Genomic DNA, 288,358 nt, shown 5'->3' with positions numbered 1-288,358 from the left:
ATAGTCAGACTCTGCTCTTGTAAGATTCCCACCAAATAAAACATTCTTTCGATTTCCGCTAGTAACTTTCCATCCGCAGCCATTGTAATGTCACAGAATTCCCCCTAGAGGGAATCTGGTTACTTAGTAATCTTTTCCCAACAAACCTCTGACTCGTTGTTGTTTCTTTGTTTCCAACAATTTTAGTTCAATTGTAACTCATTTTAGTCCAGAGAGATCTCAAATAAAAATTTTCCAACTTTAAACTGCCCGTTTGACAGCTTTGACAGCTGTCAAACTCCGTATTGCTCTTCCACAGACTCAAACACGGGACGCTCCTGGGCCCGGGAGGGGGGGTTGTACAGAACAAAGAAAGCTTCTAAAACTCCACTCTTACACTCCAGCTCAAAATTTCTTTTTGCCAAATCGAGGAAGTTAATATCTTTTTTCACTCACCCCGCAAAGGGTAGGCTCTCCAGCTTAGTTCTTCTATTGTTGCTTTAGATCGTCTGCAAAAGGGGGGGTGCGGATTTCCCTTTAACACACCTCCCGATCGTACCGAATTCCCAAATAGATATTTTAAAGTCCAAATTCCGCTTACTCACGGGTTGTTTCTTTTCAAGCCGAATTCAGGGGAAAAAGTCAGCGCTCTTCAGCCATGGCACGCGGCTTCGCTCCACTGGGGTAGCGGTCTACTCCCAGCACCACGCCACCCTCCGTACCCTCTCCGTAGCCTTTAAAAAGGCTCTTCGTGAGTCAGAGGGGGCGTTTAAGGTGCCCACCGAGTCACCAGGTCCGCAGGTATCCGCACCTGCGGTTTTTGAGGGTCTCCGCGTCGCCGTCGCGGCAAGACCCGTCTCCAGCGGAGCCGATTCCCTCCGGAGCTCGGAGGGAATCCGCCATTAGCTGTTCGCGCTAACCCGGAAGTCTCGGAATGCAGCAAGTCTAGGAAAGCCGAGAGGAGACTGGATGAGGTTCAGTGGGCTGAAGCTGAATTTATTAGTGTGTTGCTGTGTGCAGTTCTGCTATCTGTGCGGAAAAGTTAAAAGGCAACAGAGATGTGTCACTGCTTATTGACTTAATTTACCTTTCCGTCCCACCTTTCTTCTACCAGGGAACTCAAAGTAGTATCCAAGGTGGTCTCTTATCCCAGCACTGACTGCAACTTAGCTTTAGCAAGATAGTGGCCCCATGTGCCTTCAGACCATACCGTGGGAATGAGATTTTGTTGGTTTTCATCGGCTTCCTTTATTGGGTTCTGTGTTTATAGTTTTGTTTTATAGTGTAGTTTTGCTCTGCATGCAAATCTGAAGCAGATGATTACATGTTGAAACTCAGAACACACGGAAAAATCTCAAAATCTATCCCAAGATAGAGGATAATTATGAGAAGGAGTTTGTGCAACCTTGTAGGCCTATGCATGCAGAAGGTCCCCCCAGGTTCAGTCTCTGGAATATCCAGTCAACAAGCAGCAGGCGACGAAAGACCAAGACCATAGAGAGGCACAAGCAGAGGACACTGAGCTAAACAGACAAATAGACTGAGGCAGCTTCTTCTTATGTTTCTGAAATGTTCCAGAGCAGAGAAGATTCCTAAGCTGAGTGCATAGCCTGGCTGATTTTACAGAGTGTAGGGTATATATTATGGTCTGCTCTGACCTATACAGCATTGGATGGCTCCTGTAGGTCTGGCTTCCTGTAATTCTCTCCTTTGGCCAGAGTTCAGGGCCAATTTGCATACTATCTCAGCCATGCCAGCCTACTATGAAGTGCTTCCCTGTGGCTGCCACTCTCTATGATTGGAAGAGCTGTAATCAGGGCTTTTTTCAGCCAGAACTCACTGGAACTCAGTTCTGTCACCTCTCAGGTGACCGCCATTGCCATTTTAGCAGAATGAGGGAGGTGTTCATGGCGAGCTCCAGCACCTCTTTTTCTAGAAAAACAGCACTGGCTGTAATATATAGAAACACTTTGCATGAGATGACTCAAATTACATGGAGACTGCATGTTGACACTGACCCTTCCCAGCTGGAGTTAGTGGCATTCCATTTCATTCAGGGCAACAAAATGGTGCACATTTATTGCCCCTCGTGTGGAGCCAACTCCATTTTATGATGGCTTCCATATGGTTGAGCTAATGTGTTGATTGGATTAGTCTGAATGTATGTGTTTTGCCCATCAGAATCAGGAGAACCCACAGATACTAAATTACACAATCTCACACGCTATGCTCCACGGTATTTTTCTTTGTGTGTAAATCATATATATATATATATATATATATATATATATAGCCTTGAGTAACTCTGATTTCTGGCTTATGTAGCCATAAAAGTCTAGACAAGGCATGTCACAAATTAATTTGCAGTGATGCTCTGCTTTTTACGACATCAGCATGGAGATGACTTTGTTCACTTGTCCAAATAATTGGTTGTGAGGGAGAACACACACGTTCCATATAGCTGTCGCTAACAAGGACTGGCATTACGTGCTGCCCAACTTTGTGAAGGTTTTGTACAGAGAGTTCCACACTGCACAAAAAAGAAGAAAAGCTTCTTCCACCTCTCCATGCACGATTTTTCACTTGCAACTCTCATAGATACCACTTCCCAGCCCCCTCCTTTTAGCAGAAGCAAACTCTGAATATAACAGTTTCTCCAAAACATATATTCCTCTTCCATCACAGCCAAGAGTGGTGCTGTGAATTCAAGGTTTCAGCATAAAAATTAATTCTGGGCCAAACTTTGGACACAAGAAGAGCCTGTTGGAACAGCAAAGGGGAGGCCGGCCTGCCAAAAACCCAAGGCGACGCTGCGCTGTTCCTCCCTCTCAGAGGAGGATTGGGGCCCGAAGAGGGCACACAGGACAGGCAGCATCTTTGGCCTCGGCTTCAGCAGGCTGCTACAGCAGCCCGGGAAGAAGAAGAAGAAGAGGAGGAGTTTGGATTTCATATCCTGCTTTATCACTACCCTAGGGAGTCTCAAAGCGGCTCACATTCTCCTTTCCCTTCCTCCCCCACAACAAACACTCTGTGAGATGAGTGAGGCTGAGAGACTTCAGAGAAGTGTGACTAGCCCAAGGTCACCCAGCAGCGGCATGTGGAGGAGCGGGGAAGCGAACCCGGTTCACCAGATTACGAGTCTACCGCTTTTAACCACTGGCTCTTAACCACACTGGCTCACCACACAGGAAGTCGGCCTGGAGGGGAACAAAATGAGACTGGGCCAAGTAGCACCAGCCATTTCCTGGCCTTCGCCCTGCCCCAGCCCGCAGCTGATTGGCCAGCTGGGTTGGGGGTGGGGCGAAGGCACCAAGGCAAGGAGGGTGGCATCTGGAATCCAGGCCGCAAACCCCGCCCACCTCTCGGAGGGGAGGGTGGTAATTGTTGATAGTTTTGTCACCCCCCTCAGGGTTGACACCCGGGGTGGCTCGCACCCACCACACACCCATTCCTATGCCTCTGTGGATTTCCAGCAACTGGTATTCAGAAGCGTTCCTGCCTCCAGTTAGTAGCCATGTCCATTAATTTCAAGGGTCTCCTTTGAGTTTGACTTAGTTGGATATACCTAGAGAAACATCAGGGAGAGCAGACAGGGGCCTTGAAGTTGTCCATCAACACAGGTCAGCAGACTAAGCTCACCAGGCCACAGCCTTCCCTCTTACAGTGAGCTTAATGCATTTTTATTTAGATTATAGTAATTATTCTACATGTGCATCTAGACATATCAATTAGACTATGCAGATTGGAGGCAAATAGGTGCCCTCTTTGGTTGGTAATGCCTAATGCCTAGCTAGGGCAGACACAGAGCTGATCCACATGTATTTTTCTTCTGTTTTTACTCTAAGAAATCTCCCTGCTTCCAAAGGGGTTTCCAGGGTGTGATGAATCACAGCCTAGACACACACCGGAGCAGACACAAAACCGCTTTCGAAAGACCAGCCTGTATGACTTGATACTGAGTAGCTGTCTTCGCTGTGGATTTTCTGTGCAGCAAAAAATAAATAAACCAACAAGCAGGCAGGCAGGTCACTGTTTTGCTGGGTTTTGGCTGATTTGCGAGGGCCAATTTGAAACAGCTGTTTGTTACAAGTCATATTTTATGTCAGCCACATTCCCCTTCCAGCTGGTGGTTTGTCAGACACTCCTCCAGATTTCCATGGACAAATTCGTTATTCATAAATATTTGCCGAACCATGTGGCTGAATCATTTTGTCAGGCAGAGGGCTGCTCAGAGAATTGCTGCTTAGACGCTTGGCTGGTTCCTTTTTGTTCCAGATTGTAGGTTCCGCTTCCTTTGCTAAAGAATATACCACTGTAAACAGGAGATGAGTGTTTATTATTGTTTTCGACATATTTTCAGACCGATTATCTTCAGCGCCACATTTTGCTACTAGACTTTGGAACACTGGCTGTGTCAGCAGCACACTATTCAGCTGTTCTCTGAAATATTTTGAGTAACCACTAATACTTGAGGAAGTGTGTGTGGCCTTGACTCTATTTCGGTCGAAACTCGTTAGGAACCAAGTTTCAGATGGAAGACGAGGCAACTCCTAAGTTCTCTGAGGCTACAAAAAGGGCCTCCTTCTATTTTGCAAATTGTTCCCCTGTCCGCTCAGATGTGTTAGGATTAGGTTTAATTGACAACAGTGTTACCTAGGAAATGGAAAGGGAGAGGACAAAAACAGAGGTGAAAATGACAACATAAGCTGCTTTCTTGTTACTGTTAGGAGCACCTCTTCAAAAAGGTGTGCTCAGGTATCGGCCTGAACATGCAAACACTCAAAAGTGTGGACAGGATTGGGGTGTGCATGTTAACCCTGCCCCTTACAACATCCTTGTGTGCATCATACACCCACTTAGTCCCCATGTCCTGGCCTTTTTTTCCTAGGAGGACACGGGGATGCAGACCCCTAAACATTTTGTGAATCTGCCAGGAGAAGAAACTAATTTTTTTTAAAAAAATAGTTTCTTCTCTAGCCCGGTGAATCGCCCATTCCGTTGCATAATAATAATAATAATAATAATAATAATAATAATAATAATAATAATAATTTATTTATACCCTGCCCATCTGTCTGAGTTTCCCCAGCCACTCTGGGCAGCTCCCAATCGAGTGTTAAAATCAATACAGAATTAAATTTTAAAAACTTCCTAAACAGGGCTACCTTCAGATGTCTTTTAAAGATAAGATAGCTGCTTATTTCCTTCACATCTGAAGGGAGGGCGTTCCACAGGGCGTGCGCCACTACCAAGAAGGCCCTCTGTCTGGTTCCCTGTAGCCTCACTTCTCGCAATGAGGGAACCGCCAAAAGGCCCTTGGCGTTGGATCTCAGTGTCCGGGCTGAATGATGCGGGTGGAGACGCTCCTTCAGGTATACAGGCGCGAGGCAATTTAAGGCTTTAAAGGTCAGCACCAACACTTTGAATTGTGCTCGGAAACGTACTGGGAGCCAATGCAGATCTCTCAGGACCGGTGTTATGTGGTCCCGGCGGCCATTCCCAGTCACCAGTCTAGCTGCTACATTCTGGATTAATTGCAGTTTCCGGGTCACAAAGGTAGAGCGCGTTGCAGTAGTCCAATCAGGAGATAACTAGAGCATGCACCACTCTGGCGAGACAGTCTTCAGGCAGGTAGGATCTCAGCCTGCGTACCAGGTGGAGCTGGTAGACAGCTGCCCTGGACACAGAATTAACCTGTGCCTCCATGGACAGCTGTGAGTCCAAAATGACTCCGAGGCTGCGCACCTGGTCCTTCAGGGGCACAGTTACCCCATTCAGGACCAGGGAGTCCCCCACACCTGCCCACCCCCTGTCCCCTCAAAACAGTACTTCTGTCTTGTCAGGATTCAACCTCAATCTGTTAACCGCCATCCATCCTCCAACTGCCTCCAGGCAAGGCAATGTGGCCTATGGACTAAATAATGCTCCCCACCCTAGCTAATAATAATAATAAAAAAATGATAATGATGATGATGATAATAATAATAATAATAATAATAATAATAATAATAATAATTTATTATTTATACCCCGCCCATCTGGCTGGGCCTCCCCAGCCACTCTGGGCGGCTTCCATAGAAACCAAAAATACAGTAAAATATCACACGTTAAAAACTTCCCTGAACAGGGCTGCCTTAAGATGTCTTCTGAATGTCAGGAAGTTGTTTATCGCTTTGACATCTGCTGGAAGGGCGTTCCACAGGGCAGGCGCCACTACCGAGAAGGCCCTCTGCCTGGTTCCCTGTAACTTGGCTTCTCGCAATGAAGGAACCACCAGAAGGCCCTCGGCGCTGGACCTCAGCGTCTGGGCAGAATGATGTGGGGGGGAGACGCTACTTCAGATATACTGGACCGAGGCCGTTTAGGGCTTTAAAGGTCAGCACCAACACTTTGAATTGTGCTCGGAAACGTACTGGGAGCCAATGTAGGTCTTGCAAGACCGGTGTTATATGGTCTCGGCGGCCACCCCCAGTCACCAGTCTAGCTGCTGCATTCTGGATTAGTTGTAGTTTCCGAGTCACCTTCAAAGGTAGCCCCACGTAGAGTGCATTGCAGTAGTCCAAGCGGGAGATAACCAGAGCATGCACCACTCTGGCGAGACAGTCCGCAGGCAGATAGGGTCTCAGCCTACGTACCAGATGGAGCTGGTAAACAGCTGCCCTGGACACAGATTTGACCTGTGCCTCCATGGACAGCTGTGAGTCCAAAATGATTCCCAGGCTGCGCACCTGGTCCTTCAGGGGCACAGTTACCCCATTCAGGACCAGGGAGTCCCCCACACCCGCCCACCTCCTGTCCCCCAAAAACAGTACTTCTGTCTTGTCAGGATTCAACCTCAATCCGTTGAATATCCGTTGAAATAAAGACAATGGGAGTAAGGGTTTTCTTTCACTGGTTTTATGCAGCAAAATAAATCAATCAATTTTCTCTCTCCCCCCCCCCTTTCTCTGGTGTTAGGATGACCCACCAGGATCAACAAATGTCTGCCGTCTTGGCACATGAAGAAGTGTCTATGAACAGAAAGGAAGGATGATTAATCGAGCTGAAAACCTCAGATGAGTGATTCACACCAAAGGCTTATCCCTGAGCACCAATTTCTACAGTTCATTTGTGCAATCACAGTTTTCCTGGGAATCAGGACAAAGACTGTGTGGGGAGTTCAAGCACCAAACATCAGATTTGGGTGAGACATCAATGGCTATTAGATGCCAGCAGGTTTTTATTTTATTATTTTTTGAGGGGGGAATAAAAAGTCATTAAAATGAATTACTTGCTTCCCAAACTCAAAGTCTGATTGTTTCTGTTGACTTTTTAGCAGGACTGTTCCCCAGTCAGTTAAACGAATGTGGGAAATAGTTCAAAAGCCAGCTATTTGCTAAATGCAGTTGCGTGTCACCCGTCAAATATTCAACAGTGCTGTGTGTTTCCTGCCAACTTCTGTCAAAATCTAAACATCACTGCCTGCCAGCTGTCACAATTCCATTGAAATGCTAAATACAACTGCATGTTGGCTGTCAAATATGGATGGCTTCGTGTCAGCTATCAAATACTGCTCTTCAAATGAAAAGATTTGGTGAATATTCAGTGTCAGTGATTTGCAATGGAGAATTTGGGGAGGCATATTAGTTTCATTTCTTTATCATATATGTTAATAGCAATTTCAGTTATCTGAGTGCCACTCCCTATATAGCAAAACGGGCACACTCCACACAAAATAGGAAAGTATCAGCAAGTTCATTAGGGGAACCCAAAGGTTTGCAAAAGTAGAGAGAAAGCAAAACCTGGAAAATAACCTACTGTGGAGAACCCTACCCCCAAAAAGAAAATTCAGGCAAATGAGGACTGACATTTGTTCAGTGGTCACAGAATGTCAAATGGTTGCTGGTTGTGGTGTTGATGTAAAATTCAAGTGGTATGTGGAATGAATATCTTGAAAGAATAGGAGCATTCCACACCACAACTGTTTATTGCCTGTACCACTTCTGTGTTCTTAAATGGCGAAACTATCTAATTGGCAGTTTCCAAAACAATACTCAAATGTAAACACAGCCACACTTCGAAATTTGCATATCTCCGAATTTGCAATGCAGTTCTCCGACCAAGCAGTGTATACAAAATTGCATAAAGTAGGGAATAGTGTGCACTAAAATGAATACATTAGGAAAGACAATGTACAAAAATGTACTGCATTAAGGGAAATTGCCTGGTGAAAATAGGTACTGTAGACAAAATTGCTTAGAAAATAATGTTTATTAGCAGGAAATTTGCTCTAAAAAGCTGATGAATTTTTATGAGGATTAAAAAAATAAACAAAATTGCAGGCTGGTTTGGAAAGGCAGAGGTCTGAAATTAAGAGTGGAAACATGAGAAACAGAGAGAAACCAAAATGGATAGTTTGGCCCATTCCTAGCTGCAAAGCAAACGAGTGTTGTTTTTCACCGTTGGATCTCCTTGGATGCAGATCAGGAATTCCTAAATGACAGGAGCAGTAATGGCAGAAAGGCTTATGTGTAAAAGACAGCCTGCCCTCTCATCATAATGAATACAGTGGTACCTCTGGTTGCAAACGGGATCTGTTCCGGAGACCCGTTTGCAACATGAAAAGCCCGCAACCTGAAGCGCTGTATCTGCGCAGGTGCACGGCCCGATTTGGTGCTTGTGTGCATGCATGCGCGAGTGGCGAAACCCGGAAGTAACCCTTTCCGGTACTTCCGGGTCACCGCGGGATGCAACCTGAAAAAAATGAAGCAAACGTAACATGAGATAACACTGTGGGAGCTTGTGGGTATGCTGTAATCTAAGTCACACTTCCAGCTCAGACAATGCAACAATACCAGTGCTCTACAGGAATAGGCTGTACATGAAGGATAGAGGATGGATAGGCAGAATGTCGATCAGAGTCTACTGGTAGACAGATCTCTGGGTGGTTTGCAGGGGTTTCCGACTCTCCGTCACTTAACAATAGCAATAACATAAAGGCTTTTCTCCCTTTTCTCATTTCTCTAAATTGGGCTGTTTAGAATCAATAGGAACTCAGGAGTAGGTATGCACTTCTTTCTATATGCAGATCTCAGTTTATAAATCATGGGGTGCAATAGATAATTGGCTCTTCTCCATCCTACCATTTTGCTCGCTTCATTTGCTCAGGCATTTTAGATGCCATTTTGACAGCAGTTTATCCTTGCTGGGTCTTGGTTTTAACCTGACTTTCATCATTCTTTTTCTTTTTCAGCTATTTATTCATTTTCCCTATGGGTAGGAGTAGTGTAAATTACAGTAGTACCTCGGGTTACAGTCACTTCAGGTTACAGACACTTCAGATTACAGACTCTGCTAACCCAGAAATAGTACAGAAATAGTAACTTTACCTCAGGATGAGAACAGAAATCGTGTGGCGGCAGCAGGAGGCCCCATTAGCTAAAGTGGTACCTCAGGTTAAGAACAGTTTAAGGTTAAGAACAGACCTCCAGAACGAATTAAGTTCTTTCTTTTTTTATAAGATATTTATTGAGATTTTCAAAGTGTTACAAAATAAAATAAAAGCAGAAGAAAATACAAAATAAAAATAGTTAACAAAGTAAAAAACCAAAAAAACCAAACCCCTTCCAACCATACGAATACAAATTCAAAAATAAGAATACAGGGGGAAAAAATACAAAAATACACCACAAACAATTAAGAACATTTAAAAACAAATTCATTATTCTCCAATCCTCAACTGTCATTACCTTCTTTCTTTGACCTCCTCCTCCCTTTCTTTGTATCCTAGTTATTAATTATCCCAGCAAATCCTTTCCATATTTCATAATATTCTGTCATTACATTACCCTAAACTGTTTTAATCTTATCTTTCTATAGGAAAATAAACCTTAAAGCTTAAAACTTAAATCTTATCCTTACCAACTTCTTATAACCATAATATTCTTTCATAATTCTTTAAACATCTTTACTAAAGCCGAGTAATTTCATTCCAACATTTTTCTGACATTCATCAATTTTATAAAACAGTTCTAATGGTGAAAAAAAGAAATACAAACAGATCCAATCTTCATCCAACGTCCCTTCCTCCTGGTTCAGGGTTTTGTCAGTCCTTATTAAGTTCTTAACCCTAGGTACCACTGTACCTAAATAAGTGTAGTTTAACGTGAGAGTTTTAATAGATGTTTTTAAAATGTATATCCCCCCCCCCGACTTTTCAGTATTGATGATTGAGCTACAAATAGAAATGAATGACCTGGGAGCCACAGCTTGTTAAGGCCTCTGGTAATTGTATATCTGAGAGGAAAACAATAGTTCCCAGGATTCTTTGGGGGAAATCATGTGCTTTAAATGTATTTTGGATGTGCTTTAAATGTATCATGTGAATCTGCATTTTATTGATTTGTAAACATCTTTAGGTAAGATTTCTTCTTCTTTTTTTAAGCAAAGCAAAAGCCAAAGGCCATGACAAAATCATACAAGCACTTTCAGGAAAAGAAATATCATCTATATAAGTATATAACTACAGGGGTACCTCGGGTTAAGAATTTAATTCATTCTGGAGGTCCGTTCTTAACCTGAAACTGTTCTTAACCTGAGGTACCACTTTAGCTAATGGGGCCTCCTGCTGCCGCCATGCGATTTCTGCTGTCACCCTGAAGTAAAGTTCTTAACCCGAGGTACTATTTCTGGGTTAGCGGAGTCTGTAACCTGAAGCTTCTGTAACCCGAGGTACCACTGTATATATAAAAAGCAGAGCCACTGCCAGAGCCATCAAAATAATAAAATGCAGGTGCATGTGTCAATTGGGGACCGCATACAGCATGCAGTATTTTCCTAATTAGACCTCTGTATCTCCCTTACAGTTCACTGCAATGTTGTCCAGATTCTTCCGGATCTTTTTTGCTGCCAGCGCAAAGGGGGCCACATTATAAGTCACTGGGGCATCACTGAGCAGCCATAGAACCTTCTCCGCCTGGGGTAGACAGCTTTCCTGGACAAACAAGGGATTTAAAAAGTGTCTCCTAGGTTCTGTGCATAGTGGGCACTGTGATAAATACCGGTAATCCTGGATGTTCCTCCACCTGCGGTTGCTCACAGATACAAAATCTATCTGCATATGGAACCCTATTATAATACCCATCCACGACTGCAAAAGGCATTACTTGGAAACGCAGCTTGGTAAAGGCAGATCTTAATGAAGCTGTCTGAAGGCTTAATTAAAAATAAATAAAAAGTGAAAGCCACCAATCAGCGATTCAAGAAAGAAAGACCAAACTGGTAGCGCTCTGACCCACTTAGGTTTGTGAGTTTAAGTGATGATTCATGAGACAGTAACAGAAACGGACTGCGCTTTGGTCCTGTTCTCCCAAACAACTCATGCTTTTTCATCAATGATTTGGGGAAGCAACAGCTGGTTAATATTTGCTGAACCCAAAGTGTGTGTGGGGTGTGTGTGTGTTCATAATCTCAGCTATGCGTCACATCTTTTTGGAAGGGAATGATGTGGCACAACTATAACAAGCCTTTTTGTTTTTAATATTCGGTTGGGAGCCACCCAGATTGGCTGGGGAAACCCAGCCAGATGGGAGGGGTACAAATATTTATTTATTTATTTGTTGTTGTTGTTGTTGTTGTTGTTGTTGTTGTTGTTGTTGTTGTTATGTCACCTTGCTCCAGCAATGGGTGTGTTTGCAGCGAGGGTTGGAGAAGATATTCAATTAAGTTTTCTTTTAAAGTTGAATCTACCTAATTAGCATTTTCCGAAACAATGCGCAAACCATAACCTAGCCACCTTTCTGAATTCACCCTTGTCAAGATTTTGCAAAGTTCTCCAGCCAAGGAATGTGTACAAAAATACATCTACTGGGACAACGTATGCATAAAAATGCATATATGGGTGAAAATAACATACAAAAATGCATTCTATTAGGGTAAGCTGCTTTGGAAAAAGATGTATTGTTAGAGACTGGGGAGACCGAAATCTAAACCCACACGAAAACGGATGGAGATGGAGACTATTAATTTCTTCTCCTCCAAAATTCCCTCATAATCAGATGTACCATCTTCGGTAAGAGAGAAATATATGCTGGTCAGGCTATTTAGTGCTCTGAATTTCAGGGAACATGGCTTCCATTGCATAGATTCCTTTCACATTAATTCTGAACACATTATTCCCCACTCTTCACTGTAAGGATCCAGGGCAGGTTATAACTATTTTAAAATGCAACATTAAAATCAATTTGCAGTAAAGAGAATAAAGAAGGCCTTCCAGATGTTTTTTGTTTTTTGTTTAATATTTTTTATTGCTTTTTTTCCAGGTACAGGTGTATAGTCAGATATACGTCAAAAGCATTTTTTACAGAAGAAAGAAAAAAGAGTCAGAGAAAGAAATTTTCCATTTTTCAATCACAACTTTCAAAGCCATCGGACTTCCCCACATCCTCCGAACCCTGCATTCTTTACAATAAAGATAACAGCAAATTATTACCTTGTTTCATGTGTTTTTGTATCTTCCACTAACCATATTTTCAATTTAGAGTACCTATTATTAAATCATTTTAATACCATATATTAAGTCCAAAAATTACTCTAAACTTTAATACTTTCATAAATTTTACCCAAATTTCCTTCAGATATTTTTACTGAAGCTAGTTTTCTCCAAAGCTTAGCAAATTCTCAACATTCATATAGCTTATAATATTTTTGTAAATAGTCCTTAAATTTTCTCCAGTCCTCTTCTGTTGTCTCTTCTCCCCGGTCACGAATTCTGCCAGTCATTTCCGCCAACTCCATGTAGTCCATCAGTTGCGTATGCCATTCTTCCAGCGTGGGTAAATCTTGTGTCTCTTCCAGATGTTTTTTGGACTACAACTCCCATGATCCCTAGCTAGCAGGACCAGTGGTCAGGGATGATGGGAATTGTAGTCTCAAAAACATCTGGAGGGCCGAGTTTGAGGAAGCCTGGAATAAAGAATAAATACTATTCACGCACACCCCCCTCAGGTGTCAAAAGCTGGGGTAACGAGGTGCATATTGAGCATATGACCATAACTGCACAATGAAGGTGCCAGACACGCCTCTGGGGAGGGGATTCCACAGCTTAAGGGCTGCCACAGAGAATGCCCTCTCCAGGGCTGTCAGCCCCTGAATTTCTGAGGGTGGTGGAACTACTAAGAACGTCTCTTCAATTGGTCAAAACACCTCAGATGTTCTATAAGGAATGTCAAAGGTTCGGCTAGCGGGGTGCATGGTCACTGGGCACATTGGCATAGGTAATGTCAGGAACACGGCTCACCAGAGCACAGGGGGAGAGACACAGAAACTGAGCTAAGTGAAAGAGGGACCGACTCTGCAGAGGAGAGCTGACTGACAGTTGACAAAGGGCAGTTCGACCCTCCTCCCCCCCTCCCAAGGAAGACACTGTCAGCTGTCAAGAAGAGGGAGAGTTGGAAGGCAGCCAGAGCATTGCTAGGCAATCAGCAGATAGGCAGAGGTCTGAGACTGTGTCAAGTGAAAGTGGGAAGGGTGAATGTCAGCCTCTCAGTCCCCATTCTAGGAGACAGGATAAGATCAGAGGGCAATGGAAAGGCAAGAGGGGGAAGGCGGGAGATTGGCACCCTTCCTGCTGTGGAAGGGGCAAAGATACAAACTGACCAACTATCGTCAATGCGAGCAGGCGAGAAGCCGTGCTCTGGATGTGTTTTGTTGTAAACGTACATAAAACTGCCAGAGAGTCATTACTTCTTATTGGGGCTTGCTTGACTGCCAGAGATCGTTACAGGTAATGTGGGGGTGTCTTCTGTCTAATACATGGTTTTCTCTAAAGCTTTCGGTGACGGGACTTCAGTATACCCTGGAACAGGCCAGGCCATGTTGAGCATTTATGCATTTATGGTGAATGTACAGCTCAGGAGTCCTGCACACTAATTGTAGCCCTCATGTGATATCTTGATGAAACGCAGGCAAGAACTGTCTTATCGTATGACCATAAACAGAGGTTTTGAGAATGACAAAATCTGAATCCCAGTAGGAAGAGTAGTTTTAGGGACATGCTGTCACTGTTAGCTCCACTGTCGCCTTGTTGTCATGGTATTGGGAATATCGTTTCCAGTTACATTCTTCTTCGGCAGCTGTTTCTTCACTCATTCCCTTCCCCATTTTTTGTTGTTGTTGCTGTTCTGCAATTGTACACTAAAGCCGGGTGTTCCTGAGGTCGCTTGACTCCCTGTGCTCATAACTTCCTCATAGTTCTTCTGTGTGGAGTGGAATAAAATCGCCCCGCTACAGTTTTACGGTGCAATAATTTAGCCTGCAATAAAATGGCCCATTCTTCAATAAAACAGTGTACTATAAGACTCCTGGCAGCGCAACTATACCATTGCACAGGGGTGAGGTAAAACCAGAGAGGGCAGAGGACAAGAGCAGCACATAGGCCACAGACTTCGCTTCCAGTTTCCATTGGAACAGTGGCGTAGCATGGGGGGTGCAGGGGGGGCCGGCCGCACCGGGCGCAACATCTGGGGGTTAGGGTTAGGGGGCGCAAATCCACGGGTTAGGGGGCACAAATTACTTGCCTTGCCCCGGGTGCTGACAACCCACGCTACGCCACTGCATTGGAAGGCTGCCACATGTGGGGTAGAAGTATGCAGAATAGAGGAGCTGCTCTTTCTTTTCCTCTGTCCCCCAATCTACATATTTCTTTGGAAGTATTCTACTGGGTATTTGGGCCCTTGGGCAAAAGCTCCTTAGCACAGCCTTCATCAACCTGACGCCCTCCGGTGATTTGGAATGCAAGCCCCATCTGCACAATTTGGCGAAGGCCAAATAAACAGCCAGAAAATGGAGAATTTATTATTACCTCTAAGTGGACACAGCCGTTGTTCCTCCATCACAGGGCTGGTCCTGGCATGCAGCAGGAGGAAATGACTTGCATCGTGAGAGTAGGGCAGATAAAGGCAGAAATTGCTTTCTGAACAGTGCGATAGGACTTCTAAAAACATTGTTCATGGAATCGTAGAATTGTAGAGTAGGAAATGCGTCCGGAAAGACCTGCCACCTGCCTTATGGGCCTTTTCCCACCTGGCCTGGGAGGGTAGGGTCCTGAAATATACTCGGAGTCGAGTGTGGAGTTCATGCTCTTTATTCAGCTCATAATAGTGAGGAATGGAAGTTCCTCCGAAATGTCTGCTTTATATACATTATTTACACAATGGGCCCCACATGATTGGCTAATTCTGGGATTCTCCTGTAGGCCAATCAGGTTGCGGATTCACTTCCACCTGGAGTTGGATTGGGTGGCTCCTGTGGACCAATCAGACTGCTGCATTCTGGATCCTATTGTTCTAGGACCAATCAGACTGCTGCATTTTGGATCCTATTCAACTCAGTACATAACAGGCCCTGACTGACTCCAGCTACAAAAAAAGAGGAGAATTTTATTGGCGTTGGTTTCTTTGTATCTTTGCTTTAGATCTTGTGGTGTATGTGGAAATTGTTCAGTTTGGCTGTGTGCTATTTTTAAAATTGTTTTATTTATTGTTTATGAATACTTTTGTTATATAGTAGTTATGCATTTTTTCGTGTTGTAAGCTGCCTTGAGCAGAGTTTGAACTGTGGAAAGACGGCATACCAATAAAATGGGTGGGGGGAAACTGGCATGTGATTATACTGCAACTTGTCTTATGCTAAATCCTACAGTGTTTATAAGTTTTATATTGTCTAATGTAATATGGTCAAAACTCAAGAAGCAAGGTTTTCCTGTTGTAAACTTTGCCTCACTTCGCTACAGATAAATGTGCTATAGAAATGTTTAATAATGGGGACAAGCTGGGCTGAATCACCCTCACTGGCATTTCAGGGTGGAAGTAACTTTCATCTGCCAGTCTGCCAAACCAGCACTGCCGCATGGTTTTAAAAACACTTGCGCACGAAACCAAACCAAATGAGCTGTAATTAATTATCAGTTTCTGAGAAATGCAAAATGAAAAAGGACACGCAGAGGGATTTTAAAATTAGGTTAAAAATATCCTTCCATTTATTAGCCCCAATGTGATTAAATGCGTTCAACAGGGATCTGGAGGAAGTCGAAAATCACTGCTGGCCATTGAGGATCGGCAGATAATAAAAAGATTGGTGCAGTAATGATAATGAGAACATCTAAAAGGCAGCTGGCCTGCCTGCCTGCCTGCCTGCAAGGTTCTCTGTGTTCAAATGCAGTGTGTTCCAATACAGCCAAATACAAGGTCACCTGTCAAGGCATCAAGATTTAGGCCAGGCGACAAAATGGGATATCTTGGTCTGCATTGAATACATAGAAGGCGCAAGCAAGCCAGAAGCCCAGAAAGCAATAGCATGAATGATGTGCTGTTTGAAATACAGTAGTTTGGTCTCGGGTGCTTTTTATGATATTTTAAAAGCTTGGGAACAGGGAGCAGGGTACAAAATGCACATGCTTATGTTGCTTAGAAACTGAATGATAATTAATAGTAAATTATTATTATATATATCTAGCGTTGTATCCAATGTACTAGAACCCCATTCCATCAGTGCAAGGATTTATGTTTGCGCAACAGAGGTTCCTCTCCTCCCCCATCTGCTCCCTAAATGATTTCTCCCAAACTTCCAAAGCAGATTTGGGAAGTGGGTGGGCAGTGGCGGACTTTGGGCGTACAAATTTCAGCAGCTCCCTGTGCAACTCTAAAATTTTGCTCCTTTCTGGCTCTGTTGTACAGTTGCACAGCTTTGTTTTGGCAGTGCGACTGCACCAGTCGTGGGACACATGCCAGAGGGAGGAGAGGGAAGGAAGTTCTGTTGTACAAGTGTAAATTGTTGTGCTAACAGAATGAGTGCCGTGCACATCACTCATATCGTTTGAATTCAGCAGTGGTTGGTTAGTGAAATATACTTGGAGTCGAGAGTGGATTTCATGCTCTTTATTCAGCTCATAGTGGTGAGGAGGAATGGAAGTTAACCCAGGATGTCTGCTTTATATACATTATTTACACAATGGGCTGCACGTGATTGGCTAATTCCGGGATTCTCCTGTAGGCCAATTAGGTTGTGGATTCACTTCCACCTGGAGCTGGATTGGGTGGCTCCTGCGGACCAATCATACTGCTGCATTGTTCTAGGACCAATCAGACTGCTGCATTTTGGATCCTATTCAACTCAGTACATAACAGTTAGCATTTGCAGTGGCATCCTCGCCCCCCCCCCGCAGTATCTGCATCTGTTTTGGAAGAGGGAGGGGGAAGCTGAGAGAGAGGGAGTTGGAAACACAGGGCCAACGTGAGAAAATGAAAAACAGAGCGAAAATTGCAGTAGTCAAGGCAAAAGCTGACCATCGGGACAGGCGCCACAGTTTTGCTGGGGCAACAGAGAGGAAAAAGCCATATTTTGTAATGCTTATTTATTTCTTCATTTCATTGATTCTACTGATGAAATAGCCTATGAGAATTTCGTTTGCAAAGCTTGTGAAATGAGCATGTGTTCTGAGTCCTGGCTTCGGCTGTTTCAGGACATTCTCCCTTTACTGCAGTTCACTTCTTGCTTTAATAAGTTACACAGAGAGTACAGCACAGCTTGCGGTCCGTTAAAGGTGAAAACAGAAAATATTTCATAGGGTCAAATCTACTTGTGCAAAAATAAAGTGGTTAATGAGTGCTTAAATTGGCACATCCTGGTTTGCAGCTTTCCTAGTAAAGTTTCTGTTTCTGATTAACCATAACAAAATAGAGTTGTCAAGACAATCTTTGATTGTTGTGAATATGTTTGGGACAAAGCCAATGTTTCTAAGTTGCCCTGTATCTATACATGCAAGGTATCTGTTTATACATTGGAGTGTATGTATGTGTTTTGCTCCAGTACCAGAGCAATTAATTTTGCTGTTGCTTGGGCAACTAGGATTAGTTGGCAAACAAATAGCCCAAAGTTTTATTGTGTCAAGAGACAGTGTTGTTTATTTGTTATGCTTGGTTTCCTTGATAGCAAACCATTGTTCTGCAATATATTATTATTTGACTAGGAAATAGTCACATATAGGGCTGTTGCAATGTAATGATGCGTCGAAGGGCTTCTGGAATCAGGAAATATTTGTCTGAATCATCACGAGACACAAAGATGCTGTAAAAGTGATTTATTTTATATTTAAAAAGCATACCTCTGCCTGGAAATAGGTTAGAGAGGCCATCTGCAGAAATGGAATTTATCAAAAGCATTTCTATTTCCTCTTACATTTGAGTTTAATTTGAGTTTAACTCAGACATAATTGATTTAGTAAAGACTCATAGCTGTCTATAGTTTCACACACCCCAGCCAACATGGAGCCATGGTTATGGTGTAATGTTCTAGGTACCCCTGAATGAACAGGGAGCCTTTTGTGCCATTAGTCATTTTATAAACAATTTAATCCACAAAATGCACTGCAGCTCAAGGATATAAGGACATAAAGGTCCAACAGACCTCTTCCACTGTTACATCTACCCCCCCCAGTCGCAAAAAAAGGAGGGGGGAAAACTGGTTACAGGACTGGCCCTACCATTAGGCAGAGTGTAGCAGCTGCCTTGGGCAATGGAATATATATTTTTTTAACATTTATATCCTGACTTTCTTCCATCATGGAGCATGCACATGAATTCTTATATGTGAGTGCCTAGAGGCGGTTGGAGGATGGATGGCGGCTAACAGATTGAGGGTGAATCCTGACAAGACAGAAGTACTGTTTTTGGGGGACAGGGGGTGGGCAGGTGTGGGGGGACTCCCTGGTCCTGAATGGGGTAACTGTGCCCCTGAAGGACCAGGTGCGCAGCCTGGGAGTCATTTTGGACTCACAGCTGTCCATGGAGGCGCAGGTCAATTCTGTGTCCAGGGTGCTGTTTACCAGCTCCATCTGGTATGCAAGCTGAGACCCTACCTGCCTGCTGACTGTCTTGCTAGAGTGGTGCATGCTCTAGTTCTCTCCCGCTTGGACTACTGCAGTGCGCTCTATGTGGGGCTACCTTTGAAGATGACCTGGAAACTGCAATTAATCCAGAATGCGGCAGCTAGACTGGTGACTGGGAGTGGCCGTCGGGACCACATAACACCGGTCCTAAGAGATCTGCATTGGCTCCCAGTACATTTCCGAGCACAATTCAAAGTGTTGGTGCTGACCTTTAAAGCCCTAAACGGCCTCGGCCCAGTATACCTGAAGGAGCGTCTCCACCCCCATCGTTCAGCCTGGACACTAAGGTCCAGCACCGAGGGCCTTCTGGCGGTTTCCTCATTGCGAGAAGTGCGGTTACAGGGAACCAGACAGAGGGCCTTCTTTGTAGTGGTGCCTGCCCTATGGAACAGCCTCCCTTCAGATGTGAAGGAAATAAGCAGCTATCTTCTCTTTGAAAGACATCTGAAGGCTTTAGGGAAGTTTTTAATATTTAATGCTGTATTGTTTTTAACACTTGATTGGATGCCGCCCAGAGTGACTAGGCAAACTCAAATTATTATTATTATACCCAGAACAAACGTAGTTGGTCTCTAAGGTGCGACTGGACATTAATTAATTTATTTTTATTTAATATTATATGTTTATTCTGTGTTGCATTACCATTCATCCTTTTATAGACTACCCTGCATTCTTAGGAGTAGAAAAGTGAGATGTAAATAGTAAAGAACAATAGCAAGAAGAAGAATGATGTGCATTGCATGACTCCAGTGTGTAATTCGTCACGTGTAAAAATGCCTATGCCTCTATAGGTGTACATGGAGCAAAATACACATGGGATTAATGCCATTTCCTATGCGGAAATGAGTTCAGTGAAAGCTACAAAGGCTTAGCATCTCTTGGTTCCCATTTATTCTTTTAAAAACAGTCAACTTGTATAACAGGCATGTGATTTATCAGCTGGAAAAAAACCTGTGTTTTCTTCAGAACCTTGGCACCAAACCGACTGCTATAATTTCACAGGAAATCTCTCATTAAAACGTCTCTATCCTTATTGACTTAGTAATTAACACTGGTGGCAAATATTTCACTTAGTCATAGAGGAATCAAAGAATAAGCAGTGGTGGGGAACTGCCTGAACTTGTTTATTTTTAAAGGAAGCTTGCATCAAATCACAGCATGTTCTTTGCCATTTTTTTTAAAGGTTTAGCCATAAATTGATTTCCCTCTTTCCTAGGATTAGAAAGTGGGGTATGGTAGAGAGTTTGTGTGAAATCAGAAAAGCTAATATTGGAACTTTGAACTTACTGTGCAATCTGAAAGCAAAATTTAGAGAGCAGGCCAATTTTTTAAAAGTGTCTTCAGTGCATCTTTCTGAAGTAAAATGACAAGCTGTGGAAACCAATTGTTCAATATTTACTCAAATTCAGCTTCTGGCGTCAGTGATTAAAAACAACACTGAGAATGGGTTAAAAAGGGCACCATGGGCTGGCTTAGTTTATGCTGGAAGCTGCCCAGAGTGGCTGGGGCAGCCCAGTCAGATGTGTGGTTTAAAAATAATAAAATAAATCAACAACAACAACAATAATTACTACTACTATTAGGGGCACGGGTGGCGCTGTGAGTTAAACCACAGAGCCTAGGGCTTGCCGATCAGAAGATCGGCGGTTCGAATCCCCGCGACGGGGTGAGCTCCCGTTGCTCGGTCCCTGCTCCTGCCAACCTAGCAGTTCGAGAGCACGTCAAAGTGCAAGTAGATAAATAGGTACCACTCTGGCGGGAAGGTAAACGGCGTTTCCGTGCGCTGCTCTGGTTCGCCAGAAGTGGCTTAGTCATGCTGGCCACATGACCTGGAAGCTGTATGCCGGCTCCCTCGGCCAATAAAGCGAGATGAGCGCCGCAACCCCAGAGTCGGTCACAACTGGACCTAATGGTCAGGGGTCCCTTTACATTTACCTTTACTACTACTATTACTATTATGTGGCCTACACCCCCCACCCCTCATTTAATTCCCACAACACGCCTGTGAGGTAGGTTAAGCAGAGAGGCAGTGGTTGACGCAAGCTCACACAGAGAGCTTCATGGCTAAGTGAGGATTTGAATCCTGGTCTCCCAGGTCTTAAGTCAAACGTTCTAACCACTATGGCACACTGACTCTTCATCTTAATTCCCTGCCTATGATCTTCCCAGCAGCACGAATCCCTGTGTGTACGTATTGAAAGTATGTGGAAAGTATATTGGCACAAGAAGCAGCTGGAATGAAATGATATGGAGCAAAGGGTCTTGCTTGAACCAAACTCTGACTAATGCAGTCTGGATATCGCCTGCCCCTTGATGTACTCTTGAAGCACAGAGCTTCAAGCATTTCTTTTAAAACACCCCTCTCTCCTCACATTTGTGTCTGCATTCAAACCAGCTAATGAATTCCTTTCCTTTTCACATGTAGGTTCCCGGCCTAACCCTGTAGCCGCTGCTACAGTCATGGCCCAATCACGTTTAATTTTGTTCAACTCAAGTAATAAACTTAGTTATTTGTGCTGTCAGAGCTGCAACCTCACTTGAACTTTCTCTGGTTCCCTGAGCAGTAATCATGTATATTCCTTTCTACCAACCACCATAGTTTTCATTTGAATTCTCCTTTATTCCCACCCAGAATGCCAAAAATAAAATGTACAGTCAATGACCCTCTAGTAACAGTGCAATCCTAACCCTGTGAGTCTGACTGGATTAACAGGTCCGTGCGATTAGGACTAAGCCTTTATATCTGGTTCTTTAACTATTCAGAAAAACACTTGTACCAGTGTCAATTTTTTGGTTATTTGTTGAATGTGCTAAGGTCACAGCCGCACCATGCATTTAAATAGGGCTGCCATATGTCATAGAATTTCCAAAAATTGGTGTTGATTTCTTGGTGAACTTCCTCAAATGTCAAGAGATTTTGCAAATAAAAAATTAAAATAAATCTCAACACCTTTGCAAACAAACAAACAAACCCCAAAAGCTTGTGTGTCCAGATTTTCACTTTTTGAAATATGGCGACCCTAATTTAAAGCATATTTAAAGCACTTGGCTTACCTCAGAGAGTCCTAGTCATTGTAGTTTGTTAAGGGTCCTGGGAATTGTAGCTCTGCGAGGGGTAAACCCCAGGGTTATTTGGGAAGGGGGAATGTGCTCTAAATGTCCTTTAAACGTGTGGTGCACGCATAGCCTTCCTCTCATGCACACTCACACAGAGCGCACACACACACACTCACTGCAGACAGGTTGTACATGCAGAACACACACACACACAAAACCCTCACATATTTTCACCCACAAGGAGACTGGAAATGCTAGTTGTACATGGAGCACATGCTCTTAAGTTCAGTGCGTTGGTTCATCTGAGTGGCAAAAGTTTGGCCGCACCCCACCGCAGATGGAATGCACCGCGGAGAATTAATGCGCTGAAAGAGGAACAAACAACAAGAGGGAGTTTTCTTTCCCTCTGTACCCTTTCATTCGTGACACTGGTCAGTAGCCATTCTGTTCTGGGAGGCAGTGTGTCCAAGCCCTTCTTACTGTTATTACTGAATGCATCACTCGCAGGCACACAGGAAGGCTGTGTAAATACTTAAGCTTTTGTTCGTTAATCTGATCAGCTCTCCCCTGTTCCCTCTTGCTGGTGCATGCTGAACCCTGGCAGTTCATTCGGACACTGTGACTCCTCCTCAGTGATAATATACATGTTTGGGTCTGTTTATCCTGTTAGGTTTGCAGATAATCGGCAACCTTGTTTTTGTGATTGTTTTGGTGGATGCATTTACTTAGGGCTGATCCACACTTCCGACTGTCCCTTGCCTAGAAAGCATGGCTCAGAGCGATTTTGCACTTGGCTCATGCTTTCTAGACATGGATCTTAGTGGTTTTGGCCTGGGACGGGGGGGGGGGAATGGATCAACGTTTGCTCCAATTGAGTGCCAAAGAGCAGGTTCCTCAGGGGAAAGCTGCAAGGCAAGCAGAAGTGTGGGTGAGCCCTCTGTTTGGATTGTTCTTTTGCAATTATTCTTGAGCAAAGGGCTGTTGTTCAGTGGTAGCACATAAGCTGAGCCTCTTGGGCTTGCCGATCAGAAGGTCAGCGGTTCGAATCCCTGTGATGGGGTGAACTCCTGTTGCTCAGTCCCAGCTCCTGCCCACCTAGCAGTTCGAAAGCACGCCAGTGCAAGTAGATAAATAGGTACCACTGCAGCAGGAAGGTAAACGGTGTTTCCGTGCGCTCTGGTTTCCGTCATGGTGTTCCGTTGCATCAGAAGCAGTTTAGTCCTGCTGGCCACATGACCCAGAAAGCTGTCTGTGGCCAACGCTGGCTCCCTCGGTCTGAAAGTGACATGAGCACCGCAACCTCATAGTTGCCTTTGACTGGACTTAACCGTCGAGGGGTCCTTTACCTTTTAAAAACTTTTTTTAATATGCTTTGTGTGCAGAAGGTTCCTGGTTCAGTCTTTATTGTTGGCTCTGAGAACGCAGTTCTCTTGAGTTCCGTGCTTAAGATTGTACAGTTAGGTGAAACACAGTGTGTGCGCACTCTTACAAAGCACATACTACCCTTTACTTGGGCTCTAGTGTGCTCCCACCACATTTGTTGGAAACCTAGAACACATGGTGTTGGCCTCAATCCATACCTATCCTGTACGTTCTTGAGGAATGCTGCTCTTTGATGTGTTTTCCCTCAAACCAGCTTCCATCCAATTTGAAAACTTGGACCAGAGTTAAGCTAAGATGTACACATTGTTTGAGACAACCATTGCACATGTGCAGATGACAGCTTCATGGATTAGGAGTTTGGAGAGGGGTTGCAAGCCTAGGGAAACAAATTAGGTGATCGGGTGATGGAATAGAAAAGGCAGCCTGAAACACAGCAGGAGAAACGTTCTTGTCGAGTTTTATGCTCCTCATGTGTACATGCCCCGAGTTCATCGCTATGAATGCATCCTTTGATTTCCAAAATTCCACAAAGGTGTGGAATTCATCAGCCAAGGAATACAACAGAACTAGATGGATAGCACTGCTTTGTTTATTGCCTTGGTGCAATGGGATAGGGCAAATGAGTGCTTCTTATTTATTTCACAGCAGGCAAAGTATTCCAACTGGAGTTGTGCAAGATAGTCCCACACCCCAGAACTTATGTATCATCCCTCCTGGCATCCCCATACAAATTCCTTTTCAAGCATTGTACCTGCCACACATAAACAGGAAGTCTGGCTCAACCATGCTTTCTCTCCACTGCTCTCCTCCCACATCCAGGTAAAGGAGAAAAGTCACTCTGCGCTGATGAGCTGCTTTCTCACTTAACAGAACAAATTTCCTTATTGCACTTCCTCAGCATTCAGAATGTGACTTGCATGGGCCATATGGCTCTTCAAAGAGTTTTACCTCATCCCAGTACTGCCTGTTGGCTGTAACTTAAAGCACTTTTACCCTGTAAAACACAACAACGTCAGGCAGGTGTAGATACACCCCCTCCCCATTGCCAGGACCACCCAACTCTGATTTCGAATGAACACACTCTGCGGTAATGCATAACCAATTTGCAATGAACTTACATTTTTTTCAATGAAACCAGTTTGTCAAGAAATGCTATTCAAAGGCAAAAAAAAAAGAGCAGTAGATCTAGACTGTCAGTGGACTACATAGGAAAAACAATTGCTAAGGTCTCAAATAAGAAACAGAGACGCACGCAGGTGGCGCTGTGGGTTAAACCACAGAGCCTAGAACTTGCCAATCAGAAGGTTGGCGGTTCGAATCCCCACGACGGAGTCGGGGTGAGCTCCCGTTGCTCGGTCCCTGCTCCTGCCAACCTAGCAGTTCGAAAGCACGTCAAAGTGCAAGTAGAGAAATAGGTACCACTCTGGCGGGAAGGTAAACGGCATATCCGTGTGCTGCTCTGGTTCGCCAGAAGCAGCTTACTCATGCTGGCCACATGACCCGGAAGCTGTACGCCGGCTCCCTTGGCCAATAAAGTGAGATGAGCGCCGCAACCCCAGAGTTGGTCACGACTGGACCTAGTGGTCACGGGTCCCTTTACCTTTACAAATAAGAAACCTTTATTTTTCTGGGACTTTGCTCACATTCTCTATGCTTTGGGCTGGCTGTCATGTTTTTACATTTGGGGGTTCTTCTTAACTGCTGCTTGTGCCTGCTATTTTTCAGTTAATTGCTTGATGGCTGTGATTTTATATTTGATCGTGCGTCTTAAACTGTAAGCTGCTTTGGCGGCCTTTGGGTGAAAAAGCAGCTTCTAAACTATTAACCCGTTTTGCATCCCGCCAGCTGGGTTTCTGGAATTGTTTCCAGGAGTTCCATTTGAGATCGCTTCCCGGTGCCCCAACGACCCCGCGAGTCCAGGGCATGAGATAAATGCCTCTGACGCCACCGCCCTGTTTTGCCTCTCTCTCCTAATCCCCTCTGGCTCTCCTGAGCCCACGATGAGGCTGCTGGAGAGAATGCCCTGTTCACTCGTTTGTTTGTGCCGCAATAAATTAAGTGCCACGGACTTGTAGTGGAAGCACTTTTATGTTTGCAATTAGGCTGCTGCAGTTGGAAAGAGGAGCTCTTCCCCTGCCAAGACTGGTGAGTGACGCTGCCCTAATTGCTGCGCCGCAACACGACCGACTGGCACAGAGCAGAGCAGGCACCGTCATTCTCCCTGCGGGCCAACTACATAGCGTGCTTTTGGCTAAGCCTCTGATGTACCTGCCAGGAGGTCCTAGCAACCATATTAAAGTGTCTCCTTTGCCTATGGGGAAACTGTGCTGAAGAGGGACAGAGTGGGCACCATGCGTAAGCTTGATTGGGCACCTGACAAGGCCCATCCTTCCGCACAGGGCCCTCTGTCAACCTCTGGCTCTGCTTCTGTTGCTTCTCCTCACCCCACGCTGTTTGACCACCTGCCTTCTCTGAGCATGCAAGCAGCGACCAGAATGAGGAGATCTGCAGCAGCACCCCTCCGTTTGTCCATGCGCTAATCCTTCTGGGCTCAGAAGGAGGAAGCAAGTGTGAAATGGCAGAAGGAGGAGGCGTTGGGTCTGCTTGGTGAAGTTGTCCACTGGAGGCATCCAGCCCAAGGGCCCTTCAAAACATAGAATCATAGAATCATAGAATCATAGAGTTGGAAGAGACCACAAGGGCCATCGAGTCCAACCCCCTGCCAAGCAGGAAACACCATCAGAGCACTCCTGACATATGGTTGTCAAGCCTCTGCTTAAAGACCTCCAAAGTAGGAGACTCCACCACACTCCTTGGCAGCAAATTCCACTGTCGAACAGCTCTCACTGTCAGGAAGTTCTTCCTAATGTTTAGGTGGAATCTTCTTTCTTGTAGTTTGGATCCATTGCTCCGTGTCCGCTTCTCTGGAGCAGCAGAAAACAACCTTTCTCCCTCCTCTATGTGACATCCTTTTATATATTTGAACATGGCTATCATATCACCCCTTAACCTCCTCTTCTCCAGGCTAAACATGCCCAGCTCCCTTAGCCGTTCCTCATAAGGCATCGTTTCCAGGCCTTTGACCATTTTGGTTGCCCTCCTCTGGACACGTTCCAGTTTGTCAGTGTCCTTCTTGAACTGTGGTGCCCAGAACTGGACACAGTACTCCAGGTGAGGTCTGACCAGAGCAGAATACAGTGGCACTATTACTTCCCTTGATCTAGATGCTATACTCCTGCTGGCACAACAGGTATCAAGCAGAAAAGAGACAGGAAATGCACACACACCCTGACTTCAACAGATGGAAGCAAGACATCCTTGTTTCACATTGAGTGAATCAGGACCTCACTGTCAGTACGCCTTTCGACCAATGTGCAGTGACTGGGCTCAATAACTGGTTCTGCCCTGACTGGGCTAGGCGACTGGAGCACTTTCAGAGTCCTTCCAATCCTGGAAAACAGGTCCCAGTGCACTGGACTCACAGCTGTGCATTGTGAGCACCAGTATAAATAACGCGGAATCTAGCTGTGAAGAGTAACTCCTATTATTTCTAATAGCTACTACAAACTAACGAACTACTCGCTTGCATGAGTGTTACATCTCCCTCTCAGCCATCTAGTCACTACATAGATAAGACTCTCTCCACAGACGGAGTCAGGCAATCAGTCAGGAGCAGAAGAGCAGTTTCCACCCCCTCCTTTCTCAAAACATCAGATCAGGAGATTCTGTCAATGGGAGGGGTGAAAATCTCAACACTCACAGGGCGGCAGTGAGCAAGCCAAAGGAATGAATCACTTCCATGGGGAAATAAATGTGGAAGTCCTAACTGAATAAATATGCAAATGCAATTAAAAATGTTTAAATTTACGGAAATAAGCCATTCATTAATTTGGAAGTGTTAAATACTAAGGGAGGGGGAAGTATATCTACACTTCTACAGAGTTGGGAAAACACCATTTACACCGCGCAATATTATAAATACTTGTCCGGCATTTCATTATCCTGCCCAGCCAAAAGAAAGCCCTGAATGGTGCTCGCCCTTGCAAAATTGTTCAAAAGCAGGGGAGCTCAGACTTGTGGGAGCAGAAGCACTTTCTTCAAGACAAAACTACCATTGGATACAACCTACCGTATTTTTTGCACCATAACACTCACTTTTTTCCTCCTAGAAAGTAAGGGGAAATGTCTGTGCGTGTTATGGAGCGAATGCCTGTGGGTGGCGGGGGGGGGATCTGCTGCAGTCGTGAGCAGAGGATCCATAGTTCCCCTTCTTTCCCTCCTCCATGGTTACAAAGCATGGATCCACATGGATCCTCAGGATTTTTGCATTGGGCTACTCCAAACTCACTGTCAGATCACATGTCTGTGGCCACAGCATGAACCACAAAAATCATATATCCACTATTTCGTTTAGAATATTTTTTTTCTTGTTTTCCTCCTCTAAAAACTACGTGCGTGCTATGGTCTGGTGCGTGTTATAGAGCGAAAAATACGGTAAATCTTAGAACACTTGCAGAGTTTTTAGAATGTTGGGAATTTACCAAGAAGCACAGAGAGAAGAAACGCCTTTGTCTGCCCCAGCTGCAAGGAAACATGTCTCTCCCATATCGGTCTCTACAGCCACAAGCAGGCACTGCAACCTTCCAACAACAGTTTGACTTCATCCCGAAAGGTGCACTCTTTTATCGCTTCCTGAGACAGACGGATGCCAACCACAGCAAGACAAATCCAAGTATGGGCATCTCATTAAGCAATTCTAACGGCATGGTGAAACAAAGACAGATTGCTGTAACATAGTCTTTGGTAACCTAGAGCCCTTCGGATGCACTGCAACTCCCATAAGCCCCAGCCAGCAGGGATGTTGTTGGGGGGGCGGGGGGGGAGCCCAGGAGACGAGCAGCTGCCAGCCCAAGGGTGACATCAGCAGAAAATGAGTGCAGTGTCCTTTGCTGTTGCAAATCAGGATGAGGACACAATCAATGGCACACAGTCTGTTTGTATCCGATACTGAATGGTATGTTCCAGTGCTAGGTTCAAATGAAACAGACACCAGCAACCAGCACACACAGTGAGAAAACAGGCAGTGCAACTATTAATAAATGGGCACAACTGAAGCTGAGCCTATTAAGCCAGTACAGCTGTGCTGTGCCGCAATAATTCCTTGCTGTGCAATGCATAGGGGAAAAGGAGAAATTATTATTATTATTATTATTATTATTATTATTATTATTAGATGTATACCCTGTCCATCTAGCTTGGTTTCCCCAGCCACTCTGGGTGGCTTCCAGCAAAATATTAAAAACAGCCGCAGCTCTTCAGGCATATGTTGGCCCCGCTTAAGGTGCAATAGGGACGAAGGTGGCGCTGTGGGTTAAACCACAGAGCCTAGGACTTGCTGATCAGAAGGCCGGCGGTTTGAATCCCCGCGAGCTCCCATTGCTCTTGCCAACTTAGCAGTTCGAAAGCACGTCAAAGTGCATGTAGATAAATAGGTACCGCTCTGGCAGGAAGCGGCTTAGTCATGCTGGCCACATGACCCGGAAGCTGTACGCTGGCTCCCTCGGCCAATAAAGCGAGATGAGCGCCGCAACCCCAGAGTCGTCTGCGACTGGACTTACCTAACAGTCAGGGGTCCCTTTCCCTTTCCCTTTAAGGTGTGATAAACTTCCTGTTTCTCATTGCCTGTTTGGGACTGCAAAAAGAAGCCCCGTCCTCCAAGCCCATATTGCGGCACTTGAGGTCTGGTTTACAGACGCTCCCTAGCAATTTCCCATCTTCCTCCCTGGCTTCCCATCTATTTACTTTAATCCCTGAGCTTCAGCTCCACACGGCAGCCTGGCTAGTTCCATGGGCATGGCCAAGGGGGGACAGGGAGGGGCAGTTGCCCCCCCCACAAAAATCAAGTAAATCAGTACAAATACTTAACTAACCGAGGTTCTGCCTGCCCCCCCGCCAGCATAAATCCTGGCTATGCCCATGGCTAGTTCTGCTGATGGATGGAGAAAACCTTTCACTGCAGTGGGCACTGCTGGGGCTGAGCAGTAGATTCAGCCCTTCAGTAGCCATCAGTCCTGAGCTAGATCTACACAGCTATTTTTTTATTTAAAAAAAAAATGCTCTGAAAACGCTGCAAAAAACCATTGCAAAGCTCACAATTGAAAATATCACCGAGTTGCGATTTCAGCTCTACAGCGCCACCTGGTGTCATGGTGTTATAACGCATTTATGATGCTGTGTTTTGACTAATGTAGCTGAGTCCCCAGATTAAAAAGCGGTTTGGGAATGCATTGAATAGCCTCAGCATGCTGTAGATGTGCATGCTGACCTAGCCGGTGCATCAGCGCCGGTCTGAAGACTTCTGGCAAGTGCTGTCTGTGTGTTTAGACTGAAGCAGCTACTTCCTGACAGTAAGAGCTGTTCGACAGTGGAATTTGCTGCCAAGGAGTGTGGTGGAGTCTCCTTCTTTGGAGGTCTTTAAGCAGAGGCTTGACAACCATATGTCAGGAGTGCTCTGATGGCGTTTCCTGCTTGGCAGGGGGTTGGACTCGATGGCCCTTGTGGTCTCTTCCAACTCTATGATTCTATGATTCTATGACATGCTCTCTTCACCAGCCCGTATCACTGACCTGCTCCTCAACAGGCAGATGGGCTTAATGGATTGAGCCCATGTGGTGTAATGGTTAGAGTGCTGGACTATGACCTGGCAAAAGATATCAGGGTTCGAATCCTCACTCAGCCATGAAGCTCGGTGGGTGACCATGGGCCAGTCACTATCTCTCAGCCTAGCTTACCTCACAGGGTCGTCGTGAGGACAAAAGGGGGAAGAGGAGAACCAGCCTTGAGCTGCCAGAAGGAAAAGGTAGTGCATAAACGTAATAAATAAAATAAACAATAAATTAACCAGAGTTTTTAAAAGTTGGGAATGGTTGCATTAGGCTGGGCCCTAGCTTCCTGTCTCCAGCCCGCTGTAGGATTTGCCCAGCATCAAAGTGCATGAAGTTGCCTTATTCCAAGTCAAGCGTATCTGGCCCAGTGCTGTCTAGCCTGACTGGAAGCAGTTCTCCAGGGTCTCAGGTGAGGTCAGACAGGTCCCCAGGGGTGTGTACTTCTAACTCTGCTTTTGAGCTCTAACAGCCCCACCTCACTGTAACGCATGCTCTGTGCTCAAAATTGTGCATTAAGATGTCTCTGCCTGATGCAAGACCTCAAGCGAGGATGCTTGGCATACCTGTGGCTGTGTAGCAAAACTGCCACCTACTGACCGGTAGTCGGAATTGCTTGCAAAAAGCAACAGCTGATCTCCGAAGAATGGATGCTTTTGAATTATGGTGCTGGAGGAGACTCTTGAGAGTCCCATGGACTGCAAGAAGATCAAACCTATCCATTCTGAAGGAAATCAGCCCTGAGTGCTCACTGGAAGGACAGATCGTGAAGCTGAGGCTCCAATACTTTGGCCACCTCATGAGAAGGGAAGACTCCCTGGAAAAGACCCTGATGTTGGGAAAGGTTGAGGGCACAAGGAGAAGGGGACGGCAGAGGACGAGATGGTTGGACAGTGTTCTCGAAGCTACCAACATGAGTCTGACCAAACTGCGGGAGGCAGTGAAAGACAGGAGTGCCTGGCGTGCTCTGGTCCATGGGGTCATGAAGAGTCGGACACGACTAAATGACTAAACGACAACAAAAATACACTGCAAGGCTATAACACCCTTATCAAGCCAGACAGTTGCAAAATAGCGGGCAAGCTTTCCAGTTTGCCAGAACTCTTCATCAGGTTAGGTGTTAAGCAAAACACTGGCTGAGGGGAGAGCAGGGTGGGGGGTGGAAGCTGGAGGATGTTGATGGAGTCTGCACTTAGTCACAGTTTAAGGATGGATTCTGTCACTGGCAGCTTTATCCGTTGCTTTGAAGAAGTTGGGCTTGAGCCAGGGCCAGCCCACCCATGAGACAAAGTAAGGAGACTGCCTCAGGCGGAAAGATCCACAGGGACAGCAGATCCGGCCTCCAAGGAATGTGTTGATTTCTGCTGCCGCCGCAGTAGCAGCAACAGCTGTGGGACTCTCCTTGGGGACCGGATCTGCAGTGTCCTTGGCAGACCCCTCCCCCAACCCCCAGTGCAGCCCCTTGGCAAACAGGAGGTCTGCTGGCCCCCTCCCCATTTTGTTCCCACCCACTCTCTGCTCACTGCTTCTTCCCCAGTGGGGGAGCCTGCCAGTTTGTGGGTTGCTTCAGTGCCAAAATGTCTTGGGCCAGCCCTAGTTTCAGCAAACCTATCCAAAGAGCATGTTTTAGCTGCAGCTGCCCAGAAGAAACATCTGGCTTGCCACAGGTACCAACCTCCTGAGCAAATGGGACAGAGGATTAAGTGAATTAATGAGTCCCGCCCTGCCCGCCTGTTACTAGTAGCAAGTATTCACCTGAATAGTTGTTTAACTGGAAAAAGCATTGTGGGTAGGAAACAGGCAAGTCAGTCTAGTATTGACAGTGTTCTGTTGGGGTGTGTGTGAAAGTTTCTGGGTTTCTAGCCTAGCTAGAAGTCACATCACTGCCCTGGAAAACTCTTCCACTAAATTACTATTATCTTCTAGACCAGGGATGGAGAACCTAAAGCTCCCCAGATTTTGCTGGACTCCAAGTCCCATCATCCCTGCATTGGCGAAAAGAAATACCTGGGCCACTGTAGGTCTCATGCTTCAGAGCAAATGGCACAAAGGTTGGTGGGAGTTGTAGTCCTGTAACATCTGGAGCGTCACAGGTTCCTCACTTGAGTTTTAATGGTTATGTGCACCACAAAATGCCCATTTTGCAGAAGAAAAAATAATGATGCTCAGAACCTCTCTCCCCCAAACAGGCAAAATACCTACCTTGACCCACAAAGCAAATGAAATATAGGCCCCCCGAAGCAGGCAACCCTTAATGAAACAAGCACACCCTAACTGATTTCTCAATTTAAAATAGGACACTACTGCCAAAAGATTCAAATTTGCACTTCCAGGTGTCACTTTTTAAATAATAATAATAATAATAATAATAATAATAATAATAATAATATAGCAGCTTTCTACAGTTCGTGTGATGCCCTTTCAGCTAATTGTATTGGTCCCCAAAGACTAAGACAGCAGCCAGCATCTTAGTGAAGGTACAAAAGCTCAAGGCTAAATCCAAAAGCACAAGAAAAGTATGAAAACGCTGAAATTTGAACGGTTGAAATGATCTCCCTAGAGGAACAACAGCAACTCAGTTTGATGATACTTTGAACTCAGGACACCGTCCTCAAAAGAACAATCTGATAACCCTCCAGAACTCACTAGTACAAGCCCTGATCCTGTGCAAAGAAGCTGATGAACCAAAACAATAACGGGAAAGAACGTTACGAAGTGATCGCCCTGAACTTCCCTATCCCCACCCCAAACACGCAGAACTTTGAAAATGCCTGTTTAGAAAGAAGCCAGTGTTCTAAGCAACATCCTCTTAAAACCTCTGTGTCCTAGTGACATGGTGGCGCCTCGGCCCAGGATCCCTCTGCGTACCTTTCTCAAAAGTACATGATGTGACCTGCTGCCACATCACATACCGCTACTGGCAAAGAGCAAGCCCTGTGACTTGAGCTACATCTTTCCTGCAACGGAGCTAGAATAAGCTGTTTCATTAACTGGCACTGCTACCATTTCAGCCTTGAACTCTGACCATGTTTCTTGCTTGTCTCAGTGGAGGATAGAGGATACGTGAGCCTGCCTGGAAACTGTGAAACTTGCATTTGATGCTCTGGCCACTTTTGTGCCAGGGACTGGCAGGGCGCTTGATGAGGGTGCGCCAGGGGAAGGGGGCCTGGAGTCTGACTCGGGAGAGGGGTGCAGTGGTTTGTGTGGGCCTGTGCCAGTCAGGGGGCAAGAATCAGAGGTGGGGAAGCTTCAGAGCTGAAGGAAGAGGAGGAAGAGGCAGGCCAGGCAAGTGAAAGGTCGGGTGCTTCCCCACCCTCTCCTGCACCACTGGCTCCCAGGACCAGGAGAGGAGTGAAGCGGGAAGAGCAGAGGCAACTTCCATGCAGGCGTAGTCTCCAGCTACATGCATGCAGGCCATTGGGGAAAGGTACATCAACTGGTGGAGAGGAACTGTGTTATTTCTCTCAGTGAAGGCGCTGTGTGCATTCCTTTGGCTGGGAAGCACCCTTGCCATTCTGCCACTAGCATGTGGCCCTCAGAAGGTTCCTGGAAAGGTATGTGTCCCTTGAGCTGCAATGTTCAATACAGCTGGGAAATGCAAATTACGCTTGCCAAGTGATCCTATGTATAGTCTCCTGGTGGTCTTGTTTGCTGAAGCTACAGCTGTTCTCCCTCCAGCATATGTCAGAAAGGAGGTCATTTCGATTTCCATCAAGTGGTTGGTCAGGGTAGCCCCTACTCCACTTAGCTTCTCTTGCTAAATGTTCTTTGGCTTTCTGCATCTGCAAAAGAGGGAGTATGATGACTGTCACCTCTCGCATTGACTATGCACAAAGATTATACAGATTACGAGGCTCCTCAACTCAGGACTTCTGGCAAGGCATGACTTCACCAGATGACTTGAGTTTCTGGGAACTTGCCTAGCCACTGGCTGCAGCTGCAGTTACCAGCGTGAAGCTGTGAATTCTCATGCTCAGCCGTATTGTGTTACAGGAGGGCAAAGCCTGTTTGTCGGTGTCAAGCCATTTAAGGTTGCCCTGATTTCACTGTCAAGACAGCAGGCTGTCCAAAGCATTTTTTTAAAAAAAGAGAATTTAAAATACTAGTTCAGTTCATACAAAATACAAATTGAAATTAAAGGGTTTTTAAAAAATACTGATAAATTATGGTTGCATAAATTTGTCTAAATCGTTATGAAGGAAAAAAGCAAAATAATCTCTCCTTTAAAAGGGGGGGGGGGGAATCACCATTCACCATCATTCAGGTGTCTGGTTCAGAGACAGGTGCTCAGCAAACCGACAAGTCTTGAGAATGGGGATTCTCAAGATGGAGCCCCAGAGTGTAGAGACTGCTGTTCTGCTTTCCCTTCTATTGAAAAAATTGCCAAACTGAATGAAGCTGTTCCACTTGGGATGCAATGCTAACCCAGAGCTCAGTGTGACCTGTAAGATGCTTCTGATCTCCTCCTGTATTTCTGTATGATCATTCTCCTAAGACCCTGAGGTTGGACCCTCCGTTTCAGACACATTAGCAAACCAGTTGCCATTATAAAAATGTAATCACTTGATGGATCAAAACAGCACTCGGCTCGTCACAATAGCTAGCCAGAGGCCTTTGGAAAGCACACTGGCTAATGGAGTGTTGCAAGTAGCACGTAAGAGCAATTGATATACATATTGTAAGAGAGACTTCTCTTTGAGAGCAGACAAATCACAGACACACTTCAAAGCACTACTGGTTTCAATGGGCCAAGAGTATAGAATCATAGAGTATGAACATGCCAAAATCTCATTGAGATCAACGGTAATGCAAAAGTGCTTTTAAGGATGGGAGGTTGTCCTGGGAGCATAACTGTCAGAGCTGCCCGAGGTCCCAGCTCACAAAGGACCAACGCCAGTTCATCTGTTATATACAAAAGTCTTTATTGAAGTTCAGTTTCACTTTAACAGCCGCAGCGTGCAGCTCTACGTCTGAAACTCTAGACCGCCGAAGCTCCGTCTGAATCTCCTCCCCCCAGACACCAGTTTAAGACTCTAGCCTTGCTCCACCTCTTCCTTTGCTCTTTCCTCCTCTGGCCCCGCCTGTCAGCTGGGGTCTCGCCCTTCCTAGACTCTTCTGACGCTGAGTCCCCTGAGTCTTCCCCCTGCCTCCGGCGGGCTTTAGGACCTGGTTCCCAATCCGGGTTTTCTGCTGTCCCACGCGCCTGTACATTTGAACTTGGCGCGCGCGCCCAGCCGCCAACCTTCCTCCTGACCGTTACACTGCTCCCATCACTGCTCCCCCCTTCGGGGGGGCTAGCTGGACCTGACCTCCCCTCCATTCCCCCACTCTCCGATGGAGGCGTGGTCAGCCCTGACTCATCTTCTCTCCCTGCTGGAAGAGACGCTGGCCCTGACACATGGGACTCCTCCCCCCCACTACGCTCTGGTGGGGAAGCTGGTCCTGATCTCCCGCTGCCGCTTTGGGAGTCCCCGCTGGCCCCTTGTTTCTGGTGCGTCCCCCCTGGGACCCCCCTTGCCCTGACCATCGGCACCTCCTTCTGGGAATCTTCTGATTCGCTGGAGAAGCTCATGGAATCTCTCGGGTCACTGTCATACTCTCCTACGCTGCCCTCAGATTCTTCCCCTTCGCTCTCCATTTCCTCTCTCCCCTGTACCTCTGTTCCTGAGCCCCTGACAATAACATATTGAGGACCTCCCTCACGCCGCGGAGATATTTCCAGTTGTAGCAGCATCATCTTCTCTCCTCCACTGTTGGTGTTCCTACAGCAGTGAAGGACGTGGGGGACGACATGCCAATAGTGACTGATGGGAAGCTTTGGGTCCGGCTTGGACAAAGGAATGGAACAGCATTAGTCCTGGAGTAGGCATACTATTTCCTCAGCAGCTGCTCCTCAGCTAGTGAAGATTTGGCAGGCTGCGAGAAGCAGCAGAGGCTACACACCAGTTCCTCTGCTCAGCTGCTGTGCAAGATTGTGCATCTGCTTGGTATTGGCCTTTCAGCTGATGAGGATCTTCAAGCAAGGCAGGAAAACAGTAATCTGTAGAAAACCCAAGCCTCCTCGTTTAAATTGCTACCTTCTGTATGCTACTTTTTGATAGCTCTAGCACAAGGGTCAGCAAGGTTTATCTTGCCTGGGCCGGATCGGTCCCATGGAGATCCCTTTGTGGGCTGGATCGCACATGTGTGCCTGCAATTTCCGGTGCCTGCGCAGATGCAATTTCCGGCGCCGCGGAAGCGAGTACAGTGGTGCCTCGCAAGACAAAAAGAATCCGTTCTGTGATTCTCTTCGTCTAGCGATTTTTTCGTCTTGCGAAGCGAGCCCATTGACGGATTAGCGCTATTAGCGGCTTATCTGCTGATCGGATCAGCTGATAAGCGGCTTAGCGGCTTAGCAAAAGGGGGGGAGGGAAAAAACCAGCAGGAACTCGCAAGACATTGTCGTCTTGCGAAGCAAGCCCATAGGAAATTTGTTTTGCGAAGCACCTCCAAAACGGAAAACTCTTTTGTCTAGCGAGTTTTCTGTCTTGCGAGGCATTCGTCTTGCAGGGCACCACTGTATATGTGCTGCGCTGATTTAGCGCAGCACGCGAGCGGGCCACTCGGTTCAGGGGTGGCTCGTGGGCCAGTCAAACGACCTCTGTGGGCTGCTTCTGGCCCATGGGCCTTAGGTTGCTGACCCCTGCTCTAGCATATGCAGCTCTCAATGTAAAAATCATTTTTTAAACATTCTTCAAGTTATTGTGGACCATCATCAGAAATTCCTATTAACAAACAGTCATCTAGTGGCAAATAGGTGTACCAAGAGCTGTGCTTTGACTAGCCAGTCGTCAAAGTTGATATCAGAGACGCAGCCTGGGGTCAAGTAAATTTAATACTTGGGTAGCACCTTGCAGTCCTCCCTGCAATTAAAACGCTGAATACAAAATGTGCTTTTAGGTCTCGGAGCTCATCAAGCAAGGCTACGCTATGTTTCTGAGGTCAAAAGGAATTTGCGACTTGAGCTATACAGCTCTGCTGGGTTTGCGAAAGCTATGATCATATGAGAACTTGGTTTTTTCCAGTTGAGGTCACTGGTTATAAAGGATTCAGCGTCCAAATAGCTATCTTCAAAGAGGATACCACAGGAGGTCAGGGTTCATGGGACAAAGGGTGCAATCCAACTCCAATAATCAATGGGAGTCATACGTCGCTTTCAGCAAGATAATACAACCAGCAGTGGCAGAGAATGCAAGGTGGTGGCAGCTAGCAAGTTACCAGGACATCTGTCTAGCCCTCTTTCCACCCTAGCAGTAGTGTGTCTCCTAGTTTCCTGCAGATGTTCTGGGCTGAGGCTCAAACTTAACCATAACCTGCTCCCAAATGTGAAAGCAGCACATGCCATCTTATAGGTAACATCCACACTGTATACTTAAGTGTGTGTGGCTGCCATCAAATAATCCTGGGAATTTTTCTTTCATAAAGCTGCAAGTCCCAGTACCCTTAAACAGTAGTTGCCAGGAGAAGTGCTTTAAATGTATGGCATGGATGTGACCATAATCAATGAATGTTCCTGGGGCTACTGATTTCAGTCTAAAAAGGGTGTGTATGCACATGATAAAAGTCACACCAGGCAGTCAGCTTCTCAGATCACTTATTATTCCAAGGTTACTCAGGACAGGACATTGCCCTATGCTATTTCCTGACCTTCCTCAGTGATAACCATCACTATCCTTCATTTAGCCATCCCTAGTACTTCAGATGGGCCATAAATTGCAACCAGTGCACTCATTTTGTACAATTGCAGCACTTTAGAATGCATGTATGTATACACCAACCCTCAAAATTACTCTTTTTTGGACAATTTCAAGAGGACACCATCGGAAATATTTACACCAATGAAAAAAACTAAGGTCAGTCTAATCCAGGCTTCTTCAACCTCAGCCCTCCAGCTGTTTTGAGGCAACAATTCCCATCATCCCTGACCACTGGTCCTGCTAGCTAGGGATCATGGGAGTTATAGGCCAAAAACATCTGGAAGGCCGAGTTTGAGGAAGCCTGGTCTAAGCACATGGTTAAAGCAGACTACTTTTTGGATGGAAAGTAATCCTAGAGCATTATTGTAAATAAGGCAACAGAATTCAAAGCCTAGCCTCCTACCATCCAGGCCTGTATTCTTCTTTTTGCATCGCTTTAAAGTTATGATACAGGGTTCAGAGCAGGATACATGGGCCATGAACATTGAACAAGAAAATGCTACTTTTTCTGAGCAGTGCTAAATGCAAAATTAAATCAAGTCCTCCTGCAGCTGAGGTTCAATTCAAAAGTCTAAGTGGCATTCCAAATAGGAGCTTTAAAGGAAATGCAGTGGTCTGCCAAGAACAAAATCAGAACTAGTGGCGTAGTCAAAATAATTTGTTAGTGTGCCATCTCTATTCCAGTTGGACAGTGTTATCCTTGTCTCTACGCATAAGCCACATCCCCTCAAAACTATGTCAAATTCTACATATAAATTCCTGTACAAGCTGAGAAGGGTAGCATGTTTACAGGTCACCATTAGGAACATTTTTTTGTGGCAGAAAAGGACATAAGACATGAGGAATAAGATACAGGGGGTCCTCTTCCTGCTACCGAAAGGCTCTCTGAAAGCTAAGGCTCAGGGCTGCTACAATAGATCCACAGTATTTGTTCCAGGACAGATAACGTATTATGGTCATCCTCGTCTCCTAGTCATGAAAAACCAAGAATTAAAAATCTTGTACAGTGGTGCCTCGCAAGACGAAAATAATCCGTTCCGCGATTCTCTTCATCTAGCGGTTTTTTCGTCTTGCGAAGCAACCCCATTAGCGGCTTAGCGGCTGTGATGGGAATTGGGGTTGCTTGTGCGTAAGAAGAAGAGTTTGGATTTGATATCCCGCCTTTCACTCCCCTTCAGGAGTCTCAAAGCGGCTAACATTCTCCTTTCCCTTCCTCCCCCACAACAAACACTCTGTGAGGTGAGTGGGGCTGAGAGACTTCACAGAAGTGTGACTGGCCCAAGGTCACCCAGCAGCTGCATGTGGAGGAGCGGAGACACGAACCTGGTTTCCCAGATTACGTGACTACCGCACTTAACCACTACACCACACTGGCTCTCTGTAAACTGCAAACTGCTCCAAGCTGGTTGTATAGCTAAACCTTTCCCTGGTTTGACAGCCCTTACAACGCGACTGTCTCAGTCACTGGCAGAATCCGTCAGTGGGTGTTTCCTAAACTTCTTCCAACATAAAAATTCCTTGACTCCAAGTCTCCTCCTAGATTCTCTGCGCGGAAGCTTTCTGCGCAGCGTAGGCGTGCCAAGTGGAGGTCCTGTGCTCTCACCGCTGATCTCACTGGAAGAGTCTCGGAGCCTCCCCTCCGCAGTACTCTCAGCCTCCCCCTTCTCCCTGGTGTCCCCTGGATTTCCTTCCCCAGCGGAAGCTCTCTCTTTCTCCTTGCTAGTTCCCTCCCCTGCATCATTGGAGAGTCTTACCTCTCCTCTTGCCTCTGATGGCAGTTCCCTGACAGCGGCTATTAAAGGCTTAGCGGATTAGCGGCTAAAAGGCTATTAGCGGCTTAGAAAAAGGGGGGGAGCGAAAAAAAATCACAAGACTCGCAAGACGTTTTCGTCTTGTGAAGCAAGCCCATAGGGAAATTCGTCTTGCGAAGCACATTGAAAAACGGAAAACCCTTTAGTCTAGTGGGTTTTTCGTCTTGCGGGGCACCACTGTAATATTATTGCACTTCCTATTACTAGCACAACAGCTTTTTCAGTTTGTCTAAGCTGCATTGACTGGCTGTAGTCCTTTTTATTACTGCAGTTGAGCAGCAAGCTTGCAAAACACTAATATGAAGTTTAAGTAGGGATGAGGAGGAAGGGAAATAATTACTGGCCATTTACATGCACGAACGTCTAGTGACTAGTTCCATCCAACTCACTCCTTGAATTATACTCTGAAAAATAATCAAGCCATGCTACTTGTAAAACATCAAGCTCCTATACCATTTAACTCAAAACAAGCTCCAGTGAAGCAGATTTGTGTCTGTGTTACCAAGCATTAAAGAGATAGCAATTTGGTATGAAAATTTCCACATTTTGATGATTTAATGAGGTATTCAACAGAGTAGTTAAAAAAAAAAAGAACAGTCGGTATATTTTATTTCTTGTAAAAAGGTTTTCACACATGCAGACTAAAACCAGTGTAAGAAAGTATTCACCATTATTTTAAACAAATAACTATACTTAAATAGAAATGTCTGCAGTATGTGTGTATAAAAATAAGGTACATTTGTACAGAAACAAATTCTCCAGTTTTCATATTGATACAACTCTAACACATACAATTTAACCTGATCATTGTTTTAAATCAGTTTGATACTGCTAAGGTATTTTATGTGCAAAAATTCAACACCTTTTTTTTTTTAAAAAAAAGTCCTACTCATTGAAGGTGTTGGGCTTCAAATTAAATCCTAATTTGACTTCTTTTCAAGTTTCAAACAGTCCCGCACATGGTATAATATGCAAGTGTAACTAAAGGACAGTTCAATCTGCCCCGTCAGCGCCTGTGTCTGCTGTGTCCTGAGCGACTGCTACTGTGGTGCTTTCCTTTATGCGACCTTTCAAACGAGCGAGATCTCTCTCGCCTGTCCCTGTGGTGTCCTCGCTCGTGCCTGTGTTTCTTGGTAACATCTGTGTGGTCCCTGGATTTGCTCTGAGAACGGGAGCGAGACTTTTTCCTTTTGTGACCATGTCTATTTGCACCTTTCAACTCTTCTCTGCTGTGCTTGGGTTTTAAATGTGGTGATCCGTGATTGTGATGCCTCCGAGGACTGCCGCTGTGACTACGTGATCTGCTTCTGGATCTTGAGCTGTAGGTTCCAGAGAGACTCCGTCTATTGTTGTAACTTAAAATGCAAAACAGCACAGTATTTAAACTTGCACAGCATACAAATTGTCTACTGCTTACGCGATGTGAAACAGCATCTACATCTAATCAATTTGACACTATATGGTCTTTTGTTCCTAATTTTCATGAATAACTCTCGAGAGATCACCTCCTACTACTTGTGCTGGGTTTTTGGAGGGGCTGTATCAGCTGTTTTCCTTACTGTTTATACTGTTTCGAATGCTTATCACTGCTTTCCACACATATACACCACTGCTTTGTTACTGTTTCTTAATTGTACTATTTGCAAAATAAAAATTAAACTTGTCACAATACACAAATTATCTATTGCCTACAGTAAGTGAAACAGCACCCCAGCTCATTACTAAAGAAAACCGTATCAGACACCTGAGATTCTCTCTCACTCATATCTCTATCTGCCTACAATATATAAAAATTGCTTTCAAATTTTAACAGACGGGACTTCTTAGGTGCAAGAATATATTATTGCATCTGTCCACTTGGGAGAATCCCAGGGCTATATAAACTCCCATAAATGCTATTTCATGCAGTATTTCTTCAGTTAAGTAGGGTGGCAAAATTTAGTTTACTGGCACAGCAGTGGCTAGGTCGCATGTACCAAATCCACAAAAGATAATCTTGTTTTTATTGCCTATTTAAGCTAAAACACTGTGCTGATATTTATTATTTCATTTCAGTGTTCCAAGAGCTTATAAGTTGCCAACTTTTGATATTTAATCATAAAAGTTACTCAAACAGCTTTAGTAACTTTGTATTGTTGTTTCAAAGCAGAAGGCATGATATTTTCACATTAGAAGCCCTTAACTGCTCTTTATTTTCATGTTACTAAGCTTCCCTTAAGAAAAATATAGGAGAAGGAAAGCATATTTTAAGTTATATTTAACCATTATTTAAATACTCACTGTCTCCTTGGGGAATGGGATCTGGACCGTGACTTTGTTCTTGACTTTGATCTGCTAGCACTTCTGCTGCTTCTACTTCTTTTGCTCTCTTTTCTCATACTGGATTAAAAAAGTAAGCATCATATCAGTTTACAAATGCACTTAACGACATACAACTGAGAATGAAGTGAATAAATCATATTTTACAGGCTGCAACCTACCCATTGTAAGGGCTCTTGGAAACCACTTGTCTGTCTTCTGGTTCTTTTTTGACAATTTTTGCATTGATGCACAACGGAGATTTCTCTTCCGCTTTCATTTCCCTTGGAGAGCCTATGAATTGAAGTAACTTATGGTAAGAATGTTGAAGAAACAGATAAGATGTCACCCCCAATTTTCTTTCTAACGTAGTTTTAATTCATTTTCATCTTAAAAATGTTTAGCACAGGTATCTTACCACATGTACATGGCTGTATATATGTGTGGTGCCAGTAAATAATTTAATAAATTAAGTTAAACTCTTAAGAATGGTACAAAAAGAGCAGAAAAACAGCTAGCAATCCCATGAGAGTTTTTGCACAGACTCTTGAGGCCTGTGGAGTGCTGAGAATTTGAAAAAGGAGGTTTGGTGGGAGCAGCTGTGGCGGAGTTTAGTGGAGGCCTCTGGTAATGAGGAAGACAGTCACCATTCATGCCAGTTTGGCAAGTACTGCTGGCTTTTTAAAGGGGTTCCCAAAGGTTTGTAGGATGTTTCCCCACTATATTTCACATATCCATGCAGTACCTGGAAACCTAGCCCCATGTAAGTGGGGAGATGCCTATATATAAAGATGTAATATTTGCTCAGCCACATTCAGGGACTCCTAATTCTGTTCCAATTTTTCTTTTAAGAATTAAGTAAGTAGACGCAGAATCAAATGGACATTGTTACAAAAAACTTACAGGGCTTGGAAGCAGGTGAAAAGCCTCCCAATGTGGAAAGGGCTGGTGTTCCATCCGGGTTTAATCCTTTTGCTTTTAGTTTAGCTTCTTGAAGTGCCATTTTTCTCTTTTCAACTTCCTTATCAAGTAATTCATAGTTAGGCTGCAAGGAGAACCAGAGTGGGCATATAAACACACACATGTGTAGCAAAATATCTTATTTAATTTTTTATTCCACCCTTCCTTTTGATTGTGGCCAAAGAGGCATACAAAATAAAATACAAGTTTTAAAAAGCAATTAAAATACTAAACCTTGTCAGTTGCCAAAATGGAGCTTAAAATTAAATTACTTTATCATAGCATGCTAGCAGTTTCCATGCAGCAGAGTCCTGGAGTTTATACAACTTAGCAATTGCATCAGGGCTGCTTGAATTTGCTCTCATGAATACACAGCTTCTGTTCCAGGCTGTTCAGACCCTCCTCTAATGGCCGAGTTTGGAAGCAAAACAGAGCCTCTCAAAAGTATAGCACACATTTCTACACACTAGGTGTGGGGTGAAGGCTTCTAGATATAAATTTTAAAATATTTCTGTGTAAGAAATTGCAACACTCCTCCCCAACTCCCTAAAAGAGAAGCACGTCTTTTAGCATGTATATAGTTTCACCCAACCTGCAAGTACACTAACAGTTACCTTCTTTCTCGTATACAACTTAAGTGTTGTTAAACATATCTCTTGAATTTCTTCTTCAGTAGTTCCAAAAAGCAAAAACCAATGGGGACGGTTAGGCAAAGGAATCTGGAGGAGAAATTATTACAAAAACAGGTCAGAATCTGAAACTAGGCAATTTTATTTAAAGATTGTTGAAATAAAGGTATGAGTGAAAACAGAAGACAAATTCTTACCTGCAGAGCTCTAGCTGCAAGGTAGATACAAGCACATGCTATTGTCTCTGGTTGAAATCGAACAAATACATTGGTTCTGAGGCTGTCATTCATGTAATTCCTGAAAAATATGAATGTGAATTTGTTCCAAGTTCTAAGGCCTATTATGAAATCAAAAACATGAAGTTGGAGACTCAATCTACTTTATTATTTTTTCTTCTCCTTCATACTATTAATTTAGATTCCAAAATGTCAAAATAAGTCTTAAAGACAAAATGCCTCAAATGCCCCAGGATCATTCCAACATACAGGCTCTTGTCATCTCTCTAGAACTCAGGAAAATACAAGCTGAGTTTTATTTTGAGTTCAATCTTTATCACCACAAGGAAATGCAAGTCATCACTATGGCTTTACATACTATTATGTAACTCATGATTATTCTATGAAGTGTCCATCAACTAAGATTTAACTCTAAAATCATCTGTTCACATGACCACTTTAAAAACTACATATTTAAATTGTTAATTCATTCTTTTGTCAAACAAATCAGTATGTTTTAGTGTGTCAACAGCTACAATAGCTAAATGCATCACCTATGATACAATGTAAAAAACAAGATTTACAGGATATGTACTTCATTTCATAAAATTTATATACCAATGTAGCTTCATATTATTTTTGTAAATGGTTAAGCACTTGTGCATTCCAATTACGTCATGGGAATGAATTAAGTACGTGGTTAACACTTCTACTAAAAACAGTGGGATGTGACTGGAACTTGCTAAATCATTTTTATCAGCTGTTTCCATGGACTTTTAATGGCCTCATGTGCAGAGAGGCTGCAAAGACTTTACAAAGTGAATGACATCTATATAGATGAGATACAAATATAAACTATAAAAACTCTGTGAAGTCAAGTTCTAACAAATTAAAAACATTCTTAATCACCGAAAATGTTGGTACTCAAAACTGTTATTCAGAATTTAGTAATAAATTTTTGCTTCTGAACGTAAGGGCGAGACCTCCAAACATGCCAACTAATCTACTATGGATGTTTGCTGGTTGTGAAAAATATGCTCAATACACAAAACAGTAAATAGTTAGGCATGTGCTAGTCCCTCTGCATGCACAACCCACCGCCAAAAAACCCCCAACCACTAGAAGCCAAATTGAGACAAAACTGGAAAAGCAGTTAGTTAGGAATCCATGCTACAGCTAGACTTTACCATTTATGTTGACAGGTCATGTCATAACTAGGAAAACAAATACACATTTCATATGTATGTTGAACAGATACTTCTAGAATCAGATATACAAATCCTTTTGACACCCGGACAGAACTAGAAGATGCTGCCAGATGGATATGGACCACTTCAGTAAATCTTGGCTGAGAGCTTGCACTGCACTGGCTGGAGAGAGAGGCAGCCAATCAGGCCATCCTCAGGTCATGAGCTGTGGTGCAGAGGGCAGAGTTCTATGACTTACCATCAGAGGCTACCCTTTAATCAAAGAGTAGAAAAAAGAACAAAGTTAAATTGAGTTCTCCAAGAAAATGTGCTATGAAAGCCACGAAAATAGTAGGCAGAAAACAAGCAACGACACACATTTCACAAAGCGTTTACAAACTTACAGTTCATTCTTTGGTATATTGGACATCAAGCTTGTTTTTTTTCTGCTACTATTTTCCTGGCTAAGAGAGAGAAGAGGAAAACTTACCAGGCTGTTTGGACGAGTGTTTGATTACGTTCACATTCTAAGACTTGTAAGTACATAACAATGATCTGAGAGAGGAAGAAAAACAAAAAGGTAATTAAAACACCATTTAAATGTTAAGGAACATCTGTACTCACATCCATCTTGAACATAAAGCAAGGCAAACCTAAGTCTTAAATCTCATAATCTACCAACCCCCATTTCTTATGAAAATTCAAAACTCCACTCCCCCTAACCTTAGCTTACAATTAGGAGTTTTGCCCTCTTCCTAGAAACAGGCATGTGTTCTTGAGTTATACAGTCATATCTAGGAATTGTTTACCTTTCCTGTCACCATCAAGAGATTTGCGCAGTTCAATACTGAAGAAACTTTCGTGGACTCACCTTATGTGGATGCTTGACATGAACACAAAATCCCAATTCCTTCAGCACCCTCCTTTCTGCTTTGATTACTTGATTTTTGGTGTTTATGTAGTTCTGATCAAGTATCAATGGGCTTGGAGTCCTATAGTTTGTAAGAAATAGAGTCAAAACGGTTTTCTATATCGAAGACAACGGCTTTTCTGTTTTCCCTTCCAACCAACTAATGGCAACAGAAACCAGATTCTAAACTCCTGCAAACAAGTTTTAGCTTTAATCTTGTGCTGTCCAAGTTAACTAATTCAGTACAACTATGTTAACTTTAAAAAGTTTTCCTATTAACATTCAGAATTTCACATTCAAAAACATTTCAGTTCACATAAGAGAGATGATATACAAGGCTAAATTCCAAGTAATTCCTAGTGATGTCTTTTGGGAAGATTCCACTCTGAAAAGGAGCATAGTGGTGAATTCATCATTCAAATTACAACTGTAGTTTCAACATCTGTAAAAATAAATGTGTTATGCATGGGAAATAAAACAAAGCTATGCTTCAGTCATTTATCTTGATCACAGAATAATCTAGATTTCTTAAATTGTATGTAGACTTATTTTTAAAATGTACTAACAAACAAAAAATGAATACTATGCTATGGTAACGAGAACTATGTTATCAGAAAGCCCTAAACGGCCTTGGCCCTGTATACCTAAAGGAGCGTCTCCCCCCACCCCACCCGGCCAGCCGAGACACTGAGGTCCAGTTCAGAGGGCCTTCTGGTGGTTCCCTCTCCGGCAAGAAATGAAGTTACCAGGAATCAGGCAGAGGGTCTTCTCAGTAGTGGCACCTGCCCTGTCCAATGCCCTCCCATTATGTCACACAGATAAACAACTACACGACTTTCAGAAGACATCTGAAGGCAGCCCTGTATCAGCAAGTTTTTAATGTTTGATGTTTTGTTATGTTTCTTATATTCTTATATATTTCCCTAGGGTGGCTAGGGAAAACCAGTCAAGATGTGTAGGGTATAAGCAATAAATTATTATTATGAACATATTCCTTCCCTACCTCTAAATACCTATAATCATGTTTTATCTTGTATCTATGTCACAAATCACTAAGAAAGCACATAACCTAGTTTGTTAATACAGTTGAGGCAACTTTATACTGCTCTCCATTAATTAAATTTAAAATATATTACAAGGAGCAAGTTAAAAATATTTTACTGTGGCATTATTATGGTGTCTTCTACAAGCATCTTTATGTATGAATAACTTATATTGGTTATGGATAGCCTTAAAACAAAGTCTCTTCTCATTAGTTATGTACTATCCACAAGCAATATAATGCCTTTCTATGTAAAGATGCACACAGAATACTATTTTAATATTAAAATATTTTAGCTTGCTTGTGTGCAGTGTGTGTGTATTCCCCTACCTTCATTTCCATTGTTTTCTATGTTGAGATTGTAAACATCCTCAGGTAGTGATGTGTCCTCTTATATTCTAAAGCACCATGCACAGGGATTGAAGTATATACACAATCAGTACTACTTACTGCATTTTACAATGTTTGACATTCAGCAAACTGACTGAAGATTATGGGGCTTTTTTTAGGTGTTTCAAATCCTTTTATTTATAAGAATCATAAACTGTCTACAGCACAATCAATTCTGCCCCTGCATTTAACTAGAACAGGGATAAAAGCAATTCAAACTGCATTCTTTAGCTGTTTATGATAGAATGACACTTCATTCATGAAAACTTGATAGTGAGGTTGCACTATATATTTCCTAGATTATCCTGATCCAAAAACCAAAGGCACATTACTGCATTGAAGACAGCTTAGCTTCACTAAATTATTTGGTAGTGCAACAGAACTAACCTAGGCAAAACAGCCTGTAAGATTCTGTGCACTGATATAAATTTACCTTGTGCTCAACATAGAAAACCTTAAGAAATCTGTATATTAGCACTTGTGAAAGATGCTTCATAACATACAGTATTTCCTGTTTCCATTTCTTGTTGGTATACTGCCCAAGGTTAATTCAAATATTTGTAAGGCAGAGTGTTGATGCACTATATACTTCTCAGAAGAATGTTCATTATCACGCACACCCTGTTCCAAATGTAACTCTCAGTCATCTTGCTGTTACAAACCAGCACAGCTACCCTATCCATAACTTAATGCAAGTTACTAAATGTCTCAAAGTGTAGATTTGCAATATCAGCCCTACTAAACTGTTTCTGACAGAGAAATATACCTTTTTAACGTTGCAAATTAATTTACTTCTAATTTAGATGCAAATCTAATTAGACTTGGCAACTTGTTAACCTGAATACCCATAATATTTTATAAAAAAAGTAGTTGGGAGGGGGAATAGATGCCACCTTATAGTGCCAAAAAAGATTGTAGAAACCATCTCAAGATACCGGATTATCTGTCTACCAAAAAATTTAAGATCTTATATTTATTGCGATAGTATGTCAATTATTGGGCTTAGAGTCCTAGGTTGTGGTCATTACATTTTTGCATTTTAACTACATACCAAACTCCTGTTTGGCTCTATGCAACCTGTCCAGCTAAATCAAGTAAGTCCACAGACTGCCTAGTGGCTAGCTATCCTACATTTCGACGCTGGACAGGGAAGAGTGGACGTCTCCCTCTCTGCACCTACTATGGAAATGCAGGTTACTTGCATCTTAGGAGACTACTTTTAAGAATGCCCTCAGCTGGCAAAAGGACAGGCAGAGTGACAGGCTTCCCTTCCTATATAGGCAACACAGGGAAATAAATCAGACTAGTATTGATAGGAGATCTCTCTGCATGGAATTCCTTGTTAACTATGGTTACCAGGACTGTGGTTAAATACAAGGCCAAGATAGAGTTAGCTATCAGAATACAACATACCTTTCAAAAGGACTAAAGGCCACATTAGTGCTCTTCCTAACTAGACAACATTCCAACTGGAATGATTGGCATATGCAAACTTTATGCAGTTGTGTGTAGAGTTCACCATAGTCATAACAGTAAGAATGCAAAAAGGGTGCTTTCGTATCAAACCAAGAATTACATCAGCTATGCTTACATATTAGGCATTGAAAACAGCCATGGCACTGCATAAATTTAGAGTTGTGTTAAAAAGTGTAATTATTACAATTTTAAAGAACATGATTCTCTGAAGCATAATACCCTGAGGAAATAACCTTCCTACAAATTTCACTCCACTGCTTCAGAGCTGGAATAATGGCTCAACAAGGGGAAGCATTTCTTGCTAAGATGGCAGTAGGCATCTTATCAGTTACACGTGCGTATCAAATCAAAGTCCGACTTTAGAGTTCAACAGAGGTTATTCCCAATTAATTTCATCCTCACTTGCGAGACTTGCTTCCACTTAAACCATGCACATGACTGCGATCAAGCAGCAACTCTGCAAGGTAACTAACTTTAACATTATTTGTATAAGTGTATCCAGATGTTACATCAAACAGCCCATCAACATTCATGTATATTTGCAGATATGGCATGTGTTATGATGACACTCTTTCAAATTCTGCTTAAAAAGGTGTCAGGTTAAGGATTTAAGCCCCAACCTGTGAAATACTAAATAAGAGTGACCTGACCCACTAGGAATGCAGTAATATGTACAAGCAAAGAGAAAATTATATTTGTTATGTTTTCACTGCTGTTGGTTTGTTGGCATAGCCTTCGATACAAATTATGTGACAGCTCCAATGCATGCACAAATGTTGTGCTAATTCCAAATGCTTCACATTAACAGTATGTACTGTTGACAAAAATCCAACCATTCTTGTCTGCTGACAATTGACTTTTGTAGCAGCTTTCCCAGGATTACTACCAAAGATCCCTTTTTAACTGGAGATGCTGAGAATTACTTCAGGCAAGCAAAGCCAAATAAGATGTTGCTCCTCCCAGTAAAAAATTCCCATGTGCAGAGAGCTTAAAATAGATACTTTAGTGCACACCTGCCTATGATTGCAATGCTTATTACTTTTAAAGTATTTATTTCCCCCAGTTACAAAACTGTACATTAATCATATGGAATGTGCACAAAATTTACTATTTGTGAATAACCTTGGTAGCAGCAAAAGCATTTTGGTTTACTAAATGCTATTTATGTTCTTAAACATAAATTTGCGTGTTTGTGGCAGTCAGTGCTATACAACATCAACCACTTTTTTATTCCAAAGTAAAAACTTTTCTAACGAGTCTTTTTTCCAGTGAGTACTAGATTTTAGTAACAAATACTACAATTGTACTTGAGTGAACTACATTAAAGGTGAAGATTTCATTAAATACACAAAATAAAGCATTGAAATGTGACAGACAAAATATTAAGCACAGCATACCTAAATTTGCTAATTAAAATTCTAACATTTGGCTAATTTCCAAAAACCTGGACAGCAAAGATGAAAGCTTAAAACAAGATACAGGAGTTCTTCCAAATGGTTCACCAACGGCCAACCTGTCAGTTCCCCGATTCCAGTGACCTATTCTCAGAGCACTGGCTTCTCCTTGGGGATTTTCCATACGTCACTCACTGTTGCCATGACGACAGCTTCATCTCTATGAACCACTCCACATCACCCAGGCTTTGGTAAATGTAGCTGGTCGCTGTATAGTCGGTTGCAAGGGAAAAAAGAGCTAAAGTTAATAACATGTACAACTGATTTGTTTGTAAAACTGTAACACGCACAGAATAATGCTTTCATCGCATTTTTTAAAATGAGCCTGCATGCCAAAAATGTAAGATTTCTTATAGACTTGACTTGCTCCAGACTTTTCAGACAGTGTTTTTAAGTTAGCTAAAAATGAATTAAGTAAAGTACATCTGCTTGAGTAAGACATCAGAACCCAACATGACATGCCAGGTTTTTTATGGGAAGACTTCTTTTTTAAAGAATTATGTTTTTCATCTACCCGCCATGCTACTTTTCAAATCCTGGCAGGCCAAGAAATATTTATATTATTAATTAATTACAACTTCACTTGAAATCTAGACAGTGAGGGAGAAAGTCTTAGGTGCAACTGTTTCATTCAAATGAAGCTGAATATTCTTTTTAAAATAAAAAAAGACTTGAAAAGAAAGTATATTAGTACATGTGCACGTTACCTGTGTATAAACTAAATCTACCTTTCTGAAAGATAACTTGTTTTGCCTAGATATGCTTTTAAGCGGTAAGACACATATCTGTATGCTGTTTTTAGAATGCCTCAGTATCCCACAAGATTTGGCAGAGAAAAATAAGCTCTTAAAAATGTCCCTAAGTAGTGAGGATATCATTGAAATCAAGCCTATACGTATTTACTAATTAATCAAGAGACAGCTTCAGAAAAAAATATTCAAGATAGTGTGCAAGTTTTCCTATGTTTAATCTTTCCTTACTCCTTTATTTTTAAAGCTTTACAAACCCACAAATAGGGACAGCTCTACAACAATCACAAAAGCACACACAAAATTGAGACTCATCTGATGTATAGACAATCATGCTGAATGACAAGTGTTGTTCCTGTAATTCTAGATGCACACTGCTTCCAGGATTCCTTTGTTTATATCTTGAAGATACCATTAAAACAGGTATATGCTGTAAACCAAACCAAGCTGTCAACTTTCCCAACTTTCCCAACAAAACCACTACTATAAACGTAAATAGGGTAAACTTCAGTCTTCTGCTAAGAGCTGGAGAGACAATTATACACTCTCTACTACACTAAACATGGACAGTGGTCCAACAGGACCCAATATACATTTTCAGTAGAGTTAACACGTAATAAAAGGTAACTACAAGGTTCCACTACAAAACAAAAAAGGAAATCAAATCAAATCAAACCAAACCAAACAATACTAGCTCAGACCTGACTTCATCCAGCTCATTTCGAGATCCAGAGTTAAGAGATACTTCAATCCACTAAGTCACACTAACACACAAAATCAACAAAATTCAAGCCTATGTCAGCTGTTTATCACCTTCAACCTGATCAAGCCAACCTACCCAAGCAGAACCTCTACAGTCTTTGGACTACATTACAGTGGGACAGTGTACAGTGGTACGTTGTGTATACCAAAAGCGGAGCTGATCTTACCTTTTAGCTCTTAACTGGCGCAAGTGATGGGAAACGTTGATCACATCTCTTATGCGACGAGGCGCTTCTTCAATTTTGGAAGCAAGATTGATGCAGGCCATCGCAACAATCTGAAAAAGAAGCCCATTGCCGTGAGAAACTTGTTTCCACATGGGGGTTCATACACAACAGCTTATAAACACGACTAGGAGCTAACCCTAATGGGAGATACACCAAAGAGAAATCCACCCACGCCAGAAACACTGCTGTTTTGCCTCCTTGCCTGAGGCAAAAGAGTGGAGTCAAGATGAACAATCCTAGCTGAAAACACTCACTTCATACGTTTGAATGGCCTTCAGTACCTCTTGCTCCCTCCCCAAAAAACCACAATTAACAAAAACCTTAAGCCTACCTACATCCACCAAAAAAACTCACCTCGAAGCTGTGCTTGACGAACGACTTGGAATAAAAGAAGCGGTGAAACAACACCTGCCCGGTCGCCATCGCCACCTGCGAAGACAATCCCCCGGCGGGGAAGAGACAGGAAGATAAGCCATGTTAGTAACAGGCGAAGCGCGCATGCGCGGAGGCCAGTTAACGCCTCCCACCTTCCCTTTTCCGGAAGCGGCATCGGCGCCGGGCCTGTCAAGCAGGCCGAGGTCGCCAATCCGCCGCCATCTTGTGTCCAGCGCCCTCCTTTCCCCTCACGGAGCCCCGTCTCGGGTCAGCGCGGGCGGGAGAAGAGAAGAGGCGCCCTTAGGCGGCGGCCTCCCCGCCCTCACTCTCCTTCCCCTGCCCACAAAGCCGAGGCCTTGAGTAGGCTCCGCGGTAGGCCCCGTCGGAGGCAGCCCCCCTCCCCCGGCGCTGACCTGCGGCAGGCGGAGCATGATGCCGGCGGCCTGGATGAGCTCGCAGCCCAGGATGCGCAGGTCCGTCTCGCTCTGGAGGTCCAGCCCGTCCTGCATGGAGGGCGTCGGCGAGAGCCGCTCCTCGGGGATGAGCGAGTGGTCGATAGTCAGCGACACCTCCGAGTACAGGCGGTCCCCGATGAGGATCCCCGCGGAGGGAGCCGAGGAGGACGCGGCCGGAGCGAGCGAGGCGCCTGAGGCGGCGGGGGAAGGATGAGTCCCGCTAGAGGAGGCCATGGCGAACGACCGCGACCGACACGCTCGCCTCGACGACCGCACCCGGAGCCGGCCACGCACGGAATAACGCGTTTGCGCCCGGCGCCCGATGACGCAGCGCGGAGCGGGGCGCGCTGGGAGAAAAGAGTCCCTCCCACGCTGACGTCAGGCGAGCGGCACGTTCTTCGCGCGTGAACTCCCCTGCGCGAGATGGGGAGGGGAGGGGACGGTGAGCTCGAGCTGCTAAGAGGCGCTTGGAAAGAGCCGCTTGCGCTACCCCTCCCCCCCCCGGTGCTATTTCAGGGCGTCGGAATGCAGTTTCGAAAAATGTTCCTTGATGTTACAAAAAAAAATACGAACAGCTGCTAGTTTCCAGCCCACCTCTTTCTGCAAGTAGAAAATGTAGCATTTCAGGGATGTTTTAGCTCAGCCTATCGCTGCTCTGCTATGTTTCTACTTGCAAGGACATATATATAATTTTTATACAGTGGTACCTCTGGTTACATACGTTTCAGGTTACATACGCTTCAGGTTACAGACTCCGCTAACCCAGAAATAGTGCTTCAGGTTAAAAACTTTGCTTCAGGGTGAGAACAGAAATCGTGCTCCGGCGGCGCGGCGGCAGCAGGAGGCCCCATTAGCTAAAGTGGTGCTTAAGGTTAAGAGCAGTTTCAGGTTAAGTACAGACCTCCGGAACGAATTAAGTACTTAACCTGAGGTACCACTGTATATTATTGCCATAGGAGCATGAGCATAGCCAAGGAGGGGGACAGCTGCCCCTCCTATAAAGCAATACAAATCTGAACTTCTGTGTCCCCCCCAAAAAAAAACAAAAATCCTGGTTACGCCCATGCATAGGAACCAACGGCCCTCCATGAAGTATTTTAGGGGGGCGGCCCTGCCAAAGTGGATGGGAATTGCCATTCAAATGGTGCATGCGTGCCACATCTTGTGATCAGTTAGGTGGAGTGTGGCTTACCTCCATCCCCCTGGTTTCCTGGTTGCACGCCTGCATATTATGCACACGAGCAGACAAAGGGAAGCATAAGAAGTATGTTCCCTTTATGTGCCCTTAGAAATAGTTCTGTACACAGTTCTGCTTGCACCATTCCATGCTGTTGCAAGTTAGGGCAACGGCCCAAAAGAAGATGGAAGCAGGGCTCACCCAAGGCTTTTTGGCACCTGAGGCAAACTACAAGATGGTGTTCCGGTCTGATTCACAGCTGTTTCAAACACCACACTCTTCTGCCACAGAAAACTCACGTCATGTATTATACGTCTATTCACAAGTGGGTGGTGGTTGTGTTTTTTTTAAAAAAAATGCTTTAAAAAGTGCTTTCTGTGTAGGAAATACAGTAATTGTTTGTCCACATTTGTCTCCAAAGAGCTTAAGACTGTATACATAGTATCTCCCAGTGTCGGATTTACGTATAAGCTAAACAAGCTATACCTTAAGGCCCCACTCTCTTGGGAGCCGCCTAAAAAATTAAAGGAAAAAAACAACTGGATGTACATTTCCAAAATATAAGATAAAAAACAAATAAAATAAAACCTACACACCTTTTAGGTCCATAAATTACCATATATTCAACACAAAAAACCGACAATTTCTTGTTGACAAAAGACAGTTAGACATATAAAGGGCCCCATTACCTTCAGTATCTTAGGGCCTCGTCAAACCTAAATCCAGCCCTGCTCCAGTCCCATTTTATCCCATTAGTCCTGCTAGGTTGGAGGACTGGCCCAAGGCTGTGCAGGGCATATGGGTTCAGATTTCTCCCCCGCCCCATATTCTTGTCTGTCACTCTAACCACTATACCTCACTGCAACATTTACATATGTAACAAAGCATCAGATGAAGAAATCCCATCAAAGTGAAGACAGTTAAGAAGCAACACAGAGTTCTGAGCCAATAGGAAGGCCTCTTATCCCACACACGCTATTTGAACGCAGGTCGAAATAGTTGCCTTCCCTCTGTTCAGCTGAGTGACTGAGCAAATGTCCCAAACTGCGCTTCATTTTACGAGGCAAACAAATGCCAGGAGGTGAGACTTCCTTGTCTGCATTGTAAGTGCTCTGGCTGGAGTTTCCTGGTAAGCGAGAGAAAGGTGCACTCTGCGTATGCTCAGGAGCAGTGTTCAAAACTCCCAGTGTTCAAAACGCCCGTGGGCCGGATGCAGCCCAATCGCCTTATCAATCTGGCCCATGGACAGTCTGGGAATCAGCGTGTTTTTACATGAGTAGAATATGTGCTTTTATTTAAAATGCATCTCTAGGTTATTTGTGGGGCATAGGAATTCGTTCTCCCCCCAAAAAAAATATAGTCTAGCCCCCCCACAAGGTCTGAGGGACAGTGGACTGGCCCCCAGCTGAAAAAGGTTGCTGACCCCTGTTCTAGGTGCATTTTGAGACAGGGAATTCCATATAATAATAATAATAATAATAATAATAATAATAATAATAATAATATATTATTTATACCCTGCCCATCTGGCTGGGTTTCCCCAGCCACTCTGGGCGGCTTCCAACACCAAAATAAATTAACCTATTAAACATTAAAAGCTTCCCTAAACAGCGTGAGCTGCTTCTGAGCTCTGGGTACTGTCCGGCGCATAGCTGTCAACCTTTCTTTTTAAGGGAAATTCGCTTATTCCGAATAGGATTCCCTGCAAGAAAAGGGAAAAGTTGACAGCTATGGTCCCGCGCCTAAGATTTCAGATTAATACTAGACCACGTGAAAAATGCACGTAATATTTTAGGTGCAGTTTCTTCCTTTTCAACTTTGTATTCTTGTTATAAAAAAAGCGCGCCTGGATGGATGCAAACCCAACAGACTTCCACTCTATATTTCAGCTGCTGAGACGCTTCTCTCACTGCTGCGACGTCTTGCAAGCTAACCTCCGCCGCTTCCCCAGCCCAGCCCTCCCCTCGTCCCTCTCTGCCAGTCTCCGCCCTCGCCGGCTTTTCGCAAGAGCTTGGCGCAGCTCGCACGCGCACGTGGGAAATTCCCAGCATGCCAGACGACTTTTCGGAATCGGCACCGTCGTCATGCCGCGGCTTTCTGGTCGGTCTCGTATCCTTCCGCAGCCTCCAGGGCGAGCCGGAACTACTTTCGGCACAGAGCCGAAGAAGCGGGCCAAGGGGGAACAGGCCGTGGTTGACAGGGAAATAATGTGGAGGCAGGAGGGCAGGCCGCTCGGTTCCCGTTCTCAGGGCACTGCAGACAACTGTGTGCACATTAGAGGCTTGAAGGACAGCGAGGTCCTTCTCTCCACCCCCAAGGGGGGGAGGCAGCTGCTAAATCAATCAAAATCAATACAAACCACTGCGAATCTGAGGTCTGACCCCCCCCCTCCAACAAAAGCCTGCCCTCCCTAACAAAAATCCTGGCTATGCACTTGCAAATCACATTTTTAGGTTGCTGAGCACACAGGAGAGGAAGGGTTGAGGATGCTTTCGCTTGATAATAAATAAAAAAATAAAAAAAATAAAATAAAAAAAATAAAATTTTATTTATATCCTGCCCTCCCCAGCCGAAGCTGGGCTCAGAGCGGCTAACAACAGTTTAGATAAAATCACAATCAATTAATTGAAATACATTCTAAAATCAATTCATTCTAAAATCAATTCAGAATCAATGGCAACCATTGGGCTAGAGTTCTATGAGGATTACCGAAGTACGGTATGTGATTTGTTTGCGCCCACAACCTCTCCTGAACTTCCGACAAAGTTCAACTTGCGCATGTATGCAGTGTTATAAGAAAAAACTTGTCCTGTAACATTCTGCTCCCCCCCCCACTAGTATTAGAGGCATACTAGCTATGGAAGCCTGGTGGCAGCCGCCAGCATACCTGAGCATTTGCTAGGGCCCAAGGCACCCTGTGAGGCTTGCCTACTCCTTGATGCCCAATGCCTACTGCCACAGAGCTGACTTCCTGCTCCTCCTTCCACCGCTTGCTGGCACACTTTGTCAATGCTGCTGGCAATCTAGTGGGGCAGAAGCCAAATGGCCACCTGTCTCCCAGCCAGCAGCAACGATGCTGTTGCCGAATCACGCTATGAACAAGCAGCAGGGTCGGGTCACTGCTAGCTGCCCGACTCCACACCCTCACAAACGAGAGGGGAGATCGGCAGCTGCTAGAGCTCCATCAATGGGTCCCAAGTGGGTTGCTTGCTCAGCCCCCTCCCCCCAGATGTGGAGACACACCTGTCTAGGATCCTATACATAGTGTATATTTATCACGACTCGCAGCTGCTCTTAGTTGTCTTCACTATAAATTTGCCTAACCTTCTAAAGTCGTTGGTGGCAATCGCCACAACTTGAGGCAGCAGGTCCTAGAGCAGGGGCCAGCAAACTTTTTCAGCAGGGGGCCGGGCTGGACTATATTTTGAAGGGGGGGGGAAATGAACAAATTCCTATGCCCCACAAATAACCCAGAGGTGCATTTTAAATAAAAGCACACATTCTATTCATGTAAAAACACCAGGCAGGCCCCACAAATAACCCAGAGGTGAATTTTAAATAAAAGGACACATTCTACTCATGTAAAAACACGCTGATTCCCAGACCGTCTATGGGCCGGATTTAGAAGGTGATTGGGCCGGATCCAACCCCTGGGCCTTAGTTTGCCTACCCATGTCCTAGAATTTAAACACACTGTGTTTGAAGAAACAACTTCCTGTTGCCTGTCACAAATTCCCCACTATTTGTCCTAGGACCCAGGTTCTAGGATTATGAGAAGAGAAAAGCTTTTTATCAACACTTTCCACATTACGCTTGACTTTATACATCTCTGTCATGCCCTCACTTATTTGACTTGTTCTCTAGACTAAAACATCCCAGATGTTGTAAACTTTCCCTGCTCCTGCCCCCTGGTCATTTTGGCCGTCATTTTCTGCACCTTTTCCTGTATTGCAACAGGATGTTTCTCAGATGCAGGGACTGTGGGATATAAAGCTGTCAGTCAAGTCTAACATTCCAAGAGGACTAACTGCCTCTATGTGGCAGGCAGTTTAGTCAGTTGGTCGGTTGCTGCAAGGAGTGTTAACTGGTAACTGCTCGGATGCAGTCTTCTCATGACCCACTACTATCTAGTATATAGTTTATCTGTTATGTAACCTAAGCCTGCCTTCAGGAACAACTCTGTAAACCTGAATGAATCTGATACAGTGGTACCTCGAGTTAAGTACTTAATTCGTTCCGGAGGTCTGTTCTTAACCTGAAATTGTTCTTAACCTGAAGCACCACTTTAGCTAATGGGGCCTCCTGCTGCTGCTGCACCGCTGGAGCACGATTTCTGTTCTCATCCTGAAGCAAAGTTCTTAACCTGAAGCACTATTTCTGGGTTAGCGGAGTCTGTAACCTGAAGCGCATGTAACCCGAGGTACCACTGTAGTAAAGTAGTTTATGTTAATATGATTCAGATTCATGTGTGTTTTCTTTAAGAGGGACAGAAAGGGATTATCAACCAGGAAGGTATAATTATTGATAGGACTCAAACGAGTTAGCAACCCGCTTGTCGCTGCATAAACTCAAATAGGGGATTCTTTAAACTCTGCTAAATTATATAAATGTTCCCACAGTGACCAGAACTACGGATGTCATTCCACATGTGGCCACGCCATAGATCTGCATAAAAGCATCATGAATTGGGCAGTTTCATTTTCCATTTCTTAACAATCCCTAGCACTGAACGTTCCCTTTTCGCAGCTGGTGTCCTCTGAGTCAACATCTTCATGGTTGTTCCCATCTAAGGGTCACATGTGTTTTCTCTTATGACCTTTGGCTGGCTATTATACTCTATTGCCTAGTTCATAGTAGCCAGCCTTTTTGGTCAATATCTCCTTATACCTATCACACATACAACCAGTGCTTTTTTACCCTAAAAAAAAAGTTTAGAGGTACTCTCATTTTTCTACTCATATTGAAAAACCACCCCTCAATGAAGCCAAACTTAGATTCACAAAATGTTTAGGGGCATGTGTCCCTCCAGATAAAAAGCACTGCACACAACTACTACCTGCAGGCAAATTGTTGGACATTTAACTCTGCAGCACACCAGATCATGGCCACATCTCTGGCAGCTAACTACCTTCATAACTGCTTTATTTTATTTTTTTAAATACCGTATTTTTCCATGTATAAGACTAGGTTTCCCCACTTAAAAATAATGTCGAAAATTAGGGGGTGTCTTATACACAGATAGTGCCGAGGGTGGACTGTGTATTTTTGAGTCCCCCAAAACAGGGAGCGTCTTATACATGGGGGCATCTTATAGACGGAAAAATACGGTAAATTAGGGCTGTTTACTTGGAAATTTGCAACCTGTGAGATAAGAAAAGGGGAATGTTGATTCCTCTGGCCTTATCCTGTTGCTAAAGTCACACAGGTGGCTAACTCACCTGCCTGTTTAACTTTGACCCTTTGTCATTGGGACTGAGATGCTTTGTCAGCTGTGGCTAGCCACATTCCTGGCTGGCTTCCCCTAGTTGTTGTAGCAGCCATTTAAAGTAGCAGGCGCTTACTTAAAAACAAGTGTGTGAATCAAGTGCTCTAGACTCAAGTGAGTGGAAATTTAAAGGGGGGAGGTGTTGTTAAATCAATTCACACTCCCCTCCCCTTCCTGGAAATGGTGATTTATTTATTTTTAAAAATGCCTTTATATCTCAGTTTTTCCGTTGAGGAGCTCAAGATGGCATACGTGGTTCTCCCCTCCTCAGTCCCCACAACAACCCTGTGAGGTAGGTTAGGCCAAGAGGCAGTGACTGGTCCAAGGTGAGCTTTGTGGCTGAGTAGGGATTGAACCCTGATCTCCCAGGTCCTAGTCAGACACTCTAATGGACGACTGAGTGAGGATTAAGGAGAGGGTGTGAACGCTCCTCTGGGAATTCAAATGTTCAGCTCATTATACTGTAGCACCCTGCTTGTGGTTAACGCTTAGCTGGAATGAAATATTCAACGCAGCAATAGAGAAATTAAAATAATAATTTATTTGTCAGACAAATAAATGAGAGGCACAGTGGTATATGGTTACCAAGCTCTGGCCTGGCCTCCTGCCATTATGGCCAGCACTTATATTCCCTCAGCCCCCTTTGCTCCTCCTTTGGCTGCCTCTGTCCAATCAGCCTGGTTGAATTTCCTATTGGCTGATTGCTATAACCAATCCTAAAAGATACACCCATATCCTCCTGTCCTTATATGGAACACAAAGAGCTATATATTGTTACATCTATAAATGACAAATAAGTAGTAATATATCTTACATGTGTCTCAACAAGGAATCTTAATTACCAGCTCACCTCTTGCCCTCCTTGCCCTATTGCCCTCCAAAACAAATGGTTAATCTTAAATTTTTATCTTAAACATATGTCAAGGATCTTGAGTTCACATCAACATTGAAAGATCTCCTTCATTTGAAGGTTTCTAAACAAATGCCTGACAACTATATATCAGGACTGCTTGGATGGCGTCTCCTGTCTGGCAGGGGGGCTAGGCTGGTGGCTGACTTAATTTCAGGATAAATACAACTCTTACAACTATATGAAATAAGAATCTAGCATTTCTTAAATCCTTTGCATAATTACATTTAAGCCAATATATTTAATACATAACATAGGTAGCCTTTTAAAAGGAATAAGGCCTTTGTAAAGTAAAAAAGGAACTCAGTAAAAAACAGCTTCAAAAGAAGCCTCTTCAGTTTACACCCCCCCTTCAGCCAGCTGCTTTTCCCATTAGCTCTTCCCAACATTTATTGCCCTTTAACTCTCTCAGTTTAAGAAAGAAACAGCTTTAAAAAGACTTCCCAAAAATGCTCTCCCAAAAATGCTCTCTTTCTGCCAGCTAGATGCTTCTCCATTTGGTCTTGGCCTTTTAACCTTAGAAAGAAGATCTGGCTCATTTTACTGGGAGGCACATTGGTATTATTTTACTATTTACTCATTCCTAATTATGTTTATCTCTGCCTTTTTTATCTTCTGTAACATGTAGGGTCAGTGTCCTCACTCTCAGCCTGTAATTCCCCCTTTTTACGACTTTGAGAATTGTTTTCTGCTATAAATCAAGGGGCCCCTTGTCTAGGAGGAAAACATTGCCAAGGTTCTCTAAGCAGCTGGTCTTCTGCCTGGCATGAAACATTTGAAAATCTAAGCCCATTTAATTTAGGAACCTGATCAAGATATAAGCCAATATAAGCCTTGATTAAAAATGCAGTCTATATTCAGATGCCACAATACTCCTGCCTCGGTGTGCACTTTTCCAAACTTAAACAGTCAAATTTTAAGGCAGGGCTACAATCTGAGCTTTCACTTTGAACAAAGGTCTGCACCTCCTCTTTAGCTTGTAAGCTGTACTTTGGGCCTAAACAGAGCTTGAACGGAAAACTAAGCTTGCATTTTGCTTTTAGGTAGAATCTGCAGGTCAGTAGAACTTCGTTTTAGTTGTGCTCCAACGCCAATAATCTTGTGCCATCTAGTGGAATTATTTGGTTTCACATAACCGTCCTTACCAATGCAGTTGACAAATGAATCCTACACAGAGGTATTCAGTTTGCAGGGACAATTTCTTGCGGAGATGAAGAGTGCAACTATTTTGTAATGTGTGCATGCTGTGTGTATCGCTCAGTCTGACAGATTGACCTTCATTCCAGGCATGGCGCAGGGCAATGTCGCTTCATCTGACAAGTCCGAACATTCATTCAAAGCCATATTCTTTTATTGCAATGGCTGCCTTTTGCCATTCACACTTGGAATTTGTGTTCAGCAATCCTATTGTTAAGGGCTGGGCTAAATGAACTCCTGGGGTCCCTTTCTACCCTGTGATTCTGTGTTTGTAAGAAGGCAGCTGCTCATATGGGTCAAATGTATTGAGCCAGTTTAGTTTGGCAGATCCCTTTTTCTTAGGTAAAAGGTAAAGAGACCCCTGACCATTAGGTCCAGTTGCGACCGATTCTGGGGTTGCGGTGCTCATCTCTCTTTACTGGCCAAGGGAGCCAACATTTGTTCGCAGACAGTTTCCGGGTCATGTGGCCAGCATGACTAATCCACTTCTGGTGAACCAGAGCACTGCACGGAAACACCGTTTACCTTTCCGCCGGAGTGGTACCTATTTATCTACTTGCACTTTGATGTGCTTTTGAACTGCTAGGTTGGCAGGAGCAGGGACCGAGCAACGGGAGCTCACCCTGTCACGGGGATTCGAACCGCTGACCTTCTGATCAGCAAGCCCTAGGCTCTGTGGTTTAACCCATAGCACCACCCGGTAGGTGGGCTTTATTGATGGTTCACAATACTGTAGCTGGTTTTAACAATGGGTTCTGGAACGGGGGATGCCTCTCACCTGGCTAATAAGTGTTAGAAAGGAAAGGACAGACTCTGTTTCTTTGAGACAGACACAGGAGAGAGTTAGAGGGCTGAGTTTAGACTCCGAAAAGCCTAACAGTATCTAGGGCTGCCAGTTGCTCCCTTAAAGACTGGGTGTGAATGCTGCGAACTTGGGGTTTAATGTTGCCCCTTCATCTATGTTCAACCTGTATAAATGTATGTTTACATACTGTATGTTTAAAGGCTTCTGGTGACCTCATTCCAAAGGAGGTCGGGTCTCACTGTTTGGAGAATCAAGGTGAGCACAGCAGTTATGTATGAGACTTTTGAACTCTCTCGGTTCAGTGGCAAACTAAAAGTTTTGGAAACGGTAGCTGAGAAACAATAGTGATCAGGCTTATTAACCCTGCTGTGCCTCAGCTCCCCCAGCTGGAGGTTTGAGAGGGATACACGCCCAGTGCCTAAGCTGAGGTCTCGTTCAGTCACCAAGAAAGGAGGGGGTCTCCGCCTGGGCTCAAACAATAGTGATTAGGCTTAAGTGCAACATTCCTCTGTGTGGACTTTTCCACTCTTGATGACCCTGAAATTTTCCTATCTGCTGTGTGCAGTAGTGGGACTCAGTCTGATTGTGCAGTCCAGTTTGTGAAATTCAGGATGTGCTGAGAATCAGAGCATCTTCACTTTGATTTAAAAGCAACCACACATGCTTTGAGTCAGTTCTTTTGGTGACTGTTTCTCTCTCACATGCTAAGGTGGAATCTACACACATATTTTAAAAGTTCTGAAAATGCTTTTTTTAAAAGCGTTTTTAAAAACACATTGAATTTTCCATAAGGCTCACCATCTCCATCTAGTGTCACATTGTATATTGCACTTAAAACACCCTTAAAATGTTTTATTTGCAACTGTATAACTGAGTCCTAGGTACCCTTTGTGGGACTTAAAGTCAAGCACACACAGGATTGGGTTTTGTGAGATGCTTTGTATCTTGCAGAACGGGAAAGGTGTGATGACAGATAACCCAGTTTCCCCATTCTTTCTCATCCAGCATTGCTCCTGCCTTCCGGCATTTCACCAAAACAGTTTTTAGACAAAGTTGAGAAATTCTTCATATATTCTCTGTTCTAGTTTTTCCTCTGGTAATACTGCCAATTTGATAGCAGGCAGGCCCCTTCATCTGCACCAGATACGACAAGACATTTTCCTCTTCCATATCTGCCTCTACAACCCCAACTGCAACAGTTTGACTTCACCCCCAAAGGCACCCTCCTCCATTGTCGCGCCAAATGCCAGGTGGGTGCCAACAATCAGCAAATAAAACCTTCAACAGCTTGGGACCAGTTTATCTTAGCCCATATGTGCCCACTTGACAGCTTCAATCGGTGGAACTTATTCAAGTGCTACATAATGTTTGTTCTGCAATTGCCAGAAATTGACCCTTCAGTGTGGCAGCACCTATCCCCTTGAATTTCCCGCAGGAACCTTTGCTGTAAAGTTTTCAACACCTCCCAAAAACTTTTTTGTTCAGACAAGTTTATCCAGATATGTAATTTTATTATGTAGATTTGTTTTAGAACTGATGGCTTTACCCATGTTTTTATGTGTATTTGCTTTTTAAAAGTATGTAAACTCCTTAGAGGTTTTTATTAAGTGGTGTGGGTATATATCTGGATACATAAATAGAAAGCATCAATATAAGTGTGTCACTTCTGATGTCTTCGGAAAATCTACCCTTTAGTTTCTAATGGTTAAATATAGCCATCCTGTTGGTGAAAATTAAGTACGTCTCATAAATGAAGCACATTCCCTTTGCCATGTTCTGTTCGATCCAGCAGGAGGCAGCATTCCACTATAAGAATTATCCAAAAAGTGCTGAACAGGTAACAAGAAAGATGAACTAAATACTCGCTCATTTAGAACACTTCTGGATAATGGTATGCCACAATTTATAGTTCAGCTATTCACATACCAATTGAACCACCTGGTCCTACAAGCACATTAATGTGCAGTGTGTGGGGACCTTAAAACAAAGCCATAATCAAAACACACCGGGTTCAATTGCCAAAGCCTTTCCCCCCAGATGCCTGCCTGCTTTCTACCCCCTTTTAATTTTCTTTCTTTTTTTGTCAAGCGCGAAAAGCTGAATGCGCACAAGTTAAATGTGTAGATGTTGTGGGCTTATTCTATTTAAAGAAGAACTTTCTTTTATCCATCCTGAATCGGAAGGACTCTGTCCTGAAGGAAGAGCACCCCTCTCAGAAAGCCCCTTCACGTGTCCGGCAGCATGGGCAGCAACAGGCGGACTGAAGCAGTTGATGAATTCTTACGCAACAAAAAAACTGGCCATCAGTATATATAAATCTTTGTTATTAGCAAATCAATTTGATATACAGGTACCGAGGGAGGATTGGAATAAAGAATTAGAGATCTCGATTTCGACCACACAGTGGGAAACTGTTTTAACTGCTATAACAAGGGTGTCTCTGGATCTTAAATTGAGACTCATACAATAAAAAATAATATTTAGAACAGGGGTCGGCAAGGTTTACCGGCCATGGGCTGGATCATTCCCACGGAGATTGTCTGTGGGCTGGACTAGCGCAGCACAACGCCAGAAATCGCGTTTGCGCATGTCCGAGGTGCAAGAAATTGCTTCTGCGCATCCCCAGACACCAAAAATAGCACCTGCGCAGAAGCAATCTTCGGCGTCTGGACATGCGCAGATGTGATTTCCAGTATCTGCGCATGCACAGATGCAATTTCCGGTGCCACTCAGCGAGTCCCCGCTTTAGCGCAGTGTGTGCGGGACTTGCTTAGTGGGTGGCTCAGTTCAGGGGTGGCTCATGGGCTGGTAAAACGGTCTTTGTGGGCCGCACGTTGCTGATCCCTGATTTAGAATATATTGTACCCCATTACATTTGTTTAGAAAAGGGTTATCTAAGGTATTTAACTGTTGGAGATGCAATAGGGATAATGTTTCTCTAAAATGTATGTTTTTTCACTGTTCTATATTGAACGATTTTTGGCAGAAGGTATCTGGTGAAGTACAATAACAACCTTGTAAAATATAAAAATAAATATAAAAAAGATTGGCAGGGCGGTGGTGCTTGGGCCTGGGGTCTGGGGAGGGTAAGTGTCTTGAAGTGAGTGGTGCATGATCTAGTTATCTCCCGCTTGGACTACGGCAGTGCGCTCTACATGGGGCTACCTTTGAAGGTGACCCGGAAACTACAACTAATCCAGAATGCGGCAGCTAGACTGGTGACTGGGAGTGGCCACTGAGACCACAAAACACCAGTCCTGAAAGACCTACATTGGCTCCCAAGTACGCTTCTGAGCACAATTCAAAGTGTTGGTGCTGACCTTCGAAGCCCTAAATGGCCTTGGCCCAGTATACCTGAAAGAGCGTCTCTACCTCCATTGTTCTGCCCGGACACTGAAGTCCACCTCCGAGGAGGGCCTTCTGGTGGTTCCCTCGCTGTGAGAAGCCACGTTACAGGGAACTAGACAGAGGGCCTTCTCAGTAGTGGCTCCCGCCCTGTGGAACGCCCTCCCATCAGATGTCAAGGAAATAAACAACTATCTGACTTGTAGAAGACATCTGAAGGCAGCACTCTTTAGGGAAGTTTTTAATGTTTGATGTTTTATCTCTTTATTATTATTATTATTCTGTTGGGATCCACCCAGAGTGGCAGTGGAAACTCAGCCAGATGGGTGGGGTATAAATAATAAATAATTATTATTCTGAGTCCCGGGGGCCACGTAGAGAGACTCAGAGGGCCACATTTGGCCCCCCAGACATGAGGTTCCCTCTCCTTGCCTTAACCCCTTGAGTTGGCTCAAGAAATATTCAAGAAGAAATACCTTCTTCTTGAATCAAATTGATTCATTTCCGAGGGAGTTGGCCATCTCTGGTGGATGGTGTTTCGACACAAGCAGCAGCTGAGTCTGAAGGATGATTTGGCGTTGGTGTTAATTGCTCTTTTCTGTGACATGAATATTTAGAGCAGAGATCAGCAGCACGCGATTCCTGTCCCAATGCGCAGCCAGGTAATGTGTGAGATCCAATGCACTGCACAAGCTGGTTGTCAGTTGCTTCAAGATTCATACCCCACTGAGATGTTGACCCCAGCCATCAGATTGCAGAACACGCTGATGTGCTCACTTTGTCAGGGTATTTACTCTTAGGGCTCAGTGTGGGGGGCTGGTCCCAGATCACTCCATGCTATGCCGGCTGTGATTTAAGGTTAGCAAAGTACTTTATGAACTCTCCCTTTGCTTCTCACTGGAGCAACGGGAGAGGGAAGTTTGCACACAGCTTTAGTCTAACAGAAAGCAGACATCCTGGCACAGATGCACAGGAACAAGGTGCGAGGTGGGAGTTTTCAGCACATGGCTCACCACTGCCAAACATTTATTCTGCAGGCTGTATAGTGTATATGCAACTGAATTAGGGTGAACATGAAATGAATGCATAGCACAGGAACAAGCATATGAGTCCGTTTAATGTCAATGTAACAAGCCATTCAGGCATTTAAAAGAATGTATGAGGGCACAGACCGCGTAAGGCAGAAGTTGGGAACTTCCGGCCAGGGGTCTGAATGCAGCCCTCTCAATTTGGCCCTCTTCCCTACTGTCAGGGACAACTCTAGGAAAGTAGGTATTTGGTAGCAAACTGCTACAACATTTGATACGTTCGGGATCACACCCATTGACCACTAATCTCTTTGCACCGTCATGACAGTGTAGATAAAATAAGGGATGAGTGAATCCTTCAATTTTGGTTTCTCTCTGATTCTTATTTTTTTTCAGTCTTAGGTTCAGTGTGCTAAATTTCCAAAACAGTTTGCAAACTTTTTTTTTTCTAAAAGAGAGTTTTATAAAAGCATGCATTTCTCACCATTCCTGTATGCCGTTTTGCCTAAAATGCACATTTTTGCAAGTAATTTCCCCTAATAGAATGCCTTTTGTACATTATTTTCACTTGCATATGCACCTTATGATTACTTCAAGACACACGTTTGGTCCACGTTATTGGGCTGAAGAACTGCATCTCAAAATGTGGAGAAATTAGATGGACAACCATCAGTAACCAAAGGTAATATAAAGAAAAGGAAGCATCCTGTGGTAAATAGCTGGTACACCTTACCTTGTTTAAAACATTTGATTCTGCAAATGTTGCGGCTCCTTCATCCTTAGAATAGGGATGTGTGTGTGTGTGTTTCTGGAGTTGTATGTAGAGCACTCCCTCTAAAACTGCTCAGTAGGGAGCCATCCGAACACGTTAGCATGGCAATCTAAACATTATCTCAGCCCATTACTATGCCACAAGTGACAGGACATGAAAACCCTGTAACGAGAATTATGGGACTTGCCCCAGTGCAACCTGAAAGGCTCCCCAGCTATTTCCAGCTCCAAACAGACAAACATAATAGACTGTGTTACAAGAGAATTTATTGCTGGCCTGTGGAACCTTCGCTCGCCTTGCACCAGCACTTTGCTCTCTGAACAGAAAGAATATTGTTCGGAATGGGTGTCGTGGGCTCTTGTTTTGGTTGCATAACATAGTTACCATTCACTGGGCCGAATGAATCCCAACAAAGCCCAGTTAGGACAAGAGCACTTAAACCAATAAGATTTAGTGTGCCTTCATTGTAGTTCGCTCATTCGGTAAAGGCGGTGGGTGGAAATTAACAATAATTATCTAAAATTAGCTAGCTGTGAGTGTTGTCAAATCTTCTCTTTGATAGTGTTGCAGCCTGGAAGTGACTTCAGTCTTTCTAGGTTTTTTTAAATGCAGTGGTACCTCGGGATGCGAACAGGATCCGTTCCGGAGCCCCGTTCGCATCCTGAAGCGAGCGCAACCCACATCTGCACATGCGTGGGTCGCATTTTGCCGCTTCCACGCATGCGCGTGACATCATTTTGACTGTTTGCACATGCGCACACAGCGCAACCCGAAAATACTTAACTTGAAGGACATTTTCCCGAGGTATGACTGTAAAATAATAATAATGTGGAACTAGTATTTTAACCAGGGCTTTTTTCAGCCGGAACTCGCCGGAACTCAGTTCCGGCACCTCTCAGGTAGACACCATTGCCATTATAAGGGAACAAGGGAGGCGTTCATGGTGAGTTCCGGCACCTCTTTTTCTTGAAAAAATATCACTGGCTTTAACATTCTCCTTGGTTTAGACTTTTCAGTGTCTTTGTGTTCCTGTGTCTTTAATAACTGCAGTGATACCCAAACATGTCATACTCAGAGTAGACTGATCAAAGTCAATGGATTTAAGTTACCAAGTCTGTGATGGATGGATTGCCTGGGTTTTGCAAGGCCCTGAGAAGCTCCCTGCAGCGGCTTAGCAGGTCAGAGCCAGCCCCCAGGTTCCCAACCCCTGATTTAGAGGCAAAGGCGCTAACTATCATTTGCCAATTTGGGCACCATGGCCAACTATGTTGAGAGAATATGAAGTAGAGAGTGTGTGCGAATAGAGCTCAAGAGTCTTTAGCGCCTTCCAGAACCTCCGACTGTAGCTCTTAAGACATCTGAACCAGGCCATTATGTTGAACTGGCATTCTTTTATAAGACGATAATGTGGTCGGACACTTATTTTAACCGCAGTGCTGTTTGATTTATAGTTTCCCATTTGGCATTTTAGCTGAACTTGGAGCGGTAAGGCCTGACCGATAAACTCATTGCTTTTGCTGAAGGGACCAGCCCATGACATGTTTGGTGCAATCCATCAGGCCAAGGCAGACACTAGGGCCCTGCGCCCTGCTACGCTTCTTAAGGTCCCTTTCTGCTGTCTTCCTCAATTTCAGTATATAGTGTAGAAGGCGAGTGCAATTGTTGGAAAGTACCCTGAAATAAGCGTCTTCATTTAATAATCATAGCCTCAGCCCAGCTTCTTATTTCCAAGAGTCTAGGGCCTCTGAGTTCAACACCAACCAGGCTCAAAACCATGGTTTGGAACCATGGTTCAATGTAGGTTTGCAAGACGTGATCTAGAGGCAGTGCTAAACATAGCTTGGCAATTTGGTAAAAGGTAAAGGGACCCCTGACCATTAGGTCCAGTCACGGACGACTCTGGGGTTGCGGTGCTCATCTCACTTTATTGGCCAAGGGAGCTGGTGTACAGCTTCTGGGTCATGTGGCCAGAATGACTAAGCCGCTTCTGGCAAACCAGAGCAGGGCATGGAAATGCCGTTTACCTATTTATCTATTTGCACTTTGATGTGCTTTTGAACTACTAGGTGGGCAGGAGCAGGGACCGAGCAACGGGAGCTCACTCTGTCGTGGGGATTCGAACCATTGACCTTCTGATTGGCAAGTCCTAGGCTCTGTGGTTTAACCCACAGTGCCACCTGCGTCCCTATGGCAATTTGGACATCTTGGCAAACTACGATTAGAGCGTGCCAAGCGACCGAAGAGGAGGAACATAGGAAACTGCCTCATACCAAGTCAGACCAACCTAGCTCAGTGTTGTCTACACTGACCGGCAGCAGGGAATGTTTTCTCGGAGATGCAGGCGACTGAGCCACTGAGTTACAGACCAGGGAACATGAGGGAGCGCGGCTGGGGCTGGTGGATTGGGTTCATGTCAACTTGAAATATACTCAGAGTCACAAAGTGATTTCATGCTCTTTATTCAGCTCATAGTGGTGAGGAGGAATGAATGAAAGTCCCCTCAAAGTATCTGCTTTATATACATTATTTACACAATGGACTGCACATGATTGGTTAATTCTGGAATTCTACTGTAAGCCAATCAGGTTGTGGATTCACTTATATCTGGAGCATGATTGGGTGGTTCCTGCCAACCAATCATACTGCTGCATTGTTCTTGGACCAATCAGACTGCTGCAATTTGGATCCTATTGTTCTAGGACCAATCAGACTGCTGCAGTTTGGATCCTATTCAACTCAGTACATAACACCCCTCCCCTCTAAGTTCCAGTCCTGCCCGGGAGGTCGCATTCATAGTCCTCGAGGTACGCCGGCGGCCTACGTGTGCGTTGCGGCCTGTGGTGTTCCCTGGTCCGGGGTTCAGGTTCTGGTTCGTGTTCCAAGGATGCTGGCTGTGATGGGCCTGTTTGGTCTGGCGCAACCGGCTCACTCAGTCGTGGTTCTGGTTCCGGTGTCCTTTCACCCTCGCGGGTCCTCTCTGTATTTACTGATTCTGCCTCTCCTGCTGGCCCCTCCTGGTCTATGGGCCTCACTGCCCCTCTGTTCCCTTGGGACTCCTCTGACCTTTCCTCCTCCTGGTTTTCTCCTGGGAATCGCCGCCGTATCTGGTCGCAGTGGCGGCGCCAGCATTGCTCCCCATCCGTTAGCACCTCTTACGACACGGGGCCAGTGACCCTGGTGACTGTGGCGGGTACCCATGCTGGGCCTGCCCCAAAATTCTTTGCACATAACACAACTGAACTGGGAGAGTTTCTTTGCTGCAACTATGCATGCTATGCATGCTCTAAACCAGCAAGAATTCCAGTGTCTCCAGAATGTTTGTTTGTCTCCCCTATTTGAGGCGTTTTGTTGCCTCGTGTGCATAGTCAAGTTCTCTGCGGATCAACGATTTAGCATCCTTTGATGATTTACAGCATCCACATGAGAGGCTCCGCATATCTAGCCACAGGGGCTCCAGCAAGGCTTTGCCTAAATCCATTTTCCAGAAGAGAACTACGGACAGAGAGGGGTGGGTGGACTCACGTGAACTCAGTGTGATTTCTCTCCCTCAAGTCATCTCACATCAGGAATCCCATGGAACTAGCTTGTTGTTGGCAACATATGATGACGGGCTGTTATTGATGTCCAGAAAGCAGTAGACTGTGTTTGCCTAGCCTTCACCGTTGTTGCCAGTTCACTTAAACATAGCTTTGCTTTCAAAACTTAAAAGGCTTTGGCAGAGCACATTTAGCACAGTAAAACAACGAAAGCCACTTGCCTGCAATTCTATATACCAATATTCTGGGATCGTGCTTCTGTAGGCAAAACCACACCACCAAAAGAGAAGGGAGATGTATTGGCAGACCCCAACATACACACATATTCAAAAACATTGAAAATATTTTTTTGCCGGGGGGGGGGGTAGGCAAGACCCCCAAACAGCCTCATAACAACTTGTTGGCATGGAAAGTTGAGAAACTGATGAGGTGGGCGGTGGGGGGATGGGACACTCTGGCATTTGGGTGGTGTTAGCTGCACATAAGGTGTCCATGAAGATGAGGTAGTGCACATTATTCAGTCACGATAATACTCCTCAATAGGTCTTGGGGATGTGCATAATGTGCCAACATTCTCCAGGCATTATACATCATCTCCACCAGAGATTGTTTTGAAATAATACACATTGACTGGGCCAATATGCAGACTGACTGGGGAATGTGCACAATTCCCACTTCATGGAGAGATTGTGTGTTGAACGTGCACAGTGACCTGTTGGCCTGCGCATGAACAGTTCAACTCTACCTCTAACATACATAAAGAGTAGGAAGAACCATCTCACTGTCTGGAGGGATCCTGTCCCAGTTCATAAGGAGAACTGAGATGTCCTCAGGGGCAGATCTGCCCATAAACTTCAAGAGAGAAAGCAAATAATTGAAGTTGCTGGGATTCAGAGCAAGAGTGTGCAGCCCAACCACGCAGGATTGAGCATCAGGGTGTCCAACTGTCCATCCAAACGAAGCAAAAATGGAGGGGACCCCTCAAAAACAGTACCACCCCAATAAGGACAGAGCTACTTGCTTAGTGAGCGCAGAATATTGATTGACCTGGGGGAGGGGAGACAGAATGGAGTGACAGGAACCCTGATGAGAAGCACTGCACGCTGCAACAATTTTGATGCAGTGCCCAATTTGTTTTTCTGATCAACAAGTCTTCCTAGCAGGCTTGAGGGCATAATGTGGAAGCCTTGGAAGCTGCTGGGGTCTTAGCTCCCTGGCAGAGCCCACCGGTAGAGTAGAAGAAGAGGAAGAAGAGTTTGGGTTTGATATCCTGCTTTATCATTACCCTAAGGAGTCTCAAACATTCTCCTTTCCCTTCCTCCCACAACAAACACTCTGTGAGGTGAGTGGGGCTGAGAGACTTCAGAGAAGTGTGACTGGCCCAAGGTCACCCAGCAGCTGCATGTTGAGCGGAGACGCGAACCCGGTTCCCCAGATTACGAGTCTACCGCTGTTAACCAGTACACCACACTGGTGTAGTGTAGTGTGCCCTGCTAAATTTCACACAATGTTCCAGTGCTTTCCCAGGGCATTGTGGGAAATGCAAATGGCCGATTTACAGTCACCTGTTGCTGTAGTCAGGTAAGCCCACAGTCGGGGCACCCCACCAACGTACGAGGGGCCCACCACTTTGTCAAGGTTGTCCTCTCAACCGTGGAGCTGATCCTGCTCCCTAGCTGTGTGTATCAACAGCTTCATGGCAACCCACTAGTTCAGAATCCACACATATTTCTGTTTAGTGGCAGCTGCCTCAAATAAGACCACTGGGTATACGTTACGTATTTATTTTGCCCACTAAGCAAATAAACTGATTCCAGCTACGCTATATGTTTATGCAGCGTACTTGGCACTTAGCAGAGGATCATAAGCCTACCCTGAGGAGTTTACAATATACATTTCAACAGCGGAGGAGGCATCAGGGGAGGAAAGGGGAGAGCCAAAGGGAACCAAGGCTGAATATCTGCAGGGCAGCCAGAGGTTGTGTAAGCACCATGTATTCAGTTAAAGCACATGGCTTCCCCCAGAGAATTCTGGGAGCTGCAGTTTATCCCTCAAGAACTACATCTCCCAGCACTCTTAAACTACTGTTCCTACAGTTCCTGATGAGGCCCTAAGCTCCTGAAGGTAATGGGGCCCTTTATATGTCCAGCTGTCCTTTGTCAACAACAAATTGTCGCTGTTTTTTTGTGTTTTAATATATGCTATATGATAATTAATGGACCTAATAGGTATCTAAAGCCATTTGCACGTAGCAAAATATGTATTTTATCAAAGTAATTGTTGAACTGAAATACAATTAAGAAGGATATTAATAGTGAAATTTGGGAGGGCCTCCCAAGAGAGTGGGGTCCTAAGCTATAGCTTGTTTAGCTTATACGTAAATCCAGCACTGGTTCCTATGTTTCTTTGGGGTGGCTATGTGTTTTAAATGTTCTATATGGTGTGTACACACTCACAGATACGTTGGTCAGCTCCATCCTAAACATTTAGAGCATACTCAATGCACATTTAAAGCACGTGACTCTACCCATCCCCCAGGGAATCCTGGGAAATGCAGTTTCTCCCTCACAAACTACAGTCCCCAGGATTCTTTGGGGGGGGGGGAGTCATATGCTTTAAATGGTGTTTAATACATTTTAAATGTATAGGGTGGAGCTGCCCTTAGCGTTATCTTCAATAGGGGGCGAGAATGAAAAGCCACAGAAGACGTGGCAACTGAAGGGATGCTGTGTGTGAGAGAGAGAGAGAGGGGGGGGGGAGAGAGAGAGAGAGAGAGAGAGAGAGAGAGAGAGAGAGAGAGAAAGAGAAAGAGACGGACAGACAGAAAGAAAGGGACTGAGACAGATAGGTAGTTCCACTTAGGAATTACAGATCTAAGGAGAAGCAGGCATAGCCTTTTTTCAGCTAGAGCTCAACAGAGCTCACTTCTCCAGTGGGCGCCACTGTCATTATAAGAGAACAAGGGAGGTGTTCATATTGGGTCCCAGTACCTCTTTTCCTAGAAAAATAGCACTGGCTAAGAGGGGAAGAGATTAGGAAGCAGGGGGCTTTTAAGAAGTGGAAGGCTGAACAGCTTGAGGAGCTACTGTGTTGTCCTAGGAATCTGCCTTATATCACATCAGGGCCAGCCCAATGCATTTGAGCACCCGAGGCAAGCCACATAGTGGTGTACCTCCTCTGCCCCCAGGTAAGAACAGGTGTGCGAAGGTCTGCACTGGGAACAAGGCAGGAATGAAGATCTACACTGGGAACAATGCGGGGGGGGGATAAAATCAACCCTACCCAATGGTTGAAGTGGAAATCAAAAGCCATTGTGGGGTTGTAGAGGAAGGGGTCCGCTCTGAATTACACTGGGTGGGTGCAGAGCTCAGGAGATCCTAGAGGGCAGCCCATATCATGTCCTCCCTATGGATGGGAGCCACTCCTCCGGTTTGCCAAGTGGCATTGGAGGGGGCATGGAGGTAGTTGACATTGCCTCCAAAGAACGTGCCTTGGATTTTCTGTCTCTGTGGATCCTGCTGCCTGAGGTGGTTGCCTCACCTTGTTTCATGAGTGGGCTGGCCCTGTATCACACCATGCTATCCATCTCACCCAGCAGTCTCACAACAACCCTCCAGGTTTCAGGCAAAGAATCTTTCACCTCATCGGTTCCTTCACTGAATATGCCAAGTGTTGAAGGTGGCACTTTCTGCATGCAAGGCCTGTGCTCTTCCATGGGGCTCAGGGTTGCCTAAGGGTGTGTAGCCCAAGGAGTTTCCTTCTAGGCATGTTTCTGTAGGCCACATGCCAGTTCTGGGCAGGGCCAGGGGCAAACGCGGGCAGAGTGAGCAATGAATGTCAACTTTACTTTTGTCCAAGCAGGCTAGTTTCTACAGACATACACGTACCCCTCTCTAATCTCCACCAAAGGAAGCAAGCGATGTTGTCAGAGTCCAAGGACACAATCCAGCCAGGCACTCAAGAAGAGGGTGGAGCGGTGTAGGCAGAGACATCCAGAAGACCACATTTGATCAGGCAGTTGTAGACCAGAGCACTGCCAGGCACATAACTACATTTGCAGCAATCTATCATTCTATGGCTATTCGGGTTGCAGGAACCCAACTTCTTGCACCAACCCTGATCTCTTCTCCTCCTTGTCTCCTTTTGCTGATTCCTACCTTGCTGGTGCTTCTCTAGAGCTGCCTTGTGGTTGTGTCTATACTCTGCTTAACCTACCCAAAGCCAGCATCTCTTTGCTCTGTGCCTTATCTTAAACTAGAATCTGGCACGGCTGTACCTGAGCTCCCATTGCAGCCTCCAGCCCAACACCTTGTTGTTGTTGTTGTTGTTGTTGTTGTTGTTGTTGTTGTTGTTTAGTCGTTTAGTCATGTCCGACTCTTCGTGACCCCATGGACCAGAGCATGCCAGGAACTCCTGTCTTCCACTGCCTCCCGCAGTTTGGTCAAACTCATGCTGGTAGCTTCGAGAACACTGTCCAACCATCTCATCCTCTGTCATCCCCTTCGCCTTGTGCCCTCCATCTTTCCCAACATCAGGGTCATTTCCAGGGAGTCTTGTCTTCTCATGAGGTGGCCAAAGTATTGGAGCCTCAGCTTCAGGATCTGTCCTTCCAGTGAGCACTCAGGGCTGATTTCCTTCAGAATGGAAAGGTTTGATCTTATTGCAGTCCATGGGACTCTCAGGAGTCTCCTCCAGCACCATAATTCAAAAGTGTCAATTCTTTGGTGATCAGCCTCCTTTATGGTCCAGCCCAACACCTAGTATCCCCAAAGACTGACACCTGGGTCTTGACTTTTTGTATGATGATTGCGCTTCTGGTTTCATCCCTCCATTTTGCTGCTTTCCCTGGCTTGATTTCCTAACCTGACCATTTGTCTGAACCTTATCAGTATCTAGGAGAATCTCGTTTGGGTTTTTCTTTGTTCGCTGAATAGTACGCCAGCCCTCATCCTGAGCCAAATCACTCTTAGCCTTAATTTTGCAAGCACACCCCCTGCAACTTGGAAGCTTGCAGCAAGCCCTATTTGCAGCAGCAAGGCAACCTAACAATTCAATTTATCTGGACCCAAATCCTTTCTCATTTGGATCCTGAGCGCAGAATCCTGGGTTTCCGTGGCACAATAGTGGCACAATACATGTCTCTTGTATGCCGTTCCATTTGTGGCCTCCTACTCTTGTACAGTGCAATGGAAAACACAGCCCTTACTTAGGTTTATTTAAAACAGATGCTTAGACAAGACATGTGTTTCCAAGTTGGTCACCAATGACATTTTTAATTTATTTAAAAAAACACCCTTTTAAAAATTCCAAATTATGCTGGAAAAGAGGAAATTAATGATGTGTCATCTTCATGTTCTTTTTGGCTTAATAGCATTGCTGCTGTCGGGAGTTACAGAATATGACATTTAAGGAGAGAAAGAGAGGGGAGGAAGAATTCTGCTTCTTTGGATAATTGTGCAGTTTTCCTTTTTAATCACCTACTAATAAAGCATAATGAATTCCATCATCTAGTGCAGGCATAGTCATTGTAGTGCCCTCCAGATATTGCAGCCCAGCTCCCCTCAGCTATAGCCAGCATTGGCCCAAGACAAGGGATGATGGCAGTAGTGGCCAACTCTGGAGTGAAGCATGTTGTCTGCTCCAGGCCTAGGGAATAGCATTTTAAAGAACCAATGAGGAGAAATGAGAAACAGAGCACGAGGAAGGTTATGCAAATAAAAAATACATCAGGAAAGAACATCTTCAATGTTTTGTAGTGATTTTGTGGAGAGTGTGCACAGATGAAATATGCAGCTGAGGCAAGGATAGCATTAAAAGGAATGATGCACATCTTACAATCGATGTGCCTTCATCTTGCTCATAGGCTTGTGAAAGAACCTACCCATGTAGAAAAAACATGTGTATGCCTAGGCTAATTCAGAAGTAATGCTCAGTGCACATAGGGATTGGGAGAGGTGCCAGTAGGTGCATGCGGGTATGATCCTGCTCCCCTCCCTCTATGCACATTGATGCTTCACACATGTACTTGGTGTACTTGGGGGTGTGGGGTGGGCATTTTGTGTGTCTTCCAAGATCTGGGAAGTGATGTTACTGCTTCGCTCAGCTCTTGCAAGAAGACCTCTTTTGGAGTATTGCATTAAGGTCTGGGACACAGCAGCTGGAGTCCGATGTTGACACCTTGGAAAAGATTCAAAAGAGAGCTAAGAGCATCATGAGATGTGTAGAAGGCAAATCCTGTGAGGAAACGTTGAGGTAACTAAATAGGCTTTGCTGAGTGGGGAGCAGGGGAGGCTGAAGGTCTGTACATTGATTGTTTCCAAATATTTAAAAAAGATGTCAGAAATAAGAGAGGTTGAACGTTCAGGAGTAGGGATGGGTGAAACTAACAGTTTCAGCTTTTCTGCTTCTCATTTTCCCAAACCTAAATTCAGTTCTCCATATTTCCACACTAGTTTGTGATCAATAAAATTCCTAGTGAAAATTCACCAGCAGCTTATCCGGAAGCTGTCTGTGGACAAAGGCCGGCTCCCTCGGCCAATAAAGCGAGAAGAGCACTGCAACCCCAGAGTTGTCCGCGACTGGACTTAACAGATAGTGGTCCCTTTACCTTTACCTTTTAGTGTACATTTATCCCAATGTACACATTTTTGTATGCGATTTTGCATAGTAAACATAGTTTTGCAAAGCAACTTCCCCCCAACAGAATGCTAATAATTGCATTTCTATGTGCACTTTACCCTAGGACATTGATGGGGAACCTCCTCTTCATGGGCCAAACTGGGCCTGCCAGGGAGTCCAAATTGGCCCTGGAATCTCACACTGCTCACAGATTGGGGTGGTGCACAACAATGCTATCTTCAGACATGATTCCATAAGGTGAGAACAAAATCACTGAAATGCAGTTGCCTATGTGTTTGTAGCAGTCCAGAAAGATTTGTTGTTGCTTTTAAAAATGATATTTATTGAAAAAAGAATTTTTTTAAAATTACAAAGAAAAAAGACAAAAAGACAAAAACAGACAAAAACAGAAAAAGAAAAAGTAAAAATAAAACCAACATTTTCAAATTCTCCACTTTCATTACCTTCTTTCCATGACCTCCTCCTCCTCCCATCTCTTGTATCTTAATTAAAAATTATCACAGCAAATCCTTTCCATAATTCATAACATTCTGTCATTGCATTACCTTGCTCTATTTTCATCTTATTTTATAAAAAAACCTTAAAACTTAAATCTTATTTTTACCAACTTCTCATAACCATTACCTTTTTACCTAATTCTTTAAACATTTTTTACAAGAGCCAAGTAATTTCATTTCAGCATTTTCCCAACGTTCATCAATTTTATACAACATTCCTAATGATAAAAAAGTAATAAAAACAATCCAATCTTCTTCCAGCGTCCCCTCCCCCCGGTCCCGGGATTGTCAGTCCTTTTTATCCCATTAGTCTGGCACATTAACCTGGTGATCTTATATCCGAGGCCTTCAAGTCTCTTCCATGTCCCTTCCGCAGCTCTTCTTCATATTTTCCTTTCACTCGTGGGAACTCCAGCTTGGTAGTGTTTTTGACCCTTTTCAGCAAATCAGCCCCTTTCCCATAGTCCAGACTAGACTCCATATGGTATTTTTTCAAATTCCCTCCAAAATTGGAAGCCCCAACAGCTCCAAACCTCTGACGGCCCATTGCCAGACTCAGAAAGTCCAAACATCCCTGCATAGGGGGGTCAGTCCAACCCCCCATTTCCAAATCAATCCAAACTTTGTCTTTCCTAATCTGGTTTTTTCCAAGTTCATTTGTCACATCTCTGGCGTCCAAGATTCTGCAACATCCTCTTCTCTCATCTGCTCTATCAGGACACACTCCTGTTTAAGTTCCTTTTTTTAAATAAAATTTTTATTAGTTTTTCACAGTTTTTATAGACACAAACAATACACAATACAAACAAAAAACACACAAACATGTATAATTTCATATCCTTTTTTCTTAAACCTTACTTCACCGACTTCCCCATACCTCCCCTTTCTACATCCCAATTTCCAAGCTTATTTCAGCAAATCCTAGCCCATGGTTTTATCAATTTTTTCCCTTATTCATTTCTTTTACTTAATCTTTTACAGCTGTAATCCCTTCCCCCCCCCTAAAACCTCAACATTTTAGCATTCCTCAATTTTACAATATTTCTTAAGATAATTTTTGAATTTCTTCCAATCTTCATCCGCCGTCTCTTTCCCCTGGTCAAGGATTCTGCCAGTCATTTCAGCCAGTCCCATATAGTCTATCACCTTCCACACTCCTGTTTAAGTTCCTGGGTGGGTTCCATATAGTTTCCCACTATCTGTTCAAATGTTCTGGCCGCATTAGTCATCAAATCCGTCTTCTGACTTAAATGATCCAATAGGGCATTTATTTTACAGAGAGCACCCAACAGTGCTTCTGAAAACATTGTCCTGCAAGGTCACAAGTCCTTTCCCACGATTGTAATCTTGACAGCTGCAAGCTCCCTAGAATTGGTTACTGTTTCACGGTCCCCTCTAGGGGGAGAACTTCTGGTTATTCTTTCTTTTAAGGACAATAGCAACACAGTTTCTTTCTTTAAGATATTTTGTCAATATTTGTTCCTTTAAAATGTGAAAGGAAACAGTGGAATCACAATGTTACTCTTCTTTTAACAATCTGTCAAAAGCATTTGTCTCTGGTTAATGAGCTTCAAAACGTCAATTCTGACACCCCGCTCCAGGGTCAGGACGGTGGAAAGTTACTTTACTTTAAACTCACTTCTGCAGGTTTAAACAGTCCAAAAAAAGATCCCCCTTCTTCTCCTGCTACCGAAGGGGGGTTCAACGATTTTAAATGGTGAAAACCGATCCTTTAAAAGTGATTTTCTAAGCTCTGGTGTACGTTATCTTTGCTTTCTTCTGACTACAAGGAAACGGAAGGCTGACTTCCTGTTTAGACCTTCCCGTTTCAGTGCCAAATTAAGGTGCATTTTTAAGTCCAATTCCTTTCTAATCGCCAGTTCTTATTTGAAGTCCAATTGTTCAATGTTTAAGTACTCACGGGTGATTATTTTAGATGCCAAATTGTCCCAGGAAAAAGGCAGCGCTCTCCGGCAACGGCTATGCGGCTTCGCTCCATGGAAGAAGCAGATGACTCACAGCACCGCGCCACTTCCCCGCTCCGCTCCGGAGCCCGTTGCCGGGCTCCTTTGCCAATGGGGGGGGGCGCAAACGGTGCCCGCCGAGTCCCACGGTCACAGGCTTCACCTGCCTGTGATTTTTGAAGGGTCCCCGCTGCGCTGTAGCGGTACAGACCTGATTTCTGTAGAGCCGGTTCCCTCCGAGTCAGAGGGAATCCACCATTACCGATGGCGCCACCCCGGAAGTCTCGTAGCAGTCCAGAAAGATTTGAGAGTTTATAGCAGAGAGTGGGGGGAGCTCTCCATACCATTTTTGGATTGGAATTCCCCCGCTCCAAATCCTGGGAATGTAGGATGGAAGAAAAGAAAATTATCAGTATCCATAAAGGACAACTCTCTGGACTCTTTTAGTGAAGCCTTTCAAAGCCACGACAATTAGAGTCACATATGTGAACCGAACGCTTTTGTCTACTGTATGTTTTAAGCAACACTCGTGGGATCAGACTCAATGCCAGAATTTAATTCCGTACATCAAAATAAGTACATCTATTCAAAGTAGAGTGATGAAACGGCCTTCAGAACATCAGACCTTTTTGTTGTGCCAGAGCTGGAGAAGCCTGACGTTAATATCAGCAAATTCCGAATGTTCCAAATCGTTTCAATGGCCTCGTGGTTTGAGCCGAGACTCATTTAGCTTCTTTCTTCAGCTAATTAGGCAACTGGGAGATTTATGATGTAATTTAGTCTATTAAATGTTTTCCTCAATTTGACATCTAATTCATCAATGTCCACTGCCTCTGCAGGTGTAATTTAAATTCTCCCATACTGATGCACAGCATTTTCTTATTATCAGAGGAAGTGCATTGAATTCTCCAGGACCACCATACATTTTTTGACCATACTGGAGACAAATTCTAGTAGTTCCCTTTCATATGTTTCTTTAAAAAAAAAAAAAACGCTGGGGTGTATGGAAGGGAAGGAATGAGATTTAGATGTCTGTGTGTTTTCCTAACCTAAGCAGTACCCTCCATATACATGGGCAAATCGCTTCTCGGCCTTTTGGCTAAGATCAAGTGTACCATATACATGGGCAACTGCTTCTGAATATTGAGGAACACATCACCATTGGTGAAACCCACAGGGGAATCACATGACTGAATGCTTTCTCATGTCAGAAATTCCCTCCCAGTGGAAAGATAGCAAGTCTGAGAGAAGGGAGCCTAGCTTAGCTTTTTAACCGATGTGCTAGTTTTCTAACCATAGGGTTTCAGCTCCAGCGGAAAGCCTCGAACATGTATATGAAACTTAATTGTCCTATATTTGTATGCAATGAATTTCATAAACTGGCTTGGGAGGGTTTTCCCTGACAGGCAACATCTAAATATTATGAATGAATGAATGAATGAATGAATGAATGTGGGCCCCTCCAGACTGTTGGGTGGGTTTGTTTTGCAGGTGTACCGTATTTTTCGCTCTATAGGACGCACCTTTTCTCCTCCAAAAATTAAGGGGAAATGTGTGTGCGTCCTATGGAGCGAATGCAGGCTCCTTGGCTTCGGGTTCCTTTCACTGAAGTCAGGAGAGCAAGACTCTCCTGGCTTCAGCGAAAGGAACCTGAAGCCTTTGGATCGCAGCGCGAGGTCCCGCTGCACTCCAAAGGCTTCAGCCACGCGCCTGCCTGGAAGCCTTCTCCAGCTTCGCTTGAAGGGGCGCTGCACAGTTCTCCCTCTCTGCACAGCGCCCCTTCAGCCACGTGCCTGCCCTGGCTTCTGCCTTAGCCACGTGCAGCCTCTTCGGGCAGGGGGAGCCTTCATCCCACTGCCCTGAAGAGGCTTGGCACAGTTATCCCAGAAACCAGAACAGCCACATGGTATCCCAGAAACCAGATCCCTCTTGCTGTTCTGGCTTCTGGGATGCAAAATGTATTTTTTCTTGTCCCCCCCTCCCCAACTAGGTGCGTCCTATCATCTGGTGCGTCATATAGAGCGAAAAATACGGTATTTTACAACATGTCATAGATGCCATAACATCGCATCCGTGGTGGATTTATTCTGAACTGTCCACACATTGTTCGGCTTTATGTGTTGCTCTGTGATGCTGCCCAAACGATACTGCATTGTCATGCAGAGGGGAACTTGTTCTAGCCAGAGTAAAGACATGCATCTTTAGCATACATCAAAAACTGTATAATGAAGGTGCCAAACATACACCTCTGCAGAGAAGGAATTCCACAACTCTTGCACTATAGAGCAACGAAAACAGGACAGCCTCCCCCCCCCCAACCCGGATATTCTAGGATTTCAGCAAGAAGCTACAGGACATGCATGGAGCATGAAACAGTATTGAATGCAGGATTACTATCATGATCCCATCATGAGTACAAATCACCACAAAATTCGGAGGGCCCCCCAAAATAAAATGGCAGCGGCTGCCGCAGTGGATTGCTCCCATACTAATATGAGGATCTGTAAGTTTTTTCACTCCACTTTGGTGACTCCGCTGCCATGCCGATGCGTCGCCCCTTCTGAGATCCATCACTTTGTGTGGATGAGGTCAGCTATACCCTCCAACATTTCTCCGATGAAAATAGGGACATCCCATTCCATAATGATAATTTTACTAGTTATACCCCACACATCTTACTGGGTGCCCCAGCCACTCTGGGCAGCTTCCAACACATATAAAAACATAATTAAACATTAAACATTAAACAAACACCCTTCCCTATACAGTGGCACCTCAGGTTAAGTACTTAATTCGTTCTGGAGGTCCGTACTTAACCTGAAACTGCTCTTAACCTGAAGCACCACTTTAGCTAATGGGGCCTCCTGCTGCTGCCGCACCGCTGGAGCACGATTTCTGTTCTCATCCTGAAGCAAAGTTCTTAACCTGAAGCACTATTTCTGGGTTAGTGGAGTCTGTAACCTGAAGCGTATGTAACCCAAGGTACCACTGTACAGTGGTACCTCGGGTTAAGAACTTAATTCGTTCTGGAGGTCTGTTCTTAACTTGAAACTGTTCTTAACCTGAGGTACCACTTTAGCTAATGGGGCCTCCTGCTGCTGCCACACAATTTCTGTTCTCATCCTGAAGCAAAGTTCTTAAACCAAGGTACTTTTTCTGAGTTAGCGGAGTCTGTAACCTGAAGCATTTGTAACCCGAAGTACCACTGTACAGGATTGCCTTCAAACAGTTCAAGGGTTGGATAACTCCATACTCTCCAAAATTTCTTGGATGAAAATAGGTCGGCGGTTTGAATCCCCGCGGCGGGGTGCGCTCCCGCTGCTCGGTCCCAGCGCCTGCCAACCTAGCAGTTCGAAAGCACCCCCGGGTGCAAGTAGATAAATAGGTACCACTTACCAGCGGGAAGGTAAACGGCGTTCCGCGTGCTGCGCTGGCTCGCCAGATGCAGCTTTGTCACGCTGGCCACGTGACCCGGAAGTGTCTCCGGACAGCGCTGGCCCCCGGCCTCTTGAGTGAGATGGGCGCACAAACCCCAGAGTCTGTCAAGACTGGCCCGTTCGGGCAGGGGTACCTTTACCTTTACCTTTAAGGAAAAGTGGGGGGAAAGTCTCGGGATCAAATCAGAAACCGGGACGGCTTCTTTAAATCAGGGACGTCCCCGGAAATCAGGGACGTCCCCGGAAAACAGGGACACTTGGAGGGTCTGGAGATCAGAAGCACGCAGGTGGAGGCAAAGGAATCAGGCATGGAACCAGCTGCCAGAAGGAGGCATCCAGGGGCCCTCAGAATGCTGAGCTGAAACAGATTCCATTCTCTTTAAAGTGGTTCCCATCAGCAGATCTGTGCACATTTTGCTTGGATTAGTCAACCTAGTCATGCTATTCCCAGAAGTGGAAATGTGTCTGGAGTCAATGGCTTGGATCATTCCAAACTCATGAGAAGACTGAGTGCAGAGAGAGACAAAGGAGTAGCATTCCTTTGCTTCTACCATTAGTTCACACATTTCATATGGCTGGAGGACGTCTTCTTTCGCCGTTAAATCTGGCTTGTAAAAATAATCGTATGCACCAGAGATGCCTCGGCGGACAGAAACACCTTGGCACAACAGTTCTTATCAGCTTTACAATTCCATGTTTACTGAAACGGCACTCCTGGTGGTGTGTCCGTTGCAACATTTCCATTTCTGCTGTGCCAGCTTTTCTCCCTCTTCCGGCCTCAGCCAGTTCCACCCACCCACAGCCGTGGGGGACCTGCTGCCTAGTAGCAATCTTGGAGAGATGACATTTGCATCCCCCGCCCCTGTTGCAGCCGATTTGCCAGTTAGCTGGGACTCTGAAGAGGCGTGAGCCAAGGCAGTATTTGCCAAGGTCCTCATATGTTTCCATTTTGCTCTCCTTTTTACAGCCAGTGAGGCCAGAAGGGACTGTCACTGCCATTTATCATTGCGGGAGTCAGAAGGGTCAAGGCAAATGTTCTTTGCATAACATGACACAAGGAATAAAAGTGCTGATGGCACCTAGCGGGGAAATTTGCACATGGTCTACAGTAATGGAACTGAGCACCGTGACACGTTTGGATTTGGGTCAAAAGAAAGCTCAGGAATGTCCAGATATCTTTGGTTTTGGAGAGGGGAGAAGGGGCGGAAAAGGGTTGGCTGGCAATGGTTGGATGGGCTTGTTTGTGTCAACCCTCTGTGCAGCTCAGATTTGAACACAATGTTAAAAAATCATTTCTTCTGGGAATTAATTTCTCTTCCCTTCTCAGCTTTATGTAAGCAGCATTTTGGAAGGCTGGCCATATAGGCAAGAGGATAGAGATATTGTTGTTGTTTTAAAATTTAATGGGATTTACTGTATAATGTGAGTTAAGTGGATTGCCTACTTCACAGTTTTCGCTTTACACTAATCCGAACATGAGGAATTCGTACCTGTTATGTACTGAAGTTCTCACCCTGGGCCAGCAGGGGGATACTGTAGATAGTTATGCAAATGAAGGATCGAAAGTGACATTCAGTGATTGGATAGTTTTAGAAAGTTGCTACTGTAACGTTGTACCCTAGCTCTATATAAGCAGGCTGACTGAGCCCTTCAGTTCAGTTCTGTTCTGGCCTCTGAATAAAGAAGAGCTGTTTGAAGAATCGCTGTGTCGTCTGATATGTTCACCCACAACTTAACAGTACCCAGACCTCACTATAAACTCTGCAGATTCAGATATCTGAACAGTGAGCATTTTTTAACGTCCTTGTTTGCCTTTTGCTGGTTGGCTGAGGAATTAAGGGTGGGGGAAGGGGCGTGATTGGATAAATTAGAGAGTGTTTGGGAGAGGGTTCTCGGTGTCCCCCCTTTTTCCTTTTTCTTTTGGGGGTCAAAGTTCCATGGTTGGGAAATTTCCCCATAAGAATCAATGGAAATTGTTAACTTGTAATCCAAATGCTTGTGTAATGAACAATTTGCAGGGAATGCATTGTGTTTGGTAAGCAGGGCCTGCATGTATCTGTGGCAAAGCAGGAGTGGCAAAGCCATTTACCTCAGAGCGATAACACTGTAATAGTTACTGGGGGATGAACTATGCTTGCAGTCAAGTCCTCCTCAAACATCAGAGCAAGCCAGAGGGCCGACACAGCCTTCCACATGACAGCTTTTCGGTGGCCATTTTGCGAAAACAATTAAGGGCCCATCTCCCTCTAGCAGAAGGATGTGGAACCTACGGTCCTCCAAATCTTGTTGGACTACAACTCCCATCATCCCCGACCATTAGCCATGCTGGCTGGGGCTGATGGCAGCTGGAGTTTCCCATTCCTGGCACTTGCAGAAGTTTGCAGAGGGGCTTGTAATGGTTCAGTCAACCCTCAGGCCTCTCCATGGAAGGTCCTCATGTCAGCTGGTAGCAAAGGAATGCATAAGCAGAAGCCTACACAGATAAAATAGGGTGGTGGGAATGGGAGATTGGCAGATAGCTGAGATGAGCCTGTTGACGACTCGTAACGACTGCAATAGGTCTTACAGGAAAAGGCAATTCAGCAGCTTCTCTTTCCAACTCATTACCAAACTTAAAACCATGGAGAGACCTGGTCTGAACAAAGACATTGGATTCTTATCTCATTATACATGACTAAGCCATTTTTCACCTTCTCACCCCTTGCCTTTTCCTGTAAGACCTATTGCAGTCGTTAAGAGTCGTCAACAGGCTCATCTCAGCTATCTGCCAATCTCCCATTCCCACCACCCTTCTGAGTAATACCCCTCCCCACCTTCTCACTATATAGAAGGATCTATATAGAAGGATCTGGCAACTTCTGTTTCAGTGTATCTGAAGAAGTGTGCATGCACACGAAAGCTCATACCAAGAACTAACTTAGCTGATCTTTAAGGTGCTACTGGAAGGAATTTTTTTTTGACTATGGCAGACCAACACGGCTACCTATCTGTAACTGTAGATAAAATAGGGTTGATGAGATGGAGAAATTTGGGGCTGTGATGGCAGGACCAATCAGAGGAACCTGTCCTGAAATTCATTGCTGGAGATGGAAGAGCCATTTCTTCTCTCACAGGAAATATCGTGAGAAGCAGGATTCTATTCAGTATGTGGGAACAGAGTGGATTAACTATGTTGACTTTTGTGCATTCATTTAAAGGGAAAATGTACTTTTTAAAAAACAGCCCTGACAGCGAAATGTTTCTTGGCTTTAGAGGGTCTCCGTTCTGGGAAACCTGTTGGCATTTTATGGTCTTGCACATTTGTTTGTGTGTTGTTGTCGTCTTTTGCTCTGAATACCACAAGATGATTGCTATATGTGTGTTTTTTTTTTAAACAACCCACCTCCCACAGTTTGGTATTTTCAACAAAGGAAAACAAAACCCTCATTCTTTCCCAGTAAAATGATTATATGTTGCTTTGGTGAAAGTTAAATTGCATTATTCCATTTCAAGGGCAAGTTGTGCAAGCTAGATGAAGAATTGTTTCCTGGGAAAGAAGAATATTGCCCTTCTGTAGCCAACCGAAGGTTGGTTTTAGACCAGAAAACTGGGAGGGCTGGAGGGAGGGGTCCCCATTCCTTTCTCAAGTGTGGCTGCTGACATCTGTGGGGGTAAGGACAGGACCAATAATGGAAAAAAACCAAATAAAAGTCAATATATAGAGCCGCATAATTCTTCATAAAAGGTGCTCCGGTCCAGTGCGTTTGCGGGTTGTAATTTTGGATGAAGCTTTCTTAAAGCCCATGCTAGGACTGATGCTCTGCTCAGGAGGTAAATTGAATAACTTTTAAAATGTGGAACACGTAATCCTTATTTCCTGCTTGCGTTTCTTTTCTTTTCTTTAGCCATTTGCCAGTGTGACATTTGTTTTGATGGTTCTGTTTTCCCTGAATAACTAAGAATACAGTGGAACCTTGGTTCTCGACTCCCAAAATGTTCAAAAACCAAGGCTTGGCTTCCGGTTGGCTGCAGAAGCTTCCTGAACTCAAGCGGAAGCCATATCAGATGTTTGGCTTCCAAAAAATGTTCGAAAACCGGAACACACACTTCCAGGTTTTTAGTGTTAGGGAGCTGATTTGTTCGACGACTAAGCTGTTCGAGAACCAAGGTTCCACTGTATAGGAAGCTGCTGTGCTGAGTCAGTCCACTGGTCCATCAAACTCAGTATTGTCTACATTGACTTGCAGCGACCACCCAGGGGTCTCTCCCAGACCTGCCTCCCTCTTTTCCAGGGCACCCCCTCCTTTCCTGCCGTCCTGCAGCCTTGGCCTAGACCTGACACCCCACAAGCCCCCACAGCGGAATTGGCTGCTGCCCCCTGCTAGCATCCTGGTGGGGTGAGGGAGCGGTGTGCAGGCAGGGCCTGCTGTCATCCCCTGGTGAGCACCTAGCTCAGTCTCTCAGGGTCAGCCTCATGCCAGGTTGCGCCGCCTCCTGCACCCAGAACCCAACTGCTCAGGTCTTGGAAGCAGTGCAGCCTCTGTCAGGTTGGGGGGCACCCTCAGCCTGGACTTGGCTCCAGCCTCCCTCCCTTCGTCTATTGGGAGACCTTCTGGCAGGGGATGGAGCAAGAGGCTGCCCCAATATTTTATTCAAGTTGGTGCCACTCTCCTGGGAAGTGTAGTTTACCTCTTAAAGGTAAAGAGTAAAGGGACCCCTGACCTTTAGGTCCAGTCGTGGCCGACTCTGGGGTTGTGGTGCTCGTCTTGCTTTACTGGCCGAAGGAGCTGGCGTACAGCTTCCAGGTCATGTGGCCAGCATGACTAAGCCGCTTCTGGCGAACCAGAGCAGCACACGGAAATGCCATTTACCTACCCGCTGGAGTGCTACCTATTTATCTACTTGCACTTTGACGTGCTTTCGAACTGCTAGGTTGGCAGGAGCAGGGACCGAGCAACTCCCCGTCGCGGGGATTCAAACCGCCGACCTGATCGGCAAGTTCTAGGCTCTGTGGTTTAACCCACAGCGCCGCCCGCGTCCCTTTTAGTTTACCTCTTAGAGAGCTTCAATTCCCAGCACACTGAGCAAACTCCAGTGCCCCATGTGCTTTAAATTTCTGGTGTGTGCGCAAACAAATGAGGATGAATGCTCAATAAAAGGGTTGTTTGGAAGCAAGTGAACGCATACTAGCCTCTTGGGAGGATGAACCGAGTGTGGATTGGGCCTCCGAATATCCCCTCCTTCCCCAGCAAGCCACTGAACAGCAGGGTACAAGCTGTTTTTATAGTGCTGCTGTGCGGTGCACATAAAATTGATCACAATTGCACTCATAAAACTAGAACGCAACGGGTTGGCAACAATAACATCCGGATCTTCTGTTTTTAAAAAAACTCCAAGCCAAAACTGAACTGAGGGACGAGTTCTGTTCCAGACCAAATGGCTAGCATGGGTGCACAACCTTGATAATCCAATATAAACAGCATAACAATGGCATTCTGAGCTCTGCAGCTTTCAGGCTGAGTATGGACATTACTTTGAATGTCACACTGAAAAAACAAAACCCTATAAAAGTTTATTTGGCAGTTGAAGTATAAAATATGCAGCGGTGGGATATATACACATATACTTTGACAGCTTCCTCTGTATTCTGATTGATGCCTTTTTGCTTATGTCTTTCCAGAAGGGCAACGCGAAAGCGCGGCAATGATGTTTCCCTTTTATTGTATTCCAAGGTATAATCGACTACAGGGGGACCCAGCTTATGCTTCTTATTTCATGCAATTATGTTTGGCTCTGAAGCAGGGGGTCTCTTCAGTTTCGCAGTTTTATGTTCCATATTGTTCCAATAACACTTAGGCTGAAGGGAAGGATTTAAGATGGCTGATGATAGCTTTAGTGAAATAATGGGCTGCAAAATTGGGACAATTTCACACAAAATTCTGCTGGAGTCAGGGAACCGTAATTTTGTTCCAAAGGTTTCAGCATCCACGTGGATTTCAAATTACTCAAAGTACCACTGCTTACGAAATAAATTAAATGGTCCCATCCCCCCGCGACACAGGTATCAGCCTGCCCCCTGCCCCGCCACAATGCTCCAGCTAATACATTACCACATTGTAAGACGATTGAAAAGCACCTCAGAGATGAAGCTGCCTAACACCAGGTCCAACCAAGTCAGAGTATATTGGTCTATCAGGGACGCGGGTGGCGCTGTGGTCTAAACCACTGAGCCTCTTGGGCTTGCTGGTCGGAAGGTCGGCGGTTTGAAACCCTTGAAGGGGTGAACTCCCATTGCTTGGTCCCAGCTCCTGCCAACCTAGCAGTTTGAAAGCACATCAACGTGCAAGTAGATAAATAGGTACTGCTTCGGTGGGAAGGTAAACAGTGTTTCCGTGCGCTCTGGTTTCCGTCACGGTGTTCTGTTGCACCAGAAATGGTTTAGTTATGCTGGCCACATGACCCAGAAAACTGTGTGGACAAATGCCGAGCTCCATCGGCCTGAAAGTGAGATGAGTGCCGCAACCCCATAGTTGCCTTTGACTGGACATGACCTTCCAGGGGTCCTTTTCCTTTACCTTTTTACCTGTATTGGTCCATCTAGCCTAGCACTGTCTACACTCACTGGCAGCACTTGTCAGGGGTTTCAGATAAGGATTCCCCCTGCCCCACCTGAAAATGCCGGGAACTGAACCTGAATTGTTCTGTGTTACACATGAGGCATGTGCTGTCCCAAGGAGCTTCATCCCTTCTGCATGCAGATGCCGCAAGTTGGCAGAAGCTGGGGAGTGGGCAGTGCCATTTCATTCATTCATTTATTTCAGCTATTTCATTCATTGTATCTATAACCTGTTACAATATAGAAGCAATGTGGCCACGAGCTGGTAGCTTGAAAGCAAAACATAATGGGAATGTTGGGACTGTTCTGTGGGAAACAGAGGGACAGTCTATTCACAGTGCGAAGCACCGGAATTAGCTCAGAGTGTAATATGAGCTGTACAGGAAGTACAGGTGGAGTTTCTCTCTCGGCTGCTGGAGTTTGAAGAGAGCAGACGTGTTTTCTGTAACGCTGCAAAGACAGAAATAAAGGCATGTAAATACGTTTCTGTCTATCTCTTTCCCCTGCCCGGGGGGGGGGGCAGGAAAGAGTGGTGTGTTCTTCTCACGCTGAGAAGGATCGCCGATCGCGACCTAGCCTGTATCCTGCCGGGACATGCAGACAGGGAGGTCAACAGGAGATCAAGCCGGGTGCCTGGAGAGTGGCCAGTTTCTCCTGATAAAGGCTTGATTCCCAACATAACCCCCCTTTTTATTCCCAGGAGCTCATGGTGCTATGCATGGTCCATCAGCTCCTCCTTTAATCCCTGTAACCCTGTGATGTAGGTTACACCGAGGGGCAACGACTAGCCCAAAGTCACCCAGCGAGCTTCATGGCCGAGTGGGGATTTGAACCCTCGTCTCTCCCAGGTCTTAGTCCAATGCTCTAACCATCTGGGATTTCTGCAAAACAGATGCTGTTTACATTGCTTTCCCTGTACCCCCTAAACTAGCCTGCTGTCCTTGGGTGCAGTGGAAGACACTGTCCCATCACAAGATTCATCAACCAGTCCAGCTGGTTTCTTTATATGAAACTGGAGGGCATGTTGCCCGTTGCCCAAGGTAGCAAAATGTCTTCAGCTGGCCATGAACCTCATTATATAGAGCCCCCAATTTATGTGCTCTCTTTTTAAGGGACCAGAACTGACTGGATTGGGAATGATCATGTGGATGATAAAAAGGAGGGGTGGCACCATGAGTATTCAGAGTCTTAGGACACTTAGAAATAAGAATCTGGATACTTATCAAGTGGGTGTAGTTTAGTTTTATGATTCCTTCTTTGCCTACAGCCATTATCTGACTCCCATTCTCCCTTCCAGAATCCCCTTTGTCCTATTGGGGCATTCATACAAGGGGGGAAAAAAGTTTCCAACATAATTAACCAAATGAATTGATGTCCCCAGTTTGATGTCCCCAAGTTCTCAAGGACTGTCTCTTCCCATATGAACCAACCAGGACACTGCGATCATCATCTGAGGCCCTTCTTTGTCAGCCACCTCCACCAGAGGTCTGGAGGGTGGCAACACGAAAATGGGCCTTTTCTGTGCTGGCTTCCCATTTGTGGAATGTTTTCCCTAGGGAAACTCACCTGGCACCTTCATTGCATATCTTTAGGCACCAGGGAAAAACGTTCCTCTACTCCCAGGCCTTTTGCTAATTAAGCAAACTATGGCCTTTTAAACTATAGGTCTGTTTGTGCATGTGCAGACATGTGTATTGTCTTTGTTACTATGTTACTACAGTATGTTACGTATTTTTTGTGTTTTTATATTGTAAACTGCCCAGTGATCCTCGGATGAATGGCAGTATAGAAATCTAATAAATCTAATCTCCTTATGTAGGCACCTCCTGCTGCCTTCGCTGTGTGTCTGTTTTGAGCATCTATCACAGCCTTTCTCAACCTGTGGGTCCCCAGATGTTGTTGAACTACAACTCCCATCACCCCTAGCTAGCAAGGCCAGAGCTCAGGGATGATGGGAGTTGTAGCCCAACAACATCTGGGGACCCACAGGTTGAGAGGCGCTGATCTATCACATCAGCCTGCAACACACTCACATTACTAATGATGTAGGATCATGACTTAGGAAACTGCCTTAGTCAGACCACTGGTCTGACTAGCTCACCACTGTCTTCCACACTGTCTGGCAGGGTTTCAGACAAAAGTCCCCTCCCCACACATTGTCCTACCTGGAGATGCTGCAGAATGAACCTGGGACCTTTTGCAAACCATGCACCACTGAGATACCTGCCTTCCACAAAGCGACTTCTACTTCCTCCATTGTGCGACGTACACTCATTTATCTGTGAGTCACAGAAAGCAGAGGACTGCCAGTTTGGAATGTGGTCAGCCCCTGCGCAATCTGGATCTCCTATATGTCCTGAGTTGATTTTGTGTGGGGTGAATTGGCTCTTTGTCTTGGCTGTGCCCACTGTCTTCCCCCATGGCAAGGAATAAGTTCAGTTTTCCAGATTCTTAACAGTGGCCTTTCAGGCAACTGAAGTTAGCTATCATTACAGGAAAGACGACGTAATATATTTTCCTCCCTTGTGCTTCAGAGATGTAAGGTGCCCTACAAAGGGTAGTGTTTCTATTCCCCAAACTGGCAGATAATCTGCTTCCATTATCAGGAATTAACAGTAATTCCTAGGCAAGGATTCTGTTCTTGTAGGATAAGACAAATCTAATGTTGATTTATGCCTTCTGACGTCAACTGCAGCAAAGGAACAGGAGGAGGTTGTGTAGGCATCATCCATTTAAAGAACATTGCTTTCAAGACATTCAGCTAATTTTTACTCAGAGCCAACCTGTTGAAACTAATGAGCATGGCTAAGTTAGATCTGTTAATTTAAATAGGACTACTCTCAGTAAAGCTTAGTTCAGTATTGCCCATTGTGTGTATGCACATTTCAAAACTTGTGGAGCTAAATGTTCTTTACTCCAGTTATTCCAAGAACCTTAAAATTTCAGAATTGTCTTTAGGCATCCAAAGCAGCTGAGAGAGTCTGGACTTGGTTAAAAAGCTGTAGTGGTTGCTTGTCAGATTTCCTTCTTCCCTAACCCACATCATTAGTGCCATTGTTAACTTTTATCTCTCTTTATCAGTAAATATCCTGTTGGTCTCAAAGTTCTCCCAAATCTCACATTCTGGGGGTTTTTTGTTCTCAGTCACACACCGTGTGACATGATTTAGCATGACTTCCTGTTCCAATTACAGTGTGAAGACCGGGAATAAGATATATTGTCTATCTGAGGCAGGGTCTGCTGCCAACCTTTTTGAAGGTGCAAGCCAAGTCTATAATTTGAAACGCTTTAAGGCATGTGTTTATGCTCTACGCTTGTGTCGCAGGTCGGGGAAACTTTGCCCAGAGAAATCCACATAAGTACTGCATTGATAGATGTTCTGGCCTGTGAAATTCCTAGTGGAACCATGTTAAAACACACACATACACTAAAAAGTCAGATTCAGCAAAATGAACAACAACACCCAGGCACAGAAGAAATAACGAACACAAAGGAGGAACTACTCAGAGATTCCTACCCCCCCCCCGCTTTCTGTTTGAGTTGGACTGGGAGAAGGTTGTTTCCCCCACTAAATCAACAATAGAGCAACTCCAGGGACAGCTTGCAGCAGTGACAGAACACACACTTGGCTAATAAAATAGCCATGGCAGAACGTCCTGCATGAATGTGTGCTTTCAAAGCCTATTAAGCTAGCAACCACTGTAACATCTTGTGGCAATGGATCTGATTATGTGTTGCGCGCGCGCACACACACACACACACACACACACACACACAAAATGACATTTGGTTTGTATACCTTGCAAGAACTGGATGTCCTAAAGAGACCTACCTAAACATCTCTATGACGTGTCCTTGGATAGGGGGCGCAGCTCGTTTCCTTATGTACAATTACTTTTGACATTTTTCAACTGCAGTGTGACCGAGTTTTCTAATCAGGTTTTGCCAGGACTTGGCCCCCAGTGCAAGGACGTACTTCTTTCTCGATGTTCCTTGCACAGTAATACAACGGTGGACAAGCACAGTTCTTAACTGGGCAGCAGACATTTCCAAATGGAAAAGAACGGACACTTTTCCACCCAGGGACTGAACGAATGGAGTAGAGGGATGCTTGGCAGAAAAAAATATGGCATACGTCAAATTTAAAGATAAACTTCGGATAAGAAAGCTTTAAGATAGAGGAAATTCCTAGATTTTAATTTAAACATTATTTTCTGAACAACATCCCCTCAGAAGAACAGTACACTTAAGGATACTGCAGTGTTAGAGATAACAAAATTAGATCAGCAGTGACATCCACATTCTACATAGAGACTTGCATAGCCATGGGGATACAAAGACTGTGGCTGGCGGGTAGTTGTAAATCACATACGCAAATTAACACTTACTTGATTTTTAAAAAGGAATATTTTTAAAGTAATGAACTTTCCTCTGTTCATTAGAAGTACAATGGTTAATCCCAAACTCCAGGCTATCCATAGCTCCTGACTGCTCTCTCATCCTGCCATACATTAATATGGCAGCATGTAAGCTTTTTGCGGGCAGAGAACTTATTGCTTATGAGATGAAAACTCGAGGGCCTTGTACTGTCCTATATTGTTATTACTATTGTTATTTCTTCCTTCTATAATACTATCGGTGTATATGGTGCTTTGCAGAGTACACAGGCATAAAGATGAATGTGTACAACTGCAATTAACGTCCCCCAGTCTTGTTTTAGTGGAGGATAAAGACCCAGGAGTTAAAAGGTAAATATAGGGAAGCTGAAAACACCAGGAGTTAAAACAATAATAATGAAGTAACTATTAACATATAGGAAACAGGCACAAAAATGATCTAACGCAAAGCCAACATCATAAAAGTCTTTATGATGCTAAAATTCCAGCCCAATTTTGACATGCTTTGCAGATAAAGAGCCTGCCCCATTAACCCCAAGCCACATTACAGCAATGCCGAAAGGATGAGAAGCCTCTCTGGGCTCTGATGAGATATCTCCAGTGGAAAGATAAAGCAATCTGTGTATGGGGCTGGGCTTGTATTCTCACCCCCCACCCCACTTACAATGTTATCCATGGACTTTCCAATCAAAGTGCCAGAGGCATTAAATCCAGGCATAATATTTCAGAGTTCACCCACACTAGCAAAGACTCGAATTCATGAAGCGGGTGACCACCTGCAGTACTAGCCACAGCTGATAGGGTTGGGATACGTGTGGGTGTGTTTTGGCACACCAGCTTATACGTTCATCACAGGCACCAGAAACATTGTGCTTCAGTGGGAGGTGAAACCAGCAGCGGCGCAGCAAGCCGATTGGGCGCCTGGGGCGGCGCACGTGCCTTGCGCTCAGGGGCGAGGCCAGCCGGGGCAGGACACTCCACAGGGCCTCCAAGGAGTCTGCCTGCGTCCTCCCACTCAGCCGCCCTACAGCTGGGGGGGGGAGGCAGCGGGCAGACTGTCTGGGGCAGTGCAGAGCCTGTGGGCGGCCAAGCCACTGCGTCACTCCCCGGAGAGATTTGTGGCTGGGGTGCACTGCAGGCCCCACAGTGAGTCCACCCAGCATTTTGCCACCCCCCTCAGTGGTGCCAGTCAGCCCAGCCTGTACCCACTGGACCCCCCTTCCCCAGAAACCAGAAGAGGTTTGTAGCTGAGGTATTTAAGGAAGCTGCATTGACTGCAGCGAGTTCAGCAAAGGTTTTAATTCCTGTGTTGTATTGGCTTGAATGAATTTACTCTCCTTTACATACCCCAGTGGGTAAGACAGATGGACAGAAGATCCTGTTTACCTCCAGCGCTTTCATAATCTACAATCTCTGTTGCTCACATGTCTGCGACTATCCTCAAAATATTCCAGGCCCAATTTCAATCAATGGGTGGAATTCAACAGTTGAAATTCAACTGATGAGATTGTTCCATCAGTACAAGCATTTCTGCTTGCCTGATGGAATCACTTCCCTTCTGGTTCTCCTACACACTGTTCTGGGGGTTCTCCCGACCCACTTGAATAAATTTTGGGGAGGCGTAGGGGGCGCATGGTGGGAGAAGGCCCAGTTGCATTACCGGGAGTCCTTGCACTGGCTTTTGCTGCTGGAACGGCTTAGCTGAATCCGGCCCAATGTGTACAGACAGCTGTGGCCTGGGAAGATCTCTCCACCCTGTCGCCATCTTGTTAGTGAGCAGTCCTGAGTTTGTGCTGGGTGCTATCGTGGTGGCAGGCCGGAGGCACAGAAGGTGGCAGGCAGGCGGGATACATGCAGTGATGTCAGGGCAAAACATATAGCAGAGTTCATGTACAAAGCCCACCTTGAGTGGGTCCTACATCCACCCAAAGTGCAGTCAAAGTCAGTCGAAAAAGGCTGTGTGGATAAACAGCTGTTGAGATGGTGGTGATAATTAGAGCCATTAATATAACCAGGGCGCACTTCAAGAAAGACATGGTTGGCAGAGCTGGTAAAAAAGTTAAAGGCCTCTTACTGCCCCTGGAAAGCAGGGTCCAGGCACTGTGTCACTCTGCACACATGAACAGATTTCTATTGCATGCTACTTGAACAATACTCAGGACAAAGGCAATCTCATGTACATCTGTAGGTATTATCCAAGGAGCAAGATGTTGCTTCTGTAGTGTCCATGTTCGTTCTATGCACAGAAATGCATTGGTCCCCCGAACAAGCACTGAGTGAACTCAGATATGGGGATTATTGTGATAGTTTTCTGGTTGTAATGCTAGCGCTTCTGTCCCTGTTTCCAACATTCCTTTTATGCTGCATTATCTGCTGCATACAGAACTGCAGCCTTTTGACAGATATATCACCATGCTGTGCTAAATTCCATTCATATCAATGGCTGTGTCGTAACACAAAAGCAAACACCACTGTATGCATTGCATCCTTTGTGAGCATGCCTGCTTCTGTTCACCCACGAAAATGGTGGGAGACGAAAGTATGCCAGAACAGCACCACCATTTCACGTGACAGCCAGTGATGGGATCTGTGAAATTACAGCACAAGATTCCCACAGTTTTTCCAAGGGGTTAATGAAGTTGCAAATGGTTTTTTATTTTTTCTTCCTGGAAGCAATTAACGTGGAAACGAGTGTTGAACTTCCACTAGATTCTGCTAGATTTCCTGAAGTATGTGTGAATGATTGCATAAAACACAAAAATGTTCCAGTGTGGAAATGTCGAGAAAATAGAATAAAGTGCTGCCTGAATGCAGCCACTATAGAACAGGAGAGATTGGAAGCACATTTGTCAGTCTGAAGCAACTATAATGGACATGGCATTAGTTGCATTACTCCCCGCACCACTCCTCATAAACAAGGATGTTGCAACGGCGCCCAGCTTGAGCAATATTATCAATGAGGTCTTATATTGCCTTTTTTTCTCCTTCTGTGACTCAGATGATGAGATATTTTACATATTCGTGTGTGCTAGCCTTGTGAATCATATAACAGGCCCAGAGTTCTTACAAATATGTGGTTGCTTCCCTGCTCTCCCTTTCTTTCGCTTGGGCAACTGCTACGTTAATGCACTGGAGCCATTCCTCGGCATTCTTCTCATCTTTGGCCTTGAAAACGTAGGTCTTACTGTCCGTGAATATTTCAAAGGCCCGAGGGAGGCTGCGGTCCCTGCGTTTCTTGGCCACCACTTTGACACTCTGGACCTTGCTGAGCTCAATGGGGCAGTCGTCTGGGTCATCTTTCTAAAACAGAGAAGGAAGTGAAGATGGGGTGTGTGTGTGAAACAGAGTTCAAAGGTTTGTTCTGACTATACCATATATACTTGAGTATAAGCTGACCCGAATATAAGCCAAGGCACCTAATTTTAGGGGGGACAGGACTGGGAAAACATATTGAATATAAGCCGGTTCACCACACCACAAACCTGGTGGTGGCGGAGCGGAGGAGGAAGAACAAGCAGCCCAAAAGGGCTGCTGTCAGGCTGCTTGTTCCTCCTCTGCCACTACTGACAGGGGCAAAGGTGGTGGAGCAGGAAGGAGCAGCCTGAAAGGGCTCCTTTTGGGCTGCTTGTCCCTCCTCCGCTGCCACCGACAGCAGAAAAGGCAGAGGAGGAGGAAGGAGCAGCCCGAAAGGAGCCCTTTCTAACCTGACTGATAACCCTGGGCTATGAAGGGCTCCTTTCTTGCCGCTCGTCCCTCTGCCGCCATCCGCCTCACTCGAGTATAAGCCAAGGGAGGCTTTTTCAGCATAAAAAATATGCTGAAAAAGTCGGGTTATATTCGAGTATATATGGTACATGGTTGGTTAATCTGCCAAAAGTGGCCTGTTGCTGATGTGGTTCATACATATTGTTCATCACTATGCTATTCCACAGTATTGAACTAGTTTAACACCATTTTCTTTCTCCAGCGAACCCGGGGAACTATAGCTCTATAAGAAGGGAGAGGAGAAAATTCTCAGCACCCCTACCAAACCACAATTCTCAGGGCCCTTGGAGAGAAGCTGTGGCAGTTTAAATGGCATAACATCGCCAGACGTTTCTAGGGCAGATATACACTCAAAAGTCTCCAGGGAGGAAAAAATAACTCTTAAAACATAATTTGTTCCACTGGAGTCAATCTTTAGGAGTGCGGCTTAATGAGACATCAATAAATTTTTGCATAGTTTAATGTGCGAGTTTCTCCTCTTTCAACATAAGCACAGTTCTCTAACTGAATCCAGAGATGTAGGATTTGGGCAATTTTCCCACCAGGGTTTTAAGCAGTCTTAATGCATGTGAAAGATGCCCGACTGATAACCCTGGGCTATGAAGTGCTCTGTTTCTTCTCAGAGTCAACCTGGCACATGCAGAAGCGTATCCAGCAGGCTTCCACAGCCATGCCACCTGCAACGCTTCCTCTGGTGCAAAAGTACAAAATGGGACAGGAGGTGGGCCTTTAAGATACAAAGGCTTGAACTGAAGCCCATGGTTCATTTATCTCCATCCCATTAGCTGTATGTAAGCCCAGAGAAATTACTAGGGGAGCTAAATGGAGGTACTGTACTTGTTCTCCTCTTCCAGGAATTGGCCTTGGTAGCATCTAGTGACGATCCATTGGAAAGCTTTGTGTGTTGCTGACAACCTGTTGGTGACCCACCAGTGATGCTTCCCTCTCCATTTTGCTCCATGGTGCCAGCTTTGCACAATGCAAGGCAAGAAGAGCTGGCATGAGGGCACTGACGTTCTGGAGTATTGCAGGAGCTGCAATGCTGGCAAATTGGCACTGGGCACGATCTGCCATGGCAACAAGGCTATCATAACTCAGCACGCAAGTTCGCCATGATTATATTTGGTACACTGGTAACCATTTGTTGAGAGTGTAAGGATCCCTTGCCATCTTTACAGTGTATGGAAGGAACTTCAAGGCCCAATTAGGCTGGAGAACTCTTAGTAAAAAGGTAAAGGTAAAGGACCTCAACAGTTAACTACAGTCGCGAACGACTCTGGGGTTGCGGCACTCATCTCGCTTTACTGGCTGAAGAGTTTGGATTTGATATCCCGCTTTATCACTACCCTAAGGAGTCTCAAAGCCGCTAACATTCTCCTTTCCCTTCCTCCCCACAACAAACACTCTGTGAGGTGAGTGAGGCTGAGAGACTTCAGAGAAGTGTGACTAGCCCAAGGTCACCCAACAGCTGCATGTGGAGGTGCAGAGACGCAAACCTGGTTCACCAGATTACGAGTCTACTGCTCTTAACCACTACACCACACTGGCTCTGTGCCGAGGGAACCGGCGTTTGTCCGCAGACAGCTTCCGGGTCATGTGGCCAGCATGATTAAGCCACTTCTGGTGAAACCAGAGCAGTGCACGGAAACGCTGTTTACCTTCCCGCCGGAGCGGTACCTATTTATCTACTTGCACTGGCGTGCTTTCGAACTGCTAGGTTGGCAGGAGCTGGGACCGAGCAACGGGAGCTCACCCTGTTGCGGGGATTCGAACCACCGACCTTCCAATCGGCAAGCCCTAGGCTCAGTGGTTTAGACCACAGCGCCACAGAAATCTTAGTAGCTGTTACCTATTATATGCAAAAATTAAAAAGCGGACTGATCCACAGGGGATGATGCTGTCATTTTATTAGGTGAAACAGCTGGGTAATGGTGTGGGGCATGTAACCAGAGCTTTAATGAGTTTGCACCTGCCTCAATTGCACCTTAACCTAGAAATCCACATTAAAACTGTAATAATTCTGGATGAAATCCTGTTTATTGTTTTAGGCAGAAGAAGAGTGCTTAGAATGTTACTTGGGGGGAAAAACCTGAACAAAAATTAATCTCTCTCTTTTAAAATCCTCGAGCCCGCTAGAAATGGTTGTTCAGCAATTCAAATCTGCCAAATCCATTTGCTTTCCAGAAAGATACCCACTCCTTTGATTTACAAATGAGATCACCCATAAAGAAACTCCTTGCCATTTTTAATGATGTGATATTCTTTTACCATTGAGAATAGAGGTACTTTTATGTGCCTCCTGCTCTGTTATGAAAGCAGGTCTAATTATCTTCCATTACGGCAAAAGTCCTTTTTCTAAGTCAATCAGATATGATACAATTGGTAGCAGAATCCATCCAATTAGGCTGGGAGAAAATCAACCTGAAGTCTGATGTATTCTTAAAACTAACCATCAGGCAATGGGATCAAGATGAGCAGGTGACAGCAAAGGTTGCAAGGTTTTAAGCCAGGGCAATTGGAATAAGACCCACTATTTGACTATTGATTCAAAAACCCCAAATCTATTTTATATAATTGACTTTTTTATTTTTATTCTTTGTATATCGTATTGTCGTTTTATTGCTTTGGCCGATGGCTGATGCAAATAAAAATTCATTCAGCCAATGGGTTAATCTATTTGTTATGGCTTAAGTTGGTTAAGGCTTTACAAGACATACTTTAAGTGTTCCAGAAATATAACTCAGGGGATAAATCTACCAATTGTCTTATTTCTAGTTCTCTCTCAAGCCCACACCTCTCTCTTGACATTTCTGTTATATCTGTGACTCACAGAGGCACAACATGATCACAACCGCCTCCTCAAAGCAACCAATTCAGTTTCTGTGTCAAAACAAGGCACAGATTAATTATTTCGTCTCATCCAAGAGTGCCTGGAACAAAGTCAGCCCTGGGAAACCACTAAAAATTAGGGCAAAGTCCTTAATCATCAGCTGGTACTGCACCGATTGAGTGATGAGCATACATGTTAACTCACTTTTGGTATGTTATGTATAATAAGCTTTTTCAGACATGTGAGTGTCTCGTTAAAGTTTGTGATGTATGAGAAATAATCATCAAGAATTTTAAGGCCTGATTATGCAGGGACATTTCTAAATGATTTCTTTCCCCTCTCTCCCAACTTACAGATTTCCCTTTGCGAAAGAGAAGCTGATTCCCAGCAAGCGTGAAATAGCGGGTTTTCCACCTTTTGATGAATTTCCACCGAACTTGCTTTTCTTTCAGCTTGCCTTCAATTAAGGGTTGGCCATCTTGATTGACGACTGTGGAAATATGAGAGAGAGAGAGAGAGAGAGAGAGAGAGAGAGAGAGAGAGAGAGAGAATATTGTTATGAATTCTTGTTTCTCCTTTGGTGGCTCAGACTTTATAGAAAATTTAGAATCAGAAGCCCAGGATGTGGCATCTATATAAGCCATTTCTCTATATCCCCCCCCCACCCCACAAAACAAGCAGCAACAGCAAAGAAACCATAGTTCAGATGAACCACAGTTTGCCTGGGTTTAGGTGACGTGACAAGCTATCGTTCATCTGAAACAGAAGGGGAACCTTCTAAACTCCTCATTGCGCTTGTGTTGGAAGAGGAGTACATGGGCTCAAATCTTACTGGGTTTTATTTGTACAATAGGAAACTTTAGCGCTATGGCTGAATCAGCCCATTTTTTTTCATACCAAGGAGTTAAACTTATTCCATCCATTTGCAAAATAATTTTCAAAATTATTTGATAAACAAGATTTCCCTTCCTTCTGTCCCTCTGCAGCTGTTAGCAGCCAATCTCCCAGAGAACAAAGAGGACATTGGGTGGCTGAGGAATACTGTTCTTGTCAACTCTGAGAAAGAATTATGAAATTTAACAATGTATCTGTTTTTAGAATGTTTTTAATTTTTTAGAATGTTCTTGTGTAGGAATTGTAGATGTGTTTGATGCCCTGGGCTCCTTTGTGGCGAAGGGCAGGATATAAATTCAATAAATAAAATAAATAATACACCCAGAATTTGTCTGCAAAAGTAAATCATTTTACACAGATTTGTCTACTCTATTCTAGTTATAGATCTGGGGGTACCTGACTAGTGTTGTTTTTTAAAGGAATGGATTCTAAGTAATGAGTCTTATTTTCTTTACTTTTAGCAAAGCCTGTTTCTTTACAAGGGAGCCTGTAGACGCTGCTTTTAGAATTGCAAGAGATTAGATTGTTTGCAGCAGGACAAGGTTGCATAAGCTTTGAGAAACACAAGCTTTTGTGTGATGTTTGAAAAGCAGTTTCTTGTTATGAAACTTCAGGCCCAAGTGAATATTCTTGGCCTTCCGATGCCTCGTCTCAGCAGCGTGGGGCGCAAGAAATTCTGTGTCACTGAAGAGCTATGGTGGCCATGGACAACTTTTAATTCTAACTCCCACTGTGTATATTTGGATAAATCCATGGCTATGCAGAAATGTCAACTTTAAAGGGCGCCCTAACGGATGAGATGCCAACATGTCTGAGGGAGTAATTAAAACAAAAAAAGTTCAGAGGGTCACAATGAACTAGTATTCCAAATACTTCTTTTTTTATTTTCTTTGCAATTAAGCTGTCTAAACATGTACAGTTTTATACAGCAACCTTCTAACCTCTTTGTGGTAGAATCTTATGACTTTAATGGAAGCAACCTTTTCCATGGTATCTTAGTCACTGGATGAAGTGCTTTGGCCGGCATTGTAACAAAGCTTCTTATCTCAATCCGTCCGATTAAAAGTTAAATGCATTACCTTACCGTAATATTGATAAGAACAAAAGTGGATACTAAGTGCCTCTCTGGCTAAAGACTTGTGGGCACGTGCATCAAGCAAAATATTCATTTGGGCTAACTAGGCTGGGATGAAGCCTAAGAATTCAAAGTCATGCACACCAAACAATTCACAAAACAGACGTCACAATCTCATTTGCTGGTGTGGGGAAGGGGGGGGGGAGTTCCGTTGCACAAGTGTAGATTCTTGTGCTGAAGGAACAAGTTACATAATGCTACTCTGGCTACAACTCTAGGTTTTGAGAGTGTTCCCTTAATATTCCATCAGCACCAAAGGAAATTTATCTCCTAAGAGGGCTAACAGCAGTTTGGGGGCATTTTAATAAGGGAAATGGCAGGGAAGAAAGGGTAATTTCTCCATGAGCGATGGTCCTGCTCTTGATTTCTCCATTCCTTGTCACATATCTGTTATTTGAAGAAAAAATTAAGGGACCAGATGTAAAAGTGAGTATGGAATTTGAGGTTTCCAACCATTTGTTTGAAGCATCCTGCATCAATTAACAACATTTCTCATTGGAACATGCCCAGACCAACCCATTTTTGCGAAATTTGCACATGAAAACACAAATGGCGCGCATAGGCTATGTCCTAGTCAGCATCCCAGTTTGGGATTTTGTTGCATTAAGACTGCACTCCTATACCTACATACGTGGAATGAATATTCTTGGGGATTTACTTTGGGGTAAATATGTATAGGATTGTGCTGTCAGTGCTGCGTTTAGTTCTGCACTAGGTGCTCATTAGAACGGCAGCCTTCTTGCGGTTGCTAAGTCACTGGAAATAAGAAATTACTGTCAATCTGCTGCATACCACCCAGAAACCTACTGTATGATCACCATTTCCCCCCCACCAGCCTTCACTTCTTCCACAGTGCATGGAAGATGTGTGCTATTTGCATCTATCCTGAAATTTCAATACAGATATTCACAAAGCTCGTGTTTATGCAGAGAGGATTCAAGGAAGTAAATGTTTAAATATTTGCCTAACTGGGAAATAAACGCTTCTCGCAGCATACGACTTCATTGAGAATCCCTCAACAATGTGAAAAATGTTGGCTGAAAAGGAAAGTTAAACACGATTCTCCTACCCACATACAAATGCTTTTATCAAGAGTTAGGTTCATAACCCAACAGTAAAGTGAGAACTAACCGTCACCCAAAGATCCCAGGGCAGTTCACAACATAAAAATAGAAGGTGAGAATACAAAATAAAACAAATACAAATACAAACTAATAACCCCTCTCCTACAAACACATTTTAAAAACCATAGAGAGGCCACGATGGCAGCATTCGACCCCCAGGCCCAAGCTCCCCCACCCGGGGGTATAAAATACATGTGTATTTCTGCTACTAATTTCCACAACATGACTTTTGTTTTTCTCTAAAGGGAATGCTTTATAAGCCAATGTGAGAAAAAATATAGGACTACGTGTGCAAAAACAGTCTAAAGATGCAATTCTATACACACTTAACTGAGAGTAAGTCTGATTGAATCTACTCTCAATCCCCATAAATCTAAAGAAAAGACAAGAAAATAAATTAAAACCGCACTGAATTTCTAAGAAACACATTTGCACATCATGTGTAGTTAGCCCCTCCACAGTATTTCCTAGGTAGTGAAGTGATTTAAGCTGTTAATGGAGAAAGGTTGATGTTGAAATATTGGGCTGTTATAATATCAGCCAACTTTCTGTAACATCAGGCTAACTAGTGGCTGGGTACAGATGCACAAGCACCGGGGGGGGGGGGGGAGAGAGAATGAAGTATGCTAGAAAAGGACCTGATTGGCTGGAAGACTTGAAGACCCAAATCTCAGTTCTTTCACTCAGTCTGGTTCATTTTGCTTCCTTAAATACATCTCTGGGGTTCCAGGGTCCAGACCATGGGTAGGCAAACTAAGGCCTGGGGGCCGGATCCAGCCTTCTAAATCCAGTTTGTGGATGGTCCAGGAATCAGCGTCTTTTTACATGAGTAAAATGTGTCCTTTTATTTAAAATGCATCTCTGGGTTATTTGTGGGGCATAGAAATTTGTTCACCCCCCCCCCAATATAGTCCGCCCCCCACAAGGTCTGAGGGACAGTGGACCAGCCCTCTGCTGACCCCTGGTCCAGACAATAAAACACTGTCAAGCTAGGGCATTCTATAGAATGGTCTTTGGCATCTTTAGGAAACTTTAGGATTGCAATTAAAACACGATATATATACAGTGGTACCTCGGGTTACATATGCTTCAGGTTACATATGCTTCAGGTTACAGACTCTGCTAACCCAGAAATAGTACCTCGGGTTAAGAACTTTGCTTCAGGATGAGAACAGAAACTGTGCAGCGGCGGCGGGAGGCCCCATTAGCTAAAGTGGTGCTTCAGGTTAAGAAGTTTCAGGTTAAGAACGGACCTCCGGAACGAATTAAATATGTAACCAGAGGTACCACTGTATATTGCTTCAATCTTATTAGCATCAATGAGGGCTACACAACCTTAAAGGGGTGTGTAGACTGTATGGCCCACCAGATGCTGTTGGACTTCAACTCCCATTACCCCTAGCCAGCATAGTCAATGCTTATGCCACGGGCCAGGAGTCAGCTTCGCCTGTTGAACAGCAGCCTGAAGGGGGAGAAGGCGGATTGACTCCACCTGCAGCTGATCAGCCTTCAAGGATACAGAGGAGAAGGCACTGATGAGAACCAGCTGGCTTTAGCCTTCTTAAGCATAGCTTCCAGAAGCAGTCAGATGTTGGTAACATTTGTAGTTCCTGACCCTGCCTTGCCGCTTCCTGCTTGTCTTGACCATTGACCGCATGGTCATCAGATTACCTGACCTTGGACCATCTGACCATGCGGCTTGCTGTTTGGTGGACCCTAGGACTGGACCTGACTTTGGATGCTGACTCTACCTCCAGGCAAGTATAATTCAGAGACTCTTCTGGTTGGCTGACCTCCCACTCTCCTGAGCTCTGCATGCTGCTGCTCAGCAATGAGACTATGGCAGCTTAGCGATGATGGGAGTTGTTGTCCATTAACATCTGGAGAGCCATAGGCTTTCCACTTTAGTCTAAAGTCTCCTTGAGTTATCTCTAGAAATCGGTGTATGAAGCAACTGAAGAAAAATGGTGCACAGTATATCCATCACCAATGAGTGACTCTCATTGGAACTACTCAGTCCCTAATTACAAAACCAACTCAGTTGATCTCTGGCACAAACTGCTAGACCCTGGAAAATTTTCAGCATGTACATGGATATTCATATATTGTATATTATTCACATTAAAATAGTTCATGAAGAATGAGATCTTCATTTCCAAGACTGACCCCACCACAACAGCCTTATAGAATGAGTTAGAAGAAAACTTAATATTTGTAAGGCACGGCAATTCACTAAATACAAGAAGTGTATCCTTCCAAACACAATGGAACAACCTTTCTACCCACTCAAAAATGCAATAAACACTGAGAAAGGAGTCTGGAATTTCCAACTTTGCCAGCTGAAGTTATTGTCAAGGGTACAAAATGTCCTGAAACAAGTCTTGAAATTCCTGACACAGCTACCATAAATCATCAGAGTTTCATTAAAGCAAATTATTCTCTTGTGAGTTTGTGCAAATGAGGATGGCATCGGTGGATTTACTGGAAGGGAGTGTTAGCAGTGATGAGAAGAAGTCTTTGGCTGGCTGCGCTTTGATCCCATTGTGAGGTGGATATAACTGGGGGCTGCGTTTGAAAGCAAGAGTGCTGGAGGAAAATGGTCCATGAGTCATTTTCTGTTCTCTACACGTATCAAATGGATGAGATATGGGTCCCTTCCAGATCATCTGCTTACTGAGCATTCGTCCTGATTCATATGTACAAAGTTTGTGGAGAGGTTAGATGATGTCAGTGGTCGAGCATTATGGCCAGGTCAAATGAAGTTGGCGATAGTCAACTTTCCAGCACATTTCCCCATGACTTTACTTACCACAAAAATCTGATTGGGGGAGGGGTGTTACTTGTTGTGCAAATGTGCCAAGCCAACTTTTATTGTGCGAATGTACTGGCTATGTGATTGAATTTTGCCTGCAAATAGTGACCAGCTGAATGTACATATAGAAAAAGAGACCCCAAAATAATATTTTAAGGAGCCATTGTATTGCCTGTTGGCTTTATGGCAGTGGTTCTCAAAGGGTGTTGTGTGCCACACTAGCAGGAAGACTGAAGGACAAAGAAACATTTAAACATTTCAGTATGGTATGGTATCAATTTCTTTATTTACAGAATATGGATAGGTATCTTTTCAAAGTGATACTAAGGACAAGTCTAGTTGCGTTTACCAATGTATTTTTTACCTTATCAACAACAAAATTGGCTTGAGCAAATTTTTATTTTGAAAGTGTGACCCAGAGAAGAAAGTCTGAGAACCACTACTTTATGGTCTTGGACACAACATCCCACCCTTTCTGTGCCTTGTGCTATTTTAGTTCCGAATAATAATTTTAAAATCCACACAGAGATTTCATGAGTAGGTTTGTTTTTTTAAACTCTCTGGTTAAAAATGTGTTGCCTTTTAATTGCCTGTAAGAAAAGCTGTTTGGAGCAAAACTACACGTTTACGAAAAACATGGGGTTCCACCCAAAATGGAATCTCCGTGTTACATTTCCCCCCTCCTCCATTGGAGGCAGTGTGCCTCTGAATACTATTTGCTGGGAATCGCAAGCAGGGAGTGTGCCATTGCACTCAGGTCCTGCTTGGGGACTTTGCATAGGCATCTGGTTGGCCACTGTGAGAACAGAGTGATGGACTAGATGGGCCATTGGCCTGAACAAGCTGAGCTCTTGATGTAAGCCTGTGCTCTGATGCCATGAGGTTGTGGTTTTCCTCATTCCACCATAACTGACGGGCAGTGAAAGGATGATGACAGTGTGAAGACATGTCTCACAATGTGTAATTCTACCCTTATATGAAAGGGGCACGGGTGGCGCTGTGGGTTAAACCACAGAGCCTAGGACTTGCCGATCAGAAGGTCAGCGGTTCGAATCCCCGCGATGGGGTGAGCTCCTGTTGCTTGGTCCCTGCTCCTGCCAACCTAGCAGTTCGAAAGCATGTCAAAGTGCAAGTAGATAAATAGGTACCGCTCCGGCGGGAAGGTAAACTGTTTCCGTGCGCTGCTCTGGTTCACCAGAAGTGGCTTAGTCATGCTGGCCACATAACCTGGAAGCTGTACACCGGCTCCCTCGGCCAATAAAGCGAGATGAGCGCCGCAACCCCAGAGTCGGCCACGACTGGACCTAATGGTCAGGGGTCCCTTTACCTTTACCCTTATATGAAACAGGCCCTGTTTGCACTTTTCCTGGAACAGCTCCTCCAGATAATACCCATCTGCTGCCCAAAGGGACCAGGGCAGATGGCAGAATTATGAACCACACTGACATTGCTCATCTGGACTCTTAAGGGTTTCTTTTTCCCAGCTTGGTACATGCATATCTGATCCGTCCTAACTCATGGCTGGCCCGTGCATTAGGAAGAGTGAGGAGATGACTTGGGGAGCTGATCTGAAGTCTGATGAAAGGTTTGCAAAATTGTTAATCATTTGATGGTTGTCCTTCTCCTGACAGGGAGAGAGGTGTTTGTGGGCTTTTCTGCCTCAAGCGCCAAAGTACATTGCATGATGTCTTCGGCTGAATATTCTGGTTCCTTCCATTGGAAAGTATTCAACTTACATGAGCTGATGGGAAAGCTCTGCCTCTGGGATTTGAGGATGTGTTCACTGGATGATGAAACTCATCATTCAGTCACTTACAGCTGTCTCCTAAACCATACTTCTCAGGCTGGGCACCCCACTGGCCAGACCAGCATTTCCCAACCTTGGGCCTCCAGCTGTTTTTGGACTACAACTCCCATAATCCTCAGCTAGCAAGACCAGTGGTCAGGGATGATGGGAATTGTAGTTCGAAAACAGCTGGAGGCCCAAGGTTGGGAAACACTGGGCCAGACCATTATCTCCATATACCCCCGCAGGCCAAGTCTGACACGTGGGCAACTTTCAATCATCTGATTGGGCAACCAACTTTCAATCATCTGACATCACAATGACAACACATGTCCCGCTTTTGTTCACATGGTTTGCACTCAAGCAGAATGGGCAGCGAAGTGTGCTTCCCAGGTGCTGGTGATCAGCTGATATTCAGCACAAGGTAAGTGCTGAGGATAGCGTTTTCCAGGGGCTGAATATCAGCTGACAGCACTTGGTAAGGGCTGTGCAAGGGGCTTTGTAGGGACCACCGATCAGCTGATCAGCAGGGCCAACAAAGCTCCGTTTTCCAAACTCCATCTTTACCTGGATCCACACTTGACAACATTTATGAGATTAAATGTGGCTTGGTTGAAACAGCCTGGCCTAGTTATGCCTACAGGTCAGAAGTCCTTCAGCCTTGCAGTACATAAAGCACTGGTTCAAGGTCCTTGCATTCATTTACAAAGTCCTGAGCAACTTAGGCCCAGGGAACCTTAGGGACCACCTGAACCTTTACATCCCACTTGATCACCTGCAGGAGCACTGTTCCCTCAGCTGCCAAAGTTCATCTGATGACAACAAGGAACCAAGTCTTTGGTGTCTTCAATCTGCCAATAGAGATTCAGCAGGCACCTTTGGTGGCAACTTTTAAACGCCTGCTGAAAGCTCTTCTATTCTGTCAGGCCTACAGAATACATCTTTCCATCAGATCTGATTTCTGGTTTTTTATATATATATCGTTTTTACTGTATGGTTTTATGCACATCTGTCGTAAACAGGTTTTTTATGAATAGTGGTGCACAAATATTTTTTTATAAATAATATTTTTTAAAATGTATATTTGGAAAGCTGGAAATCGGGAACACTCAGAGGTGATAGACTTGGCTGGTAGCAAAACACAACACAGGCACGAAACAAGACGCAGGGATTAATGGACCAGTGGGTAAACCACATACACCACATTGAGCTCCTTGGAGGAAAACATGGGATAGAAACGCACTAAAATAAAGAAATAAAATAACTACTATGAGGGAGCAAATGCTAAGGGGTGAGGCATGGACAGAGCTGCGCATGGTATGTCTCTGGTCGGATTTTAGTGCAGAAATCCCTTTTAAAACCCAGAACTCACATTCAATCCCAGTTCGTAACATAGGACCAAACATTTAGTTTTGATTATATACATGTCTGACTCCCCACAGTCTGCAGTCTGCATTTCTCCTATCCTCCTCCTTTCTTATTTCCTTTGCTTTTTTGCTTTTTCCTTCTTTTAAGAAAACTTAAACAAACAACATAAATGGCTGCAGTGTCACTGGGTGTGACCCACCTTAGGGTGGGTCACGACCCATCAGCTGAAGACAAAGGGTCTAATGGATATCAGTAGTCTCTAACATGTATTTCCAGGGTGAGGAGTCCAGCTGCCTGTAAAATAATATGCTCCCCATCTGGCAGATGACTACTCAAAAAATAAACCCATTTCATTTTTTTGCTATGACAGCAGGAAATGAGCAAAGAAAGCCCCCAATATAGTGAGGTTTCTAATGTCAAACATTTTGATTCAATATGTTCCACACTGGAGTGTTTGGAGATATATATATATATATATATATTTTCTCCTTGAAAGTGGCTACTTTTAAATAATAACTAAGAGAGACAGGAACTGGCAAAACCATACATTTAAGTCTTTTAAACAGACATTTTATGTCTTTTGAGCTGAACAATTTTCCTTAAGAACTATCAAAAGCAGACATAGCATTCCATTTAGGAAATTCAATATGTTAGGAGTCTACTGAAAAATTATAAATGCAGGCTTTTAACGACCTTTAGATTCCTCACTGATTTAGCTGCAGTTGCACATGCAACCAAATTTATTAATCAAAGTAATTTGTTACTCCCCCAAGAGTTAATATTAGGCCCGCAACAATATTTTCTGATTTCAAAATTTGCATTTGATGCAGCCTGAGAGATGGCTGAAAGAGGATCCACCAAATGGAACATCTGATTTGTTTCGTTGCTGACTAGCACACTTTTGTTTCTGTAGTGACAACTCTTCAATTCCCAATTCCATTCTTCTTTTCCTGCACTTGACTTCATTTGCCCACACGGCTGTTTAATTAATTGATTTTACTTACAACTTTTTTGTGGTGACATATTGGGCAAAGTGTTGGCACAGCATTGTCAAAAGTACATCAGCTGGCATAGCTGTGAGCAAATTAAGCCATGAACCAGGAATTGGGAATTTGCCACTTTCCAGAACTTGCTGTAATATCATTCTTATCATCCCTGAGCTGCTAGATGGTGGCTGGACCTAATCAAAGTCCAACAACATGTTCCTGCCATGGATAGTGAAGGCTTAGAAGAACGGAAATGGTGCTGAGAAGAACAGCATCAAAACCAAATGAATGTTGAACGTATTGGGACTTCCGGTCGAGCCACGGACCCGACGCAAGCGGGACTTTCTCGGGAGAGAGAAAGTCCAGGTTCTCGAAGGTAAACGGGGGTGCTACAGGGTGCGGTAGCCCCCCCAAACCCCTCTGGAGGGAAACCAGAGGGTCAGGAGCCCAGCGGAGCTATTTGCAGATCGCCCGGCCGTCAGGTAACTCCGTAACAGGAGCGAAGAGAACGGCGGGCGGAGAAAGCAGGCACCGGGGAAGCCATTGCCTCACCCTCGAGAACGCAGCCCCAGGCTTGCAGGGCGAGTGATCGATTCTCAAAAATAAAGAATCTAAGCCAAATTTGGATTTTGGAATATAATTGGAGCATACAAAAGGAAGGCTTTGGGAAAAGAAGGCGGAAAAAGAGGTCAGTTTTTATCTGAAATAAAAACAGATAACAGATAACAGATAAAAACAGAAAACAGATTTGATAACAGATTTGGTTGGCATGCATATCAATGGTATGAAAAGAAAAAAATTCACAAGGGTTTCGAAAACCACATCTTTCGAAGATCATTGATAGAGGTGTGGGAGAGGTATAAAAATTTGTTGGAACCTAGACTCCCCCACTGGATTTCACCATTAGAAGTGATGAGTGTGAAAAAAATCAATATGAGGGGGAGGTGGATAACATATGGAGAATTGGTAATAAGAGAGGGGGGAAATGGAAAATGAAAATTTATGAAGAGGTGAAAGAATTTGTTTATGACTGGTTACATTACTATCAGATTAATGAAATGTTTAAAAAAGATTGTAAAATGTGTGGGTATGAAGGTAAAGAATCAAAATTTCAAGCGGAGGTATTGAATAATGATTATCAAAATCTGTCCAAAATGTATAAAATGTTGCTGGAGTGGCATATAAAAGATGAAGAGGTAAAATCAGTAATGATATATTGGGCAAGAGATTTTGGTTATAATATACAATATGACGACTAGATGAAATTATGGAATGAAAGATTAAAATTTATGGCATGTACTGCGTTGAAAGTAAATGTAATGAAAATGGTTTACAGATGGTATATAACGCCAGTTAAACTGGCTAAAATGTACAAAACATGCAATAAGTGTTGGAAATGTAAAGAAAAAGAAGGAACTTTCTATCATATGTGGTGGGAGTGTAAAAGGGTGAAAGGCTTCTGGGAAATGATATACAATGAATTGAAAAAGATGTTGAAATATACGTTTGTTAAAAAACCAGAGGCTTTTTTTTTGGAATGGTAGGAAACGAAATCAATGAGAGACTGTAAACTGTTTCAATACGCAGTGACTGCTGCAAGGATACTTCTGGCCCAAAGATAGAAGCAGGAAGAAATTCCAACAGTGGAAGAATGGAGAAGGAAATTGACTGAATATGCAGAATTGGATAAATTGACTGGGAAGATCCGATATCAGAAAGACCAAAAGTTTATCGAGGACTGGGGGAGATTTACAGAATATCTGAAAAACATATGTGATGTACAGACAACGCTTGTTGGTTTTGAAGAGACTGTGAGATAGTAAGAAATAGTGCAAAAAAGAGAGTAAGAGGAAAAGGAGTTCTAAAAGGCAATATTATGTTTTGAAATGCGTTAACAAATAGAAATTTTACGAAAGATTGACAGAGAAACTGAGGGAAGTCAAAAACTGAAAAATGGGACTTCCGGGTTGGCGCCATCGCCGAATGGCGGACTCCCTCCGAGCTCCGGAGGGAGTCTGCTCGGCAGGGGCTGGGTCCTACCGCGCCGGCGACGCGGGGACCCTTAGAAACCACGGGAACGGATCCCGTGGACATGGTGACTCGGCTGGCACCGTTATCGCTCTCCCGGCTTGTGAAAGAGCCTTTTTAAAGGCTACGGATCGGGCGCCGGGGAGTAGCGTGGTGCTTTGAGTCCTCCGCTTCCCCTGCCGGGCGCAGCCGCATGCCATTCGGCGGAGAGCGCTGGCTTCTTCCAAAGGAAATTCGGACAATTGATCAACAACCCGTGAGTAATTGGGCAACCGGGTTTAAAAGGAGGAAAAAAGAAAAATTTTTCCGGATTTGGCACGAGCGGGAGGGGATCCAAAAAAGGAAGTCAGTCCCCTCCCTGATTGTAAACATGCTAAAACAAGGACTGAGAAACCAAGATCTATTCAGAAGCTTATTGATGATAAAAATTACCAACTCCACGATGTGAATTATAAGAACTGTGCTGGAGGAGAGGAGTCGAGGGTGAGGAAAAAGCAACCCCCCCCCCTGGGAACCGGGGCGATTCGGACAGCCTGGCGAAGAGAGATGGAGATTTTGACAGCTGTCAAAGGAGCTGTCAAAACTGGAAATTATAAAGAGGACTTTGCTACAAGTTCTTTGCTGGTTAATTTTGTTACAATTTGATATAAATATGGATATAAACTGTCGGGAAAAAGAAACAACAAATTGACTTTTGGATTAGAGGATACAAAGTTATTGTAATCCCTCTAGAGGGGATTCGGGACATTACAAGTGTCGTATGTGGAAAACTACTCTGGGATGTGTAAAGGTCTTATCTCCTGGGAAAGCTGCAGAACTGAAATATTATTTTGTCTACAGAGGTGACTATAACACAATAGAATCTTCCATTGAAGCAAGAAAGGAACTGGACGTAAGTCTGTGTCCCTGAATAACAAACCTCTGTAGAGACGTTAAATTTTGGAACAAGAATGTTTTGACAGCTGAACAAGACAGAAACCTGAGAAACCAAGAAATAAAAGAGTAGATGACTGAATACGACACGGAAAGAATAATGGGAGGAGCAACAAAAGATTAAAGAAAATTAAAGGCCTCTATTAGATTGGATTTTCGACGTTAAACATCATTAAGACAATCAAATCCGAAGAAAACAGCATGATGGACTGAGATAAATTTGGCTGTGGACTTAAGATCTCCAGGCCGACAACATACAGACAAATGGACATGGGGAATCAAAACCGGGGAAGGGAGGGGGAACCTTAGAATCCAAAGGCTTTGTAACCAACTTTTTGAATTTCTCTATACTTTCTATCTTATATTCTTTATAACTTTGATACTTTACGTTTCTGTTTTTTCTTTTTTTTTTAGAAAGGGGGAACTCGTGGAAGAAATGAGAGCGGATCTTGGGGAAAACTTTGTTCTATTATAAGACGAGGAGTGATGCTAAGATGGTGTAAATTTAAATTGGTTTATGAGTATAATATATTAGGTTTAATTGGGGATGAGAACTTGTGGAACCAACTTGGATAAAGGGGAATACAATCGGGAGGGGAAGGAGGAAGTCCCAGAAAGAAGGTTATGAAAAGAAGGGTCTAAGTTAGTTTCTCTTTTTCTTTCTTTCCTTTATCTTTCTTATTTTCCTATTCTGTTATTATTGGAAATTTTAATAAATATGATTAAAAAAAAAAAAAAAACTGAAAAATGAGTGATAAATTAGGTGTTGATTGTATAAAATTGTTTGGAAAATGAATAAAAATTATTTTTTAAAAAAGAAGAATGTTGAACGTATTATCACGAAGCACTGAAAATAACAGAAACAGAAAGGTGCTTTTTGACACTTGCAAAACAAGGGAAGCCATTTTGTCTCAGTCATAGTTTCTACATTCTACAATGGCGGGATTGAAAAGAGATCTACCTATTGTCCAATACAATACTCTCCAGTGCATTTTCCCACCACTTCCCTTATTGCCAAAAGGTTCGGTTTTTTGGGGGGAGAAGCAGGTTTGTTATGGAAGAGTGGCAAATCAACTTTAATTGCCCAACCTCAATTTGTCACTATGAGATTGAATCCCATATGAAAACAGCAACATTTTGGATTTGCCCTATACTTCACTTGGGACTGTAAGATCAGCCAGACAAAGGAACAGCTACCTAGATCCATGGATGGAGTGGAATTCTTAGTGGAATTCTTTCCTTTGAACAACTTGCATGGTAGAGTGCCTATTAGTTTGGAAAAGAAATGGGACTGTGCAAGAATAAGTTGTTGGTTTCTATTATCCCCAGATATTCAGAAGTACATAAGTTTACAATTTATATATATTGTACAGAAAAGCTTGAAAACCAAAGAAAGATCAACAACCACCTGTAAACTTCCAGGACTTATGTAACATTGATGACATAACTGATGAGTCCATGGAAATAACTCACCTCATTGTCCAGAGATGGAACTTCTGGACTTACATTAGACACTAAAGACAGGAACTCTTATTTTTTGTGGCTATGCTTTGTTTAGGAGATGGGGTAAGCATGACAAAATGATGCCCAAATCCTGATCACTGCCCCCCCCCCCATGATTGCCTACTGCCTGTGTCCAGAAAATATGATTCTATAATATTCTATGCAGGTCCCCTGTTCTTAAAATGTCCAACAGTTGTAAAAGTAGTCTGCGATGTGGAATTGGGTCCACTCTTTGAGAAGTAAAAATGCCCTTCATTTAATTATTTGTTGGATCCTGGCCATTTTCAAGTTTGTGATACACAGGCACCTAAACAGCTGTTCTTCGTGGGTTGTCTTGAATCTCATAACAATTATGTTTCCTTTCTCTGGAATGGAATGGAATTTGGTGACTGAAGGTAAGCTGGGTTTTAGCAGCCCTAGTTTGTATTTAGATATTAACTGGTAATTTAGATGTCCTCAATTTAAACTCTCAGGATTGGGTAGGAAAACCTTTCAAACCCCTAATTAATTTCTTGGAAGTAAGCAACTTATTATTTACTCAAGTTCTATTAGTTTCACTGGAACATGCTTCCCTGTAGATGTGCTTAGGATTTTCAGTCTTAATTTATTTTGTCCAGGGATTGCATAGAAAAACTGCTTAATCGAGCAATGACTCTGTCTAGATCATACCCTTCAGCAGATGTGCTGCTGAATAAAATGAACCCAGTTTTCTTTGAAAAATGCTGGAAAATTAATTATGACTTGTGCTAAACCGAGTTGGGTAAAATACAATGAAAAGCACTTCACACAAATGCAAAACTCTCTGATGATGTTAGTGAAAATTTAGAAAGTCTTCAACTCTGTGTAATAGCCAGCAGTCAGCATTAGAAAGTTGTCCAAACTCCCTAATTGCCAGCTGTTTCCACCCTGCTGTATGATTTCAGTAGTGTCACATCTTCAGATGGCAACTCATTTTAATTGGCATCTGTTTTCCCCCTCATATCTCCATCTGTCCCAAACCATGAAATGTTTTTTGTGCAAACATGCTGGCCCAAAAGAATAATTGGTGTAAGTCCATTTAACTGAGCCACACCCCAAAGAAGCAGAAATCAGTAATAAAGCCAGCCAAGTCATTATAGGAATTAGAGCTCATCGTTTACCAATGGGAAGCCAACCAACAGGTTTCGAAAATTACGTATAAAAAAATCATTATTATGGCTTCGCTGGGCATGGTTTCATTAGCTTAAATATTTTTAAATGGACACATGAAACTTGGATAGGTACACTTGCATATGCACACTAGTTAAGTCCTCCAGTAATTTAGCCCACTACTTCCAGCAATATCTGGAGGGCCAAAGGTTCCCCATACCTGCTATAGAGAGATAAAGTATTGCATTATATTTGTGTATATCAATGCTGGGGTTTTCTTTACCACAATTCTCCCCATGTAAATAAATGTTCCAGCACCTTGATAATGTGGCACACAGATTTGCAGTTCGCCCTTTGAATTAAGAAGTACTGGCTTCCTGATCTGGTGAATTTCCACCAAAACATTCAGCCGAGATGCAATACACAGTGGAATTCTAAGCAGCTGTCCTTGGGAGAAAGTCCTATTGAATTCAAGGAGATCGCCGCCTTGTAAATGTGTTTTAGGATTGCAGCTGTAAGTGACTCTCCATTTGTACACGTTCATTACAGACATTAATGGTTTGGTCGCCTAATTCATATCGTCTGCACAGAGCAGCCCTCAGCACTGTCAGATTCTGAACATTATTACTTGTATATCTCACTACTACAGGAAAAACTCGTTACCTGTTGCTTTTTCGGGGTTATTACACATGAAGCACTGCCAAGCCCCTGCTTCCTCGCTGTAACCAAATAAATCAAAGAACCTCACTTCTTCCAGATGTATCCGCACATGGTCCAGATCCTAGGCAAGTTACAAAAAAGAAAACCGGGGGAGGGGGGAGGGGGAGAGAGAGAGACACCAACCCTGTTAGGAACAGACTTGACTGATGTGCAATTTATTACCTGCAAAATAAAAAGTAATAAGGTTAAGTACTTCTAGCAATGGGAACTGAAAGTAAAAGTTTATAAGCAATGGGAACTGAAAGTAAAAGTTTATAAGCAATGGATTCAAGCTCTCAGTCTCGTATAATATAGCAATTACGCTGTGTGCTGTTCTGTAACTACTCCAGTCAACTTTTTGGTGATTGACTAATGAAATTTTTAAAAGCTGTACAGAGTGCAGACTGAGCACTATGTCTGATCGCCTGGAAAGTGATTCTCCTGTGGCCCTCCAAATGAAAATGGCTTCTCAGCCCTGCCCCACAATGATTATTTTAGAGATCCTCAGTGTTGCAGAGTAGTCCACACTGAATGGTCTTCACTTTTGTACTAATGACAGGCTAAAGTGAAGGTGTCATTGTGGATTGCAGAGGATTCATGCTGTTGTTTGCTGGACTATCTGGCATCTAGTGAGGAACATGTGTCCTTTGTTGTTGTTTAGTCGTGTCCGACTCTTCATGAATCAGTTGGAAGGGACTCAGGATCATCTAGTCCAACCCCTGCAATGCAGGAATCTCAGCTAAAGCATCCATGACAGATGACCATCCAACCTCTGCTTAGAAACCTCCAAGGAAGGAGAGTCCACCACCTCTTGTGGGAGTCTGTTCCACTGTTGAACACCTCTTGCTATCAGAAAGTTCTCCCTGATGTTTAGTCTGAATCTCCTTTCTTGTAACAGGCTGAATTTTATTAGAACAGGATCTTTTAGCTTGATGACAAAACAGAAATGCCATTTTATCTCCCACAAGAAACTTGTTCAAAGTTTTCTCTTCTTCCCCCTTTAGGGGAACTGTTACCTAGATTTTGTTGACGCCTTAAAGGACACAGAGTAAGATTTCCTTCGCAAATGACAGCATGAGCTAACACAAATGATTTCTAAATGAATCGCAAGAAGGTTGCCGTGTTTGTTTAAAAAGTAACATAGCCTATGTACTTTCATAAATATCCATGAAGCAATTGACCGGAAATCTGTTAGGAAATAAATACATCTGGAAACATTTTACTTACCAGAATATTTGAACTACGTTATAAAAATATTTTCTGCGGTATGTGCATACTGAAGAGTACAACACAACATTCTTTGCTAGCTAATTTCTTTTTTTAAAAAAAGACTCTGCTTAACCCATATGCACTGATTTGGCCATATTCTGCAGTCTGTTACAATTATACAAGTCATAAACCCTTTCACTGAAGTCACTGGGGTATGTTCTTCTGCCAGAGAAATTTGCTGATTGTGTAAACTTCAAATTTACATGAGTGGAAGTAAAGAGAAAGGGGGGGGAAAGGGGGGGTGGGAGAAGAACCTCTCACCAGAATTTAGCACCAGCAATTTTTAAAAATATATCTAACTTAATACATCACCTGTGCATGTACTTATTCAGAAGTAAATTTCTTTGGGTTTGATCGGACTTATTCTCAAGAAAGTGTTGCATGGGATTTCAGCTTAAGAATAACAGGCTATTATTGTCAGGTAGCTGCATAATAAAACACTACTTGTGTATGATTGACAATATGACAAATTGAATGTCATCCTTGTATTTTATACTAGGGGCCTCAGCTCATGTTTCTTGCCAACCTCCCTAGACATCATTTTTGCTCCTTTTAATTGACAGGTGGGTTGTGCTCAGGATAGCATGTATGTTTCTCTGTGTCCATTTAATGCTCACAACCATCTTAGGAGGTAGGTGGTCCTCTCAAACCTTGGCTGAACCTGTCTTTTCCCTTCAGGTTAGGTGAAGCCAAGCAATGGTGACTGGCCCAAGGTCAACCAGAAAGCTTCATGACTGGAAGGCAATCTGAACCCAGTTTCCCCCATGCTGCCTCTTAATCACACCGATACCTGATTCTTCCTCCAAGGAGCTCAAGGAAGCTTACACATGGTTCCCCAGCAGTCTCCTAACTGAGCGGCTTACAGGACTAGGCCTGCTTAGCCTCAGTAGAATCATGTGCCTTTTGGCCATTCTTGTTTCAACAAATTATTCTGGACCAGGGTAGATGTGCTGTGGGAAATCCACGACTGGCTTTCCAAATATGTTTCTCTTTGGCTGACGAAGCAGTTGCATGAGCCTCCAGTTTGGATTTGGCAGAGGTGCTTAACTCTTTCCTCACAATATCCTACTAACATAAATGTCCATCTAATGCACTGCTTTTTCTTGTACACATTGGGAGAAGATTTCCATCAGGGAAACAGCATTCCACGTAGGTGGGATAGTACAAGTCATGGTTTAACAAACCATAGTTTAACAAAACATGGTTTAGCATTATGCAGACTTGGGCATCAAGTGATGGGCAATGCAAAACTGCATCCTCACTAGTCTTTGGTACAAAGCACAATCCATTTTTTAAATCCCTTCAGAGCATCCATGTGCATTTTGAAAGCTACAGCAAAAGCTGGCATACGTCCAGGTTGAGGGAACTCTGCCAAATAACTGATAGACAGGATGGATAAGGTCTTCCCTACCTCCTGAGTAGTTGTGACAAATGTTTAAAAATGCTATTTCAATTGGCTAGGGTAAAATGAAGCCTTTAAAAAAAAATCCACAGCAAAGAGAAGTTTCTTTAACCAGACTGCCCGGCATTCGAAATTTCTCTGACTGATATAAAACATCTGGCTGTCTCTGATGAAATGTAACAGAGTAGTGAAGTTGACATGCTTTATTATGATAGGACGGACTAGTTGTAAATTAAAATAAAAACACCAAAAGCCCAGATTTAGTAGATCACCATTCGCAAGTTTTCTTTGCTGTTTATCAATTTGCCTTTTCATGTTCCATTTTCCATTAAAAGGTCTTTCCCCCCAGAAGACCTTGCTTGAGCTGCAAAATTGGCATTCCACAACTGAAGCCAATGGAGTACAAATAATTCATGTCATAAAAACTTAAGAAGAGACCTGGATCACACTAAAGGTCCATCTGGCCCAGCATCCTGTACTTACAGTGGTCAACCAGATGACTCTTGGATGCCCACAATCAAGACCTGAGCCCCACAGAACTCTTCCCACTTGTAATTTGCAACAGCTGGCATTTAGAGGCATACGGTCTCTGACATTGGCAGTGGTACACAGCAATCATAGCTAGTAACCATGGATTTGTCTAATCCACTTTTAAAGCCACCTAACTTAGTGCGTAGGGGCATGGGTGGCGCTGTGGGTTAAACCACAGAGCCTAGGACTTGCCGATCAGAAGGTCGGCGGTTCGAATCCCCGTGACTGGGTGAGCTCCCGTTGCTCGGTCCCTTCTCCTGCCAACCTAGCAGTTCAAAAGCACGTCAAAGTGCAAGTAGATAAATAGGTACCGCTCCAGCGGGAAGGTAAATGGCGTTTCCTTGCACTGCTCTGGTTCGCCAGAAGCGGCTTAGTCATGCTGGCCACATGACCCGGAAGCTGTACGCCGGCTCCCTCGGCCAATACAGCGAGATGAGCGCCGCAACCTCAGAGTCGGCCACAACTGGACCTAATGGTCAGGGGTCCCTTTACCTTTAAGTTAGTGGGTATCACTACATTTTGTGGTGGTGCATTTCATACTTCAGCTGTGTGCTGAATAAAGAAGTACAGTCGTACCTTGGAAGTCGAACGGAATCTGTTCCGGAAGTCCGTTCAACTTCCAAAACGTTCAAAAACCAAGCTCCTGCAGCCAATCAGAAGCCGCGGAAGGCCTGCCAGGCATTCGGGTTCCAAAAGAATGTTTGCAAACTGGAAAAATCACTTCTGGGTTTGCAGCGTTCGGGAGCCAAAATGTCCGAGTTCCAGGGCGTTCGGGATCCAAGGTATGACTGTACTTCATTTTTCCTGTTCTGAATCTTCCAACATTCAGCTTCATTGGATGATCCCACATTCTAGTATTATACGAGAGGAAGAAAAACGTCTCCCCATCTACTTTCTCTACACCATGCATAACTTTATATACCCCAACCATGTTTTCTTTCTAAGCTAAAAAGCATAAGATATGGTGATATGTACACAGTGTTCCAAGTACAAACTATAGATTTGTACAATGCCCATTAGGATATCGGTAGTTTTATTTTCAACCCCTTTTCCCAGGTGGAAAAGCAGGGAGCAGGTCTTCCAGGAATCACAGCCAATATGTTAAAATAAGTTTAAAAGCATCAGTCTCAACTGAAATTCTTGAGTGCACCTACAGGTTCCTCCTCTGAGAAATATCAAATGATACCTGCTCTGTCCGTCTTGTTGTTTAAACAGTTACTGATTTGTAAGAGGACAATGTGTTTTGATCCCATGACTACTAAGCTTACCATACTTTTCCATGCACAAGACTGTTTTTTTCCTTTAAAATCATACTAAAAAGTGGGGGTTGTAACTCTGTGCCATATCCCCCCATTTTCTTAAATTAGTCCCCAAAAATAGAGGGCATCTTATACATGGGGGCGTCTTATAGACAGAAAAGTATGGTACTTGGGAGTCTGGTGAGGAATTTGTTGAAAGTTCAAGTTCCCAGTCTGGCTACATGGACTGGTAAGATGTACTTGGTGTCTTCTCAATTCCATAGAATCATAGACTTGTAGAATTGGAATGGGTTCCCAAGGGTCATTCTAGTTCAATCCCCTGAAATGCAGGAATCACAGCTAAAGAATCCCTGACATACAGCTATCCAACCTCTGTTTAAAAACCTCAAATGGAGGAGAGTCCATCACCTTCTTTTTTTATATATATAATTTTTATTGGTTTTACAAGAGTTTTTATAACAAACAAACATAAAAGAAAAACAGACAAACAAACAAATATAATTTCAAAATGTCCTTTCATAAACTTCTTTCCTCGGACTTCCCCATACCTCCCCTTTCTGCATCCTCATGTCCAAATTTTATAGCAACTTATAAATGTTTTTTCCGATCCTAATTCATCATAGTCCTTTCTTAATCTAATCTTATATTACTGCAACCCTTTCTCTCTGTAAAATCTCGACATTCTAAACTTCATCAAGTTTATAATAGTTCTTAAGATAAATCTTAAATTTCTTCCAGTCTTCTTCCGCAGTCTCCTTTCCCTGGTCACGAATTCTGCTCGTCATTTCCGCCAATGTCATATAGTCAATCACTTTCATCTGCCATTCTTCCAAGGTGGGTAAATCTTGTGTCTTCCAATACTTTGCGATCAGTATTCACCTTCTGAGGTTTCCACTGTCACGGTCCGGTTCATGGGCGATCGAAGTCCCGGCAGGGGACGTCAGGACTGGGGGCAAGATGGTGGGGTGGGAGCAGGAACGGGGGTCCAGAAGCCAGGAGTCAGGAAGCCAAGAGTCCGAGGGTCAGGAAGCAAGGAGGCACGAAGTCAGGGGTCTGAGGATCAAGAAGCAAGGAACTCAAGGGTCCAAGGATCAAGAAGCAGCGAGTCAAGAAGTCGAGGTTCAAGGATCAGGAAGCAAGAAGCCAAACACAGCAAGGCAGGGAGCATGCTGCTATGGCAAAGAGCCAAAGGGAAATGCTGACCTTATATCCCTTCCCACCTCTTGCCACCAGGTGCTGTGAGTTACCAATCGGCCTCACCTGTGCCTCTTCAGAACAAACTTAGGAAGGCCCCAGTCCTGCAAAGTCCTATTGGCATAACCGTCAACTTTTCCCTTTTCTTGCGAGGAATCCTATTCAGAATAAGGGAATTTCCCTTTAAAAAAGGGAAACTTTGACAGCTATGCCTATTGGCCACAGGGCCTGGCTCCTGCACGCACACCTGACATCCACTGTCAAACAGCTCTTATCATCAGAAAGCTTTTCCTAATGTACCGTATATTCAGAATTTCCCCTCCTGTAATTTGAATCCACTGGGTTAGGTGCTACACTCTGGAGCCACAGGAAGCAAGCTTGCTCCGTCTTCCATGTAACAGCCTTTCCGGTGTTTGAAGATGACTATTATATCACTTCTCAGTCTTCTCTTCCCCAGGCTAAGTATACTCCGCTCTCTCAACCATTCCTGGAAAGGCTTGGTTTCCAGACCCTTCGTCACCTCTGCCATCCTGCTCTGCACACGTTCTAGCTTGTCAATATCCTTCGTAAACAGCAGTGTGTTTCTGCGGTACTATGAGCAGCAGCAGAAATTGGTAACCCTAGAAGCAGGAATGATATGGGACTGAAGAACTTCATGCTGACAGCATTAACACTGGCATGCAGGCTGCACATGCCTCACTGTCTGCATGATTGTCTCCATACCTGCAGTGCACATATTCAGGCATCCCTGCAGACTGACGGCAAACGTTGTACAAACCACAGGGAGTGGGGGAGATCAGATTCATATGAGAAGCACATAGGTACAGATCTAATCTTTGCAAAACCTTTGATGTAGTCCAGATGTTCTCTTGGAGAGCTTACATGAAAATTGCATCTCATCACACCTGAGGCTCTCTGGGCCTAGTTATTTACCCTACAAAGCACAAAACATTTAAGTCAATACTCTGTCTCTGTTCCCTTTTTTAAAAGGGAAATTCCCTTATTCCAAATAGGATTCCTTGCAAGAAAAGGGAAAAGTTGACAGCTATGCTGTGGAACACTGTAGAAATCAATAGGACTAAGGCTGCAGTCCCAGACTTCCTTACTTGGAAGTAAGTCACAGTGAAAGCAATGAACGTGATTAGGATTGAGTATCCTCTTGGTCATTCCGCTGGTTACAGGCCCATACTTCTGCCCCAGAGCCAGTGTGGTGTAGTGGTTAAGAGCGGTAGTCTCGTAATCTGGTGAATTGGGTTCGTGTCTCCGCTCCTCCACATGCAGCTGCTGGGTGACCTTGGGCCAGTCACACTTCTGTGAAGTCTCTCAGCCCCACTCACCTCACAGAGTGTTTGTTGTGGGGGAGGAAGGGAAAGGGGAATGTTAGCCGCTTTGAGACTCCTGAAGGGGAGTGAAAGGCGGGATATCAAATCCAAACTCCTCCTCCCTCTTCTTCTTCTTCTTCTTCTTCTTCTTCTTCTTCTTCTTCTTCTTCTTCTTCTTCCAGTGTCCTGCCCTGATAGTCTCACTGCTGGGCTCTGACAATTACTGGAAATGACTCCAACTGGAAGGAGGCAAGGTGGGAGGTGAGGGTCAAAACTCCCTTCCAGCACTCTGTTTGTTTTCTAAAACATCCTCTGTGTCCCCAGCTTTGTACATAATTGAAGCTGAACTGCATTGAAACCGACAAGTTTTCTGCTTTCAGCTCTACTTTGGCTCTGACTTTTGGCTCTAGTTTTGGCTCGTCTTTCGTAGGATGAAGATATGCAACCACTTTCAGCGATAGCCAGCTTGTGATAGGCTTCCCCCTGCTTCCTCAGCATCAGGGAATTCCCAGTAAGAGAAAATAGCCATGAAGGTTTTTTTTTTAAAAAAGACGCAAAGCCCACCCTTCAGAAGCTCAGCTGGCAAACAGAGGAGGTAGAAGGAGCTTCCAAAGTTTTCTACGAGGGATTAGCATGCTCCAGTTCTGCAAAAACGAGACGGCTGTAGCGATAAGGAGACTCAGCACATATTTTTTACAGAACGTGAGCAACAGGGCAAGCTTGTTCATCTTTCTTATGAGCCCTTGTCCTGCTCGTAATATGATTATGCAAGTAATACATTTGAGAGCAATAGCACTTGCTGTTGCTGCATGTTCAATGTCTTTGGGGAATTTTGCATGATGTATTACAGGGACGCGGACTTAGAAAAAATATTGGGGGGGCCCGGGAAAGCTCATGAATAATAAATAAGCTCATGAATATGCAAATAAAGTGGCTCCGGCCCTAAATAGGGCAAGCCACGCCCCCCAGCCAGCCGATTGGCTGGCTGGGAGGTGTGGCCAGTCGGGATTCCCCTGTTCTCGCGGGATTTCCGGCAGTGCCTCCGATTAGGGCGCGCGGCTGGCTGGCTGGCGAAGGAGCAGGTGAGGAGGAGGCGGGGGACGGCGGCGGCGCTCTGCTGGAAGGGCGCCCGCCCGAGATTATTGGGGGGGCTGAGCCCCCCCCAAAAATTTTTTGAGGGGGCTCGAGCCCCCTCAAGCCCCATGGAGTCGGCGCCTATGATGTATTAGAATTCTGGCCAAGACGGATTTCACTTTCCTAAGCACTTTCCTCTCTCTTGGTGGTTCCCTCAGTCAAGCGCTGTGTCTCTAAAGCTCAAACTACACATTACACAGAGTGCCACCCTCAACTTTCTGCATTGTTTAAAAGCCAAAATGAGCTTGGGTAGGCTGTGGATCGGGGAGTAAGGAAGGGAAGACAGTGAGACCTTTCCGCTCTAGTCACTTTCCAGCTCCAAATCCCTCTCCCCATCCTGCTTTGCTATCTATACTTTACCCAAAGTTAAAGGGAAGATCTAGCAGATCAAAGCATCACTGGGGCGTGTGTGATTTTGAGCTGAAAGCAGCAGGAAATTGTAAGCTTCTCTCCCAATGTCCTATGCTCAGATACAACCCCTATTACACCTCATAGGGTTAAGAGCCAGGGTGGTGAATGCTGAACAAGACTTATCATATTAGCATGTTATATTAAACTAGGAGAAGGACAATCCTTGGTCAAATTTTTACTGGGTGACCATGGTCAGCTCATTATCTCTCAGTCTAACCTACTTTGCAGGATACAATGAAGGAGTGGAGTAGAAATGGATGCTTTTTGAAGAAAGGGCAGTAAAGATTTTTAAAATTATGATAAAGCTACTAAAACTACTACTATTTTATTTATTAGACTTCTGTCCCACCCTTCCTCCCAAAGGAGCCCAGGATGGAAAACAACGAAGTAGGAAAATAAAATGAAAATAAAGAACATATTTCAAAAAATGTAAATGGCAGCAGGTTCACAACTAGTATTTGCAAGGTTGCAGAGAACAGCATCCTTCAGATTCCTTGATTTACTCATTAAATAATGCATGGGTGAGTAGGAAAGTTTTTTAGTTCCTCCTGGATGCTAATAATCAAGAGAGAGGGGAAGACAACTCACCAGGGATGATTTCCACAAACAGGGAAATGCCACTGAGGAAGCTCTGCCATAGGTCAGTGCCAACCAGGCAACACTCACTCCACCAACAGAGCTTCCACTGCTGATTGTAGGTCCTGAGATGGCTGATACTGGGGAAAGTAAGCACTTCAAGTCCCAAGCCATTCAAGGCTTTGTAGGCTAGTAAAGGTAAAAAAAGGTAAAGGGCCCCTGGACGGTTAAGTCCAGTCAAAGGCAACTATAGGGTTGTGGCGCTCATCTTGCTTTCAGGCCAAGGGAGCCGGCGTTTGTCCACAGATAGCTTTCCGGATCATGTGGCCAGCATGACTAAACCGCTTCTGACAAAACAGGACACCTGATGGAAGCCAGAGCACACGGAAACGCCATTTACCTTCCTGCCACAGTGGTACCTATTTATCTACTTGCACCGGTGTGCTTTCGAATGGCTAGGTGGGCAGGAGCTGGGACCGAGCAACAGGAGCTCACTTCGCCATGCGGATTCGAACCCCACCCAAACTTTTTCTAAGCAGAAAAAAAATGTGACTTGATCTGATTGCTTTAAATTCAGTCCCACGTCGAATGCGTCTACTCTCATCTCTTGTCATGAGGCCTTTCCATCACAGCTGGAAAGTTAGGATTGGAGGAGTGAGGATTGCTTCAAAAATGTCCCAACATGGCATTAGGAGTATGCTTGTTCCCTGAGAAGTTTTGCTGTTTGCTTTTTATTTCACTACGTTTTTGTGTAAGTAAGCAGCTCTGGACACAAAGTGAGTCTCTTGTTTGTAAAAAAAAAAAAATTTTTACTTACATCATTTTTGTTCAATTTGTGGGGACATTGGGAGGACTTAAATTATTATTTTTTAATGTGATGGTCAATCCTATAGCAGTTTAGCCTCATTCAGACAAAAGTTGCTATTTACTGGTCTTCATGTTTTTTGGATCTTTTCTGTCAGTGAAAGTTTTAGAAAAGCATCTCTCCTTGCTTGACTTCAATAACGCAATTTTAAGTTAGGGTTGTGCATATGTGTGTGTGTTTGTGTGCAGTTTTTCTATTTTTTAAAAGAAAATTGTAGGTAGTTAAGACTTACTTCAAATACATTTTTTTTAAAAAAAATCCATGCTGGTCACTTGCTTGAACACCAATTAAAGGCTAATAGCTTTGACCAGAAATCTTTTGCTTTGCTTTGAAACAGAATTCTTTGCCATCTTTGAAATTGCAATTGCTTTGAAGCAGGGATATTTTTAAAGGGCAAAGGCTGACAGGACAGAGCATGCACAAATCATTACCCCTGCCGAGTCAGTGCCATAGCCCACAATTATGTGAATTTGCAAAAGGCAGCTGTTCTCTCTCTTTTTGTAAATAAGAGCAAAAGCCAAGTAGCATTTTCATTTTCCATACAGATATCAATTGCATGTGCAAGGGATTAGGGACAAAACTCAACGACCTTTCAAAAAACAGTACAAAGGACATCAATGCAAGCACTGACAAGTTCAGAAACTTATTAAACTTAGTTTAAGCAATACGATAGAAGTGCATAAAAGTATTCATGGCATGGATAGTGGACAGAGAAAAGTCCCTCCCCACTTTATTATTATTAATAGAATTATTATTATTATTCAAATTTGTATACTGCCCATCATCTGAAGATAACAGGGTGGTTCACAACAGATAAATACAAAACGAGAAAACAAAATATATAATAAAACGAACCAAAAAACCCTCTCACATTTAAAAGGTCATAGAAGGTTTAACTAGCTAAAGGCTGGTTATTAGAGGAACACTTTGCCTAGCGCCTAAAGATATGTAATGAAGGCGCCAGGCAAGCCTCCCTAGGGAAATGGGGAGCCACAGCATAAAAGGCCCATTCTTGTGTTGCCACCCCCTGGACCTCTTGTGGAGGGAGCACACGAAGAAGGGCTTCATATGATGGTCACATGGTCTGGGTTGGTTCACATGGGAAGAGGCAGTCCTTGAGAACTTGGAGATATCAAATTAAACTGAATGCTGGAAGATTCAGAATAGACCAAAGGACGTGCTTCTTCAAACAGTAAAACTATGGGATTCACTCCTGACAAAAATAGTGAGGGCCACTAACTTTGATGAACTCGTAGAAGATATGACTATGTTCCATCCCCACTGACAGAGGCAGCATAGCTCTGATGCCAGTTGCTCTCAGCATGCTGCTGAGCTCAGATTCTCTTTGCAGGCTTCCCATCTTCTTGGCCATGTGATGCTGGACCAGATGGGCCACTGGCCTAATCCAGGAAGCTTTTCTTATGTTCTAACGTCCTCTGCCACTATGCCCCAGTAATGGAGGATGGGCCTATGGATTGGTATTAGCCATGATGGCTAAATGATCAAAGGCAACCTACCGTATTTTTCGCCCTATAGGACGCACTTTTCCCCCTCCAAAAATGAAGGGGAAATGTGTGTGCGTCCTATGGGGCGAATGCAGGCTTTCACTGAAGCCTGGAGAGCGAGAGGGGTCGTGCCCACCGACCCCTCTCAATCTCCAGGCTTCAGGAGAGCCCCACCGCCAGCCCCACAAGCTCAGGGGACAGCGGGGAGGCGGAACGCCGCCATCCCGCTGTCCCCCAACTTTGTTAGAAGGCTGGCGGGGAGGAGAAGCCTGCTCCTCCCCGTCGCCAGCCCCGCAAACTCGGGGGACAGCGGGGAGGCGCAGCATGGCTCTGGTTCCCCTGCCCCAGCCCTGCACCTGGGGAAAAAAAATAATTCCTCCCCTTTATTTCCCCCCCCAAAAAAAATCTAGGTTCGTCCTATGGGCCGGTGCGTCCTATAGGGCGAAAAATACGGTACCTCTGAACAGCATTTAAAAACAAGAGACTGTGCCAAAATGAAAAAGGAGACAAGCTCTGCATGCAAGCTCACATGTGTCTATATAAAAGTATGTATTTACAAAAGTTCATTCCGGTAAGTTAGGTTAGTCAGACAAATGACCAAGACAAAAGGATAGCCTTCATCATTTTGGACAAACCCATATGCTTCCTCTCCTTTTCAGGCTCCAAAAGGTAATCAAAATAACGGCATGTCTAGGAGGTTGAGAGGAATAATACATTTGCACTAAATGACAAAAAAAGTCCACATGCAAGATTTGCTACCCATGCAGCAGAGAAAGAGACTGTGCCCTCTCCTATGTGGTGCTGTTAAAAGTACCAGTAACAACTTTCTGTTCCCACTTTTATATTTGTGAACATGTGAAACGAAATGTATGCTATGTCCCTTCAAGTTTTCTACTTTATCTGAATTTTATACCCTCTTAACATGCACAGCTACACCACTCCCAGTACTTCTCTGTCCTTTCTAGAGAGTTCATATCTAGGGATAACAGCATCCAACTGATTCTCCCCATTTCCTCAGTTTTGATTATATCCACGCTCTTATTCACAACCATGAATTTTCAGCTTCGGAGTACTTGAATTCAGTGCTTCAAGAAGCCCATCTTGTCTCAGAGGCTTCTAGCATTCGCCCATAAACTCCACAGCCAATGGTCCACTAAAATTTCACTATGATCCTGAGGAGCAGCATTGATTTGATCTCTCTGTCCAGATTTGGTGGCCACTGCACTGATCTATCATATAGTAATGTACACATCATACCCTCATGAATGCTCACTGGGGGTGGAGAGGAAAGAGAAATACCTTTTGGTGTGGAAATGTAGACTGAACCATTGCAGTTTCAAAGCTGTGTGTTCCCTTCAGCTGGGTTTTCTCCCACAACGCTTTCAAGGCTTGTACAGAATTATTTTGCATGGACAAAGCTTCTGGGAACAAACTCTGCTGGGCAATATTGAAAGAAGAAAGTGTCATGAACAGTGTTTCCTCCCCAATCTGACAATTAATACAAAATACAGGTTAGAAAAGTTCTGACATGCAACCCAGTTAATTATTTGATGACTTCCCAAAACTCTCAGAGTCAATAGCAAAAGAAACAATCCTATTAATTTTTGTATCAGGGAGAGAGCAGTGGGACAATGGATAATTTAAACCTTCCCCCTTCTCATGTCTTTCTGAGGCTCAAACTAAGGAAGCTGAGGTACAGGGAGGCATGGCAACCCCATCCTCAACACATTATAACTGATTCAAGCGACCGACACTATACAGTACATAAAACCTGAATCTGAAACCAGACTGTAACTGAAAGCAGCAGGGTAATACTGTTATGCCCTGTCATTTTTAAAAAAGATAAAAATTATAACTCCCAGGAAGTTACAAAATAAAGGGAAACCAATGTGGCACAGCGACTGCAGTGCAATTATTAACCCAGATTTTTTTTAAAAAAAATGTTTTATTTTCCACTGTGTTTACCTTCAGTCTTCTAAATTCAATATTGTTAATACATGGCTTACACCCATCTGTCACCATGTTTTCCTCAGTGCTGATTTTCATCTGTATTTAACTATTTCACCTTATTATTTTCCCCAAGACCAGGTTTTAACCTTATTCTTCAGTGAACTTGCTGGATTATAGTAGCTTCATTCATCAATGGTGTCTTTGCTCCTTGCATCCTCCCCCATCATTCAACATTCTTTCCCCATTAGCTCCTCCAATATACACTTCCTTTTAATATTCTTTATTTCCTTTATTTGATTCAATTAATTCTCTATTCTGTTCAGATTCACTCAGATGCTTCAACCCTTACTTCAGTTTCTTACTGTAGTTCCATATCCTTAACATCGATACCACAAGTTTCTCCTACCCTTGGCTCCTAAAATCTGCCTGGGGCAAGAAATATATTTTCTGATGTCTCAGAGACTGCTTCTGTGGGACCTTTGACAGAGTGCACACAATTATCTAAATAAACATTCAGTTTTTAGCCTCCGGTTAACTGTAAATAGATGAGGCACTCAAAGGAAGCGTGCGACTTGAAAGTTTTGCTGAATCATTGCCATAGTACATAAATGCAAATGGAAATGTTCCAATAGGTGTTAAGCTACCTGCCGATTGGTCTCTTGGGATTCATGCTAGTCCTGTTTCTTCAGCTTTGGCCAAGCATAATAGTCGTGCCACAGCTCAATAGCAGGATTTGTGAATGGCAGGAGTGTCAATTTGTGATTGACAGGAGTGTCAACAGTAGTGACGGGCAGGGGTAATTAAGGAGGAAGGAGAAGGCTGTGAAGAGCTTCCAAGAGGAAAATAAGCTTCCAGTTTCTGTGCCCCATGCTTTCTAGATTCAAATACCTGGTGAACAGGTCATGTTATTAAACACTGCACAATGTAAATAAATGCCAGCTATAACTTTGCGTGGCCAGGCAGAGACCCCCCGACCCCAGGCGACCCCGGGGAGGAATAATGACTCATGACAACCTGTTATGGGATTAAAATTGGCCACAACTTTATTAAACTTTCAGATGTAGGGAGACCTTGGCTTAGGCATTGGGCGTTTATCTCTCCCAGCCCCCGTCCGGGGATCTAGGGAACAGCAGTGTGGGGATTGGGCTAGGTCTGGAAAATGTATGTTTAAGCAGAGAGCCCACCCCCCATTTCGCCGCAACACAGGGGACAGCACTGACAACCTAATGGCATATGGCCAGTGACTCCCTTCCACACAACCCCTTTAATGGGGAACCCTGGGATCGCCACCGCAGGGGGCGTGTGGGTCAGCGCTTCATGCCTCCCCCCCCCAATTTAGGGAAGATAGTCTAAAGCAGTGTTTCCCAACCTTTTTTGGGCAAAGGCACACTTGTTTCATGAAAAAAATCTCGAGGCACACCACCATTACAGCCCTGTGACGTCAGCGCGCAGCGTCACGCCGGGAGGGACATGAATTGCTAGCAAATTACATAATCACCTCCTTGAGGGCTGGCTCATCTTCTCCGAAGGCAGAACCCCATTAATTAACAGCACAGACTCACACCATAGCCAAGACGAGGGGGGAAAACCTCAGTCATGCACAGTCATGCACATGTGGGGGCTAAATGAGGACGAAGACCGGGCAGAGAGCAGGGTTCAAATCACCCCACCTGGCCAGGACAATCCCTGGGTGCTCCCTTGGGCCACTCGCCTGACCCACCTCGCAGGGCTGTTGTTGCGAGGATAACACGGGGAGAACCACGCGCGCCCCCGGGAGCTCCTTGGAGGAGAAAGCGGGCGATGAATGCAATGCACGAAATATATGAGAGGCGACCAGGTTTTGCAGGCGAGGGACCCCCGCCAGCCTCCGCTTCCAACACCCGAAGTTTCCCCCCGGGCTCGGCTCGGGGAGCAGCGCTGCTCCCCCCGCGGCTCCCCTTCGCCCTCCCGGCTCTCTCTGCCGCCCACTGGGGACCCCCCTCACCTGCCAAGTCCGGAGCGCCGGTGGAAGTTGCATGCATGCATGCAGGGCGCCGCGTTGCCATTGCATTGCGCTGCACTCCATGCAACGCCTGCACGCATGCATTGCCTTGCACGCCCGCCAAGGGGTCTCCCCGCGGTCCAATGCGTCCCCTCCGGCGCGGATGCAGCATTGCAAAAATAAAAAAACCCCGACGCAGCCCTACCTGGGGGGCAGCCTCCGCCTCCGCCGCTCCACCTCCGCGGGGATCCCTGGGCTCCATCCTGCCGCCCGATCTCCACAGGCAGGCTGCGCGGGGTCTGCACGGAAGAGCCCCTGCCCGCCCGGCCGCCGCCGCCGCGCTCATTCCATGGCCGGGAGAAGAGCGCTTCAAACAAAACGCCCGGCCCGCCAGGCCACGCTGGGAAATGTAGTTCGCGCACCCCGCGCGGGCGCGGAGCCCAAGGGCGAGGGGACTATGGATCCCGACAGCCCCCGCGCCGGGGACAGAGGGGGAGAGGCCGGGTGCAGGGATGGAGGGACGGGTGGGCGAGCGAGTGAGTGAGTGGCAGCCGCCAAGCCTTGGCCGAGAGCCAGGAAGGGCCTCCCCGGAGGAGGAGGGAGGCACAGAGCGGGAGGGAGGGAGGGAACCCCAGGGGTCATCTAGTGACAGCGCCCCAATCGAAAATTTGACTTTTTTTTAAATAAAAAAAATCTTTCGAATTTTTTAATTTTTCCCGCGGCACACCAGGCAACATCTCGCGGCACACTAGTGTGCCGCGGAACAGTGGTTGGGAAACACTGGTCTAAAGGATTCCACCCAAGGCCTGAAACTGCCTTTGTTGTGATGTTTTGCTATGGGGAAGGCAAAACCTGCAAATGCAGGGAAATTCCTTCCCGGTCCTTCAACAGCAACCATCAATGACCGTAGCAGCGCCCGCATACCTGTAAAGAAGAGGTTAACCTGCAAAAGGAAGGTGTAAACTGAGGGAGGGCAGGGTGGGAGAAGCTCTGGAGCCGACTGAAGACTCCCAGGTAAGTTCCACCCTCTATTGTGTGTGCAGGGCGGTCCTAACCCTACCTAGTCAACTCCCCTGGCAACACCTCCCCAACTGGGATTGGTTAACTGTCTGAGGTTAGGCTCCAGGTATCTAGTTTGGGGAGGCGAAGCCTGGCTGAATTGCCGAGGATCATGTAGGATTTAGGGGCTGCACACGGCCCCACAAAAAGCGACCCCCCATTTGAGGTGGGGAGGGGTGTGAGGACAGCCCCATGTCAGAGAAGAAATCTCTATAGGGGTGCTATTTCAGTGGCAGAGAGGCAAATAAATTTGTGCGTATGGGTGAGTGGAAGATTCAAAGCAAAATTGTACGATCTTCTCTTTGCTATATTGAAGATTTACAGCTCAATCCTGTACTCAGAAGTAAGTCCCAATGGGTTCAGTGAAGCTTACGTATTTCCCTTGTTGGGGATTAAGTACTATTGAACTTAGCAGCCCTTGCATCAGAGTGGGTATGTATATCACCACATTATAAATTGCCGAAATGCAATGTGTGTGTGTATATATATATATATATGTGTGTGTGTGTGTGTGTGTGTGTGTGTGTGCTTCAGAGGAATATTGTGATCTGCAGTGGGGCGTTGTAGGGGGCGGGGGAGGACAACTCCGCCTCCTTCCTCTGGTGCCTTTGTGTCTTGATCATTTAATTTGTCTCTGAATTAGGATGTGCAAGAATAAAATGAAATTTGACAGCACTGAAATTGGGTTGGGATTCCTGGACCGGCTCTCTTCTTGCACACTGCCTTTCCCTTCAGTGGGAATGGGATACTGATACTGAGCTGTGTTTTGCTTTTCATTTGTACTGCCTGTTATTCATACTGTATTTAGACTATTGTGTAGATAGGCGTCAAAATATGAGAGCTGGAATCATCACATGGTAACAAGAAAATCAGTCAAGAACATTAACATTGTTTGAAATGGGCCACATTTTCCATATTATTACAACTTGCATGCAAAAGCAATTTACGTAGTCGGTCTTTATCCTTTTCCAGCATGATTGCAAAATCGAGTAAAATGTTGCGAAATAATTAAAATAAAATAAAAACCCAAACCGCCAGAAGCAGCATACAGTACAGTTAAAGCTAAAGGCATGTTAAACAGCATTATTAGCAGACGGAAAATCACAATAATGACAATCCTGGAAGTCTGAGGTAGACATAACACTGGTTCCCTGAAAAATGCAGATTGCAAATCAATAACCTGCCCCCATTTCTGGTGCAATTCCCCATCCATTGCCCTGTTGGTATTAATGGTTTCATGCTAGACCAATGCCAACTGTGCTTAATACAAGGACCAATGTTCCTTGCAAAACCTCAAATTGCAAGCCCATTCCAAATTCTGCCTTACAAGGAAAGCATAGTTAGCAATGACCCCAGTTAGTATCAGGGCCAGAGTAACTGCAAACCCAGAATAATAATACTCACCTCACAACAACAGTGATAAGGGTCAACAGCATCTCCAAAGAGATAACAATTTAGACTTTAATTGGGAGTGGGGTGGGAGGAACCTTTAAATGATAAAAGTGCCACTGTTGATACGTACATATTGCACACACCTGTTGAAAGAGAAACATGATGTGGATCCAAAGCTGAGGCTGTTGACTGATGAGAGTAAAACTGGATTTACTGTACAGGCAGTAATGTCCTTTCAGGGGACAGCTGAAGAACAACTTTGCTACACAACTTCTGACGGTATCTGGGAGGGAAATACATGTTATTAGCATCAGCTGTTATTATTTCATGAATACCTAAACATGATTATTTTACACTTAAGGCTTGCACTCTTCGCTGATACCTAGTACTGTAATATTATGGCATGTTATAAAATTCATCCCTACGGAAGGGTGTGGTAAGGTAACATCCGCCAACAAACAACAAATCCATAACAAACATTATGGATGTGATTCTGAGCCCTGCACACGCATACTTTTCATTCTTTACTATGAAATTTCATTTGCATGTTAGAAGATGACCATACATCCAAGGACAAGTCCGTCTTATGGATAATAAATAAGAAGGCCATGTTCCTGTCTACATGGGGATCTGGATGCAACCCACTATTTGGATGTACCACTTCATGGTTGCATACAAGCTAAAAAGACATAATAAACACCAGCAGTCTCTATCTCTGTCTGTGTTTTCTTAAGTGCACCTAAATTTCTGAGGTCATGAAGAAATGGATAGATCTCTCAGTGTGCTGTCACTTTGGCCCAAACGGACAAGCCAACGTATGCTCAGCTGTCTCCTCAGAATAGTGTTTGCAGAACGTCTTAGGTGGCAAACTATCACATTGGCAGTACTGAAGACCTGAACAATTGCCTGGCAATGATACTACAATAGGAGGAGGAGACTGCCAGATTCTTTTATCTTCTGTTGCTGCAACGAGTATTAAGTCCAATGGTAGGCATATTTTAAGTACAGTGGTACCTTGGGTTAAGTACTTAATTTGTTCCGGAGGTCTGTTCTTAACTTGAAACTGTTCTTAACCTGAAGTACCACTTTAGCTAATGGGGCCTCTCGCTGCTGCTGCGCCACCGCCATGCGATTTCTGTTCTCATCCTGAAGCAAATTTCTTAACCTGAGGTACTTTTTCTGGGTTAGAGGAGTCTGTCACCTGAAGAGTATGTAACCTGAAGCATCTGTAACCCGAGGTACTACTGTACTAATACTGTAAATTACTGTACAGTACTATACTGTAAATAGACTGTACTGTCTATACTGTAAATTACAGTATAGATCTGTTTTTTTGTTTATCTCATGCCTTATATTTATATGCCTAGACCCCTTAACATTCAAATGAGTTGTACACGACACACTCGCTTCTTCGACAAGTGTGACTCTTTACCACCTGATGCTTTCTTAAATAAATAAATCTGTATTCAGTTTGCATTCACAATCTTGTTTACTAAAGTATACTTGGTTAACCACTGTTCACTGTTGGTTATTGTTTAATCAGTGGGTTCCATGATTAAAAAGCTTCTTAATTTATGTTAACTAATAGGCTCTTTGAGGCCTAAAACACATCCCCCAGTTTAAACATAATTTGTAGCTTTACTTCAAAACATGCAGCTGTCATCGTGGTCTTTTTTATTTTTAGTAATTGTTAATTGAAGAAGAATCTTCCATTTTGTCCTTGAACAGAACCACAGTGAGACACAGAAGAAACGTATTTATGTGGCATCTATTTCGTGGCACTAGCCCAAACACAACGTTCATTCACATGAAACGAATCAGAAACCACAAGCCAGAATCTGCGAATTTCATTTCATTTAAAAAACAAACACACAAATGAAACATACATTTGGCAGTCTCTTATAGCTATCTTTTAACTCACATCTACTATATTCAGAAGTAATTTTCTTCCAAAATAAAAATAAAAAATGCCAGGAGGAACTCATCCTCACCACAGTATCAAAGGGAGATCCACATGGGTCTGTGTGGCTGTGTTCAGACACCATGTTAAATTACAGTAGATTGGGTAGAGCTATCCCTTTGTTCAGTCCTGTCTGTCCGTTCCCCATTCCTGACTCTGGAGCAGACCACCCCACCAATAAATAGTAGAAGATAGTGTGCTAGAAAAACTGAGCCACAATGTGTTTAGCATGAAATATGTGGAGAAAGACCATCAGGGGGTTTTTTTATTAGCATTTTAAATAGTGGGTAGATCACAATGACCTAAGCACACAGGAAGCTGAGGTTTAATGCTTTTTGCCGCAGCCTTATTACCGCTGAAAACCACCCCTCAAAAATGGCATTAGTCCCAGAGAAAAAGCTCCCACTGGTGCCAATGGGAGCACACACACACACCGGGGTTTGTGATAGCAGTGTGGTGACTGGTGAGAGTGATTTTTGTTGGGACCATGGTGGGTTGTGAAAGGGTTAAGTCTCCCCTTTCTGCATATTGTGGTCCTGATGAAAATTGTGCCTCACCTACCATTATTATTGTTGTTGTTGTTGTTTTTTAAAATGATAGCTTCCTAATGAGATGTTTAAAATCACATATACCAGTTTGACCCCCCCAAAACGTATCAAGTCTGAGCAACTTTGGACACTGCTGAATGGGAGAGGACGGATAAAATTCATCCTTTTTTCCTCCCCCCCCCTGGAATTCCTGGAATTCTCTATATTGTCTGAAGTAGAACATTTTCTAGACTCTTGGGAAAGTTGTCCTTCCTGTTCCCCTGGCATTCCATAAGGTCCAAAGCCATTCTCGATTATTCTGTAATGCTTTCTCCACTCTGGATTCTATTATTTCTATCAGTGACTTTGAGACTTAAGAAGCTCACATAGGAACAGCTACCCGCAAGATAACCAAATATGTATATGATTAAGGCCCACAAAATGTAATAGTTTCCCAGACTTTCCTCTACCACTTAAAAGTTAGACAGGAGATGCCAATCATAGCTTGTATTAAACTTCATTTGATGCTGTTTTGAAGCAGTAAAGTCAACAATCTATTCAAGATGGAGCTGTCTATCTAAAGTAAAATTAGATAGATAGATAGATAGATAGATAGATAGATAGATAGATAGATACAGATAGATAGATAGATGATAGATAGATAGATAGGTGATTGATAGATGATAGATAGATAGATATAGATAGAATCAGTGCAGATTAAATGACCATTTAATTCTTTATATTCTTGAAAGCTCCAGTGAATCCCAGAATCTTGTCTTCTTTTAACAACAGTCTAATACTGTGGGTTAAACCATAGAGCCTAGGACTTGCCGGTCAGGTTGGTGGTTCGAATCCCCGCAACGGGCTGAGCTCCCGCTGCTCGGTCCCTGCCCCTGCCAACCTAACAGTTCGAAAGCACATCAAAGTGCAAGTAGATAAATAGGTACCGCTCCGGTGGGAAGGTAAACGGCATTTCTGTGTGCTGCTCTGGTTCGCCAGAAGCGGCTTAGTCATGCTAGCCACATGACCCGGAAGCTGTACGGCGGCTCCTTCGGCCAATAAAGCAAGATGAGTGCCGCAACCCCAGAGTCGGTCACGACTGGACCTAATGATCAGGGGTCCCTTTACCTTTAATACTGAATCTAGTCCTGTACCTAGAACTAGCTTACCTAATTTGTTTTCTAGAATCTTTGCCCCTCATGTGCTAAGCTTTGCATGTTCAGGGATATAGTAAGGAGTGATATTCAAGCATGTAATCCCCCAGGTGATGAATGGGGAAACTGAGGTCCTCCAGATGTTGTTGAACAACAGCTTTTTTTAAAAAAAAATCAATTTATTATTTACACCCCGCCCATCTGGCTGGGTTTCCATCATCATGGTCTGCTGACAATGCTGGTAGGACCTACTGGTGTTGAAGCCCAAAACAATGAGGCAGGATGAGAACTATTTCATCCATTCATATTCTTCAGCTTTCACTTTCTTCAAGCAACATCTCTGCTGACTCGTCTTTATGAATGTCCCAAGCTAAATTAGGCATTGAGGAAGATGGCTGTCATCTGTAAATGCAAGTGATTATACTATGCCTCTTCACCAAAGGCTCTGAATGACCAAAATATGCTTTCTGAAGTCGGCAAGAATTGAAGGCCATATACATGACATAAGCAGTGGGAACTGTAAGGTGCTGGGAATTATAGCTCTGTCAGGCATAAATGACAGTTCATAGAATTCTTCAGGGGAAGCTGTGTGCTTTAAACGTATGGTATGCATACAGTCTTAATGTCCTTAACTGTTATGTACCTTTTTATTGGGCTGTATGAATTTAATCTCGTCCCAGCAAAATGATCAACAAACAATGGGAAGAGAACAGTAGCTGTATGCAAATAGAACAGAGATTAGCGTATTTGGGACCAGTGGCGTAGCGTGGGGGGTGCAGGGGGGGCCGGCCGCAACATCTGGGGGTTAGGGGGCGCAAATCCACGGGTTAGGGGGCGCAAATCCATGGGTTAGGGGGCGCAGATTACTTGCCTTGCCCCGGGTGCTGACAACCCACGCTACGCCACTGTTTGGGACCTGTGCTTTTTCACTTGTTTGTTAATGATCCAGAGTTTGGGGTAGGCACTGAGGTAGGCAAGATCGCTGGTGATACAAAATTGCTGAAGAAAAGGGAATTGTGGGGATCTCCAAACCTCCCATGCTGACAAAGCCGTACAAGGGGAGGAGGCAGACACACAGACACTTGTAAACATGATATTGGCTATTATTACAGATTACTGATATACAGTATGGAAACTACCTTTGGAAATAGGTGGGGCGTAATAAATAATAAAAGCCGCAGGCATTGCGATAAGCATTTATCACAAGCCATACCCTAAGCAGTAGGAAATCTCTGCACAATAAAAGAGACCCATCACGCTCTGAAATATGGGGAATTTCTTTAAATCAACAACATATGGTGACCTTACATAGTATCCCTTTCTGTGTTTTCCTTGTGGCAGTACGCAAGACGATTATTCGGTTATTGTGAACACATTTGACCTTTGCAGGTTAACAAAGGAAGGTTAGAAAATGCATTCCATGAAAGACAAAAGAGAAAAGGCAGAGCTCTAAAGCTACAGGAAAATGGCTGCATGGATGAATTTAAAGTAACAGCCTGGATGAAGTGTGGATATTTCCCCTTGCTCAGACTGCTGCTTGCTCCTTATGTCATTGCTGGCATTTAGCTATCCACTTCTCTTGCATCAGATCTAAGCCTTGGCCCTTCTTTGGGATGGAAGACTCGCAATCAGAGACCAGGGAATGGTCCAACAGTATGAAGTGCCACTACCATTGTTAAGGCTTAGATGCGTCCCTGTTAGGATGGGAAGAGGGCCGTCATTTCATCTGCATTCATCTTCTTGGAGAAATAAAGGTGCAATACAGCTACTGCAATCCCTTATTTGACTTATGCATTTTCAACCATACGCTGGTTGAAATTGTGCAAGCCAAGTCCCAGGCAAGGTGGGCAGCCCTTAAAAGCCCTTTTCACACATTTGGGGTTTCCTGGCACAAAAAGAGCTTTCAGCTCACTGCCTTGCTTGCTGGTCAAAGCCCACTCACATGTTTGGTGGTACCTTGGTTCTTGAATAGCTTAGTTGTTGAACAAATCGGCTCCAGAACACTGCAAACCCAGAAGTAAGTGTTCCGGTTTGCGAACGTTTTCCAGAAGCTGAACATCTGACACGGCTTCCAATTGAGTGCAGGAAGCTTCTGCAGCCAATCAGAAGCCGCACCTTGGTTTTCCAACGGTTTCAGGAGTCGAACGGACTCCCGGAATGGATTTAGTTCAAGAACCAAGGTACCACTGTACTTAAGAGTTTCTGTGCACATGGCAAACTGATTCATTCTAAATCCACAATTTTCAGGAGCATAACACCAGTCTTTAGAACAGCTTTAAAACACTGCATAACAACCCAAAATGCACTGGAAAGCAGCAGCAGCAGCAGAAGAAGAATAATGCTAATCTAGGTGGTAATCAGTAGTGCAAGAAGCCAATGTCCATCCGAGTGTAACTGCCTGAGAAGGCAAAACTTGCAGAGAAAAATGTCCATAGCTTCTTGAAGGGCAAGACAGAAATTTCCATATAAAGGAATAAATTCATAAAACATGAAAATAATCACCTGGGACATGTATGATCATGAGGATTTATTCTCTCTATGTGTCCATATGAACAGTCCAAACAAGGATATGCAGATATACTTCAGGATTCAGAGTATATCACAGGAAAAAGGCAGTAATAGGTGTAAAGTGTAATGCTGAAACCAGCCCTTTAGTTCGTTTCACAGTAGCTTAAAGTTTAATCAAAATGGCCAACAGCAAGCAACTTACGGTGCCTGTTTGGCAGCGGCATAAAGATTCAGCTGATGGGGAAACTGCTTACATCAGTGTTTACTACACACCCACCCACCCACACCCACTCCACTTCTGATCCATTCCAAACCACCTCACAGAAACAGAACCTCTGCTCCCTTCCCAAGGAGTTTCTAGCTCTGAAGTAAGATTTCCCTAGCAATTAAAGCAAACATTTTAGGTGATGTGGGAGTTCCATGATAGGAATTATCAACCTATATTTCTTTTACAGAAATCAGCTATTGAGACGAGCCCCGGTCAGGACTGTGGCATCAGGGGAAGAAGGTTTAACTCTTCCCCACGTTGCACTTCCTCGCCCTCTGAAAATTATCCACTGAAGCTGCTATCCGCACCCACTGGAAAAGGTAAGGCCATGCAGAGCTGTGACATCTGGCTAAATAATGCCCCCCTCCTAGTCATGAAAATGGGAAAAGGTCCTTAGTTCTATTTCTGAGCAGCAGATTAGTGCCCCTCTTATAAATACTGGCTGTGCTGCCATGGGTACTAAAGTGCAATTGGTAAAGGCAGCCTACATAGAAGAACCAGTTTGAGTGTTGGCATGTGAACTTTTCACAGTATGGGAACAGTACTTTTGGGTCTGGAGCTTAACATCAGATTTAAATAATAAGAGGCCAGCTAATTTTTTATTTTTGGCATAGTGAAAACACAACTGATTTTCAGAAATGCTGCTCTGCGTCTCTGCAAGTTTGTGGTTGCATTGAGCTAGCAGAAGCCCATGTGTTCTCAATCATGCTTTGGCTCATGCCATGCTTAAATTTATCAAAAGGTTCCAGAAGCAAGCACTGCAGGGGAGCAGTGATCTTTCCCATCTATCCCATCATATGGTACTAATTATCTCACAGCACAGCATAAAACATAACACCAACCAAATTCAGACCAAGGGCAGTCTTGCCCTAGTTATCAAGGGGAATTCTGTCATACACTCCATCAAATATTTGCTGTTTAAGTTTATATCCTACAGAAAATAATAAAAGCAAGGGGGGGAAGCCAATGCAGAGCTTAAGACAAAGCTTTACAACTGTCGTACCAATTTGCTTTCCCCCAATCTAACATAAAATGCACAATAACTCATCAAAACTACTTATGAAAACTATGCAGCATTGAAATATAATATGATGATTTATGCGACGGAATGCGAGCTATCATGGACCCTGATGGGAATTTCATTTCAGCTGGTCACTTCAGTTGTAGGGTTTTCTAAAAGTTTTCATTCTTATGTTCAAGTTTTAGCTGGAAGTGGGAACCAGCTCCAAGGAAAATCCCCAAAGCCCTATTCAGGCAATCAGTATCTGTGGGTACCAAACAAATGAAACATCTTTTTGGAATGTGTGGGGCTAGCTCTCATGACAATCACAAATATGCCGGCCAATGCAATAATAGTCTTGCATGAGAATAGGGTTTCTGACACAGTCAGGAACCCTGTTTGACTAGGGCTCTTATTTACATGTTTGAAACCCTACATGCACAGAAGCACCCATTCAGGCTAACACAATTCATGTGTCAGCCAGTGGCCTGGCTGGCAGTTGTGTTGTTGTCAAGAGGATGGGGCTAGACCTGTATGTTATCACAGGATCCTTCATGTGGTCAGAACCAAATGTCTGAATGAAGCTATCTTTGCTATCATACTAGCTCAATAGAAGGCTCTTAGGACAGAACCCTTTATGTGTAAAGTCCATAAAAACAGGCTAATGTCAATCAGATAATAGGTGGACATCTAAGGCCACTGCTTAAAATTAGCTGTGATTTTAGCAATACATTTCCCACTTGTTTCCTGTCTTACATGCTGTTGATCGTAAGGTCACAATATTGACTGCATTGATCTCATGTGTGCAGGCAACCTGAGAATGATCTCAAAATATGTCAAAGTAATCAATTTCTGTAAGATCAAACAGGAAAAAGAAAAATATCCTGTTCTACTAGATATATACAGAAATAGAACCAGCTGGAAATCCCAGCCAACAAAGTCCAAGTAGATTTAATAAACGAACTGGTTCTCCAGGAAATTATAAACCAGTAAGCCTAGCTTTGTAGTAAGCAAAATTCCTGAAACGCAGATAAGAAGGAAGATCGCAAGACATCTGGAGAAATATAAGCTGATGAAAACGACCCCTCCTTGTTTTGTTTTTAAATAAAAAGAGAAACAGGTGGAAAAGATGGTAATTTTTTGAAAGTAAGGAAGAAAGATGAAATATTGTGGTTGTCGGTGCATTGGATCTAGAAGCTATTTCATATATAAATATTAAATAAGTGATCTTGGATGGAATTAAGCAAGATGTAAAGCAGGTTCTTTATTAAATTTAACAGATCAGTTTTTTTATGGTTTGGATCTTGTTTCTTCCCCCTCTGAAATACCTAAGCACTAAACTTGAGCTCCAAGTTATGCAGCCCAATTCTAGAACTACTTCTGCTTACTGAGTGCCCTGGGACTTACTCCTAGCTAAGCATGTATAGGATTGCAGCCTCATAGACATAAATATGAACCTGTGCCAGGTTGTCATGGGGTTTGATTTTCACAACAAAAGATAACATTTCTAGCCAAGCAAAGGACACTCCTAAACTAACTAAACTAGCCATTCACTTCAAAATTGCTACCCAACTCAAGCAAAGTCCTTGCCAGGAACAGGAGGCGGGAGAGTTACTCTTAGGGTGGCCTGCTAAAGAAGAAGTGTACCACCGAAAAGAGAGAAAATAGGGTGCAGGAGTGCATAAAACTTGCACACACTAATTGATATGTGTTGATGCAAATTTGGAATAATTAACTGCTGTATAATTAACTAGAAAGGCTGTGCATCCCTCCATGGTGTGGCTGTGTGGCTTGTGTGCTTGCTGCTCAGGAGGTAACTGCTGAAGGGCAACTTCAAGCCGTCTGCTTCCATCCCTTCTTCTGGGTCTGTACTTTAAGAACTGGATGGGACAACTCTTCAAATAGAGGAGTCTTGAAGGATTGTGGATTGTCTGCAGGCAACCCTTCAAATAGAGTGTTATCCTCTGTAAAGTGGGATACATAGTTATAAGAACCATAACAGCTAGGGCTTATCCACACTTACCTTTCTGCCACACTTTTCAGGCACAGTCTGCTCTTTAAAGCTCTCTGTCTGACGGCCCCACTGTTTTTCTCTGAAGCTTGCCCCACGAAAACCTGCTCTTTAAAGCTGAATCAGAGCAAACAACAATCCACAGAAAACCTGAATAGCTGTTTGCTCCAATTCAGCTTTAAAGAGCGGGTTTTTGAGGGGGAAGCTGTGGAGCAAAAAAGAGGGTACTTGGACATGGACCTGTGCCTGGAAAGAACCATAGAATTTTAGAGTTGTAAGGGACCCCGAGGATCGTCTAGTCCAACCCCTGCAATGCAAGAATATGCAGCTGTCCCATACAGGGATCGAACCTGCAACCTTGGCATTATCAGAACCATGTTCCAACCAACTGAGTTATCCAGGCTGAGTGGGGCAAAAGTGTGGATAAGCCCATCGCTTAACTATGGCAAACGGAAGCTTTATGTGAATCACAATCCTTTTCCTTTCTTGCCAAGAGAGGACTCAATAGCAGGGCCTATATCACACCATTGCTAAATCATCGTATGAGAAAAGCTACCAGTAGAACAAGTTTCCTGCACTCTGGGATCTCCTAGGTCTTTGAAGGGGTCCTTAAATAGATTAAGTGAAGTTTCCCTAAAGAAATATAGAACAAGGAACTAAACTGGTTTCTCAACTGTAGGTTTCATTAAATCTTAAAAGCATTTCTATACAAATTCTCACTGATTTGTTGACTAACTGCTCAAAACTGCACCAGTAAGCAACACTCACCCGAATCCCAAGTGTGTTTACCCAACGTATACCCAACCCTCCAAATGCCCTGAAAATACTGGGATTGTCATGAAAATCCTTAAGCCATCATGGCTCTCACTTTCTCACGCACAGCCCCAAATTTCCAAGGGTCTTACTGGAAGTTCAGATATGTGCATCCATTTAACACATTTCTTAGATCTATGCCTCCTGCTCCCTTGCCCCTCCCACTTAACATGGTGTCACTTCCTGTTTTTATGTGCATGTGTGTAAACAAATATACTTGTGCCTACCTAGAGAGCACCCTGAATATGTATTTTTGAGTGGGATTATTTTGCTTTTCAAAATGATAGATGCTTCTTGAGAACACTAATCAAAGAAATAATGTTTCATTTTAAAGGTATATAGAACACAACTGACACAACTGAAGTGGCAGTTCTGAGAGCTCTTCATACTTATACCTTGTATTTTGCAGTACAGTCATGTTGTAACAAACTGTTAGTCATGTGTGGTTTGACACAGATTGTGTATTCACCATACTCCTTACATTTAATATTAATAAAATTGCAGCAAATTCCAGTTTGGCTAATGCAACACCAAACAGCTGTGTATTATTTGTAGCAGGAACTTGTGAACAGTTTCTTAAGAAATGGGTGGGATGAAGAAGAGCCTAGCTCTTGATGTACCAAGTGCAGAAATTAAAGAAGTTCAGATTGCAGCCAAATTTCAGAACAAGTAGTTTATGGAGTTTTGGAAATATTAGCTAAGTGCTCCACGTGCAATGGACATGAAGGCATGGCTGTGCATGTATGGAGTATCAGTCACATCAATTTTACAACGTGTCCTACTCTGGGAATTTTGCCTCAATAATCGTACTTAAGGAACTCTCAGGAAATTACAACAGTAAAAGCAAATTCTACAATAATGGCACAGTTTAATTACTGGAGTCACCATGCTAAAAGCTTTGGTTCACATTGAAATGAACCCAATAGGAGACAACTGTGGGGAAATTAGGAGGGCTTCTCATTCATTTATTCATTTGTTTGTTCGTTCATTCATTGAATTTATATACTGCCCTATACCCGGAGGTCTCAGGGCAGTTCACAAAAAAAGATCACAATATATAAAATCAAAATAAAAGCAATAATCCAATAATGCCCCCCTCAAAAGAGCCACATTTTAAAGGGTATAGGATGTTGATTAGGTCAGCCAAAGGCCTGGTTAAAAAGGAACGTTTTTGCCTGGCGCCTGCTAAAAAAGCCAATGCAATTCTGGGCTGCATCAATAGGAGTATAGCATCTAGATCAAGGGAAGTAATAGTGCCACTGTATTCTGCTCTGGTCAGACCACACCTGGAGTACTGTGTCCAGTTCTGGGCACCACAATTCAAGAAGGACACTGACAAACTGGAACGTGTCCAGAGGAGGGCAACCAAAATGGTCAAAGGCCTGGAAACGATGCCTTATGAGGAACGGCTAAGGGAGCTGGGCATGTTTAGCCTGGAGAAGAGGAGGTTAAGGGGTGATATGATAGCCATGTTCAAATATATAAAAGGATGTCACATGGAGGAGGGAGAAAGGTTGTTTTCTGCTGCTCCGGAGAAGCGGACACGGAGCAATGGATCCAAACTACAAGAAAGAAGATTCCACCTAAACATTAGGAAGAACTTCCTGACAGTAAGAGCTGTTCGACAGTGGAATTTGCTGCCAAGGAGTGTGGTGGAGTCTCCTACTTTGGAGGTCTTTAAGCAGAGGCTTGACAACCATATGTCAGGAGTGCTCTGATGGTGTTTCCTGCTTGGCAGGGGGTTGGACTCGATGGCCCTTGTGGTCTCTTCCAATTCTATGATTCTATGATTCTATGATTCTATGATTCTATGATTCTAAAGATGTGTAATGAAGGTGCCAGGCGGACTTCCCTGGGGAGAGCATCCCACAGACGGGGAGCCACTGCAGAGAAGGCCCCGTACTCATGTTGCCACCCTCCGGACCTCTCAAGGAGGCCTCAGAAGGTGATCTCTCCAGGTGATCGTGGTGATCTGGCCAGTGTAAAAGAGACAAGATGGTCTTTCAGGTAACCTGGTCCTAAACCTTTTAAGGCTTTATACACTAGCAGTAATACTTGGACCTTAGTTCATTGCGTTCATGACCAACCTATACATTACAGTGAGTCTACTACTCAGAGCATAAGCTAGTTAGATACAACCCATGAACAAGAGTCCTAGGAACTCTGAGCACATATAGGACTTGATAGTGGAAGCACACAGCAAGCAGGCAAGGGCAGCGTGCTAGCAGGTCCTTTATGGGATAAAGCACAATGAAGCACAGAAACAATGCGGAGGCAAGAAGGAATCTCAAGACAGTGCCTTTTAAAACAACGCCGTTATGCAGAAACACGTTTCAGCTAGTGAAAAGAACTCATGCTTAGAGGAGGCTGGTTGACAGCTTAAAAGAGGGTCCTAAAGTATTTTCTAAAATGCTCCCATCATTTCAAAGGGTCAGGCCTCTTACCTTCAATAACACACTCATCTGGGAGAGGAATTTTCTTCCCCATCTCCACGACATATGCTTTCACTTTAGAGAGATTTTCCTTTAAGTGAAGGTAAAGCTTATCTTGATACTCGGCAGGATTCTGTATTGTCTTCGGGCTCCCTTCATGGCAGTTTTCTTTAACGGGTTCTGGCAGATTCTCTGGTTCTGTACATTTGATACTTGGGTGCGAAAGTGAAGACTGTTCCAGCTGCGACTCTTCAGTGTCTGCACTAGAAGGCAATTTGTCGGCTTCTTGGCTCAGATAGATATCTGTGAAAGAGATGCCGGCTGTAACATCTCCATTCTCCATCTCTTGTCCATTGTCAGAATGAACACTCCTCAAACGGACAGCATGCAAAGCTAGACTTTTGGACCTGCAGTGTAAACAAAGGCAGGAACAAATGGCTTGGGGAAAAGGCAAAATGGACTGTGGTGCATGGGGGGGGGGGAAGAACCTTAATTAGCACCACACCATAATTAGCACCAAATGATAGTTGCTTTATAGGGATGCGGGTGGCGCTGTGGGTTAAACCACAGAGCCTAGGACTTGCCGATCAGGTCGGCGGTTTGAATCCCCGTGACGGAGTGAGCTCCCGTTGCTCGGTCCCTGCTCCTGCCAACCTAGCAGTTTGAAAGCACGTCAAAGTGCAAGTAGATAAATAGGTACCACTCTGGTGGGAAGGTAAACGGCGTTTCCGTGTGCTGCTCTGGTTCGCCAGAAGTGGCTTAGTCATGCTGGCCACATGACCCAGAAGCTGTCTGCAGACAAACACCACCTCCCTCGGCCAATAAAGCAAGATGAGTGCCACAACCCCAGAGCCAGCCATGACTGGACCTAATGGTCAGGGGTCCATTACTATAGTTGCTTTGCATAAACCGAAGCTGATTTCCTCAAACCGGTCTGGGATGATGGTCTGGGATTCTGGTTTGTGCAAACCTATTATAGTTGTCAAGTTAAATGGCAAGCTATTATTTGCTGCTAACAAAAAGTTTGATTGTGAAGGAAGGAGAGAGGTAAGGAGGGAACATAAAAGCTGGAGGCTCACTGCTGATCTTTGCTGATCATCTCAATGTGGCCAACACCTCATGTAATAATACGCATTCAAATCCAAATATCAGTACAGTGACTCAGAGTATATACAACATAAACAAATGAAAAAATTAATCACACTGCACAGGAGAAATAACCATTCGAAATAGCCATATCTACTGCAAGTATTTTTGTTTGTTAAACTTCTTTCCAATAATTAAGGAAATATACAGTTTTGTCCTTGAGAAATGAGCGAACCTCATAGATGATTCATCTTGTCTCGCTGAAAACAGATGTGACCTCTATTGAAAACGTAATTTTTTAAAAATGTTTCAACTGATGTTGTCAGCTGCAACTTGCGTGCCAAGCAAATTCGTAAGAATCGGTCTGGGATGTAAGTGCACTGCTTTAACGGAATTTCAGTGTAAATTTATGCTCTTCTGCCTTTGAGATTAACACAGAAAACTATCCAAGTTTCAACAAAGGCAAAAGCTGCTCCCTCCTTGCCACTCAGTGAAGCCTTCTATTATCAAATGAGTGGATGGCTTTTGCCAGTCTTATATCTGCCAGTTCTGCCCCCACCCACTTGCAACTTGCAACTTCACCCCTATGTTATTGTAATGAGGTGGAGGAGAGAATGGGCCTGTGCCACTAGTTCTGGACTGGCCGTCATGTGCCATTCTGACTCTGATTCCCAGCATTTGTGCATCAGGGGGGTTGTCTTGCTGTACATTCGCCATGTGATCAGGTGCCTTGATTGTGCAGTGTTCCATCTCACATCGAGAGCTACATACATATACACCAGGCTCACCTTTACCATTGTTTCCTTAATGTGTGGATGGCAGGAGATGTGATGGAAGAAGTGGAACCAGAGGGCACCGACCTGCTCCACCCCTCTATATCATTAAAGGTAAAGGTAAAGGAACCCCTGACCATTAGGTCCAGTCGTGACCAACTCTGCGGTTGTGGTGCTCATCTCGCTTTATTGGCCGAGGGAGCCGGCATACAGCTTCTGGGTCATGTAGCCAGCATGACTAAGCCGCTTCTGGCAAACCAGAGCAGCGCACGAAAACGCCATTTACCTTCCCGCTGGAGCGGTACCTATTTATCTGCTTGCACGTTGGCGTGCTTTCAAACTGCTAGGTTGGCAGGAGCGTGGACCAAGAAATGGGAGCTCACCCCGTCATGGGGATTCGAACCACCGACCTTCTGATCAGCAAGTTTTAGGCTCTGTGGTTTAACCCACAGCGCGACCCGCATCCCATCTATATGATTACAATTGCCCTAAAAGGGTTTTGGTTGGTCTGGGACTGTATGGAAAAGGGTGGTAGTGGAAGAAAAGTTAGCAGTAGGAAAGGATGGCATTGTCAGAGATCTGCTACCAAGTCACCCCAAACTGAGCTGAAATTAGAGGGGCACATGGCTCAGATCATAATGGCCTTGGGATTTCAGAACTGGGACAGCTGGCATCTCTACTTAAAAATTCTTAACAGGGTTATTTATCAGAAATTGTTTTAAGAAACCTTGCCACTGTAGCAACTGCAACATCCTTGGGCTCCTGGGTGGCATTTTAACCAAAGAGGCAGAAGTGCCGCTTTTGAACAGGAGCTACGCTCAGCTCCCACCCATGGTTGCTGCCTCCCATTTTAATTTACCAGGAAATGCAACGCTCTAGTACAAAGATCTATGAAACCCATTGTCAGGGAACTGACATCAGAGGAAAGGGAGGTGGTAGGGCTCCCAGAGGCTGGGAGGGAGTCAGCAGCTAAAGCAGGGACCAGCAGGGGGAGCGAGGGGTCTCTGGAGGAGGATCTCAGGAATGCTGAGAGAGACGCAGCAGCCAAGGCAGGAACTAGCAGGGGAGAGGGAGGGGTGAGAGACACGTCCAGCGAAAACAGCGAGGAGGTGTCAGAAGCAACCATAGGGAGACCCATGCTTCGCCGGAAGCTGCCACGTCGTGAGTCCAGGAGACGCGTTTCCGTTAAGGAGCTTCTTTGCTGGAAGCGCTTCCGCAGGCAGCCACTGTCAGACTCTACTAGTGACTAGAGCAGACATGTCTGAGGAGCTCTGTCACACACAGAGGTTTGTGGAGCCGCACAAACTCTGAGGGAGCACAATTTTAAGCACAAGCAGCTAATCATCCCCTCATACCCATAGATTTCATAGCTCTGAAGGGCTGGGGCATTGCATTGTTGGTCAATGAAAATGGTGGGGAGCCACTGCAGATGTGAGCCAAGCTTGACTCTCGTTCAGAAACAGCTATCCCACCATGAAAATGACCGAGGGGCCCAGCGAGGTGGCGGCAGGGTGGCACAGCTTAGTTGGGCTGGTGAAGGGCCCTTCTGAGCTCCTAGAGCCCTTGATCAGTGCCCAGTCTAGCTGACAGTTAGCGCAAGACCTGGCTTGTTCGATTGTTTAATTCAACATCTTAAAAAGCTGAAGATTAACATTATTTACAAAGAAATACTGCCCTAGATAGGACTTTCTTGTTTGGGGGTGGGTTTCTTTTGCTGTTGTTATCCCTAACGCTTTACATATGTGATACAATCTCTTTTAATGCTTTGTCTTTATTAATTTTGCATTATGCCAGATTAATTCTAACCAATTGTTTGCTGCATTTGTACCTTTCGTTTTCTCTGGATCTGCTTTGACTATATATTGATGTATATCTGCATACTTTTCACTCGTTGACAGTGCTTATAAATCTGCTTTTAAGGTGTCCAAATTGCCAAAAGAATTTTGCCAACTATACTTACGGAAAGTGATCTTCATTTTTGCCTGAACTTTTTCAAATCCAGTGTTCCTTTGCACCTCCCCCTGCACTCTGGAGCACAAGGTAGGTTAAACAAATAACTCGTAGATCTTATCCAGCTCTTAGAGTTATTGACAAGATGTCTGGGTACAATTAAATGTCTGATGCCCACAGGTACTATGTAACTTGCCTGTTCACTTTAACATTTGGGGGTTTTTCTCCCTCAAAAATTATGTACAGTGGTACATCGCAAGACGAATGCCTCGCAAGACAAAAAACTCACTAGACGAAAGGGGTTTTTGTTTTTTGAGCTGCTTTGCAAGACGATTTTCCCTATGGGCTTGCTTCGCAAGACAGAAACGTCTTGCAAGTTTGTTTCCTTTTTCTTAACACCGCTAATACAGTTGCAACTTGACTTCGAGGAGCAACTCATAGAACGTGGTGTGGTAGCCTTTTTTGAGGTTTTTAAAGACTTTGGTGATTTTTGAAGCTTTTCCAAAACTTTCGCGACACCGTGCTTCGCAAGACGAAAAAAATCGCAAGACGACAAAACTCGCGGAACGAATTAATTTCGTCTTGCGAGGCACCACTGTATGGGAAAACCAATCAGCATGCAAAACCGCTGACACCCTGCATTGAAGCATACCTGTTAAACCTCATGTCCTTCCTTTCTTCTTTAGAAACCTGGCCAAGACTATGCCGGCCGACAGATCCAGGCGTACTGCTGTCAATGTTTATTTTCTCTTCAAAAGCTTGTTTTTTAACCTGAAGCTTTTCATCGTCTTCATTCCCATTCATAGTGGATTTTAAGTCATCCAGCTGAGAAGGAGATTCTGTTTCAGCAACATCTTCTACCCTAGGAGAGGTGAAAAACTGGGGGGTTAACAGAAACATCGTCCTATTTTGCAGGTGGTAGAATTAAAAAATATATATGCATCTCTAAGGGTCCATATATATGCCAGCATTTATTCCAAGTGCATCTGTGGCCAGGTTCTTTCGAGGGATCATCATTCCCATTTAGTCCAGGCCTACACCTTTCTGACTTGTGCTATATAATTCTCTACTGTCGGTCTTACCTCACAGCTCCTTCCCATATGTCATATTTGGCCAAAGACTGGTGTAAAAATGTGCCAAAATAAATTAAAGGCTGTACCATATATCTGTCATAAGGAGTTGACTAAATTGACTTTAGAGGCAACTTTTACAAGATAATTTCAAACATTTCGCTCTGTGGAAATATATTACAATCAGTGAGGAGGAGGAGAGGAGGAGGAGAAGGCGAAGAAGAAGAAGAAGAAGAAGAAGAGGAGGAGGAGGAGGAGGAGGAGGAGGAGTTTGGATTTGATATCCCGCTTTATCACTACCCGAAGGAGTCTCAAAGTGGCTAACATTCTCCTTTCCCTTCGTCTGGTGAGGTGAGTGGGGCTGAGAGAATTCAAAGAAGTGTGACTGGCCCAAGGTCACCCAGCAGCTGCATGTGGAGAAACGGAGACGCAAACCCGGTTCACCAGATTACGAGTCTACCGCTCTTAACCACTACACCACACTGGCACTCGAGAACAAGGGACTTTTGACACCACCAGCTATAAGCTGTGAGGATGCCTAGGCTGGCTTGCCCCCTGCTTGAATGAATGGCATCATCACCTTGTGTAGAGGCCTCCATGTGGGTGCAGTGTGGCTATGTCCGTATTGTGCAAACTGCCTCAAGGGCTACTGCTGAATATATTACTAAGAGAACAATAGATGAGAAATAAATGTGGATGTCTAAGCAAAGAACTAGAGGAAGAATTCCCAGTGATATGATCTTGAATACCAGCTGGACATCTCTAAGGCAAGCATTCTAAAATGCAATTTAGAACAGATTAGTAAAAGTGCTATATATAACAAGCAGCCTTTAGACACCTGCAACTAATTTGCTGTCAATGTATATAAATGTGCATGTGTGTGTGTGTACACATAAAGGTAAAGGACCCCTGACCATTAGGTCCACTTGTGGCCGACTCTGGGGTTGCGGCGCTCATCTAGCTTTATTGGCCAAGGGAGCCGGCGTACAGCTTCCAGGTCATGTGGCCAGCATGACTAAGCCGCTTCTGGCAAATCAGAGCAGCGCACGGAAACGCCGTTTACCTTCCCGCCGGAGCGGTACCTATTTATCTACTTGCGCTTTGAGGTGCTTTCGAACTGCCAGGTTGGCAGGAGCAGAGACCGAGCAATGAGAGCTCACCCCATTGTGGGGATTCGAACCGCCGACCCTCTGATCGGCAAGTCCTAGGCTCTGTGGTTTAACCCATAGGTGACACATATTCCTATATATACATCAAAATAATAATTTTAACAATCTTTGTAGTGCCCTCCAGACAGACTGCAGGGCACACAAAATGTGGAGTGGGGAAGGGGGTTGCAAAGAACAAAGATGGAGTCTTTCAGTGGTGGCAGAAACAAGAGAGGCGTTCTCTCCCTTCAGTGGTTTGTGTGCTGGCATTTTCTTTCCCCCAGAGTGCCTGGAAGCAATGTTGTCCTGGTGCACTATGGCAAGAATACATAGCTGCGTGCACACACGCACACACACACACACACAAGTTGCACCTTGTTCCTGGACAAAACACAATCCATGGAATGGCTTCCAGTAATAAATCATATTCAAAACAAAAACTTGCATTACAATAAAAATCTAATTTACCCCAATAAAATGCAATAAAAGCATCATAGTACACAGATAAAAGACCACACTGTCAGACCATAAATCCCACAGTCAGTTTCGAAATAGCCATCTGCAAACAGTTTGCTAGAGCCTCACCAACATCAATATAAGTCAGAGCTTTTTTCCAGCAGGAACTCAGTTTTGGCACCCCTCAGGTGGGCACCATTGCCATTAAAGAGAACAAAGGAGGTGTTCATGGTGAGTTCCGCCATTTATTTCTCCCAGAATAATAGCACTGAATATAGTAGCAGGTTGGAAATAGCTGGTGTGTCCCTATGAAACTCCTTCCCTGAACTCAAAAAGACCACTGCAGGTTTGTGTCCCTTGAACCTCCAACCCAGAAAAAGGCAATGCATTAAAAAAGCACCAAATTACAGCTGGAAAGGTGTGTTCCTGGTCCTTCCTTCCTTCCTTCACAGGCTCAGCTTGCATTAAAACCAGGGTTGCAAAAAAAGGAAAGGAAGGAAGAACTTAGGGAGTGGCCCCTAAGTGTGCTCCCAATTCCTTCTTTGAAGTGGTATCTCCTGGCATCATTGACAGGTGTCTGCCCTCACTCACCTGTCAAAGTGACCTGCTGAAGTCAGGTAACCCCCGAATCTACCCCCAGTTGGATCCAGTTCCCCATACCTGCCTTAAAAGGATAGGAGATACAGCTGTGCTAGCCATATTGTATTCTCTTTGATTCTATGTAGGGGTCCAAGATTGGAAAAGGGAGAGCTTATGGATGTTTTGTGACGGAGTTGACAAATGGCTGAAAGTTAAGGATAAGTTAGGGTATAAAGCCTCATAAGCAACAGGGAGAGATGCCTATGTGCATTTGAGTGTACGTTTACAGGCAATTTGTAGGTGTGCATTCACATACGCATACTAGGGTAGAGACATGTGGGGGATGATACTTTCTCCTGTATGCACATCCACTGAATACTTGGGGTCCCTCTGGAACCACATGAGAAGTGTTTAAACTCAACACTACATCTTGTGGCAATGAACTGCATAAACTTTTCTGAGTTCCTACTATTAGATCCTCATTCTACTCATGAACCAAATGGAGATCTGATTGAAAATTCACTTTTTACTTGGTATTATAGGTCAGGACATTAATAGGCAAGATGTTAAATTGTTTTTATATGCAACAACTGCGGCAAGAGTATTGTTAGCCCAGAAATGGAAACAAGAAGAAATTCCAATGAAAGAAAAATGGCAGACAAAATTAATGGACTTTGCAGAATTGGACAAAATGACAGGAAGGATTCGAAACCTGCGGGACCAGAGATTTACAGAAGATTGGAAGAAGTATATGAATTATTTGAAGAGCAACTGTAATCAACAAATTATGCTAGTAGGACTACAAGAAGTTTTGTAAGGAGAAATATAAGAAGTGTTACAAAGTAGAAAAAGATAGAGATATTGGTTATGAGTTTGAAATGTAATAGGGGAGATAAGAAATGCATACTGAGAGATTAGACTGGTCAATTTTCAGACAGGATTGACGGAAGTCAAAAATTCGAATAAGATGTAAAAGTATGTTTAATTACTGTTGAAAATGATATGTTAAAAAACCCTAATAAAGATTATATTTAAAAAAAGAAAATTCACTAAATGTAATATGTAAAGGGTAAAATGTGTTCAAGGCAGCATAAGAGTCTGCATCAATGTCAGGTCATAGAAAGAAATGTTTGTAACAGTCTGTTGTTTTTAAAGGGACATTTTGTTCTACGTTTGCATGTACATTGTTTACTATGGCTTAGCAATCTATAAAGTATCTAACTTGGCTTAAGACTCCTCTAGTTAGCTAATATCACACAAGTGGAATTCTCAGAACAGAGGATTCTGTGCTGCCTCGCCAAAGCCAGCCCCAAAAATCTTGTCCCCGGAGATCCTCTTCAGGGGGTACAACATTGTATTCTGCTTGTTTACGTCCAGGCTGACCTCCAGAACAATGTGGTTTTCCAGGCAAACTGTTTGCTGGAAAGTAAGACTAATGGAACAAGCATGAAATGCTTCACTTATAGCCTTCATACTATGTACAACTGTGAGATATGTCTCCTCCTCTCTTGCCTCTTCTAGGAAAAGAGTCATCAATAAAACTAATTACTGGTGAAAATTTTGAATAGGTTTCACTCCAAGACGTTCTGCCCAAACTCTAGGGTGGTATTCAGCTAATTTTCACTAAGAGTAGACCACTGAAATCAATGGCCCTAACTTAGCTAGGCTTATTAACTTCAGCAGGTCTACTCTAAGTAAATCATCATAGCCCTAGAATTTTGACATTTGGAAAAATATTTCATAAACTTGCCCGCTATGCCCGGAAACTGTTCTAAGTGCCTTTCATACATTATCTCAGCAATATTTACAGCAAGCTTGAGAGGTAGGCCAGTATTAAAATCTCCCTGCTACCAATATAGGAAGAGGTGGGAGCTCAAAGGCAACCTGCATAAAGCTATCTAACCCAAAGTGATTAGTATTCTGCTCTCCCTAAAGGACTTACACTAAAATAAATTCTATAGGAGGATCTCTACTTAGAGTGATTTTAGTGGTTCTGAAAAAGCTTTGAACAATGGTGAAAAGTTGCTTGGTGAGCCCTGATATGAACCTTCCTAAGAGCAAATGGTCATCATCAAGATGCATGGCCCTGGGGAAAAAATATCCTACACTGGATCATTTCCAAAGAGCACATCAATATCATCATGCACTTTCAACATTGCTTATCTTGGCAAAGGGCTGTCTTAAAATGGACGAATGGCAGTGAAAATAAAAGGTGCAAGGGCTGCAAGAGCCAAATCAGATATGGCAGCTCAAGCCTCGCTTACAATGAAAAGGAATTCAGTTCATCCGGCTATTAAGAAAAATAAACAAAACAAAAAAAGGATACAATGAAAATTTCATGCCTTGTTATTCTCAAGAATTGTGGTTGGGAGGTTTCGGTAGATCTGCATTTTCTGTTTGTTGTTAAGTTGACCATGGTTGATTTCTAAGATGAAATCACTATGTATTAAAATTCTTCATTCACATTTGAATTATCTGAATCTTTAGGATCAGCAGGGGGCCGGGGCATTCTAATACTGCATGGTTTTCATTAACACATGGTTTTAATTACATCAGATAATATGCAAAATTCCCCATGTCAAAGGATTCAGGCCAACAATTACTGTATGAAAAGTCACTTCCCTATAAGTACAGTAACTGCAGGTTTCCTAAAGGAATGAATTATTGTCGACACACAAATTTTCAAATTACACTGTTAACTCAAAATCATCTTTTATATTTGCATCTGACCTCAGAGTCAGGGCTACTTCAAACACTGAATAATTATGAGGTGGAATGCTTTTCCATGTAAGAAATGGGTTCAGGCTGTACAACCATTGCGGATCTGTGTGCTTCACTATATAGGTAAACAGGTAAAGGACTCCAGTCAAAGAGAACTATGGCTTTGTGGCCCTCATATCACTTTCAGGCCAAGGGAGCCAGTGTTTGTCCACAGACAGCTTTCCGGGTCAGGTGGCCAACATGACTAAACCACTTCTGGTGCAATGGAACACCGTGACGGAAACCAGAGCTCATGGAAACGCAATGTACCTTCCTGCCGCAGTGGTACCTATTTATCTACTTGAACTGGCATGCTTTCAAACTGCTAGGCTGGGACAGAGCAATGGGAGCTCACTCAGTTGCATGGATTCGAACCGCCAACCTTCTGATCAGCAAGCCCAAGAGGCTCAGTGGTTTAGACCACAATACCACTTTTGTCCATTTCACTATATGGTGCATACTGAGTAAGCATGACAAGTGTCAACTTTTGAGCACGTTTACAGCCATTAGCAGGGGTCAGCAACCTAAGGTCCATGGGCCATTTGACTGGCCCCTGAGCCACCCCCGAACCAAACTGCCTGCTCATGCACTGTTCTAAACCGGCGCAGCACAGTGCAGGGACTCACTTCCACGGCACTGAAAATCGCATCTGCCGAAAATTGCATCTGTGCACGCGCAGATGGTGAAAATTGCAGGTGAACGCACTCATGCGTGCCCGCAATCCATGGAGGGATCTCCACGGGACCAATCCAGCCCAGGCAAGATACATATTGCTGACCCCTGGTCATTAGGGTTTACACACAGGTTTCTGTATAGAATGGTACAGTGAAAATCTATAAATCTAGAGAAAACTAGAGGTAGAGATGAGCAGATTTCTAAACAGCCATATCAACTTGAAGGCAGTGTTGACCTAAGTGTTGCCATTTTCCTATCACCACCATTTCTTTCAGGAAAGAACAGCAGATAGCTTATGTGTGCACCCAGTCCAACTACGCAGCATTGAGTTTCTTCATCCCATGTTCAACTTCAAACAACCTTACACCATCTCTAATGGTTTAAAACAACAACCTGAGAGGCAGCCATTATTCCAGTTCACATACCAGTGACTTCAACTGGAGGGACGTATCTGAAGCACAAGCATAAACTACACCTATCAGATGACAGACAACGGATTGAAGCCAAGGAGTGTTAAGCTGAATATTTGTAAAAATGAAGTAACAGACGGGAAATAGTAACAAATGGAATCAACCTTCTTGTTCAAGAGCTGAGACCTATTGGCGCTGAACTGGCTTTGTGCATGTTCCTCCAGCAGGAAACACCAACTCATTTTACGTATAACTTTCTGTTGCTTCAGCTTTTGACAGCACACAAGACAGTTGCCTTGAAGTAAAAGGATTTGTCGTGTCCTGTCATCAATCCTGTGAGCAAACCAGTTTCATAAGACGAGAGATTTACCCTCAACAAGAGGAGATTGTTTTAGAGGTCCCTAACAGATCCTTAGGGACGCGGGTGGCGCTGTGGGTTAAAGCCTCAGCGCCTAGGGCTTGCCGATCGAAAGGTCGGCAGTTCGAATCCCCGCGGCGGGGTGCGCTCCCGTCGTTCGGTCCCAGCGCCTGCCAACCTAGCAGTTCGAAAGCACCCCCGGGTGCAAGTAGATAAATAGGTACCGCTTACCAGCGGGAAGGTAAACGGCGTTCCGTGTGCTGCGCTGGCTCGCCAGATGCAGCTTTGTCACGCTGGCCACGTGACCCGGAAGTGTCTCCGGACAGCGCTGGCCCCCGGCCAATAGATGTGAGATGGGCGCACAAACCCCAGAGTCTGTCAAGACTGGCCCGTTCGGGCAGGGGTACCTTTACCTTTACCTTTACCAGATCCTTACTTTGGATCCTTGCCCTTGAAGACCAAATCCTGTTCTTACCTCTGAAATAATAAATCATAGCTCTGAGAAAAAACAGGACAACGCTGGTGTAAAACAATACTTGTCCCAAACTCCCAAAACCAGGTTCACACTTTCCCCTGAAGATTTGGGGTGGGGTGGGAAGAAGGTCAGGGAGAGAATCTGCAATGTTCAGGTAGAAATGTAAGTTCTTCCTCCAATATAAGCCAACAAGGTGCTCTTTATGTAACAGCTTATACTCACCTGGAGGAAAGCCTAGCAGGCCGTCTGTCTAACTGGCTGGAATCCTAAACAGTGGTGGTCCTGTGAGTTAGTAACAATATAATGCAAAAAAATCAAATATACAAATACCACTTGTCCTATTGCAGTTCTTCAGGGCAGATTAATAAAGTCCTGATATGTTTTAATGAAGATGATTGGCACACATTCTTATTGAATTTAGTGAGACCTGTAAGTTATCTTCCATGGGAAGCTGAGGGAGACTCGGAAATTCATGGATTGCATTGCCTTGCAGCTCTGGTCATTTACACACACACACACACACACACACACACACACACACACGGCTTGCCTGTTTACAGTCTGGTATGAGGAGTTTGGCTGTCTGGCACTGTGGTGCCGCCTCTGCAGGTCACCTATAGGCAGTGCTTTACCCCCTAAAAATGTTTAGGGGTACTCTCATTTTGACTCAAGAAAACCACCATTTTATACTTCAAATCTTGTTGGCTTATATTGGAGGAAGAACTTACATTTCTACCAGAACAATGCAGATTCTCTCCTTGACCTTCTCCCCACCCCACCCCAAATCTTCAGGGGAAAGTGTGAACCTGGTTTTGGGAGTTTGGGACAAGTATTGTTTTACACTCAGAGCTATGATTTATTATTTCAGATGCTCCTCAACCATCTTGATTTAACAGGTACATCCTGGAATTACAGAAGCCACCCTGGCTTCTCTTTGGATCCTGGAATGTCCCGGTTTTTCGGTCCAACACTCTAGTGCAAAGTCACTTGTGCCAGAGTGCCAGATCAAAAGATGCTCATTTTTTGGTCTTGTGTGAGAACCAGCTGGCTCCCATGAAAGCTTGAGATGAAAAAGCAAGTGTCCCAGTTTTGATCAGAGGGATGCTGAGGGGTATGCATTTTGAGAACATTTTATTTGTCAGCCAGCTTCCCTCTATAATCTTATCATAGGCTTTGTCTGCGGAATGACTCTTCCCAACCTCCTTTGGGCTTCCAGAACACTTCTTTGAGTTCAGGGATAGGTTATTTCCTCTATGAGTTGCCTTTAGAGATACATATGGCATACACTTCAATTTTCTGATACAAAGCTATTAGTAATTAATATTTTCATCACGTTTGCCAGGTTAGTTTGTCTGACATTTGCAGAATTTCAAGTCCACTAAGTTTCCATTACATCTATTTTTAATTCTATCCAGTATTTTGGCTCCCAATGCAAACATAAGGCTGCTTTTCATATTTGTATTGCCAGTGACATCTGTGTTGCATCTTATCATATGTGTGATTTCCCATCTCTTCTTGACCTTTTATCAGTGGCGTAGCGTGGGTTGTCAGCACCCGGGGCAAGGCAAGTAATTTGCGCCCCCTAACCCGTGGATTTGCGCCACCTAACCCGTAGATTTGCACCCCCTAACCCTAACCCCCAGATGTTGCGCCCGGTGCGGCCGGCCCCCCCTGCACCCCCCCACGCTACGCCACTGCCTTTTATAATCTGCTTAATACCAGTGATGAGGCTCTCATGCAATTTAAAAGGGATTACTGCACATTAGTAGCATATAACAACAAAAACGACCTGTCCTTATTGGACATATATTATCACACCAGGTTTGAGGCGAACTGTGTTTGCACAGAGGAGTTGGTCTTGCTTTACTTAATACGACACTCACTCATTGATGAGCACGCTAGGGATAGATGAAATAAAATAATTACTGTATCCTTACAGGTTTTGTGCTATTTTATTATAAGAGTGAATGCTTTTAAAATACTGGGCACATGCCAGTGAAAGTTGAGCACACTTGAAATCCAATGATTTTGCTGAAGTTAAGGGCACTCCCATTGGAATCAATAGACTTTAATTCTGACAGGTTTGTGTCCATAGTTTGTACTGTTTTCTTTTTCATTTGGACACACTGACATTTTTAAGGAAGGCTTTGAAAATTGTATTTAACATGGGTTGTGTGTTTTTTGTATGCTTGCACTTAAAATGGCTATTTGCATCGAGTGCAAGGAACAGGACTTATTAGAAGTTCAATAAAATGTAACCATTTAAAGAGTTGAGCATATGAAAACATTTAAAACTTGCTTTGGGAAGCAAGTACAGCAAAGTGTTTATGAAGCTGAGTGGCGTAGAGCTAACGGACAGCTATTTGAAAAACAGCTGGTTATATCATGTTAATGAAAATATACCCCAGTGGAAAGTGAAATGAGATGTTTGCTGGGATTTTAAGGTATTAGATGTGAGACAGGAAGACTGGTGCTCATTGTTATGCTTGCAGCAGTTACAATAGGCTTTTCTAGAACTTTTATAATCCAATATTCAGCCTTAGCTAATGTTTATTGAGTTTATTAAGAAAGCAGACTTGAAAAACATCTGCTATGTTAAAAAGTGTAGCATGTAGCTATATCAATACAGTTATAGGGTTGTGTCCAACACATCAGATTTTCACTCGCACTTCCTCATCTTATCCTCTCCCCTGCAGCCTCCTTAAAATATGCTCCAGAGGGGTGGGGGGCCCTCCCCAAGCAGCGTTTAGGGGTACATGGGAAGGGAAAATCCCATTGTGCTAGTACTACTCCATTCATGAAGAACTGGATGCAACCCATAGACCAATACTATTTTATCTGTTTCCTTAAACATCTCCTGCAATCTCAAACTATGAATTTATAGTTCCCAGTTATTTATTTATTTATTTCATTTCATAAAATGTACACATTACTTGATTGTAAAACAAACAAACAAACCCAAAAACCAAAACCCTCAAAGCAGTTTACACAAAGAAACAATGAACGATGTGTGAAGCAAGAAAGAGAATGTGACAATTTGGGTACTAGCTGTATTCCCTTCAAAGCGTGAAATGTCTGAGCAAATGGGCAAATTTCTTACAAGTAGCACCAAAAAGCTGGTATAACATAGTGGCTAAGAGAATGGCTCTGCCATAAATTTGCTAGGTGGCATTATTCAAGTTTCCGTTTTCTCATCCTTTGGTTACTGATATGGCAATAATTTAAAGAGGGCTACTCTAAGGTTTAAAGAGATAAGTTAGATGAAATACTTGGAACACTATATAGGTATATTACTATTAACTTTGGGTACAATCTAAAGGTGTATGAGGTAAACATTTCAGTGCACGCCAGAGTTGTTCTGTAGTTTTCCGCAGCTTCCTCTGCTAAGCACCCAAATTGCTTTGCCAACTCTATAGTTGACAAAGATGTTTGGGGTATTTGTGTGAGAGCGGCTGAATGGGAAAATGCCTGTGGTGTATCCTTGCTATTTTTTAAATGCATCCTTTCTTTCTGTAGTATATGAGCCAAAGTCCCTCAAAGTAATTGAACCATACTGCTAAATAATGGAGTCGCACTTTCAAATACTTCCCAGAAAACAGACCTTTTTATCCTTCCCTTCTCAGGTACCTTAATAAGCTGACTGATATGAGATTTATTCACATCTCTTCTACCACTTGTAAGGTAAGCTCTTTGCTGGCCATTGGAATCTCTTCCATGTATTCAATGCTCAATGTGTACAGTGAGGGACAGTGTGGTTTCAGGAAGTCTTACACCTGCACACTATGGCATGACAAGCTGTTTTCAAATCTGCTGCCCTACAGAACTCACATGGGACGCGGGTGACGCTGTGGGTTAAACCACAGAGCCTAGGACTTGCCGATCAGAAGGTCGGTGGTTCAAATCCCCACGACGGAGTGAGCTCCCGTTGCTCGGTCCCTGCTCCTGCCAACCTAGCAGTTCGAAGGAAGGCCAAAGTGCAAGTAGATAAATAGGTACCGCTCCAGCGGGAAGGTAAACGGCATTTCCGTGCGCTGCTCTGGTTCGCTAGAAGCGGCTTAGTCATGCTGGCCACATGAGCCAGAAGCTGTACGCTGGCTCCCTTGGCCAATAAAGCGAGATGAGCGCCGCAATCCCAGAGTCGGCCATGACTGGACCTAATGGTCAGGGGTCCCTTTACCTTTACCTTGCAGAACTCACATATGAGCTGGTGGCACATATTTAGGGTCTCCAGGGTTTAGATAAGAGCCTCCTCCTGAAACTTCAACAATTATAAAATCCTCCAATAACAGATCTACATGACCAATCATCAGACCACAGCTGATAAGAAAACACCATCCTTTAAGAAATATGTCTCAGGTACATTTTATGATATGTAGTGGACTTGTAGAGTAGCTAAGTGATATTAGGAGATGATACATAATGAGATAAAAAAAATATTTAAGAGGTCTCTCCCCAAAATACCAGACAATTGGACCAGATGCACCAAAGAGCCAAAATAATTTGTTTGTGTATGTGACTGCAGCAGCGAGAATATTATATGCCCCAAAACCACGGGAGGAGGCAGTACCCATGAAAGGGGAGTGGCAGTTGAAATTGATGGAATATGTAGAATCAGCAAGTTTGACTAGTAAATTAGAGAACAAAATGAGACAGCCTTCAAGGAGGATTGGAAAATGCCTGTAGATTATTAAAAATATATATACTGTAAACATGTTAGTAGGTTAGCAGGTGTGGCGTAAGTTCAGCAGTAAAAGTTAACTTGAGAATAAAGTTGAGAAAAGAAGGTGTTGATTAACTATAATACGCAGCAGTAAAAGATAACCATGACAAAACCATGGAAGGGGAGAAGGGAAGTCATTTTTTTAATTGAATGTTTATTGGAAAATGTTTGATTAATTGTATCTTTTCCCTGAAAAATTATAAATAAAATCTTTTTAAAAAGAAAGGCATCTGATGGTTAAATCCTTTTCAAATGTGACAATAGCACATCTAAGATGCCACACATATTCATTAATGTGCTATGTTACCTATATAAAAGAACAAAAGAACTGGGCTTACCTGCTCTCAGCGGTGGCGTCGTTTTCCAGCTGTTGGATGAGAAGTTTTGCTATGGCTGTGAAACTGTTGCTCATACGATAAATGTCTCTGCTCTGGATACCCAGGATATTGGAGAAGGTGTCTGTGATGTGCTTGATCTCCAACAGAAGAATATGGTGAAATGAATGCTCCATGTTGGCCAGCTGATTAACCAAGTAGATCAGGCAGATCCTGGCTCTTTCCTATTCAATTGAGAAAAAGATGGTTTTATAAAGTGAACGCTGTTAGTTTCAGACTACTTTACCAGAAAAATAAAATCCACAGAACACTTGTGGGGGAGGAATTCAAACCACTTGAGCATTTGCGTGAAAAATAAAAATCTCAAGTACAGCTGGGATAAACATGTTACACAGACTTAATGAAAGTCTTTGTTTAAATAACTCAAGCAAAATGTGTATAAAGATAGAAGGGGGAGCACTGACCCCTTTCAAATTCTCTAGTGTCTTGTATATTGTACACAGGGTAAATAAATGAGGAAAGTGATTGGCAACTATAAATCCTAATTAGGGAATGAGGTTGTAGTGCTCGTCTAGCTTAGTAAAATTGGAAGAGGCCAAGAAGAAAGGAATACGATTCCAATGGGTGAACAGCCGATCTAGATCAGTAGGAACTGACACAAGTGCAACATCTGTAAAAGAAAAGATGGGCAGTCTATGCCATACCCTCAAACATTTCTCTGATGAAAATGGGGACGTCCCATTCCATAATGATAATTTTACTATTTATACTCCACGCATCCTACTGGGTTGCTCCAGCCACTGTGGGTAGCTTCCAACATATATAAAAACAATAAATCTTTAAACAATTAAAAAACCCTTCCCTATACAAGATTGCCTTGGAGATTGGATAACGCCATACCCTCCAACATTTCTCCAATGAAAATACAGTGGTACCTCAGGTTACATATGCTTCAGGTTACATACGCTTCAGGTTACAGACTCCGCTAACCCAGAAATAGTGCTACAGGTTAAGAACTTTGCTTTAGGCTGAGAACAGAAATCGTGCTCCAGCAGCGCGGCGGCAACAAGAGCCCCATTAGCTAAAGTGGTGCTTCAAGTTAAGAACAGTTTCAGGTTAAGTACGGACCTCCGGAACGAATTAAGTACTTAACCCGAGGTACCACGGTAGATACATCCTAAGGAAAAGAGGGACATTCCAGGGTCAAATCAGAAACCGGGATGGCTTCTCTAAATCAGGGACGTCCCTGGAAAATAGGGAAAACTGGAGGGTCTGCTATGCTTGTAAAGGGTATTGGCCGAGGGAGTCAGCGTGCAGCTTCCGGGTCATGTGGCCAGCATGACTAAGCTGCTTCTGGCGAACCAGAGCAGCGCACGGAAACGCCGTTTACTCAGATGTCATTCCCAGAATGGGCCTTACTCCCAAACAGTATACATAGGATTGTGGCTTAGATTTCCTCTCCAGTATCAGCCATGAAAACCTAGCAAGAAGCAGACACAGGGCCAAGCTACATGTTACACAGGAGATCTGTAAGTGGATCTCCTAGCATATTTTCTTTTACTCAAATGGAAACATGGGGAACTGTCAATTTTGTCATGCAGCGGCTGTTTTCCCAATCAGGAACTACAGAAACAGCTGCTGATATATAGATAGTGATTTGTTCCAAGGGGGTTTCATGAAGGTCTGAAAAACGGCCCACCTACTTCCTAATGGGAGTCAACTCCAGTGTTTTGAACTGAAAGACAGTTGGGGCAGTCAGCCTTTTGATAAAAACAACAACACATGTGAAGAATAAATGAGCTATGGCCAGAAGAAGCTACCATAAAAAAGTTTGACAACTCCAACAGTCTTTCAGCTCAAAACCATGAAAATGAATCTCATTAGGAAGTAGGCAATATTGAAGTATGAGTACAATGAGGGTGTAAGAAAGACCTTGCTAATTCATTCCTCAGAAACAGCAGAGAGGACATAGAATATAGATCTCAAGAAGTGGGCTCAACAAATAGAAAGTTTGCATTTAAAAGGTAGCTGATATATTTGGAAAATCACGATTTTATACTACCCATCCCTTCACTTTTTCTTTAGGGTCAGAGAGATCAAGACATAAACAAGACCTTAAGTAATATTTAAAGAGCAGGTCTGTTTCCCAGACAATATCTGCAGTAGACTCAAGAGGGCCAGGAAGCATCATCCAGCCGTTTCCTACTTTGATCTTGCTGGCAGAAATCCAGACGTGCTGAAATTCTGCTATGCCTCTAGAAGGAATTGTCAAGGAATAATGAACTATACCATTATAGGATATGGAATTAATATGCACACACGTGCACACAAAAAGTCTATTAAAAAATTCTCATCGACTTAAAAGCAATAATCTTTAGCAAGACCAAGATCAGAAGTCTCTTGTAAAAATAATGCTTGCATTTTAGTTACCATTGTTATTGTAGGTTTGGTTTTTGAGTGGGTAGGCCTATGTTCCTTATGGGAAGCAGATTTTCTATTTTTATGGTGTACAATTACATTTGTTGACAGGGGAATGATGTTCATATAAAGTGTTGCAACCACTTAAGCTATTTTATTTTGCTGCATGAAAAAATTTAAGGAAACAGCAGAAGACAAATGTGGAGTGACTCTAGATTTATCTTGGTAAAGTTACCGCCACTATTGGGCATTATAAAGGGTTGATAATTCAACTTTGGAGAATTTATTCAACAGACATTGCATTGTAAAATCTTTGCTAGAGGCAGTGGTGGAGCTTCATGCAGGTGGCGGCGTGGCACGCATCCCGGGGGCGTGGTGCCCAGCACGGGGGGGGGGGCAGCCACGATAGCACCCCACCGGGATCGTGGTGCCGGGGCCGCTGCGCTCCCCCTGCCCCCGTCTTCCTCCGACAGTGGCTAGAGGTTCCTACAAGATCAACTAAATTCAACAGCAAGTCATGACTAACTTGGAAGAACATACCGTATATACTCGAGTATAATCTGACCCGAATATAAGCTGAGGCACCTAATTTTAGCACAAAAAAATGGGGAAACCTATTGACTTGAGTATAAGCCCATTCACTACACCACAAACCTGGTGATGGCGGCAGCGGCGGTGGAGGAGAAAGGAGCAGCCCAAAAGGGCTCTTTTTGGGCCGCTTGTTCCTCCACCGCTGCCTCTGCCGCTCGCAAGAGCAGGCATAGGGGCCGCGGTTGGGAGAGGCACAGGAACCGCAGCTCCTGTGCCTGCCCTTGTGAGAGGCCAGTGGCGGCGGGACCAGCAGCGAGAAAGGGCTCCTTTTTGGCCGCTCGTCCCTACACTGTCGCCGCCCGCCTCACTCGAGTATAAACCGAGGGGGGCTTTTTCAGCATAAAAAATGTGCTGAAAAAGTCGGCTTATACTCGAGTATATACGGAAGGAAGATCCCTGCTGGTTCAGGCCAATGGTCCATCTAGTCCAGAATCTTGTTCTCACAGTGGGCACCCAGATACCTGTGGGAAACCCTCTAGCAGGAGCCGAGGACATGAACACTCTCTCCTGATGGTGCAGGGCTCCAAATGGAGGGGTCCATGTCTTTAGCGCAAAACGTCATGCTTCAGACCTTCTGACCCAATGCATAGACGATGGGAGCTAGGGCCAGCAGGGGTTGTGACAGCAAAGTGGGGCAGTGAATTTGTGAAGGGGGAAGAAGGAGGGGGCATCTTATTACATAATGCACATCATAGGTAAAGGGACCCCTGACCATTGGGTCCAGTCGTGACCGATTCTGGGGTTGGGTGCTCATCTCGCTTTATTGGGCGAGAGAGCCGGCATACAGCTTCTGGGTCATGTGGCCAGCATAACTAAGCTGCTTCTGGTGAACCAGAGCAGCGCATGGAAACGCCATTTACCTTTCCGCGGGAGCGGTACCTATTTATCTACTTGCACTTTGACCTGCTAGGTTGGCAGGAGTAGGGACTGAGCAACGGGAGCTCACCCCATCGCGGGGATTCGAACCGCCGACCTTCTGATCGGCAAGCCCTAGGCTCTACAGGTCAAAGGGGTGGGGGGTGGGAGACAGCCAAGTATGTTTAACCCACTGTTTACCAGACTGTTGCTTCGGACCAAGCCGACAGACAGGCAAAGAGGCCTTACCTCAAGGCCGTACTCTTCTGCAAGAAGAAATCAGAAGAAACCTGGCTACCCCCTTAAATAGGCCAGGAGCAGGTTGGGTGCAGCCCCCGAGCCCCTGTCCCTGATTGGCCTTGTGGGCACTGCCTGTCCATACCTGAAAGGCCATTTGTGGCAAGAGGTAGGTGGTGCCAGGTGTCCATTCCCTCCTCTGGCCATGCCAGAAGATGGCGGCCTCCATGGACCCAGTGCAGCCACGCCATGCAGCAAATGCCACCCACCCAGAGCCCCAGGTGGGCACTTATTTGGGGAGAGGTTCTCAGTGACTTCCCAGAGACTAGCCAATCAGTACTGTGCACAGTCATCTTCTGTGCAGAATTGGGGGGGGGGCTTTTTTCAGCAGAGCTCAACCATGGGGAAGAATCAATGTTTTTGGTCTGAATGAAGTGGGGACATTTTGAAATCACCATCATTATCATGTTACACTTATCTTCTTCCTATAAACAAGGAAGTAGCAGCAAACCAATGCTACTTCCCTTAAACCTGCCTTAAATCATTACTTGTAACAGGCAGGGTGATGTATGAACAAAATCATAGTAATTTTAAGAAAAAACGCAGACAATTTGGGGGAAGGATTTCAGACACAGACTCTCCAAGCAAGATGAATCACTGGACTGAATGCAAAGATAAGGAAAAGGTCAGTGGGGTGACTACTGGGTAGAAACTATTTTATTGCTTGTATTTCTCAACTGGACACTGCAATAAAAAAGTGACGTCTTTTGCCCTTTTGTTCTCATGGAATGCTTATAACTAGATAATCATGCTTATTATTTTTAATGGGTATTCTAATTATTTGTTTTGCAGAACAACTTCAGCTTTTATAGTGCCAGCTGTGTTTCTGTTTAATTCATCTCCAGTCCATTTTCAAATGAATAATAAACAACAACAAAAGACCACAAATTTAGTGGATTTTTGAAAAGATAAAAAGTGGTTTGGATTTATTTCATTTTAAAATATCTCTATCTCATCTTAAGTCATTAAAAGCTATATAAAAATTTAAAGGGTAGGGAAAAAAGAAATACCAGCACCATCTTTTTTTAAATCTGGGAGGAACAATTGCCTATGAAATCCAAGATTTGAAACTGCAGAGGATAAAGAGAGGAACAAATTGTACATCATTTTTAAGATCAATACATTTCCCTAACCCGTGTGTGAAAACTGGTAGAAGAATTTCATCCTGCAGTTGTTTCCTAATCCTGAGCAGTGGATTTATTGCTTAAAGCATATGTTCCCATTCCAGTTTTGCCCAATGTAAATTATTTGCTTTAAGTAAAGGGGCCAGATGCACTTACATGTGCCACTCGCAGTCACACTGCAGTATGCATTATATCATTTTGCAATTGTAAACAAGAAACAACAAATTGTGCAATCAACATCCTCCCCCTGCTGTGTCTCGGTCAGCCACTACATCAGAGTTGTTTGGAGGTTGCAAAAACTGATATAAGACCAGTCTCTTCCCCTTGAGTTTACCATTTCCCAGGGAAGGCCTCTTGCAGTAGAACCCAACTCATTTGTCTTATATCTTTGGGAGATGTGCTGAGAATGAGGACCACCCCCTTTCCCATATTTAGCTCCCCCAAACCAGAGTAGGGTTCACTTTGAGAGGTAAGTCCTTTGCAGAGACGGGTCACATAGCTGTCAACTTTCAGATTTGAAAATAAGGAATCAGCAGCCTGGAAAATAAGGGATCAGCAGCCTCACCTGTCCCGGGGACAGTCTACGGGATATCTAACAATCCGGGATAGCAGCAGGAAGCAGTGGGAAACGGCGCTGGAATAAGGGAATTTCCCACCAAAAAAAGGGAAGGTTGACAGCTATGATGGGTCATATATTGTGCCTCCAGTCTCTGTCAACTGAATGAGGGAACCTCTTAAAGAACAAGCCAAATGTGACATTAATTCTGAGAATGCAATTTATGTAGATGGCGAGGCATGGAAGAGTTAAAGTATTGTGAGAATAGACATGATTTGTTTCTGATGAATCCAATTTTTGCTTTCAAGAATGAAGGTGGTTTTTCACAAAACAGTTATGATTTTAAAGGAATGCAGACCTCACTAATTCATGTAAGCACAACATGAAAGATGTGTGGATTTGACCATGACCACTAGAATTTTTGGATAAGGCTTTGGAAGTGATGGAATGTCAATACTCAATAAATCTCATGCAAATTTCAGATTACATAGTAATGAGTCGAAGCTGAAAGAAGCACCCTCCTTATAGTTTAAAAGCAGCCCAATCAGAATAGTTAACTACTGTCCCAGACAATCCAAAACTTCAAAATCAGCAAATTTCAACAAATAAAGGTGCAAGACCAAGGCAAGGACCAACTATCTTTGCCACAGTTAAGCATTCATAACTCAAATATTAACCAGTTAGTCATTAGGGTCCAGTTATAAAGTGATTACACTTTTTTATTTTTCAAAGTGTGAGGATGATAGATACTGAACTTGTGCTGGCAAGCTCCCCATTGCTGTTTTTTCCCTTTTCAGTTCCATAAATATTTTAAAATACCTCGTGAAAGGTCTTCCGGATGTCACTGAAACTGGACCTAGTGATGAAAATGCCCCATCTGTGCCATCCCTTCAAGTAAGCGTTACTCCTAATGCCACAGCCGGGCTGTAACCAAACACCTTACGAAGTCTGCATGTCAAAACTACTTAAGAGAATTCAGCATGGTAACAGAATGTAATGTCAGCGACTAAACATTTAAGCAGATACATTAGGAGGAAATATCATTTTGCCCACCGCAGGTATAAGGTCTAGGCACATGCAAAGTAGAGCTCAGCAACTCCAAAGGGATAAAATGGGAGTCTTTCCACTGAACGACATCTGCAGCTTACATTTCAGATCGCCTTATAGGACGCACGAGTCTTTTCCAGCCATTCAAATTGCACGCAGCATCAACTCAAGGAGAGCAAGCTGGAATGCACTCACTGTTCCTGCCCACAACTTCTCCATGTTAACCGGCTTTGCGGATATAATGACTTTGCATGTACGCTGTTGGAAGTAGAGTGGGACTGAACCACATGGTGTGTTTTCCTCTTCCTGGGTACATCTTTCAGTTTGGTATTCCAGTGTCCTGTCCTCCTACCTTATCTCCCAAGGGAGGATGCAGGTTCTCTGCCTTCCCCTCCACTTATGAGCACTTTCCTACAATCAGAAGAGCTTGCAGCACCAGAGAAAACAACGAACAACCTATTAAGGTGTTGAGGATTTTGTTCCAAACTCTCCCAACTCTCTCTCCTTACTCAGGAGGGAAGCAAAAGGAGGGGAATGGCCCAGGGATGCTGACAATCAACCCATTGACTGTCAGACGTACCCAGTTAAAGGGCCTGCCTAAGATCTAAGAGAGCCAGTGTGGTGTAGTGGTTAAGAGCGGTAGTCACGTAATCTGGGAAACCGGGTTCGCGTCTCCGCTCCTCCACATGCAGCTGCTGGGTGACCTTGGGCTAGTCACACTTCTTTGAAGTCTCTCAGCCCCACTCACCTCACAGAGTGTTTGTTGTGGGGGAGGAAGGGAAAGGAGAATGTTAGCCGCTTTGAGACTCCTGAAGGGGAGTGAAAGGCGGGATATCAAATCCAAACTCTTCTTCTTCTTCTTCTTCATCTAGAGGGAGCCAGACTCAGTCCTTGGCTAGGACTCAAGACTGGGAAATAATCATGATGGGACAGTAACCAAACAAAGTACTGTATTTACTGGATTAGAAATAGTATCCTGCATGACGCAAGCAGCTCAATGTCTTGGGACATAGATTCTGTACTCTGTACACAGAACTTACTATGAGCAATGAGACAAAACCACTAACTATTCATCAGAGGTGGGAACAAATGCATTAAAAAAATTACCCTACACCTTATTGCATCTACTTCCTGCAATGAACAGAAGCCATTGCGGAATAAAGAAGAGTGTAGTGTATATTGTTAGCCAAGGAATAATTTTATTAGATGGCTCATAAATATTGTTTTGATTTCCAAGGGCAGCATATTAATACTGTCTTAGGAAGAGCCGCTCTCTCAATATATTGGTTTCAATCCAGAGTGTCCTTGGCATGAATTAAGAGAATTATTAACCAAGGTGGCTCCAATTTTCTGCTTTTGGGTATTGGCGGTTAGGCATTGGAATATGTTGTTGGTGTATGAAGGGCAGGGTGTGGCCATCGCCTACCCCTTCACTTTATGGGTATTCCGTTAAAGGAATCTGGCGGTTGTGGATCCTGCCCAATGCCCTGCTGGTGGCTGGAGGCCATGGCACCACCCCCGGTGACATCAGGGGAGAGCTTACAGTTGTATTTGCATTAACAGGCTCCCCCTACTGGTGGTTAACCCTTGTTAGACTCACTCTGCCCTGAGGGGGTGGAGTCAAGCTCTGCTGTTTATCCAGTGCCTAAGCCAATACCTCTCACATGCTGTAATCAATAAAGTTGTGGCCTTTTCTAGCCCATTAACCTTATATACTGTGTCCTTGTGTCTTTCTTATCCCCAAGTTGGGGGGGGGGGGTCCTTGAATCACAAAGTTATATAAAAAATGATAAAGCTGAACATGGAGATAACACTCCAAGGCTTATTAGCTTATATGGAGGCACTGCTGGTGCTAATGTCACATAGTCACTTAATCACTGTTGCAAAGCAATCAGAAGGAAGGAATGTGAGGCATTTCCTGTATCTTCCCTGCTAAAGAAAGCCACTCTCTTCTGACTGGAGCAGCTTGCAGTGGAAAGTATTGGTACAGGAACAAGTAAAAGATGCCTTGTGTCTTAACAGCTCTGTGGCTGATGACACAAATTAAACAGGGTAAGTCTTTTCAGTTGTAGAAATACAATTATGGGTGTGGCCTCTGATTTTATTTAGGACCCTATACTTCAGCACAGCAGCTTGCAACTTTCTGAAATCTGAAGGTGTCCCCCCCCCCCCGAATGATGAGCTTGAACTGAAAACCAGGATTGTCATTAGTTTCAACTCAGAATAAAAGAGCAGGTTTTCCTAGGGAAACAACAGGGCAGGGGGAACCATGCTTGGGCATGGACCGGGAAAGTACGGACCTGTGCCTAAAAAGGATGGGGCAAAATGCAAGTGTGGATGAATCCTTTAAATAGCTCTTTTTAAGAATTTTTTTTCTAAGCTCAAACCCATACAGACTTTCAATCCGTTAGTGAACTAAGCACTGCAATGTCACCACCAAACCTTCATTCTACAAACAGGTGCCTTTGGAAATCTGGGAGATATTAAATGTTAGTGCCAACACATATCTATCAATAACTCGTTTTCCAGGGAAGATACAAGTTGTAGTCCAACAACATATGGAGAGCCATAGATCATCTATTCCGGCTTTAGAGGGTAGATATATAGTGGTAGCTTGGTTCTCAAATGTCTTGGTTCTCAAACGCTTTGGTGCTCAAACTCCAAAAACCCGGAAGTAAGTATTCCAGTTTTTGAATGATATTTGGAAGCCAAACGTCTGATGCTGATGTCGGCTATTGTTTCCGGGGTCTTCACCAATCAGAAGCTGCGCCTTGGTTTTCAAACATTTTGGAAGTCAAAGAAACTTCTGGAACTGATTAAGTTTGGTGCTTTTATTTTTGCTATTTATTTTGCGTTTTTGTTTTTGAGGCTTTTTTGGTTAATTTTTGTGACTGTGTTTAACCCAGTTCTGCTACTCATTGATTGTGTGACTGCAGAAGTGGATAAAAGCCTCCCATCCAAACAATGACTATCATCAGTGCAGGGAAGAAATAAATTAAATTTTCATTTTTATCATCTACAATACTGTCTTATTTATTTTATAGTACAGTACATTGATTATTGCTTTCATTTTATGGATCAATGGTCTCGTTAGATAGTAAAATCCATGTTAAATTGCTGTTTTAGGGGTTGTTTTTAAAAATCTGGAACGGATTAATCTGTTTTGCATTACTTTCTATGGAAAAGCACACCTGGTTTTGGAACGCTTTGGCTTTGGAACGGACTTCCAGAACAAATTAAGTTTGAGAACCAAGGTAACACTGTACATTCTTTGTAGAACAAGAAAAAGGCAACTAATGTCATAACACAGAAAAAAAACATGCAAACATATATTGATAGCTATCACATTTCCAGTTTTTCAGGAGCTTAAGGTATGCAGACAACATCAACTTCTGTTAAGTAGTTCAAAAACACTGAAGATTAATTTAGGAAGCAATGTGCTGCAGACAAAGCAAGCACAGTCACCAGAGCAAATACTTAAAGTTTTGAGGCTGTGTATGCCTGGTGCCTAGGTCACCCAAGCTGTTTCTGACTACATTCCACACAGCCTTTGAAGTGTACAAAAAGAGAGAGAGAGTCACTTAGCCCTATATATCCTCCCAATATGTCTGAGACAAAGTGTAATAGACTTCCAAACTCACCCTTTTTGTCTCATACTGTGATGGGCTGTACTGATACCCTCTCCTTAAGAATACTAATTAGAATATTAATTAGCCAGGGCAAAAGTTAAAAACAAATGATAAATTACAGTAGTTTATAAAGGAAATTTAAATGGGATATGTAAACAGGATACATAGCTATCTCAAGTAAATGCTTTAAGAGAAGACCACACAGGATATTCAAGGAAACAGGAAAGCAGATATAAAGTTAACACTCAATTGGCACACTAAAATAGGATTTCAGTTTCACTTGGAAATCTGCAATTGGTTCCAAGCAACATTTTTAGAAATACTGAAGACATGGAATTGTTGGAGCTTCTAAAACAGTTCACGTGCTGGGGGTGGGAAGGGAAGGAAATCAGCCACACACACACACACACACACACACACACACACCCAACATATTATAGGATAAATTTTCTTTTTCTTTAAACAAGATTAGATGAGAAATGGCCATTGTTATAATACCAGGGGCCCTGTAGGTTTTCAGCGATACAGAAAAAACCACATTCCTAGCATTCCCCCAATTAAGCTGGAGTAGAGACAAAACTAGGAAAATAGAATCACATTCCAGCCCTTGCAGGAAAGTGAATTGTGAAAGTCTCCAGGCACAATCAAACATGGAGCTAAGGACGCTTAAGCCCATTGATTTCTATGTCCCTAGGCACACTTAACTCCGTGTTGGATCATGGCCTCACAGTTTAAATGGCAAACTCATAGAAAGACGCCTCCATCAAAAGCTGTGTCACAAGGACACATTTTCTTCATTAAGTTTCTTATTTTTTATGTGCTCCTATTACACTGGTTATCTCTTGCCGTACCAGAGACAATGCTTAATACAACGTGCAATAACTTGATAAAGTGACACTGAATTACTCGAGGGTCTCCCTTGGTTCAGCCATCAGAAGTGGGACTTCAAGTCTGAAGGCAGGTCATTTATCAGGGAGCTTACAATCTGTCTTCTAGTCTTGCCAAGGGCTACATTCTCATAAAGTAAGATTTATTACTTGAAGGTGCTGTCAGCAAGCCACCCCATGACAATCTGCAGAACAAAGTATCACAGTCCATTCTACAGGATACCCAGGAAATATTATGGGGTGAAGCAAGATAGGTAAAAAGAGAAACAATATTGTCCCACAATACTTCTAGGTCAAAATCGCAACAATAATAATAAAAGGTCATGTTTCAAAGGTATCAGATCATAAAATAAGAAGAGAAGAGTCAGTAGAGAAAGAAGTAGAGAATTCTAGTTAATTTCATAGGAAATATTTTAAAAATAAATTATGGGCTCTCCACTACCATTCTTAAAAGCAGTGCCTCTTGAAGTTTGAGGTGCTTCATAAAAAACAAAAAATCTTGCAAATTTTTCATGAAGCTGCACATTTGTTTCATGCTATATTATTATTATTATTATTATTATTATTATTATTATTATTATTATTACCAGGGCTTTTTTTTACCCAGAACTCAGTTCCAGCACCTCTCAGCCATTGCCATTGTAAGAGAACAAGAAAGGCATTCATGGTGAGTTCCGGCACCTCTTTTTCTGGAAAACTGCACACATCATGGCTTGTAGCTGTTGATAGCCTTCTCCTCCAGGAATTTGTCTAATCCTCTTTTAAAGCCATCAAAGTTGGCAGCCATCTCTGCCTCCTGTGGGAAGCGAGTTCCATAGCTATGTGCTGCACGAAGATTTTTCTTTAAAAATCTGTCCTGAACCTTGCAACACGCAGTTTTCTGTAGACTGTGGTTTGCCTTACCAATGTATAAGTTATGGGCCCAGGTAATCATCATGGGAGGTAGGGGGTAGGCAATTGGGAAATCTGTAGTCTCACTGTTGAGGTTCAGGGAAAGCTGGTGGTCAACAGCCTAACACAATAGCTGGCTATACCTGATGTTGGACATCTCCCAGGCCCATTTCAATCCCTCCGTGGCAGCTGTTAGGGGCTCTGCTCTTACAGTCATACCTCGTGTTGCATCCACTTCATGTTGCGTCTTTTCGCGTTACGTCCCATGGCAACCTGGAAGTACTGGAATGGGTCACTTCTGGGTTTCGCCGCTCACGCATGCGCAGAAGCGCTAAATCACGTTGTGCGCCTGCACAGATGCAGCGCTTCGAGTTGTGGGCAGTTCACATTACGGACGGGCCTCCAGAACGGATCCCGTCCATAACACGAGGTACCACTGTATTAGAATTTAAGCAGTCTTTTAGAACTATTATGGTAATTAGGATGGGAAGACATTCTTTCCCTCTACAACTAATTAATCTCCCCTCCAATGACTTTTTGAGTATCAAAGGGGCCAGAGCACTTAAATGCTTATAGCACCCTGAAGTGTGTGTGCGTGTGTGTGTTGAACGATATTCATCACTATTAGGGGATCAAGCAAGTTAGTTTCCACCCCTCAATTTTCCTCCCTTCCCTCCCTCATACAATGTGCAACTTCTCTCTACATTTTGTGCAACTTAAAGGGCAGTAGTCATGTGCAGGGCTATTGTTTAATTTACAACCCTTTTTCCTGCCTGGTACAGGGCCACACCCACTTTACTACTAGAAGAAATGATTGGATTTTCATATATTTCTAGAAATTTGAATGTACTGTATAGCTTCCTACCAAAATACTTAATATGTCCTGTGGTTCTCAAAACTCACTCATCCCATTCTGGTACACACAGATGTACGCACCAGGCATACAGATCTCATGGGAAGATTGTTTATTCCAGTGGTTTCGGGTGTAAGTACAATCTCAGAGCTAAAAGAAAACACTGCCTTTAGTTTCATCCATAAAACAAGAAAAACTGTTGTGTTGCGGGGGTGGGGGAAGAACTCAAACCTATTAATTTATGGTAGCTGGCAAGGGACATCAGCAAAATTGGGAAAAAGTTTGTTTCATGATGTTACAGACAAAGCCAGTTTCTTGTGTGAGTTGCCATCATTTCTAGATTTGGGGCCGGGTGGATAGGTAAGAAATCAGTGAAACTAATGCTAAGAAGATCTGGAAAGTTCAGAACACAGAATAAACTATTCTGGTTGCTGTAACGTAGGCACTGTTTTTATGTTTCTTAAAATGTTTATCTTTACAACATTCCAGTCATTTTCTGGCTATAATCAAGCGTAGTCACAGAGCTACAAATCAGTCGTTTATCCAAGGCTATTGTAATGCCACGGTATGCAGCTTTCAGCTCAACCGACTCTTTAACTGCTGTGAGGCACACTGTGCGCTAAGGCTGCAAGCGGAGCCACGCTTACCTGGGAGTACGTCCCATTGAATTCGGCTGGACTTACTCCTGAGTGGAAATTGTTAGAACTGGACTGCACTGTAATATACCTGGCCACAGGAATCATTCAAAAAAATCTCATTAAAAGCATGGTGTATCATAACGTCTATGCGATAGGTGTAACGTCTTCAGAGCAAATAAGACCACATGTCATGAGAAACCTTTCGTAATTTCAGAAAGTTAATACCAGAAAATTATTTGTTTAAAACTTCCACTTACCCACAAGACCCTGCATAACTCACCAAAGGCACACTTCCTTCTTAAGTACAGTGAAGATTTATTGTATAAATACTACAAAGTATTTAACATGCAGTTCATTCTTTCCCTTCTCAAGGGCTCAGGCTTAGAGTGTACCTCTAACATACAAAGCAGTTTATTCAGAAATTAATATACTATACCACATTTTCCTTTTCCTTTACTTTTCCTAGCCAGACTACCCACATGTCTTATTTTGCTGTATGTGAATAGTACTAGTTCCTTAAGCATTTAAACAGCAGTTACTTGTACTGGAAGTATTCCCCCCCCCCCAAGCCCAATAATATTGATATTCAGCAGCCTTTTATATTAATTGATATACCAGAAATACCACAATTTCTGGTATATTCTGGGCACCACAATTCAAGAAGGACACTGACAAACTGGAACGTGTCCAGAGGAGGGCAACCAAAATGGTCAAAGGCCTGGAAACGATGCCTTATGAGGAACGGCTAAGGGAGCTGGGCATGTTTTTAGCCTGGAGAAGAGGAGGTTAAGGGGTGATATGATAGCCATGTTCAAATATATAAAAGGATGTCACATAGAGGAGGGAGAAAGGTTGTTTTCTGCTGCTCCAGAGAAGCGGACACGGAGCAATGGATCCAAACTACAAGAAAGAAGATTCCACCTAAACATTAGGAAGAACTTCCTGACAGTAAGAGCTGTTCGACAGTGGAATTTGCTGCCAAGGCGTGTGGTGGAGTCTCCTCCTTTGGAGGTCTTTAAGCAGAGGCTTGACAACCATATGTCAGGAGTGCTCTGATGGTGTTTCCTGCTTGGCAGGGGGTTGGACTCGATGGCCCTTGTGGTCTCTTCCAATTCTATGATTCTATGAAATACATCTTTGTGGATTCTTCTGAGTCTGGGGCTGAACTAGCACTGCCGGAGAGGTTGGATCGTGTTTCTGGCTGATGCTGAGCCTGGTCAGAAGCCTGCAGAACCTGAGCCAAGACCCTTGTAGATGTCCTTCGCGAGACCCAACTTGCGCTTGCACCTCCACAATTGTTTCCTATAGTCCCTACATAGATAGGCAGGATATAACCCAAAAATACAAGTGGGCTTAGAGTTGTTATCTGTCACACAAGTCCACTGGAAAAGTGCCTTCAGCTATCAAACACTACAGTGGTGCCCCGCAAGACGAATGCCTCGCAAGACGGAAAACCCGCTAGACGAAAGGGTTTTCCGTTTTTGAGCTGCTTTGCAAGACGAATTTCCCTATGGGCTTGCTTTGCAAGACGAAAACGTCTTGCGAGTGTTCCGATTTTTTCCCGCTTCCCCCCCCTTTTTCTAAGCCGCTAAGCCGCTAATAGCCTTTTAGCCGCTAAGCCTTTAATAGCTGCTAATCCGCTAAACCGCTAATAGCGCTAATCCACTAAGCGGCTAATAGGGTTGCTTCGCAAGACGAAAAAACCGCTAGACGAAGAGACTCGCGGAACGGATTATTTTCGTCTTGCGAGGCACCACTATATACAGTATCAACAGAGGGATTTTATTTTGAATATCCAGAGAGCATGCTTGCAACAGTCAGCTGTCTGAAGTGGAAGACAGAGTAGTGCTGGAGAAGATTAAATGGTCTAACAGCTAAATAGTAGGAACGGAAGGTATTTTTATACAGTCAGACGCAACGTGTGGTTAGAGGAGAGATGCACACATTCACCATATAGATCCCCCGAGTGTGTTACATAAAACATTGTTTGTGGCTCAGACATGACCCGTGCAAGGAAAAGCACGGTATGGCAATAAGCATTCTACACTTCCCTTGGTGCAGGTCGGCCCCGGGTCAGAACTGCTTCCTGAAGTGCCTTGATTAGAATGCTCGAGAGAACACCACATGAATGTGCAACACAGCATTTTGCTGTCAGAGGGCAGAAGGTAAACTAATGTAATCTGCTCTGAGACAGACTGTAAGTGGGGGGGGGGCCCTCATAATATGATTTCTTATCCACAACAACAGTGAACTTCTCATATACTGATGTGGAATGGAAACATACCGTCAGGAGACTGCCATCAAAAGGGGGGAGAAGAATACAAGGAGCCTCCGATGTTGCTGAGAAGTAGCTCTTTGTCAGGCAATGGAGAGAGCCATGCCGCCAGCATAGCTGTCAACCTTCCCTTTTTTTGCAGGAAATTCCCCTATTCCAGTGCCGTTTCCTGCTGCTTCCCACTGCTATCCCGGATTGTTAGATATCCCGTAGACTGTCCCCGGGACAGGTGAGGCTGCTGATCGCTTATTTTCGAGGCTGCTGATCCCTTATTTTCAAATCTGAAAGTTGACAGCTATGGCTTCCAATCAACTTTCACTGTGCAACCTGAATTCGCTGGTATGTGACTGAACTCCACCCCAAAATAGTTACTGAACAGAAACAGCCCATGACCCCAGAATTCTGCCTCAGGAGAAACTCATGAAAATGTATCTCACTGGGGTTTTTGGTCCACTGTGTTCCTTCAGAGAGGCTTTATTAAGTAGATCCCTTCAAACTATCCCCCAGCCCATCATTATGAAGGCCAGAGGACTATTCCTTAAAATATGTTCAAAGTAGACACCATTCAGTTTGCCTTTGCTCTCAGTTCCCATATTCTCCTGGTAGCTGGTGACAGATTTACCCGTAAGTTCTGACTGCTGGCCAGTAACACTATAGGTAATAAGTTTATGGAAAAATTATTCCTGGCACATAACGGTTTCCATACCTCATCAACATGTCCAACCGCTCCATAGATCTTGGCAGTTTGTCCAATCAGACTTGGGAAACTCTCCCCAATCTCCTTCAGTATTGGAAGCAAATTGGTCAATACTTCTGGTTCATAGTCCGATATTTCTATCAGTATATTTAGGATGAGGTCATTGTGATGGGGATCTCTTAGGTGACCAGTGAGAGCAGGGATACATTCTTTGAGCACCTAAAAAGAAAGAGGCAGAAGGAAATAGAAATGTTAATTTTTCAAAAACGTTCTGCGTATTATTCTCCTTATATAGAATTATCCAAGAAGTCATTGCAAGTTCAGCTCAGCACAAGGCATATGGAGCAGGCTGCTGCCTGAGGTTATACATTCATAGATGTAGCATTTCATAATTAAGGAAATCCTTTGGTGTGTTTAAAAGAAGAAGAAGAAAAACATAGAAAATTCTCAAGTTTCTCCCCTTAGACTAGTATGAAGTTTTATTGATTTAAAAGAAGTTGGAATTATCCGATGACACAGTAAATGAAGGAATAACAGAAAATCCCATGGTCCCCAAGGAATCCTTAAAAACCTAGGTCTGATTCCTAGAGCAAAGAATGAAATTAAGGAGCCAGACTCTGAGCTGGCTTAAATCAGTGTCAGTCCATACGCCGCAATGAAAGGACATAGATTCACAAGGGCAAGGACTAAGAACCTTGGCAATATGAGAAATAAGCATCATACCACTGTAAAAACAGGACACATTAGCCTGGCTTGGACAATCATTTGAGGCTTCATAAATCATGGCATATGAAGCTGGGAACAAGCATCAGCACCAGTCAAGCTTCCCTGCCTTCTCCCTTCCTCCTGTTGTACTCTGGGATCAACACAAAGAACCTGGCTTGGAATAAGATAGAGGTCTCTGTTATGTATTGCTCTGGGCTGCTCGTTAACCAATCAGGAAAAGAAGTATGATGGAGGGAGGAGGAGAGTGCCCAGTCCGGATACTTGCTCCTGTCTTAATAAACCGTATTATTTAAAGCCAAGAATGATAGTGCAAACCCAGGCTATATTTGCAATAAAAGGGCAGCACTGTTCATCTGATGGCCCAAGAAATGTAATCAAAATATGGAAACTTGGAATGCCTTGATGGAACGATTCTTGTGGGAATTGTTCAGGGATGCAGGAGAGGATATATTGTTTGATTATAGCCTTTCCAACTTGTGTCAACAAGCTCCCCAATTTAGCAGAGTAACATTCCCCTTTTTAAATTCACAGCGGATGCGTTCGCTCAGGCTCACTAAAACCTCTATAATAATTGTTCTGGTATTTTCCTCTTATTCCCTCATAAAAGATAAGACACGACACAGTCTTCTATAAAAGTATAAAAAGAGTTTACTCAGATTCTGTTCACAATCAGATCCCAGAAGGCAGACTTAGCTTAGATAGGTAACATATACCTGGAAACTATCTCATAAGGAGACAGTCCCTCTGTCCTCTCTTGTGAAGCCAAGAGAGTGTCTATGGCTAAGCAGATGTTGCTTCTTCGATGCATGTAGTCAAAGAGAGAGAGATGGCTGCCCTGCCCTGTGCTTTTGTCGTTACCTGCACAGGTGAGGCCACACCCACCTCTAGTCACATGCAGAGGAAGTCTGTCCCAGCCCAGAAGGAAACAGGAAGTTTACCTGCTGGCTGGACAAACATTCCTCCCCATGTGTAAACATGTTCACTCTAGGAATGTTGTACTAGACTGCTCTTGTGTTTCACATCCCACAATTCTGGCAATGTAATAACATGGTTTTGTATGTAAGACTTCTGCAAAATCAAAGGTCCGAACATCTTCCTTTTTTCTTAAAAGACCTTTGCAGCTATATCCTGAAACATTAGTGGTATCTGTTAGATTCCATCCTCACAACAGCCCTGAGAAGTAGGCTAGGCTAAAATATGATAAAGTTCCAATTAGCTTCTGAATGAATCTAGATCTCCCTTATCTAAGTCCAGCTCCTTATATGCTATACCATACAGCTGCTTCAAATTTTAAATTGCTCGATGGTTGATTTTTGTTTTGTTTTTTTTGAAATGTCAGATGACATTTTTACAGAGCAGATCCCAAAGAGTCCCTGTGGTGTCGCAAACAGACATTAACAAGAGAATGGAGATTATGTTGAAAAGGTGTCACATGACCTAGGCTCAAACAAAGGCTAAAATGGGCCACATCAGGCTGAAAAGTCTCTTTTATAGGAGGAGTTAAAATGTAGCACCCTGCTTGTGGTTAACGCTTAGCTGGAATGAAATATTCAACGCAGCAATAGAGAAATTAAAATAATAATTTATTTGTCAGACAAATAAATGAGAGGCACAGTGGTATATGGTTACCAAGCTCTGGCCTGCCCTCCTGCCATTATGGCCAGCACTTATATTCCCTTAATCCAGCCCCCTTTGCTCCTCCTGTGGCTGCCTCTGTCCAATCAGCCTGGTTGAAATTCCTATTGGCTGATTGCTAGAACCAATCCTAGAAGATACACCCATATCCTCCTGTCCTTATATGGAACACAAAGAGCTATATATTGTTACATCTATAAATGACAAATAAGTAGTAATATATCTTACATGTGTCTCAACAAGGCATCTTAATTACCAGCTCACCTCTTGCCCTCCTTGCCCTATTGCCTTCTAAAACAAATGGTTAATCTTAAATTTTTATCTTAAACATATGTCAAGGATCTTGAGTTTCACATCAACATTGAAAGATCTCCCTCATTTGAAGGTTTCTAAACAAATGTTTGACAACTAATAAATCAGGACTGCTCAGGACGGCGTCTCTTGTCTAGCAAGGGGGGCAAGACTGGTGGCTGACTTAATTTCAAAATACAACTCTTAGAACTATATGAAATCTAGCATTTCTTAAATCCTTTGCATAATTACATTTAAGACAATATATTTAATACATAACATAGGTAGCCTTTTAAAAGGAATAAGGCCTTTGTAAAGTAAAAAGGAACTCAGTAAAAAAACAGCTTCAAAAGAAGCCTCTCCAGTTTACAACCCCTCCTTCAGCCAGCTGCTTTTCCCATTAGAAAAAAAGACTTGCCAGCTAGATGCTTCCCCATTTGGTCTTGGCCTTTTAACCTTAGAAAGAAGATCTGGGTCATTTACTGGGAGGCACATTGATATTATTTTACTATTTACCAACTATTAATTATGTTTATCTCTGCCTTTTTTATCTTCTGTAACATGTAGGGTCAGTGTCCTGTAATTTCAGCTTTTACGACTTTGAGAATTGTTTTCTGCTATAAATCAAGGGGCCCCTTGTCTAGGAAAAACATTGCCAGTGTTTTCTTAAGCAGCTGGTCTGCCTGGCATGTAACTTTTGAAAATCTTTAAGCTCTCTTTAATATACAAGCCCTGATCAAACATTAATAAAATGCAGGCTTATGCCTGATGCCTCATTCCCCCCTTTCAAGCTCAAGGACCTTCATCCCAAGTGTCCTTGATAGCTTGACCTTCATCATGTTCCTGAGGTAAAGCTCTGTATAGGGCCATGATATGAGGTAGAGTTTCATTTGAAACCATCTTGCTAATTGTACTTCTAAAACATGAAATGATACATGGCATCATACATAAAACCATTACCACTACTGTCAAGAAAAACAAGCAAGACAATAGTATCCCTTTGAGTCCTGTGACATTAGGTAACCAATTGGTGAGCCACCCCATATCCCATCCTTCCCATGTTTGTACTGGGACATGTGCTATATTCTCCATCTTTGTGGCCAACACACGGATTGCCTCACCATTATCTGAAATGTTAAAGCAACAGGTATTCCCTGTCAAGTTCAAGACTCCACATAGGCCTCCCTGCTTGGCAAGTACATAATCCATTCCCATTTTCAGCTGCAAAATGGCGGCTCTACTTTCATCCAACTGTTGTGCAATAAGTCTCAAACTCTGGGCCGTTGCATTGGTTACAAGTTCCACTACTGCTTGCAATCGAATTATTCTGTTTAGATTATAAATAGGATCCCGTGCCCCTTGTATGAGCTCACCAGGATTCCAGGAGGCAGGATCATAATAGGCTATAATGCGCTCTGGTGGCCAATCATCAGTACCGCTCCAACTTTGGGTACTTCCTCCTGCTATACGAGAAATATCAGCGTTTCTTCGTGTTCGCTTGGCCAAATTAGTGGGCATAATCCACATTGGTGGTAATACCCATCCCAGGAAACAAGTCCCACTCCATTTGGAGGGGAGTTTCTTGTATGCCCATTCTCCACATATCCACCACAACCATCTGGTCTGAGGTTTTTGGTACGTGGAGTACAGAAGGCGAAATAACAAAAGAGGTAGAGAGTTCACAGTGCAGTATGTTAGATTGCCTTTTTCTGTCACAGTTATGTTCCATACCACTTTCCATGCATGAATAAAAGGAGGTGCACAGGGCAAGGCATTCCGAGTTCGATAGGTAGTACCGTGTGCCCAGGTATTCTTAATATTATCCCAAGTATAGCGACAATGAGAAGAGCCTATCATAGTAGAATCAGCTGCATCTGATGATTTATGTACACAGAATTCCCCTTGTACAGGTATAACTCGTATTGGTTTAGTTGAGTTCCATCCGGGGAAATTCTGTATTTCTGTTTGTTGTGGTATTTCGCTTACCATACCAAAGGCATCTAATGGTATCGGTAATAAGGGCATACCTCCCTCTGAATCATCTGGCCCAAGAGAGCAAACAAGGCAATTGGTCCTATTTGCAACATTGGCTACCATCTCAGCTAAACCTACCCACATATTGTGGTCATGGCGGAATCCATATTTAGTCAATTTGGTCAGATTCAAGGACCCTTCCCCTTTCCAAGGGATCAGGATTAATAATAAAATCATGTTGATGTCTAGCATATGCATTCCTTCCACAAAAGATTACCTTATTGTGATAGCAGATAAATATTAGTCCCAATATAATTCCCCCAGTGACAGAAATGGGGAACCACCAAGACCAAAACATATATCCCGAGGATCCCCAATGAGTAATATCTCTGATAATTGTTCCACAAGGGGGGGGGCAGTCAATTAATTGTATAAGAGAATCTTTCCTTTCACAATCGCTGGTTCTGATGCTCCTCAAGCTTCAGGCGTGCGCAGGTCAGCCAGCTTCCAGGTTGTGACTGCAGCAGGCCGGTCGTCTAATGTTGCCCGTGACCTAGCCCGTTCCCGGTAGGGCTAGATACAGGGGTTTTTGGAGAGAGTCAGTTTAAGAGGATTAGAGGGGTCACCTTTGCACGTCCAACTGCCTTCGGACTTCTTCAAACGGGAGTGATGAATCCAGGGGGTCACCTCAGCTACCTTCACCGCTGTTGGAGTAGAGAGCAAGACGGTGTAAGGTCCACGCCACTTAGGTGCAAGTGGATCACGTTTCCACTCTTTCACCCATACGCTATCGCCAGCCTGGAACTGATGAATCGGCTCGGCAATGCTGCACGGCGTGCGCTCGAGGGCCCACCTGTTAAGAGAAACAAAAACACGGGAGAGAGATTGCACTTGTTCCTGTGTCACATGGTCTCCTATTTGTTTGAGGTCAGCTGGAATATCCTGAACAAAGGAGGGCGGCCTCCCATACAGGAGCTCAAAAGGTGACAACTTAAGTCTTTTTGTGGGTGCACACCGAACACGAAACAGTGTTATGGGTAACACATCTACCCATCCCAATCCCGTTTCCTGGGTTAATTTTGCCAATTGGGTTTTCAAAGTCCGATTCATTCTTTCAGTTTTCCCTGAACTCTGAGGCCTATAGGCTGCATGCAGTCTCCATTTCACTTGTAGGACTCGACATACTTCTTGTACTACTTGATCAATGAACGCTGGCCCATTGTCACTTCCAATGCATCTAGGTAACCCAAATCTCGGGATCAATTCAGTGAGGAGTCTCTTAGTTACCTCTCGTGCCTTTTCAGTTCGGGTGGGAAAAGCTTCAACCCATCCGGTAAGAGTATCTACAAACACAAGGAGGTACTTGAATCCCTTAGAAGGGACCAGCTCTGTGAAGTCCACAATTAGGCTTTCCATGGGGACATATCCCACATGTTGGATTCCAGGAGGTTGTACCGGTCCCTGCCTGGGATTGTTTTTAGCACAAAGAACACATTTCTGTGAAATGCAAGTTGCTAATTGTGATAGATTAATAATATACAACTTCCGACTGAGACTCTCTCTGGTTGCAGTACCGCCAAGGTGAGTAGATTCATGATAATTTCTTACAATTGTGCCTGCTAGATGATGAGGTACATAAATCCTATTGTCTGGCAGGATCATCCAACCGTCCTTCACAACCGCTCCTTCCTGTTCAGCCCACTTCCTCTCTTCTGGGGTATAGTGAGGTTTAACTTCTTCTGGAACTACCTCTGGTATGAGGGCTGCTATAAATCCTCCCACAGGCTTTTGGGCTGCCTCTCGAGCTGCTTTGTCAGCAGCATGATTTCCTCTGGTTATTGGATCCCTTCCTCGTCCATGACCTTTGCAGTGCATTACAGCAATCTGTTCTGGAGCCCATACTGCTTCTAACAGGATTTCTACTTCAGGTCCATATTTCAAGGCCTTCCCGTGGGCTCCTATTAGACCTCTTTCTTTCCATAGAGCACCATGTGCATGCAGGGTTAAGAAGGCATATTTAGAATCAGTATAGATGTTTGCCTTACATCCGGCTGCCAATTGCAGAGCTCTAGTTAAACCTATAAGTTCAGCTTTTTGTGCTGAGGTGCCAGCAGGCAAAGCTTCAGCTTCCACAACTTCCTCATTGGTGACCACAGCATATCCTGCTCGTCTGGCACCTTCATGCAGGTAACTGCTACCATCAGTATAATATACAACATCTGGATTTTTCAATGGTTCATCTTTCAGATCGGGTCTACTGGAATAAACTTCATCCATTACTTGGAGACAATCATGTGATTCTTCATCATCTACCTCTGGTAGGGGCAGCAAAGTCGCTGGATTGAGCATATTCACTACTCGTAGATGAATCCTGGGATTTTCACACAATAGGCCTTGGTACCTAGCCATCCTTGGGTTCGTTAGCCAATAACTACCCTTATATTCCATGAGTGTCAGAACAGCATGAGGTACATTCACGTACATCGTCTGGCCGAAGGTAAATTTATCAGCTTCTTTGACAAGGCTTGCAGTGGCCGCTACTGCCCTTAGGCATGGAGGCCATCCTTTTGCTACTGAGTCCAATTGTTTTGACAAATAAGCTACTGGACGGTTCCAACTTCCTAATCTCTGGGTCAGGACTGCCGCTGCAATCCCATTCTGTTCATGTACATACAGCTGAAAGGGTTTTTCCGAATTAGGCAATCCAAGGGCTGGGGCCTCCATAAGTCGTTGTTTGATAACTAAAAAAGCTTGTTGCTGCTCAGGTCCCCATACGAATGGGTCCTTTTCTGCACCTCGAGTGCTTTCATGTAAGGGCTTGGCCAAACTGCTGAAATCAGGTATCCATAGTCTACAAAACCCTGCTGTTCCCAGGAATCCTCTAAGTTGTTTCCTTGTGGTAGGTTCCTTGATAAGGCAAATAGCTTCTTTCCTCTCTGGTCTCAATGCTCGTTGTTGGTGTGAGATGTCAAAGCCCAAATATTTGACCTTTTCTAAACATAACTGTGCCTTTTTCTGGGAAACTCGATAGCCAGCTTCCCAGAGCAAGTGGAGCAGTTCCTCTGTACCTTCTTTACAGGTATCAAAATCCTTTGCTGCTAGTATAAGGTCATCTACATATTGCAGAACCACCTTTTCTCCAGGTATTGAGGGGTAACTTGTTAGATCCTTCGCCAAGGCAGTGCCAAATAAAGTTGGGGAATTTTTGAATCCCTGGGGCAATCTTGTCCAGGTTAGCTGGCCTTTTGTTCCTGTCAAAGGGTCTTCCCACTGGAAGGCAAATATAGGTTGGCTCTGTGGTGCCAGCCGGCAACAGAAGAATGCATCTTTCAAGTCCAATACAGTAAAAAATGTTGCTTCTGGTGGGATCAAACTCAGCAAGGTGTATGGGTTTGGTACATTTGGGTGCAAGGTCTCGATAGCCTGGTTTACGAGCCTCAAGTCCTGCACTGGCCTGTATTCATCTGTCCCAGGTTTTCGAACAGGCAAAAGGGGTGTGTTCCATTCTGATTGGCAGGGTTTAAGCAGACCATATTTTAATAGGCGGTCCAAATGTTTCTGGATGCCCTCTGCTGCTCGCCGGGGTAAAGGATATTGCTTTACAGATACAGGGGTAGCCATAGGTTTTAAGGTTACTACAATTGGAGCTATATTCTTGGCCATTCCTGGTGGGCTATTTTCGGCCCATACTCCTGGTGGCACCTGTAGGGTTCGGAGGAGCTTGTTTAACTCTGTTTCCAATGTGGGTTGGACTTGCAGGGCTGACATTAGGCGCCATGATTGTTCCTTAGGTACTGAGAGGGAAATTATTCCTGCTGCCTTTGATGGCAGTTTCATTTCTGGACCTCGAGGAGTGAAGGTGATTTGGGCCTGCAATTTGGACAGCATATCTCTACCTAAGAGAGGTATTGGACACTCAGGTATATACAAAAACTGATGGGTTAAACGATGTCCCCCAATCTGGCATTCCAAAGGTTGGAGGAAAGACCTCTTAGCTGACTGACCAGTGGCACTTTTAATGACTACACTGCTGGATGCCTTTTTCTGCAATAGTTCTGGGAGTACTGAGTATTCAGCCCCAGTATCAATCATAAAGTCTATTAAATGGCTTCCTAATTGAATCGTGACCGTGGGCTCCTGGAAGCCTAACTTTATGGAGTCCGGTCTTTCCTAGTCTTGGGTAAAATCCTCCTCTGCCAGTCCAATGAAATTGTCTCTACTCTGTCCTTGTCCAGGTCTCTGATATCTTCCATTTCGGATCATTCCCCGTCCCCGTCCCTGGTTTCTTGGGCCGGAGCCTGGGCCTGGGCCTGGGCCTGGGCGTACTTCTTCCAACCTCAGGGGTTCAGGACACTCCCGCTTCCAATGACCCTCCTTCTTGCAATTCGCACATTGATTCCTTCCCAGTGGTGGATTCCTTCCCCGCCCTCTTCCTCCATTTAAGGGGCGGTAGTCTTGCTTCACTGCTGTGGCCAGCATTACCATCTTTTCCTTCTGCCACTTCTTCTTCTCTTGTTTCTCAGCCTCATCCCTATTCCGATAAACTCGGCGTGCAATGGCCATAATTTGGCTCATCAGCATCCCTTCCCATCCTTCTGATTTCTGAATTTTCTTACGAATGTCAGAAGCGCACTGGGCCACAAATGTAGCAGTAATCATTCTACTGTTTTCAGGGGCTTCAGGGTCAAAAGGAGTCCATATACGATAGGCTTCCTGCAGCCTCTCTAAAAAGTCTCCTGGACTCTCATTTGATTTCTGTTCTACTTCTGAGACTTTAGACATATTAGTGGGCTTCTGGCATGCCCTGCGAATACCTTGCACAAGCGTCTGGCGGTAGGTGGTAAGCCTGGCCAGATGAATTGCATTGTTTGGATCCCAATTAGGATCTTCCAAGGGAAAGTTGTCTTGGAGATGACGGTCAATATTAAAAACATTTCCCACTCTGGCCTGCTCACGCAAATATATCTGTGCCTTTTCAATTATGTCTCTCCTTTCCTCAGTGGTGAACAGAGTATTCAGGAGCTGGCGGCAATCTGTCCAAGTAGGACTATGAGTATTTATTATTGAAGTCACCAAGTCCATCATAGCCTGAGGTTTTTCTGCGAAAGATGGGGTGTGTGTTTTCCAATTCATCAGATCCGTAGTTGTGAATGGAATGTACTGAAGGGTCGAAGTTCGAGGTGGCCGTCGTCCGGGTTGCCCGTTAACCAGCACAGGCTCCTCAAGTGCATCAAATACTCTTCTGAGAGGGGCTAGTACGTGATCTTTCTCTTCGCTTTGCTCTAGGGGCCTCAAATCATAGGGGATGGTATTTGTCCCAAGGCGTTCTTTTAGCAGCCTTATACGCCTGGCTGTATTGCTTGCTGACCGATTAAGGTCTCCCTGTAACTTCTGTAATAATTCTCTAGGACTTGGATGTACAGGAGTTTGGGGTAGGCAATCAGTTATTCCACTAAAAGAGACTGTAGATGGAGTTCTACTGGGACTCACAGGTGGAATAACCACTTCTGCTTGGGCTTTATTATAGGCCTCCAATGCCTCCTGAAGATATTTATCATAATCTATCAAGGAATCAAGTTCTGTGACTCCAGCCCCATTATTCATTCCACTTTCTTGCCTTGGGGTTACAACTGGTGGAGTGTTTGGATTAGGCTCCCTTCGATGTGGAGCATAGGGTGGAGGTGGAAGCAGCTCTTCCTCTGGTCCCTCAAAAATGGGTTTGAGTTTATTTGGCAAGATTCCTTTCCTAGCTTCGGCTTTTACAGCCAATAATTTGCATCGTTGGACTTTGCATTCCCTTATCCATGGAGGATTTTTATTTAATGTGCTCAGCCAAGAATCTATATATGAAAATTGTTCTGGGCACCCTCCAGTTTCTTTGGCGATGTTAGACCAAAGTTTGCTTACTAAATTTATATCAAAGGTTCCTTGAGATGGCCATTCAGTATTTTGCTTCGGCCACTCTAATTCACATAACGTTCTCAGGCGCTCTGGCGTCATTTTGACTCCATATGCCCCTGAGAAGGCTTTCTTAAAATTACTTAACATGCATTCAAGAGGTGTATTTCCCCCCTTTGAACCCCCAACTCCCATTGTATGGCCCTGTGAAGTATCCACTCAGTCACTCACACACACACTTCGTGAGTTTCCTTGCTCAGTGAAGTCGCCTTACTGAGAACCGAAGTACTACCCACTCCACACTCAGGTCAGCTACAGATTGCTCTGTACTTTCTCACACATACAATGCGCTAGATACTTCACCACACACTACCTCCCATTCTTCCCTTTTCCCCCACCAGACCACCATCTGATATACCCAACCACCTAGCGTACTCAGTTCCCACTTACTGAGACGCAGAAGTTTGATCAAGACTTCTCTTCCTCCCAATTAATTGGAGGGCCAAAAATCCCTTTGTGCACTTACCCTTGGTTGGTTCCGTTTCCCCCCGGTCCGTCGCCGCCAGTGAGCAGGGTATCAGACAGATGAGACTTCTGCGTTCCCCTGGAAAAAAACTTTCCAGTGCGCGCTGGGTAGGCAGTGAGTGGTCCTCTCTCTTGTACCCTGCCCAGTAGGGCGAAGGGGCTGCGTTCCAGCAGACCACTTATCCGAGTCGCAGGCACCATAAAATGTAGCACCCTGCTTGTGGTTAACGCTTAGCTGGAATGAAATATTCAACGCAGCAATAGAGAAATTAAAATAATAATTTATTTGTCAGACAAATAAATGAGAGGCACAGTGGTATATGGTTACCAAGCTCTGGCCTGCCCTCCTGCCATTATGGCCAGCACTTATATTCCCTTAATCCAGCCCCCTTTGCTCCTCCTGTGGCTGCCTCTGTCCAATCAGCCTGGTTGAAATTCCTATTGGCTGATTGCTAGAACCAATCCTAGAAGATACACCCATATCCTCCTGTCCTTATATGGAACACAAAGAGCTATATATTGTTACATCTATAAATGACAAATAAGTAGTAATATATCTTACATGTGTCTCAACAAGGCATCTTAATTACCAGCTCACCTCTTGCCCTCCTTGCCCTATTGCCTTCTAAAACAAATGGTTAATCTTAAATTTTTATCTTAAACATATGTCAAGGATCTTGAGTTTCACATCAACATTGAAAGATCTCCCTCATTTGAAGGTTTCTAAACAAATGTTTGACAACTAATAAATCAGGACTGCTCAGGACGGCGTCTCTTGTCTAGCAAGGGGGGCAAGACTGGTGGCTGACTTAATTTCAAAATACAACTCTTAGAACTATATGAAATCTAGCATTTCTTAAATCCTTTGCATAATTACATTTAAGACAATATATTTAATACATAACATAGGTAGCCTTTTAAAAGGAATAAGGCCTTTGTAAAGTAAAAAGGAACTCAGTAAAAAAACAGCTTCAAAAGAAGCCTCTCCAGTTTACAACCCCTCCTTCAGCCAGCTGCTTTTCCCATTAGAAAAAAAGACTTGCCAGCTAGATGCTTCCCCATTTGGTCTTGGCCTTTTAACCTTAGAAAGAAGATCTGGGTCATTTACTGGGAGGCACATTGATATTATTTTACTATTTACCAACTATTAATTATGTTTATCTCTGCCTTTTTTATCTTCTGTAACATGTAGGGTCAGTGTCCTGTAATTTCAGCTTTTACGACTTTGAGAATTGTTTTCTGCTATAAATCAAGGGGCCCCTTGTCTAGGAAAAACATTGCCAGTGTTTTCTTAAGCAGCTGGTCTGCCTGGCATGTAACTTTTGAAAATCTTTAAGCTCTCTTTAATATACAAGCCCTGATCAAACATTAATAAAATGCAGGCTTATGCCTGATGCCTCAATATTTCCTCTGCAACTATATATTTTGAGAAGGTTCCCTTGTACGTACTGAAAGGTGGATATTAAATTCCTGGCTGTTGCAGTTTTTCTTATTTTTACAAAGACCGCTGAAATTTATACTCTGCAAACTAGGTATCCTTGAAGCTTGTTATAATGCCTATATCTCATAAACATCCTTGTGAACCATATCTGAAACATTCAATGTTTCTGTTGTTTGTGTTTTTTGCTTCTTCAAATTCGGGCAGATTTTCACTGTAATCTCGGTCTAAAAACTACTGAAGCCTTTTAAAAACACCTTTAGATTGAACTACAATAACTGAGTAAGGAATTCATAAAATATTAAGAAGCTTTAATCAGAAGATGGCTTGATTATGACAGGCATGCTTACTCCCTTATGCCCCTTTTCTCCTCAAATTGGAAGGCAACAAAGTCAATCTTGATCATTCTGATACTTCTGCGCACATCCCATTAAATCTCTTCTGATCCACTGAAGGACCTACCGTAATTGGATCAATTCTCCATTAACACTGATTTTGATAACGTCACTCATCAGGCCAATAACATTTTGGAAACCAGTGACAGTTTATTTGGTAGAATTTATTGAACCCAACTCTCTTCTGCAAATTCATACTTACTGCAATTAGTCGACTTGCAAGAACTAAACGAATGGAAAGCCTTTATTTTTGTAGAATTATACTGCCTACCTCTGACTCAGTGCTGCAGATGGGCATTATAAAGATGCAATTAGTATTGTCATAAACATATGTAAATATATGTAGTTGTTTGAGGTTATGCAAATGCATCTAAATTTAGTTATACTTCTGCATAAATACATATGTCATACACACACACACACACACACACACACACACACCTTCCTCAGATTAATAAAGCAAAAAAGAGCTTTTACTGCTTTAATTTTTCAAGGGCTTATGCGGCTTCAAAGCGAGAAACGGCTTTATGGCCAACTCTGCCACCAGGGCAAGGATCCCTTTATACTAGGGGTTAGCAAACTTTTTCAGCACGGGGCCGGTCAACTGTCCCTCAGACCTTGTGGGGGACAGATTATATTGGGGGTGGTGGGGGTGGAATATGAACGAATTCCTGTAGACATGTTATTTCTATGTCCCAGTGTAGTAAAACACGGGTTATTTCCCCCCCTGCATTTTGGGAATTCTTTCTAGCTCCTTTGCTTCTAAAACAGACTATAAGACCTGTTTATAATCAATCACGCTTCCTCTCTCTTGCATACACAGAGCTACAAGTCTGTGCCTGGCACAGATCCTTTTGTATATCATTCTTTGCATACCACACTTTTTTCTCTTCTAGTTCACCTTTAGTTCACAATGATGTATAAATCACAATGATGTGTTAATCCTCAATGTATAATTAATTGTGTGAGTTTATATAACAATCTAAACATTAGTAAACACCTTCGTTATAACATTATCAATCTTAGTCATAGGTGGATTAAGAGCTTATATGCCTGTCTAAATACAGCTCTAACATTCTGGCTTTCATGTGCCAAAGATCTATGGAACGATGTAAGCCCGCCTTACATACAAATGAGCCAATAAGATTTCAGTTTCTTTGTCTTGTGTTAAGCCAATCAGCCACTAGCACATTCGTGGCCATGCTTTTGTAACTCTGAATAAAAGGAGATGCTGTGGGCCGGAGAGAAAAAAAGATCTCTCTCTCTCTCTCTCTCTCTCTCTCTCACCTTCATCTGGCACACACGCAAGCTCTCTGAAAGAAAATATCTTGTTGTCTGTCTTTATTCATCTCTACAAACCTACAAAACGAACATCTGGTGACCCCTTGACGTGATTCTGAAGAAAGGTAAGTAATCAGATCCCCATAGAGATCCCTTTAAAGCCAAAAGCATTCCTCATACTAATCCGACTGGGAAAAGTCTAAAGCGCTTAATTCGTTAGTATGGGAGGGGATTTAAGTAAGGTGCAAATGGCTCACGCGAAAGAACTTCTTTCGTTAGTAAGACAGACAATAGACAAAGTTCAAATTTCTCTAAAAGAGATTGAACAGCTAATACAGGAAATAAATCATCAATGTCCCTTTTATCAAGCAGAAGGCTCATTGCAAATTAGCACATGGGAGAAAATCGGCAAAATTTTATTTTCTGAGCCACGCGCTCCAATCAGCTGTCTACTCACATGGCAAAAATGCGCAACGGCCATTGCGAAATTAGAACAAGCCTCTCTTTCAATTTCTCCATTGCTGGCAACTGCAGAAACACCTCCCCCACCATACCCTCTGATTTTGCCTCCTTTATCTCCTTCATCACCCAGCCAAAACCCCCCTCCTTTTTCCTCTCCTTCCATTGCTCCTGAACCGTCTCAGTTTACAAATTCCCCCCATCCCCCCTCACCCCCCTTCTCTGCCTAAACAAGCAAATCAGCATGCCTTTGTCCCTTCCTCTTTGTCTTCTGAACATGCTGCTTTGCCAAAACAATATGGAGCCGTCCGTGCTGGGCTTTTACAAGCTAAGCAAGATGGGCTTTTTTCATTGGAAGAAACAGCTGCTTGGGCTGGTGAAATGCCATTAATTTTTCCTCTCACTTATCAAAATGCTCCTGGAGGTAATCAGCTACAGGTATATCATGAGAAATTGCCTTATGCTGTAATGAAGGACCTAAGGAAAGCCATTAGTGATTCAGGTCTTAAATCTTCTTATGTTACGGGTATCATAGAGGGCATATCCACCTCTTATGCAATGATTCCGGGTGACTGGAAAGATCTAATGAGGATGATGCTGACTGCAGCGCAATTTTTAGTTTTTGAAAATGAATTTAAACATGCTGCCATAGCTCTGGCTGATCCAATGCATACAGCAAGCCAGCTTTTTGGTGCTCCACCTTTTGATACCTTGGCTGCCCAAGCCGTGTTGTCACCTTCACACTTTCAACGCACAGCAACTTGTGTACAGCGTGCATTCCGTAAAATTCCTGTTTCAGGACAGCCCCAGAGTTCCTTTGTAAATGTTAAACAACATAATACAGAACCTTACCATCAATTTATAGATAGATTAAAAGAATCGATTACTAGAGAAATTGACAATGTGACAGCTCAGGATGAGTTGCTGAAAAAATTGGCTTATGAGAATTCTAATTCTGATTCTAAAAAACTACTGCAGTCTGTTGTAACTCGCTCAAAATTTAGTCTTGCAGACATGATACAGGCGTGTGCAGAAATTGGAACGCATTCACATACAATGTCATTGCTTGCTTCTGCAATCCAAGCTTCAGCGAAACCAACAGGAAATTGTTTTAACTGCCTGCGTCCAGGTCATTTTGCCAGACAGTGCACAGCCCCAAGGGGAACTGCACGTAAGGATAATACTGCAAATACCACGACCAGGCCTTCCAAAAAATGCCCAAAGTGTGGGAAAGGATATCATTGGGCAAATCAATGTAGGTCTCAGGGAAACTCCTTAGGGCCCCAACTCTCGGGCCCCCAAGAATAGAGAGTTGTCAGCCTTTAGTTTCTGCTGCTGCAAAGGTTTCTAAAAATGTGCCTTCTGAATTTGTTATTGATTTGATAAATCAAGAGACCAAATACACTGCATTACCTGGTGAAATTGTAATTATGGCCAGCCAAATGACAGGCCCACTTCCTTCTAAAGTCACAGGTTTAATTTTACCAAAATTTTCTGCTGCAAAACAAGGCATTCAGGTCATCCCAGGTGTCCTGTCTCCTGACTATGTGGGCACAATCATGGTTCAATTTTGGAGCCATATGCCCATGCAGTTAACAAAAGGAGAATCTTGGGCGCAATTGGTGATGCTGCCTTCTCCACCTGATGCTGTTTCTGCTGTTGACACTAATTTGCACAGGCTCTCTTTATCTTTTTCCCCACAGCTTCTAGCTGTGACCCAACGTATTGGAAGAGAGAAACTCCTTCGTAAGTATAAAATTAATGGAAAAATATTAGAGGGTCTGATAGACACTGGTGCGGATGTTTCGGTTATTTCCAATAATTTTTGGGAACCAAGTTGGCAGCTTGAAACTTCTCCTGAAGTGTGGGGCGTGGGAGGTAATCAGACTTCTTACAAAAGCGCACAGTGGCTGCCTGTCTCTTTGCCTGATAGCTCTGAAGTTATTGCATATATTCAGCCCTGTGTGCTCAAAATCCATCTTAATTTGTGGGGAAGAGATTTGTTGCAACAATTACAAGCAACGATTCAAATAAATGAGTAAGTTTGTGCTTCCACTTACTTGGAAGTCCACTGATCCTATATGGATTCCGCAATGGCCTCTTACTACAGAGAAATTGATTGCTTTGAGACAATTGGTCGATCAGCAATTATTAGCTGACCATATAGAACCTTCTGTCAGCCCTTTCAATAGCCCAGTTTTCGTAATAAAGAAGAAAAATGGAAAATATAGATTTTTGCACGATCTGAGGTCCATAAATAGTATTATTGAACCCATGGGGCCTTTGCAATGTGGTATGCCTAATCCAAATATGATTCCACATTCATATCAATTGGCTATAGTAGATCTGCAGGATTGTTTTTTCTCTATTCCCCTGCATGAAAAGGATCGCAAATTTTTTGCTTTTACAATTCCAGAATTAAATAATTGTAGACCATCTGAGAGATATCACTGGAAGGTTCTGCCTCAAGGCATGATAAATTCCCCCACTATGTGTCAATATTTTGTGGATAAGGCACTTCAATCCTTCCGTCTTAAGTATCCACATCTTCAGATATGTCATTATACGGACGATCTTGTTTTCTATTCTCCAGTCCTTCCCCCTAATTGGAAACATGATTTAATAATCTGTTTGTCTATGTATGGCTTAAAAATTGCTCCAGAGAAAGTCCAGGAATCCCCCCCCCCTTTCAGTATCTAGGACATAAAATGATAGCTAGCTATTCTATTCCAATAATCCCTGAACTTCATATTTCAAAAACAATGAAATATGTACAACTGCAACAATTGCTGGGAAATATTAACTGGATAAGGCCTTATTTTAAAATCCCTCTTGAAGTGCTAAAGCCACTGTTCTCAGCTTTAAAAGGCCATCGGTCTCCTGGTGAGCAAATCACCTTGACCTCTGATCAACTGAACACTGTTGCACAGTTGAAAGGAATCATGCGTACTCAATGGGTTGATAGAGCAATCCCTAATGTTATGCCTGATGTAGTCATAATGACAGATTCTGTACAACCTTTTGCTGCAATTATACAGATGGGTCCATCTAAAATTCACATATTAGAATGGCTTTATTTACATCATGCACCAAGGAATACAATAAACCCTTTAGTGGATCTCCTTGCTCAGCTCATTTGCAAGGGACGACGGCGTTGTAAGCATCTTTTTGGTATTGACTGTAATCAAATCATTGTGCCTATGCCTTTAGAACAATGGGAAACTGCTCTCTCCACTAGCATGGATTTGCAGTGTGCTTTAGCTGATTTTGTGGGTCACGTGGATTGTCATATTCCACCCGATACTCGCCTGCAAATGAGCAAGCAATTTCCTATGTCTTTTTCTTCTATTTTGTCCCCTGTTCCTTTGAATGCCCTGACTGTTTTCACTGACGGGGCTCCTTCTAGGGGAGTTGTTGCTTGGCAACAGAATGAGGAGTGGCATAGCCTGTACACTCTCCCACAAAAATCTGCTCAGCGTTCTGAACTTGCAGCTGCTGTAAAAGCTCTGCATCATTTTTCTTCACAACCAATTAACTTGATTGTTGACAGCTTATATGTTTCAAACGTTATATGTAGAATGCAAGGCAGTTATGTAAGTCCTTTATTGGATGATAACTTGTTGAGTCTTTTCCTATCTTTACAAATGCTTCTTTCTGCTCGCTCTCACTCACTTTTTGTAGTGCACATTCGCTCTCACCAACCTTTTCCAGGTTTCATATCAGATGGAAATGCAAAAGCAGACTCCTTGCTAAAAATTTTGCCTGTCTCTCCTATTGAAAGTCATGCCTTTCATCATCAGAATGCAAAAGCCCTTAGCCGCCAATTTCAAATTTCATTGGAAGCGGCAAGAGCTATAATTCAGCAGTGTCCCCAGTGCAGCAATCAGATTGGCCATCCCAGCCCTGGGGTTAATCCCCGTGGACTGGAAGCAAATCAGTTGTGGCAAATGGATGTAACTCATTTTGCCCCTTTTTCACCCTGGAAGTTTCTGCATGTCTCTGTCGACACATACTCTGGCTACCTTTGGGCCACGCCTCAAAAAGGTGAGCAAGTTAAGCATGTTTGCAATCATCTTGTTCGTGCAATGTCAGTTATGGGCAAGCCTCATTCTATAAAGACTGACAATGCCCCAGCATATTGTGCAAAAGGCTTTGCTCAGTTTTGTGAAACTTGGGATATTCATCATCTGTTTGGCATCCCTTATAATTCTCAAGGCCAAGCTATAGTTGAACGCTCTCATCGTACCCTGAAAACTGCACTGATCAGGCAGGAAAAGAAAGCAGGCATTCCAAACTCACTTTCAGAAAAGGAAAGTTGGTTGTCTAGTGTGCTTTTCACTCTTAATCATTTGAATATCTCCATACAGGATCATCACTCTTACACACGTCTTCAAAAGCATTTCCAGCAAAAGGAAATTCTTCCAGCTCCACTGGTGCGCTATAAAATTCTACCCTCCAATGAGTGGAGTGAACCAGTGAAATTGATTACATGGGGTAAGGGTTACGCTGCAGTTTCTACTCCACAGGGTGCTCGGTGGGTTCCTGCACGTTGTATTCGGCTGCACCATGGCATGGCGACAGGCTCTTCTAGATCCACTGCCTCAATTCAACCACCAACTCCAGATCACCAGCGATGTGACGTCCAGCCCCCCCAGGATTCGTAAGCGGGGACATCGCAATCCCCCAGTGACGTGGGGCCAAATAAAGTCGCTCTCTCTTCAAGCTGAACAGTATAGGAGAGAACAGCAGCTGGAAGCAAGCCCTACTAATCAACTTCTATCCCTCATTGCTTGTCTTAATATGAATTCCATGATAATTCTCATTTTCAGTATTTTAATTTTGCCTCTCTCTACTTCAGCTCTCCCTATTGGTGATTCCACATCGTTAAATGTATGGGAATCGTTTGCAAGAACGCTCAATGTCTCAGCATTTTGCCTTACTCAGCAAGTAGCCATTGGTGATATCCTTGGATCTTGTCTCATTCCTGTTTGCCATGATCCTCATGACATACAAAATGATACTTGGTTTTACACATCCCTACCTCAAAATGATTCACTTCGCACTCTTGGATATACTGGCTACCATAATTGGGGCACTCAAGTGCGCCAACGCCCACCGTTAGCAATTGACTTGACAACACCATATGTGGCTTCTTATAACGTCAGCTGCGCCCGTATGGTAAATTGTAAAAAGACAAATTGCATAAAAATGGGCAAAAATAACTTCAATTGCTCTGATTATGTAAACATTTCTTATGTATATAAGTACACAGAACTACCAGCAGGCTGGTTTTGGTCCTGCCCAGGTTACACATTCAATTACATTCCAGCGAACATTAGCCACGGTACACCTTGCTGCTTAAGCCGTCTGTCTATCATATTGCCTGAGAAACATCATTTCTCTTACTCTAGATATCAGCGCAGTGTTGAACTGTCTGAGGACTGTGATGATCTTGTCTCTCTCCCTAGCAGGTCTGAATACATCTCTTTAGCTGTTTCTCTCTTAGGTGTTCCAGGTTTGGCTGTACGTAATAGCGCAAATATTAATTCTTTAGCTTGCTCTGCAGCAAAATCCCTGAATATTACGTCTAAGGCGCTTCATCTTCTCAACACAGAGCAAGCTGAACTTCGCAATGGTTTATTAAAGTCGAGAGCTGCTTTGGACTATCTACTCATGGTACATCATTATGGTTGCGAACAATTCAAGGAAATGTGCTGTTTTAACATCACTGATAATTCTAAGGCCGTTCAAAGGCAAATTTCTCATTTACAAAATCTCACTCACCACATTAAAAAGGATATCGGATTTTCAGGACTCTGGGATTCCTTTTCCTTGTGGTCGACGGCGTGGCTACCTAATCTCAAATGGCTACGCGATGTCTTTTATTATACCATTGTTATTGTATGTATATTAATTTTGTTTTGTTGCCTTCTCCAATGCATTCCTAGCCTTACAAATCTTTTTTCTCGCCTTCTCTCTCCTCCACCACCACCTAGCGCGCTCCTTGCAGCCTATTATGCGAAATGGCAACGCCACCAGTAAGAAAAAACAAAAACAAAAGGGGAGATGTGGATAAGATTATTTTGAGATTCGTTGGCACACCACTAATCTTGAAGTACTTTTGCCCCATCCACCCTAGCAGTTTTATTTCCGGCATTTGATGGCAAACCACTAATCCGGAAGTATTGTTGCTTTATTATTCACCTAGTTGCCTTACCTCGCAAAGAAGAAAAAAAAGGAGGAGATGTAGACATGTTATTTCTATGTCCCAGTGTAGTAAAACACGGGTTATTTTCCCCCCTGCATTTTGGGAATTCTTTCTAGCTCCTTTGCTTCTAAAACAGACTATAAGACCTGTTTATAATCAATCACGCTTCCTCTCTCTTGCATACACAGAGCTACAAGTCTGTGCCTGGCACAGATCCTTTTGTATATCATTCTTTGCATACCACACTTTTTTCTCTTCTAGTTCACCTTTAGTTCACAATGATGTATAAATCACAATGATGTGTTAATCCTCAATGTATAATTAATTGTGTGAGTTTATATAACAATCTAAACATTAGTAAACACCTTCGTTATAACATTATCAATCTTAGTCATAGGTGGATTAAGAGCTTATATGCCTGTCTAAATACAGCTCTAACATTCTGGCTTTCATGTGCCAAAGATCTATGGAACGATGTAAGCCCGCCTTACATACAAATGAGCCAATAAGATTTCAGTTTCTTTGTCTTGTGTTAAGCCAATCAGCCACTAGCACATTCGTGGCCATGCTTTTGTAACTCTGAATAAAAGGAGATGCTGTGGGCCGGAGAGAAAAAAAGATCTCTCTCTCTCTCTCTCTCTCTCTCTCTCACCTTCATCTGGCACACACGCAAGCTCTCTGAAAGAAAATATCTTGTTGTCTGTCTTTATTCATCTCTACAAACCTACAAAACGAACAAATTCCTATTCTCCACAAATAACCCAGAGATGCATTTTAAATAAAAGCACACATTCTATCCATGTAAAAACACGCTGATTCCCAGACTGTCCGTGGGCTGGATTTATAAGGCGATTGGGCTGGATCCGGCCCCCGGGCCTTAGTTTGCCTACCCATGATTTATACCCTTCTAAGTCAGGGCTGGGACGTGGGTGGTGCTGTGGGTTAAACCACAGAGCCTAGGATATGCCAATCAGAAGGTCGGCGGTTCGAATCCCTGTGACGGGGTGAGCTCCCATTGCTCGGTCCCTGCTCCTGCCAACCTAGCAGTTCGAAAGCACATCAAAGTGCAAGTAGATAAATAGGTACCGCTCCAGCAGGAAGGTAAACGGTGTTTCCGTGCGCTGCTCTGGTTCGCCAGAAGCGGCTTAGTCATGCTGGCCACATGACCCGGAAGCTGTACGCCGGCTCCCTCGGCCAATAAAGTGAGATGAGCCCTGCAACCCCAGAATCGGCCACGACTGGACCTAATGCTCAGGGGTCCATTACCTTTAAGTCAGGGCTGGGAAACCTATGGTGCTCCAGATGTTGTGGGATCCCGACTCCCATCAGCCCTAGCCAGCATGCTCAATGGTCAGGGATGGCTGGAACTGTAGTCCAGCAACATCTGCAGGGCTGTAAGTTCACAAACTCCATTTTAAGGCCATCTGTTTACGTTTGTGTGCATAGTCTCAGGTGCACAAAATAAGTGTTACAGCTGGACAGACAATTACAAACAGCGAACAGGCTGAGTAAACGCAGCATCACCTAGTATTTACCACATCGGAGTGATGTCCTGGAGAGAGGGAGGGTTTACGCCAGTGTGCAAAATTTCAGCACTCTCAGTGTGAGGACATAGTCACAGGGTGTGTGCAGCGAGCTGCAATTCTGCCAGAGTGCATTTTCCTGCTTCCCCCTCTTTGCGCCTAATCTCTAAACTGTTCATGAACTCAGCAAGGTCTAAATGAAAGTTTAAGGTTCAAGGGGCACTACTTGAAAGGAAATACTGTTATGTACTGAAGTTCTCACCCTGGGCCAGCAGGGGGATACTGTAGATAGTTCAGGTCCACATATGCAAATAAGGGATCGAAAGTAACATTCAGTGATTGGATAGTTACAGAAAATGGTTACTGTTGCGTTCTAGTGGAGCTCTATATAAGCAGGCTGGCTTAACCCTTCAGTTCTGTTCTGTTCTGGCCTGTGAATAAACAAGAGCTGTTTGAAGAATCGCTGTGTCGTCTGATATGTTCTCCCACAACTTAACAAATACATTGAACGGGCAAACAGAATCTTTGTGTCTGCTTCTCTGGAGGAGGGCCTAATAACATGGGAAACTTGATTGTGCTGAAAAGGTATTTAAATTACAGACTCCCTTGAATGAACAGCCACCTACACTAAGGTGGAAAAATATGAATTAATAAGTGTTACCTCTGGTTGTTTTTTCTTTGCAACTATAAGCAAAAGCCGTAAAAGGTGCTGCTGTTCAGGCTGCTCCAGATGAGACATCAGCGATACCAGATCCTTCAGGTGGCTGTTAATTGGCTGCGATTGCTTTTCATACAAGCAGGGTAATACGCGTAGCAACATTGCATTCCCTGTCGAGAAAACGAGAATGAAAGAATGTATTGGTCTTTCTTGCCAGCAAGTCTCTCCCTTCATAACATCTCTCAAAGCGAAAAGATAAAGTAATAATGGAATTGGCATTTTATTACCCATGATTTCTGGGGAGGAGATTTGTGAAAACTGGTGTTTGTGTCGAAACATATGGCACAACAAAAGGAAAATACATATTGCATCAAGAAATCAAAACATTATCTAATGTGGAATGCGGCTAAGCGAGGCAACATGGCCTTGTGCATAAAAGCAAGCTGCTTAAATTTTTGAAAAAATATATCGATATTTAATTGAGCACTAAACCACTGCAAAGGTTACTGCTAAACAAGCATGAAAAGGAAGACAAGCCAATGCATTTTAGCTACCCCCTCCCCATTTGTTGGATTCTTTTTTTAAAGAAAACCAAATTAAAAGGAGGTCTGGAAACAATATTTGGTTCTTAAAAGTATAAAATTAGCAAAAAGGTAAACTGAAATACAACCAGTTAGGATGCAATTTCTGGGGACTAGGGAGTTGCTCAAGCATGGAAAATGAAAGAGAACAACCAGGACAAAAAATATATATTCTCACACACAGTTTTGAAGAGTGTGTTTGAAGATGTGCGTGCACAATTTAATTTGAAGCCAGGCTTCACAGAGAAATCTATAACATGAAACATTGTACAAGCTGGGCCTGGAGTGATTGAAGTTCCATGCTGACAGCATATGGGAAACATCTGCCTATCACTATATTACATGGTTTCACTCTCTAAATCTTCTAAACATACTGAAAGCCCCTATGGATTCACTTTCCATCAAAAAAAATGTGTATGCCGATCTCCTATGCTTTTTTTCATTTAAATTTGCTCACTCTCTTAACATGGAAGACAACCAGGTCACTCATCAGTTGCATGATAGCAGAGTTTCAGGCTGTTTAGTAGAAACATCAGCTGTTAGGGCATTCCTTCACCCTGTAATTACCTGCATCTGGAATGCCATATGTATAGTTCGACATCTCCAACAATTAAATCACAACTGTCCTAAAAGTCTATACTGTAAGTCAGGACCAAATCAGAGTTGGCTTTATGGATGAAGGAGAAATTTATTTGGTTTGCATTTTAAAACAATTCACTGCTCCCAAACTTACATGCGTATTGAAATGCAACTATCGGTTGGACTGCACACTTTCCCAAAGTTTGCAAAGCAGTTTTGGTTCAAAAAAACAACACACCAAATGTGTGTTGTTATTGTTTTTTAAATGATTTTATTGAGATTTAAGAACACCAACACCAACCAACAAAAACATCATGTCTTATTACATATATCCTACGTTATGCTCCATAGAGCCGTTGACTTCCGTCTTTCCCTTCCACAAGTTTTCCTATTCCAATCTATAATTCACAGTTTCTTTAATTAAAAATTACACCATGACATAAGATTCACTTCAATCCTGCCAATGTTTTCCTATTTGTACAGTTCTCACTTATATAAACCATAAATTTACTCCATTCTTTTTGGTACTTTGTCTCCTCCTGACTGCGAATTCTGTGTGTCAATTTAGCCATTTCAGCGTATTCGACCAGCTTTATCTGCCATCCAAAATGTATGTTTTAAGGGGAAAATGTGTATTTGAGGGGGAAATGCAGTGAGAAGAATACATAAATTTCTATTTCAGGGAAAGTACACATGTAAAATGTACATAATTGAAATGGAAAATCTTCAAATGTTTTTTGGAAACGCCTAAAGAACTGATATGGAATCAGATCCTGACTATCCCTCTTTCAATGAAATGTTTGTGCCTGCCTCAGTCCTAATGCTATTAGCTGAAAACCTTTTCAACTAAGGTGCTATTGCAAGAGATGCCTAAAGTGCCTTTTCAACGTTTTGCATTGCTTAGATGTTAATGTCAAATGCTGATAGCATGTCTTCTCCATCAGCTGTTTCTTCTGGAATATGGCCTGGGACACACTGGGAACAGTTCAAGTGGTCTGCTTTGGGTTTTGAATGACACCCCTGCTCCCCTGAGGCTGCAATCCTATAGCCACTTATTTGGGTGTAAGCCTCACTGAACTCAACGGGACTTCTGAGTAAGCATGCAAAGAATTGCACTATGAGGCTCTGTGCCTGGGACCCATGGCAAACACTTCAATTTCTCATTAAACAGATACTAAACCACAATATCTCAAGAGGGGAATGTTGTGTTCTTCAAGCCTGCAAGCTGTAATGGCAAGCTGCAGCGCCTTCCTAAAATTAAGTTTAAATAACAGCAGCACCCCAGCAGGCAGTTACAAGTGGCAGATTTGTCCGTTGCCATTTTTGTGCATGAAACACAGTGACATACATTGCTGGCATAAGTTTAGAATTATAGGGTAGAATTCAATGTAGTGCGAAGGCAACCAATGTAGTGCTAATGCAAGGATTTCTGCTTGCATAACAAAATATTTCCCCTCTCTTCTCCCTCCCTTAAATCTATTCTAGGGGCTCCCTCAACCCTCTGGAGCAGATTTTGGGAGGGCAAGGAGATGTGCAGGGGGAAGAGAAGGGAAAAAGTCTATTTGCACAAGCAGAAATCCTGCACTGATGGGATGTATTAGTAGAGTAACGCCCCCCCGCCCCCCCTTTTTCTAGCCCTATTAGCAAAGGGACATGGATTCCACAGGACAGATTCAACTAAACCAGGCATATTCAAAGTCTGTTTCGGGGTGTAAAATCCAAAAAAAGCTGAACAACTTCAATCCTAAAAGAAGCTCAACAACTCACACATGTTCACCCCATCAAATCTGGCTCTCTTTGAAAAAAGTTTGGGCATCCCTGAAACAGTTGCACCAGCAGGAGCCAGCATATTGAGTCCCACTAGCACAATAGCCCCCCCCCCCCGCTTCTCTCCCATATTAGCTCTTGGGGGGGTCATGAAGCTCTTGGAGGTGGCGGAAGATCATTTCATCTGACAACCAGAAATGCTTGCACTGACAGACCAATCATAATAGCATGATGGTGAATTACACCCTATGTTCATTTTGGGTCAGTGGTGATCAGCAGCTGAAGAATGTGTTTCTTCAAGATGGTGTCTGTTCCTAGAAACCTGACACAGCTCATTCACCAGATGATTAGAATTAAATATAACACATTGAGAAGGGTATCTAAGTAGTACCTCCACATTCAGAGGCAGTTGTTGTTGTTTGCATTCCTTTACTGATTTATTTTTTAAAAAGAAAAATCTCAAAGCGGTTAACAACCTACATTAAAGCATCAAATAAAACAATCCAGAGTAAAACATTAATGAAGAAAGTTAAATATAAAGTATACATTCAAACCAACACAATTAATAGGAAACTAAAGTATTACCTTGAAGATTTCAAAATTAAATATTACAAAGGTCAACTACGGAATGCATATTTAATGCAGCAAAGTTAAGGAAAACAAATTATCTTTAACATTTAGAAAGAAAACGTTACTAAAGGAAATCAAATATGAAATGCACATTTAAAACAACATAGTTAGCAAGAGAATAATACACTGTCATAAGTGTAGAACATATTTGCTGCTGTTGCGGCCAGTCCTGCCAATACCAGTTCATGGTGGGGATGGCTGTGGAAGCTCAGGCTTGATGACCTGGGTCTCCACTAAGAGACAACAAAGATGGTATCTGGCCTCTTCAACAGCCTTGGCTTGTGTAGTTGGAGTCAATCAGGGCCACACCCTCCATGGCCAAGAAGGAAAAGGCCAGAAAAGCAGGGAGCAGGTCTCCCAGAACTCACAGCCAAGATAGCCATGAATGCCAGTTGTCAGGTGCCAAATAGAGAAGGAAGGAGATTGCCTTCATGCTTTGCTTGCCAGATTCCTGGAAAACTCTAGCTGGTGGCCACCATTAGAAACAGGATGCTGGACCATTTTTCCTAACTATGATTCAAACGCCTGCTTTAGATATTTCGTGTACACCCTACATCAATCATCTGTTACAAACAAAAATGTGCACACTGCATCATTCTGAAGAAACTTGCACTGCATGACGAGTAACTTCTCACCCTTGTCCTCTTCCACTTTGGATCCATGCCCCCATGGGATAACGAACAGCATCATCAGTCTTTTAAGTCTAGGAATGTCTGAGTCAGCAGCAGATCGGGAAGGATTTCCTCATAGGCCTGATGGCTATCACACAACTTTTTCCCGCTTCACAGCAAGTCAGTCACTATTGCCAACGCAGTGACTGGACCAGATGAAGGCTGCCTCCAATTAAGTAAGCTCCCAGTGAGACAGCAGAACCAACACTCCTACTGGGTTTTGTGTTTTAATGGAAGAGATCTATGCCTTAACTTATCAGGCCTCCATGAACCACTCCACTCCTGTTTTAACTATCGAAATTAGGTATCCAATTTTTCTTCACAATACTAGAATAATTCCAGAGGGGCTCTCTGGGATAAGAAGCCTGACATCATCATTACTCACCCATGTTTGTTAAGCCTCCATAGTGATTTGGAGCTAATGATATATTTCATACTTACTACTAATAGAAAAGAAGTGAGCATGAACCTGGGATTTCCAAATTGACTTCTTCTTTTTTAAAAAAGGATGTGAGCAGATGTTCATTCTTAAATCCAGAGGTGCCTTCAGATATAAACCTTGGAATGCAGTTGAGTCCTTGTGAATTAAAAGGTGTGAGGGAAAAGTTGGTCAATGGATTCTTCTGGGGGGGGGATTGTTTGGCATGAATTATGAAGATAAAAAGGAAGCATCTCTTGCTCCCCTAGCCCATCTTTTGGAAGCTCTTGATGCTGCTATGAACAAAGTACTTTCAGATGACCAAATCTTGCCCTGTTGTTGACCCGACATACTACCACTACTGTGTATTCTGGCAAGATGTTTATCAGTCACAGCATAGATGATCGACATTGATAAAGGTTCTGGCAAAGCAGTCACCCATATCATGTTCATGAATTATGAAACCATGAGGCCACAGTTGGAAAGAACTCAGTTTTGTAACAGAAATGGCTAGATACCTACAGGGAACTGCTAGGTCTTTTGGAGCCTGTTTCATATGTTATCCATGTGAGGGGACGCCAGATAATTAAAGAGTTGTGCTGATGGCTCCACGCCCAACACTGCGCACGACTGCCCAGTTCTGCATCCCGCTCTCCGATCTCCATGTGTTGAGTGAAGGTCTGAAGGGAGACCATGCTGTAAACGTGGAGGCTCTTTCCTGCAATTGAGAGCCCCTAGCAAGCCTTTAATCCTATGGCTCTCCTAAAAGGTGAGAAAAGGTACTTTGGGGCAGCTTCTCACTTTAGATTTCTATCTTTCTCAGAACTATGCATTATGTTCCTCGTCTCTTTGCACAATTCAAAAGTGAAACAAGGAGCATATATATTGCACTCATGGGTTCATATCCAGTGTTATTTTTAATCGGCACAGCCCCACTGAAAATACTGGACATCACTAACTTAAGTCCATTCATTTAAATGGGTCTGTTCCGAGTAGAGCTAACGGTTATAACCCATGTATTTTTACTAGAGAACAAAACATGCCCACTCAGTAGGCAGCATGTATCCTGTGATGATGATTATAGAATTGTAGAGTGGGAAGGGAAACTGAGGGTCATCCAGTCCAACCCCCTGCAATGCAGGAATCTCAACTAGATCATCCATGACTGACGGCCATCCAACCTCTGCTTAAAAACCTCCAAGGAAGGAAAGTCCACCACCTCTCGTGGGAGTCTGTTCCACTGACGAACAGCTCTTACTGTCAGGAAGTTCTTCCTGATGTTTAGTCGGAATCTCATTTATTGTAACTTGAAGCCATTGGTTCAGGTCCTAGCCTCTGGAGTAGGAGAAAACCAGCTTGCTCCATCTTCCATGTGACAGCCCTTTAGACACTTGGAGATAGCTATTATATCTGCTCTCAGTTCCCTCTCCTCCAGGCTAAACATACCCAACTCCCTCAACCGTTCTTCATAAGGCTCGGTTGTGGTTCGAGGACCCGACCACCGCGAAGTGACATGAAGACACATGGACACGTGATATAAGGTTGATGGGCTAGAAAAGGCCACAACTTTATTGATTACAGCAATGAAAAGGTATTGGCTTAGGCATTGGATCGAAACAAGTGGGTTTATTCACCAGTAGGTGGAGCCTGTTGATGCTAATCCAACTATAAGCTCTCCCCTGCTGTCACCGAGGGTCGTGCCATGGCCTCCCGCCAAGCAGGCATCGGACGGAATACACGACCCCCAGATTCCTTTAACGGAATACCCCTAAAATTGAAGGCATAGGCGATGGCCACACCTAGCACTTCGACACACCACAACACATTATTCCAATGCCTAACCTACCCACCAATACCACAAAAGTTGTGACGATTGCTACAAGGTAGGCGAAAAAACCAAAAAGCCTAATGCCAAATGGAAAAACTCCTACCAGGCCCCCCGGGCAACCAACCTAAGGTCCATAGCAAGGCCAATGACCTAAGCCCTAACTAAAAGGGAGTGGAGGGTCGGTGACTCGCGACGGGGCGACAACGAGGAATGAGGCCAGGGAGAGGCTGGCGCTGCAGCAAAAGGCTGCTGAACACGCCCCCTCCGCGGCACCTGGTTGGGTGGCCACCGGGGGGCGTGAGCGCCAGCCAGGTGAGCTGGAGGCAGGGGGCCACGCCCCCTGCTGGGCGGTGCTCGGGCTCCCGACCACAACCACTCCCCTCTCTTTCAGGGAGGAGAGTCTTTTCCAGACCCTTGGTCATCTGGGTTGCCCTCCTCTGCACATGACCCAGCTGATCAATATTCTTCTTAAATTGTATTCCCCTATTCCACAAAAGACTGTGCACAACGCAGCTTACAGATACACCGAAACCACAGCCAATTCATAAAGAACAAAGTAGGAGTAAATCAATGAACATTTCCACATATGAAAACCCTGACTGGCAGATCTGGAGGCCAATTCATATGTTAGCTAAATGGCACAGTTCTGCATAGTTGGAGAATGGCTGTATTTACATGGGCCTGTAATAATGTATGCTGAGCCAAAGCTACGCAGGCTAGAAGCCATGCAACGACTCAAAAACAGCAGCCTCATCTCTTCTGATCCTCTCTCTGCCTTCCAGTAATGTCTACTGAACACGTAACTTGTCATCACTATACTGCAAGCTCCCCCCCCCCGCCTCTTCTTCATTGGTGGTTGCGCCTGCAGGGGCAGGAAAATCTTCAGCACAGTAGTATCGTTTTGCATATTTTATTTTATTGAACATTAATGAGAGAGGGCGGGTGGCAGCTTGGGTCTGTATTTTGCATGTGTGTAAACCACACAACTCCTCTCACATCTAGTTCTCCAGCCTCAGCGGTATGAGTCATTAAAGACAATGAGTCATCAGTTCCCACTTAAGTCTTTCCATAAGTACGACTGTGCACCTTTCTGCAGAAGTGGATTTAGGGTAGCGCAACCGGTCACATTGGGTGTCACACTGCAGGGACAGCTAAAGCAATGCTGTAGAATGGAGTTCAAGAGGTTGGGGGGGTGCCAAATTCTAGTGCCGCGCAGGGCGCTTCTGAAATTTGAGAGCCCCAAAGTCTGCCACTGCTTTCTAGCAGGGATATCCTGATTCTCACAGAATGGACATGGGTTCTTTTAAAGTTCAGCAGACTAATATATCATACAGGTGGCTAAGTATAAATTGGAAGCTGTCACAGACAGTTTCAGTCTCTAGAGAAGGCACCCCTCCTTGAATAGTTCTAGTATAGTGGATTGAATGTTCACTTTGATCATGCATTTTGAATTTCTGTTCCCCAAATTCCAGCTTAACCAGGTACAGCCCCTTGAACAAGGGACATCTTAGAGCCTAAGCATTCTATCTGCAAACTAGGAAGCCCTGTGATCCATCTTGCAGGGCTGTTGTGAGTGTCAGCAAAATCAGGGTTATAATCTAAAGCCACCTGCAGACTACTGCCTAGGTGCAGCAAGACATCTGTGGGTCAAGGCTTCCTTGAGCAAGTCTTCTCAAGGAAGATAAGGATGCAGAAAAGAATGCTGGTGGCAAGGGTGGTGAGGAGAGGAACACATCCAGCGCCTGGCACTTTGTTAGCAGCAGCCCATCCTAGTTCCCAATTTATCCATGATTTGGGGGCCTGGATAGCTCAGTTGGTTAGAACATGGACTGATAACACCAAGGTTGAAGATTTGACCCCCCTATGGAATAGCAGCATATTCTTGCATTGCAGGGGGTTGGATGAGATGGTCGTCAGGATCCTTTCCAACTCTAGAAGTCTATGATTTCATGATCTTATGATGGACAGCTGATTGCCAGTCTTAGGAGGGATGTAGAATATGTTCAATTGGTGATCATGGCTGGGACAACCCAGTCAGATAGGTAATTATTATTATTATTATTATTATTATTATTATTATTATTATTATTATTATCTTCTATACAAGTGAGCAGCTGCAATTTCATATAGAAAAAGGGGTCTTAGTCCAACCCAATGTATCACTGATTATGATTATGATTAAGATATATTTAAATTACTGCATTAAAAAACCCAACCCAGTACACTTCAATTTGGGAAACTTCAAAGTTATGCAAAATCTCATTTTTTTAAAAAAAGGATTGTAACTTGGAATGTACTCTAAAATGTTTTCGAACCATAGCTTGAAATTCCAGTCTCTCTTCATTTCAGCAAATTCACAATTTACTTGTTTTCTTGGCTTTTCATCCTTCAGAATATTTTTCAAGAAAAACTAGTCTCCAAGGAGCTTTGCAATTCGTAATAGGAGTTTTCCCCATGATTTCTCCCTTCACACTGCTAGGTAATCCAGCCACATTTCAAACTTTTAAGGTTCAGGATTGTGCAACTTCCCACCCCCCACCCCTTCTCCTCCCCACAACTCCCATCCAAAAAAAAAAAAAAATTAATAATAACCAGAAGCACTCCGATTACAGCACTAGCACTAGCATTACTCATTCATTCAGGTTCAGGCACTCTCAGAGTATTATTTAAGGGCTTTCTGCAACTCCCTCTCTTAGAATCATCTCTGCTCAGTTTCTTATTAGAGACCTTTTCATTCAGGAACACGCTGAGACTTTCAAGGAAACAGCTGGGGAATCCTAATTCAAAGAAATGCTTTCCTTTGTGATCCTGTTTTTTGCTCTCTGGTCTCCCTCAACTAGTCAGAACCAGGATGAGTACGATGACCTCTTTTTCTTCAATTTTGACAATGAAGTCGAAAGTGTAATTCCTGCAACGGAAGAAAGTAAGTAGTTCTTTTGCCTATTTCGTCTCAGTCTTGCAAGCTAGCTGTTTCTGTAGCCAGCGAAGGAAAGAACATTCAGAGTTCGTGTTTCTTACGCTTTCACTGTTGTAAAAGCTGTAGCCAGCTAACCCCCCCCCCAAAAAAGCATGGTGATTACAAGACCTTTATAGGTAAAAGAAGGCAGACGCCTGTGTTCTTTTCTCTAGTTCCCTTTTACAATGCAAAGGTTGGCCACATAACACCACCGGCACTATTTGAACAAGTCATACCCTTGTGGGAAGTTTTGAAGCACACCGAAAACAGTGTGCTCCAAAAGACTTCTTTCAAAGACAACTTTGCTCCAAGGAAAAAAATAACCCACAGCACAGAAACATAGATTTAACAGCCGCTGTGTTTATTCTGCTCTAGGTATTTCGTGCGACTGCCAGCGAGAACACACAGAATGGGACAAACTCTTCATCATGCTTGAGAACTCGCAGATGAAAGAGAATATGCTGCTCCACTCCCTCGATGAAATCCTTAAGGTGGAGCTGCAAGCGGTGAGAGGGGAGATGCTCCAGTTAGTGCAGACCTTGGCTGGCACGTGCACCACTTCCACAGAGAAAGCTGCCTCCCAAATCGTCAGCCAAATGGGCCAGATGCTGGCCAAAAGCAGCAGGCAAACTGAGGACTTTCCCGGGGCGCCTCATGTATCTGCGGAAGGCAAGATCCTCAAAGAGATTCTGCAGCTGAGCCAAAACATGTCCAGCAAGCTGGGTCACATTGAGCACACTTGGCAGAGGGGAGCCGAGGTGGATCCGCAGCAGAGGGGCTTTCTGCAGAGAGACCGATCCAGAGACATGGCAACTGGGGGCGGTTCCATCCTGAATTCGCTATGGCAAGAACTGCAGGAAACCAAAGCTGAACTGAAAGAAGCCCAGAAAAGGACCACACAGCACTTGTTGCCATTTGGTAAGTTAAACTATTGTTAGTTAATAAGTTTCACATCCGTTCCCAAACAACTATGTTTAAGCAACTCTTGTTAAATAGCGCCAATCCATGCTTTGATTATACAAGGGGAAGCATCATTGTGAAGCCTGAGATGAAGGCATATTGTGTGGGAGCAAACTGTGTTTAGCAGATGCCCAGATTGTACAATATGGCAGCCAAAGAACACGAACCCACAGCATAAAACCCATTTACTGGATGCCTAACAAGGAGACTATAGCTAGCATAATACTGGATGGTGCAAAAGGCAACATCGTTTCCTATATTTGACCAACAGAAAGACTCCTGTACAGTGGTACCTCGGGTTACATACACTTCAGGTTACATACGCTTCTAGTTACACACTCCGCTAACCCAGAAATAGTGCTTCAGGTTAAAAACTTTGCTTCAGGATAAGAACAGAAATCGGTCTCCGTCAGTGCGGCGGCAGCAGGAGGCCCCATTAGCTAAAGTGGTGCTTCAGGTTAAGAACAGTTTCAGGTTAAGAACGGACCTCCGGAACGAATTAAGTACTTAACCCGAGGTACCACTGTACTGGTCTACAGCTTACACATTTCCAAGGCCTTAATGTCTTCTTGACTCCTTGCTTCCAGCTATAGACTTTCCCTCGTGTTTGCAAGAATAAGAACAATAATCCACAAAAAGAAACTTCTTATTCCATTCCATTTCGGTCCCTTCTTTTCCTTCCTCTTCCCAGCAACCTACCTGCTGCCTCCTTCGCAGCATTCCTCTGAGGCTATTTATGAACAAAACTTGACCCCGTGAGCTCACCGATTATGTCAACACGCTATTCATCAATTCTCATGCTTCAGGGCATAAACAGATTCTCCACAGGGGTTCGGGAAGGCAGAATAGCTTTCACCCTGTGCAGCCCAACTGCATAGCGATCCATCACAAAAATTCCCCTGCAACTTTTCTTTGAAATACCAGCACCATTCAAGTGCTTGGGCAGAAGTCACCGTTATGCATGTCATGACTCATGTTACGATGAATAGAATAACCATTTTCATAAAATAGTTTTTGAACTTATCCTTCTCTGCTCCTATTTACAACCCAACGAGGATTTTTAAGGCAATACCTAGATGAATATCAATTCGAGGAAATATTCCACTAAAGGAAAAATCAAGATACTTATAATACTAAGTTAATATAGAGAGGAAGGCTCCTGCGTTTAGAACTAGCCACACAGAACCAGCATTTACCACAGTTCAAGGGTGCCTGCAGCTCTGTGGGGTAAATGATGCCAACTGCAGATTTTGGTTGGCAGTGCCAATCACTGGCCTCCAAAGCATCAGTTGCCTGTGAAACTGAAACATAAAAGTTTCTTTTGTTTTATTTGACTACAGTGGGACCGAAAAGCAAACAGATGGCTGAATAAACCCACACCATGTGTTGTGCATTCATTAGTCGAAATAGGTAAAATCTCACTGCACAGATATTCCTTTTATACTCATTGATAGAAAGCAGCAGTATGAGAATGGACTCCTGCACATTCAAGAGAAAGTTTGCAAGAACTACAGGCAACTTCTTAAATTCAAGAAACAAAAGACTATAAGGAAAAAGTGTTGGTTTGCTTTTTAATTTATGAGAGAGAGAGAGAGAGAGAGAGAGAGAGAGAGAGAGGGAGAGAGAGAGAGCGCGCACACATTTTGGTGGAGGGGGCGGGTGCAGGGAAAGTACCCTGTAGCACAGACTGGTGCACACTGACTTTCAAAATATAAGGCCAAATTAAAATATAGTGGTTAAAATGCATTTTTGCATGCAGCAGTTTCTACTTTGAATAGAGCAATTCCTAAGGACCTCTAAGAAATTCTTATTGGCCCTTTGATTATTTTAACAGGTGAGCTAACAAATGGATATTAACAGCTCACTTTTCCCTGGATCAACATTCTGAGTTGCTTAAAGAAGGAGGCATCAGACTAACATTTCTTTTGCAAACCTTTGCAGCTGTGAAATAAAGGTGAAACCACTCATTTTCACTATACTTAAGAGTAACAATCATACAGGTATGATCCAGCCAAAGGTAAGCCCATTTAACGCTTGTGGACTTCAATGGGAAAGTTACGCCGGAACTAAATGGCGTGGCTGATGTGTGCCTGCTTTTTTAAGGGCGATCCTGTATCTCCCCCTTCCCTTCTCCTTTGTAACATTTGGTAACGCAAAATATATGACGCAACATCACCTTGCAAGGTTCCTCCCACTCCATTTCATTGGCTGCTGCTTGAGAGGTGGGGGAACTCACAATGCAATGATGTCACACATGTTTCACATTATCAGACATTATAGAGGAGAAAGGAGGAGGAGGGGGAGATTCGGGATTTCTGTTTTCTACAGCAGCCGCATGTCAGCTGCAATGTGCAGTCCTGGCTTCAAGCCCATAGAAATTAACGGGACATAAAAACTCTTAACTTTGGCTGGATTCCTTTCCGCATTTTTGCCCAACTGATGAAGTCAGTGTGAAGTCCAGAATAACTCAGCCGAATTCACAGGACCTGCTCTTAATTCACAACAGACTTACTACAGACAGAATTTCATTCCATATGTTTTGATAGGAGGAGGAAGGAAAGTCGTAATATGATTAAGAACAAGAAGAGTGTATTTTTGAAATACCCCACAGATCCCCCTGGAAATCTTTTCTAAAAGAGTTTTCAACAACTGGTTTTGATTTCTTGTGTATCGTGGATTCCTGCCAGGCGGACTCTTAAGGGGTTTTTCTGATCACACTGTTGCTGGTGTCTTATGAAGCTGGCTTTAATTTTGGCTACCCCTTGATAATATAGCCAGAAATACTGCTAATTAAAAAGCCATGTCTCTTCACACAGCTCTGTTCTCTGTAAAGAAGAGTCCCCACAGAATCATGTCCTAATGTCCCACTTCTCAGTGGTCAAAAGGTTGTTAACACACTCAAAGCCAAAAGCACGTGACTGGCCCGGTTTTTACAGCTGTGATTTCAAGATGCATTTTAGCTCTAGGAACTTGATATACAAATGTTCATTGCTCATACATAGTTCATTGCTCATACAATAATATGTCCCCTCCAAAAAAATCCTGTGATCTCTTTATTAGAGCACTTCTATGATTGACCACCACCAGTCCCATAATACGCTGATGGCCAAACTTGGCCCTCCAGCTTTTGGGGACTACAATTCCCATCATTCCTGGCCACTGGTCCTGTTAGCTAGGGATGATGGGAGCTGTAGTCCAAAAACAGCTGGAGGGCCAAGTTTGGCCATCAGTGCTTGAATAGTTGGGGCCAGAATAGCCCTCATTTTGTTTTGAATTTGTTCTTTGGTCACTTATATCCCATCAAATAACATGCAGTTCTTGAGGACTATTTGCAAGGTGCCTTTTCTATGTGGTTTTTGAGGTATTACACTCTTTCTGTGTAATACTGCTGTTTATTTGGTGTAATACAAGTAATCTCAAACAGGAAATAACATACAATAAAAGTGCCCTAAACAAAGCATCTAATGATGTGCTGATCCTATAAAGGTTTTATGGACACTCGTTTAAAAAAAGATGCACTGATCAAAATGTCAAGAACACAATCCACAATTGCAATAAATCTTTTCCATCTTCCACTGTCTGTCCTAAAATGTTGCTTCCTTCTATTGTGGGCTTTCAAAAGAACCTTAGTTTTGGAAAACTAAAACTTTCAAACTGGAATTTTGGTGAAAATCCATTTTTAAAATCCCCCAAATTCAGTGGTGGAATATATGTCCCTTTTTTTTTTTTAACCAACAAACAGAACTTCTTACAAGCAACTCCCAGTTTGCATTGGGGTTGCATTCCAAGTCATTCAAGGTCGTACATATGGAGATGTATGGATGGTGCCATTTTGGTTACCTAAGGAATGGCACTCATATAATTACTTTGGTTGTAACTTAACTAGTTGATGGTAACATCATTCCGTTATTTTTGCAGGTTGTGAGATGGCCCTTTTATTCCCAATGCGCTCCAAAAAGATATATGTGAGTGTTCACCCAACTTCCACAATGGTGCTCTACTCCTTCACTGTCTGCACATGGGTTAAAGTGACGGAAATTCTAGACAAAACTATTGTATTCTCCTATGGAACAAAGATAAATCCCCAAGAAATTCAGTTGTATCTGAGCAATGATTCAGCTGTTCTTGCTGTAAGCAATGACAACAACAAGGTCATTGCCCAACATGTCGTCTCTTCTGGACGGTGGATTCACCTTTGTGGCATTTGGAGCACAGTTAATGGAAGTATTTCACTGTGGGTAAACGGGAAGGTGGTGGCTGCCTCCACAGAAATTGCTGAGAACCACATCGTTCCAGATGGTGGGATTTTGAAGATTGGCCAAGAAAAGAATCGCTGCTGTGATGGAGGCAGTCTCGATGAATCTTTAGCTTTCTCCGGGAAAATAACTGGCTTTAATATTTGGAACAGAGTCCTCAGTGGCAAAGAGATAACAAGACAAGCTGGAGAAGAGGCTTGTAACATTCGTGGCAACTTAGTTGGGTGGGGGGTTACAGAGCTTCTGCCTCATGGAGGAGCTCAGTATGTTTTGGGGCCCTGAACAGATGCCCTTCAAAAGTCCATGTAAAGACATCAAATGCAGAAAATCTAGGAAGCCTGAATGTTTAAGGAACTGGTCATACAAAAGAGCTTCCACAGGGGAGTTGCTTTATATCTCAACAGACAAGCAGCGATATGGGGGTGGGGTGGGAATGCTTAATTCATGAGGCGCCACTTCAGCCTAGTCCACACGGGAACCCTTGGATAAGGCTCAGCATGGCAAAAAGCCTCCAAGTGACTGTAGCAGCTACAACTACATCACTCTAATATTTTCCCACTTTCCTCTGTTGTTCTGAGTCCAAGAAGGAAAAAAGTTGTGCCAGAGGGAGGGTAGGTGGATGAGTAGCACTGAGAGACGCTTAGAAGATAGCAGACATTATCTGCTGCTAGAACAAGTAGTTACTAAGTCAGTGGGAGGCCTTCTCACCACAAGGAACCTCATTCTCCGGGGCACAGAAACAGCTGCCATGAGGAACAATTTAAAATGGCTTCCATATGGCAGCCATACTATGTGCTCTTAAATATATCTCATGACAAGTTAGTACTGTAAGAATGCAGCAATAAATTGAGGTGTGGATGAAATGTTGTTTCAGCAAGCAAGAGTTAAAACATAATCAAAAGTAGTTTGCGAACCTATCCAATAATTATGTTGTAATAACAGTCCTTTGTGCAGAAGCTGTTCTCACTCATAGCAAATAGGTGTCATTCATGATAATCCGAGGACAGATTTTGGCTCAATAACTTTCCTTAAGTAAATATATGCAAACAAATGGCTGGAGCTCTTTTTCTGCAGAGCTAATATGCTGTCTTCTGGATATCCCGTTTGTAGATTTTATATTAGTAATGTGAATTTTACAGATGTACCATATAAGAGTATTGAAGTAATGTTTGCTGTTTTGTTTTGTTTTTTGTTGCAACTGATATGTACACCTTAATAAAGCTAGTGCCGTGTCCAAGATATTATTTATACTGGAAACCAACCTAGCATTCAGATAATTGTAATTTTCTTGTTTGGAATGGATACAGCTGTACTATATTGTAAATTGATTTTGTACTAACATTATTGAAATTATTTTTTATAAAATTGTACTGTAAATAAAAATCCTTTATCAGACTGGCATTTCTTATAATTTTATTCAAGAGGTCTGAATTGCCAAAGCAAGCACAGCTTTGAAATGGCACATCTCTTTCCTCTTGTCTTTCTTGTCCATACAATCTAGGTACAGTGATGCCTTGGTTCTCAAATGCCTTGGTTCCCAAACACCGAAAACCTGGAAGTAAGTGTACTGGTTTTCGAACGTTTTTCAGAAGCTGAATGTCCGATGCGGCTGTCTGCTATTGTTTCCAGGGTGCCTGCACCAATCAGAAGCTGTGCCTCGGTTTTCAAACATTTCAGAAGTCAAATGGACTTCCGGAATGGATTAAGTTTGGCGCTTTTGTTTCTGCTATTTATTTTGCTATTTAGTTTTTGAGGCTTTTTCGGTTAATTTGTTTTTGTGACTGTGTGGAACCCAGTTCAGCTACTGATTGATTGATTGATTGATTGATTGACTGATTGATTGACTGTGTGACCGTGGAAATGGATAAAAGCCCCCTCCCCATCCAAACAATGATCATCAGTGCAGGTAAGATTTTTTTTTTATCATCTACAATACTGTCTTATTTATTTTATAGTATAGTACATTGATTATTGCTTTCATTTTATGGATCAATGGTCTCGTTAGATAGTAAAATTCATGTTAAATTGCTGTTTTAGGGGTTGTTTTTAAAAGTCTGGAATGGATTAATCCATTTTGCATTACTTTCTATGGGAAAGCATGCCTTGGTTTTGGAACACTTTGGTTTTGGAACGGACTTCCGGAACGGATTAAGTTTGAGAACCAAGGTACCACTGTATGCTTCTCTGCATACAGAATAATCTCATATTCAGGGGCCTGAGAAGTGAGTAATACTCAATGGCCACTGTCCAAATAAAACTGAACTAAACTAAGCCAGATGAAATCAAGGCCTGTACTAGATCTTTGGTCATTCCAGCAAAACCTGCTCTATGAGAACTTCAAAAGTTACCGTACGGGAACTAGAACAGCTGTCTCCAACCTCATGCTCTCCAGAAGTATTGGACTCCAAATCCCATTATCCCTGGCCATGCTGGCTGGGGCTGATAGGAGATGTTGTACAAAAGATCCAGAGGGCACCAAGATGGGGAAGGCAGGAACAGAAGACAGCAGGGATGAGGTCTCTGATTGTCCCATATAGGGAATTATCCTAAAAGGGAACAAGTAAATGGACTCCAGTGAGCTAGCTGGTCAGGAATAGAATCACTTTAAACTTCTGCACCAGCAGAAGGAGAAGCTGTGGTGGTATAGCAGATTATAGATAGCTTAATACCACCTTTGTGTCAACAGCTGCCAGTGCAAGGGAAAGCCTTGCCACAGTAGTTAACACGTTGGTTACTTCACAACTGGATCACTGCAATGTGCTCTACGTGGGGCTTCCCTTGCGCTTGAGCCAGAAGCTGCAGTTAGTGCAGAATGCTGCAATTGCTGATTACATCAGCTCAAGGGCAGCAAGGGAACCACAGATGTACTTATACCAAGCCCCTTAAAGCCCAGTCCTTTAAACAGCTGTGCTAGCAAAACATGAAGTTTTAATCCCAGTTAATTGCACTAAAGAAACTGAAAAGATCTTGGGTACTTTTAAAGGAAAGATTTTAGCTTAGTGGTTGAGCATCTGCTTTGCATATTTTGTTTGGTCGTTTAGTCATGTCCGACTCTTCGTGACCCCATGGACCAGAGCACGCCAGGCACTCCTGTCTTCCACTGCCTCCCGCAGTTTGGTCAAACTCATGCTGGTAGCTTCGAGAACACTATCCAACCATCTCATCCTCTGTTGTCCCCTTCTTGTGCCCTCCATCTTTCCCAACATCAGGGTCTTTTCCAGGGAGTCTTCTCTTTTCATGAGGTGGCCAAAGTATTAGAGCTTCAGCTTCAGGATCTGTTCTTCCAGTGAGCACTCAGGGCTGATTTCCTTAAGAATGGATAGGTTTGATCTTCTTGCAGTCCATGGGAAGCTATGAACTATGGCGTGCAGGGCCACCCAAGATGAACAGGTCATGGTGGAGAGTTTTGACCAAACGTGATCCACCTGAAGCAGGAACTGGCAAGCCACTCCAGGATCCCTGCCAAGAAAACTCCATGGACAAAGACAACAGGCTTTGCATATAGAAGGTCCTAAATTCAATCCTGGGATAGGTCAGTCAGTAGAGCATGAGACTCTTAATCCCAGGGTTGTGGGTTCAAGTCCCACGTTGGGCAAAAGAATTCCTGCATTGCAGTGGCTTCAGCTAGATAACCCCATGGTCCCTTCCAACTCTACAATTCTGTGATTCTGTGATTTCAAAGTACGACTGGGAGAGATAGCCAAAGTAGAGGAATCTGAACCCAGTCTCAACTGTCCGGGTCCCAAACAGCTGGCCAACACTATAATAGATATTACAGCTCTATGCACACACACACCACAGCTGGAATCTTGCACCTAGCATCCAACTGCATACACAGAAATGCAGACAAGTTAGGAACATGTGCACAGAAGCACATTTTTGCATGCACATAGGCTGTCTATGGATTAGAGTGTCTGCTCATTCATGTATATATATTTTTCAAATTCTCCCGCTTTCTTACAAATAATAATAACAACAGAAGGCAGCCTGCTTATTTCTTAGTTCCTACAGCATCTCTACAAAACTAAACATCCCTTGCAATTTCATCTTAGATATCCAGAGCAACACCTACTGGTCGAATGATGGAAATGAAAAGAAGAAAGAAAATAAATGGGATATAAGTTAAATACTACAAAGAACTCTTAACTATATTTAAGTTAATGATAGAGTCATTGTTGCACGTAATTTATAAAAAATTGGCCCATAGCAAGCAAGGAATGGCATGAAAGTGGTAGACACAGGAGTAAACAGCAGCCTAGTTTTTACACACACACTCAGGGTATGTACACAATGCCCTTTATTATTATTATTATTATTATTATTATTATTATTATTATTATTATTATTTGAATTTATATACCGCCCTATACCCGGAGGTCTCAGGGTGGTTTACTCTGGCTTCAGCGCATTGCCACCTCTGTTCTTTGAACTCAAGTACACTTGACGTTATCCACAATTACGCACAATCCATTGGTTTCTTCTGAAAATGCTGCATTTTGATGCATTTTCCCTCAGACTAGTTTCACGCTGACTCCAAAATTGTTTGAGTGGTGAATTCCAGGTGTATACAGTGGAACGATTTCCTGGGGTTGACCCAGCATGCCTGATGTGGTGGGGTGCAGTGCTGCTTCTTTTTTTTTTAATAGAAAGAAAGATGCCAGGACTCACCATGAAGTTGTCACCTTTAAACATTGGGGGCGGGGTGGGCAAGGTGCTGGTATTGCATACCCTTAAGTGCCCCCAGAAAAAAAGTGCTGGTGGGATGTGTGTGTGCATATCATGGAGGAGTATCCCACTTCCCACCCACTGCAATCTTACCAGTGTCTCCTCATAAGGACGTATTCCATGGGACTTACTCCTTGGTAATGGGGTAGGATTGTGCTCATTTTTTAAAAAAGAGGTGGTAATTCTACTCAGCAGAATTATGCCCAAATTAAAAAAAGAAAATAAAATGTTTGCTCTTGTTGTCAGGTTTCACCAATTCTGTCAATGCATTTATGGGTGCTTTGCAGCTATAGAAACCAATCAGGAACCTCTGGAATGCCTGCTTGAATCCTCTTGCAGACACTCCCTGGTGTGAGATTCTGAGCTATGTAGAAAGTCGCTATCTGTTTCGAGTGGAAGGGATGATTTGCAGGCATGGAGGGGGCCAGACAAGATAACATCTGGAGTTCCTTCCAACTCTTTAATTCTCTGGTTCCATAATGCAGCCTTCCCTGACCATTATGCCCAGGGATTTAGAAGTTGTAGCCCAACACATCTGGAAGACACTATGTAGTGGAAGGCTGCACACACACACACACACACACACACACACACACACAGGCATATCCAGGGGGGCAGGAGGGCAGCTGCCCCCCAAAATCAATAAAAATACAAAGCAATCTGAGCTTCTACCCCCCAACAAAAGGCCTGCCCCTCCTTACACACACACACACACACACACACACACACACACACAACATTACCCATTATGTTACATTACATTACTCACCCTGAAGGGGCCCACACATTGACAGGGAAGTGAGACCTTGTTTTTGCTCCAATCTCACATACACTGTCTAACCCACTCCTGAAGTCCAAACTCAATCTGCATCAAGGACTGAGCCAGGAATCTGCAAAATTTGGGGGCAGTATGGCCAAGAACATGGCCTCATAATCACATGGAGTCCCCTGAACATGACTGCATGAACATGAAATCTAAGGCATGCATTCAGATTGCTGTTTCTGAAACCATCTTGACTGTAAAACTTTAGATTTTATTTATCTATTTAAAAAAAAAAACACAGCACATGTATAGAAAACCTTACAGGACCAAATAGGCAAATCAGAATAGAGCAATTCTGATATTTCTTACCTTGCAGGACACTTTTTACAATGGTTTCTGTGTGCTCGGCTAGCAGATCTGCTTTGCTAATTGCAGCAAGGGAGAGATAACTCGACATGTTCCTGCACAGTTCTTTGTTACCCCTCTGCAGAAACTTGACTGCAACGGGGACAGCCAATGCCATGATGGGAGGACGGTTATAATTCTGTTGAGGAAAACAGAAGCACCAAAAAAGCAACATTTATTACAAGTCATTGAACCAGAATCTGCTTGGGTCCATCAGCTAAGACCATGGAGCTTCTCTAAACATGTTCCTTTTAGCACCATCTTGGGATTCTCTTGGCCTCTCCTTTTAATATTAGCTGTGAAAATTATCACAAGTTTTTACACGCTATTGTAGAAAAGCAGCAATGGTCCGTCTATGTAAAAACTGAAGGAATGGTTTTTCAAGACAAAGCTGCAATGTTTTGACCTGAGAGCAGCAGCAGGGGGAGGGGTGGGGTGATGGGACTCATCCAACCTCTGCTTGCAAGTGTCACTGCTGCATAGTAGAACATAGAAGGTCAAGGTGGCAGTGAGGCTGGTGCAGTGCAAACAGACCAGCAGGAGTGCTGGACTGGCTCTGTTGGCTTGCACTGAGCCAACCTCACTGCTGACTTTTTTCTACTCACATCAGTATGCAGCAGCAAGGTGAACAACTGGGGGCCAGGTGAGCATTACCACCCACCCCACTGTCCACTATGGCCTAAAAGGTGTGCCCTGAGATCCCTCACAATGTTTCAGATGATGTGGGACCATCAATGCGGCCATGCACAGATGCACATAACTTGAGAGCTGGATCCTAGCGATGTGGAAAGCTGCATTATACCTATTTGCCCAGATAGACTAGTATTGTCCACTGACTGGCAGTGGCTCTCCAAGATCTCAGATGGGTTTTTCCCCCAGTCACTGGCCACTTGATCCTTTTAACTTGAGATGCTAGGGGTGGTGAGCCAATGTTCCAAAGGCCACATGTTAGGGGTGCAAGGGGCCAGGTGCAAAAGTGAAGCCACAAAAGTGAATGTTACTAAGCCTAGTTCCTGTACACACTCACTCACCTCTCTCTGCCCTCCATCCAAGCAAAGAAGTGGCATTATTGAGCATGTTGCAGCCAGGCAAAAGCACTCAAGGGTGATGGGAAGAAGTGAGGAATGTGGCCTGGGAAGAATCCTGAGGGCCAGACTGTTAAGTAGTGGGTGAACATATCAGACGACACAGTGATTCTTCAAACAGCTCTTGTTTATTCACAGGCCAGAACAGAACTGAACTGAACTGAAGGGTTCAGCCAACCTGCTTATATAGAGCTCCACTAGAACGGAGCTGTAACTATCCAATCACTGAACGTCACTCTCGATCCCTTATTTGCATATGTGGTCCTGAACTATCTACAGTATCCCCCTGCTGGCCCAGGGTGAGAACTTCAGTACATAACACAGACAAGAGAGGACTGATGGGCTGCATTTGGTCTCTAGGCCCAAGGTGCTACAATTACACCTTGTGTAATCACTGTGCTACGATTACACCTGGGAACTTCTGAAGGCCACATATGTGCTCTACAATGAGCTACGATTTGTTTTGTTTTTGCACCAACACAAAAAGGCAATTGCACTTTGCAATCCCTTTCCCAATAGCTTGGATTTCTCAGGCAACTTGTACCATCTCTGGACTTTCTGGCAGGAACGGCAACTGATAGCATTTCTCTCTTTGTCTCTCTCAGGTGTACTTCTTTGTATAAAAATACTGTAATGGGAATAACTTACTTAGGAGATTGCAGCCTAAGGAGCATCAAATTCAGTGGGAGGCTTTTGATCACATGCCCCTTGTTTGCGTCTTGATTACAAGTACAACTGATTTTAAGGCAATTAATATACTCCAGGCAACAGGGCCCTTTGTTTTGACAGCGTTACAATAACAAGCGAAGTGGAGACAATGGGGGCTTGTTCTGTTTATTAAAGAGTTATATTTCTGGAAATCAACACCTGTCTTGGATCCAGGATAATTTTTTCAACTTCCATTGCATAAAATGTTTATTTGGACCTGGTCCTAGAATTCTGAAGCTGAAACAGAGAGAACTGGGCATACAGAGAGTTTTAATTTGCCACCGCACTGATGGGAAACCAGGTCTAGGAGCCCTTTTTCTCCCTCTCCAATATCATGTTCTCTACCTTTTGGATGAAAACAACCAAGAGTCAAAACAGATTAATATGATTTTTAAAGCAAGGCAAATCTTTGGGGTTAGTCCTGAATGGGAGCCAGGGTGAGATAGCAAGAAACATTTTAGTGCTGTTGAAAGTTTGCAGTCAGGAATGGCAGGATTAAGAATTAAGACTGAAAACAAGGGTGTATTCACATGACCAAGTTAGAGAACAGCAAACTTGTTGGTTTTTTCAGGTGTGTTTCACAGCGCTGCCCCCCCCCAGCTGCTCACATCAACATAGCCATTAGTATCTGATACACTTCAATTTGGGTACACACAGGGAGGCATTGAAACAAAGGGATGTGTTTACCCTTTGTGAAGTTGTTCGTATGTTGGCTGGAGATGACTTAGGAATGGCTTAAGGACTGGTGTGAAGCTGGTTTTAAAAACAATGCACCAAACAATTCACAGCAAAATACAGGATATATATGCACTGATAAGGCAATGTGATAAGACACATTCACCACTGAATGCCTGGTAAAAGGTAAAGGTAAAGGTACCCCTGACCATTAGGTCCAGTCGTGGACGACTCTGGGGTTGCGAGCTCATCTTGCTCTATAGGCTGAGGGAGCCGCCGTTTGTCTGCAGGCAGCTTCCAGGTCATGTGGCCAGCATGACTAAGCTGCTTCTGGTGAACCAGAGCAGCACACGGAAACACTGTTTACCTTCCCGCCAGAGTGGTACCTATTTATCTACTTGCACTTTGATGTGCTTTCGAACTACTAGGTGGGCAGGAGCTCGGACTAACAACAGGAGCTCACCCAGTCGTGGGGATTCGAACCACCGACCTTCCGATCGGCAAGTCATAGGTTCTGTGGTTTAGACCACAGCGCCACCCACATCCCTGAATGCCTGGAGATAACCCAAAAGGTGAGCTGGGCTGTGTGAGAGAGGAAGAGTTACTGTATTGGCCCGAATATAAGCCACACTTTCCTGCCAAATTCCGATCCGGAAAAGTTAAAGTGTGGCTTACATTTGCAATCGCAACCTTATGATATTGCTGCTGAAACAGCTGCCCAGGAGGACGGGGGGGGGGGTCAGGAAAAAAGTGCAGCACCCGCCCACAACTCCCAAGCCTCCCCCAGCTGTCAAAACGAACGGGGAAGACTGCTGCTCCCAAGCCTCACCCAAGCCTTTGTAAAGAAAGGGGAAGGCGGGTATTGTCTTTTTTCCCTTTTCCTCCCTCCAATTTTAAAGGTGCAGCTTATATTCGTGTGTGGCTTATTTTCAGACCAATACGGTACCTGAGAAAGCCTGTGACTATGGGGAGATTCCAAATCAAGTCTAGAGCAGTTCTCCAGTCAACCAAAAGCTGGTTGTTTGTGGAGAAAAGCATTGATCATTGCCAAGGACAATGTGCTTTGGTAGAACACTCTCACCTGCAAAATGCAGCTCATAATATCAGAAGCAATCTTTGCGTGTGGTGTATCTTCATCTTTCCCCGAAGGTTTCAGATTGTGCTCTAAGCAAGATTCCCAGAGTGCAACAAGGGCTTTCCCATGTTTCTCTATGGATTCTGTTTCCCTGATGGCCGTTGTGATTCGAGTGATACAGATCTCCACAACTGCCTGGTCGTTGTCATTTGTTTGGTAGTCCTGATTGAGGCAAAACAGTTTGTGAGGCTTAGGTACGGTACTCAAGTGTCATCAGAATGAACCAAGGAGGTTAAATCTCTCCCATACACCATACCAATCTATAGCTTTAGACAGAACTTTCAATTTTATTTATGTCACTGCTCTATGAGAAGGTTTTCTCTGGATTGACATTTGCTCCGATCTAGCTCCAAAGAGCGTGTTTTCTGAGGGAAAGCGGCGTGGCAAAAGCAAAACCAGTCCGACCCAAACCTAGAAAGCATGAGACAAATGGGAAACTGCTCGGACCCTTGCTTTCTCAGTACTGGACATGCAGAAGTGTAGACGAGCCCTATAAATTGGTGACACACTGTGGATGGTACTACTTTCCTCTGATCCTACTGCCAATCAATTTGAAGGAATGACCTCATGTGCTGGTGTTGATGTGAACTTATTATCAGCCCCTCTCACATTCCTTCCCAATTTTTCTTTCTTCCCACCCCCCCCCCCCAAGCAGAAAAGGCTCAAATTCTTATTCCATCCTTTGAAAGGAAAAGGTTCTCTATCCTACTCATTTTATTCATTCCTTTCTGCCCATCTCCATGATTTTTTTTTGGGGGGGGAATGTTGGAGAATAATGATATCTGTAATTTTCTAAGGCTTCATTCACGTGACATCTTAACTGAATTATCTGAATTTGGAAATCATATGGAAGCGTGTGTGCAACGAAAAATACGTATCACTGATGCCCTCTAGTGGGAATTAACTTTTAGACTTTTGGTTTTTTAAGCAAAATCTTTTTATGAAATGGTTTTCAAATGTTAAGAACTAAGAGTTGGTGCAATGTAAAGGAGCATGTGCAAAATGAGGGGGAGGATACCTATTTCCCCCTTCCCCACCTTGCTAAAAATGGACTTCTTTTCAGGTGTACATAATTGAGGCTGGCCCATTTTGAAACCCTCACACTACTATAAAAACTATCTTGCTCGCCCCCCCCCCCCTTTTATCCCATTTCAGGCAGTGGATGACTGGAAATTTATTCTCACAATAATCGTGTAAAGCTCGGTCCCATTTTACCTATGGTAAACTGAGGGTGAAATTCTGCATCCACTGTGTGTGTGTGATTGTACCCTCACATTCTTCAGCTCTTTTGAGATGCTCACGTTTTCTGATCCATTATTATACATTCCATCTCACAATCAAAGAAGGGGCAATAAATGCATTACTTACTGGAGATGAACTAATAGTTTTGATTTGCTCGAGAGCTTCTGACAGACATCCTTCTATTTCAGAATCGTCTAAGGAGAAGAGGTCCCCTGCACGGGAAAGATCCTTTTGTCCCAAAACGAGTCCAAAGAGATGGTGCATAGTTGATTGTTCGGCCAGAACGTGCTTCAGTCAATAATCCATCATCAAGAACATGCCCCTCTCCCATGCATAGGATTCTTTTTCACATATTTTTTGACCTCTTCTACTATAATCTGAGAAGAAGAAATAGATTAACAAGAATGCTTGGCTCTCTAAATTTTTTTAAAAAAAATAAATAATCATGGATATAACCACAAAGACACGAGTACTATAATAATTTTTAATACAGTTATACAGCATTTAATAGGGACACGGGTGGCTCTGTGGGTTAAACCACAGAGCCTAGGGCTTGCCAATCAGAAGGTCGGCGGTTAGAATTCCAGGGTGAGCTCCCGTTGCTCAGTCCCAGCTCCTGCCAACCTAGCAGTTCGAAAGCACATCAAAGTGCAAGTAGATAAATAGGTACCTCTCCAGCGGGAAGTGTGTGTTTCCGTGAGCTTCTCTGGTTCGCCAGAAGCGGCTTAGACATGCTGGCCACATGACCCGGAAGCTGTATGCCGGCTCCCTTGGCCAGTAAAGCGAGATGAGCACCGCAACCCCAGAGTCGTCTGCAACTGGACCTAATGGTTGGGGGTCCCTTTACCTTTTTACAGTATTTAATATTTAACACAGTACTATATTAAATTTTTAAGCATTTCAATGCAGAAGTGAAATGCACTCAACTATATATTGTAACTTATTAAAAACAATTAAATACGTTTAAATAAATAAAACAATTTATTGGTCTTTTTTCTTTTCTTAAAGCAGAATCTGTTTTTTATTCATGTAATGAGCTGCTTTGGGTCCTGCACTGGGAGAAAGGCGGGATATAAAATCAATAAATATTCCCCACCCATCTAACCAGCTTATGATATTAGATGTGTTTTGCCAAAGATAAATAACGGAATAGCAAGATCTGCCCCAAACTTTCTTGATTTCAACAGGAATTATATGCTGATGATGGAAGCATTACAGAAAATATATAGAGCATTAAAGAACAAAGAAGATGCCAATGGTGAGGAAATATACTAGTGAATGGTAAGACAACGGGAATACTCCTTTGACCCTAAAAGGCAAAACCACATGTGCTTCTCAGAAACATTTGCAGCAAATATTTCCTGTGCGTTATTAAGATCCCTCCCACCCTGCCTCCAGTAAGAAGGGCTGGAAACTTACGATACTTAAAATGAAAAGTTATATTTGGGGGAGCGGAGGGGAAACCATATTCTATGCTATGCAAAGTGATCACAAGTAGACCTTTAGTTCGTCAGGCTGAGTTGGTTTTCATGAGCAAGTGCATTTCATCTGCTGTCCCTGCCCTTGTCAAATTCGCTGCTATCTGCATATTCTTAATTTGTGACTGTAATGTTGTGATTTTTGCATTGTTGTAATATTTTTATTTTGCACTTTTAACTGATGGGAGCCACTTTGTGCAACGCATATCTGTTAGAAAGGTGGGGGGACAAATCAACTATATAGACTCCTTAAGCTTTGAATTGATACCCCCCCCCTATTCAATGGGTTCATGCATGAGTTCTGTTGTACAATGGAACCCACATGCACAAGCACCAGAGGAAGGGGTGATTGCTTAATGGCCCAGCAGATGTTTTGCACTGAGGTTGCAGGTTCACTATCCAGCATCTCAAGTTAAATGGAACCCTGGCAGAAGGGCTGCGAAAGACTAAGGAAGGCCAATAAAAGTCAGAAAGGCCAGGCGTTTGATTCCTTATGAGGTCGTATTATCTCTTCATACATTTCAATGGAAAATAAAATTTGGAATTCCCATTATTTTGGGCTGGAACCATGTGTTAGCATCTAACTGCAAGGCTTTTGAGCTAACGTCCCCATGTAGTTTGATAGAATGGAGCAGAATGGAGCACTTTCATTGGTGAAAGCACTCTCCTCCGTTGGCATTTATTTGTCCTTCCTCTAGTTTGTGCCATAGTACAGTGGTGGAGCATTCCCCGCTGGCACAAGAGGCAGGCATGCGCCTGTAGGAACTAAGCAGGGCCAAGCTGCATCTGGCCACACAGCGGAGAGCACGGCCGCCCGACTCAGATAATGCTGCTCTGCTTTGAGAGGTGCACTCACGGCACCCTGAAAGCCCAACATCGCTTTGCGAGACTCGCAAAAACGGAGCAGGGCTGGCAGGGCACATTCCTGTTGCGTCCTCCTCAAGCCGCCAGCTCAAGCCTGTTGCGTCCTCCTCCACCAGCTGGGGAGCAGGTGAGAAGGACGCAACAGCTCATTGCACTCTGCAAACACAGCACTGCTGTGTGCCCTGCCCTGTTGCATCCTTCTCACCTGCCCCCCAGGCTGCAGGCTGCCGTGAGAAGCGCAACAGCTCACGACATGGCAGGGTGTCAGGAGGAATGTGCCCCTGCCAGCACCCCCATGTTACCCCTCTGCCATGATAGAATACGTTGTTGGACCTATTTATCAAGACTTTCTCTGCAGATGCACACAGCAGAAGCCCACAATGGACCCCTCCTGCAGAGTCTGGATCTTGCATCCCCAATCTAATCCTTGTCTTTTGCAGCTAGATCATGCCCTGTCATTAGGGCAAGGGCACCTTACCTGCCAGCAACAGCCAAGTTGAAGGGTCTCTCTCTCTCTCTCTCTCTCTCTCACACACACACACACACACACGTACATCACTGATGGCTGTGCAATTATAGCAGCTACACAGGCCATGGTGCAAACAACAACCTCCTGTAAAAACTCACTTAGCCAGGTCTGTGCAATATGTATAGCACATTTTTAAAAGAAAACAAATGTCAAGGGTAGCCACATAAACTTGCAGGATCTGGGTTCAGTCAACTTTTCAACTGCTAGCAATCTGTCATCATGAGGATATTTTTTAAAAATACAACAGGACTTAGAAAAGAAGAAGCCTCAATATTTTGCATTCAGCAAAAAACCCACCTATATAATATATATAAAAGAACCTATTGGTTTTTGCTTTTCCTGGCTTCGTACCTGAAATAATAACAGATGGTGTGCCATCAGGCTTCCTGCAACTCGATCTCTTCAGTGTATAATTAGAATTAGAGGCAAATGTAACTCTTTTCAGCAGAGTTTTGCTCTAAACAAATAGCTGGTTTATACATCATGGCAAGGTTTTCACACGACTGCCATGGGAGTATACAGTAGCCTAAAGTACAGTAGCCTGATGGGAGCATCGGTTCACACAAACACCTTTACCATATGAGCACAGCACAAAAGTGATCTGACAGCCGTGCCACAAACTAGCAGATTGAGTTCAGGGCTGCTCCTGAGCTCTCAGCTGTGATGTATGAAGAAGAGCCAGTGTAGCGTAGTGGTTAGATTGTTGGATTAGGATGTGGGAGAGCAGGGTTCAAATCCCCACTGAGCCATGAAACTCACTGGATGCTCTTGGGCCACTCACAGTATCTCAGACCAATTTAGCTCCCAGGGCTGTTCTGAAGATAATTAACAAGGAGACCTACAGGCGCCACCTTGATCTCCTTGGAGGATGGGTGCAATATATTGTAATGATAAATATAAACATGAATTCAGCACATCTCAGAACTCATGTTGTCAATGTTAGCACATTGTACACTGGACACACACACACACACACACACACAACAGTGCCTGTGGTATAAAGTCAGGCTTACAATCCCGCTTACAATTTGCAAAAGTCTCCGGCTGGCTGCCTTAGTAGAGTAGAGAGATAACCACTCCAAGGCACAAGCAATGCCACTCTCTAATTTTTGAATCTGGCATGTGCCCGCTAATGAACTGATGGACTTAATAAAATAAAATAAAATCTCATGTCACTAATCTCATGGGCTAATTGACACCCAGAGCAAAAAAGCAAGTTTGCCTATTCACCCTTGTGATTGTTATTCTCTCTGAGTGATACTCTTATCACTGATAAGAGGGCTATGTGAATATCCTAAATGCAATCCAACTTCTTACTTCACTATGACCCTCCTCTTTACCCTGCTAAAGAAAAGCAGCCCCTTTTCAGTTCTTGGCAACACTGCACATGGAAGTATCAGCTAAATTTTTAGAATGCTACCTTGCTTTGCACACTCACTTCCCTGTCCATTGCAACCCAGTCTTGTGTATATACTGATATATATATGCAGGTTTTGGTGTCTTCGGGTGTCTTCCCGTGTAAGAGTCGGGGTGTCCGTGCGACGTTTCGACGAGGTCTCACTCGTCATCTTCAGGCTGGTGCTTTCGGCTTCTTGTTACTGGAACAGAGCAGAATCTGGTGTTTGAGTTCCTATAAATACTGTTGAGGGGTGTGGTGTATAGCCTCCAACGTTCTGGGCAGAGAGGAAGTTCCTAGATTAGTGTGCCTCTTCTTCTTTTGTTCCTTAATTACTTGAGGGATATCTTGAGTGATTTCATGAGTGATATTCTGAATACCACTGGGTGGGTCATTAAGTGTAGATTAGTTGCTAAAGCTTTTGTGTCTTGACCTCTTGAGCTTGTGAAGAGTTTTTCTGAGAAGATGGCTGTGCTGCATTTAGTTGTGCTCTGGCTTGGCTTCGTGTATAGGGGCGAGCTGTGGTTTTGTGCCTTGTGCCAGCCAGATCTGTGTAGGGATTGCAGGGGGGTGCAGCATCCGGAGGTGCCACTATAGTTTGGCTACTGGATGGAGTCTGTAATATGTCTGTGGAGAGGGTCTGGGTTTGGGTCTGGTGTGGTTGATTGGTGACGGCGTTCTGTGTGCCTCTGGTTCTGGTGTCGGTTTTTGTGGGGAGGGCTAATTTCCAGATGTCTGGCAGGCGGGACGTGTCGTCACGCTTGTTCATGTTGTGAGGGTGTTTCTCTATCTCGATGGCTTCCATGATTATTCTCTTGTGGTGATGTTCCATGTTAAAGAGCAATTTGGAATCTGCAAAATTAATTTCGTGTCCTGTTTCTTTCATGTGTTGGAAAAGAGAGGAAGTTTTTTCTTCTTTTTTGACGGCATTCTTGTGTTCTGCGATACGTGTATTTATTCGTCTGTTTGTTTGTCCAATGTACGTGGCTGGGCAGACTTTGCAGGGTATTTCATAGACCCCTTGGTTTTCCAGCTGGATTTTGTCTTTTGGGTTTCTGAGGATATTGGCTATTATCTGTGTGTGTGTGTATTATCTGTGTGTGTGTGTATATCAGTGTGTGTGTGTGTGTGTGTGTGTGTGTGTGTGTGTGTATATGAGATAGGCCACATTATGGAATGGAAGCCAGCTTCCCATTTATATAATTCTGCTAGGCATGCAGTAGGAAGAGGTCACCTCCAGCACACATTTCACTGCCAGTACCTTTCAGTCCTGGTACAAAATGTAGTCACAGCGGCTCTAAGCTCAAAAAGCACACAGTCTTTTCCTGACTCTTCCTGAGAAAAACATTCAAATTGTATCTCACCTAAAATGTCAGTCTGACCTTTAACTGCAAAGCTGGAAGAGTAAAATAGTTTGTACTGAACCACCTCCTTCCATTAGTCCCAGTGACACTGATTTAATACCATTCATGTCAATAGAATTTAAAAAGAAAATTGTGTAGAACACAATAAAGTATAGTGGCAGGAAATGCCTCTATAAAAACATCCAGTTTGTGTATCATTTTTCCTGCCATAAAATGGACACTTGTCATCTTTTCCTCTTGCCCTTTTAAAAACTAATATTACAGAATTATCCATAAATGAGTATGCATCTTGGTAATTAACAAACACAGCCTAGCAATAAAACACGAGGCAGGGGGTAAATCAAAACTGCACTGACAGGTCAGGTTCTCTGTCTGATTCAGTAGCCTAAATGACAAAACACTTGAAATTAACAAAAGTACTGTGGTATGAGAAAACAGGTTCAAAATAGAGGTGCTTTTTCGGCATTTCTGATTTTACTTTAGAAAGGAACCCTTTTAGAAAGGAAGCATATACAATGCTTTACCTGAACATGACTCCAGAACAGCATCCACAGGTAGGGCTTTTTGGTTTCTCTCTCTCTCTCTCTCTTTTTTTGCAGCAGCAAAGTTGCGTATTTTGAGAATCAGGGTTGATGTGCAGCTTTGCCTGTTTGTTGCAACAGTCCAGCATCCAAGGGCACAACAAGTGGAAAGTTATGGAATCTACTGTTAACGCAGTGAACCTGAAGCTGTTAATTACAGGGCCACGAATAAAGAATTTGAGGAATGCAGCCTAAAGCAGCCTTAAAAAGTTACCCAGGGCTTCGTCAGGTGACCAGAAAGGACCTAAAAGCAGAGCAGCCTTAACTGTGAATGAAAGCCTCTATTATTGGGACAAAAGCCGAAAAAGCCTGTTCGACTTGAGTGCCTGTTGTTTCCAGTGGATAAAAGAGAGCTCTCTGTTGATGGAAAACTATCCTCTCCTGGGAAGAAACCCCAGTGGGCTTGCAATATTTTTTGTTCTTTGAAAGAGAGCAAATGAATGAAACTTCTATGGAGAAGCCATTATTTCTCCAAAGAATAAAACAGCTCATGAATACAAAAAAGGCCTGAAGGAGCTGCCTGCAGCCCTCTTGGGTCAGTTTATGATATGTAATACCCACAACCCCAACATATTTGTGCACTTCAACATGAACATGGCATAGCAATGCAACTCAGGAAGCCTCTACACACAGAGAGAGTTCAATGGGTTTGTCATTTCCTCGAAACCAGGGGATCTTGGGAACTGTAGTCTGTGCCGATTTTAACAAGAGAATTATCAGTGCCCTCACTTCTCAGGACTGGAGTAGCCATAGCAACAGAGCTCTTCTGAAGCCAATATAACAAGGCTGGCCTACCCATGACTCATGGTACGGCAACCACCTCAGGCGGCAGTATCAACGGCGGGGGGCACACTTTTTTGAAAAAATCTGAATGTGTAATACTGTCCCAGTATTACAATTCCTGAATTCATTTCAGCCTCTCGTTTCTTTATACAGTGGTGCCCCGCAAGACGAATGCCTCGCAAGACGGAAAACTCGCTAGACGAAAGAGTTTTCCGTTTTGGAGGCGCTTCGCAAAACGAATTTCCTATGGGCTTGCTTCGCAAGACGACAATGTCTTGCGAGTTCCTGCTGGTGTTTTTTTCCTCCCCCCCCTTTTTCTAAGCCGCTAAGCCGCTTATCAGCTGATCCGATCAGCAGATAAGCCGCTAAAAGCCGCTAATAGCGCTAATCCGCTAATCCGTCAATGGGCTTGCTTCGCAAGACAAAAAAAAGGCTAGACGAAGAGAATCACAGAACGGATTCTTTTCGTCTTGCGAGGCACCACTGTACATTCCAGGAATAAACACAAGATGGAAGTGAAATGAAGCGTCAGCAACCGCTGTCAAAATCAGTGTTTCTCATCTTGACCCACCATCATTTTGTCCAAGGATAGGGAACTCTCCAGAGAGCTGCTCTCCAGATGTAGATCCACTCCCCCTAACCCCAGCCAACATGGCCAATGTTCAGGGATGGTGGGAATTATAATCCAACAACATCTGAGGGTCACAGATTTCCCAGCCCAATAGGAGGCTGGTGAGTGGAATCCACAGCTTTTGATTATCATATTACAGTGGGGCGCAGCCCTTACCACAAGATCGTGTTTCTTTAAAAACATGGAAAGCTGTCTTAGTCAACCATTGATCCATCCAGCCTGGTGCTGGCTGCTTAGACTGACAATGGTTTTTTTTGGGTCTTGGGCAGTGGCCTTTCTTCATCTTTTCAACTAGAGATGTCCAGGGATGAATCTGGGACCTTTGCATGTGCTCTACTGCTAAACTCTAGTTCTTCCCTGAAGGAGGGTTTTTTTTGGGGGGGGGGATTCATCCCAGATGTATTCTGCAATGTGTTTATTAGGTATATATGACACAATATAAGGTGTGCTGCCTGCCTCTGGGGCCTATATAAGCCTTGTGTCATTTACCTCTTATCACTAGAGCCTGAATAGAACTAGATTAAGTGATTTATAGCACAAAGCAAACTTGCCGGCTTACATTTTTTGCCCCTTCGCTTTAAGGAAACAGGAACAATTCTAAGAAAAATGCATTTGGCTCAAGCAGTTATTTAAGGAAGTTATAAATGAGACTTGCCCTTTTAGGTGTAACATGTTTCAGTCAAAGGTTTTTTCCTCAAGCTTTGTTTTTTCCTCCTAATATTTTCTTCCAGAAAAATAAAACCTCATGCTAACTGAACAAGAGAATAATTGTTACATGTTTTGAAGGCAACTTCTACATATTTGAAATTTATCACTTGCCCTCCCTGCTCTCCTTAATTTTCTTCACGTTAAGCAGCAAACATTCACTTCCTTCAACCTTTCATTTTATGTCTTGCTTCTCAACCTTCTCGAAAAAAGACCTTACTGTTCAGGTACTTACATATGGGAGAAGAGGGTATTCTTGATAAACTGATCCCAAGTTGTTTAGGGCTTTAAAGATTAAAACCAGTACTTTAAATTGGGCCCACAAATGGATGGGGAGCCAGGGCAGCTGACAAGGACAGACATAAATGGTCAAAGGGACCAGTCCCACTTAATAACCTTGCAGTATTAGTCTGAGCTAACTGTTCCAGACCATCTTTAAAGGCAGCAGTGGCGTAGCGTGGGTTGTCAGCACCCGGGGCAAGGCAAGTAATTTGCGCCCCCCTAACCCGTGGATTTGCGCCCCCTAACCCTAACCCCCAGATGTTGCGCCCAGTGCGGCCGGTCCCCCCTGCACCCCCCACGCTACGCCACTGAAAGGCAGCCCCATCCACCACGCATTACATTAGTCTAAATAGGAGGTTACCAGAGCATGGGCTAATTGCAGCCCAGGCTCTCTCCTTCCAGCTTAGATCACAGCTGGTATATGAGATGAGGCAAACTTTGTGGAGGTTTCAACAACACACATTTAAAACTAGCTTTTACATTCTGATAGTTTATGTCTGTGCCTTTAAAAGTGACATAGCAGCAATATGTTTGCAGGGAATGTTTTGCCCAAGGATGGTGGGGCTACCTAACTTGACTGTGGGGAAAGTAGCTTCTAGACAGTGGGATGAACCCAACACAGCAATGTCTCACCTGATGGCCTGTTTGCTCTGATGCTGAAAACAGATGTGTGAATCTACATTCTACACAATTTATTAATCACAAATTCTCTAACCGAACCTTAAATATGAAACGCAACCCAGACCTGACTTTGTTCAACATAAATGTCATGTTTGCATTGATTTTAATGAAATGATGCAGGCATTCTGGCTAGCAAGGTTTAGGCTTAAAGCCAGTTTAAAATCAATAAAACTAGACTGGTTTCAATCCAAAACCTTCATCAGACACGTGGCAAACTGTAACTTTTGAGTACCAAGTGTTCATTTTCTCATTCTGGATAATATTAAAGTCCTATCAGGGGAAAAGGCAGGGTATAAATAAATAACTATATAATAGTAATAATAATAAATTTTCCTCTTTGGCCATAACATGTTTGCCATCCTTTGCATCCTTCCGGAGCAACATAAGTTGTTTTATTTTTATTGTTGTAGAATTCATAGAATCTCCCAGGCAACTTTTCAACAACATTCACAAATATGTTTCCAGTGAAAGGAAAGGATTAACAATATCTTGAAAGAGAGCATCTTACTTCCACAAAGCATGTATGGTCTGCTGCAGTTCCCATGGGATCAGACACATACATTGAGACACTTCCTACAAAACAGCCATTGTTTCTTACATGTCTCTCAGTTTCCTTCTGTCACGACGGGCTCCTGCCCTTCATTTTGACTAACCAGGCCATAGACAGCATGTAAACTCACGTAAGCAAATAAAGATGCCAGCTGCAACCAAAGTATTCAGGGAAGTGATTCAGTCCAAGTTGTTCTGCATATGTTTTATACTTTGCACTTGTAAATTCAGCTCTTTATACTGCTTATAGTTAATGAAGCTGTCCCAAGAATTAGTATTCATCTATATGGTTCACTATACAGTGGTACCTCGGGTTACATACACTTCAGGTTACATAGGCTTCAGGTTACACACTCCGCTAACCCAGAAATAGTGCTTCAGGTTAAGAACTTTGCTTCAGGATAAAAACAGAAATCGGGCTCCGGCGGCCCGGCGGCAGCAAGAGGCCCCATTAGCTAAAGTGGTACCTCAGGTTAAGAACAGTTTCAGGTTAAGAACAGTTTCAGGTTAAGAACAGACCTCCGGAACGAATTAAGTACTTAACCCGAGGTGCCACTGTACACACACTGTTATTTTCACCTACAAATTTCACATTACTAACTTAAAAGATTCCTTACCATATTGAAAGGGGGAGATTTATTACAGAGGGAAAGTTATTATAAAGATGGTTTACTTATAGTAGAGTCTAATTTGGGGGTATATACATGTCTTTCATTGTCGTTAGAGCTTATGTTCCTGTAGATGGGCAAAACCCAAAGATCCACAGTGGTAGAGTATGTGTTTTGCAAGCCTGAGATTCCAGGTTTAGTCCCTGGCATCTCCAGGTAGAACAACCAGGAATGTCCCATCTGAAACCCCGGAGAGCTGCTGCCAGTCATTGCAGACAAGCTGAGCTAGATCAGCCTTTCTCAACCTTGGGTACCCAGAAGTTGTTGGACTACAAATCCCATCATCCATGACCACTGCTCCTGCTAGCTAGGGGTGATGGGAGTTGTAGTCCAACAAATCTGGGGACCCAAGGTTAAGAAAGGCTGGGTTAGATAGACCAGAAGTCTGACTTATTATATTACATTCTAGACCCATTTAGGGGCTGCCTCTGCTGCAGCGCTGGTAGGAAAAGAAAAGTTGGAAATCGACAATATGCAAGAGTTTCTTTAAATCTCAGCGTACATTTTAGCATCCTTCTGGTGTGGCCAACTCGAAAGGCTGCCTTCTCTCATATGAACCTGTCCAAACACTGCAGTTATTCAGAATGCCTTGCTTCGCATCCTGTTATGTTCAGAGGCTTATCAGGCTGCTGGAGTGCAAGACAGGATCTTGTCGTTTGTTGTGCCCACAACTCCCAGGCAGCCAGATGGACCTTTCTTCATGTTTTTTTTTAAATGAATTTAAAAACAAAAACAAAACAAAACCACATACACACACCTTTGCTTCACCAGATCTCTGCTAGTCTGGGGTTTTATTCCTCTCCTGTGAAATCTTTTGATAGCTTTAATTTTAGGGGATTAAAAAAATTAGTGACTGTATTTCTTTTAACCTTATGTTTGTATTTAATGATGTTTTAAACTTTTTGATGATCTGGGCAGAAAACTGATGTAAAAATATTTAAATACAATAAATAAGATTTTTTTTAAAAGGGTTTTTCAAAATACTGGTGTCCAGCATCAGGGATGGGCAGAACAGCTGGAACCCAACAGGTGGGAGGCACAGCGTAGAAAAATATAGACTTTACCTCCTCTCCAGACACCACTATGGGTGACATGATAAAATATAGTTTTACTGGTTGGGCCACTAACATATTTCCTGGTTGGTAGGCCTACCTGTATCCAAATTACCCAGCGTCAGTTTCTGGTGATGCCTCACAGGTAAATAGTTTGACTTCAGAGGAATAGAAGGACTGACCTAGTCCATTGAAAGCCTCCAGTTCTACATTCCAGTTTTTGAACACTAATCAATTATAGAAAGAAAAAACAAATCAATCAGATGTAGATGCTTAGGGAGCAATCCTAAATATGGAAGCCAGCATAAATTATGATGGTTTAAATTAAGATGGCATAAAGTATGCTAGATCCAAACTCTGTTCAGGGGCAGGGCTACTATTGGCTGGAGCTGGCCTAAATCCCAGCAGAAGCTGTAAAATAGTTTGTTAAGGTAAAGGGGCCCTGACCATTAGGTCCAGTCGTGACCGATTCTGGGGTTGCGGCGCTCATCTCGCTTTATTGTCCGAGGGAGGCGGCGTACTGCTTCCGGTTCATGTGGCCAGCATGACTAAGCCGCTTCTGGCAAACCAGAGCAGCGCACGGAAACGCCGTTTACCTTCCCGCCGGAGCGGTACCTATTTATCTACTTGCACTTTGACGTGCTTTCGAACTGCTAGGTTGGCAGGAGCTGGGACCAAGCAATGGGAGCTCACCCCATCGTGGGGATTCAAACCGCTGACCTTCTGATCAGCAAGTCCTAGGCTCTGTGGTTTATCCCACAGCGCCACCCAAAATAGTTTGTTACAGCCTCCTTTTTACTGGATTAATTTATGCCACATCATGTGACAATGCTGGAGAAACTTAGGATCCAGCCTAAAACTTCCTCCTGTCCCACTCCACAACACCCTCAGAATGCCTGAGGCTTGGTTCAGCCAGCTTTGTCCCAGCTGAGCCAAGCTAAGAAGTAGATATGCTCAGCTGGAGATCTGCTAGACCCTAACCTGGGGGATATCGCTTTAGGATTGCCTTTAGTCTATATAATATTTAGCATGAGGATGTAGTCTTCCTTCCTTGACAAAAGGAGGTCATAAAATGCACTCCACTTTCTTAAATTAAAATACAGTGGTACCTCAGGTTAAGTACCGGTACTTAATTCGTTCCGGAGGTCCGTTCTTAACCTGAAACTGTTCTTAACCTGAAGCACCACTTTAACTAATGGGGCCTCCTGCTGCTGCTGCGCCGCCACAGCACGATTTCTGTTCTTATCCTGAAGCAAAGTTCTTAACCTGAAGCACTATTTCTGGCTTAGTGGAGTGTGTAACCTGAAGCGTATGTAACCCGAGGTACCACTGTAAACCTAAATTTTAAAGGCTATGAATATATTATATATTTTTATTTGTGAGGTGATTCTTCAGCCAGAATCAGAAGCAAACACTGCCCCCTTTTAACCATTAGATTAGAAACATGACCAACACCTGGGATCCAGTACAGGCAATATGTCCTTCCGAATTTAGTTGACCAACATAAATGCCCATAATCAGGTTATTACAGGACAACAGTTCTTTGAGGACTATCGCCTGAAATGCTGAAACAAATGTAGCTAACTTTTGTTACAGTATTTGAGCTGCTCATGTATCCTTCTGAGCTGTTTAGTGACAACTGAGCAGTAACAATACATTTGCAGAAGATGAAGGAATATCACAATGTTATTTTGTAATCTTCTACAGTACTTTGCAATACTTCTGCATTGAATATTCAATCACAAATTAATGTTTCTATAAAGAGTTGAAGGTTAAGAGGTGCAGAGTTGACAAAACGTAAGTAAATAAGGATATAACCCTAGAAACACTTACCTAGGAGTAAGCCCCACTGAATTTAAGGGGCTGAATTCATGCTGGATTGCGCTGTTAGCATGAAGTCTTGTATTCACTGACCTGGAAGTGTGGATGGGGAGAAATTCAATTCAGTTCACATTTAAAGGTGAAGCAACCTAATTCATACATTGCTAAACAAATTTGTAAACCGAAATACAGCTATCCTTTGAAATTCACACTTCTCCAAATTTTGCAGTGCAGTTCTCCAGCCAAGTAATATGTACCAAGAGACATATACTTGCGTAAAGTGTGCATAAAAATAATATATTAGTGAAAAATAATATACAAAATGCATTATATTTGGGGGAAAATCCATATGCAAAAAACATTACATTGTGCAAAATTGCATAAAAAATGCATATCTTAGGGAAAATTTGCACTATAATTCTGCTTACTTTTCACAAGAATTTTTTTTAAAATTGGAAGCTGATATCAAAATATAGAGAAATGAACTTAAAATGGGAACAATGAGAAACCAAAATACAATTCCACATACAATCTGGGAGTAAGCCCCTTTGAACACAATGAAACTTACCTCTGAGTAAGCATGCATAACATGTTGTTGTTAGTTATTATTTATTTTCATAATATTTAGTGTATTAGTACTTAGGTGAGCCAAAACAGTTCTAGACACGTTACAAACTTATAGCTAAACTTGATTTTGGTTTAAACTGGAGGCAGACAAAATGAAGCATCCCAGAGAAGCCTAAACTCAGAAAAAGTTCAATTCAAAATATCACAATCAGTCGACTGGGACCCTCAGAATCCATTGTGAGTGCAACTACACAGCGTTTCCTCAATGCTCTTGGGGTCTGCCTCAGTGACTGGCAGCTAGACATCTATTAAAGAAACTCTGCAATGAAACAATGATATTTTTGTTCTCCTAAACTGAACTTGCCCCCAAATTAAGGCTGCCACAATACAGCATTTTGTAAACAAAGGCGGCGGGAGAGAAAATGCGTTGTCCTGGAGAACTGAAGTGAAATTAAGAAAGGTGAAAAGAATCCATCTATATGTACACAGTGAAACATTGCGGTCTAAACAGAGCCTGCTTCCTCTTCCAGTAGCATCTGAACCCAATTCACGCCATAGCCAGCCCACATATTAAAGAGCAACGTTAATGCCAGTTCACACACAAACATCTGTAGCAATAGCCATGTCGTTTCCCAAACCGCCACAACTTCTAAAGTTGCGTTTTATGCTCCCTCAGAAATCAACTTTGGTGTTTTGACATGCAGAAATCTGAGGCTCTGCCCCCCCCAACCCCGCACACAATTCATTATTCATCCGTGGAAAAAAAACTAATAGGAATGCATATTGGTTTAAGTTAATAGTTATTCATTACCTCGCAGAAAGAGGGGCAAACAACCCCTCTGCAAAGCATTAATAATTGAAGAGAAAACAGTCAAGCCTTTGGAGAAATTCTGATAAAATCCATTACAACTGTCAGAGTCCCCCTGCCAACCCCCTGCCTCTGGTATGTGAAGCTGCTGGCTGAATGTTCTGCCTTGTCAAACCAACCGTACAGTCTATTCAGTTACCCTGGAGTTGTCATGTGGAATCAAGCAAACAAATATCTTCCCTCTGTTTCTCTCCCCAAACTCCGTCACTCCAAAACCAGATTAATTGGTTACAAAACTTAAGTGGCCAGAGTGAAAAAGGCAACAGGAGTAGATTTGCGCCTTTGAATCATTACAGTTCTAATAGTACAGGGTTGGGGTTCTTTGTTTTGTTTTCCTTCCTGAAAGAGGAGATGAGTGCTTCTCTAGTCAGTTAATGAATAAACTGCTCAACGTAGCAAAGAGCATTTTTTAGAAGTTAATATAAGTCGTAGGGCCTCTTATCAGGGAAAGAAAAGTTAGGAGACTGAACTTTTTTTCTCTTTTTTTTTTTAGGAATACAAGAGGCTAAAGAAGGAGAGTGGAGAGCCTTTCAAAAACAGTAGCTGGCATTGCACCAAACCCCCAATTTAAAACTTAAAGTGTTATATGGATTTATGCAAACGCTGGATCCTTGGATATGACAGACTGTGTTGGCATGACCTATATAGCCCTAATGGGACTGGCTTCTGAGGGCAGCCACCTTGAGCAACTGTCAGATGCATTTATGGGAAGGGCAATAGCTTAAGCAGTACAGCATTTCTCTTGCAAGCAGGTCCCAGGTTCAGTCACTGGCATCGCCAAGTGTAGACAATGGTCGACATATTATAACGCAGCATCATTTTTTTTTCATTTGGCAAAAGATCCAGTGGCCACAAAATTAAAAGACGCCTGCTTCTTGGGAGAAAAGCAATGACAAACCTAGACCGCATCTTAAAAAGCAGAGACATCACCTTGCCAAGAAAGATCCGTATAGTTAAAGCTATGGTTTTCCCAGTAGTGATGTACGGAAGTGAGAGCTGGACCATAAAGAAGGCTGATCGCCGAAGAATTGATGCTTTTGAATTATGGTGCTGGAGGAGACTCTTGAGAGTCCCATGGACTGCAAGAAGATCAAACCTATCCATTCTGAAGGAAATCAGCCCTGAGTGCTCCCTGGAAGGACAGATCCTGAAGCTGAGGCTCCAATACTTTGGCCACCTCATGAGAAGAGAAGACTCCCTGGAAAAGACCCTGATGTTGGGAAAGATGGAGGGCACAAGGAGAACGGGACAACAGAGGACGAGATGATTGGATAGTGTTCTCGAAGCTACCAGCATGAGTTTGACTAAACTGCGGGAGGCAGTGGAAGACAGGAGTGCCTGGCATGCTCTGGTCCATGGGGTCATGAAGAGTCGGACATGACGAAACGACTAAACAACAACAACAACCAGTGGCCCTGTTCTCGTTTTGCCCAAGAATCCCAAGAAACTCAAAGGCACTATGCGAAAATTCACACATGAGATCAGAAGGGGTTCCCTGGGTGTGCCTTCTCCAAAGCTCCCCCTGGCGCACAAATCCTGGAGCTGAGCCCTCATTTGAGTCTCCTGATTTCCCCTGCCATGTCTGCTCATTAACATCGGTCCTGTCTGTTTTGCTTTCTGATTCCTACCAGGTGGTTTCCTACTAGGTGATTCCTTGCCAGTGTGGTTACTGTGTCAGACTAGGACCTGGGAGATCAGGCTTCAATCCCTGCTTGTCCATGATGCTTGGGCCAGTCATTAGCCCATCTCACAGGGTTGGTGTGGAGATTAAAGGAAGAGGGCAGGGGGAAAGCATGTGTGCCACCTTGAGGGAAAAAGTGGGGTATAAATGCAATAAAATAATCAATGTCGTAAGTAGCCTGTAGCCATCAAAAACAATACCAACAGCAGGTGGATACAATCAAGGTGTGCAGGTATGAGAGATTTCCTTTGTTTCAATGATGTTTTTGTTTTGGATATGAAAGACGCGCCAGCAGGAAGAACTTTCCCTCTGAATTCAAATAGCAGCATTGTTGGTGAAGGAGGCCATTTTCATTCTCTGGAAGGTGAAGTGGGAGGGATTATAAGCCTTTTCCTCCCCACCCCTTGCAGTGCCAAGGGTGCTTCACCTTTGCATGAAAGAGTGAAGCAACGATTCTTCAACATCAGCTTCGCTGGACTGGTCATGTTGTGTGGATGCCTGATTATCGTCTTCCAAAGCAACTACTCTATTCCGAACTTAAAAATGGTAAGTGTAATGCTGGTGGTCAACAAAGGAGGCTCAAAGACTCTCTCAAGGCAAACCTTTAAAAAGTGTAGTATAAACACAGACAACTGGGAAACACTGGCCTGCAAGCACTCCAGTTGGAGAACAGCCTCTACCAAAGGTGTCATGGGCTTTGAAGACTCTCAAACTCAGGACAAAAGGGAGAAACGCACTAAGAGGAAGACACGCTTGGCAAACCCTCACCGTGATCAACTCCTGCCCAGAAACCTATGTCCCCACTGTGGAAGGACATGTGGATCCAGAATTGGTCTCCATAGTCACTTACAGACTCACTGTTAAAACGTGTCCATGGAAGAAAATATTACTTGGCTACGAGTGATCACCAAAGAAGAAGCAAATGTGTGTGTGTGTGTGTGTGTGTTAGCTGCATCCACACAATTAACGTCATGTTGAGTTTGGCCCTTAGACTGAAGTTTAAAGCATGAGCCAGTCAGATATATAAGCATATGCTCAACAATCCACTTGACATCAACAGGACTTAAAAATGCTTAACTTGGCTGGATGGTGCCCATTTATGCTAAATATAGAAACAGCCTCTTGGCCCCATTTTTGCACAGTGTCTCTTTTGTTCCCCTGTTCAGGAATGAGAATGCTTGCTAGCAAGCAAATTATGATAATTACTTGGTCTGCTGCATCCTTTGCCTGACTAGCTAGCAAGAAAAGGGGAACAATCTGTGTACATGAATGCAATTTTAAATTCACTCCAAATGCTGCTGAGATAGTGATATTGAGAAAGTTTTTCTTTATAACCTGGTTGGATAGGACTCATAAATTAGTTATGCTAGGAGTATTAGCTAATGTGGTTTTGGAATATTAGAAATAAAACACCCGCATTTTTGTTTTATGGTGGATTTGCAGTTGCTTATGGCTAAGGCAAATAATTAAAATAATTGATAATCTCAGAAAGGATACCACAAAATTAGAAAAGGTGCAGAAAAGAGCAAGGAAAATTATTAAACACTTGCAACTCTATTTGTTCTTCTATAGAGAGTTGCAGTGTTGCATTTACTGTCCTAGGGCTGAAATAGAGAAACTATTTTACCTAGATGTAATTATGTACTGATAGGGAGAAAAACGTTTTAGTATTCATGACACTTAAACTAAATGAGGTATGTTAACTACTTCTCAAAGAATGCATTTTAATTTTAATAATGATAATGCTGACACTTACAATTTCATTTTAAACTGAAACTTGCTTGTAAATAATTAACCATTATGGTCTATCAATTGAATGTTTTAATTTTAAAAATAAGCTCTGTTGATTTCATATAAGTAGGAAATCATACTGGAAACATATAATCTTGAAAGAAAGAAAAAACACCACACATTGATACATGCCATCAGATATAAGATTATAAGATAACACACAAGACCAGGACTGGGTCTCTTTGCATTAGGGCCAAACCAAACAAATAAATGAAATCACATTACAAAAGAAAATGTATACACCAGACTATAGCCAGTGCTCCCCCCAAAAAAATATGTTTAGGGGTACTCTCATTTTCCTACTCATATTGAAATATTGCCCCTCAATGAGACCAAACTTAAGTCCACAAAATGTTTAGGGGTATGTGTATCTCTGCGTCCTCCCAGAAAAAAGCACTGATTATAGCCTAGCCAAATCTTAAAAGGGTTGCCTCAAGTTGATTTTTAGTTGAGATGTAGCCCATTGACAAAGTAGGAAATTTAGCAAAAACGCCAAAACATATTGGTTTTGAGCTATTTTTATGGGGAAACAGCAAAAACGGCACTGCTGACATGGGCTCCCATACGTCAAGATATTCCTGGACCCTGAATTCTAACGGGCAAGTCTCTAAATCATACAGAATGTCAATTCAGCAAGACACAGGGGACTAAACAATGTTCTGAAATTGTGGGAGTCAGAGGGATGATTTCTGATGGTAAGTTTTGAAGTTCCAAGATGACGTTCCAAGCCACCTTCTTGTACAACCACATTCCTCCATTCCTCAACTGAGTCATTTTTTTTATTCAAAATTTACTGTTGTCCACATTATGTATAGTTGTGGTGGGAATCCAAACTGCACCATTTCAGACTGCAGGTGATGTGGTGGAGCATACAGGTATGTGCACCAGATGTGCCAGGTTTCCTCTCTGAACAGGTCTGTTTGGGGATCGTGAAAAGGGGTGAGTATGCATTAGACACATAGCTAACAGATTTGAAAATAAGGGACCAGCAGCCAAAATAAGGTATTTTAGTCAACCAGCTCCTTTCCTTTCCCCCTTAACAGTCAATTGAAGAAACCTCCAAAACAAATCCAAAAGCCCCACCTCCCACAAGATCGCCGCCCGCCATTGTACTGAACCAGCTCCTTTCCTTTTCCCACACCATGTGCCCCCGCTCCAGACAGACCTTTTCCCCGGCAAGGGTGAGTGGGCCGCTGATGACGTATCCATCCGATTCCAAGCACAGACAGGTATGTTCAACTTTTTAGCCCCTCCAAGCCAAAGGCAGAAAGCCCAGCCAGCAGCCAAACGAAGCCTCAAGCGGTGGTTCCCACAGCGCAGCAACCCAGCAAAGAGGATGCAGCAAGGAAAACCACCGTCACCTCTCTGCTGGGAAGCGCTGAGCAAAGGCGAGTCCCCAGGCAACGCAGCCGATTTGATCGGCACAAGGCATGCAAGCTCCACCCCCCAGTTGTTCTTAGACTCCTTATTGGGTGAGCAACACAGCCAAGCAACACATAGAATCATAGAATCATAGAGTTGGAATAGACCACAAGGGCCATCGAGTCCAACCCCCTGCCACAGTTGGAGCCTCCCTGGCCGGCAGGGAGGGAGGGAGAGGAGCTGTTTCCTTTGAAACCTGGGAAATTTAAGGGACATCATCAGTAAGGGACAGGAAAGGACATCATCAGTAAGGGACGGGAAACGGCGCTGGGATAAGGGAGTTTCCCGCCAAATAAGGGACAGTTGACAGCTATGATTATGTTGGTTTCTGCTTCCTTCACTGTGCAGCGAAGTGCTTGTCACAAGACAATGTTTACATTCCACAGTCAGAGTACTGTTGGGTTTTCCCACGGGAATGGGAAGCTGGATGTGACGTACACTGGTTTCCTGTTTTTCACTGTTCTCTCGGTGTTCTTCTTTCCGAGGAGAAGGACTGTTGCTTCTCTGCTCCCGCAGAGGCAAGATGCATGTTTGTAATTTCTCCACTTTGAACTGAAAATAAAGCAACTTTAAGCATGTGGCACGTACTGTTCATCATTCCGTTGTGCAAAAGACTCTGCAATATCAACATTTTGGTTCCGGGCCCAGAAAGACGTAAATCAAACTGAAGATTAAAGACTCCAGCAGCCGAGTCGGAATGCCGGCAGAGGTACAGAGGAACGGATCGCGTTATCTGCTCTGCGCGTCAAGTTTGATTGATGAAGGTATGTGCTCATGCTCCAGAGCAGCCTGCCAGTTTCTAATTTATGGCTTTATGGCTGGACTTTGAACTTTTAAAAGCTGTTTTGCCGCGATATAGGCAATGGCACAAGCTCACAAGCTTGGATGCCTGGAAAAGCGAAAGTACTTTTCACAAGTGCTTTTGGAAGTTGTACAGTGACGCAGCTTGATTAAAGCAGCGGAGATGGCTGAAGCAAAGCTGGTTGAAGTTTTTGGGATTCCTAAGCTCAATAAGAAAAATTACACGGAGTGGGTACTTTATGCAGAGGCAATTCTGCGGAAAGAAGGTCTGTTTAATGTTATTACAGACAACCCCCCAGCTCCAATTACAGCTGAATGGACTGCTAAGGATTCCAAAGCACGGGGAACACTTACATTGATAGTATCCCCAGAAGAGCTCTGTCTGTTGCGTGGAAAGACCACAGCCAGAGAAATTTGGAATACTTTAAGAGAAGCTCACTTGAGGACAGAAGCTGGTTCCTCAATGTACTACTATGCCAAGCTGCATGATATGGCTCTTGCTGAAGGTGGGGATGTGCGTAAACACCTGATGGAGATGCAGAATCTGAGACACGAGCTGCAACAGAGAGGACTCACCTTTCCAGAGGCTGTGTATTCCTTCATGATACTACATTCTTTGGGACCAAGTTGGGAGTCCGTTGCCACTCAGATTGCTGTTCAACCAACTGCTCAGCTCACAGTAGCCTATGTTACTGCCGTGATCCAGAATGAAGCAGATCGCCGGGGTGCTAGCTGCATGGATAAGGGGGAGTCTTCACAGACGTCATCCCAGAGTGCAGTGGAACCACCAGAGGGCGCCAAAGCTTTGAAGGCAGTGAAATGCTACTCGTGTGGACGTCTAGGCCATATGAAGAGGGAATGCAGATATCCCAAGGCCAAGACAGAGCAGCACAGCGGAAGTTCATTGCGTGGAAAAGGCCAAAGCAAAGGCAAAGGTCCGGTGTCCAGGACAACGCAGCACAAGGCAATGGTCTCACGCTTCACTCCAAACGTCGCAAAGGTCCAGAAGACGTCTAGATCTTTCTTCGTTGTTGATTCAGCAGCTACCCACCACATGTGCAACGATAAGAGACTGTTCGTGTCTTTTACACCGCAGGAAGGTGCGATTCACCAGGCGGATGATCACACGATCCCCAGTGAAGGCTACGGAACTGTTGTTCTTCACAGTTTGGACTTATCGATACAGGATGTACTTTATGTTCCAGATGCCACACACAATCTTCTAAGTGTGATGCAGCTGAATGAACGCAACATTGACGTTTCCTTCAAGAACAAGAAATGCACCATCACAAAGAAAGACGATTATGTATTGCATGCTGAATGTGTTGATCGTTTGTTTGTTTTGTATTATGATGATGTTGTGCAGAATGAGACTTGTTGCATTGCAGGTTCTAACAAAAGTTTGCATGCAGGATGTATTCATGATTTTCACAGGAAATTTGGTCATTTGCATTTTGAGGCAGTATCTAAAATGCCTGCCTTGGTTGAAGGTATGACTATTAAACCCTGCAGGTACCACATGAAGTGCAAGGCATGCGCAGCAAACAAGGTGAAAATGGCTGCGAAAGGTAAGGTGTCTAGTAGGCAAGCTACAGAACCATACCAGGTTGTTCATGCTGATTTAGTTGGTCCACTATCGCCCTCTTTGGGTGGCAATAGGTTCTTCATGGTTCTCATTGATGCATTTTCCAGGTATATTTATGTGTACAATCTCAAGCAGAAATCAGAGGCTTTTCCAAGGTTCAAGGAATTCTGTGCTTGGTTGGAAAATGTGCATGGTAAGAAGATAAAAACTCTTTTCACAGATCGCGGGGGAGAATTCACTTCTCAGCAGTTTGAAGCTTTTCTGACTGAGAAAGGAATTCAACACGATTTGTCCAGTCCTCACTCGCCATGGCAGAATGGACTTTGCGAAAGGGCAAATCAGACATTGCTTCAAGGGTTAAAAACCTTGCTGCATGATGCCAATCTTCCAGAGAGTTATTGGGCCGAAGCTCTCTCGTGTTTTATTTACAGTTACAATCGCAGGTTATCTTCAGCGATTGGTTGTACCCCGTATGAGAAGATGTTTGGCAAGAAACCATACATCAAACACATGAAAATATTTGGTTCTGACATGTGGATTCACTCACCACAAAGCTCCAAGTTAGGCAAACGTGGTTTGCATGGTATCTTTCTAGGTTATCAGAAAGGTTCTTACAGAATAATGATGACTGACTCTAAGACAATTAGGCTCACAAGAAGTGTTGAGTACAATGCCAAGTGGGGGGAGAATGTGGGAATTTTTCAATGTTATCCTGATGACAGTGATGAGACTGAGGATAAGCAACAACAACCCACACCCACTGATGAAGGTTCTGATTCTGAGTCTGAAACTGAATCGGATAATTCAGAGGATTTCATGAGTGCGAAAGCCTCTATGCGACCCTCTGAAAGCTCTGATCAGGAATTGGAAGAACCATTGTTCACAATAGGCCACTTTTCTCCTAAGAAGGAAGAGGAGAGTGTTGAAGACCAAAGGCTAATTCGCAGGTCACAAAGAGCCACAAAAGGCAGACCTCCAAAGAGATTTGCTGATGAATATGCTAAGACAGCAGTAGCAGCTGTTAAAAGCTCCAAGAAGATATTTGAACCTTCAAGTTTCCAAGAAATCCAGAGTTTGGATTCTAAGGAAGCTGAGCCATGGTTAAATGCAATGAAGGCTGAGCTTGATTCCTTAGAAAAGAACAAAACTTGGGAGCTAGTTCCAGTAGTTCCAGGAATGAAACTGCTTGGAAGCAAATAGGTCTTCAAAGCGAAGACTGATCAAAATGGCAAGATAGTCAGACACAAAGCCAGATTGGTAGCCAGAGGTTTTGCACAGGTACCAGGTGAAGACTATCACGAGACCTACTCACCCACAGTGAGGTATGAGAGCATTAGGCTTATGCTCAAGCTAGCTGCAGAGGAGAATCTACACATTAGTCACCACGATGTGAATACAGCGTTTTTGTACGGATCTCTAGGTGAATCACTATATATGCTTCCACCTGATGGCGTACAGGTAAAACAGGGATTTGTTTGTGCTCTAAAGAAGTCCCTTTATGGTCTCAAACAAAGTGCACGGTGCTGGCACACAAAACTCACTGAAGCATTGTTTTCTCTAGGTTTTCAGCAAGGGAAAGCTGATCCATGTGTGTTTGTCAAAGAGGAGGGGCAAAAGAAGCTGTATTGTTTGTTTTATGTTGATGATATTTTATTCTTTTGGAAAGATGTCACAATGTACAATAACGCCCTAGCGCAACTGAAAGAGCACTTTGACATGAAAGATCTTGGTGAGGTAAACAACTACCTATCTCTGGAGATAGAGAAAGATCAAAGTGGTAACATTCTAGTACACCAATCACGGAAAATTGCTGATGTGTTAAGCAAACTGAACCTGATGGATGCTAACCCTGTAGACACACCGATGACAACAGGTTATCAGGTAGAAGACACTGAAGAAGCATTTTCTGACACTACACTGTACAGAAGTGTGCTAGGCAAGCTAAACTTCATTGCCAGATGTTCAAGACCTGACATTGCTGTTAGCTGTAATTTGCTAAGCAGACAAGTCAACAATCCTACTGTTAAGGATTGGAAAGCTCTGAAACGCATAGCACGCTATTTGAAAGGCACTATGCATTACAGACTGAGATTTAACAATCAGAAGTCTGGTGGTCTTGAGATTTTTGCAGATGCAAGTTTTGGAAGTGACACTGCAGACAGGAAAAGTACGTCTGGAGTTTGCTACATGTACAATCAGGGTCTATTTGATTGGTCATGCAAGAAGCAAACAACAATTAGCTTAAGTACTTGTGAAGCTGAACTGAATGCACTGTCTTATTCACTTAAGGATTGTGAATGGTTGTTACAATTGTGCAAAGACATGAGAATTCCTGTCAAATGTCCAATCCAGGTTTACCAGGACAACAAAGCATGTTTGGCTTTGCTGAATTCGGAAGGTTGTAAGCAAAGCACGAAGCACTTGCAATTGAAGTTGCAACATGCTAGGGAACATATTCAGAAGGGACTCGTAACGGTGTCCTATATGCCAGGTAATGAAATTCCTGCTGATGTATTGTCCAAGGTTGTATCAAGGGATCAACACTGTACCTATGTACAAAAGTTGGGTTTGTACTGATATTGTACGAACACGCTGCCCAGTGATGTTCACAGAAAGGGGGAGGATGTTGGTTTCTGCTTCCTTCACTGTGCAGCGAAGTGCTTGTCACAAGACAATGTTTACATTCCACAGTTAGAGTACTGTTGGGTTTTCCCACGGGAATGGGAAGCTGGATGTGACGTACACTGGTTTCCTGTTTTTCACTGTTCTCTCGGTGTTCTTCTTTCCGAGGAGAAGGACTGTTGCTTCTCTGCTCCCGCAGAGGCAAGATGCATGTTTGTAATTTCTCCACTTTGAACTGAAAATAAAGCAACTTTAAGCATGTGGCACGTACTGTTCATCATTCCGTTGTGCAAAAGACTCTGCAATATCAACAGATTAGACACCTGGCTCGCTCAGCTTCCGTGAGAAGTGGCAGTAGGGAAGAAAGCAAGCAGACAGAGATACTGGCAGAAGAAAAACACCTGGATGGATCCTGAATGGATCTGCAGTGTCTGTGTGTTTCTGTATCTGGAAGTGGCGGTGGCCATGGGGTGACTGGTTCCAATGGCAGCAGCAATGGAGGAGGGACTCCTCCAGTGCCAATCACCCCACCACTGCTTCTAAAGACAGACACAGGCAGACACTGCAGATCCATTCCAGCCTTTTTCTTCTGCCTGCATCTGTCTCTGTCTCATGACCCTGTCTCTCCCTTCTTCCACCACCCACCAAGCTCACCACCTTTTGTGGAGACTCTCTAGGACAGGAAGATGAAGAAACCTTCATCTGCTTTGGTCAATCTCGGTTAGCTCACTATCTGGTTAAAGATAAAGATCATGAAAATTGACTGTCTCTTTGCATATGCCTGATTATCACTGCAGCAACAAATGATATTTTGTATCTCATTTTTTATGTTTCTTAGTTTAGTTGTTAGTTTCAAAAGTTTCAATTTATTTAGTTTGTTTGATGAATTAAAAATAGTGTCATTTAGTATTGAGCATGAACATTCAATAAATATTTGCAAAATAAAAAATAAAAATCGCCTGGATGCACACCCTAATGAAATGTGTTGTGCATGCCTATGGTGGAACATCTCTTTTCCATGCAGAAGGTCCCAGGTTCAAACCCTGACATTTGCAAGCAGGACTGAGAAAGGCTTCTGTCTGAAACTCTGGAGAGCTACTGCCAATCAACAGTGAGCTAAATAGACCAATGCAATAGGCAGCTTCCTATGTTCCCTGCTCATAGTAAATTAACACGAATAATCTCTGACATGTTAACATTTTTTTCCGTGAGAAAACATTTTTTTAAAGGTATATATTGGTTGATTATGTTAGCCGCTGCCTGTAACACACCTATGTACAATAACCATGAGTAAAACAGAAAATCACAATTCACAACTATAATTTAAAAATATAATTCCCCACCTGCAATTTGAAGTGGTACTATCCAGAATTCTACCACCTGATTCCATGCAAAGTGTAGATCAATTCTCAGTAAGCCAGGGGCGCACAGATCAGCAAAGGAATGGTAAAACTGAGCAAGTATCACGGTTGGTATTTCTCATCCCCATCATACAAATACGACAACTGTTGTTAACGGATAGGCTGAAAATTTAACTAGTCATCCATCTTCTAGTTGGAAGATCAAGTTACATATTTTAATTTTCAACCTGCATGGATTGCTAATTGAGCTGCATATTTTATTGGCCTGGAGAACTGCATTTCATGTCACTATTGTTACCAATCCAGGGAGCTTTGCTAATTGAGTTGCATACTTGATGAACTCTGGAGCACTCTGTGCTAATTGAAGAGCATTACTGAGCTGCTGAGCTCCTAGGTGATGCTTTGAACTCACAGAAGTATGAGGCATGGTTGGACGTGCCATTTGAGAGTACCTGACCAGTTCAGCTGGCAAAATGTTGCATACTTTTCTTATTATACTGTATTTTAAAAGCTTCAGGAGTTGCACTGAAGACCACCTGCCTTGAGCAAATACTTCCCAAGTATGACTAAGGTAAGCAGTACAGTTTAATTCAACGTTAAGAGAAAAGTACTTCTGCTGTATAACTAATGCCTGATTATTTCTGATTCAGATATTGCACTCTGAATGCCAAGAAAAGGTCTCAAAAGCTCAGCCTCAGCATAGAACACCTATTCTGCATGCAAGTCCCAGGCATTAAAAGTTATGGGAAAGATTCTAGAAAACATTTGCCTGTTAGACAACACTGGGCTAGATGAGCAAATAGACTGAGACATAGATCTGATATGTGGCAGCTTCTTACATACCTATTACGAAAAAGGGGATATGGGATTGGAACAAGGGCAAACAATACTTTTCTTCATCTGTCTGTCGTCTTGTATACAAAGATCTTGGCCCACCACGTGGGAATCAGAAGTGAGAGGAATTGTCATAATCCACAGAGCTGATTTATAAAATTAAGGATTTTATACTATTTCAGAATTTAATTTTGATTTATTTTTTCAGTGCTGGGCCTTTTCAGACTGACTGTTGAAATTTGCCTTGGAAGAACCCCCATGTAACAATGTAGATCTTGAGGACCAACAACTAAAATAATAGTGTTAAGGGTGCAATGATTTTTGCAAGCCCCCTAAATTCAAGAATATCCTTAATTTCTAATAATGAAATAGTTCAAATTTGGAGAACATGTGCGTTAAATACAGCGGGAGGATTAAAAGTGCATAAAAACACATCTTAGTTGTAATCATTGTTTTAGGCAGTAGGAATCTCAAGAAGGTTTCTTTATGTTGCTGCCACCGCAAAAATCAGAGTCAGGTCACAAGGCTACGAACTATGATACCTATGATTTATGATTCGCCAAATGTTTCGCTAACACATTGTGACTTAACTGAGAGGCCTTTTATGGAGTTTTTACACCTTTCCTCACTCCAGTTCTCCCTCACCCCGAACACTGGAAAACCAGATTAGCATGAGAACACCTTACTCCAGGCTTACTCTTTTAGTACACTGAAACACACCACAGATCATGAATTGCCACCACTTGCTGATTTTTGATGTTGTTAACTAAGACATTTTAGATATGCTGGATCAGAAATCTAGGTTGCATTCACAAAGTTCCAGCTCTCCAGTCCCTATCAAAATTAATCAAATATGATAACATTTTACAAGTATCTTAATCACATTATTAGGTAGTAAGGTGGGGAAACCCTGAGCTTTTATTTAAAATTACAGTGAGGCAGTAGAACAAGCAGCAAATGACGGGCTACTGGAAATGGCAGAAGATCTCTGGATCCTGGCCATACTGGTTATTACAGTCCTCCCATGCTATCTTTATCCTGTGTCTCATTACTCTGCTATTCAATAAAAAAAACCAAGTTAGTTCAATATTATCTCCCAAGAAAGAGACCATTATTTTAAAATGATACACAACTTCTAGTAAGCACCTGAACAGAAAAAAGACTCACTAAACTTCTACAATATATTGTGGAGGATCAATTTTTTTCCTCATAAGGTTAAAAAATTTAAACCAATAATCTCTATTATATAAGTCAACAGATAGTCCTTTGCGTTCACAATATAACTTGGTAGCGCTGTCCCCAAGGTTTGAATTTATCAAGTGCCCAAGCATACACATTGCATAAAAATTGAGAAGCAGAAAATTGAGCACTGGCCTTTCAGCCCAGCTCAGTAGTAAAAACGATTGAATTTTGCTGTCAAGTACATTAGGGAGAGAGATCGCAAAATGGAGATAAATCAGATTAACACTTTAAAAGATAAATGGTACTCTAGCCAAGTTTAATCTTACTTTTGAAATGTGCAAACTCATCACAAACCTTTATTGTAGATCAAAAACATGGTGCAGTGCCCTGGAAGTCACTATAGGACACGTAATCACCCTCTCATCGTGTTCAGGGCTTCCCCTGGCAAATATCATGGATACAATTAGTTCGCTACATCACAGGAATGATGCACTGGTGGAGGAAGAGGAGTGCGGGGGGAGCGCCCCGCCCCCGGCAGCGCATTCCTGGTGGGGTGCCATCACGGCTGACCCCCCAACCCGCCACACCCCCAGGACGTGTGCCCCTGCCTGCTGCCCGCCACTGGAATGATGTTCCAAAATCCAGGTCAACCAGTAGCCACAAATACCTTTTCTTCCCCCCAGTCCTTATATTGTTGCCTTCCAAGCTCTGCTTGTGGGCTTCTTGGTGACATCTGGTTAGCATCTGTAGGAAAGAGTATTGGATGAAATGGACTGTTGGTTTGATTTGGCAGTGCTCTTCTTAGAGTCACTTGATAAGAAAAGAATTACGGTGCATTAAAAAATAGCCTTAATTAAAAATATAATGACTTTGAGAATCTTTTTTTTAATAATACAAGAGAAAGATGTGCCCTAATGTTAAGAAGAAAAAAACTTTATTGGTTGAATATGTTGGTTCAAGACCTAGACCTTCCATTGTCTACCCTGGTGTCTTGCATAAAGTGCTCTGTTTGGGTGGAAGCAGACTGCCACTGACTTGGGAGTGAATTGGGAGCTTCAATTCAGCTAGACTTGTCTTGGTGGACTACCTGGGACAGTACATTTTCAGGTCTCGAAACCAGCTTCAGGCACAGAGGGTATTAGTAATATGGAATACCACCACCCCACAGTTGGGAGCAAGGATTAACCAAGTTTGCTGTAGATGCTGGGAGTTTGGCCCTTAGCCTTGCTTACCCAATAGACCAGAGCAGTAACTTCTGCCTGCTGTACAACAACAGTTGACCACTGATACCCTGGAGAAGGCACCCATAAGGTTTAGATTTTGACACAGCTACTTAGGGCCCACACTAATAAAGAAAACTTAGAACTACAGAATAGCTGAGATGATGGTAACTATAATATGAACAACAGGGCTTGAACAACAGGTTTGGGGGAACTATCAGTTTAGCTATCAGCATACACAGAATTGCAGCACTATTCACATTTTGTCTGTTTAAAAAATACATCAAAGTTGCAAGAAGCTCATAATTTCAGAATTATGTATTATTCATTTTGCTATTGCATGGCAGGTGAACCAAATCATCTCCATAAATACGTAATGTTGTATCCCACTTTTCATATTTATTAAACGTAACTCACGTTACAAAAAATAACATGACTTCATTCAAACAGAATGAATGAAAATAGCTGCCGTGTAGAACACTGGTTTAGATGGAGCTCAGGCTGAACCTTGGCCAGTTGATGAGTTCCTGAATATGCTGAATTTGGAGTTGTTGTTCCACATTACTCTACACCCATTCCATGGCAGCTTCTATGCAGTTTCCCTAAAAACTCATTATAATTAAAGGCAGTCTGGGTCTAATAGGCCTGGTAAAAACCTAGATTGGCCTCTATTTTTGAATAACTTTGTTGAGCTCACTTCTGGACCTGGGTGGGGTCCTTAAGGATGGCTTTGGGTCCATCATGCAGATGTTGTTTAGAGGACTGCTCATGTTTTCCATCTGCCTTTGACTGTGCCTCCTCTCCATGCCCACTAGCAATTAAGGGCCTTTTCTGATTCCCTTTCCTTTCCCCATCCTTCCCTGCAGTTTAAAATCCATTTACTGTATCCATTTACTCTATAGATTTACTAACTGCAGAGGCACAAGAAAACTGGAAGCCATTTCTAGTAGCGGCACTGACTCACTGCTCATGTACTTTAAAAAACGTGTTAGTATCCAGATTTCCAGTGAATGAATGGAAAGGGAAAATAAAACCCAACGATTTTCAGTTATGAAAAAAACTATTTCATTCACAACTCTAGCTCCTTGAGTAATTGTGCGAGTAGCAAGTAGTAGGGCATGCGCTTTCCAAACAACACAGATGAGGTTTGAACAAGTAATCAGGAAATTTAACAGTGCCAAGCAAATCTGCTTCACTGCCAAAGACAACAGTAAGCAATTGACTGGGCAGTAATTAAACCAGAACAAAACACGTCCCCCAAGCTTTTGATAATTCATTTCAAAAATGCCATGCTAATCTTTCAGACCATGAGCTTACAGAATTCCTTAGTATCATGGACACTATGTGAAGTGCCTCGGTTAGCTTTACTGAAAACTATCTGCTACCATATTTGAATTTGATCAGCTGTGTCTGCCTGGAAGTCAGCTTCTGTTCTGAATCATCATAGAATCTTGGGAACTGTAGTTTACTCCCATCAGTGCTACAATTCCCAGCACGTTTAACCAAGTACTGTACAGTTCCCAATATTCTTTGATGTGTGTGCTTTAAATGTATGGTGTAAACGCAGGCTTGCAGTCTGCTGTCCAGGTGATCGTTTATTGATGGGCAATGCTAGGACCCCTGCTCTCTCCTCTTATACTTTCTTATCTTTAGATCAGACAACCCTTCTATTATTAAACATGGGGGGGCGAGAGAGAGAAGAGAAGCAAAATTGTATGGGTGGATCTCCTAAACAAACTGTGGGAACTATTGAAGTAAAGAAGATAATTTAAGTCACTTTTTACTTTGGGTTTACCGGGAGCAATAGCAACTCCTGATTCCAAATGTGTTCAAAGATGTCACAAAAGGATTCTCAACTCGTAGCATTCTAATAAAATCTCAATAAATGCTAATTTATTTTTATTTATAAGGGGACTTAGCATTAGTAAAAGAGTCTGGCTGGATACATAGATAAAAGCCATCTGTTTGTTCATAGGACAGAAGCACCCCAACAATTGGAGAGAGATGAATAAATTATTCCAGTAGACACTTTGCATTTTCCTTTATACTTTGGATCTCAAATGTTTGACTGCTTCTTCAAGAGACTGAGGTGGTTCAGTATTTAACCACTGCTAGAGCTCCATAGTAGGTAGGAAGGCAAAGTTGAGGATTATATTGATGTAGTAAATAGAAATAATGCTATTGGTTTTGATAGAATGTCCTTCCACACAATGGATTTCAGGCTGGAGTGTTAAATTGCCAAGCAGTTTTCAGAGGTGAGCTTAGTATCCATTGCCTTACTGTGGTTGCTAGCGAGCTATTCCAATTTCAGTTGTGTTTTGCATTCTAACAGAATAGGACAGACAACAGAGTTTGTGTAATTCTCCTCTCTCTATAAAACAGGGTTGTTGTTTTTTTCGCAGTTTTCATACAGCACATTCATGATTTCTGGACTTGCTGTGACATAATGTGGAAGTAACCAATGGTATAAGGGGATTCAGAGATTGCCACTTTAAGCGAACAACAACAACAGGCAGTGTGGGGTAACTACCTCACTACTTCAGTTACCCCTGAGGAAGGTGTTACCCATTCCTGATCCCCTCTCTCCCCTCCATACTTCTTGCCCAGGGGAGCTTCCTCCTCATGTCCAGACTAACTTGTTGTTTAGTCATTTAGTCGTTTCCGACTCTTTGTGACCCCATGGACCAGAGCACACCAGGCCCTCCTGTCTTCCACTGCCTCCCGCAGTTTGGTCAAACTCATGCTGGTAGCTTCAAGAACAGTGTCCAACCATCTCGTCCTCTGTTGTCCCCTTCTCCTTGTGCCCTCCATCTTTCCCAACATCACGGTCTTTTCCAGGGAGTCTTCTCTTCTCGTGAGGTGGCCAAAGTATTGGAGCCTCAGCTTCAGGATCTGTCCTTCCAGTGAGCACTCAGGGCTGATTTCCTTAAGAATGGATAGGTTTGATCTTCTTGCGGTCCATGGGACTCTCAAGAGTCTCCTCCAGCACCATAATTCAGAAGCATCAATTCTTCTGTGATCAGCCTTCTTTATGGTTCAGCTCTCACCTCCATACATCACCACTGGGAAAACCATAGCTTTAACTATATGGACCTTTGTTGGCAAGGTGATGTCCCCCCTAAAGCTGTAATCTTCCACCCACTTACCTAAGGGTAAGTGCCACCAAATTCAATGTAACTTACTTCTCAGTAAGCATACATACACATGCGCTGCAAGATACCATTTAGGGGCAGTCACCACCTTCCCACAATCCATGTTATATAGTCCACATATGATTCTTACTCGTAATACAACTGTGGCCAGCTCACTGGTTTTAGAAACTGAATATTAAGTGGCCCACGAAGTAAGTTTCTGTTCATGAAAACTTCTTCTCAGTAATGTCTTCTGAAACTTTGCAGGTGGTTAAGGACCTGATTCATTTAATACATTCTTTCAGTGCATTTACCATTCCCAAACAGGCATGTTCCCTACCCCCAATCACAGCTGCGTTCAGCCATGAATGCTATAGTACTTGTAGGGTGACTCACATCAGATCATATCATATACTATGATACAGTGGTGCCCCTCAAGATGAATGCCTCGCAAGACGGAAAACTCGCTAGAGGAAAGAGTTTTCCGTTTTGGAGGTGCTTCGCAAAACAAATCTCCTATGGGCTTGCTTCGCAAGACGACAATGTCTTGCGAGTTCCTGCTGGTTTTTCCCCCTTCCCCCCTTTTTCTAAGCCGCTAAGCCGCTAATCAGCTGATCCGATCAGCAGATAAGCCACTAAAAGCCGCTAAAAGCAGCTAATAGCGCTAAGCCGCTTATCAGCTGATCCGATCAGCAGATAAGCCGCTAAAAGCAGCTAAAAGCCGCTAATAGCGCTAATAGAGCTAAGCCGCTTATCAGCTGATCCGATCAGCAGATAAGCCGCTAAAAGCCTCTAATAGCGCTAATCCGCTAATCCTTCAATGGGCTTGCTTCGCAAGACGAAAAAAACCGCTAGACGAAGAGAATCACAGAACGGATTCTTTTCGTCTTGCGAGGCACCACCGTACGTGGTTTCAGAAACCAGGCTTTGGGGAAACAGACATTGAGCATTCTGAATGAACTAAAGAGACAGTGTCATCTTGCTCAGCTAGTTAAGTCTATACACTTACCTGGGGATTAATATAATTGAACTCAGTGGGATTTATCTCTGACTGTGCTGTGTAAAAGCTTTAGCAAACCAGGTCTATCTGGACCAGCAGCCTATTACAGAGTACAATTCCACATGCTTCAATGAAACAATTGTCAACAGAAGATCAAAATGGCAAAATTCTCTATCTGCTGTCAGTCATTCACAACTTTCAACATTTTAAAGTTTAAAATTGGGCATCATTTCAGATTTGGGATAGTGGTAGAGGTTTTCAGTAAGAGGTGCAAGATTAAGCAAGGTCCAAATCGCGAGTCTTGGAACTGCAAGATATGGGTATGTACTTATTGCATGCATCCCCTTCTTCATGAGGGTCTTTTAGTTTTAACAAGGCTATTTTGGAGCCATTGCATCTTAAACTTGTCGCTGTTATGGCACAGCAGCTTTTTAAAAATAAAAATTTGGAGCCACTCCAACATTTCTCTGGCTTTTATAATAACTCATAGTGAAGACAGATTAGTGAGAAAACTGCAGGCGAGGCAATTAGTGGTGTATGGTAAATGTAATTTATCACATGATGTTATTCATCACACTGATGGCATCAAGGCTACTAGGTACAGTATACAGTGGTGCCCCGCAAGACGAATGCCTCGCAAGACGGAAAACCCGCTAGACTAAAGGGTTTTCCGTTTTTGAGCTGCTTCGCAAGACGAATTTCCCTATGGGCTTGCTTCGCAAGACGTGTTCCGATTTTTTTCCGCTCCCCCCTTTTTCTAAGCTGCTAAGCCGCCAATAGCCTTTTAGCCGCTAAGCCTTTAATAGCCGCTAAGCCACTAATAGCGCTAATCCGCTAAGCCGCTAATAGGGTTGCTTCGCAAGACGAAATAACCGCTAGACGAAGAGACTCGCGGAACGGATTATTTTCGTCTTGCGAGGCACCACTGTACAGTACTGTATTGACAAAGCAGATGTCCAGCAGAGGGCAGTAGTATGTAAGTGCAAAGCTATTTATTAGATGGTGCCTTGCTTCATTCATAATAAGCAATATATAGTACTACTGTTGCATTGAATTTCTTTAATAAGAACTGAAGGCAGCTTTGCACATGTATTTAACATGTTGATGTTAATTTTAAAAGATGTGCAATGCCTGCAGATGTAGAAGAAGAAGAAGAGTTTGGATTTGATATCCCGCTTTATCACTACCCGAAGGAGTCTCAAAGTGGCTAACATTCTCCTTTCCCTTCCTCCCCCACAACAAACACTCTGTGAGGTGAGTGGGGCTGAGAGACTTCACAGAAGTGTGACTAGCCCAAGGTCACCCAGCAGCGCAGTGGCGTAGCGTGGGGGGTGCACCGGGCGCAACATCTGGGGGTTAGGGTTAGGGGGCGCAAATCCATGGGTTAGGGGGCACAAATCCACGGGTTAGGGGGCGCAAATCCACGGGCTAGGGGGCGCAAATTACTTGCCTTGCCCCGGGTGCTGACAACCCACACTACGCCACTGCAGCAGCGGCATGTGGAGGAGCGGAGACGCGAACCTGGTTCACCAGATTACGAGTCTATCGCTCTTAACCACTACACCACACTGGCTCTCAACTGGATAGACAACTGTATAGACAAATGTATAGACAACTGGATGCTCAATCAAAGCCATTCTTAAAAGAAGATGCTAATGAATACTTTGGATTGTGATACAGACTGTTATAAAGTGTTTGAGGAACTATAAAACTCAATGCATGGTGAAACAGAAAAGCCTGCGCTAACATCAGATAACATTGGTTTCCTCACTCACTGAGGTTACTACTAGAACTAGTGTCATCAAAAATAGTTAGGAGAACTCCACTGAGGCCAATCCACAGAAAGTATCTTTTTCTCAAGCTAGCCGGTAAGTGATATGTGGCTTTATGGCTAAACCTGCCAAGTGGCTTTTTCAGATCAACTTTTCAGATATAAGTTTGCAGGGCTACAAGGCAATCTTCTTTCCAGTGCGGCTATATAGCTGATGAAATAAGCAGCGGGAAAGTAAGCAACAACTCAGGATCTATAAGGTTTCAGTCCTAAACACATGGTAAGTCCGAGTGAAGTAAGTCCGACTGAATTTGCAGACATGCAGCTCTAAATAAACAGGAATAAAATCAGGATACCTGCAATGAACATGGATAGAAAGTTTTTCTAGATTTCCCCCCACTAATCCTCCTTACATTTACTATTGAAAACACAGGACTCCTGTATCACGTTCTGCAGTAAGAGTAATTGGGCATCCAGTGCCAATTTTGTGCTGGCAGATGCTTGTTTGATTTCTTTTGTATGAGTGCCTAGTGGGAAACATGGATCACAAATACAATTCCGTATGTTGAAACATTGCATTTGAAATATATTAGGATCAACGTAGAAGAGATACAAAACAGCTATGGTAAATATGTAAAATATGGGGGGGGGGTCCTTAAAGATGATTTAGGTGGTAAAGGGAGAACCACTAGCCTTACTTCATTTCCTAGCCTTGTACAACTTCCCTCTCCCCAGGGGAGATGACTTTGTGGAAGCGATCCCTGCTTGCAGGCTAGCGCGCTTAGGCCGGTATTATAGTGTAACCCATGCTCAAAACAATTGCGCCCTCCAAGTGTGACCAGATGTTGCAAAATTAGATGAATTTCCGTTTTTTGTGCTTGCACAGGGGAGGGAAATTTTGGCAGGCGTGGAGGGTGAAAAGAAGAAAGCATGCTCCATTATTAATAATAATAATAATAATAATAATAATAATAATAAATGTTATTTATACCTCGCCCTCCCTGGCCAGAGCTGGGCTCAGGGCGGCTAGCACCAGAAAGCATTTTCCATTGTGGAACCGTAATAGAAATCCTAATGGGTCCAGGTGCGAATTGAAGCAACTGGACAAGGTTGCTGGAAGCATCCAGATTTCCACACCTCAGATTTTTCCTGAGAAAATAATAATAATAATAATAATAATAATAATAAACAAACAACAACAATAATAATTCATAATAATAATAAACTTTTTATTATTATTATCATCATCATCAACAACAACAACAAAAACAGCCGTTCTTTTTACTCCAAAGGAAGTCCCTCACGACGACCGGCCGGAGCAGGGCCCTAGGCCGCCTACTCTCTCGGAGCCCCCGCGGCCTTTCCTCTCCTCCTCCTCCTCCTGCTCGGAGGTTTCCCTCAGGGAAGGCGGCCAACTGTCAGCAGAGGGAGCTGCAGGCCAGCCGGCGCCATCTCCGGCTTCTCTCCCGCAGCTCCGGGCTTGGACAGCAGGGAGAGGAAGGAAGAGGCCTGCCTGGGCTGCCGGCCCTCCTCGCCGCGCTCGGTCTCAGCCCGGCTCCACGGCAACGGATTCGGCCGCTGCGACGAAGCCTTTCCCGGGACCGGCTCTCTCTCTCGGCTCGCGGGGGTGGGTGCCTCTCCTATACTGGGGGGTGGGCTGGGGTAGCGGCTTCATCCTTAATGGAGTTTTTAAAATATGTTTTTCTCCACAAAAGCTGGAGCCGGGTTCTCTTCCTGGGTGTAAAATAAACGGCATTGTGGTGAGATCTCCGTTGCGTCTAGGGCAAAGTGTCAGAAACTTCCATCTGCCTGGATCGATTGATTGATTGATTGATTGACTGATTTACAAATGTTTTGTTTCTGACATCTTTTCTCCGCACAGGCTCCGCCCTCGTGGAATGTAACGTGTGAACGCCCGCAAATCAGCTGGGGTTGAGGGTTTAGCATCTTCCCGGGACCAGATCGAAAGGTAAAGAAACTCCCGCAGCCACCTCTCTTCCTGTTCACACGTAGCCTTACCCGGGAGGCGGGCATAGGTGGAGAAGGGGGGGGGGTTGGCTTCACACCTGCTGCCCCTGTTTCTGACCTCCTGGGTGCTCGTTCAGAAGATCAAATGAATGCGTGGAAGCTTTGGAGAAGGGAAAACAGGTGCATCCCCCCCCCCAAAAAAAAAAATCCATTCACTGTTCATCCAAAAAGGTTGACGTTAACTTTTTTCTGGTAGGCCAGTGAATAGGTGAAAAATGTAAACGCAGCAAGAATTTCTTAATCCCAGCACCTCTGGCTGCCTTTGTGTTTATTGTGGGATAGGTACACTCATACATTCTTATTTATTTATTGCAGCATCCACACAACACCATTGACATCTAAATGCCAGTCTATGCACTCATCCCTCCCTTAAACTGGATGTACCCTTTCCAGGATCTTTTGAGAAGTAAATAATAATAATAATAATAATAGCAACAATCCTGTAGCCAATGTTCCATTTCAGGCGCGGGGTGGGGACTATATATTCACAGTAAAAAAATAATAATACAGTAGTTTAAAAGTGGTGGGATGATCCTGATCACACAGTGTCACCAAAGTTTTAAGAGCTATCTATGTGTTTACTTACCACCCATGTCACTGCAGGAATGCTCCTTTACAAGAAGTGATCCTGTCTATGCTTATCTACCCTTGCATTTTGGTAGTTCTGGCCTGTTTTTGGTGTAGCTGCATATTGTTCTTTCCAGCACAATCCTAAGCTTGTTCAGAAGCACCTTTCTGTTAAATGCGGTTTCCTTCCAGGATAAAGTGATACAGCTTTGAAGCTAAAGCAAGAAGTCTTGAATTTCCACCCTCCTTGATAAGCCCTTGAAGCTGAGCTTATGTAGGTGAAGTGCAGGATTTGGCAAAAAGCATCTAAGTGTCTTGACCAGCTGACAGGTTTTCTATGAAAGCTTTTAGTTGATACTAAGCATACTGCTTGACAATGGCTGGTGTTGCATAAATGTTAACTAGCAAAAGACAACAGAATAACATGCACCAGAGGAGATGTTGTGCAGCAAGGGACCAAAGGCCAGACCTTCAGCCTCCTGAGGATTGTCAGCTTACCTGTATAATTCCTTTTGAACTGCTTGCTTCCTATAATAACTGGTGCTGGTTAACGTCCTGATGTGTCAGGTTAAACATGAAAAGCAAGTTACCCAAGATGACTGTAGATATTTAGCTATACTTTCAGTAAGTACTGAGGTATTCACCTGACTAAACCAGAATGTGCTCTCCCCCCCCCCCACTTCCAGGTCACATGATGCTAATTCCCAACAATATTAACTGCTAGTTTGATACTCCAACATGTACCACGTTGTGTTGTTAGAGCTACCACAGAGGCCTCCCAGGGATATGCAAGCCCCGAGGTAATGAAGTGAGTTCTACTTTAATAATGCATTGCATTGATTTTTTTTTTCCAGTGTATTAGACTTTTAGTTTTATGGTTGTTATCTTGGATTTTTTTTCCAGTTTGATTTTTCTTTGTCTCCATTTCAAATTTGAAAAGAGACAGGGAAATAATACAGTCTGGTGGCGCTTTTTTTTCTTCCTTAATAGGTTGTTGCCAATGCCTTTAATGCGTGGCAGAGGGGAAACTTTCAAAGGAACGAAGGTAATAAAGTCAAGTAGAAAGGAAATATGTAGCTATCTTTGTTTACATAAAATGGGACGATACCTTATGTACCTTTAGATTAAAAAGTGGGGTTGCGGCACCTTGGGTAGATCAGGGTAGATCAAATGGGTAATTTGTAGCATAGCAGCTCGGTAACGAGTTCTAAGTTCCAGTTTTTCCATATGCCCTGTTTATTAAGCATTCATTCTGATTTGTTTGCAGATGACTTTGTGTCAAAGCAAGCATTGTCCCACAATTTCCAGTACACCCCCCCCATCACTTTCCATATTTCCATCACTTTCCATATTTCCAGTACACCCCCCATCACTTTCCATTTATGGGGAAAGGGGGTTTGTTGCACAAGACTTCACAGTCAACTCATGGAGGACATGGAATGGAGATTTAGCCTATTGGTGTGTGTAATTCTTAGCTAACGCTGTAAAATCTCAAGAGAATGATGCAGTCCCATGCTATATCCTTCTCTTCTGCTAAACACACTGTGCTGCAAATCAACCTTGTACCAGCAGCCCCTCTTTGTTTTCCCACCCCTTCATACAGTTCTATTTGTGCTAATTATTACACTTAAGAGACAAGACTCAAAGGTATCCAAAGTTTTGTAATAATATTTTTCCTCCATAATATTTTGTGAATTTTAGGGAGTACCAGCAACATGACATACTGCTGTTACCTTCCAAAGCACCTTCATATTTTATTAAATAAATTTTTGAACTCTAGAGATTTAGATGAAAATCCTAGCTTTAATTTGCAGTGCAAATTAGTCACATAGGATGCAGATAACTGTATAAATTTTACTCGTTAAAGCCATTGAACCACTCTATACAGTACTTAACAGTCTGGCAAAAGGTTGGGTCACAGATGAGGGATTTGTATCCATATCTGTGGTTGCAAGCATGGGATCAGTGACTGCCAGTTATTCCGTATTACTTAACAAACAATATAAAAATATGGTGCTTAGTTTTAATTTATTTTGTTCTGTAGTACATATTCACATCACAAATGTTCTACCATTTTTCTTCTCTTTTTCTTTTTTTCCTTTGCTTTAGGATTAATTGTTTTAATAATAAAAACAATTAATCAAAGCGTTATTTAGACAGCATGAAGACATATACAAGAAGGCTGTAAATGAGAAGAAACTGAAACATTCCAAAACAAGTTTACAAACCCCATCCAAGTCATATTGACTGCATCAAATATTGCCTCCCAATTTAACGTTTAAAACTAGGGTAACAGGGGCAAGTCAACTGGACTATGAGCCATGCAAGAGTATTGTAGCTGCTGTTTACTTCAACAGGGCTTGTACTGGAGAATTTCCAGATGGATTGATCCCTCTGTTATTAGCTTATGAAAAGTCTTGGGGGCAAGGAAGGAAATGAAAAATACAATCAGTAAACTGCTGCACCCAGGCAAATATGAAGCTTCTCCCACCGCACCCCCATGTCATTAGTGTTAAGTAATGACATAAAATGGAATTTATGCAATATGCAATGTAGCAAATTATATTAAGGAAAACCATTATAAACAGTTCAACACTTGTTTTTCCTTCTGTTACTCTAATGCAGTTGTTTGTTTATTTATAGTAATACATCCCATATATGAATGTATCATGCTTTCAAAGGTGGAGAAATGTTAAATTACAATTTTGCTGTAGTGGACACTTTAGCAGGTACAACTATATTACTGTTTTTACTGTTCTCTGACTGTCTTATGATAGCAAAGTAATGGCACTTAAGAAACTGTGCCCTGAGATCCAGTATAGAAAAGTGGCCCATTTCAACTGGCATAAGAATACTCAAATACTGAGTGGGTTAACATCTATATTTTAAATTTTCTTTCTTGCTTTGGAGTTTGCCTTTCATATGTGTCCAAATAGAATAATTAGCTGGATTTGTCTTTTAAATTGATGTATGAATGCTGGATGTATTTTATTTTCTTTGAATTTGGCAGGCCCTCCTGTGAGGTTGGAAACAAATTGTTGTACCCAATCATCCATCTGGATGTGGGAGCTTTGAAGGGGAAGAGAGAATATTCAGAACTGGTAAATGGATTTGCATGGGGTTCAGAACTGAGCCAACTTCTGAAATAATATCCCTCAACTTGAATAGATGGCTCTTCAGCAGCCTCCACATGCTTTTAATATCTCCCCAGTCGCGGATAGGAGATTGTGTCTAAATGGAACACCCTGGATTTGGCATCTCCTGGAAGAGTGTGTCGGGAATGCGTGGGAGTATTGGAGTGTTGTCATAGGCCTGATCTCCATTGTCTGCTTTCTGTTTGCCGCACTACCGTGAGTTTAAAATCTTTAAGTACTTCTCAGATTCATACATGAGTAATCTTGCCTGAAGCTCTTCTCAGAAGCTGCCTCTCTCTCTCTCTTTTTTTTAAGGTTCATTCTTTGATGCATTTCTGTCCCTATCTGCATCGAATAAATAGGATATGCCAGAGCAGCATGTTTCTCCTGTTTAAAGCAATATTTGATGGTTGACAAATTAGCTTGCTACACTCTACTGTTGTGGTGACTTACGCTAATCTTTGCTATTTGGAGCAAATAAAAACACGTCACCCCCTTCTCCTTTGATCTCTGCATCATTAAAACGTGTGCATTTCACACACTTAAATGGAGAGGGCAGAGTACATTATTATTATTATTATTATTATTATTATTATTATTATTATTATTATTATTAACTAATAATAATAGTAACAACAACAACAATTTGTTATTTATACCCCACCCATCTGGCTGGGTTTCCCCAGCCACTCTGGGTGGACCCCAACAGAATAATAATAAAGCGATAAAACATAAAACATTAAAAACTTCCCTAAACAGGGCTGCCTTCAGATGTCTTCTAAAAGTTAGATAGTTGTTTATTTCCTTGGCATCTGGTGGGAGGGCATTCCACAGGGTGGCCACCACTAGCGAGAAGGCCCTCTGCCTAGTTCCCTCTAACCTCATATCTCGCAGTGAGGGAACCGCTAGAAGGCCCTCGGAGCTGGACCTCAGTATCCGGGCTGAACAATGGGAGGTGGAGACGCTCCTTCAGGTATACTGGGCCGAGGCAGTATTCTGTCCATTCTGTTGTTTGGTTCAAATGACAAGCTGCCACACCTGTGCTTCTTCCCCCACCCCGACTGCAAGGAGACTGACCCACATATGGTGGGGATAAAAAGTAGAGGTAGGAGTGTGTAACATAGTATTCTGGAATCAGGTGCCCTCAAGATGCTGTTGTAGTGTAACTTTCATCCTCTCTGGCAACCATTGAGTGCAGAGGAAGAAGTGCTGTTTTTCCCACTCCACCAGCCTGCACCTGTATGCAATTCCTCATCACCTATGGTTCCAGGCAGGAACTTAAATACAACGTTTGTGCTGCAGTTTGTTTCCCCGGTACATACATCACTTGCAGTAACAAAGTATAACAATCTAGCTGGTTGAAGCTGAAGAGGTCACAAAAGAGCTTTAAGTCACCTACTGTGATAGTCTTCTCTTGGAAAAGAGCAACCAACTTCCCCCCTGGTATCATGATGTAACCCAGGGGTAGGAAATGCCCTCCAGGTGTTTTGAACTGCAACTCCTGTCCTCCCTGAACAGTCGCCATGCTGGTCCAGACTGATGGGAGTTTGGGCATAAAGTATAGAGTCTTGGGTTTGGAAGGCTAGCTTCAAAAAAGATTTCATTCAGTGATGAATTCGCTCTCTCAATTCCTCACTTGTACAACAGGAATACCAGAGACCATCACCACAGGTTTATTGGGAGGGAAAATGGGAGGTTTGTAAAACACTTCGCTCAGTGAAATATTGTGAAAATGGATACAGCCATTGTCACATAGCAAGAAAGAGAGGGGAAGAAGAATGTGTTTTTCCCATTGATATCACTGGAGCTTACTTCTGAGTAGATATTTAGCACTGCAGCTCCCCTATTCTTCCTTCTGCTTTCTGCCAATGTTCTCTCTAACCTACAGAGCGTTGGAATTGTTCAAAGCAATCCATATCCCATTTGAGATCAATGGCAAAATTCCCATTGATTCTTTTCCTGGACTGCCCCCATTGTACCACTTATTGCTTCTCTTTCAATTGCTGGTTAGTCTCTGTGCATTCATTTCAAGTATGTAGGTTGGCAATAGCAGGAACAGAGCATGGAATTCTCCCAGCAGGGAGGAAATGGCTGAAGTTAAGTGGGATTCATTTTGAAGTCTGTTATCTTGGGGAAGCCTGTAACTTATTGAACCAACTGTCTGGAAATTTGTGCCGAATAAAACCTGTGTTGCAAAGCCTTTGAGCCCCTTGGGTTTTACTCAAAAGGGGCGTCGTCATTAAAAATGTCACTTTTTGTAGAATGGGATTTTTTTTAATGGGTCACTTTTGGTAATGAGCTCCATGAACAGTTTAACAATTCAAAGACTTGAATAAAGCTCTCAAGTCTGTTATGAAAGCTTTGTGTGACCCTAGCCATTTTTAAGTGTGAATGTGCACTTTTTCAGGATTACTGAGCGTGACAACTGAAGCATTATAAAAGCTGTTGCTCATAGCTCCTTCTTGTCTTTATTTCTGTGCTGTTAGTATGTATGATACGTTTGTGTATTTTTCATTAGGGCTGATTAGCAAAGTGTAAGAACTATTACTGTGCTATACATTTTATGTATTATTAATTAAAATTTCCAACCCCACACTTCTTGAGCTAGTGAACTCACAATGATTAGCAGCACAGAAATAATCAGAGCAGTATTAGAACATAATATGATAAACACTTATAACTGTTTTGAACATGTTTGGTGTGAGCTTCCTTGGGGGCTGCCCACTTCACATCTTCTGCAGTTTGCACTTATTTTTAGATTTTATTTGTGTAAAATGCAGCGCATCCTTTGGATTATTTTTTTTTCTCCCCCAGTCAACTGTATGTTGCCTATCGGAATGGAAAAGTGGATCAAGCACTTTCATTGGGCTTTCTGCTATGCTGGATTGCTGGAGACCTCACCAGTTTTATTGGGTGCTACTTGACAAATCAACTTCCAATACAGGTAAGTAGTCCAAGTTTTAAATACAGTGGTACCACGGGATGCGAACGGGATCCATTCCGGAGGCCCGTTCACATCCTGAATGGAACGTAAGACACAACGGCGCATCTGCGCATGCGCTGGTCATGTTTTGCTGCTTCCCCACATGCGTGTGACGTCATTTTGAGCGTCTGCGCATGTGTGAGCGGCGAAACCTGGAAGTAACATGATCCATTACTTCCGGGTTGCCACAGAGCGCAACCCGAAAGCGCTCAAACTGAACCACATTCAACCTGAGGTATGACTGTATCTGGCTTAGTAGAGACCTGAGGCCAATTTTGCCTGTTTTTTTTTTTATTTTACCAACTCAACAGGAGTCATTAACCATGAAAAAGACCCCCCCCCCAATTTTTTTTCACTCGGTGTTTCTTTTAAGCCAGTGCTCTATTAATGCTCCCTCTCTTTGTACTCCATAGCACGCTCTCTCTTCCCTCTCTCCCTGCACCACCACAGATATATATGAACCCCTTTGTTAACCTTTCCTTCCTCTTCTCTTTACGCCTCATTGTGTACCCTCTTCTATTTCTCTCTTCACTCCCATCCGGTTGCCAATGAGAGAACAAAATGCTGGGTTTGCTGGGCCTTTGGCCCGGTTCAGCAGGCCTCCTCTTATATTCTTATCTCTGTCTTTGTCTCACTTCTCACACACAGATCTCTTTGAAGTTCATCTCTGTAGCAACCCTCCCTTTCTCTCTACAACCCACAGAGTACTCTCCAACCTCCTGGCCTCCTATCCTTGTTCCTCGCTTCCTGCCACTTTTCTCACCTCCGCTCTTCTTCAGCATAAGAGGTTTTTGCTCTCCCTTCACCTCACACTCTCTCTGTTAAGAGATTGGGCCACATGGTGTCGTGGGGCTGGTTGGCTGCAACAGGCTGGGAAGTTGGCACCCAGTCTGCCATAGATTTCTGAATACGCAGAAGGAAAGGTGCAATGTGGACATAGTGACATAGTCAATCCTTGCCCCACATTTCATAGCCTTCCTTTGGCCTTAAATCCCCCCCCCCCCAAGAGGTGGGAAAGGACCACAGACAACAGAAGTTTGGAATTCTTTTTTATTGCCTGTTACCTTGATTTGCATAAAAGATAAAAATGGGATATAAGTAAAGATGCTATTTTGCCTACTTTGGATGTTTTGCACTAAAGTATGCACCGTTCTTTTCATCTTTTTCAGATAATCACTGCCATCTTTTACGTTAACATGGACATTATTATGATATCCCAGTTTGCCTATTATAAGCTAAAAAATCAGAAGACGACAAAATGTGAGTGTTGATTGGAGACTGCAGCTGGATGTAATTTGCTGCTGCTTTTAAAAACAAATTCTTAACACTTAGAAACTGCTTTAACTCCGGGTGTGCTTTTAAATAGCATGCTTGCACTAGGTGGCTTAGACTCGAGATGCCTTAAACACTAAATGTTATTGCAGTTAGGATGCACCTACTTCTAGAAAAGGTTGCATTCCTGAATTATGAGAGTCACACACATTATCCTCCTGGCACTAAACAAGGGAAGAAGAACTTGGGACCAGCATTCAAAACTCCCATTGTTCTAGGCATGTTTTGTGACAGGGAATTTCATTAGCGCGAGCAGTTTCTGAGCTCTGGGTGCAGTCCTGCGCCTATGATTTCAGATTAAAACTGCACAGTGGAAGGAAAGGGGGACATTTTTCTGCCTCCCCACTTCCAGCCACTCTCTGGAGAAGACTGGAGAAGAGATCTTCTTAAGAATATTGGAGGGGCAGGCAGGGGACGCACGGCTTTGGTTTTTGCAATCTTCAGATGAGGACTAAACCATGTGAAAAATGAACATAATATTTTAGCTGCAGTTCATTCATTTTCAGCTTTGTAGTCTTGTTATAAAAAAGCGTGCCTGGACATTCTGTTGTCGCTCCCATACACTGCTTGGGACTCATTTATTTTAAATAGATATCCTGGATAATGATTGGATAGTAAACGGGTTGCTAAATCAATCCAGAAAATATGCCCAGGTTTAGGCTACAATCCTAACCCCCCCCCCTACTGAGTAAAATACAATTGAACTCAGTAAGGCTAACTTCAGAGCAGACTGACATAGGATTGCACTGTCCTGCATTCATCCATGTTCCATGGTTTACTACTTTTAGCATGATAGTTACCCTTAGACATTTCTGTGCAGCAGAACAAGTTACTTGTATAATTTGCTAATAACGCTCAGCTGCTTTTTGTAGACAAGCCTTTGTGCTTTATGGGATCCACTCCAGAGGGCCCCAAGCTTGGGAGGCAGTTTTGAGGGAGGGCCTGGCATTTGAAAGGAAGGGGGGGTTGTTTGGTTTTTTAAAAAAACCATGCTATTGCCACCAGTTCAGATGCTGGCCTGAAACTATTGGTATCACATATTATGTCTCTGTATTTCACAAACAAATGTTAGATTTCTTTAAAAGCAATAATGAAGTACTTAGTTGGCCCTGATTTTCATTTGCTTTTCAAGGTGGCATAAACTTGAAAAACTGTTGTGTCATCTGGGTCTTGATGTGCATCATACTCGGTTTGATTTTACCTGGTCCGTTACTGCTGCGGAACCAAGTCCAGAATACTCTTTCAGGAACAAATGAGGTACAACTTTTAAATGTTTCTATTTTATTACTTTGCTTCTGCTGTTCTTGATACTGATGGTAAGGTAAAGGTAAAGGGACCCCTGACTATTAGGTCCAGTCATGGCCGACTCTGGGGTTGTGGCGCTCATCTCGCTTTACTGGCCGAGGGAGCTGGTGTACAGCTTCCGGGTCATGTGGCCAGCATGACAAAGCCGCTTCTGGCAAGCCAGAGCAGCGCACGGAAACGCCGTTTACCTTCCCGCCGGAGCAGTACGTATTTATCTACTTGCACTTTGATGTGCTTTCGAACTGCTAGGTTGGCAGGATCAGGGACCGAACAATGGGAGCTCACCCCGTCGCAGGGATTCACACCGCCAACCTTCTTATCTGCAAGTCCTAGGCTCTGTGGTTTAACCCACAGTGCCACCCACGTCCCTGCACTGATGGTAGTGTGGTATAACTATTTCCAATTTCCCTACACTGATTTCCCTACACTGATGGTAGTGTGGTATAAAATTTCCAAGTAGTTAAAACCCCAATGCTAACTAGCAGACTCAGTTTAACACCACTTTCCCCCATTTATTTAAATGATTTCTTAATTAATTGCATTGACTGCTGTGCATAGGTTAGGAGGCAATGCTGCTTTTTGTGTTTAAACTTATGTGCGTTTTGTTATCTTCAGAAGTCTCATGGCATGATTGAGATGTCAGGATTTGTGTGTGGCTACATATCGTGTCTCTTTTATTTGGGATCTAGAATTCCCCAGCTGTATAAAAATGTAAGTATTTTATTACTTATTTCTAAAGACAGTGCACACCACATGCAACATTTATTGATCAAGTTGGGGGTCAGCTGCAGAGATTGGGAGCACTGGATTGTTCGGCATTTGAGGCTAATTTGAATAAATTCCTATAATTCCACTAAAGGTAGCAAAGATTTAATAGGTTGCCTATTAGGTTTACGATGCTGTATCTATAAAGGTAAAGGGACCCCTGACTATTAGGTCCAGTCATGGCTGGCTCTGGGGTTGCGGTGCTCATCTCGCTTTATTGGCCGAGGGAGCCGGCGTACAGCTTCCGGGTCATGTGGCCAACATGACTAAGCCGCTTCTGGCAAGCCAGAGCAGCGCACGGAAACACCGTTTACCTTCCTGCTGGAGCGGTACCTATTTATCTACTTGCACTTTGATGTGCTTTCGAACTGCTAGATTGGCAGGAGCAGGGACCAAGCAACGGGAGCTCACCCCGTCGCGTGGATTCAAACCGCTGACCTTCTTATCTGCAAGTCCTAGGCTCTGTGGTTTAACCCATAGTGGCCTGTAAATTTGGGAAAGTATTTAGTAGTAGAAAGCCTGTTTTGCATGTCAAGGTTCTAGATTCAATTCTTGACATCGCCTGGTAGGGCTGGGGGGAATCCCTTTGTGGAATCCCAGAGAGCTGATCCCAGTCATTGTAGACAGTGTTGAGCTAGATGAACCAATAGTAAAAAGTTATTCCTGTGTTCCTTTCTTACTCTTAAAAGGTTGCCAATGAGAAAGACACATGGAGGCCAAGATAGTTATCATAGGATTCCTAATTTATTTCTGGTCATGCATGTAAAAGAAAAAGAAAAAAGTATGTGTGGTTTTGCTATAACACTGCTTTCACATTTATTTTTTAGTTCCAAAGAAGATCCACAGAAGGCACCTCTTATCTGCTTTTTGCTTTAGCCATGATGGGAAACTGTACCTATGGTCTAAGCATTGTCTTAAAGATGCCTACAACACAGCATCTCATAAATCTTTATTTCTGGCATCATCTCCCCTGGCTTATTGGGAGCTTTGGGGTTTTGTTTTTAGATATTTTTGTATCCTTTTCAGATGAAAATGACTAGTATCACTGCAGCCTCCTGGTAAATAGCATTTTGCAGGCATATGATGAAGTAATAGCTTTTAGGTGAAAAGGCCTTTGGGGTTGTAGTAAGGAAACAGTATTCAGTAGGGTACCCTGTCATCAAATCCTTGCCCAGTTGGCACAGGTTTACCAAGTTTAGCTTCAGGTAGGTAGCTGTGTTGGTCAGTTTAAATAAATAAATAAAATTAAAAAATTGTCCAGTAGCACCTTAGAGACCAACTAAGTTTGTTCTGGTTATAAGCTTTTGTGTATCTGAAGAAGTGTGCATGCACACGAAAGCTTATACCCAGAACAAACTTAGTTGGTCTCTAAGGTACTACTGGACATTTTTAAAATATTTTTATTTATTTAGCTGTTATATCATAGCACACACATTTGTTCAGTTTGCTTGGTTGAGAACACATCTTTGAATGTGTTCAGCCTATATTTGTTGTTATATGGGATTCAAAAAGGTACGGTATATCACATCCATCTGTCCATATACTGTATCATTATACTTGAAAGTGTGGCTTTGAAAAACTGTCAGAAGGAAGAAGAATGTTTAAGTCTGCAATCTTACGTACACACTTCCCTGGGAGATAAGCTCTACTGAACACAGTTGAGATTCACTTCTGAGTAAACATGCATACGTTTGACCCCTACGTCTGCTATCCTGTATACACACCAAGTCCCATTGCATAGGATTGGGCTGTAAAATACATACAATATTATATAGCATGTAGCACACTTACCATAAAGTTTTGTGGTTACAAGCTGATTAATAAGTAATTGATGACAACCTTATATCACGGGTCTCTAGCATAATTTGCATCAGGAAGCGTTCATTAAATAAATGCTGCACCTTATTGGCTTTGCCTGTGCTGTTTGTTTCTGGTTTTGGTTTGGCAAATTGCACTCTGTCCCAGATAAAAGCTTATGGTTAGTCTATAAAGCCATCTGCTAAACGACACAAAATGCTCCAGAATGAAAGGAGGGGGAAGGAATCTTTTCACCAAATTGTAGAAATGTGGTTGGCTTCACATTCCATGTATGTGCTTCATGCCCACTCTAATATAGAAAGGAATTGTTTCAGATAAGCCTTAATTTTGTTAGAGAAGCACATTTTTTAAACAGCTGGCATTATCTATCAGAATACTTGTTCAGATTAAAGTGCCACACTGGACTGTCAAGTCTTTAAACCCAGAAAAAGAACATTTTATTCCATCCCACTTTATTCGTTTGCTAGGGTAATAATACTTATCCACTCCATAACACAGTTCAGTGACATTACTTCACTTCAGTGGGTTATATTGACTTTAATCTAACAGGTTTCACTTAACCTGAGTGAGCTACACCTTGAGCTTTAAATGTTGCTTTACAGCCATCTCCTATCCACTAAAGGTAAAAAGTAAAGGACCCCTGACAGTTAAGTCCAGCTGTGAACGACTCTGGGGTTGCGGCGCTCATCTCTCTTTACTGGCCGAGGGAGCCGACGTTTGTCTGGAGACAGTTTTTCTGGGTCATGTGGCCAGCATGACTAAGCCGCTTCTGGCGAAACCAGAGCAGCGCACGGAAATGCCGTTTACCTTTCCGCTGGAGCGGTACCGACCATATTTTTCGCTCCATAAGACGCACTTTTCTCCTCCTAAAAAGTAAGGGGAAATGTCTGTGCGTCTTATGAAGCGAATGTAAGCAGCTCCTGTCCGCTTTGCTGCTTTAAAGTGAGCCACAGAGGAGGGAAGGGAGGGGAGCCATGGCAGCAAAGCGGGCGGCTCGCCTTCCCTCCTCCGCGGCTCGTTTTAAAGCAGCAAAGCAGACAGGAGCCACTTGCTTTGCTGCTTTAAATTTGCTGCTTTAAAATGAGCTGCGGAGGGGCGATGGACGGGAGCCATGGCTCCCCTTCCTTCCCTCCTCTGAGGCTCGCTTTAAAGCAGCAAAGAGGACAGAATCCGCCCGCTTTGCTGCCTTAAATAGTTTAGTACAACATTTGATCCAGAATATATTTTTTTGTGTTTTCCTCCTCTAAAAGCTAGGTGCGTCTTATGGTCAGGTGCCTCTTATTGAGCGAAAAAGACGGTATTTATATACTTGCACTTTGACATGCTTTCGTACTGCTAGGTTGGCAGGAGCTGGGACCAGACAACGGGAGCTCACCCCATCGTGGGGATTCGAACCGCCGACTTAGGCTCTGTGGTTTAGACCACAGCACCACCCACGTCCCTTCTCCTATCCACTAGATAACAATAAACTGCTAGCATAATTACCAAAAGGTTAATTAACCAAAGGTGGTTGGGAGGCTAGGTTTTCATTTTTAATAAGTTAAAGCAGACTTGATAACACGGCTATGGCAGATCAGCCGATATTGTGTTTAAGTGTGCCCTGTCAAGAGAATAATAGAAGTGCCAAAGGGGGTGGAACCCACCCAGTATTGGTGTAGTAAAAGCTGCATGTGCCCTGTGATATACTTAGTGCATAGTTCTGTGAATATGCACAGCACTGGGAGAACCAAGGCAAATCGTGATAATGCGCAAGAACCGAGGTCACATAGACCCCTCTCTTTTAATTCTTACTTTAATTGAAATGAATCCTAGTTAACAGGCTTGAAGCAGTCCATAATTCCCACTGTAGTACAAAAACAGTGTTGCCTGCTGCTGTGGTCGTTTTGCCTATTGTATGGCTTCTAGCCATAGTTTGAACAAAAAGCATTCCACCAGCGGTGAAAACCATGTCCAGGTCTATTTGGCTGTAGCTGGAAACATAACTCTGGGAGGATTTTTCTCTCAAAAATCTGCTTCTGACCTCCGTGACCATGGCGGTGTGTTTCTTGCCCATTTTCTAACGTTGTTTTACGGCACTGAACTTAAAAGGACTTGAAAATCACTAGCCACAAAGTTCTCCATGAGCAGACTTCCGGGTTACCGCCTCCGGCAATGGCGGATTTCCTCTGATCGGGAGGAATCCGCTCTGTGGAAATCAGGGTCTGGACTGCCACGGCGAGGCAGAGACCCACTAAAAACCACAGGCGGGAGAAGCCTGTGGACGTGGGATTCGGCTGGCACCTTTTGCACCTCCCCTACTCGCTGGGAAACCCGGGTTCGGGGATCCGGAGCGCCGTTGGGTGAGCGGCGCGGTGCTTCGAATCAACTGCTTTTTTCACGGAGTGAAGCCGCATTGCTGTTGCCGGAGATTGCTGACTTTTTCCTGTGGACAATTGGACTCTAAACAACTACCCGTGAGTAGAACGGAAAATTGGATCTCTAAACTTCTTAATTTGGCATCGAAACGGGAAGCTTTCAAACAGGAAGTCCGCCTTCCTCTTTTGTAAATAGATTGAAGCAAAGACATTGCAAGCTAAAGCCTGGAAAGTCTTTTGTAAAGGATTAAATCTCCATCGGTTAAAATTACTAACCCCCCCTTGGAAGCAGGAGAATTGGGGGGAAATTCTAGATTGCTTAAGCCTGCAGGAGAGAGAGTGAAGAAAGATAAATCACCACCGTTTCGAACCTGGGAACGGGCTGCCAGTAAGATTGACGTTTTGGGAAAGTTCATTGACTGTGATAAAACGTATGTTGACAGATAGTTAAATAAGAGAAAGATATTGTTTCCATTGTTTCCTTTTGCACTTAAAAAGGAGCAAAAAAAGTAACTGAAAATCGAAACTAATTCTGTCACTGGATCTATGTTTAAATGGATGGATACAAATAGAAATTGTTTCCCCTAGAGGGAGCTTTTGAAACTGTTGCAGGAGTGGAGCTGGGGAATTTTTCAGCTGCAGAGATTAAAGAGCGTGAGAATCAGAGTCTGACCTTGGACAAGAATGTTGACAGAAGAAGCCTTAGTGATTGCATTTTGCAAGACAAGTGCTTTATTGGAACAGCTTCATGAGAAGACGGATGGGATGATTACTAAAATTGACAATTTGGGACAAAAAATGACTGAGTTGGGACAAAAAGGGAATACCTATACAGAAATTACTCAGGAATTGACCCAGGAATCTGTTTTGACATGGCAAGCTGTGGAGAAGACGAAGGAGAAAGTTGTTGTTGAACCTCAAGTAATTCAAGTGGAGAGAGCCTTGGCCTTACAGAGGCAATTTGATGAACATAAGCTGTTGCCCTTTATGATTGAATCTAGAGAAAGCCAGATTTGGTGGGATGGAGCCCTGCTTGGATTGGAGAAGGAAAGTTGGATAGATCCTCCTATGCAGGGATGCTCTGGCCTTTGGGATCTGGATTTGGGTCAGGGGGAGATTGGCGCTCTGAAATATCTTTTGGACTTTAGTTCGGACTATGGAGAATGGGCTGACCTGCCGAGAAGGAATAAAGACATTGCTAGGTTGGAGTTTCCCCGAGATCTACTCCTCAGTGCCAAAGGAAGGAAATTAAGAACAAGATCAGCAGGAGATAAAGTAAAGTGCATGTATAAATATGAAGAAGATCTGCAGAAGGGACATGGAAGACAGTTAAGAGCCTCGGACAGAAGATCACCAGGTTGATGGACCATATGGAATTGATAGAAAGGACTGACAGAATCCGAGACCAGGGAGAAGAGACGGTGGAAGAAGATTGGAAAAAAAGTCTTTAAAAAAAATTATTTAGAGAAATGTTGTAAAATTATTGAGTGTTAGAAAAATGTTGGAATGAAATTATATGGCTTTAGTAGAAATGTTATAAGGAGTTAAGTATAAATAAGTTTTAGGGTTTTAATGGTAAGGTAAGGTTAAAATAAATTAAGATAATTAAATGACAGAAAACAGTGAAAGATGGAAAGGATTTGCTGAAATAATAACTAGAACACAAAAAGGGAGGTGTGAGGAGGTCAATGAAACAAGTTAATGAAAGATAAAGATATGGAAATATTGGACGTGTTTTTAACTGTTTTTGCTTTTGTTTTTGTTTTGATGTATTGTGTCTTTTGCTTTTTTATATGTATTGTAATTGTTTATTTTTTCTCTTTCTTTTTTCTTTTTTCTTTAATTCTTAAACTTTTAATAAATATTATTATTATTATTATTATTATTTTAAAAAGGTCTCCATGAGCAAAGTGGCACACAATTCCCTGGCCACAAATATCTGCACCGATTCTGTTGTGTGTCCTGTGTGAAGTCTGAATTGAATCTTAACGATGAATGATATCCAATTGTGGTCATCTTTTAGTAGGATGACTTTAAAGGGAGGTTAGTCAAATTCATGGAAATTAAGGATATTGGTGGCTACAATTCTCATGGCCATATTTTGTCCAGTAACGGAGGCAGTTTGCCTCCGAATACCAGTTGATTGCTGGGGTTTATAAGCAGGAGAGTTCATGTCTTGCTTGTGGGTTTCCACTCTGCATCTGGTTGACTACTGTGGGAACAGAATGTTAGACTTGATGGGCCTTTCAGGACGCTTCTAATGTCCTTCTGGCTGCCTAATTTAAACATTCACTTTTGTTGCTCGTAACTCGAAAGCGATCACTGTATAAATTGTCTTTCTGTCTCAAGTGACTAATAATTTCCCTGACTTCAGCACCCAGATAACTGCACAGTTTATTTTGTATCGCAAGCGGAAGGAGAGAAGACCCAGCTTGGTGGCCTTGGAAGTTGAACCTCTGCTCATAAATGAAGATTCCTAACCTCCATATTTTGCAGCGTTTCATTCTGAAGTCTGGAAGGCTTTTCTTAAGCAAGGGGTGATGCTCATTAAAGACTCAACATACCATCAGGTGCTTACGCTTGGACAGATACAATATCACGAAGGAGGGGGAAAGCCAAAGCTAAAGTTCCAGGATATTGTTTGAGCTTCGGTTACTGGACTTCAAGAAGAGCTAACTCTTAAGGGGATTGTCCATCCCAAAAATAAAGTTATTTCCCCCACCCATATTAAATCCATAGTTGCAAATATTTTATTTACTTTTTAACTACTTGGTTAATTCCTGCAATCTAGATCTGCATTTCTTTTCTATGTGACAGTGTGATTCTAGTGACATTCTAGTGATATCCTGGCTTTAGTCATTCTCAGTCTAAAACATATTACAGTGGTACCTCTGGTTACATACTTAATTCGTTCCGGAGGTTCGTTCTTAACCTGAAGCACCACTTTAGCTAATGGGGCCTCCTGCTGCTGCCGCGCTGCTGGAGCACGATTTCTGTTCTCATCCTGAAGCAAAGTTCTTAACCCAAGGTACTATTTCTGGGTTAGCGGAGTCTGTAACCTGAAGTGTATGTAACCTGAAGCATATGTAACCTGAGGTACCACTGTACTACTACTACTACTACTACTACTACTTCTCCTCCTCCTCCTTCTTCGGCAATCACTCATAACTGAGTAAGATTGTCTTCCATGAATGTGTTCTTAACAGTGTGTCTGTAAGTGACTGTGGAGGCCAATTCTGGATCTGCAAATCCTTCCACAGTGGGAACACAGTAGGTTTCCAGGTGGGAGTTGATCACAGTGAGGATTTGTCGAACATGCCTTCTTTGCTCGCTTCTCCCTTTCGTCCTGAGTTCGTGCTTCTTCAAAGTCCACAATGTCTTTGGTTAAGGCTGTTCTTCAGTTGGAGCACTCCCAGGCCAGTGATTTCCAGTTGTCGGTGTTTATACTGCATTTTTAAAGATTTGCCTTAAGAGCATATTGAAACCTCTTTTGTTGTCCACCAGCATTACCATTTGGGATACTAAGGTTCTCAAACTGTGAGATGGGCCACCTTAAAGGACACAGTACAGTAGAGCAGGCACAATCGGATGCCTAGCCCTGATTAAAAATATGAACATGAAGAAACAGACAAACATAAGTTCATAAAATTAAAAAATTGTGGTGTTCAGATCCCCCTCTCCATATATGCAAAATAACTACAGCCCAACCTCCCCAAAAAACAGGCCAAAAGAGGACACAACTCTTCCTGCAACCAACCAAGAAAGTTATTGCCTGTGAATCCCATGATTCCCATGTAGCAACCAAGTGAGTCTGACATCAGAGCACATCTTTTCATCTCTCTGGGATTTTAAAACTTGGAATATTCCTTTCCCTGTCCAGTTTTTAAGTCAAAAGAGAGTATTTATTGTATATATCCCTCTCCACTTGTACTTCAGGTACAGCACCAGTGGGCTGCATTCTCCATGGGTGCTGCATCTGTGGATCAGGTGTCCATGTGTTTACTGTATACATATTTTACTATGTGCAATGTTTCTTCATTGTTCCACTGTATGGGGGCGGGGACACCAAAGTTTATATGGATTTTCTAGCTAGAACTGTAAATAAGCTATCTGATTTTCCGGAGTGGGGGAGTGCAGTACAGTCTAACTTGGAGACAGATGTTGTTTTGGTCATTGCTATTTTTCTAGAAAAAGAGGTGCTGGAACTCACCATGAAAACCTCCCTTAATCTGTTACAATGGCATTGGTGCCCAAATGAGAGGTGCTAGTAATGAGTTTCCACAAGTTCCAGCTGGAAAAAAAAGCCCTGGTTTTGGTTGATCTGGGCTACGCAATTAAGGCAGTGGGTTAACTTTTTGAACCAGATCTTCTAGGGCATTTATTCACAGAACCACATGGATTTTGAACTGACCTCAGGCAATTCAAATAAGAACCATGTTCAGTGTATTGTAGAAATCCTTTCAGACTTAGGGGATATTGAATGATGGTACCTTCCTATTGTCTCAGTTCCATACTTCCGTTGTGTGAAGTGTCCACATTTCAAGACACATTCCCCAGAGCAGAAGGAGATGCAGAAGAGGACAAAGAGAAGAAGCTGAAGGTTTTAGGATACAGGCGTATTTTAGAGCCCGAACGCCTTGGTACTCAGAACGCCACAAACTCAGAAGTGAGTGTTCCGGTTTGCTAACGTTCTTTGGAACACGAACATCCAACGGTGCTTCCACGGCTTCTGATTGGCTGCTAGAGCTTCCTGCAGCCAATCAGAAGCCGCACTTTGGTTTCCGAACATTTTGGAAGTTGAACGGACTTTCGGAACGGATTCTGTTTGACTTCCAAGATATGACTGTACTTTCCTTATAAAGAAAAGCTAAAGAGATTGTGGAGGCTCAGTTGTGTGTGTGTGTGTGTGTGTGTGTGTGTGTGTGTGTGGATAGATAGATAGATAGATAGATAGATAGATAGATAGATAGATGAGACACAATATAGTTTTATCACATTATGAGCAACATGGCAAGAGTGAAAAGAAGGAATCTCACTCTTAGAAAAAACTATTGGTATCAGGTTTTTGGTGTGATCCCATGCTGCAGATATCCCTCCTTTCATTCCTCACCATTGGCCATGCTGCCTGGGACTGATGGTAACTGGAGTCCCAACAACATCGTGGGAGATCCCTGAACTAGAGCATGACAAAGACAAGCCCTAATAATAGGATTTCATTACTATGCTTATCTGGAAATGAGCCTACGAGGTGCGGGAGTGGAACAATGTAGTCAAATAACGAGGGTTTGGGGTGACATCTTTTAATTTAGCTTTTAATTTCCTTATAATGCAGGATTTACACTGCAGCCTGTGGCAGCTCCTTGCAGTATCACGGTGAACCTGGGATGCTATGATAATTGGTAACTATTACATCTGATTTACCATAATGACTTGGCATATCACATTGCTAGGTCTTGTGTTAATTTTCCTGGTCCACCAAATGTTGACAAATGTCAAAGTAAACTTGTGTTCCCTGTGGATTTCATTTTTCTTTTGTAGATTTCTAAAAGCATAATAACTGTCATGAAATCTGGCAGCCGGGCACTGGGATATTTTTAAGTCTCTGGTTTCAGGCAAAATTCCTAGAACGGATCAGATTCCATTATCTGAAACTGACTCTAAAGCAAGAGACCTCATTACTAGGAAAGAAAGAAAAAAAAGACTGTTGTGCGATGCCTATGAATTCCAGTTCATGAGTATTTCCTACCAATTCTTTTGACATTTAGTGTATCACTGAGTTTCTGTATAACAAGAAAGGTAACTGTATCGCTATCAGCGTGGAGCGTTCACGATGATGCAGATTGTTCATGAATAATAATTTTGAGCACAAATTCTTGCTCCAGAGATGCTATCTTTATGCACGGTTCCAGCAAATTAAGAACCCCACATATTATGATCCAAGAATGCATAGGGATCTTATGTTTCAGATCCCTGATCTTAGCATACTTGGGTCCGCATGAATCAGCTGTGTTGATATTGCTCAGGCTGCTGGGCCTCTGCTCCTAAAACTAACACAGGTGAGCTGTATGACCTGCCTATCAAACATTAAAGGATGCTAACCCACCAACAGGTCGTGGGCCATCAACCACCCTGACATGGTCAGGTTTTTTACTGCTTACTGCTAAAGATAGCTGCTGCTGTTTTTATCTATCATTAATTTTTTGTACCCCACTGTTCAGGTACCTAACAGCAATAAAATATCGACACAATTGTTATTTGTTTGTTGCAGTTTTTTTATTTTTTACCCTGCTCTTTTGGCGGTGGGGGGGGGGGAGCACCCTGAGTGGCTTACAAAGATCAGTGGTAAGAAGATCCTTGCCTCCAAGCTTACAATCTTACAGTGCAGTAGGAGAGCGGCTGGGGGCAGGGAATCGCATCTGGCAACCCATGAGCTTCTTTGGTTTCAAGGAACGCGGGTGGTGCTGTGATCTAAACCACTGCACCTCTTGGGCATGCCGATCAGAAGGTCGGTGGTTCAAATCCCCGCAATGGAGTGAGCCTCCGTTGCTCTGTCCCAGCTTGTGCCAACCTAGCAGTTTGAAAGAACGCCAGCGCAAGTATATAAATAGGTACTGCTGTGGCGGGAAGGTAAACTCTGTGCGCTCTGGCTTCCGTCACGGTGTTCTGTTGCGCCAGAAGCGGTTTACATGACCCGGTTTACATGCTGGCCACATGACCCGGAAAGCTGTCTGTGGACAAACACCAACTCCCTCGGCCTGAAAGTGAGATGAAAACCGCAACCCCATAGTCACCTTTGACTGGACTTAACCGTCCAGGAGTCCTTTACCTTTTACCTTTACTTTACCCTTTGGTTTCAGATAGTACATGGGTAAAAGAGTCTAAAAAGCCTGGGATACAAATTTTCATGGCCCTCTAGCAGCTATGGTG

The 288,358-nt window shown here is 43.5% G+C and overlaps 4 protein-coding genes and 1 long non-coding RNA gene across 20 annotated transcripts; 2 read left to right on the top strand and 3 right to left on the bottom strand.

Annotated features, from left to right (window-relative positions):
* Positions 1 to 37,624: 37,624 nt before the first annotated feature.
* LOC309532389 lies at positions 37,625 to 38,834 on the bottom strand. Its single transcript, XR_014219840.1, has 2 exons — positions 37,782 to 38,834; positions 37,625 to 37,737 (listed from the first exon to the last, which is right to left on the bottom strand). It is a non-coding gene; the product is annotated as an uncharacterized lncRNA (long non-coding RNA).
* A 1,294-nt stretch (positions 38,835 to 40,128) lies between these two features.
* Positions 40,129 to 53,053, bottom strand: CCNL1 (cyclin L1). Its single transcript, XM_082223500.1, has 11 exons — positions 52,638 to 53,053; positions 52,204 to 52,278; positions 51,790 to 51,899; positions 45,711 to 45,831; positions 45,330 to 45,394; positions 43,635 to 43,734; positions 43,423 to 43,527; positions 42,752 to 42,893; positions 42,031 to 42,142; positions 41,831 to 41,929; positions 40,129 to 40,905 (listed from the first exon to the last, which is right to left on the bottom strand). Exons 1-11 carry the CDS (start codon positions 52,911 to 52,913, stop codon positions 40,557 to 40,559), a joined length of 1,554 nt encoding a protein of 517 aa, XP_082079626.1. The 5' UTR covers positions 52,914 to 53,053; the 3' UTR covers positions 40,129 to 40,556.
* A 41,328-nt stretch (positions 53,054 to 94,381) lies between these two features.
* Positions 94,382 to 268,407, bottom strand: VEPH1 (ventricular zone expressed PH domain containing 1). Of its 10 annotated transcripts, XM_082224093.1 has the most exons (16): positions 266,993 to 267,128; positions 243,322 to 243,402; positions 241,589 to 241,715; positions 230,052 to 230,302; positions 228,630 to 228,845; positions 225,045 to 225,219; positions 204,545 to 204,711; positions 181,540 to 181,749; positions 164,776 to 164,996; positions 152,439 to 152,648; positions 147,990 to 148,384; positions 135,448 to 135,587; positions 130,222 to 130,356; positions 117,419 to 117,536; positions 101,412 to 101,548; positions 94,382 to 97,763 (listed from the first exon to the last, which is right to left on the bottom strand). In XM_082224093.1, exons 4-16 carry the CDS (start codon positions 230,187 to 230,189, stop codon positions 97,527 to 97,529), a joined length of 2,499 nt encoding a protein of 832 aa, XP_082080219.1. In that variant the 5' UTR covers positions 230,190 to 230,302; positions 241,589 to 241,715; positions 243,322 to 243,402; positions 266,993 to 267,128; the 3' UTR covers positions 94,382 to 97,526. The 10 variants fall into 10 exon arrangements, with proteins under 10 accessions (XP_082080219.1, XP_082080222.1, XP_082080217.1 ...); XM_082224096.1 differs by lacking the exons at positions 241,589 to 241,715; positions 266,993 to 267,128 and adding an exon at positions 267,760 to 268,407; XM_082224091.1 differs by lacking the exon at positions 241,589 to 241,715.
* Positions 213,645 to 220,582, top strand: PTX3 (pentraxin 3). The gene is made up of 3 exons (XM_082224728.1): positions 213,645 to 213,938; positions 214,347 to 214,889; positions 218,850 to 220,582. The coding sequence occupies exons 1-3, from the start codon at positions 213,806 to 213,808 to the stop codon at positions 219,467 to 219,469; spliced, it is 1,296 nt and encodes a 431-aa protein (XP_082080854.1). The 5' UTR covers positions 213,645 to 213,805; the 3' UTR covers positions 219,470 to 220,582.
* LOC309533260 (lysosomal amino acid transporter 1 homolog) lies at positions 266,723 to 284,151 on the top strand. 7 transcript variants are annotated; one of them, XM_082224616.1, is made up of 12 exons: positions 266,723 to 266,772; positions 267,028 to 267,114; positions 268,427 to 268,540; positions 268,731 to 268,785; positions 270,384 to 270,469; positions 270,751 to 271,090; positions 273,689 to 273,818; positions 275,027 to 275,117; positions 276,322 to 276,446; positions 277,110 to 277,205; positions 278,087 to 278,272; positions 283,813 to 284,151. In XM_082224616.1, the coding sequence occupies exons 6-12, from the start codon at positions 270,909 to 270,911 to the stop codon at positions 283,909 to 283,911; spliced, it is 909 nt and encodes a 302-aa protein (XP_082080742.1). In that variant the 5' UTR covers positions 266,723 to 266,772; positions 267,028 to 267,114; positions 268,427 to 268,540; positions 268,731 to 268,785; positions 270,384 to 270,469; positions 270,751 to 270,908; the 3' UTR covers positions 283,912 to 284,151. The 7 variants fall into 7 exon arrangements, with proteins under 7 accessions (XP_082080742.1, XP_082080740.1, XP_082080741.1 ...); XM_082224614.1 differs by lacking the exon at positions 270,384 to 270,469; XM_082224615.1 differs by lacking the exon at positions 270,384 to 270,469 and having other exon boundaries at positions 268,427 to 268,548.
* The last annotated feature ends 4,207 nt before the right edge of the window (positions 284,152 to 288,358 follow it).

Source organism: Podarcis vaucheri, assembly GCF_965113315.1.
Source record: "Podarcis vaucheri genome assembly, chromosome: 5".
In the NCBI taxonomy this organism is placed as follows: Eukaryota; Metazoa; Chordata; class Lepidosauria; order Squamata; family Lacertidae; genus Podarcis; species Podarcis vaucheri.
This window is presented reverse-complemented; position numbering and strand designations above follow the sequence as displayed.

Excerpts from the sequence above, each read along its gene's own strand:
- CCNL1 (XM_082223500.1), bottom strand. The coding sequence starts at position 52,913 with ATGGCCTCCTCTAGCGGGACTCATCCTTCCCCCGCCGCCTCAGGCGCC. Across the intron at positions 52,279-52,637 it reads TCATGCTCCGCCTGCCGCAG|GTGGCGATGGCGACCGGGCA; the intron begins GTCAGCGCCGGG and ends TTGTCTTCGCAG. Across the intron at positions 43,528-43,634 it reads TTGCAGCTAGAGCTCTGCAG|ATTCCTTTGCCTAACCGTCC; the intron begins GTAAGAATTTGT and ends TTTCTCCTCCAG.
- PTX3 (XM_082224728.1), top strand. The coding sequence starts at position 213,806 with ATGCTTTCCTTTGTGATCCTGTTTTTTGCTCTCTGGTCTCCCTCAACT. Across the intron at positions 213,939-214,346 it reads AATTCCTGCAACGGAAGAAA|GTATTTCGTGCGACTGCCAG; the intron begins GTAAGTAGTTCT and ends ATTCTGCTCTAG. Across the intron at positions 214,890-218,849 it reads ACAGCACTTGTTGCCATTTG|GTTGTGAGATGGCCCTTTTA; the intron begins GTAAGTTAAACT and ends TTATTTTTGCAG.
- VEPH1 (XM_082224096.1), bottom strand. The coding sequence starts at position 230,189 with ATGCACCATCTCTTTGGACTCGTTTTGGGACAAAAGGATCTTTCCCGT. Across the intron at positions 225,220-228,629 it reads TTATGAGCTGCATTTTGCAG|AATTATAACCGTCCTCCCAT; the intron begins GTGAGAGTGTTC and ends TTTCCTCAACAG. Across the intron at positions 97,764-101,411 it reads TCTTTCGCAAAGGGAAATCT|AAAGATGACCCAGACGACTG; the intron begins GTAAGTTGGGAG and ends TCTCTGTTTTAG.
- LOC309533260 (XM_082224618.1), top strand. The coding sequence starts at position 270,909 with ATGGCTCTTCAGCAGCCTCCACATGCTTTTAATATCTCCCCAGTCGCG. Across the intron at positions 271,091-273,688 it reads TTTCTGTTTGCCGCACTACC|TCAACTGTATGTTGCCTATC; the intron begins GTGAGTTTAAAA and ends TTTCTCCCCCAG. Across the intron at positions 277,206-278,086 it reads TTCCCCAGCTGTATAAAAAT|TTCCAAAGAAGATCCACAGA; the intron begins GTAAGTATTTTA and ends TTTATTTTTTAG.